Source organism: Halichoerus grypus, chromosome 14 (assembly GCF_964656455.1).
Source record: "Halichoerus grypus chromosome 14, mHalGry1.hap1.1, whole genome shotgun sequence".
Lineage (NCBI taxonomy): Eukaryota > Metazoa > Chordata > Mammalia > Carnivora > Phocidae > Halichoerus > Halichoerus grypus.
In genome coordinates, this window is record NC_135725.1 from 58680192 (window position 1) to 58911558 (window position 231367).

Genomic DNA, 231367 nt, shown 5'->3' on the forward strand with positions numbered 1-231367 from the left:
AGAGATCACAACCTACACTGAAGATATACAAACAATTATAAGAACATATTATGAGCAACTATCTGCCAATCTGGAAGAATGGATAAATCCCTAGAAACATATAAACTACCAAAACTGAAACAGGAGGAAGTAAAAAAGCTGAACAGACCCATAACCAGCAAAGAAATTGAATCAGTAATCAAAAATCTCTCAACAAACAAGAGTCCAGGGCCAGACTCCCAGGCCTTCCCAGAGGAATTCTACCAAACATTTAAAGAAGAATTAATACCTATTCTTCTGAAACTGTTCCAGAAAATAGAAATGGAAAGAAAACTTCCAAACTCATTCTGTGAGGCCAGCATTATCTTGATCCCAAAACCAGAAAAAGACCCCACTAAAAAGGAGAATTACAGACCAATATCCCTGATAAACATGGATGCAAAAAGTCTTACCAAGATACTAGTTAATAGGATCCAACAGTACATTAAAAGGATTATTCACCATGACCAAGCAGGATTTATTCCTGGGCTACAGGGGTGGTTCAACATTTGCAATCCATCAGTGTGAAACGCCACATTAATAAAAGGAAGGACAAGAGCCATATAATCCTCTTAAGAGATGCAGAAAATGCATTTGACAAAATAAACATCCTTTCTTGATAAAAACTCTCCATTGTGCAGAAGTAGAGGGAACATACTTCAATATCATAAAAGCCATATATGAAAGACCCACACCGAATATCATCCTTAATGGGGGAAAACTGAGACCTTTTCCCCCAAGATCAGGAACACAACAGGGATGTCCACTCTCCCCACTGTATTTCAACAAATACTGGAAATCGTAGCCTCAGCAATCAGACAACCAAAAGAAATAAAAGACATCCAAATAGGCAAAGAAGAGGTCAAATTTTCATGCTTTGCAGATGAGATGATACTCTATGTAGAAAACCCAAAAGACGCCACCAAAAATTTGCTAGAACTGATACAGGAATTTGGCAAAGTCACAGGATATAAAATCAATGCACAGAAGTCAGCTGCATTTCTATATGCTAACGAGACAGAAGAAAGAGAAATCAAGGAATTGACCCCATTTTCAATTGCACCAAAAACCATACGATACCTAGGAATAAACCTAACCAAAGAGGTAAAGGATTTGTACTCTGAAAACTATAGAATAATTAAGAAAGAACTTAAGGAAGACACAAAGAAATGGAAAAACTCATGGATAGGAAGAACAAATATTGTTAAAATGTCTATGCTACCCAAAGCAATCTGTACATTCAGTGCAATCCCTGTCAAAATACCATCAGCATTTTTCACAGAGCTGGAACAAACAATCCTAAAATTTGTTTGGAACCAGAAAAGACCCTGAATAGCCAAAGGATTGTTGAAAAGGAAAACCAAACCTGGAGACATCACAATTCCAGACATCAAGGTCTATTACAAAGCTGTAATCATCAAGACAGTATGGTACTGGCACAAAAACAGGCACATAGATCAATGGAACAGAATAGAGAACCCAGAAATGGACCCACAGCTCTATGGTCAACTAATCTTTGACAAAGCAGTAAAGAATATCCAATGGGAAAAAGTCTCTTCAACAAATGGTGTTGGGGAAAATGGGACAGCCGCATGCAGAAGAATGAAACTGGATCTTTTCCTTACACCACACACAAAAACAGACTCAAAATGGATGATCAGCCCTAAATGTGAGACAGGAAACCATCAAATCCTGTTGGAGAACACAGGCAGCAACTTCTGTGACCTCGGCCACATCAACTCCTTGATAGACACATCTCCAAAGGCAAGGGAAAAAAAGCAAAAAGGAACTATTGGAACTTCATCAGGATAAAAAACTTTTTGCACAGCAAAAAGTTTTGCACAGTCAACAAAACTAAAAGGCAGCCTGTAAGATGGGAGAAGATATTTGCAAATGACTTGTCAGATAAAGGGCTAGTATCCAAATCTATAAAGAACTTATCAAACTCAACACCCAAAAAACAAAAAAATCCAGTTAAGAAATTGGCAGAAGACATGAACAGACATTTCTCCAAAGAAGACAATAGAAACACGAAAAAATGGGGCACCTGGGTGGCTCAGTCGTTAAGCATCTGCCTTCGGCTCAGGTCATGATCCTGATGTCCTGGGATCGAGCCCCGCATCAGGCTCCCTGCTCGGCAGGAAGCCTGCTTCTCCCTCTCCCACTCTCCCTGCTTGTGTTCCCTCTCTTGCTGTGTGTCTCTCTCTGTCAAATAAATAAATAAATAAATAAATAATCTAAAAAAAAAAGAAACATGAAAAAATGCTCAACATCATTCGGCATCAGGGAAATACAAATCAAAACCATGATGAGATACAACCTCACACTGGTCAGAATGGCTAAAATTAATAACTCAGGAAACAAAGAATATTGGCGAGGATGTGGAGAAAGGGGAACCCTCTCACACTGTTGGTAGGAATGCAAGCTGGTGCATCCACTCTGGAAAACAGTATGGAGGTTCCTCAAAAAGTTAAAAGTAAACTAACCTCCGACCCAGGAATTGCACTACTAGGTGCACCTGCACCCCAATGTTTATAGCAGCAATGTCCACAATAGCCAAACTACGGAAAGAGCCCAGATGTCCATTGACAGATGAGTGGATAAAGAAGCTGTGGTATATGCATATAATGGAATATTACACAGCCATCAAAAAAATGAAATCTTGCCATTTGCAATGACGGGGATGGAACTAGAGGGCATTAGGCCAAGTGAAATAAGTCATTATGTGGAATTTGAGAAACAAAACAGAGGATCATAGGGGAAGAGAGGAAAAAATAAAACAAGATGAAACCAGAGAGGGAGACAAACCATAAGAGACTCTCAGTCATAGGAAACAAACAGAGTTGCTGGAGGGGAGGGTGGGGTGGAGGGATGGGGTAACTGGGTGATGGACATTAAGGAGTGCATGTGATGTAATGAGCACTAGGTATTATATAAAACTGATGAATCATAGGCCTGTACCTCTGAAACCAATCATACATTATATGTTAAATGTATTTAAATTTTAAAATGTTTTAAAAAATTAAAATATAAAATATAAATACACACAAAAAATATTTTTCATAACACAATAATGGGCTCACTATTTGTAACAGTTCATAACACCTATGTGCTTTGATGTGATGGTTTTGTCATGTGTTATAGTTATCAGGCTCACTACTACTAAACTTCAGGTCCCTTGAAGTCAGGGACTGTGTCTTATTCATCTTTTTAATCCCCCCACAAGATCAAACACACTAGCCTTTGTACAATAGATGCCTAATAATGATTTATTGGTTTAAATTTCATTAAGCAAGTTTAGGAAAAGCTGCCTTGGCAAGACCCTCAGATACCTTAAAATAAGGTGCTGGGATTGACTAATTGGAGAGGGCTGGGGTTGTGTGTTTAGCAGTAATGTTGGTACAGCCATCCTGTTGGCTGTGGAGACATAATCTAGGATTACTAAGAGACATTCATGATACAAAACTCCTCAAAAGTTTCTTGTCCTGGGGCGCCTGGGTGGCTCAGTCGTTAAGTGTCTGCCGAGCCCTGCATTGGGCTCCCTGCTCGGTGGGAAGCCTGCTTCTCCCTCTCCCACTCCCCCTGCTTGTGTTCCTTCTCTCGCTGTGTCTCTCTCTGTCAAATAAATAAATAAGATACTAAAAAAAAAAAGTTTCTTGCCCCTTTGCCTCCAGAAAGCTTTAACGCTTGAGGATTTCCATTTTTATGGTCTTGATTCTTTGAATAGAGACAAAAATCCCATTTGTAGACATAATACTCCTCAGTGAGAAAGTGTGAAGATCTAGTGAACTCTTCACTAGCAGCCAGCATCCCAGGCTGATCTATAGAGGGTTATCCTTCTCATCATTTCTCTCCTCTTTTTCAGAACAAGTGAGATATCTGCAAGCCAACAGCAGAGAACTCAACTCTACATTTGGGTATCCTGTGAGTATTAGGCCTCTAGTTACTTCAGAAAGAGGCTATTATTCTCCTCTAATATTCCCCTTTGTGAGGAGGGCAGGAATTCATTGTAGATGTAGATCCTACAACATAGGTTCTACTTTCTTTCAAGCTCCTATACAATGAGGGCTGGTATAGTGAGGGCTCAGAAACCAAAATTAATTCTAGTGACCTAGGCTCAGGAGAGAATATATCTCAGATTTTGGGTTTCATATATAACTTCTGGAAAAGAGATACTGTAGCTTTTTCTTGCACAAATGAAGTCATAGTCCAACAATTATTTTTCCACTTCGACATTTGTGACAATACATACAGTTCTAACAGTGGCACGGTTTTCCACTGTTTTCAATATACCTTAATTTATTTTACTAGTCTCCTATTGATGAACATTTAAATTGTGTCCATTCAGGGGCGCCTGGGTGCCTCAGTCAGTTAAGTGTCCAACTTTTGGTTTTGGCTCAGGTCATGATCTTGGTGTCATGAGGTTGATTTCCACATCAGGGCAGAGTCTGCTTGAGATTTTCTCTCTCCCTCCCTCTCTGCCCCTCCCCTGGCTCACACACGCACATACACACTCTCTCTCTAAAATAAATAAATAAACCTTAATAAAAAATAAAATGCTTCCATTCATATCCAGGTGCCCCTCCAAAAAAATAAATAGTCTCCAGTGTTTTGCTATGATAAATGGTTCTGAATGAACACCATTAATCATAAATTTTATCACATTTGTGTGAATATATCTTTTTTTAAAAGATATTTTTATTTTAGAGAGAGAGAGAAAGAGTGCAAGAGTGGGAGGAGGGGGCGGGGGGTGGGGGTTGAAGCAGACTCCCTGCTGGGCAGGGAACCCAACGCAGGGTTCTATCTCAGGACCCTGAGATCATGACCTGAGCAGAAATCAAGAGCCGGACGCTTAACCGACTGAGCTACCAAGGTGCCCCTTGTGTGAATATATCTTATGAGAATTTCCTAGAAGTGAATTGGTTGGGTCAAAGGGAAAACACGTTAAAAATTGTAATGCATATTGCCAGACTTCCGTCTAAAAAGATTATATCCATTTATATTTCTACCTACAGTAGAGACTGCTATTTTTTCCATATTGCTGCCAGACTAGGTATTATCAATCTTTTTCCTCTTTGCCAGGCTCTTGAATGAAAAATGGTATTTTGTTATCTATCTTTCCTTAATTTCAAGTGAGTTCAATAATCTTTTCATGTTAATTAACCTTTTGTATTTCTTTTTATGGAAAATACCTCTTTGCCCATTTTCTATTAGATTGTTCATTTTTCACTTATTTATTAATAACTCATAAAAAGATATATATTTAAAATTCATACTCCAGCACCCATCCTTGCCAACCTCTGCTCCCTATAGGGAATTACTCTTGTTACTTTCTTGTATATTCATCAGTGCTTCTTTGTGTAAATAAAGCAAAGCCACTTTCTTAAACTGTTCTGAACTTTAAAAATATGTCCTGGAGATGTTTTCATAATAGCTTTTTCCTTCTTTTCTTTTTTTACCTGCATAGTATTTCCTATGTATATTTAGCATAATTTATGTAACCAGTTTCTTAAAATTGACATTTGGGTTGTTTCCAGTCACTTACAGTTACAAGCAATGTTTTTATACATGTTATTTTGTGTATGTGCAGCTGTATCTATCTATCTATCTGTCTATCTATCTATCTATCTATCTATCTATAGCTATAGGCATATAAATACATATATAGCCATACATATTTGTAGTCTCTGGAAGACATTAGTTTATGATTTCTGAGTTAGAGAGGTTCTGGACAGTAACAGTGTTCAGGATGTGGCCATGCAAGCAGATTTTCTTCCCCCCTTCTATCTTCTAGACATGTATGAGAGGCACTATAATGCAATAAAACTAGGTTTTGACATCAAACAGACCTGAGTTTGAGCACAGCTCTACTCCTTACTAACTTTGCATCTTTAGGCATGTTTTTTAACCTCTCTGATCTTTAGTTTCCTCATCTATAAAAAGGGCCTAACTCACCTTACATGGTGGTTTTGGGAGTTAGATATAGTTGTGAATAATGTTAGCTCTCTTTCTGCAAGAAACCATTGCCTCTTGAAGAAAGAGTACAAGTCTCTTTCATCTCTGTATCCACAGTTTACATCACAATATTTGGCACATAAACTGCATTTGATAAATATATGCTGAATAAATACCTTTTCTTATGTATCTAACAACCATTTCATTTCCATGGCCCATGGCTGATTTTTCTCCTATTCTCTACTCTTTTCCAGTCCTACTCCTTTTCTTCTTCCCAACCTCTAACTTCTGAATCCCATTATGGCCTTGGCCTTATGTTCTCCTCTATTCCTTCATTTAGCCAACAGTCAGGTTTCACTACCTAAATAAATAAACAGCCCAAACCAAAATCCATCACCTCTAGCACGCTTAAATTTTATCACCTCTGCCAAAAAAGAACTAAACACTGAAGAAATTCATAGTTAAGCAGATGTTCTACATTCTTTAGATATTGCTTCTGGTTTGACGTTTAAGAGTAGAACAGGGAGCACCTGGGTGGCTCAGTTGGTTGGGCGACTGCCTTCGGCCCAGGTCATGATCCTGGAGTCCCGGGATCGAGCCCTGCATCAGGCTCCCTGCTCAGCGGGGAGTCTGCTTCTCCCTCTGACCCTCCCCCCTCTCATGTTCTCTCTCTCTATCTCATTCTCTCTCTCAAACAAATAAAATCTTTAAAAAAAAAAAAAAAAAAAGAGTAGAACAGAACACTCTGGTTGCCAAGTTAGTAAAGAAGTACTGATATTTCTGTCCTGAGATAGAATCAGCAAGGCTTTTGTCTTTGTTTGCTAAATAAATGCTAACAAGTGGGTAGAAACCTGAAATATGATAATTAGTTATAAAATCAAATGGAAAATCAGTAGTGAAGGCCTGCTGCTTCAGTAAGGCTAAAGATCAGAAAAGGTCTTTGGTTCCAAGTTTCAGAACCATCTGGACTTAGACACTGAGCAATTCAGAGTATCTCATGATCAAAGAAAGCTATTTCTATGTTAGAATAACATTTTCTCAGGGTTAGAAGGGCCAATAGTGATCATTTAGTTAGAACTTCATTCAAGACAGACCTATGAGCTTCTCTGGGATAGATCTTGTTTAATTTTTTTCAGCCTACTAGTATAGCCCAGAACAGGGCTATGAACAGAGCAAGCCTTGAGAAATCTATAGTGTTTGATTGATTATTAACTAGAAAATCATAGAGAAAACACCCAGGAAATCTTAGTTGTAGCTTAGATCTCTAAACTCCTAAGCTCTATGACCAGCTTCTCTTCCCTAGGGAAATAGACAAGCATATCTTGACTGAAGAGCCTATCTAGCCCTCCTGGGCAAGTTTTAGCCTTAGGACTGAATGGTTTTGGTTTTCGAAGAGAAGGTCTCTGATGCTTTCCCAAGGCAGAGTCCAGCAAGATTCTTCAACTTGAGCAATATCTATACTCCAGGATTGCATGTGGGTCTTTTCTCTTGTTTTGGCCTTCTACATGGAGAAGGTAGGGGAGAAGCCCTGTCCTGAGGAAATTGTTTGGTTTAAATTGTTATTCTTTTGCTTTTCTTGAGATCTTATATTCAAGCTCTGACATCTTAAGTCAAATGATTGAAGACCCCAAGGTAGAAAGTAAGATGATCCTGTCAGCATCTTGAGATCAGGATTGAAGAGTTAGCAAGTTCCTGTTTTCACTCAGCAAAATCATAGCTCAGATGTAAACCAAAACTATTCAGACTCTCTCAAGACAATTAAAAGGCAAGTGACTTCCCAATGCTGACAGGGACCAGTGTAGGAACCTTCAGTGGGCTAGGGTTGAAAGAGTAATTTGCTTTTGGCATCTGACATCCTTCAGCATTGAAAGCAGTATATAAAGGCACACCAAACTGAATTTGCCAGGCTTAGAATAACTTCATTTGAGAGCTCTGCAGTAGAGCTAATACAAATGGCAGACTTGCCTACTATTTAGGGCTGAGATGGACTAGTGGGTGAGAGGTAAGATGACTCTGAAGGATCTCTGATTCCATGAAAAGAAGGCACTTGGATAGCTACACAAGTGAACTGGGACTCAGGGGACAGCACAGCCCCAACTCTGCAACTGACTCTGTGGTCTTCGGCAAATAACCTCAGTGCCTCAATTTCCTCATCCTCAAAAAGTGATCATATCGCCCTCTCCTCATAGAGTTATTGTGGGGAATAAATAAGCTGCTACATATAAAATGCTTAGAACAGTGCCTTGCATGTAGTAAATATTCAATAAATGTAAGCTTTTATTGTTGATTTTATTAACATTATTATTAATAGCATCAATAAACAAAGAATTCTATGCCTCAAAAAAGTCCCATATTGATCAGCCTTGCATTCTTTGCATTCTCTAGGTCTCCAAGAAAAGTGGGAGACAAAAACTTCTTCCCTCCCTCCCCCTCACCCCATGGTGGAGGAACTATGGCTTTTTCCTGTTTTGAGGAGTGGTCTTGGTGCTTTTTGTTAAGACTGGGAGGTGGGGTCTTTAGTTCCTCTAATTGTGCTTGTTTTCTTTTACTCACAGAACAATACCATCAAGACCTCAAGATACAGTGTCTTTAACTTCTTGCCCCTGAACCTATTTGAACAATTCCAGAGACTTGCAAATGCATATTTCCTCATTTTGCTATTCCTACAGGTATTGACTTTTGGGATCTTTTCCACAGAGCATTTTATCAATATCTCTGTGATCTGATTGTGTAATCAGTCCTTCTCCTCCCTAAACTGAGAAATGTCTCTCTAGATAACAGGCAAATGGATGGCCTGGGAGTGTCAGGCCAGTCCTATAGAGTAGCTGTTGTCAGGATTAGGTGGGATGAAACAAATCTCTGCAAAAGGAAGGACACAAGGTCACTGAATCCCAAGGAAGGGGAGCTCCCTCATCATGTCTGCATGGCCACAGTTCAGCTTGACCACAGGAGGTCACAGACTCTTCACCCCAACCACAACTACAACTCCATTTCTCATTCATTGTCCCAGCCTCCCTGACAGAAAGTTAACATGCAGGAATTCTGAGAAAGAGAATGGTTTAGAACATAAGAATACTAGCACAGGGCAAGGAAGCAGGGCAGGGTCAGCCCAAACTGGGGAGAGAGGGACAGATTGTTTCATTTCCCCTTATGCTGAGGGATAAGAGAGGGGATGTGGTTTTCCAATGTCCACTCTTATCTCCCAGTTCCCCCTACCTCTCACCAGAACCTTCATCATCAGAGGAGAAATAGCCCATCAAGACTATTGTAGTGGAGTTTGGGACAGATAGGTGGCAACTTACCATCTCCTATTCTTTCATCCTTTCTTGGTGATGTTTACTTATATTAACATCTATATTTACTTATATTAGTTATATTTCCAAAACAGTGGAAAGCAACTAGGATAGTTGAATTTATTATGAACCTGTGGAGGTGAAAAATGTGGGGGGTTGCTGGTAGGAAATATATTGTCTTTAAGCTTTCTGAGCCAAGTTTTTCCCTTTTCCCTCTCACAGTTGATTCCCCAGATCTCCTCCTTGGCATGGTACACAACTGTGATACCCCTGATGGTGGTGCTGTCCATAACAGCAGTGAAGGATGCCATCGATGACATGGTGAAGTGACTTCCTGGGCTCCTAGTCCTTCACTGTACCTAGTCTGGTTGGGGGGCAAAAAAGACTTCCCAGAATTACCTAGTGCGAGGAAGAAGCACTGAATGGAAAGAGATGTTTCCTTTCCTTGCTTCCTTATCCATCCCAGAAGAAAATGTAATTCCCTTAGCCTCAAGATTGGTGGTCTATGCATGGCCAGAAAGGGACAGTGCAAGGCCTTTCTCTGTCTTCCACTGCCACCATTTAGCCCTCTTCCAGGCTTTCTTCCAGCTCCCTTTTTAATAACCCACCTCTTCCTTCACTTGGCTTTCTCACTTCTTCATTCACTTGGCTTTCTCCAAGTTTGTGCTCATCTTTCTTCCTCCATTCCCCTTCTCCCATTGTTATATTCCTGTTCCTTTCCTCCCTCTGTCCTCTCCTCCCTCTTTGTCCTGTTCTAATTTTCTCCTCCCCTTTCCACATTCCCCTTCTCCTCTCTAGCTCTCCCTATTTTCCATTCCAACTTTCACTTCCATAAGGTATATACAGCTAGGAACCCCCTGGGTTTAGAATACCTTAGGACATAAACAGAGGCCAACTCCTTTCCTGGTCTTGGAGGGAGAAACTGGCTCGCAGTGAGTGCTGCTTGGCATCCTCTTTGCTCCTTACAGCAGGCCTGACATAGAACCGTGAGAATGAGGCCCCAGTACCAAGCCTGCTAGTGGGATTTGGGAAGTCAGACCTGTTGACCTGCCTCCAGCTTCCCTAAGAGAGTCCTTCTGATTTTGCCAGGATAGATTTTTAGACCAAAGTTTTTGAGCTTGATGTTACTCTAGCTTTTTAACTCTGCAACTCTTTTAAATCCATAATTAGCCATGTAGTGGTTGAAATTTTAGTCAAAACTCGGATGTGCAAAAATCTGACTTTATTTCTCTATAACTAAACTCAGTATGTCTCACAACTACCACCCCACCATCCCAAACATTTTTAATGAGAGCTGAAAGCTAAATTTGCCAATTCAGGATAACCCAGTTACTTCTGGGTTAGAACTTAGTTTCTTTAGGATAAGCATGCTGACAAATTCAAGATTCTCTCTGCCCTCTTCATAGTCCTGCCTTTTTCCCAGGGAGAAATCTCAACTGGAAGTAGAAGATTCATGTGAGCATCAGGACATACCCTGTATTTGTCCCCCTTCTATTTGGTCTTTGAATAGAAGACCTCTGTTGTCTTTCCTTAATGCATCTACTGTAGAAGCTTCTGTGTGTTGACTGTGGTGGGGATAGGCTTGAGAATTCTTAACTTTCCCTGCTCCTACCAAGGTGTTCACAGGGACTGTAGCCCTGTCCATCATTTTTCATTCTCTCCTCTGTGGCTTTGACTAAGTTGTTTGTTTTCATTCCCACAGGCTTTGGCTTTTGATATTTAAAACCAAGATTTTGTCTCTTTCTTTTCTTTTGGTTCTTTTTCTGACCTCTTTTCCCAGCTTCTCTGAGACAATCAGCCTCTTACCCTGGTTTTAATGGTAGTTAGGCTTGGGAGGTAAAGGAAAATTATAAATAAGGAGTACTACATTAGGTAGCATTTCAGAATACTAACCTTCTACATGCAGTTTGCTCTATGCCTTTTTCCTGAACATTTTCTTGTGTAATTTTAGAAAAGACACCAAAATGACAATCAAGTCAACAACCGTTATGTTCTGGTGGTGATGAATGGCAGGTAAGTCATAAGGAAACCAGTTTAGGTAGGACCAACTCTGGGAGAGGGTTGTCTTTGCTAAAGCTTGATGGTGTTGGGTACTTTGGAAAGGTAGGACAGTGAAAAGAACCTAAGGTTGAACATAAGAATTTGTTTCTAGATCTAGCATACCCTGAATTTGCTGTGTGACCTCAGACTTCTCTGGGCCTCATATTATCTGTAAAGGAAGATAATATTCTCTACCTTGGAGGATGTTGCAAAAATGAAAATGAAATAATATATATTAAGGTAATTAACAATTTATGACATACAAGCGATTATTATTAATGCAGTGGTCAGCATGGAGATATGTGTCTTTAGAACATCAGTGGATTCTGGCATGGCTTATTGGCCATTCTACTATATAACCTTTGATCAGGTCATCTTTTTGTTAACAATCTAAAGAAAGTATTGGCTTAAAAAAAATAATAATAAAATAAAGTATTGGTGTTGACCTATTGCTGTGGTGTTTGGTCATAGCTGTCTAAAGTGTTGTCAATGGGTCTGTGTTTATATTTGATGATGCCATACAAAATCTGAGCAATTTACCTTTGTCAGGAATATAGGGAGGCAGATGTAATTCATATATAAAATAAAATATGGAGACTATTATACGAGATACAAAAAATTATTATAGGAATTAATAAAAATGAGGAATCATAGCTGGTTAAAGGAATCAAGGAAGACTTTCTGGAAGAGCTAATGTCTGTGCTAGGCCTTAAGGGATGGGGAAGAATTCAACAAATAGAGATTGTAAAACAGGAAAAATGACCAGTGTGTGCAGTAACATGATTGTTAATAAGTACAAACCTGAAGGAATTAAAAATTGAAGTCCAGTCTTTGTTCACAGTGGCCTTACAGAACCCCCAGGAGCTGTAATTTTATTTATTTATTTTATTTTATTTTATTTTTAATTTTATTATGTTATGTTAGTCACCATACAATACATCATTAGTTTTTGATGTAGTGATCCACGATCCATTGTTTTCGTATAACACCCAGTGCTCCATGCAGTACGTGCCCTCCTTAATACCCATCACCGGGCTAACTAATCCCCCCTCCCGGAGCTGTAATTTTAATCATATAATTCTTTTATGTGAAGTTCCTGGGCATCTAATCCTGTTATTTATTGTGACTGCTGATTCTTACTCATGGTGGATTATTTCCTCAAGTGTTTTGGTCTATTGAAGCCTCTCATAAGATACCACCAAAAAAGTCAGTTGTGATTAAAAAGAAAACTTAAAGAAAAAAAAAGAAAAGACAAAACTCAGTGTATTAGAAATTTGCAAGGCTAGGGAATTACTGACCAAATGGATTTAGTCAAATGAACTCCTCAAGTAGTTTGAGCACTTAGGTTTTGAAAGGCTATTGGAAAAGAATTTGTCATAGAGTGGTTTTAGGGTGGGAGGTCAAAAATAGGGCCCTGGTTAGACTTTATAAGCCAGTGGGTTTTTTTTGTTTTTTGTTTTTAATTTTTTTATTGTTATGTTAATCCCCATACATTACATCATTAGTTTTAGATATAGTGTTCCATGATTCATTGTTTGTGCATAACACCCAGTGCTTCATGCAGAACGTGCCCTCCTCAATACCCATCACCAGGCTAACCCATCCTCCCACCCCCCTCCCCTCTAGAACCCTCAGTTTGTTTCTCAGAGTCCATCGTCTCTCATGGTTCATCTACCCCTCCGATTTCCCCCCCTTCATTCTTCCCCTCCTGCTATCTTCTTTTTTTTTTTTTCCTTAACATATATTGCATTATTTGTTTCAGAGGTACAGATCTGAGATTCAACAGTCTTGCACAATTCACAGCGCTTACCAGAGCACATAACCTCCCCAGTGTCTATCACCCAGCCACCCCATCCCTCCCACCCCCCACCACTCCAGCAACCCTCAGTTTGTTTCCTGAGATTAAGAATTCCTCATATCAGTGAGGTCATATGATACATGTCTTTCTCTGTTTGACTTATTTCGCTCAGCATAATACCCTCCAGTTCCATCCACGTCGTTGCAAATGGCAAGATCCCATTCCTTTTGATGGCTGCATAATATTCCATTGTATATATATACCACATCTTCTTTATCCATTCATCTGCCGATGGACATCTTGTAAGCCAGTGTTTAATTTAACACTCAGTGAAGCTGGTTGTTGAAATAGTCTGTATTCCAGAAAGTGGCTTTCTTTTTCTAGAACACATGGTTTTGAGTAGAGCTACTATTGATAAAGTTTGCCTGTTTTGCAAGTTGTGATTTCTGTCATTTTCATTTCTCAATAATTTTGGTTACCAGCACATCATTAGTGGAATTTTCTTTATGAGTATTCTAAATGCCCTGAGTTGAGGTTGTATCCCTTTTGAGGGGTTTGTGTTTGCTTCTGCCAGGTAACTCAAGGATATCACCTACTGAGACCTATTTTGAGGAGTTATACATTTGAATCCCATACCTCACAAGGTTATAAATTCTTAAGGGAGAGTTCTTTACTGTCTAACCCCCAACCCTCCAGAGTAAGATAGACAAACTTTCTTGCCAGTGGGTTAATTTTTTTTTTTTTAGATTTTATTTATTTATTTGACAGATAGAGACACAGCAAGAGAGGGAACACAAGCAGGGGGAGTGGGAGAGGGAGAAGCAGGCTTCCCGCTGAGCAGGGAGCCCGATGTGGGGCTCAATCCCAGGACCCTGGGATCATGACCTAAGCCAAAGGCAGATGCTTAACCACTGAGACACCCAGACGCCTCTGGGTTAATTTTTTTTAGACCACCTTTTCCCTAATGGTGTTGCCCTTTCAGAGTCCTGGCTTTATGAGGGGTTCTTAGTTCCAACTCATTGCCTCTCAAGATCCTAAGGCTTCATGTCCTGTCCCTCAGTGGGCTAAATTAAAACTCAAGTCACTAATTATTTTTTTTTTTTTTAAAGATTTTATTTATTTATTTGAGAGAGAGAATGAGATAGAGAGAGCATGAGAGGGGGGAGGGTCAGAGGGAGAAGCAGACTCCCTGCTGAGCAGGGAGCCTGATGTGGGACTCGATCCCAGGACTCCAGGATCATGACCTGAGCCGAAGGCAGTCACTTAACCAACTGAGCCACCCAGGCGCCCTCAAGTCACTAATTATTAAGATTGGCAATTCCTTCCTTCACTTAGAGCAAGAACAGCTTTAGAGCATACTGACTGTTCTGGATTTCAGACCTTTTTTTTTTTTTTCCTCCTGGCTCCTTACTTCATGGTAAGCACATCTTTACTTTTGAAAGAATGTTTGCCTTAGCATATCTAGCATTTCTAAATGTTTGTAGTAGAAAAAGTACCAGTATGTTACAGAACTCCAGGAGGTACCACTCATAAAAAACAGAGAATATAATGTGAATGGTCTCCTCTGGAGTCAAAGCACTGCCTTCTCTAGCTCTTGGATCATATTTTCTAAACCAAAAGTTAGAATGCAATGCCTGGAAATTCAAAATGTGCTTATGGCATAACAGGATTGAATATTTTAAGTCAGAAGGGACTATCTTCCCCTCTCCTAAATCTGGGACACATGAGTGTTATAATGTCCAGGAAAAAATTGGTAGTAGTTTGACAGCTCCTATGTAATAAAATATAAGCTTTTAAATCTTTAGGAAACGCCAGAATGGTGTAGCCCTTCTTTCCAAATTTACTGGTGAAAATCATGGCAGACAGAATGCGAGAGAACTAGCAAAAGTGAACATGGGATCAAAACAAAGCAAAACAGACATTCAGATATTTTTCTCCAAGTCTTATAGCTACTCCCTTTCAGTACTATAAAGCAGATTTGAAAATTAGTAACAAAATTAGTAAATGTATTGGATTTTATCTGCATTGAAATGACACTTGAAACCAAGGGAAGGAGATACAAGGATATATAAATAGTGATTTTATAACAAAGTCTTACATTTGTATTATAACAAAGCAAAGTATTATAGCAAATTTTTTGCTATATTGCAATGTATTATAGCAAAGAGGGATGGTGAAGTGGGTTGGGCCTCCAACTCTTGGTTTGGTTCTGGTCACGGTCTCAGGGTTGTGAGAGTGCTTAAGATCTCTCTCCCTCTCCCTCTGCCCTTCTCCCCTGAAAAATAAATAAATAATCTTTTAAAAAAATAATAACAGGCAGAGAAAATTGAATTTGTAATAAGATTTAAAGAAATGTAACCCAGGAATTGGAAGAAAATTATCTAAAAGAAAGAGTGGATTTATATAAAAGAAATTTTTTTTGGGGGGGTGGATAAAAGAAATTTGGCCCTTCTTAAAGAAGCTATCTTCCCAGAAAAGGCGTGAGAAAACCCATGCCTTTGTGTGTCTGGCAAAGTGATGATGTATGTCATGCCTACAGATAACAAGGCTTCATTCAAAGGTGAAACAAGCAATGGCATCCAGGTATGCCTTCCCTTTACCAGCTCTTTGGGTGCTTAGCATAATAGAATTGTTGCAAAGAGGTAGCTCATAATTCCAAAATGCTCGTGGCACTGTGTATATCTTGCTTAGTCCCTTATCAGAAAGGAAAGATTTATGGCCTGTATGCAATTGGGGAAATTAAGATACAAAAAAGAGAAAGGAAGAGAACCAGTGTTGTTGTAGAATCTGCTCTTACTGCAAGCTGCCTTTTGTGGGAAGTGAGGATTTGAGGGGTCAAAAATAATCCAATTTTGAGGGCACTTGATGTCATGAGCCCTGGGCATTATATGCAACTGATGAATCACTAAACTCTACCCTGAAACTAATAATACACTATATGTTAACTAACTTGAATTTTTTAAAAAAAAAATCCAATTTTAACATAAGTAAATAAAATTGGTGCAGCCGTATGATAGAATGCATTTTTATCTATCAAAAAGAATGAGCCACATCTTCTGTAAGTGCTCTGCAAGACATGTTATTACATGAAAAATGCAAGTGTAGCAAATTATCTATCTAGTGTGTAACTTTTAAATGTATGTGTTGTTTTATTTGGATTGATATTTTCTAGAAAGAAATATAAAAAGTTACTCACAGTTGCTACCTTGAGAAGCAAAACTAAAATCTGGGAAGAGAGGAGAATTTTTCCTTTTATATACTTCTTTATTATTTGGATTATTTTTTTACCATATGCCTATATTACTTTTAGTGAAAGAATAATGTGCATGTATGACTACATATGCCTTTACGGAGTTTTAGAAAACCCTTATAACCTGAAGTCAAGAAAAATGGGCCCCATTCTTGATTATAGCAAGCATGCATCACAAACCAGTTTGGTTCTCCTATAAGTCTTGATTTAATCTCAGCTTTTTTCTTTCACTTTTTATTTCTTTTCTTGATTGTCAAAGCAGGACTGTGGGGAAATTCTCAGAGCAGGCATTCAAGGCTCATTTTCTTACAGGATAAAGGAGGACAAATGGATGAATATTCAAGTGGGAGATATAATAAAACTAAAAAATAATCAGTCTGTCACGGTAAGTACCTCTTTGGGCTGTGGCTTTTTCTTTTTTGGCTTGAGTGCGTACAAAAGAACCCTTTTAGCACTTCTGCTGCCACTGCTTTTGGTGACCTCTGTCTGCCTCACTTTGCATCCAGAGATTAACAGCTCCTGTGGTAAGAAGCTTGTTTTTGTCTGCCTCTCACCATAGCTACAGATAAAGTATGACTAGTTTCAGGAGGGGCTGTGTGTGGTAGCAGCAGTGGGTCCTAGACAAAGAGAGTAAACCAAATATCTGTAAAATTCTTAGGATGAACATCTGTTCCTGAACTGCTTTTGTTACACTGTAATATTAAAAGTCTGCCTTCCTGCTTTCCTTATCTTCTCTGACTTTTTTGACCACAGGCTGATATGCTATTACTCTCTAGCAGTGAGCCCTGCGGTCTGACATATATAGAAACAGCAGAACTGGATGGGTAAGTGTTCTTTCCTGATAGTCATTTAAGACAATTGAGCCACCTTAATTTCTCACTGAGGGAGAGCATGATGCAGAGAATGAATATTGTTCTCAGATGGAAGTGCCCAAGATGCTAGAAATATCCAGGTAAGCGAAAAGAGGGGGCCAGGCCCTTGGGACCTCAAGTCTAAGACTGAGCTCTTAACAACAATAAGCATCCACTGGGTGCAGAATCTGGACAAATAAACTCCATATTCTCCATCTCTAAACTGGAGACACTCTCGTTGTATTCACTAATGCTGAATGATAGGTAAGAGGTTAATAGAACTGTAAAATTTCAGAATAGAGTTCCGAAGTTTGGAGTGGGGAGGATGAGTATGGAGGTAATTATTTACTGATAAAATACCATGTTCTATAAAGGATTTAAGGTAGAAATTCATTAACATGCAAAAGCTAAGGTCTTAGGAGGATAGAGGCCATCTTCAGAGAGCTTGTCCTATGGGGTTTTCTATTGATTACATTCTTACAACTATTCCTCTTGGTGCCCACAAGCTTTTTGAAATGCAGCTTCCATTTTTGTTTCTGTCTCTGTGCATTCCTGTATCAGCAAATGGTTAACTGGGGTTCCTTCATGGGTCCTATAACAATTTATGAAGTGAGGAGTCTGTTTAATTGGAAGTGTGTGCAACGTTCTTACCAAGACCTGCCCCTTGTTCTTGAAGGGAGCAGTGCCACCTTCAGGTTGTTTTGTGATGTCTCTTCAGCTTCATCTAGAGCACCTGACCAAGATTTCATGGACTGGTTAAAGTAGAGATGGTGTGTTGCAGGGAGCCAGGAGAGTGAGCGGGCTAACGCTCGGCTTCCTTGTGGAGCCACCTACCTCAATACTGTCCTTGAGAGAGAACAGCGGAGGTGACTCTTACAGCTCAAAACTGTAGCCCAAGCTCTACTGGCAGTATCTATATTCTAAAATCCCATGACGAAGTGGGAGAAACGGGACCTCTGCTGCTGTTGTGCATGTGTCCTGTGCTCTGGTGACTCTGTACCCTTTGCCTTAGTGAAACCAACCTGAAAGTGAAGCAGGCCATCTCAGTTACCAGTGACCTGGAAGATAACCTGGGGCTACTGTCTGCCTTTGACGGTGAGTTAGGAAGTAGGTTTGCCCACAAACATGTTTATCAGTAGAGGACTGGTTAAATAGGGGGGTGGGAGGTTGGGTTGCCCTGGTGATAGGTATTAAAGAGGGCACCTTCTGCATGGAGCACTGGGTGTTGTGCACAAACAATGAATCGTGGAACACTACATCAAAAACTAATGATGTAATGTATGGTGATTAACATAACAATAAACAATTAAAAAAAAACAAGTACATGTATAGAAAACTTGGAAGGATGTACTTCAAAAGATTAATAGCACTTACCTCTAGGCAATTTTACTTTCTCCTTTCTCCTCTTAGTATTGTATATGTATTTACAAAGGACATATTTTACTTTAGTAATCAGGAAAAAAAACAAATTATTTCCATTTTGAAAAAAATACTAGATTTGCCTTAAGTAGTTTTTTAATTTCTTCAGATTCAGAGCTCATATGATCTGGCAGTACTGATGGTGAAAAGTTATCATGTGGGTTTTTATCTCTCTGAATGACCCATGTCACATACAGAATTACTCTCCTTTAATGTTCAGAAACCCTTGTCTGCCTTTTTAAAAGGAGCTGGTGAGGGGCGCCTGGGTGGCTCAGTCGTTAGGCGTCTGCCTTCGGCTCAGGTCATGATCCCAGGGTCCTGGGATCGAGCCCCGCATCGAGCCCCGCATCAGGCTCCCCGCTCCGCGGGAAGCCTGCTTCTCCCTCTCCCACTTCCCCTGCTTGTGTTCCCTCTCTTGCTGTGTCTCTCTCTGCCAAATAAATAAATAAAATCTTTAAAAAATAAAAAATAAAAAAATAAAAGGAGCTGGTGAGAAATAGGCAGCAGCTGAGAGAGGATAGGAAAAAGAAGTGTATGTATTTTGAAAGAGGGATGTTCTTTCCTCTTTTCTGTTAAGCCTCCTGTTAGGAAAGGCCTAAGATTACAGAGCCAGGACTCTTACTCCTTCATTTGTCTTCAGGAAAAGTGAGGTGTGAGTCTCCCAATAACAAGTTGGACAAATTCACAGGAATACTGAATTATAAGGGAAAAAACTACATCCTGGACCATGACAAGCTGCTACTCCGAGGCTGCATCATCAGGAATACAGATTGGTGCTATGGCTTGGTGATTTATACCGGTATGTCTCCTGAGAGTCACAGTCAGGCCCCCAATCTGCTAGATTCCATTCATGATCAATTTATGGGTACTCAGTTTCCAGGATGTAGATAGGGGACCCAGATATACATACACCATGGCTTTGAGACAGACAGAAAGGGAAATAGATAGATGGATAGATGGATGGGAGATTTAAGAAAAACCTTTCTTCTTAGAAAAAAAAAAAAAAAAGACATTTTTCCCAGAGCAAGAAGTCTTTGTGTTCCAAGACCACAGGGCACTTATGAGTCTTTCCAGTCATATCTGGACACAGGAGAAGGTATACGTATAGAAAGAGTACACATGGAATTAACATGTGAGAGGGGGAACATCTGAAAGGGGAGTGTATATATGTGGATTACGACCAGGAGAGAACACACACAGTGCTCACTATGGAGAAGATTATAAAATGTGAGAGATTCATGCCACAGTAAAGGCACATGGGAATCATTAGCAGCGGCCCCTCTTGAGACACCATTTAGAACCATAATCCCTTATGCTTAGTGAAGGTTTTTGGGGGGGTTATGATGTGTTTGGGAAGATGGAAGAAGCTTCTGTGCCACCCTTTGCCCTTGGTGACAATGGGAATTGATGACAACAACCATAGCAAGAGGATGGGGAGCACTGAAGAAAGCATCAGGGAAGATTTACCACGGTGAATACTATTCAGCTCAGAGCTCCCCTTCTCAAGAATTCACCCTAGACATGGGGATCTTAGATGCCTCACTTCTATGGGAAATAATGAGATCCAAACCCTAGAGAGAAGCTTAAGAGTCCAGGGAGGCCTTGGTGGAAACTTTTTCATCAGTTCTTGAGCTATAGTGACAGCTTCTAAGCTGACTAATCCCAAACCCAAAAGATTTGAAGTACACTTATTTTCTTCACTGTACTTCAGCAGCTACCCCTACACATTGCCTTTCAGAAAAAGCTCATTTTTCAGCAAAGGGTTTCTCTCTAAAACAATGGCAGTGAGGTTGCCAACCAGCACAAATTTAGCTAAGGTTGCTCTCTGACTCTTGGTTTACATGGTAGTGAAGTCTTTTGGGGCTTTGGGAAACTTAGAGCAGAAGAGAACTGATACCCTTAAGAGCACCTTGAAGTATTCAGTGCAGAATTTAGTTGCTATTCCTGCTACATGATGCCCAGGTTCTACCATGATCTCCACATCCTTCTTGAAACGTGAGTTAGAGTCATTCTTTCTAAGGACCCTTTGAAGATTCTGTCCCTTGTAGCTTCCAGGCTCTGAGACAAACTTCTCATGACTTCAGGCCCTTCATGAAATGCCTTAGAAGGAAAGAATAGTATAGCTTATGCCCTGTATTCTCAGTGTCTGCCCACATTATCAGGGAAGTTCCAGCTCCCTCATGTGTAAACATTAATGAAATTCCTTCATTAGAGTGCATGTAAGAATAACAATCAGGTGGTAAAAAACAGAGAAATTGCTACTTACACTTTCTTCTAAACCTCTTACATTTTCTCTGCAACCATATTTCTGGTCAGTAATACCCAACTCTAGTCCCATTGGCCACTAAAAACTCTTTACTTCTACTTACCATCTGCCCTGTTGTGAAGAAATACAGTCTGTCTCTCAGCCCCAGAAAAGCCCAGCTTCCACCTCAGAAGAAATCACTGCTATTGCCTTTTCCCACTTAGAAACTTGAAATAGAACCTGGCCCGGCAGAGGGTTTCCTCAAAAGAAGGTGGAGATCTCTTTATCAAAAAATCTCTTTTCTAAGCTAAATAAATCAGATGATGATGATGAGAAAGAAGCTTGTGGCTCCTAGTGTTGAATTACTATATTGTACACCTGAAATTAATATAACACTGCTTGTTAACTTACTGGGATTAAAATTAAAACTTAAAAAAAAAAAAGAAAGAAAGCTTGTGGCTCCTATTCTGACTTATCTGTGGAAGATTAGACTGTCTAAGGTGCTGCAAAAAGAGAGGTCAGCATCAATGTACTTTGCAGAAATACTTGGGATTATCCTTAGAAATAAAATGTGTATTTTTTTTAGTTATTGGCACCAACTACGAGCCTTTCTCCAGGGCTTTATCCCCTGGCACTGGTGAGAGGTTTGATTAGGTGATCATAAAGGTGTATTTCAATCCATTTTCAATCCTCTGAGTATATTCAATGATTCTAAGAGCTGGTCTCCCTGTTTCACTTAGGGCCAGACACCAAATTAATGCAGAACTGTGGAAAGTCTACCTTTAAGCGGACGCACATGGACCATCTCTTGAATGTCCTTGTGCTCTGGGTAAGTTAAAGACATTTTTTTCTTCTTTACAAATAGACATGCTTTTCTTCCTTCCGTGGCTATAGCTGGCATTTCCGACCTGGAATTTAGTTGTTTGAAAAACTCATGGTACGCTATTTACTAATGCCAGAAGCAGAAAAGAACAGAGCTGATTGACAAGGGAGTCTCTCTCTAGTTTACACCTCTGTTGTAGAGGACAGTCACAATTTAAGATTTCATGCTCTGATTAGTGATACTGGGATGGATCAAGGACCCGGCTTTAGAAACTGACACATTTTTGGGACGCCTGGGTGGCTCAGTCGGTTAAGCGGCTGCCTTCGGCCCAGGTCATGATGCCAGGGTCCTGGGATCGAGTCCCACATCAGGCTCCTTGCTCAGCAGGGAGCCTGCTTCTCCCTCTCTCTCCCTCTGCTTGTGCTCTGTCAAATAAATAAAATCTTTAAAAAAAAAAAATTCAAAGAAACTGACACATTTTTATTTCCTCATAGCCTGTTTTACTCATGAGCACTTTAGTAAAACATTACTTAGACTAATAGAACACCTTACTTACACTGGATGATTTTCAAACTGTTTCCTTAGAGGAGCCTAAGGTCGGCCACAGGGGGAATAGAAAAGATCAAGTGAGTTTTGTTCTGGCCCCATCATTGTGATGTTCTCACTTCAAGAAGAGCAGCTTGACATTTGTCTGTTCTGTAAGATTTCAGTTGGAAAAAAGAGATTCTGCTGCTAAGAAATGAAATTTGAAAAGCACTCAATAGACGGTAATAGCTTTGATAATAGAAGTTTAAACTGAAGATTTATTTCCATGCTATCCTATACAGAATCTTCTTCTTATTAGATATAGACTTGTTTGCACAACTAAGCAATTTCAGTGGTGCCTATACTTAATTCAATGACTTCATTTTTATTTTTACTCTATTGCTTAGACTCTGAAAATTTTAAAGTGCCTTTTCTTTCTGTATATCTCTCATTAATATCTGAATTATAAACTGCCTCATCTCCCTTATTAATTATGGGAAATATCACTGTTCTTTTTTTTAAGATTTTATTTATTCATTTGAGAGAGAGAGAAGCAGAGAGAGCACAAGCAGGGAGAGAGGCAGAGGGAGAGGGAGAAGGAGACTCCTCGCTGAGCTGGGAGCCCAACGTGGGGCTCGATTCCAGGACCTGGAGATCATGACCTGAGCCAAAGGCAGATGCTCAACCATCTGAGCCACCCAGGTGCCCTGGAAATATCACTGTTTTTTTCCTAAATCCTCTGGATTTAGTAAATGGGGTTTTAGAAAATTAGGAAAGTTCATTCAGCTTTGAGACTAGAAGCTGGTATCCACTCTTTCTACTACTGTCTGCATAGCTTTCAGCAACTGAAACAAAGTAGCATTTCCTAGTTTCTTTTTTTTTTTTTTTTTAAAGATTTTATTTATTTATTTGACAGAGAGAGACAGCGAGAGCAGGAACACAAGCAGGGGGAGTGGGAGAGGGAGAAGCGGGCTTCCTGCCGAGCAGGGAGCCCGATGTGGGACTCGATCCCAGGACCCTGGGATCATGACCTGAGCCGAAGGCAGACGCTTAACGACTGAGCCACCCAGGCACCCCCTGGTTTCTTAATGAGGAAGACAATCACATTTGAGAATTCAGGGAGGTGACATAGGTAAATATGCCTCTGACAGTATTAGGAACATATATCATTAGGCACTAAGTTAGGTCATTTAGCCTAGGCTTATTTTCAAAACAGAATGTCTCCCATGTGCCCAGGAAGGTTCACCTACTTAGTGAAGGTCAATGACAACACTTGACATCTGTTAGAGTGATTTTAACTTTTTAGAATATTCATCATTCACTTACTGGAGCCTCACTACATCCATGACAATAAAGGATGTAGTGACATTTCCTCATTTGACAAATATGCAAATTGAGACACAATAAAGATAAATATCATAAGTAAAATCCTACAAAAAAATAATGGCAAAGACATTATAATAATAATGTCCTACAAAAAATTGTAGGACAATATAAAATAAATAATAAACAATAAATCCTACCAAAAATAATGGCAATGACTCATCAATTCATATTTATTGAGAATCTATTATGTGCCCAGATGTGCCTGATGTTGTGAGAATCATCAAGATGTATATGATCTGGGTGCAGCCCCCAAGTGTATAAAGGGGGCAGGGCAGCAATATGTGTCACATGCTTTACATATATCATTTTATTTAATTATCACATCTATCCATCTAGGCATAACTTTTCAGAATCAATGCTCTTTCTGCTATACTTGCTGTCTCCTGGGGGGACAAAATTAAAACACATGACAAGTCCTGTTTAAAAGGCAGATTGGCCAACATATGAAGAAATTAAAAAACTAAAAAGAAAATCCCACAAGCTTCCAGAGAAGAATAGAAGGTCATATACCAGGATCCAAAATTAGAATAGCATTAGACTTCTCAACAGCAACAGCAGAAGGTAAACCTCAATGCCTTCAAAAGTGTGTGGAAAAAAAAAAAGTGTGTGAGAAAATTATTTGTAGCCTATAATTCTAAATCTAGTGAAACTATCAATAAAATTCAAGTATAAAGAAATATCCATATGCGTAAAGACTCAAAAAAATTTATTCATCATGTCTCCCCTCTTAAGAAGCTCCTAGTGTGTATACTTAGACAAAACAAGAAAGTAAACTAAGAAAGAAGATTACAGAAGCCAGGAAACAAGGCGACAAGTGAAAGAAAGTCCTAGAAAGATAGCTGAATAGCAGGCCTAGAGAACTCCAGTGCAGATTAGAGCAGGAACATAGAGGTACCTGCAGCGGGGTCTCCAGAGAGAGAATGTAGTTCTCTGCTCAGGTTCTCACAAGACAGAGGCAACAGAGAGTCAGTGCAAATGCTGGGGGCAGCTAAGCTGGTAGAGTAGTTGCTATAAACTCCTGTATTTCTATGGTTATTCATGCAATCTTTGTATGAAATATTATCTGGGGTACTGTGTTCACTTTTGGGCATCCAGTTTAAGAAGAACACTGAGAAGCTTAATGAAATGACTATAAAGAAGTACAAACAGGGGACGCCTGGGTGGCTCAGTCGTTAAGCGTTAAGATCCCAGGGTCCTGGGATCGAGCCCCGCATCGGGCTCCCTGCTCAGCGGGAAGCCGGCTTCTCCCTCTCCCACTCCCCCTGCTTGTGTTCCCTCTCTCGCTGTGTTTCTCTCTCTTTCAAATAAATAAATAAAATCTTAAAAAAAAAAAAAAAAAAAGAAGTACAAACAGGAAATAAATACCTAACAGCCCTGACAGAGGATGAACCAGCAGCAGACCCAAGATGTTGATGAGTTTTTGGAAGGCAGAAAATAGATTATATTGATAGATAAACTAGAGTAGTGAAAGCTTCAGTTCAAATGCATTCTTCTTGGTAGAGCTCAGTAATAGCTCCAAGCTAGCGGCAGCAGGTATGGAGAGCAGAAATGGTAGGTGGGAAAACGATTAGGATAATTAATTTTAAAACTGCCCATAAAACCACATGGGCAACAATTTTTTGGCCCTCTGTACCACCCTGCCACCCCTATAGCATGCATATAACAATAGCAAATGTATTTGCTTTCCAGTCTCAAACAAGAGAACTGCTTTCTAAAGAAATTTAACAACCTTTCTCAGAGGGCTAGGGCTTCTAAATTTGTTGTCATCACTTCAGTGTAAAACCCATTTTATTTTATTTTATTTTTTTAAAGATTTTATTTATTTATTTGAGAGAGAGAATGAGATAGAGAGCGTGAGACGGGGGAGGGTCAGAGGGAGAAGCAGACTCCCCGCTGAGCAGGGAGCCCGATGCGGGACTCGATCCTGGGACTCCAGGATCATGACCTGAGCCGAAGGCAGCCGCTTAACCAACTGAGCCACCCAGGCGCCCAAATCCATTTTATTTTAAATTTAAGGGGCAGGGCACCTGGGTGGCTCAGTTGGTTGAGTGTTGGACTGGTGATTTGGGCTCAGGTCATGATCTCATGGGTCCTGGGATCAAGCCCTGCATCAGGCTCCTCCAGCCCCACATCAGGCTCCACACTTAGTGGGGAGTCTGCTTGGGATTCTCTCTCTCTCCCCTTGATCCTCCCCAAAGCATTCACGGGCACTCTCTCTTCCTCTCTCAAATAAATAACATAACATAATTCAGTTAGTTAGTTAGTTAGTTAGTTAGTTAGTTAGTTAGTTAGTTATGGGGCTCAAATGTGCTTGCATGCTCCTTGTGCACCTGAAGGTGAGATCTGTCAAATAACACATACTGCCTACCCACACAGAATGCATGCTTCCATGTTCCCATTCAGGAGAGTGGCCTATTGGGGAAACAAAATTAACGAAAGGAAACCAAACCAATGTATAATGATTAAACTACTCTTTTACTCATATTTTTAAGTGGACTAGAGGGAAACCAGGAACACAAGAGAGGAGGATGAGGATGAATAAATAGAATAACTGACCCTGGAAAAGACATAATTCAGGGAAGAGAAAAGAACTTCCAAAAATTCTTATTACTATTCTTAGAAGACACAACTGCATAAATAAAATAAGAATAGGGTTGCTAAAAATGGAAAAAGAAAAAAGCAATCTAAGAGCAACAGAAAAGAATTTCGGGAAGTAAAGATAGCTGAAATTTAAAAAGCCAATAAAGGTGCGCTTGGGTGGCTCAGTTGTTAAGCGTCTGCCTTCGGCTCAGGTCATGATCCCAGGGTTCTGGGATCGATCCCCGCAATGGGCTCCCTGCTCGGCAGGGGGCCTGCTTCTCCCTTTCCCACTCCCCTTGCTTGTGTTCTCTCTCTTGCTGTCTCTCTCTCTCTGTCAAATAAATAAAATATTTTAAAAAATAAATAAATAAAATAAGCCAATAAAAGGGCTGAAATAAAGAGTTAAAGAACTCTCTAATAAAAAGATAAAGAGATAAAATATATGAGATAAATACTTCTTTTTAATAGAGAACCAAACCAGGAGCCCCCAAATTCAACTACCAGGAGTATCAGGAAGAGAAAATGGAGGGGACGACATTGTCAAAGAAATAATAGAAGAATATTTCCTAGAATTCAAGAAGGATATGAGTTTCAGATCTAAATCATCCAATAAGCATCATGAATTTTAGAGCTTCAAGGGTATAGAGAAGTCCCCCAAAATTTTCACAGGGATAAGAATAAGATATGAACAGAAAAAATTGAGAATTAGGTTGGTACCAGATTTCTTACCCACACAACTGGGTCCTAGAAATTAGTAGGGTCATCCCTTCAAAGTTCTTAGTGAAAGTTATTTTGACCTAGAAATCTATACCCAGGAAAACTACAAATCAAGTGAAAAAGCAAACTTGTTCCTATCTTAAGACCTTTACCCTTGCTGTCAAGGCCTGCCCCAGGTCTTTGCATGGCTTGCTTCTTGTTCATCATTCAATGCCACCTTTTCAAAGCAGCCTCTTTTCTGTCTAAAGTAGCCACCCCCACCAAGACCTTCTTTATTCTGTTAACCGGTTTTATTTTCATCACAGCACTAGTTAAATTATATATATATATATATTTTTTTTTTTTTTTTTCTTACCTCTTGGCCACTTATCTCCACAGCAGTGTAAACTCTTTGAGATTAAGGACATTGTCTTTTTTTTTTTTTTTTTACCACTTTATCTTCAGTCCCTAGGACTATGCCTGATACATAACAGAGCTTTGCTATTATTTGTTGAGTTCGTGAAAAAAAGTGAATGAATATCTGAGCTACCAAATTATGAACCTCTAAGGTAGAAATTAGGTCATATTCATCTCTATATTCTTGAAAGTGCCTTGCACAAAATAATGCTCAAGAAATATCTTTTGATAAAACTAATGATGTAATGTATGGGGATTAACATAACAATAAAAAAATTTAAAAAAAAAGAAAAGGAAAGAAATATCTTTTGAATGGTTCTTAAATGAGGAAATGTTCTTGAATTAGCTAGGTTCTTATCAGCACTGTAGTTTTGTTTAAATGGTATTTTTTGCCAGGACATTGTTAATATAGTTAGATGTAATGCACTCTCATTTCTTGAAGCTGCAGCACAAATCTTTCCTGGTTTAAACACTTCATTTTTCTGCATTTTTGGAAATGTTTCTTAGGGGAAAATCTGGCAGATATAAGAAGCATGTTTAGCAAAGCTGCTTCCTGACAAGCCCACAGCTGAGCTGGAGTTTGATCCCCTGTCTCCCCAGTGATCAGAGCTCACAGCGAACCCTATTCTATTAAGTAAGAGTGTGTCTGTTGGGCAAAGAAACAGAGTGTTTGAAATTTGAGCGGTGCCAGAAATCCAGGATATACTTTTGTGGTGAGGAACAATGAAAAGCACAGATGTGAAGGTCAAAGGACCCAGGAGTACTTTCTTTTTACAGGCTGCCTATGAAGCCTGGGAGCTCCCCTGTGACAGTGACAGCCTTAGTAGTTCTCTGTGGGTTTTGTCAACAGTGACAAAATTGAGTATCTCTTTGAGCATTTATTGGTACCACTTTTTGCAAAATGGAAGGCTGTTTGCTCTTCTTGGGTCTGACTGGCTCTGATAATAAACAGCAACCTGTGAGTTTGTAGCCACAACCAATTTCTTACTGGTTTCTTACTGTAGAAAAGAAGCAAGGTGAAGCGTTAGAGACTACGTACCAATAAACTCCATCACAATAAGAGACATAGAACATCTGCAAGAGCTTAGAAAGCCTTGGGATGGCAGGGAAAGTTCTGGGAATGAGCAAAGAGCAGACTGTGTCCTGACCCTGCAGGCCTCACACTGAGGGGGAAGCCCTGCCCTAGGGGATTTGGTCTGATAGAGGTAATTTTCCTTTCTGGTGGCTTTATCTGAGCAGAAAGATCTGGTCCTGGGGGACTCATAGTCTAACAGTAGAGGCAGGACACATCACTGGAAATCATGGGTAATTCTCAGTTATCCAGGCAACAGAGGTGGAGCAGGTTGAAGGTCTGTAATATTTTCCCACAGCTTTAAAATAAGTAATTTATTTTAATAATTTATCACAAATAAATAAATTATAAATACATTTCTGTTTATAAATAAAAATTTATTCTAATCATTTTACCTTCCCCATTTTTTCCCACTGGAGCTGATAAAATAGGGCCTGGAAAAGGGGCAGGTAGAAGAATATGGACCCCAATTTAATGCTGGCCACATAGACTATCCAAAAAGGAAGGCAGGACCAATGGAATTCATTGAGGTTTGATCTGAATAATGAGGATAGCCTTGCTTTCACATGGCTCATTGAAGAAAAGGATAAAGAAATAGGAATAAGATTGAGAAGAAAGAGTTTTATGGCCCCAGAGAGACCATCACAAAGAGCTGAACTAGTCAGTATGAATCTGCATTTGTCTAGAAATAAAAGCAGGTTTTACTGTTTTTTCTCAATCCTCCTTTGTTTTGTTCTCCCCCATCCCGTTACTCACTCAATACTCAAACCTCAAATATTGAATGATACTAAGGATTTATTTTTAATTTTTTAAGTGATAAAGGTATTATGGTTATATGTTTAAATAATAGCCTTTAAAGATATATATTAAACAGTTTACAGATAAGATTATTTAATGTGAGAAATTTGCTTCAAAGGGGAAGGGGGGGGCACCTGGGTGACTCAGTCGTTAAGCCTCTGCCTTTGGCTCAGGTCATGATCCCAGGGTCTTGGGATCGACCAAGACCCTGGGATCTTAAAAAAAAGAGGGGGGAGGAAGCGGGGGTTTAGATGAAATAAGACTGGCCATGAATTGAGAGTTGTTGAAACTGAGTGATGGGTACATAGGGATTCATTATACTATTTATATAACTTAATATGTGTTTGAAATTTTTCATGATAAAAAGTTTTCTAAACTCTCATTTTTTTTAATTTGTTTATTTGACAGAGAGACACAGTGAGAGAGGGAACACAAGCAGGGGGAGTGGGAGAGGGAGAAGCAGGCTTCCCACTGAGCAGGGAGCTCGATGCGGGGCTCAATCCCAGGACCCTGGGACCATGACCTGGGCCAAAGGCAGACGCTTAACGACTGAGTCACCCAGGTGCCCCTAAAATCTCATTTTTTGAGAATGGTCTCAGTTAGACCTACTCCTCCTGCCTTTTATACTCTTGTCTTCAAACACTTTCCCATCAAAAAGAAACACACACTTTTCCCATCAGTGATTCAAAGATGAGAATTCCAATCATCTAGCAGTGGGGATGTGTTGCTTTGAGCTAGTCACACTTTGTGACAAGGGCACAGGTGTGAAAACCACTGAGTAGACTTAGAAGTAGTTCAACAGTAACATCATATCTGTCTGCTCCAGAGGTATGTGGGCATATAACATAAGTGGAACATAAAATTGTACAACCACTTTGGAAAGCATTTGTCAGTTTCCTAAAAAGTTAAACATAAATTTACTGTAGGATCCAGCAATTCCACTTCTAGATATTTACTAAGGAAATGAAAGCATATATCCATGCAAAATCTTGTACATATGTGTTTGGTGCAGCTGTTTGCAATAGCCATAAACTGGAAAAACTCAAAAGTCCAACAAATTAGTAAACAGATGGTGCAGTATCCATACAATAAAATACTACTCAGCAATAAAAGTAAATAACCATCAGTAGATGCAAAAACATAAATGAATCCCAAAATAATCATGCTGAACAAAAGAAGCCCATCAAAAAAAGAGCATATATTATATGAATCCATTCATATAAAATTTTTTGGTATTTTATTTTTTTCATCTTTAAGATATAATTGACGTATAACATTGTATACATTTAAGGTGTACCATACAGTGTTTTGATATATGTATATATATGTATATATCAAATATATAGTGAAATGATTACCACAATAAGGATAGTTAACACATCCATCACCTCACAGAGTTACAGTTCTTTTGTTTGTTAGTTTGGTGGTAAGAACTTTTAAGATCTCCTCTCCCAGTGACTTTCAAATATACAATACAGGATTCTTAGGCATAGTCACCATGCTGTTCATTACATCTCCAGAACTTAATTATCTTATAACTGGAACTTTGTACTATTTGACCACCTTCACCCCACTCCTCTTCACCTCTTCACCTATCCTTGGCCCCTGGCAACCACCAATCTGCTGTCTGTTTTTATGAGGTTTTGTTTTTGTTTTAGATCCACATATAGAGTATCAGAGTATTTGTCTTTCTCTGACTTATTTCACTTAGCATAATGCCATCAGGGTTCATCCATGTTGTCACAAATAGCAGAATTTTCTTCTTTTTTATGCCTGACTAATATTCCTGTGTGTGTGTGTCTGTGTGTCTGTGTGTGTGTGTATCACATTTTCTTTATCCACTCATCTGTCAGTAGACACAGGTGATTTCCATGTCTTGGCTGTTGTAAATAATGGCGCAGTGAACATGGGGGCACAGATAACTCCTCAAGATAGTTATTTTATTTCCTTCAGATATATACTCAGAAGTGAAATTACTAGATCATATGGTAGTTCTAGTTTTAATTTTCTCAGGAACATTCATACTCTTTTCATAGTGGCTATACTAATTTACATTCCCACCAACAGTACACGTCTTCCCTAGTACCTGTTATCTCTTGTTTTTTTTTTTTTTTATTACAGCCATTCTAACATTTTTTGATTATAGCCTTCTTTTATTATGTTATGTTAATCACCATATATTACATCATTAGTTTTTGATGTAGTGTTCCATGATTCATTGTTTGTGCACAACACCCAGTGCTCCATGCAGTACGTGCCCTCTTTAATAACCATCACCAGGCTAACACATCCCCTACACCTCTCCCCTCTAGAACCCTCAGTTTGTTTCTCAGAGTCCATAGTCTCTCATGATTCGTCTCCCCCTCCGATTTCCCCCCCTTCATTCTTCCCCTCCTGCTATCTTCTTCTTCTTTTTTTTTTTTAACATATATTGTATTATTTGCTTCAGAGGTACAGATCTGTGATTCAACAGTCTTGCACACTTCACAGCGCTCACCATAGCACATACCCTCCCCAATGTCTATCACTCAGCCACCCCATCCCTCCCACCCCCCACCACTCCAGCAACCCTCAGTTTGTTTCCTGAGATTAAGAATTCCTCATATCAGTGAGGTCATATGATACATGTCTTTCTCTGATTAACTTATTTCACTCAGCAAAATACCTCCAGTTCCATCCACGTCATTGCATATGGCAAGATTTCATTCTTTTTGATGGCTGCATAATATTCCATTGTGTATATATACCACATCTTCTTTATCCATTCATCTGTTGATGGACATCTTGGCTCTTTCCACAGTTTGGCTATTGTGGACATTGCTGCTATAAACATTGGGGTGCACGTACCCCTTCGGATCCTTACATTTGTATCTTTGGGGTAAATACCCAGTAGTGCAATTGCTGGATCGTATGGTAGCTCTATTTTCAACTTTTTGAAGAACCTCCATACTGTTTTCCAGAGTGGCTGCACCAGCTTGCATTCCCACCAACAGTGTAGGAGGGTTCCCCTTTCTCCGCATCCCCGCCAACATCTGTCATTTCCTGACTTGTTAATTTTAGCCATTCTGACTGGTGTGAGGTGATATCTCATTGAGGTTTTGATTTGGATTTACCTGATGCCGAGCAATGTTGAGCACTTTTTCATGTGTCTGTTGGCCGTTTGGATGTCTTCTTTGGAAAAATGTCTGTTCATGTCTTCTGCCCATTTCTTGATTGGATCATTTGTTCTTTGGGTGTTGAGTTTAAGAAGTTCTTTATAGATTTTGGATACTAGCCCGTTATCTGATATTTCATTTGCAAATATCTTCTCCCATTCTGTCGGTTGTCTTTTGGTTTTGTTGACTGTTTCTTTTGCTGTGCAAAAGCTTTTTATCTTGATGAGGTCCCAATAGTTCATTTTTGCCCTTGCTTCCCTTGCCTTTGGCGATGTTTCTAGGAGGAAGTTGCTGCGGCTGAGGTCGAAGAGGTTGCTGCCTGTGTTCTCCTTTAGGATGTTGATGGACTCCTGTCTCACATTTAGATCTTTCAACCATTTTGAGTCTATTTTTGTGTGTGGTGTAAGGAAATGGTCCAGTTTCATTCTTCTGCATGTGGCTGTCCCATTTTCCCAACACCATTTGTTGAAGAGACTGTCTTTTTTCCACTGGACATTCTTTCCTGCTTTGTCGAAGATTAGTTGACCATAGAGTTGAGAGTCCATTTCTGGGCTCTCTATTCTGTTCCATTGATCTATGTGTCTGTTTTTGTGCCAGTACCATACTGTCTTGATGATGACAGCTTTGTAATAGAGCTTGAAGTCCGGAATTGTGATGCCGCCAGCTTTGCTTTTCTTTTTCAACATTCCTCTGGCTATTCGAGGTCTTTTCTGGTTCCATACAAATTTTAGGATTATTTGTTCCATTTCTTTGAAAAAAGTTGATGGTATTTTGATGGGGATTGCATTGAATGTGTAGATTGCTCTAGGTAGCATTGACATCTTCACAATATTTTTTCTTCGAATCCATGAGCATGGAACATTTTTCCATTTCTTTGTGTCTTCCTCAGTTTCTTTCATGAGTATTTTATAGTTTCCTGAGTACAGATTCTTTGCCTCTTTGTTTAGATTTATTCCTAGGTATCTTATGGTTTTGGGTGCAATTGTAAATGGGATCGACTCCTTAATTTCTCTTTCGTTTGTCTTGTTGTTGGTGTATAGGAATGCCACTGATTTCTGTGCATTGATTTTATATCCTGCCACTTTACTCAATTCCTGTATGAGTTCTAGCAGTTTTGGGGTGGAGTCTTTTGGGTTTTCCACATAAAGTATCATATCATCTGCAAACAGTGAGAGTTTGACTTTCTTCTTTGCCAGTTTGGATGCCTTTTATTTCTTTTTGTTGTCTGATTGCTGTGGCTAGGACTTCTAATACTATGTTGAATAGCAGTGGTGATAGTGGACATCCCTGCCATGTTCCTGACCTTAGAGGGAAAGCTCTCAGGTTTTCCCCATTGAGAATGATATTCGCTGTGGGTTTTTCATAGATGGCTTTTATGTTATTGAGGTATGTACCCTCTATGCCTATACTCTGAAGAGTTTTGATCAAGAAAGGTTGCTGTACTTTTGTCAAATGCTTTTCCTGCATCTATTGAGAGGATCATATGGTTCTTGTTCTTTCTTTTATTAATGTATTGTATCACGTTGATTGATTTGCAGATGTTGAACCAAACTTGCAGCCCAGGGATAAATCCACTTGGTCATGGTGAATAATCCTTTTAATGTACTGTTGGATCCTATTGGCTAGTATTTTGGTGAGAATTTTTGCATCTGTGTTCATCAAGGATATTGGTCTGTAATTCTCCTTTTTGATGGGGTCTTTGTCTGGTTTGAGGATCAAGGTAATGGTGGCCTCATAAAACGAGTTTGGAAGTTTTCCTTCCATTTCTATTTTTTGGAACAGTTTCAGAGGAATAGGTATTAATTCTTCTTTAAATGTTTGGTAGAATTCCCCTTGAGGCCATCTGGCCCTTGGCTTTTTTATTACTGCTTCAATTTCCTTAGTGGTTATAGGTCTGTTCGGGTTTTCTATTTCTTCCTGGTTCAGTTTTGGTAGTTGATACATCTCTAGGAATGCATCCATTTCTTCCAGATTATCTAATTTGCTGGCATATAGTTGCTCATAATATGTTCTTATAATTGTTTGTATTTCTTTGGTGTTGCTTGTGATCTCTCCTCTTTCATTCATGATTTTGTTGATTTGGGTCCTTTCTCTTTTCTTTTTGATAAGTCTGGCCAGGGGTTTAGCCATCTTGTTAATTCTTTCAAAGAACCAGCTCCTACTTTTGTTGATCTGTTCTACTGTTCTTTTGGTTTCTATTTCATTGATTTCTGCTCTGATCTTTATTATTTCTCTTCTCCTGCTGGGTTTAGGCTTTATTTGCTGTTCTTTCTCCAGCTCCTTTAGGTGTAGGGTTAGGTTGTGTATTTGAGACCTTTCTTGTTTCTTGAGAAAGGCTTGTATTGCTATATACTTTCTTCTTAGGACTGCCTTTGCTGTATCCCAAAGATTTTGAACAGTTGTGTTTTCATTTTTATTTGTTTCCTTGAATTTTTTAAATTCTTCTTTAATTTCCTGGTTGACCCATTCATTCTTTAGTAGGATGCTCTTTAGCCTCCATGTATTTGAGTTCTTTCCGACTTTCCTCTTGTGACTGAGTTCTAGTTTCAAAGCATTGTGGTCTGAAAATATGCAGGGAGTGATCCCAATCTTTTGGTACCGGTTGAGACCTGATTTGTGACCTAGGATGTGATCTATTCTGGAGAATGTTCCATGGGCACTAGAGAAGAATGTGTATTCTGTTGCTTTGGGGTGGAATGTTCTGAATAGATCTGTGAGGTCCATTTGGTCCAGTGTGTTATTTAAAGTCTTTATTTCCTTGTTGATCTTTTGCTTAGATGATCTGTCCATTTCAGTGAGGGGGGTGTTAAAGTCCGCTACTATTATTGTATTGTTGTCGATGTGTTTCTTTGCTTTTGTTATCAATTGCCTTATATAATTGGCTGCTCCCATGTTAGGGGCATAGATATTTACAATTGTTAGATCTTCTTGTTGGCTAGACCCTTTAAGTATGATATAGTGTCCTTCCTCATCTCTTATTACAGTCTTTGGTTTAATATCTAATTTGTCTGATATAAGGATTGCCACCCCAGCTTTCTTTTGGTGTCCATTAGCATGGTAAATTGTTCTCCACCCCTTCACTTTCAATCTGGGGGTGTCTTTGGCTCTAAAATGAGTCTCTTGCAGACAGCATATCGATGGGTCTGTTTTTTTTATCCAATCCGATAGCCTGTGTCTTTTGATTGGGGCATTTAGCCCATTTACATTCAGGGTAACTATTGAAAGATACGAATTGAGTGCCATTGTATTGCCTGTAAGGTGACTGTTACTGTATATTGTCTGTGTTCCTTTCTGGTCTATGTTGCTTTTAGGCTCTCTCTTTGCTTTTTTAATATTTCTTGTAGGGCTGGTTTCTTGTTTGCAAATTCCTTTAGTTTTTGTTTGTCCTGGAAGCTTTTTATCTCTCCTTCTATTTTCAATGACAGCCTACCTGGATATAGTATTCTTGGCTGCATATTTTTCTCATTTAGTGCTCTGAATATATCATGCCAGTCCTTTCTGGCCTGCCAGGTCTCTGTGGATAGGTCTGTTGCCAATCTAATGTTTCTACCAACCATTGTAGGTTACATATCTCTTCTCCCGAGCTGCTTTCAGGATTTTCTCTTTGTCTCTGAGACTCGTAAGTTTTACTATTAGATGTCGGGGTGTTGACCTATTTTTATTGATTTTGAGAGGGGTTCTCTGTGCCTCCTGGATTTTGATGCTTGTTTCCTTCCCCAAATTAGGGAAATTCTCTGCTATAATTTGCTCCAATATACTTTCTGCCCCTCTCTTCTTCTTCTGGGATCCCAATTATTCTAATGTTGTTTCGTCTTATGGTATCGCTTGTCTCTCAAATTCTGCCCTCGTGATCCAGTAGTTGTTTATCTCTCTTTTTCTCAGCTTCTTTATTTTCCACCATTTGGTCTTCTATATCGCTAATTCTCTCTTCTGCCTCATTTATCCTAGCAGTTAGAGCCCCCATTTTTGATTGCACCTCATTAGTAGCCTTTTTGATTTCAACTTCGTTAAATTTTAGTTCTTTTATTTCTCCAGAAAGGGTTTCTCTAATAACTTCCATGTTTTTTTCAAGCCCAGCTAGTATCTTTAAAGTCATCATTCTGAACTCTAGTTCCGACATCGTACTAATGTCTGTATTGAGTAGGTCCCTGGCAGTCAGTACTGCCTCTTGTTCTTTTTGTTGAGGTAATTTTTTCTGTCTTGTCATTTTGTCCAGAGGAGAATAGATGAATGAGAGAACAAAATGCTAACAGGGTAACAACGTCCCCAGAAAATATACTCTAAACAAATCAGAAAAGACCTGAAACCAGGGGAAAAGAAAGGGAAAGAAAGAAAAAAGAAAAAGAACAAAAAGAAAAAGAAAAAGATAAAAACAAACAAAAACAGGACAAAACAAAAAAAAAGAATATGATCAAATATGATCAGGCTGGTGCATAGATCAGTGCCACACACTAGATTTTGGGTGTATTTTGGTCTGTTAGAAGAAAGTGCCTCCCAAAATTTTAAAGAAAGATAAACTTATATATGTACAAAAATAAGGGTTAATACGATGAAGGGATGGAATATGACTGTACAGATGAAAATTATAAAAGATTTTATAAAAGGAATTGATAAGATAAGTTGTTTGAAAAAAGAAAGAAGAGGATTTTTTAAAAAAAAGGGAGAGAATGTGATCAGGCAGGAGACTAGAACAAAGCCATACACTAGAGATTTAGGGTATATTTGGATCTGTTAGAAGAAACTGTATCTCAAAATTTTAAAGAGAGAACAACTTATATATATATATGCCAAAAGTAAGGGTAACTACTATGAAGGGATAGAATATGACTCTAAAAATGAAAAATAAAAATGTTTTTTTAAAAAAGGGGATTGAGGGCGCCTGGGTGGCTCAGATGGTTAAGCGTCTGCCTTCGGCTCAGGTCATGGTCCCAGGGTCCTGGGATCGAGTCCCGCATCGGGCTCTCTGCTCCTTGGGAGCCTGCTTCTCCCTCTGCCTCTCTCTCTCTCTCTGTCTCTCATGAATAAATAAATAAAATCTTTAAAAAAAAAAAAAAGGGGATTGATAAGATGTTGGTTGAAAAAGGGAAAAAGAAAAATTCAAAAAAAAAAAGTTAAAAAAAATTAACTTTGAAAGACTAAAGAATCATGGTAAAAAAGCCATGAATTCTATGTGCAGTATTCCCCTAGTGCTGGAGTTCTGCCGTTCTCATTGATGCGTAAACTTGGTCTTGGCTGGCTGTTCTCACTGACCTTCTGGGGGAGGGACCTGTTGCCGTGGTTCCCAAATATCTTTGCCGGAGGCGGAATTGTCCCGCACTTGCCGGGTCCGGGCTAAGTAATCTGCTCAGGTTTGCTCTCGGGAGCTTTTGTTCCCTGCAAGCTTTCCGTACAGCTTTGGAGGACGAGAGTGAAAATGGCAGCCTCCCAATCTCTGCCCCGGAGGAGCCGAGAACTCGGGGCCCCGCTCCTCAGTGAGCCCCCAGAGTAAAGCAGTCAATCACTCCCATCTCCCCGGTCTCCGGCCGCACTCCTTGCTCATCCGGCCTGTGACCGAGCGTTTCTATCTCTGGCACCCGACTCGGTGTGGAGTCCCCAAACCCAGCAGATCCCTGCGGTGTGCTCCTGCGCGGCTTCTCCCAGGGAGGAAGGGGAGTCTCCCCGGATCTGCCGCTTGTTGGGTCCCTGCTGGAGGAGCAGTGGCCCAACTGTGCCGCGGATCACGGTTTATGGCAACCCCGAGCTGAGAGCCCGTGCCTCGGCTCCGTCTCTCCAGCCGGCTTCCCCACTCCGACACCTGGGAGCTCTGCCGCACTCAGGCACCCCCGGTCTTTCTGTGACCCCGAGGGTCCTGAGACCACACTGTCCCGCGAGGGTTCCACCCCCCGCTTAGCCACTGGAGCGACGTCCCTCAGCGGAGCCGACTTCTAAAAGTTCCGATTTTGTGCTCCGCGGCTCTATCACTTGCCAGAAGCAGCTGACGGAGGCCCTTCCCCCGCCATCTATCCTCCCGAATATCACCTCGGATTCACTTCTCCGCACGTCCTACCTTCCAGAAAGTGGTCACTTTTCTGTTCAGAGAGTTGTTGCTATTCTTTTCTTCAATCTCCTGTTGAGTTCGTAGGTGTTCAGAATGGTTTGATCCCTATCCAGCTGAATTCCTGGGACCAGAGGAAATCCAGGTCTCCTACTCCTCCGCCATCTTGCTCCACCCCCCGTTCAGTATAATTTACTTCTTAACCAAATAGTGTGACAGGTCCCTGTGTGACAGAGCTTGAAGGCTAGATTAAACACTCAGCATATTTCTGAAGTTGGGAAAATTCTGAGGGACTAAGGTGGGCCCACTTCTCCTGGTTTGTCATGGTGGTAGTGAGAAGTCTCTTACATACCAGGTGAGGAATTCTTTATTCAGGTGTTTGGCAGAATTCTATGCTTCAAAGTTTCCACATGGCATGTTTCATTATAAAATATCTCAAGCTTTCAAAATATGAAATCTGTCAACATGAAACTACTGTGGATGTGAGTTTGTAATTTCAATAATCTGTTAAAGACCTGTTGTCCATGACTCACGCTCTTCTCTCATCTCTTGGAGTCCTTCATTTCTATCAAGACGCGTTGATACTGGAAATCTGTGCAGTGCGTGTGTGTATGTGCCGATTATAGCCTTTCTAAGGTGACATCTCATTGTGGTTTTGATTTGCATTTCCCTGATAATTAGTGATGTTGAGTATCTTTTCACACACTTTTTGGGCATTTGAAATCTAAATATGAAATAAATATTTGAAACCTATTATCAGGGTGCCTGGATGGCTCAGTCAGTTAAGTGGCTACCTTCAGCACAGGTCATGATCTCAGGGTTCTGGGTTGGAGCCCTGCTTCAGGCTCTCTGCTCAGTGGGAAGTCTGCTTCTCCCTCTCCCTCTGCTCCTCACCCCCCGCCACTTGTGAGTGTGCACTGTCTCTCTCACATAGATAAATAAAATCTTTAAAAAAATTTTTTTTTAATTTAAAAAAAGAAGCCTATTATCTCTTTAGGTCCTTTGCCCATTTTTTAATCAAATTATTTGCTTTTTTGCTATTTGCTATTGAGTTGCATGACTTCCATATGTATTTTAGATATGAACCTCTTATCAGATAAATGGTTTGCAAATATCTTCTCTCACTCCATAGATTGCCTTTTTATTTGTTGATTATTTCTTTTGTTGTGCAGAAGCCTTTAATTTGATGTAATCCCACTTGTTTATTTTTGCTTTTGTTGCTTGTGCTTTTTGGTTGTCACATCCATAAAATCATTGCCAAACTGTTGTCAAAGAGCTTTTTCTCTGTTCTTTTTTTTCCCTAGGAGTTTTATGGTTTCAGGTTTTACATTTAAGTCTTTAATCCATTTTGAGTAAATTTTTGTGAGAGGTATAAGATAGGGATCCAGTTTCATTCTTTTGCATATGAATATCTAGTTTTTCCAGCACCATTTATTGAAGAGTCTGTCTTTTCTCCATTGGGTATTCTTGCCTCCCTTGCCCAGTATCAGTTGGCCATATGTGCATGGGTTTATCTCTGGACTCTTGATTCTGTTCCATTGGTGTATATGTCTGTGTTTATGACAGTATCATACTGTTGTTTTTTGTTTTAAGATTTTATTTATTTGACACAGAGAGAGAGAGGGAGAGAGCAAGCACAAGCAGGGGAAGCAGCAGGCAGGGGAGAAGCAGGCTCCCCACTGAGCAAGGAGCCCGATGTGGGGCTTAATCCCAGGACTCTGGGATCATGACCTGAGCCAAAGGCAGCCGCTTAACTGACTGAGCCACCCAGGCGCCCCCATACTGTTTTGATTAGTATAGCTTTGTAATATAGTTTGAAATGAGGACATGTGATGCATCCAGCTTTGTTTTCTTTCTCAAGATTACTTTGGCTATTCAAGGTTTTTCAGGGTTCCATAGAAATTTTAGGATTATTCTTTCTATTTCTGCAAAAAAAAAAATAAAATGCCATTGGAATCTTGATAGGGATTACATTGAATCTATAGATAGCTTTGGGTAGTATAGGCATTTAATAATGTTTACTGCTCCAACCCATGAACATAGACTATCTTTCCATTTATTTGTGTCTCCACTTTCTTTCATTAATATCTAAATCCCAATTGATCACAGTGTATAATCCTTTCAATGTGTTGTTGAATTTGGTTTGCTAGTATTTTGTTGAGAAGTTTTGCATCTATATTCATCAAGGATATTGGCTTATTGTTTTCTTTTCTTGTAGTGTCCTCGTCTGGCTTTGCTACCAGGGTAATGCTGGCCTTGTAAAATGAGTTCAGGAAGATTATCTCCTCTTCCTAAACTTCTTTTCTAAACATCATTCTCAAATTTGTCCTTTTTGCTTCCTTGTCCCTCTATGCCCTTTTCTCTCTCAACCTGATGGCAGGTTGAGATTATCTGGAACCATCATCTTGAGTAAGAAGGTATCATCTTTAGGGGCAACTGGGTGGTACAGTCAGTTAAGCGGCTAACTCTTGGTTTTGGCTCAGGTCATGATCTCAGGGTCATGAGATTGAGCCCCACATTGGGCTCCATGCTAGTTAGTAGCTAAGTGACTTGAGGCAAAATACTTTTCTACTCTTAATATCAATTTCCTCATCTATTACTAAAAGAGAGGTTTTATAAATATTAAATTAAATAACATATGTGAAGTACTTAGCACAGTTCCTGATAATTAGTATTTAATATAGTTTAGTTACTTTTATTTTCCTTCAAAATCCCAAGAATGGCTCCTGCTGGGCTTTTTTTTTTCTGTCTGTGTAGTACTGTTTAGAGCCTATGAACTATAGGGCCCCCCTGACCTCCAAGAACAGAGAGAAGTTTGTTGAGAGATAAGTCTCCAAAAGGTAGATCTGAAGCAGCACATGCCTTGGATGAAATGTTAATTTAATTCTTTTTTTGATTTTCAGATTTTCCTGTTTTTAGGCAGCATGTGTTTTATCCTAGCAATTGGGCATGGCATTTGGGAGAACAAGAAAGGCTACTACTTCCAGGATTTTCTGCCATGGAAAGAATATGTGTCTTCATCAGTTGTCTCTGCTTTCCTCATATTCTGGTCCTACTTCATTATTCTCAACACTATGGTGCCCATTTCTCTTTATGTCAGGTAGGCTTTTTTGACCACTTTGTGTTATAGGGGGAGGAACTGACTTTATACTTCCTGCTTAACTCCCCAAATAGAGTGTGAATGTTTCGAAAGCATAGATTGTGTGCTCTTCAACTCTTTACTTCCCACAGTGCCCAGTGTACAAAACACTCTGAGAAATGTCTAGAGATAGGGGTGCCTGGGTGATGCAGTCAGTTAAGTGTCCGACTCTTGGTTTCAGCTCAGGTCATGATCTCACGGTCCCAAGATTGAGCCCCGCATCTGGCTCCACACTCAGCGCAGAGTACACTCGGGATTCTCTCTCTCCCTCTCCCTCTGACCGTCCCACTTGTGCTTGCTCTTGCGCGTTCTCTCTCTCTCAAATAAATAAATAAATCTTAAAAAAAAAAAAAAAGGATAAGAAACTGCCAAACTTCTTGTCCAAGTGTTTAAAAAAAAAAAAAAAAAGAAATGCCTAGAGATTGTGTAAATGCTTTCCATATCCAGAATACTGTGCTAGATACTATGTGAGTTATACAAAAAGAAAATCATCCCTACCCTCAAATGGCTTTTAATGTAAATGACTAAATAAGACATATTAAACACATACAATAATTAGAAAAATGCACACAAATTTGGTGATGCTGAAGCTCAAGCCAGGCAGCCCCTAGTTAATTAAACAGATAGGTTCCAAACATTCATTTGTAAATCAGTTAATCAGAACTCACAATTTGTTTTCCCATAGAAACAATGTGGCAAATGGTAGATAGGTATAATTATGACCTAAGTTCTGGTTTCTAAAAGTTGGCGAAGAAAAGGATGTTTCCTCCTCTTTTGCATGGACAAAAATTTGAAATAGGTAAAATAAATCTTTGCTCTCCTTTTTGTTTTCATCATTCCCTTTCACACATGCACACCCAGACACATTTTCGCATCCTTCTTCCCAAGTTTCCTAAACCCTGCACTGGGACAGTCCAACTTGAAAAGCACCCTAAATGACTAAATTATTTTATTAATTTAATATTTATTGGGCACCTACTATGTGCCAAGCACTATATTAGGTGCTAGAAATAGAAACATGAATAACAAGACAGCTGTTTCTCTAGATAAGCTTATAACATAGCCATGGAAACAGATACTTAAATAATTATGGTACAATATGGAAAATGATGTAATAGGAATATATATGGGAATGCTGTGGGAGACTAGAAAAAGAATGGGTTGATTCTACCTGAAGCGCCTTGGGGATTTACAGAAAAAGTAATAATCAAACTGGAATTTGAGAAAAGAGTAAAATTCATCAAGTACAAAATAGCAAAATAATATTGCAAACAGAAAGATCAGCATGTATGAAGGTTTGGTGTTTTTTAAAAGCTTGATCTGGTCAGAGAACAATGAGTAGCCTAGGGCAAAGTGTTGGATGGTAATTTAGCATCAGATCCAGGAGAGCCTTAAATGCCAGGCCAAGCAGTTTGGATTTTATCCTAAAAGCAGGAAAGACCTTTCTAAGGATAGAAATAATATGACTAAATGTTTGGGTTTAGAGAAATTGCTATGTTGGTTAGTATGGCAAAGGAAGGGAGGGATCAAGATTCAGTGCATGAGGTCTAGTAGTCAATAATGTGGGCTAGAGCCCTCCGACCTCACCTGAAATAAAAAAATCCATGTTGCTCAATGCAGCTGTCTCTTAGAAGCAACCTAAACTAACACACATTAAGCATGAATGATGATAGGAAGGAGGCCCCTTAAAAATCTTACCGTGTTAAAATGAAGATGCTTGTTAACCATAAAGAATCTATAATGTACCTTACTTGTAACAGAAGAGGAATGTGACAAAGGCAATAGGGAAAATTCAGATAAAGTGAAGAGGACACTATTGGGGGTGGGGGTGAGGGAGAAGCTACCCCACAGGCAGATTGGGTCTGCCAGGACATTTATCAAAAGGTCAGCTTCTATAAGCTGTTTCTGATTTTCACACATCTTTCCCTCTTCTGAAACAAAGAAGCTTCTGAGTGTTTCAAATTTCTCTCTCTTCCTCACCAGTGGATTTACATGACAGCCACAGTAATCCTCTAATTAAACCTGGGCAGCCTTTTATTAGTTAGTTCTTAATTCTGTCAGGCCTTGCATTACTGCAGAAATTCAAAATATTTTACTTTTCCTGGGTATGTTTTGGAAGAAGAAAGAATGAAAGGGGGTTAAAAATTAATCAAGTATGTCTCAGGTGGTAAAGCCCTGAATGATAATGGTCAAAATCAGAATTACATAGGGTTGGCTGGTGGGAAGGGTCCTTCAAAATCCATGGTAGGTTCCCAAGGAAGATATTCTGATTTTCAGGTGCTCACCCTGACCTATCACAGGACTGTTAAGAAGGAAACCAGGATGATGTATTTGATCTGTTCTGACCCAGGACCCTTCTTTTCTTGCTTTCTTCATAGTGTTGAGATAATAAGATTGGGCAACAGTTACTATATCAACTGGGATCGGAAGATGTTTTGTGCACCAAAGAACACACCAGCACAGGCTCGAACCACCACCCTTAATGAGGAGCTTGGCCAGGTCAAATATGTGTTCTCTGACAAAACAGGAACCCTGACTCAGAACATCATGATTTTCAATAAGTGTTCTATTAATGGGATATTCTATGGTATGCATGCCTTCCTGCTTTCCCTGAGTCCTAGGGAAATTCTACTTTGCAGATTGTTTTCAAGAGTAATCTCCCTCTAAATCTATATGCCTCTGAAATTCACCCATTTACCTCTTATTTTCCAGCCTTCTCTATTCACGAGGCAAAGATCCCCTACTTCATTTAGTTGCTTACCAAAAAGCATTTACTTAACACCTTATAGAGGTAATCCATTGTGTTGGACATTGGAAATACCTAAATGTACAAGACTTAATCTCTGTCCTCAGGGAATTCCCGATGTCTTGAGAGTGTCAGTTCACTCTCATATTAAATCAAATGGAGAAACCAGCATGTTGTTGAAGCTGCTAATCTCCTGGTTCCCCTTCAGACCAATAAGCAGTCTTGAGAGAAGTCATCAAAGGAATGTAATTAATGCCACTGAATTGTACACTCAATAATGGTTAACATTTTATGTTACATGTATTTTACCACAACAAAAAAATTTAAACCTTTCTTTAAAACCCTTGCCAAGTCTCTGCTCTGTTTCCTTACCAACAGGTGGTGTCTATGACAAGCATGGACAGAGGGTAGAAGTCTCTGAGGTGAGTGATTGCAGCTCCCTGTGAAATGCATGTGGGAGTCCCTTAGCTCCTGAAATAGTAAAGCTTTTATTGGCCCCATAATATCAGAAAGCATTATATAAATGGCCTACGTTTATTTGAGGGGATTTGGGTTTGTGTTTTATTTATTTTTTTATAAAAAGATTTTATTTATTTGTCAGAGAGAGAACACAAGCAGGGGACAGAGGGAAAAGCAGACTCCCCGCTGAGCAAGGAGCCTGATACAGGGGTCAATCCCAGGACCCTGGGATCATGACTTGAGCTGAAGGCAGACGCTTACCTGACTGAGCCACCCAGGCGCCCCATGAATTCCTCACATTTTAAATATTCATATTTTATAGCTCAACTTCCATTTGTTGATTAATTCTTTTTTTAAATCTGTATTTTAAAATGAAAATACCGTTCTTGTTTCTTTCTGTTTAAAAAATAATCTAGACTCACTATAAAAAAAAATCCAAACAATACAGAAATACATGAAGAAGAAAGTTAAAACCACTCAATCCCTTGTAGAAAACCAGTGTAAAATTTAGGGGTATACTCTTTCAGATGTTTTTCATGTGTGTATATGCACACACATATACATCAAGATCTGATGATAGACATATGAATGGATGGATGGAAGGGAGGGAGGGAGGAAGGAGAAGAAAGAAAATAAGGAAAGAAAAAAAGAAAAGGAAGGAAAGAGGAAGCATTATAGCATGTATGCTATTTTCAGCTTCCTTTTTATTCACTTGACATATATTGTTGGCTTCTTTCCATGTCAGTAAATTTAGGTCTACATGATCATTTTGAATGAGTGGCATATCCAGTTGTATTGGTATACCTTAATTTATTTAACCAATCCCCTATTTTTATTCCATTTTCTTTTGCTATTATAAATAGCATTGTGGTAAGCACCCTGGTACATACTTTTTTGTCTCTTCTTCTGATAATTATTTCCTTAGAATAAAGTCCTAGAAATGAAATTGGCTGGTCAAAGGGTAGCCACATTTTTAATGAATTTAATATTGCCATATTGCTCTCTAGATAGATTGTATCAATTTATAATCCCACCAAAGTATATGGGAATTATTTTTTTCCCATATCCTTCCTACTTCAGGAACCTCAGTCAATCCTGTGTTCTCTCTTAATATCTGAAACTTATCTTCTTATGTGATTCTTTTCCCTCAACTCAAGTTTTCCTTTTCTTTAAAAAAATACTTAATACATCCATACAATGGAATGTTATACAGCAGTAAAAAGAAATGAGCTGTCAAGCCACACACACACAAAGAAGAATTTTTTAAAAATATTTTATTTATTTATTTGTGAGAGAGAGAGAGAGAGAGCACAAGTGGGTGGAGGGAGAGGGAGAAACAGACTCCCCACTGAGCAGGGAGCCGGATGCAAGGCTGATCCCAGGACCCTGAGATCATGACCTGAGCCGAAGGCAGCCGCTTAACTGACTGAGCCACACAGGTGCCCCAGGGAAGAACTTTAAATGCATATTGCTAAGTGAAAGGAGCCAATCTGAAAAGGCATATACTGTATGATTCCAACTATATGACATTCTGGAAAAGGCAAAACAGTAAAGACGGTAAAAAGATCAGTGGTTGCCAGGGGTTTGGGAAGAGGTGGAGAGAGAAATGAAGAGTGGAGCACAGGAGATTTTTAGGGCAGTGCAACTATTCTGTGTGATGCTGTCATGGTGGATTCATTACAATATGCATGTTTCAAAACCCATAGAACTGTACAATGCAGAATGAATTCTAATGTAAATTATAGACTTTTGTTCATAATAATGTATCAATATTGGATCCTCGATTATAACAAATGAACTACACTAATGTGAGATGTTTGTTAATAGAAGAAACCAGAGTAGAAAGGAGAGAGAGAGAGTATATGGGGACTTCCTGTACTTCTGCTCAATTTTTCTGTAAACCTAAGACTATTCTAAAAAAAGAGCATTAATTTAAAATAAAATACATAGTTAGAATAAATAAAATAGTAAAATAACCCTTAGCCCATTAACCAGATGTAACCACTAATAATAAATTTTTATATTTTATTTTTATTTTTATTTTTTTTAAAAGCACTTAGAACCATTCTTGCATTACCCTCTAGCCATTATCTGTCTCCATCAGTCCAAAATACTGAGTATCAACCATATGTCAGACTTTGAGTAAATGCTAAAGGTTGGAGAAAAACAAAAGAGACATGTTCCCTACCTTCAAAGAGTTGGCAGACATATAAGTAAACAGGCAATTACAGAGGTCTCTAACTCCTCACCTTTCTTTCATTCTTCGGTCTACTCTCTGTAATCAGACTCTGTCCTATCATATCCACTGAAAGTCATTAATGACTACTTGCTGTTAAGTCCTGTTAAGTAAACAGGCAATTACAGAGGTCTCTAACTCCTCACCTTTCTTTCATTCTTCAGTCTACTGTAGTAATCAGACTAGTAGTAATCAGACTCTGTTCTATCATATCCACTGAAACTATCCTAGCCAAGGTCATGAATGACTACTTGCTGTTAAGTCCTTACCCAACTTCTCTGCAGATTTCAACATGTAAACTCCACTTTTTCTTAAAGTTTTCTTGTCTGTTGGCTTCTTTTAAATAACTCTCTTCTTGTTTTTTCTTCCTGTCTAATTGCTTTTTCTCATCAACTTGGCCATAGGGGCTGATGTTCTTCAAGGCTCTCTTATTGAACCTCTTCCCCGTCTGAATAGTCTCCCTGAATAATCTCATGTATTTACATGGCTTTAACTACCACCTACTTACTGATGACCTCCGAATCCATCTATCCAAGGAATCCTTTGTAGCTCCCTCCCACCCATGGCCAAGAATAAAGATAGTTTATAAAAACTATCTATAGCTATGTCATAGCATCTCAAGGAGTTTCCTCAGTTACCACCTCTACCCTCCATTCTGAATCCCCTTCCTCTCACCTGATATCCCCAGTTTCCATCCTTTTGTCTAGTACCTGGATTTGCCTTTCAACCTTACTTAACTGGTTGTTTGGCTTTCGGTTTCAGAATTTTCCATGAATGCTGCCTCTCAGATAATGCTGTACTACAGCTCCAAGCCTGCCCTGCCTCACTCCTGTCTGCAGCCAGGTCCAGTGTTCTCAAACATTACTTGTCTGGAAGGGGAGATTAGAAAATAGCTCAGATCTCTTACTCAAAACTATATATGCCTGCTTTCATTACTACCTGTAAGTCCTTCAAGTATCTCCAATTCAGCCAGTTAAAAACTTCCTCCTGACAGGTATCCTATCTCAGTGAATGATCTTACCATCTATCCAGGGCCCCAGTTAGGAAATATAAAATTATTCTTAACTCTTTCCCTCTGTCCCCCCTCATATCATGTATCATTTCTGGCTCCCTATATTTTCTTTTTTTATTTTTATTTTTTTTTAAAGATTTTATTTATTTATTTGACAGAGAGAGAGATAGTGAGAGCAGGAACACAAGCAGGGGGAGTGGGAGAGGGAGAAGCAGGCTTCCCGCCGAGCAGGAAGCCCGATGCGGGGCTCGATCCCAAGACCCTGGGATCATGACCTGAGCCGAAGGCAGACGCCTAACCATCTGAGCCACCCAGGCGCCCCCTAGCTCCCTATATTTTCAAACCATTCCCTTAATTTAATATTTATTGTCACTACATCTTTTCTCTTGTGAATTACTGAATAGCCTCCTAACTGGTCTCTGTGCTTCTCATCTTGCTAGTTCTAGTATATTCTGCTGCTACCAGAGGACTTTCTCTGACACAAATCTATTTACACATCACTTCCAGCAAAAAAATTGCTATGACTCCCTATTGCATATAAGATGGTAACGCAGGGCTCTCTTCCCCTAAGCGGCCTGAGGTGACCTCTGAAAATGGTTCGCTATTCGCTTGACCCAGAAAACCCTACAAAATCATGTAAATCAAGAGGTTCAAATCTTCGTGTTCACTTTAAGAACACACGTGAAACTGCCCAGGCCATCAAGGGTATGCATATCCGAAAAGCCACCAAGTATCTGAAAGACGTCACTTTACAGAAGCAGTGTGTGCCATTCCGTTGCTACAATGGTGGAGTTGGTAGGTGTGCCCAGGCCAAACAGTGGGGCTGGACACAGGGTTGGTGGCCCAAGAAGAGTGCTGAATTTTTACTGCACATGCTTAAAAATGCAGAGAGTAATGCTGAACTTAAGGGTTTAGATGTTGATTCTCTGGTCATTGAGCACATCCAGGTGAACAAAGCCCCCAAGATGCGGCGTAGAACGTACAGGGCTCATGATCGGATTAACCCGTACATGAGCTCTCCCTGCCACATTGAGATGATCCTGACTGAAAAACAGCAGATTGTTCCTAAACCAGAAGAGGAGGTTGCACAGAAGAAAAAGATATCCCAGAAGAAACTGAAGAAACAAAAACTTATGGCCCAGGAGTAAATTCTGCAGAATAAATGCAAATAAAAATAAAAAGAGAATGTTGGTGGCCTTTTATTATTAAACATATTTCAAGTATCTTCGCAAAAAAAAAAAAAAAAAGATGGTAACGCAGGATCCACCTCATGCCTACCTCTCCAACTTTTCTCTCATCACTCACCAGCTTCCAATTTCAAAGACTGTGCCAGTGTAAGAGCCCAGTTCTAGAAAATCCTCAGGAGATGCTACATAATGAATTCTCTTAAATTACTGAACGCACAAACTTTCCAGAGCCCACAATTCTGTGGTTGGCCAGGTCTGGGGCTTGGTTCTGGACCCAACCATACTTCCTCACTGCTATGACAAAACTCCTTCTAGATGGGATATAGAAAAGAGCCAATATAGGGGCACCTGGGTAGCTCATTCGGTTAAGCATCTGCCTTTGGCTCAGGTCATGATCCCAGCGTCCCAGGATCAAGACCTGCATCGGGCTCTCCACTCAGCGGGGAGTCTGCTTCTCCCTCTCCTCCTGCTCCTTCTCTCTCTCACTCTCTCTCTCACTCTCTCTATCAAGTAAATAAATAAAATCTTAAAAAAAAGAAAAGAAAAGAGCCAATATAACTCACTACAAACTTACCTTTTCCGGACATAGCACCAACCAGGAGAGTTACGTCTATACTTGACATACTGGGACCCAGCACAGGTAGCACCACAACTACAAAGAGCTGGAGAAATATCCTTGAGAGTTCTGGTATGGATTGGAGAAGTCTGTTATTAACATGACACTCCAGAATGGGGACAATAGAGTCTCAGGGCCAAATTGAGTCATGTTTACCCAAGATGGTCACTAAAAACCTAGCTGAAATGGAGAATGAGAGTCAATATCTGAAGGAGCCAGGAAAATGTTAGTGAATATTAGGTCCATGAAGGTTAGAGGCAGGAAGGAACCAGGTATGCTGACAGGTCAAGTAAAATGGCTCAAAATTAAGTCTGTGATCAACAGGTATGTACTGAAGCTTCCTTGTTATACAGCCTTGCCTCTATCTTGCAGTATTCCTCTCTAGCCACCTGTGGGGTTAAATAGAAGTAGTGCAACACAGTGATATCACTGTACTTAGGGCTCAGTTCCCTTCCCAGCCCCCAAATCAGACAGAGGACGGCCAGAGACAAAATTGTTTCCAGACACCATTTACTATTATGGAGCAATTACCCCCTCATATCCTCAGGTTTGATTACCATGGATTTGGGACTTGGAAGAGTAGAGCCTGAAGATGGCCATTGATCATTCAGGGTAGCTGGGGAAGAAAGGGGGCAAGAAGGGTCTGCCAGCCAGTGCTCAGCTTGTCTCCTGTGGGATAGATCTTTTCTGGCCCAAGTGAATGAATGGTCCAGAGCTACAGAGGCCTTAGAAACCAGCCAGAGTCTCCTCCATTTATCTTGATTTTCTCTTCCCATCGTCCTCCTAAGAGTTCTCATCACATTCCAGAAGTTGTCCCCAAATAGACCTTCTGTAAAGTGTCAGGCTGCCACTGAGAAGTTTGTTCTGGCTTATATGTTCCAGGAAACAGAAAAGGTCGACTTCTCCTACAACAAACTGGCTGATCCTAAGTTTTCATTTTATGACAAGACTTTGGTGGAAGCAGTGAAAAAGGGAGATCGCTGGGTGCACTTGTTTTTCCTCTCACTCTCATTGTGTCATACTGTGATGTCAGAAGAGAAAGTGGAAGGTGAGGAGGGGCCCGAGGACTCATTGACTGAGAATATGTCATAGAATCTAGGATGGCTACAGGTGGGGTTGGTTTGGTATCATTTGTAATGGCTTAATCTAAGAGCTTTCTAATAGGGAGCGTTGTCCAGCAGTGGGACGGATAGGCAAGTATCCTGTGTGATGGATAGTCACTGGAGATACTCAAGTAGAAGACAACCTCTTAGTCTTAAAGAAGATTCAGTCATTGGAAAGGGGTCAAACTTGATGCTATCTAGGGGGCTTCTGATACTGAGATTCAGCAATGTTCGGTCGCAGAGTCTATCTGAATTGTCCCCAAGATCAGCCCCATTATCTCTGACAAGACTTCCTGAAGGATGAGTTGAGTTGTCCTCTTGTTGCTTCACAATTTCATGGTATCCCCACATATCCTAGTTTCTTTAGTAACCAAATATGACTGGGACATCCATGAATTTACTTAAACCTCTTTTAGAAACAATGAATGAGAAATGACTGATTAAAAATTAAGAAGGCTTTTGGAGCATTTGGGTGACTCAGTCGGTTGAGCATCTGATTCTTGGTCTCAGCTCTGGTATTGATCTCAGGGTCGTGGGTTCAGGCCCCACGTTGGGCTCCACACTAGGCATGGACCCTACTTTAAAAAAATATTAAGAAGGTTTTTTTTTTTTTTTTTTGGTAACAAGAGTTTAGGCAACCAAATAAATCATATCCTTTAAAATTAATATACCTTTAATATAATACTACCCTTAGTAGCACCTTGTATTTGTATATCACTGTACAGTTTTACAAATGGCTTGCATTTTTTTTTTAAGATTTTAAAAAATGTATTCATTTGAGAGAGAGAGTGAGAGCATGAGGAGGGGGGAGGGTCAGAGGGAGAGGGAGAAGCAGACTCCCCGCTGAGCAGGGAGCCAGACTTGGAAGAGTAGAGCCTGGGCTCCATCCCAAGACCCCAAGATCACAACCTGAGCCAAAGGCAGCCACTTAACTGACTGAGCCACCCACGCACCCCAAATTGCTTACATTTATATCATCTCCCACAATCTTCACAACAGCCCTCTTAAGTAAGCAGAACAAGAAAAATGACCCCAGTTTTATAGAAAGGGAAACTGAAGCTAAAAGAGATTAAATGACTTGCCTAAAATCTTATAGTTAAGAAGGCAGAGAGATAAGAACCCATCTCAGGTCCCCTCCCTCTTTGGGAGCTTTGTATTACTCTCAACAAACTTTACTTTGCTGCCCACCACAAAAAATAATAATAATAATAATAATAGTAATAAAAATAATAAAAAGAACCCAAATCTCATGTCTCCTGGTGCCATGAGATCCTACGCCACCACAGGTGTCTCCAGACCTGACATTCTAACAAGTTGCTATATTTGAAGCATATTTGGAATTGTCTTTGTTTATTGCCTTAAGTGACAAGGTAGGAAACAAGAAAATAGTCTTACTGTCCCATAGATACATCTTATATCTGACCTAAAATTATATGTCCCATGTGCCTTATTCACAAGTATAAGACTCTGATGATGCGTAACTGTTTTTAAAAATCAAATTGACCTTCAGAAGAGAAATAATCCAAAATATACCTCAGGTTGTGGTGATATTGTAAAAGAGGAGTTATGCATTTTTCAGTGCTACAGTGTTTGCATTCATCAGTGCAGTTTTTTGTTCCATTCTCTTTATGACCAAAATAATTTCAAGCAGTTATTAGAATACAGTAGTTCGTGATGAGAAAAAAATAATAGATGTCACAACTGAGGATTGAATTCAAGGTTTTTCTTTTTTTAAGATTTTATTTATTTGAGAGAGAGAGCGTGGGCACACAAGCAGGGAGAGGGGTAGAGGGAGAGGGAGAAGCAGACTCCACACTGAGCAGGGAGCCCAATGTGGGGCTCAGTCCCAGCACCCTGAGATTATGACCTGAGCCAAAGGCAGATGCTTAACGGACTGAGCCACCCAGGCGCCCCTCAAAGGTTTTTGTTGTTAACTTTCTGAAGTGTTTCTTCACAATCTCGGAAAGTATTTTTTCAATAGTGGACACTGAAAACTATGAGTTAAAATTATCTTATAATGGCAAAATGGAAAAGAATAAATTTTATGTTACTCTGCTGTAAAAAAAATTCAAGAGGAGTTACAGAAATGTCTTGAGTAATATAAGATTGACAGACTGATTCAACAGAGTGAATCATTTAGCTTCCCAGGATGAGAGTTTCAAAGGTGACAATATTCATTTATATATATTTTTTTTTAATTGTTTATTAAATCATCAGTCTTATTATCATCAATCCTATTATCCTGTTCTATATGTCCTATCCTTATTGTCCTATCTTATAGGAGTGTTCATCAAAGTATAGCTAGTCTTGGGATGCCTGGGTGGCTCAGTCGTTAAGCGTCTGCCTTTGACTCAGGTCATGATCCCAGGGTCCTGGGATCGAGCCCCATATTGGGCTCCCTGCTCAGCGGGAAGCCTGCTTCTCCCTCTCCCACTCCCCCTGCTTGTGTTCCTTCTCTTGCTCTGTCTCTCTCTGTCAAATAAATAAATAAAATCTTAAAAATAAAAAAAAAGTATAGCCCATCTTATATAGGAGCAGTTTACCCAGAACAACCTGCATGAAACTCACCCAGGAGATTTGTTAAAAATTCAATTTCCTGAGCCCTCCTCCAGTATTTTGTGATTCTGGATTCAGTAAGTTTGAGTGGGGCCCAGGAACCTGCATTTTTAACAAGCCCTCTGACCCATCTTTACCCACCAAAATCAGAGAGTGAACTATGTTTTGTTCATTTGTGTATATTGCCTGTACCATGTGCCTCTATAATACTAACTCAGGTCTGTGAAATAAGTTGGAAATATTGGAAAGGAAAAAAAAAAATGACCCGTATGCAACCTAGCTTTTTAGAGCCAGACTTGTGAGGAAGTTTGAAGAAAAATGTTCCCTCTTGGGCTCTATCTTTACATAAGCCCGGTTGACTTCAGCTGCACATCTCTGTGTGCTCCTCTCTCCTGCCAGGTAAGCTGATGTACCAGGCTCAGTCCCCGGATGAAGGTGCCCTCGTCACTGCTGCCAGGAACTTCGGCTTTGTGTTCCGATCCCGCACATCTGAGACGATCGTGGTAGTTGAAATGGGTGAGACCAAAGTCTACCAACTGCTGGCTATTTTGGACTTCAACAATGTACGCAAGAGGATGTCTGTTATTGGTAGGTGCCCCTCTTAGTCAGTCCTCTCCCCTTATTTGTCTTTCATACACATTCACACATTGACTTTCTCTTTTATATACACACAAATGTTTTCTCCCACTCACATGCCTTCTCAAAGGTATCGTACCTCAAATACAATACATAGCCATTCCTACTTTCTCCCTCACATACCCTATATATTTTCTCTTTGGGAGCTTGCTACCATATACTTCTTTAGTGTTCCTGGATAGTGGCTTGTCTGAACCCCCAAAGCCAAGATAAGAACAGAGAATAAACCCATAAAGCCTGAACCTGGAGTAAGAGATAGGGGCAGACAATTAAGGGAAATTCATACTCTTATTCTCAATTAGTTTGAGCCTCAGACTGAAGAGGAGGAAGGTCATTCTTCATTCTTGGTCCTTACTAGGTATGGGCCTTGGTCTGGCACTTGGACTTGGGGAGCTAAATGTGATTCTGCATCAGAGTCTTCCAAGATGAGATTGAACCCGTGGAAGAACTGGTTGCATAAGGTCTCCTCCCACTTCCACCAGCCTTTACTAACTGCATCATTTATCCTCTGTGACCACTCAATGAGTGCTTTGCCCCCAAGAGCATCGGAAACAAATGTCACGGGAACAGCCTCATGCCATCCCTCAGTGGCCCAGACAAGTTCTTGTAACAATGGGCCTATATGGTTACTCTGCCCAATTTGTTTATCCTTAGTGAGGACACCTGAAGATCGAGTAATGTTATTCTGCAAGGGTGCAGACACCATCCTCTGTCGGCGGCTCCATCCATCCTGTAGATCCCTCAGAGATGTGACCATGGAACATTTAGATGTAAGTGTGTAGGTTGCAGGGGAGGGAAGCTGTGGGTGGTTCTTTGTACATGGATTATGAGTCCACATATATGTCTTTGTGTCCATGTGTTTCTGTATGGGTGTATATTAGTATCTGTGTCTCTTTCATTGATGGAAGAATGAAAACTACTTCATTGTGTGGCCTTCCTACTGACACGCTGCCAACTTGTGTGTCAAGAAGTTAGATGGCAAAGGATCCCAAAGGCATAATGAGGGTTGTGTCTGTGGGAGCCTTACCACAATCCAAATGGTTCTCTCTGTGATTCCTGGCTCAGGAGGTCCCATGGTCAGACCTAGAATTTGCTTCAGAACTGGGCCTGCTGGTATGGGAGGCGCTACTTCCCCAGCCATGATGAGACCATGCAGCTTTGAAGGTATGGAGGAGAAAGCACCAGGCTTGGGATATTTAGGAGACTGTTGTATGTTACCATCCTCTGTTATCACAAGATTAGAATCCCCAGGGGTACCTTCCTCCCTGCCTACCCACCCTACTTCCACCCTCTAGGATTTGAGATGGATCTGAAAGAGAATGGATCCAGCCTTCTGGCATTGAAAAGGAAAACCAAATCTATGCTCCCCAGGATTTCTACTCATAAACCTAGATATATAAAGGGTTGAGGGAATAGGACAGAAGATGGGATGGGAGAGGGGCAGATCAGAAAAAAATATTTTAAAGAGGAAATAGGTTGGAGAAAATGCTATTTTATTAAGCCATTTTGGTTTGACCCACATTAACACATAATCACGTCAGAGAACAGATAGTCAATAAGCACATGAAAAGATATTCAGTTTCATTAGCTTTTAGGAAAATGCAAATCAAAACTTCAAGATACTACTTCACACCACCAGGATAGCTAGGTGATCAGATAATAATAAGTAATGGCAAAGGTATAGAGAAATTGTAACCTTCATACATTGCTGATAGAAATGTAAAATGATGCAGTCAGTCTAAGGGATTGAGCCACCCAGGCACCCCCTGAGGCAGTCATTTTAGAAAACAGTCTGGCAGTTCCTGAAAAAGTTAAGTGTAGAGCTATCATATGACCCAGCAATTCCACTCCTAGGTATATTCCCAAGAGAAATGAAAATATACATCCTCACAAAAACTTGTACACAAATGTTTATAGCAGCATTATCTATAATAGTGAAAAAGTAGCAACAACCCAAATGCCCATCAAGAATGGCATAGATGAATAGATAAAGTGTGGTATATCTAAACAACAAATATTATTCAGTCCCAAAAAGGAATGACATACTGATACATGCAGATGAGCCTTGAAAACATTATGTTAAGTGAAAGAAGCCAGTCACAAAAGGCCACATATTGTATAATTTCATTTATATGAAATATCCAGAATAAGCAAATCAGTAGAAACAAGTAGGTTAGTGGTTGCCAAGGGCTAGGGGAAAAGAGAATGGGAATGACTGCTAATGGGTACAGGGTTTCCTTTGGGAGTGATGAAAATGTTCTGGAATTAGTAGTGATGGATGCACAACTTTAAGAGTATAATTTTTTTAACCACTGATTTGTATACTGTAAAAGTGTGAATTTTATGATCTATACATTATATTTCAGGTTTTCAAAAAAAAGTCCGTGAAGTATCCCACACAGGACAGTTCTTATGTCCTATAGTGTTTCCCAGAGGCCACAGTATTTTTTATGGGCTAGTCTGAAAAACTTATCTTTTTTTTTTAAGATTTTATTTATTTATTTGACAGAGAGAGACACAGCGAGAGAGGGAACACAAGCAAGGGGAGTGGGAGAGGGAGAAGCAGGCTTCCCCCTGAGCAGGGAGCCCGATGTGGGGCTCCATCCCAGGACCCTGGGACCATGACCTGAGCCAAAGTCAGACACTTAACGACTGAGCCACCTAGGCGCCCCTGAAAAACTTACCTTTTAACCTTCCAGAACACATGAATTAGGGTATCTTCTCAGAGAGCATTTCCGCAGGCTGGCTCCAAAGGGGTCATAAAATTGTTTCAGATCTTTTGACCTGTGTCCTGCTACCCACCTTAACAGACACCCATAATAAAGCCTGACTACACTACAATCTGTTAACCACAGATGATAAACTTGTAAGAGTGAAGCTTACACTCAGGAGTCAAGATTCAAAAACTCTTACAAAAGCACAGCTCCAGGCCCTCTAAGACAGGAATCAGCAAACAGGTCATATAAGAACAAGCAGCAGTCAGGATTTGCTCACCACAATAGAAAAGAAAAAAACACAAGTAAGGGGTAAGTAAGAAATAACTTCAACCACAGACTGCTAAATTATTTGTTGAATGAATTAAGAATCTGTCAGTGTGTTAAACCTTGTTTAATATCCTATGCAAGATCAGTTTCTGTCATATCTCTTCCTTCTAAGAAGTCTCTGAGATCTTCTCTCAGGCTTCTTTTCATAGCTTCATCTGCTAATAGTACAGAGGTTTAAGAGATGGCATTCCGTACATATATTGTTTTATGTTCATTTCACCTGACAACTAATGTCAAACACTGAGGAGTTTCACAGGGAACTAAGAGCAGAATATCAGGATGATAAAATTCTTTTTCTCTTTGCTCTTATAATGCCAAAGTGAATTATTTTGAAGCTCACTATAACAGTGATCATGTAGAATTTTTATTCATGTGCAATTCTCAGGACATAAAATCTTCTAACTCACCCTCAGTTGGATATGAGTTCTGCCCTAAACTACCCACACTCTCACCCAGCTCTCCTTATGACCAAGAGTATACTTTACAAGATAGTTAACTGTGGTTAGTTGGGATATACTGGTGGTCACAGAGCAAAAAGCTGCTAGCTCACCCAGAGAGCATTTCCGCAGTGCCTCATTAACACAGTTGGCTGTGGCTAATCAACTGAGGCAATCAGCTATAGACAAATAGACAAGTGTGTGTGCTTTTGAGGGGCCTGTTGGATGCTTGAAGGAAGGTAGGGAAAGAGGAAAATAAAATGAATATATGGGGCGCCTGGGTGGTTCAGTCAGTTAAGTGTCTGCCTTCGGCTCTGGTCATGATCCCAGGGTCCTGGTCAGGCTCCCTGTTCAGCGGGGGAGCCTGCTTCTCCCTCTCCTGCTCCCCCTGCTTGTGTTCCTGCTCTTGCTATCTCTCTCTCTATCAAATAAATAAATAAAATCTTTTTTTAAAAAATGAATGTATGCTTGTAGAAAATAGTAAGTCCTTTGATTATGTTTTATAACAACTCCTTTTTACTTTAGTATTCCATTCTCATATTACAGACATCATTGTCCTCTCTGTAAGCAGTGAATTATTATCCCAATTTTACAACAAAGAAATCTAGAAGCCTTAATTTTTCCCAGGGTCACACAGCAAATTATCTAACTATAGGTAAAAGCTAGAACTTTCTGTATTTCAGAAGTACTTTCAAACTTTGCCCTCAGCTATGCTGGCCCCACCTTTAGGACATTTTGCTGAGAAAGCTCAATGGTTGTTTTGTGGTTAAGCTAGGTACTAGCCCCATGGTACTAATCATTAAATCCTATTTTGCAGGCAAATGGGTCGGTGGGGTCAGTCTGCCCCTTCCTAAACTCAGCCCTCACCCAGCCCAGGCCTACTCAGTGTACACACATGTCTTCCAGGATTTTGCTGTTGAAGGCCTCCGCACCCTCATGGTGGCCTACCGAGAACTGGATAATGCATTCTACCAGGCCTGGAGCAAGAAGCACAGTGAAGCCTGCCTGTCTTTGGAAAATCGGGAAGATAAAATGTCAGATGTCTATGAAGAGATAGAAAAAGACTTGATGGTTAGTGTGAGGAAGCCAGGAACAGACTGGGGGCAGGATTGGGGGTTGCAGTCAGCAGACTGAGCAAGGTCTCTGAAAGTGGCTTCCAGCAAATCAATAGGTTCAGGCTCTCCGGATACAGGATACTGGAATCCAAGCTGATTCAGGATGTCCTGGATCTTTGAAATCCATAAATCATGGGGCTGGGGGGTGGGGTGGGGAATGCACTAGTTATAAATTTTCTCCCAAAGCTCTCACAGAAGCTAAGTAATCTGGGAAAAATGAGGATCTGAACAATACACAGATTAGATAATCCCGAACTAATTGATGGAAATATTCACTCATTTATTCAACATATTTATTAAGTGACTTCATGTGCCAGGCATGTATTAAGCCCTGAGCATGTAGCAGCAGACAAAACAGACAAAATAGTAACATATGTAGTATGTTAGATAATGAAAGTGCTATGGGAGAAAATAAAGCCAGGGAGAAAGCTAAGGAGTTATCAGCATATGCATGAATGTTTTGGAGAGGGCAGAGTGTAGTTACTATTTTATATAGGGTACTTAGTCTTCACTTAGTCTGAGCAGAAACCTGAAGAAGGTGGCAAGCCAAACAGATCTCTGGGGAATTAACTTTCCAGACAGAGGGAATGGCATGAGTGGAAGCCCTGAAACAGGAGTAGGCCTAACTTGTTAGTTGAACAGCAAGTCAGCTAGTGTGGCTGATACAGTATAAGTGAGGAGGAGAGAATAAAAGGACATGAGACAGAGAAGTAGTAGAGTGCCCTCATAAGCCAGTATAAGTACTTACAATGAGATATGGAAAGCCATTGAAGAATTCAACCAAAAAGTGATGTGATAGCTCTTTTAAAAAAGACTTACTTGTTTGTTTGTTTGTTTATTATTTATTTATTTGAGAGAGAGAGAGTGCGAGTGGGGGGAGGAGCAGAGGGAGAAGGACAAGCAGACTCTGCTCTTAGTGCAAAGCCAGACGTGGGGCTCGATCCCAGGACCCTGAGATCACGACCTGAGCCAAAATCAAGAGTCAGATGCCCAACTGACCGAGCCACCCAGGCACCCTGATGTGATAGCTTTTAAAACAATCACTCTGGCTGCTGTGTTGAGATTATACTATAGGGGAGCAAGGACAGACCCAGGTAGACAAATTAGAAGATAGTTGTAATAGTGCAGGTGAGAGATGATGATGGCTTGGACCAGATAGAAGTAGTGGAAGTGGTGAGGAGTTGTCAAATTCTGTACATTTTTTAAAGGTAGAGCCAACAGAATTTGCTAATATATTAGATTATAGGATATGAGAGAAAGAGAAGTTAAGAATGACCCCAAAGTTTTTGATCAGACACAGGCTGGCTCCGCTATTAAAAGAGACATTGCTGATACCAAATGGGAAAACAGAGATTCCAAAGGTCACACATCTCCTTCCATCATCAGTTCTGTGGTTAGTATTTCTAGTCTGTCCTTCTGGAGGCCTAGCAGAAATCAGCCAATTGTTTGTCCATCTGTCAGTTCCTCAGACTGAGTCCTGGTGCCCATCCCTATGGTCAACACTGGAAAGCCAGGAAGTGTGCTGTGAAGCAAAAGAGCAGTGAAAGTATGTTGAGAAACAGATGGTTTAGAAGTGGCACACAGCTTCATGTATGACTTGGGCAAGTCTTTTCCCTCTTTGATCCCTAACATTCTGTGTCTAAATTTGATTTATGTCGTTGAAAACCTGCATCTGTTGAGAGGCAGAGGGTGCTGAATTTTTACCATTTGGATCCTCATGTCAGGACAGAGCCAGCTTGCTAAAGAGGATGATGAGGTGCCCATTGAGTTGTTGGGTAGCACTAAATGCTGTGACATTCCCCCTTTTCCTCACTCACTGCTCTCTCTGTTCAAAGCTGTTAGGGGCCACAGCCATAGAAGACAAGCTGCAGGATGGTGTACCTGAGACAATCACCACCCTGAACAAAGCCAAAATTAAGATGTGGGTCTTAACTGGAGATAAGCAAGGTAAGGGGGAGCTCCTCACTTGACCAGTCCTCTTCTCTGTCCGCCTTAGCCATTTCTTTTATTTTGCATCTTCTTTTTTCCTTAGCCATTTATTTGACAAATACCTTATAATCCAGGTCAAGTCCTTACAGGACACCTTCACTCCTAGTCTTGTACACAGTTTTCTAAGAATATACTTTATGCTGGATTCTGTATTAGGCAGTGGGGACACAGAGATGATTCAATCAGACATGACCCCTGTCATCCAGGAACCCACAAGCTAAAAACTTTGGAATTACCTTTGACTATACCCTCTCTGTTGTCCCAAAGATTCATACCTCACCATGTCCCACCAAGTCTTCTGAAGATGCCCTTGACTCTGCCACCACCCTAGTTCAGCCTTTGTCCCCTGTTGATTGTACTTCTGCAAAAAACTTCTGATCGCTGTCTCTTGTCCTTATTGATTTCAGTATAGCCTACTTATAACCATCAGCTTAATCTTACTAAAATATACTACTTTTATATGTTATTCCTCTGCTCAGAAACCTTCAGACACTTTATGTGGTAAAGTCAGACTCCACTGTCTGAGGTCTTGATAATCTGCTGCTACCTACATATAGCATCCTGATGTGACTGTTATCTTTAGTGTCCCAAACAATCCAGTTCCTACTCTAGGGCCTCTGTTTGGGTTGTTTACCCATTTGAAATGTTTTTTCCTTCCCCTAAACGAGTCTTACTCATCCTTCAGAGTCTTCTCCCAAGAAAGTTTCTATGACTTTCTATGCAATCTCTCCTCTGAATTTTGATACCACTTGCAGTGAGGGTTCAGGATTTAATTTTTGTAAATTTTTTTCCTTAGTATGAATTTAGTCCAAATTCCAGAGTTCTTGATGTAAAGAAAAGACCATAACCAAAACATATCCCAGTCCCCCATAAAATCTGGCATAAAAGCAGGCACAGGGAAACACATGCTGACTGTTTGGAGAAGTGGATACAGAGTGGAGTTGTTTTAGGAAATAGGGGAAGGCCCTGTTGGAAGGCTACGGCAGAATGGTGCGGGCTTCAGCGGCACATATACTAAAATTGGAATGATACGCAGAAGGTTAGCATGGCCCCTGCACAAGGATGCCATGCAAATTCGTGAAGTGTTCCATGTTAAAAAATGAAAGAAAAAGAAAGACTAAGCCAGAATGATCCTAGTTATTGATAAGTAACTCACAAGTCTGTACTAGGCTGACCGTTCCTGTGTGTTTGAATATGGTCTCCACTGACTCATGAAAAACATACTTTGACTGCATCCATGGCAAATGTGGACAAATGGGCTCTGCTGCCCACCCTTAGTGCCTATGTATGTATACACTTTTGTAAAGACCCTGTCCCAGCCAAAATGTGGCCAGTGTTCCCCCTTCCCTGCAGAGACTGCTGTAAACATTGCCTATGCCTGCAACATATTTGAGGATGAAATGGATGGGATGTTCATCGTGGAAGGCAAGAATGATGAGACTGTTCGGCAAGAACTCAGGTACAGATGGGAGAACTGCCACAGCTCTTCATTTAGTATGACCCCCACACTGTCAGAAGGAACAAAGAAGAAATGCAGAAGGGGAAAACAAAAAAACCTAAAATATTTGAGATAATTTTGTGAAGAAGCTTTAGGGCTCAAGGAGTTGGAGAAGTGTGGTGTGTGGACGGTCAGGGACCTGAGACAATGGCATTTCTCAGGAGGCAGCCGAGTTTGAGATGCTGGCTGGGGCTTTGTAGAGGCTCTGTGTCTACCTTGCCCACTTTCATTCTGGGACACTTTTCCTTTCCTAAGCTCTGGGGCTTTCAGTCAGACATTGACTACTACTCTTGGCTTTCAGGTCAGCAAGGGTCAAGATGAAACCTGAGTCTCTACTGGAATCAGACCCAGTAAACACTTACCTCACCACGAAGCCCCATATGCCCTTCAGAGTGCCTGAGGAGGTGCCCAATGGCAACTATGGCTTGATCATCAATGGCTACAGTCTGGTGGGCAACACAGAGCTACAACTCTATTCTTTTCTCCCAAGGAATTTTTTTCCTAGGTCCAGCCCGCTTCAGGGAAATTTTAAGACCCCTTGTCTATTTCATGAGTCACCTTTTTCCCCTCTCTTCTGGTGCCCTTTCCTGACAGACACTTCTCCCTACCTTTCTCTAGGCAGGAATAATGAGGAAAGAGAAGCCAAGGGCATGTTCCTTCCTTATCCAAATTCTTCACTACTGATGTGGCCTATCAGTTAGGGGAAGAGGGAAAGCAAACAGAACCAGGTCCTCTAAAAAGTCACTTGGCCTTATAGTCCAGTTAACTTATTTGACCCAGTAAGAGAGGCTGACCCGTTTCCCATTGGAGGCTGGATCAGATATGAGGATGCCTAGCACTGACCTGGGGACTTAGCCTCCCTCGGGAGTGGAGCACCTGGGAGCAGCTGCCTGACCTGTATAGTACAGGAGAGTATGGATATGGGGAAGGGCCTAGGAAGATCCTGTCCTGAGAGCCTTTTGGGGCAACCTGAAATGTGGGTGTGTCCTGGTACTGCAGGCCTATGCTCTAGAAGGGAACCTGGAGTTGGAACTGCTGCGAACAGCGTGCATGTGCAAGGGGGTAATCTGCTGCCGAATGACACCCCTTCAGAAGGCCCAAGTGGTAGAGCTGGTGAAGAGGTACAAGAAGGTGGTGACACTGGCCATCGGGGATGGGGCCAATGACGTCAGCATGATCAAAGGCATGTGAGGGATGGGGGACAGTAACCTCCAACCAAAGGCTTGCCCTTTCCTTCCTCCATGGGCAAAAACCAACCTGGGTGGCACTGTGTTGTTGGTTCACACTCCTGCATATCATATGTATTGTACATTTATAATGTTTTACAACCTCATTCATGCTCCTCTATACCTGCATTCCCACTTATTTATACCTGTATACATCAGTCCCTATGCAGACACACAATTCAACTTCATGCACTTAACACACACACACACAAACACGCCTTATTCTGATGGGAATAAGAACATATGCATATATTCACAGAACAGGCCATGCAACTACCATACCATCTTTCCAAGATGGTATCAAAGCCTACATAAAAAACCCCTGGGCAAGAGTCATAGTCTGTTCCTTTTTTGAAGGCTGTATGCCTGAGCAATGTTAGGCAGAAGACAAGACTGCTCACCAGGGAATTAGCTGTGAGGCACAATGTAAGGATCTCTTCTCCCCTGAGGCAGTGTTCATGAGAACTTGCCCTGACTCCCCTGGCTGGAGGAGAATAGCCAACTTACTAATGCTTTGGACCAATAGAAGCAAATGGCTGAAACTAGTTTTAATTTCAGCTGAATGTTGTTAGCTTCCAGCAACTTGTGGTTCTATGAAATATGGACAACATCTAGAGGTCCTGTAGTCCAACCTCTCTCCCCATCCAGGAAACACTAGCAGACATTCTACCCTCGGCTTTAATACTAGAAAGTGTTCTTGCTCTTTTCCTCACTTTCTAGAACTTCTCTGGTTTTTAGGGCCTTAGAGGTTTCAACTATTCCATTAAGCATTGCAATAGGTATATACCAGAAGATCAATGAACTTACCGTATACTACAACACACTAATTAAAACATTTAGGAACTTCGGTCTTATTTTCCATCAAGTATAATCCTTGTTTTATCCAGAAAACTCATGTTAGGCCTCTTGAAGAACTTGCTTCTCACTAACAAAGTATGTACATCACTTATTTCCTCCTAACAGTTGGATTTTAGCTCTTTAGATAAACTTCGGTAATTAAATATTATGTTAGATTGACATCCATCCTGCATCTTTAATTGATGTAAGTGGCTTCAAAAGATAACAAGAAATTTTTACCTCAGCATCTAGAGAGCAGGAAAGAGCCTAGATGGCTATAGTAGGTACAAAGACCATCCAGGAGAGCTTTCTAGTACTAGCCATGACAGGCATTCCTGAGTGGCAGCATCCAAAACAAAGTGCAGATGAAGGAGCTGTTTTCTGACAATCCACTAAGGAAAAGGGCAATCCACTAAAGAGAAAAGGCTCCACTAAGTGTATGCCATTTTGAGCTGGGCAGTGTTTCCCAATGTAAAATAAGGGGTTTATACAACATGATCTCAGCCTTTCTTTTACACTTCCCAGGCTGGGAGCCCAGCAGACAAGCTCTGTGGTTGAGAAGCTTTCTGGGATTTCTTTGCAGCTGCCCACATTGGGGTTGGCATCAGCGGCCAGGAGGGAATGCAGGCCATGCTCAACAGTGACTACGCCTTCTCCCAGTTCCACTATCTTCAGCGTCTACTCTTGGTCCATGGCCGCTGGTCCTATAATCGCATGTGCAAGTTTCTCAGCTACTTCTTTTACAAAAACTTTGCCTTCACCCTGGTGCACTTCTGGTATGCCTTCTTCAGTGGGTTCTCTGCACAGGTAGGAGATCAGGTGGTATTCCGCACTCTGGTCAGCTGGGTCTTCTTTACTCACCCCCACTTCAGCCATCTCAGACCCTTTTTCTTTTCTAGAGACCAGTGTATGACATACTGCCATCCATCCATAAAGCTCCTCACATGGGGGCACCTGGGTTGCTCAGTCGGTTAAGCATAAAGGTCCTCACCCATGCTGATCCCATCTCCTAACCTTACATTTAACCTTAGATTTCCAAACCCTAACTTTTCTACCTTGGCTCTGACTTGAACTTGACTCCTACCTCCAAAACTCTCCCATAAGATATTTTCACCTTTTACCTGACATGGAGACCTAGTTTCCAAACATAAATAATATGGGGAAATGCTTGGACCTGGGAGGTTTTTTTAGCATCCGAAACAATTTTTATGGAGCAGGCTAAGCCTCAAGGGGCCTCTGAGTTTTGCCAGACAGGCTAGCTATGGTGTTCACCTGTAGCCATACTTCAGACACAGCTTCCCTTACTTCTACTTCCCCACCCCAACACCCCTTCTCCCAGCCCCAAACATACACTGTTGTTGCTCTAATGAATTAATTCCACATTTGAGTATGAAATCTCCCCGACAGTAGTGGGAAAAAGTGGCACCTGGATTTTGATGTTCTACGAGGAATCCCTTTTCCTATGAGAAGTTTTTCAGGGTTCTCAGATTCCCAAGAAAAACAACCTCAGGAATGATTATATTGGGAAATACCTACTACTTTTGTTGCCTTGGGCTCTGGGGGAAACAGACTGTTCAGCGGAAAGTAGTAGACTTATATACCCCCAGTGTGTAACAAAGCCATTTTAGTTTGTGAGAGGTGTACGCATATGTGTGTGTTTTGCTGACCCCTTGTGGCTAGTAAAGGAGCCCTCTGTGGGCCCCAGGATGGAGCACCCAGCTAGGAAAGGGTCATTGAGTCTATTCTACTTACCAATGTTAGAAAATGTCCAGTGTTATAGAAGCTACTGAATGCCATAAATCAGATAAAAGAACCCAGAGGCTTACATGCCTGAGAGTGCAGGGGTACAGCTAGCATTCCCTAGCAGGCACTCTGGATCTTTTCTGTGCAAGGATGGGCAGTGCAGGTCATGGTAGGGTTGGTCCAAATCAACCTTGTAGGGTTGGCCACAAACAAGCTTGATGTGGCCTTGCCCCAGCCTGGGACCCAGGGTTCTAACTAGAGTAGGACCAAATAGAGATGGGGGTCAGCCTTCTCTGTCAGATTTCTGAAATCCAAATCCTGCCCTAGGTTAGTGTAGTGATGGGTAGATGGGGGCCAGAAGGGCCTCTCTTGAACCTGGGAGGTAGAGCTGGGACTTTAGAAAAGAGAGGAATCTAAGAAATCTCCTTGGTATTCTCCTAGACTGTTTATGATACCTGGTTTATCACTTTCTACAACCTGGTCTACACCTCCCTCCCTGTTCTGGGCTTGAGTCTGTTTGACCAGGTAAGACCAGCAGCAAGCCTCTTAGTCAGGGCTAAAGCCCCTGGGCCCTTGAGGAGTATTCCCAAGAGTGGGGAGGACAAGACCTGAGTTCTACTAAGTCAGTTGTAAATGGAATAATGTCTAGAACAAGGAAGGGAGCTCATCACCTGGAGAGGTATCATAGATAAAGTAAAGAATCTTCCTCTACAGAGAGTAATCATCAGTTTTAGAAATCCAAGTTTTCCTGTGTCAATTTTATTTTTGTAGAGAGAAACATAGAAATTGTGCTTTATAGTAAATTGAGTGTGTATAAAAGGTAAAAGGAAAGGAAATAGAGTTATTGGAGAAAGACTAGGTAAAGCAAGGGGCTTCAAGAAAGGAGAGACCCATACAGAGATAATAATCCAATGCAGGGTGGCCTCGTTGAGAGTCCTGAATGCCAAGCATGGGAATGTGGATATAATATTTTGAGTCATAGGAGGTCAGCCTATGGGATATCATCTGTCCCTGTCAGAAATTTCCTGGGCATTGGGGATCCTAGTACCATACCTCTCCCTCCTCTTCTATCCCAACCTCTAGTCTTGGGGACAATAAATAGAAAAGAAGCCTCCAAAGAGGAATAAAATAGCTGAAGGAGGACATCATGGGATCATGGTTCCTGGTCTCCATCAGGGTAGGAAGTAAAATTCTCCACAAGGTAGCTGCTAGCCACAGAGCAACAAGAGAGATGAGTTGTGTCCTATGAAGCTTCAATTGGCTAATTCTAGGGATCCACAACCTCTCAAAAACAAGCCCCAAGCTTTGTTATCCAAAGTTTCAGATTTAGGAGATGAAGATGATCCAATGGCACTCACATAGAGAATCCTGTCACCTGAGTTCACCGGTAGCTATGGGAATGGGAAGAGCATCACAGAACGTGGAAACCTCCATGTGACTAGCTGGTCCCCATTGGCTTCCCCCTCTCCTTTTATTGGCTTTTGACACAAAAAAATATTCAACTAAAGGAACACTTAAAACTGGGGACTCATGTACCAACTGCCCCCCATCCCAAGCTCCCATCCTCCCTTCCAGCTACCTCCAACCCTAATTACCCCCCATCTCCCCTATCGTAACTGCTTCCAGGTCCTTACTATCACCTTGACCTTCTCCTAGCTTTCTTCCACTACCTAGATCCCTTGCCTAGAGTATAGGACTTCAGGAAGGGTCTGTGGTCACTGCTCTGTTCTCTGGTTCCACTTCTCAAGTAATCCATGAGGAAGCTCCTAGGCAGCCTGTCAGCAGATACAGTGAGGAGAGAAACTTCTACTCTGATGGAGATGGGACCTTCTATGGAGAGACCCTGAGCCTTCCTCCTTACCCTCTGGTACTTCCAGGATGTGAATGAAACATGGAGTCTACGCTTCCCAGAGCTGTATGATCCAGGCCAGCACAACCTCTATTTCAACAAGAAGGAATTTGTGAAGTGTTTAGTGCGTGGGATCTATAGTTCCTTCGTGCTGTTCTTTATCCCTATGAGGACCATTCACAACTCAGTGCGCAGTGATGGGAAAGAGATCTCCGACTACCAGTCCTTCTCCCTGATAGTTCAGACTGCCTTGCTGTGTGTGGTCACAACGCAGGTGTGGCTAGGGGAGTGGGGGGAGGGGGTGGTGGGGGAGGATTGGGTGGGGAGCCTGTCTGGAAGAAAGGGAAAGAAGGTGGGAGGGAAAGCGGGAAGGGATCATTCTCCACTGCAGACTGGAGAAGGGAGGTGGCTGATATGTCCCAGGTTGTAGAGTATTGCACATAAGAGAGTGCTTTTCAGATTGCCCTGGATACAACCTACTGGACGGTGATAAGCCACATCTTCACCTGGGGTAGCCTGGGTTTCTACTTTTGCATCTTAATCTTCCTGTACAGTGATGGCTTGTGCCTAACGTTCCCCAACGTCTTCCAATTCCTAGGTAAGGCTATGCCCACCCAGTGTGTGCCAAGGAGGTGGGGGATAGGGTTGGGAAGTGTGAACCAAGTACATTTGTTTAATAAATGTTCACTGAGCAGTTATTACTATGTACTAGGCTCTGTGAATATAGATAGGAATAAGACATGGTCTCTGCCCTAGAAGGACTCAAAATCTAACTAGGGGGGCGCCTGGATGGCTCAGTTGGTTAAGCGACTGCCTTCGGCTCAGGTCATGATCCTATAGTCCCGGGAGCGAGTCCGCATCGGGCTCCCTGCTCAGCAGGGAGTCTTCTTCTCCTTCTGACCGTCCCCCCTCTCATGCTCTCTCTATCTCATTCTCTCTCTCAAATAAATAAATAAAATCTTAAAAAAAAAAAATCTAGCTAGGGAAATATTTTACCCTATCAGATTTTCTAAGATATTTTCAAATTTCTTATCTAACTTAATCTTTGCAAGCATCCTATGAGGTAGAAAGGGCAAGAATTATTAGCACCATTTTAGAGACTGAAGGTTTTTAAAAATTAAATTACTCAAATCTAGCTCTCCTGGTTCCCAGTCTAGTATCCTTTCTACTGTGGCATACTGCCTTATTGTCTCCCATATTAATTTCCCTACCTTTCATTCTACTTTGATGGGAACAAAATACAGAGAGGATAGATAATAGATGTAGCTGCCTCTCATCTCTCATCAAGTCACTCATTTTTCCCCTCCAAAACCCTGTATCCCATTTTTGTGTCCAGGCCAATGTTCCAGGATTCCTATAACCTACCCACACTCTCCTGCCCAGCCCAGCCTTTAAAGGCATGTGAATTCCCCGTGACTTTAGCGGTACAAAGGACCTCACTGTAATTCTTCCGCATTTATTTTTTTTTTTTTTAAGATTTTATTTATTCATTTGAGACACAGAAATAGAGAGAGAGAGAGCATAAGCAGGGGGCAAGACGAGGGAGAGGGAGAAGCAGGCTCCCCGCTGATCCAGGAGCCCAATGTGGGGCTCGATCCCAGGACCCTGGGATCAGGACCTGAGCCAAAGGCAGACGCTCAACCACCTGAGCCACTCAGGTGCCCCTGCATTTATATTATTAGGAAACTTAATGGTCTCCAAACCAATAATTTCCTTCTTTGGAATGGAGAGGTATCTAAGTTCTGGATAACTGTCCCCTTCCTCTAGGCTCTGGTTCAGCCGCCCTCTCCCACCTCATTGTTTACAGGTGTGGCCAGGAACACTCTGAACCTGCCACAAATGTGGCTGATTATTATCCTCAGCGTGGTCCTCTGTATTTTGCCTGTGATTGGGTACCAATTTCTCAAGCCACTATTCTGGCCTGTCAACGTGGACAAGGTGAGTGGAACAAGGAATCTACCCAGATATAATTCATGGCCCTCTTTGCCTTTGCCTCTGTGGATAAAAACCCTGTCCTCCATGCTCTGACTATAGATTATGGACAGAATTCATCTTTGCACGAGACCTCCACTGCCACCCCCTACCCGGACCAAACTGAAACACGCAAGCGCTCGACGTTCTGCCTATGCATTCTCCCACAAACAGGGCTTTGGGGCCCTCATCACTTCAGGGAAAACAATGAAGGACAGGGTATTCAAGAAAAACAGCTTTCCTTTTAAAAAGTAGAGGCCCTTAGGGAAACCCCAAAGGAATCAGTCATTGCTCTTCCTCCCTTGTATTACACAACTGAATAAGGATGGATTTAGAGCCCCGGGGAAACTAACATAAACCTGCCCTTCTGCGCTCACTCCAGGGGCTCAGCCTCTTCGTTCCCTAGAAGGTTGTGCCCAGGTAAGGCAAGGAAAGGTAAAGAGAGAGCCTCCAGATATCTGTCAGAGTTGCGGCATTTCAAGAAAAAGTGACATCAGGCCTCCCTTCCACCAACCCTTCCAAGTTTTAATCTGGACAAGCAAATATGGAAGTGGTGAGTGAAGAGGGGCAATGTGGGAAAGAGAAAAAAAAAAATATGACCTAAGAATCTTACTTTGGGCCCTGTTTCCCACACCCAGAGCAACCATAAACCTTGCCAGGGCCCCACACAAACATATCCCACCCAGACACCCTTCTCAGGTTTATCTGGGGGATTCAGGGTAAGTCTTTTGCTGGCCCTGTGTCTCAAAAGAAGGAGGCAGCTATGAAAAATTGGTCATAAAAAGCTGAAGGAGAGTTTCTGGAACAAAAAAAAAAAAAAAAAAAAAGGAGCTGGTTCCTGCCTTGATAAGACAGCTCAAGATTTTGCCTTCTTCCCCTCTCGTTGACCCCTTTTACCCAAGAACTGACACCTTTTCAGGCTTCAGAACTGGGAGAGGGAGACTGCCGGGGATGTTTAAAAATCTTTTCTTGAGGGGGTATAAGCCACAATTGATGAACATTTGTCTTCATTCCATAAAATTACTTTGAGAAGAAATTGTATGTACTCGGGAAGTTGTTTTTGAGAAGTTTATGGAGTAATAAATTGCTTATTTTGGAGTGGAGAGATGTGTATGATCTGTTGGATCCCAGTGACAATAACGTCCAAGCAGTATTGTTGGCCCACAGATCCCCACTGCCCTCCCCACCCTCTTTCTCTTCTTCAGCTCCATTGCACTTTTCTGCCCTTTGTTGCTAAACTCTATCTTGGCCTCAGTATGACCACATCCTTTAACCATATAGCTTTATCCCCTTTACACACCTTAAATATTTGTTCCCAAAGATTAGTACTAGGTTCTCTACTTATCTTTCTTAGTATGATTTTCCTGAGTGACTTCATCCAAATGCATGACTTCATTTACCAACAGAAAGAAGATTCTAAACTCTCTTAGATCTTTCTTAGAACCAGATCCATTTATTAAACTGATTTTGAAATCCTTCATTTAGTTCAATCCTAGGAAATTCATACTCAATCCACCAACCTGTATTAATCATTTTCCCCCAAAACTTTCACACAGGATGCTGTCACCATCATCCCAGTCACCCAAGGCAGTGATGGAAATCATCCTATACTCTTCCTCTAGTTTGATGTCTAGTAGGTCATCAAGTAATGTAAACTCTGCCTCTTTATTATTTCTTGTTTTTGGTTCCCTCCATTATTACTACTCTTGTTCAGACTTTGATCATTTCTCATCTGAATTACTGCATAAAATCTCCCAACTCACATTCCTCGTTTTCCCCTATCTAAAGCATCACCAATACTACTTCCAGAGTAATCTTTATAAATAGCAGAATTGATCATGTCAAACCCCAGCTTTGCACTCTTTAGTGGCTTTCCATGCCTTCTATATAAACTTAAAATTTGGACATCTTATTATTGGACCCTCTCTAGCCTTGCCTTCCACTACTGCCCTATCTGTATTCACTCCAGCCATGCCACTTCTGGTCTTCATGTCATCAAACATGTTATTCTTATATCCTACAATGTTTTCCCTAACCCCTTTCTACATCTAACAAACTCCTAGGCACCCTTCAAAACTCAGAATAGTTGGAACTAGATAGACGTGATGGTTGAAAAACATTATGAATGTGCTATATGCCACTGAATTGTATACTTTAAAATGGTGAATTGTATGTTATGTGAATTTCCCCTCGATTTTTTTTTTTTTGAAAGATCAGATTAGGCAGTCTCTTCCAAGAGCTTCCCCTAATTCCTCAGTGTGACTTATATACCTGTCCTATTTATTTACTTGCTTCCCTGTGCATAACTCTCTCAGTGACACTTAAATCACAGGGCATTGAGATATACTTGATTCCATTGATATACTTGTCTATTCACAGCATATAATAGGACTTTAGTAAATGTCTGTTGAATGAATGAACAAATGAAAGCATATCTGCTTCTCTGCCTGGTTTTCTTCTTTCTTGAACAGCATCACCACCCACTAGCTCAAACCAGAAACCTGGAAGTCTTTCTGGACTCCTTCCTTTCCTTCTTATCCAGTCCATTCTTTACCAAGTTACATATACTCTATCTTAGAAATGTCTTCAAATCTGTCCCTTACTATTCGTCCCCAGTCCCACTGCTTTCATCATTTCTTGTCTAGATTATGGCAACGCCTGCCTCTTTGGTCTCCCTGCCTCTGACTCTGCTTCTTTCCAATCCTTTATCCATACCACAGAGAATGACCTTTCCAAATACAAATCGGATCATGTCATTTGCCAGTTTAAAATCCTTTAATGACTCATTGTAGCTTTCCTGCCTGGGTGCTACCTACCTCTCCAGCTTTATCACCACTTTCTGCTTTGTATGTTCTCATTTCTGCCATATCAACCTATTTGTAATTCCTCAAAGATTTCATTGTCTTCGGAAGCCTCTATGCTTAGGCTCTTTGTATTCTCTCCTCTTAGAATAAACTTCCCTCCTTTGTCTAGTGAATGTCTAACTGCTCTTCACTCTCAGCTTTGGTCAATTCCTCTGGGAGCCTTCACTGACACCCAACCTATTCTGAGTTGGGTGCCTCTTCCTTGCACCAGACCTTCCTTATATTAGACCACCTTGTACATTTCTCTTATTTTCAGTTCCCAAGATTTGAATGTATTATCACTCACATGCCTATTTTAGTTGTGATTTACTTCTCTGTCTTCTCTACTAGGCCATGGTGATCTCCTTGAGGAGAAGAATTTTGTTCCATTATTGTATTAAGTACTAGCATTTAGATTGTTAATGTTTTTCAGTGAATGAGTAAATTAATATAATCTACTACTTTTCATTTGTCCTAAACTTGCCTCTTACCCTGTCCTTTCAAAATGAATCTTATCCTTTGGTATCTAATGCTCAGTTATACTTTCGGGGTCTGTTTTTATGAAACATGGCCACTCATGGTCTCCCTTATAAGGCATTTGTAAGAAAATAATTTGGACCTATGGTATCCCCCAAAGCTCCTGAACATCAGCATCCTCTCCTGGTGGTTTATGTACATCTTGGGAGATATGAGTCTCTATCTCTGCTGAGGATCCAAGACAGCACATGCCACATTCCAAACTGAGGGGTGAGATGACCACACAAGACTTGAAAAAAGGGAGTGTAAAATCAAGTATGCAACTTTAAATCACCTCACCCACCTTGAGAAAAGGGCCAGAAATTCAGACATTGATAAGGGATCTTTGGAGAGAATTGCTAGTGGGCTTTGAGTCCCACCTGCTGTTCAGTTCAAATTGAGAGGGTTTTAAGGAAATTATTTGGAGAGACTGATATGATCAATGTGTTTGGAGGATACACAGAATGCATACCTAACTCATACCTGGAAAACTAAAAAGCAGGAGAACAATTAGCTGTCCGTTTTATGGCAGAACTAGAAGAGGTGGCTGTGGTGAGATTGGCCTACACTCCCATTGTTTTTCAGGACAAAGGGATGCATGGGAACTCCCCATAGACCATATATGGGCCGTGTAACACACCTAGTTAGGGTTTCTTTATCCTGTCAGAGAGACCATCTGAAAAGTTGAGGAGATCACAGCAGAAGGAAGCAATAGATCTTCTGTCAAATGCTTAGAGATTTCTGATTAGATAAAAGGTTGCCTGAAGGTGGGATTGACTGCCTGTGAAGAGACATGAGGTAAATTTTCTATATCTTGATTTTGGAAGTGTTTACATGGGTGTATATATTTGTCAAAACTCATCAAACTGTACAGTTAGTATCTCTGAATTTTATTGTATATAAATTATACTTCAATAAGTTTGGGGTTTTTTTTAGAGATTTTTTTTAAAGATTCATGTATTTATTTTAGAGAGAGACTCGTGCAAGCAGGGAGATGGGCAGAGGGAGAGGGAGAGAAGCAGACTAACCCCCCTGAGCGTGGAGCCCAATGATCCCATGATCCTGAGAAGAAATCAAGACTCTGACGCTCAACCGATTGAGCCACCCAGGCACCCCTAATTCTTAGAGATTTCTAAAGGAGTCGTAAGTGACCAACTAGAGCAATTCACCAACGTTAAAGTAACTAGGCATAGGGACGCCTGGGTGGCTCAGTTGGTTAAGCGGCTGCCTTCGGCCCGGGTCATGATCCCAGGGTCCTGGGATCAAGTCCCACATCAGGCTCCCTCCTCAGCAGGGAGCCTGCTTCTCCCTCTCTCTCCCTCTGCTTGTGTTCCCTCTGTCAAATAAATAAAATCTTAAAAAAAAAAAAAAAAGTAACTAGGCATAGGAGAAATATCTCCACCAGTAGAGAAGGAACCTCTGAAGAACCTACAAAAGGGCTCCTTGAGAAAGAGTCAGATTTAGATACCTGCCAAACACTAAAACTAGTTTGTGGTAGTATTAGTCAAGGAAAAAACCTTCCTCATCTCTTCCCCTTCTACCCTGCTCAACCTCTAAAGAAAGAAGGTTAGCAAGTGGGGGAAGGGAGAAAAGATAGACATCTACTAAGCCTCACCCCCTTTTCCCACTAAACATGGGCACCTATAGTAGGGCCAAGCTCAGAGATAGGAAAAACCATAATTTTAAAGTTTGAAGTTTAAAAAAATATTTCATCATCTGGACATTTTAATTACTAAAGTAAAACAAATTGGTAAGTACTGGTTGCTACCTAAAAATGACCAGAAAATTCATGAAGTATAAAGTCTCATGGAGTGGGTTTAAAGAGTGGAAGACAAAATAAAATGGTTTTATAGTCATCCCTATCCCACAAATCCCATTCTTTCAAGGTTCCAGTTTCTCTCTCTCTCTCTCTAGCTCCATCACATTCATCCATACATACAACAAATGGTTTTTTTTTAAGACTTTATTTATTTATTTATTTGACAGAGAGGAAACACAAGCAGGGGGAGTGGGAGAGGGAGAAGCAGGCTCTCTGCTGATCAGGAGCCTGATGCAGGGCTAGATTCCAGGACCCTGCGATCATGACCTGAGCCGAAGGCAGACGCTTAACAACTGAGCCACCCAGGCGCCCCAACAAATATTTATTGAGCATCTACCATGATCTGGGCACTGTTGTAGATGTGGAGATACAGTGAAAGCCAAAAATCAAAAAGGTTTCTACTATCACGGATCTTACATTCTTGTAGGAGAGACAATAACGAACAAGATCATACAGATAATAAGTGCTATGAAGATACTTTAACAGTGAGGGACTGTGAAGAGGAAGGGGGAGCTACTTTATAGTTAGTAGTCAGAAAAGCCCTTTCTGTGAGGAAAGTAGCATGTGAAATGAGACCTAAATTAGAAGGATCTAGCCTTGCAAAAACCTGATGGAAAGGCCTTGTAGGCAGAGTAAATAGCTAGTTAAAAGTCCCTAAGATAGGAGCAAGCTTTGTGTGTATGAAAAAACATCGTGAGCAAAGAGAAGGGCATTTAGATTGATATGATGGAAAACAGTGGAGGGCTTTAAAGCCAGTTTGAAAGATTGCTCAGGCCATTCTATGGACAATAGGGGTGCAAAAGTGACATCAGGAAGACTAGGAGGAAATTAGAGTTGTCTAGGCATGGCATGGTGATGTCTTGGACTAGGATAGAAGCAGTGGAGAAATAAGTGGATGAATAGAGGATATATTTCGAAGGTAGAATCAAAGGACTTCATGGCTTGGCTACCAAAGATGCAAACACTGGTTTATTAAATGATCCTATGGAGGGCGCCTGGGTGGCTCAGTTGGTTAAGCGACTGCCTTTGGCTCAGGTCATGATCCTGGAGTCCCTGGATCCAGTCCCGCATCGGGCTCCCTGCTTGGCAGGGAGTCTGCTTCACCCTCTGACACTCCCCCCTCTCATGTGGTTTCTCTCTCTCTCTCAAATAAATAAATAAAATCTTTAAAAAAATAAAATAAAATAAATGATCCTATGGATTTACTCAGTGTCTTCTTCTCTGATAATCAGGGTACTAAATTCATAGATTACTGACTCTTCCCACACAGCTCCTGATGAAGGGGTGAATTTAGGTGGTCATGTTTGGTGCCAGTTGACTCTACTACCCCTAGACACAATTGGCCAACAGTGGAGATATAACTCACTATAGCTTCTGTCTCTCCAGAAATTAAAATTAGAACTCTTAGAAACTAAGTCAGTGATGAGGACAGTAGCTAAAAGTCACATAGTTTCAGGAAGTGGGGCCTCCATTTTAAGTCCTATCAATTCTATATCCTAAATCTATCTCCTCTTTTCTAACCCCTCAGTCTCTGCTCTAATTTAGAGCTTCTCACTTCTCATCATAATTACCACAGAGTCTCCTAACTGGGCTCTTTCCCGTCCTAGAGTGAGATTTCTAAAGTGCAAGTCTGTTTGAGTACTGGTAATAATGCAAAATGTTTCTGCCCATGACAATGCAAATGATTCCTGTTCCTGATGATGCAGGTTAATTTTGTCTGGTAGCAAATATACATTTTATGAAAGTCAAATCCTCATCTGAACCAGTTTCTTACCAGTATCTTACTGGCTCCCTCACTAATCAGTGAGTTTTAATATGTGTTTATTTTATGTTTGTATAAGACTCATGATTTTACCTTTTTTTAAAAATTATTCCTTCACACAAATAACAGGAAACAATAACCTATGCTTACTAAAGACAAAAATGAGACTATATGAAAGGATAGAAAGATGTGCTGTGAACCCAAGGCAGGAATCAGGCTGAACCTCAGAAGAGGAACTCACTGCTGGAAGGTCACCCAAGAACCTGGGGAGTAGTCTCTTTGTGTCTAGACTTGGCTTCTCTCTTTGCAACAGATTGATCCTTCTCAGCAAACTGGTTTTCTTTGCTACTTAAGCCATTTGGCAAGTAAAAGATGATCACAGCTCTCAAATTTCCAGTGTAAGTCCAGCCATGAGTAAGGGTGTAGTTTTCCCCCAGTTCCAAATTCTTAGGGAAGGGATTCTAACTGGCCTAGTTTACGTTAAGTCCCTACCCTGGACCACTTAACTGTACAAGCATACAGCTTTTCATTAGTCTCCCTACTGTTAGTCCTAGCCCTCTCCACCCCCCAGAATTTTATTTCTAAAATTCAAATGTGATTTGTCAGTCCTCCCACTGCATAAGCCCTTCAGTGTCTCTCCACTGCTTACAGGATGAGCCCCAACTCTTTAGTATATCATAGGAGGCTCTTCATCACATGCCAGACCATCTCTGCTGTGCTCTCTCCATGGTACCCCACACTTCAATCATATTAGCTATTTTGCCCCTCTGTTCTTTTGCACGTGCTGATTCCCCCAAACACTTTATCTCCCACTCATTCTTCAAAACTCAGCTCATACCACTTCTGTGAAGCCTGAGGAGGCATTATACAGTATGACATTTATCTGCTTCCTTGACTTTGACCTAACAACTCTGTGAGTAGTAGGGTCTCAGTCTCTAACTCTTTCATGGAGCATGGAAACCAGTGAACTATTTGCTGAATGACAGCCTGCCCTCCGCCCACTTTGGGTGGAAGGAGACAGCAGAATTCCCAATGTCCCACATACATCCTGCCTGCCACGAAAAGAAGAGCATGAGTTCTCTTAAAGAAAAAAATTTTCATGACACTTGTTAAAGATGGTAACAGACCTTAAGGGGCATCACAATAGGTATGGGACCCATTTCAATGGGGTCTTGTAGTGGGGGAGAGATTGAGCTCAACTCAAACACCAACAAGGACAGTGGGGATTGATGAGGTTTTGGAATATAGGTGAGGTTCGGTGGGGTGAGGTGCGGAGCCGACGAACAAGAAAGAATTCTTGAGATGTCTTTGGTGCAAAATGGTGGTTTATTAAAGCACAGGACAGGATTCGTGGGCAGAAAGAGCTGCTGCCCTGGGGTCTTGAGGAGTGGCTGATTATAAACTCAGAAGTTGGGGGAAGTAAGGAAAAGGGAGATTTCAAAAGAACTTTCATATGCTACAAGATACCTACAAGATACCAGGGGTCTTGCCATTGTCAAGTTAAGGTTGTTTTCCCCTCTAGCAAGGTATTAACATTTAGTTGGGAGATCCCTGGAAGAATGTCACACATGTCCCACCCAGGAGTGGGGTGGTGGGGGGAGGTTGCAGGGTGTCAGCTTGTGCTTTGTCTCCAGCTAGCCTTCTGCTCCCTCATCAGGGATTTATAGCCAAGGAGCACAGTAGGGGTCAGTGGATTTAAAATTGCAGTCTTGAGTCTTCACAGGCAGCTATAATGAAATACCAGCTCATAAACAACAGAAATTTATTTCTCACAGTTCTGGAAATCCAAGATCAGAGGACCAGTGAGTAAGGGACAGTAGGGGCTAGGTAGGAAGAGACCGACAGGGGGCTCTGTGATCAGGCTCACAGAAATCCCAAAAATGTCCAGGTGTGGGAAAACCAGAGATAAGGGAACAAACCAGACCAAACCACCCTGCCCTAGGCATGAGGGGTGGGTGTCTTTTTTATGATAATCACCTGTGACCAACAAAGAATAACCAGATCCTAAAAAGGAAGTAAGCCACTGAAGGTGTTATCACTAGTCCTTGCTCAATGGTGATATCAGTAGATATGTTAAAGGATTTAAGTTCCCTGGTTAGCTTTCTAGAAAAGACCAACCCTAAAGGCCCTCATTGGCAACCCTGTCAGGACCCCTCTCCCTCTTGCCAGCGTGTTCTGTATCTTCACTTAATAAACTTCTATTGTTTTACTCTCCGTTGTCCACGAGATTCATTCTTCAGACTCCGTGAGACAAGAACCTAGCTCTACCGCTTCACCAGCATGGTTGGGTGAGGGCTCCCTTCTGGACAGCAGACTTCCCCTTAGAACCTCAACGTGGAGGATTTGACAGGGACCTCTGAGAGATCTCTTCTGTAAGAGCACTAATTCAATATTCATGTGGGCTCCAGCCTCAAGAGGCAATCACTTCTCCAAGTCTCCACCCACCCACTAATATCATCACCTTTGGGAGTATTTCCATGTGTGCATTTCTGAGAGACACAAACATTCAGACACAGATAGCAATTGCGAAGAGGGTCTCAACAGAATTCTTGCTAAAGGCAGGCCAGGGTGGTAAGAAATGGAGGGTGGTCAGATACCAAAGGTGGGGGATTCTCACTAAACGGACTTAGGATTCTTGCTCAAACTGGATTCTACAGGGAAGCCCAAGGTCAGGCCAAGTCCAGCAGAGAACCCAGAAGAGCCTGACTAAAGTTTTGGTCAAAAGAGAGAATCCTTGTCAGTTCCAGGTTTTACCAGGGCTTCTTAACCCTGGCTATGCGTGGGGTACTTTTAAAAATATCAAAGCGGGCGCCACCCAACGACCACTACACTCCCATCCCAGAGATCCTGATTCAGTCCGTCTCTGCTGAGGTCAAGCCTTGGTTTTGTTGCTCTGTTTTGAGTTTGTTTTCCCTAAGAGGTTCTGCTGGGGTGTCAGGGTTGAGAACTGCTGCTTTAGGAGAAGGTGGGTGCACTAATACACCTACCTTCGAAGCCATTAGGCCCGCGCCCACGGCCCCCTAGGTTCCCGGGACCCGAGCCGCGCTTGCGGCGCACCACCCCGAAGGGGCGGGGCAGGGGCCGCAGAAGGCGGGGCCGCGGCCGAAGCTTCGCCGCTCCCCTCGCGGGAAAGCACTGCGCGTGACTCGCTGCACCCATCGCAGCGAGAAGCGGGGGAGCTGGGCAAGCACCGCCGGCCCGGAGGACCGAACCAACGCGCCGTCCGGAGGGGCGGCAAGAGGGCAACCCAGATTGGACCATCGGCGCCGCGGCTGCAGGGGGGACCGGACATTACCAACCGGCCGGAGAGGGAGGGGGCGCCGGCCTGTCCCAGCTGCAACGCGACCCCAGGAGGGCGCGAGACGCCGCCGCCGGCACCCTCGCCTTCGGCACCCCCGCCGCCGGCACCGTAAGATCACGCTGAGGCGAGAAACGAGGTAGGGACGCCTCTTCGGGGTTGACGGGGTCCGGAAGACCCATTGCTCTCACGTTCCAAATGATCCCTTAGGAGAAAGCCCTCCGTGCCCCCGCCCTCCCCCTCAGCCCAGTCCGTGACCCTTCATCCCCACCCTCCCCGTCCGCTCCCACCCTCTGGACCGACCTCATCCTGTCCTCCTCCTGACCCTTCAGCTCTACCATCCGCTGAACCCTCAAGCACCAAGGACCAAACATCCCTTTGGGCGTCACCTCAGATCCACCCCAACCGTCTCCTCAAACTGTCCCTTCGGTGACACCCCTCGACTGACTCACGCCCAGCTGTCATCGTTGTACCCACATCTCCTGTGCCGGCCCTGGGGGAGCGCAGCCGCCGAGCACCCAGCCCCGGGACTGTGGCGGGGGCCTCCGCGCAGCCAGTCCCAGCCAGGTCCTCGGTGCCCTCCGCCCCTTTGGCCCCTGGTTCCCAAGTTGGTATCTGCCTGAGCCAGGATAGGATCTTTCTCTCACTGTTAACCTTAGGAAAACGTTTTGCCTGACATTTTGCCAGTCCCCCGCCGCTACCTTTACCTGCTGCGAAGGGCATGGTGATCCCGTGCCCAGGGCTGGCTTGGGACTGCCAGGCTGGCCCAGCAGACACAGGGGATTGTCCTGGAGGCAAAGACCATACACTATTCATTTGTATCCCCAGCGCCAGAGCACAGTACCTGGCACATGTTTGCACCCAGTAAATATTTGGTGGGTGGATAAATGAGTGAATGAGCCCAATGTAGAAGGTGTGAGGCAGAGTGCTTTGGTGGGAAAGGTGTCTCTAGTTACATGAAGGGGGGAGGAAAGGAAGAGTATCTGGGGGGTTACTTGTGATGCTCATATGGCGAGCCTAAAACTGAATATATTCAGTCTTTCAATTCATGCATCTAATTTCATTCAGGTAGGACCTTCTATGTATCAGCTGTTTTCTGCTAATGTTCTGTTTACAAAAAAAATCAGGGCTGGGTGCTGCAGAAATTCTTATTGGTAAGTGCCTTAGAGGCTGCCCAGATAATCTTGAAAGAGCTTTGCCCAAGTGACCTGCTCCTCTTGCCCTAGAGACTAACTACTCCCTCTGGGGAAGAATTCTGGAGGTGAGCCACAGCCTTTAAAGCTGACTCAGTGTAGCCAGTCAGCTGGTGTTTCAGGACAGGTTGAGGAATCAAAGTCCTCATTGATTTTACCCTTTAGCTCCTGGATACCCCCACCCACGCCCCTCAGAGACTGGAGTGGTAGACATCCCAGGCAGGCCTAGTGTGATAGATAGCAAAGATTCATAAATACTGCTGTAATATGATCAGGCCGTATTGGGCCATTTATATCTCAGTAGACCAGAGTCAGACAGGGATTACCACTATGTGAACAGTGTCAGTAGTAAATGAGAATGTGCGCCTTTTAAAGGTGGCATTCTCAAAGAACAGACTGAAACCTGTTTTTGTTGATTCTTAGGAGGGTAACCTGAACAGATTCAGATTCCTGAAGGTGAGACAGGGTTCAGAGACCTCAGATTCCTGAAGGTGAGACAGGGTTCAGAGACCTCAGAACCCCAGGTTGTGTGGGGAAGTAGGTGATACTGCAGTGATGAAACAGTGGCTGGGAAGCTATAGGAGTTGATAAGCTGACAAGTAGTTGCCTGAGCAGTAGTGGCATTATTGTAACTGGGGCTCAGAGTATTAGTAAGTACGAATAATGATTGGAGTTTTTTAGGAGGCAGTGGTATGGCTTTGGGGAAGGAAGAGAGAGCCCACCACTATCCCTGTATTCTGTTACCTGTGCCCCTCCTGCTATAAGTGCCGTAGGATACTTACCACCTTTGTTTCTCTTCCACTTTGAGCCAGGTCAAAATCTGATTTCCTCTGATTTTTTTAAGTGTTGAAAGTCCCTTTTCGAGGCCAGGCCTGCCTAACAGGAAGCTGAGTATGTTCTCACCCATTTCTAGCTTTGATTTATCCTTCTTCACTTTTTTCCCCACCCTCTGATCTGTCTTTATGAAGTAGGTCTTGGACCATAGAATCCCAAAACAGGGAGGGGCTCCTGAGATGGCGTCCACATGGGCATTGCATGTGGAGACCAGTACTTTTTTTTTTGGTGGGGGAAGTGGAACCAATTTTTAGGGAGTTTTTTTACTTTTCCCTGTCTAGACTCCCTAACAAGTAAGACCTCAATGAGCCCAGAACACTCTGGATTATTTTATTTATTTTCTCTTCAACTTCCAGTACTTCAGAGTGTTGCCAGATAAAATACAAGATGCCAAGTTAAATTTGAATTTCAGATAAACAACAAAGTGTCCTGTATTTTTGTTTCTGGCAACCCTAGTTCATGGGAAGGCTTATGCGTTCTAATTTTCTCTCTGCAAACTTAGGACAATAACTCACCCTTCTCTTCTGTTACTCATACACAATGACTGAGCACCCTATTAAAAGTCACTTGACTGGGGTGGCTCATGACCCATTAGGGTAAGGGCAAGCTCTGTGGAGATAGTCTGATTGATCAGTGTTTGGGTTACCCAGAAAACACCCACTCAGACATTGGCATATAATATTATATAGTACCTGTCAAATGAGTCTGTCATGCAAAATGAGCATATTATTTTGAGTGGCCAGATATCAACATGGCTCTGAGAGAGATGGCCAGGAGTGGGGATGAGAGTGGGATTGGGGGCGGGGGTAGATTCTAACAAAAAAAAGTGTAACTCAGTAGAACCTCCTGTACCACATTAACTTTTTTTTTTTTTTAAGATTTTATTTATTTATTTGACAGAGAGAGACACAGCAAGAGAGGGAACACAAGCAGGGGGAGTGGGAGAGAGAGAAGCAGGCTTCCCACCGAGCAGGGAGCCCGATGCGGGGCTCGATTCCAGGACCCTGGGATCATGACCTGAGCCAAAGGCAGACGCTTAATGACTGAGCCACCCAGGCGCCCACATTAATTTTTTTTTTAATTGTGGTAACATATATATAACATAAAATCTACCATTTTAACCATTCTTTTTTTAATCATTTTTTTCATCATAATAAGTATACTTTTGAATTCCCATCCCATCCCCTCACCCACCTCCCCCCTGGTAACCATCAGTTTGTTCTCTATAGTTAAGAGTCTGGGGGCTCCTGGTGGCTCACTCAGTTAAGCAGCCAACTCATGATTTGGGCTCAGGTCATGATCTCAGGGTTATGAGATCCAGCCCCATGTCAGGCCCCGTGCTGGGCATGGAGTCTGCTTAAGATTCTCTCTCTTGGGGCGCCTGGGTGGCTCAGATGGTTAAGTGTCTGCCTTTGGCTCATGTCATGATCCCAGGGTCCTGGGATCGAGCCCCATATTGGGCTCCTGGCTCAGCAGGGAGCCTGTTTCTGCCTTTCCCCCTGCTCTCTCTCTCTCTCTCTGTATCTCTCTGTCTCAAATGAATAAATAAAATCTTTTAAAAAAAAATTCTCTCTCTTCCTCTCCCTCTGCCCCTCCCCCTCTCTAAAAAAAAGTCCGTTTCTTGGTTTGTCTCTCTCTTTTTTTCCCTTTGCTCATTTGTTTCTTTTTTTTTTTTTTTTTTTTTTTTTTTTTTTTTTTTTTTTTAAAGATTTTATTTATTTCCTTGACAGAGAGAGACACAGCGAGAGAGGGAACACAAGCAGGGGGAGTGGGAGAGGGAGAAGCAGGCTTCCCGCTGAGCAGGGAGCCCGATGTGAGGCTCGATCCCAGGACCCTAAGATCATGACCTGAGCCGAAGGCAGACGCTTAACGACTGAGCCACCCAGGCGCCCCCATTTGTTTCTTTTCTTAACTTCCACATATGATTGAGATCATATGGTATTTTTCTTTCTCTGACTGACTGACTGCTTAGCATTGTACTCTCCAGCTCTATCCATGTCGTTGCAAATGACAAGATTTCATCCTTTTTTATGACTGAATAATATCCTGTAATATATATATTCTGTATTATATATACACCACGTCTTCTTTGTCCATTCATTTATCGATGGACACCTGGGCTGCTTCCATAGTTTGGCTACTGTAAATAGTGCCGCAGTAAACATAGGAACGTATGTATCCCATCACATTAGTGTTTTTGTATTTTGGGGGTAAATACCCAGTAGTACAATTACTGGATCATAGGGTAGTTCTACTTTTAATTTTTTGAGGAAACTCCATACTGTTTTCCATAGTGGCTGCACCAGTTTACATTCCCACCAACAGTGCAAGAGGGTTCCTTTTTCTCCACATCCTCGCCAACACTGGTTGTTTCTTGTGTTTTGATTTTAGCCATTCTGACAGGTGTGAGGTGATATCTCATTGTAGTTTTGGTTTGCATTTCCCTGATGATGAGTGATGTTGAGCATCTTTTCATGTGTCTGTTGGCCATCTGGATGTCTTCTTTGGAGGAATTTTAACCATTCTGAAGTGTACAGTTCAGTGGCATTAAGTATATTCACATTGTTTCCATCCATCACCACCATCCATCTACAAAACTTTTTCACCTTCTCAAACTGAAACTACATACCCATTAAATAATAACTCTCATTCCCTCTTCCCCAGAACCCCTGGCAACTACCATTCTGCTTTCTTTCTCTATGAATTTGACTACTCTAAGTTAAATCATATTATATTTATCTGTGACTGGTTTATTTCATTTAACATAATGTCTTCAGGGTTCATGCATTTTGCAGCTCGTATCTGAATTTCCTTCCTTTTTAAGGCTGAATAGTGGTCATTGATATATATACCACATTCTGTTTGTTTATTCATTCATTTGTTAATGGACACTTGGGTTGCTTCCACCTTTTGGCTATTGTGAATAATTCTGCTATGAACACGAGTGTACAAATATCTATTTGAGTTCCTGCTTGTAATTCTTTTGGATATATACCCAGAAATGGAATTTCTGGATTAAATGGTAATTTTATGTTTACTTTTTTGAGGAACCAGCGATTGTTTTCCACAGGCCATACCATTTTAACTTCCCACAAGCAATATAGTGTTCCAGTTCTTCCACATCTTTGTCAACACTTGTTATTTTCTGTTTTTGTTTTGTTTTTATAACAAACGAATGGATGTGAAGTATCTCATTGTTGGTTTTGATTTGCATTTCTTTTTTTTTTTTTTTTAAGATTTTATTTATTTGAGAGAGAGAGAATGAGAGAGAGAGCACATGAGAGGGGGGAGGGTCAGAGGGAGAGGCAGCAGGGAGCCCGATGCAGGACTCGATCCAGGGACTCCAGGATCATGACCTGAGCCGAAGGCAGTTTCTTTTTTTTTTTTTTTTTAATTTTTTTATTGTTATGTTAATCCCCATACATTACATCATTAGTTTTAGATATAGTGTTCCATGATTCATTGTTTGTGCATAACACCCAGTGCTCCATGCAGAACGTGCCCTCCTCAATACCCATCACCAGGCTAACCCATCCTCCCAACCCCCTCCCCTCTAGAACCCTCAGTTTGTTTTTCAGAGTCCATCGTCTCTCATGGTTCTTCTCCGAAGGCAGTTTCTTAACCAACTGAGCCACCCAGGCGCCCGATTTGCATTTCTTTAATGGCTAGTGATGCTGAGCATCTTTTCATGGGCTTATTGGCTATTTTTATTTCTTTAGAGAAATGTCTGTTGAAATCCTTTGCCCTTTTTCTTTTAGACTCATTCTTTAAAAAAAAATTTTTTTTTAAGATTTTATTTATTCATTTGAGAGAGATACAGAGACAGAGAGAGAGAGAGCACAAGCAGGGGGAGAGGCAGAGGGAGAGGAAGAAGCAGACTCCCCGCTGAGCTGGGAGCCTGACATGGGGCTTGATCCCAAGACCTAGAGATCATGACCTGAGCCGAAGGCAGACGCTTAACCATCTGAGCCACCCAGGCACCCCATCTTTGCCCATTTTTTAATTGGGTTACATGTCTTTTTATTATTGAGTTATATGTGTTCTTTATATATTCTGGATAGAAGTCCCTTATCAGATATATGATATACAAATATATTCTCCCATTCTGTGGGTTGTCTTTTCACTCTGTTGATTGTCCTTTGATGCACAAAGTTTTAAATTTTGGTGAAATCCATTTTATACATTTTTTCTTTTGTTGCCTGTGATTTTGGTGCAATATATAAGAAATCATTGCCAAATTCAGCGTCATGAAGTTTTCCCCCTGTTTTTTTCTAAGTTTTTTATAGTTTTATGCCTATGGTTAAGTCTTTGATCCATTTTGAGTTAATTTTTGTATATAGTATAAGACAAAGGCCCAACCTTGTTCTTTTGCATGTGGATATCAATTTTCCCAACACCATTTATTGAAAAGACTGTCCTTTCCCCCATTGAATAGTCTTGGCATTCTTGTCAAAAATCATTTGACCAGATATGCCAGAGTTTATTTCTGGGCTCTCTGTTCTGTTCCATTGGTCTGTATGTCTGTATTTATGCCAATACCATACTCTTTTGATTACTGTAGTTTTGTAGTAAGTTTCGAAATTAGGAAATGGGAGCCTTCCAACTTTATTCTTCTGTTTCGAGATTGTTTTGCTATTCAGGATCCCTTGAGATTACATATGAATTTTAGGATGGATTTTTCTATTTCTGCAAAAAATATTGTTAGGATTTTGAAAATGATTGCATTGAATCTGCAGATTGCTTTGGGTAGTATTGACATTTTTTTTATTAATGTGGAAAGAACACTTAATATATTGTTGACTATAGGTACATTGTTGTACAGCAGATCTCTAGAGCTTATTCATCTTGCTTGACTGAAACTTTATGCCCATTGAACAGCAACTCCCCATTTCCCTCTCCTCCAGCCCCTGGCAACCACCATTTCACTCTTCGATTCATTAATTTGACTATTGTAGATACCTCATATAAGTGACGTCAGGTAATGTTTTTCTTTCTATGCTTAGCTTATTTCACTTAGCATAATGTCTATTTATGTTGTCACATACTGCAGGTTTTGACATCTTCTCTGTATTGTCTTACAGTCCATGAACACAGGATATCTTTCCATTTATTTGTGTTTTCTTTCATTTCTTCCTGCAATGTTTTATAGTTTTTAGTGTCCAACTCTTTTACAAAACTCTTTGGTTAAGCTTATTCCTAAGTATTTTATTCTTTTTGATGTTATTGTAAATGGAATTGTTTTCTTAATTTCCTTTTCATATTTTTCTTTGCTGCTGTACAGAAACACAACAGATTTTTATGTGTTGATTTTTGTGTACTGCAACTCTGCCAGATTAATTTATTAGTTCTAACAGTTTTGTGGGGAATTTTTAGGGTTTTTTACTTGTAAGATCAGGTCATCTGCAAACAGAGACTCAGATGTCTTCTATTTCTTTTTCTTGCCTATTGACTAGAAAAAGGTTTGATAATTTGGTATGCAAGTCCTTAATAGACACTGAGAACAAAACTGTATTTTAGCCTAGTATATTAATTAGTGTTCACAGTAAATCATTAAGAAAAAGTTTTTAAAAAGAAAAAAATTATAACCTATATACTGTATGTAAAGCAAAGTGTATAAGTAAAAATGTACTTTTTTTTTTTTTTAGATTTTATTTATTTATTTGAGAGAGATAGAGAGCACACGAACTGGGGGAGGAGCAGAGGGAGAGGGACAAGCAGACTACACCGAGCACGGAGCCTAACAAGGGGCTTCATCCCATGACCCTGAGATTATGACCTGAGCCAAATTAAGAGTCAGGCACTTAACCAACTGACCCACCCAGGTGCCCCAGTAAAAGTGTACTTTTAAAGGAGTTTTACAAAAATACCTAAAAAAAATTTTTTTTCAAGATTTTATTTATTTGACAGAGAGAGAGAGAGACAGCCAGAGAGAGAACACAAGCAGGGGGAGCAAGAGAGGGAAAAGCAGGCTTCCTGCAGAGCCCGATGTGGGACTCGATCCCAGGATCCTGGGATCATGACCTGAGCCAAAGGTAGATGCTTAACTGACTGAGCCACCCAGGCACCCCAAAATACCTAAAAAAATTAATTTTGATACTTCAAGAAGAAATTCTCTGTTCTCTAGAATTCTTGATTTAATAGGATAGTCTTTTATCTCCTCCCAGAAGATAAGACATTGAGCTTTGAAATATCTGCTGTGTTTATGGTTTGTGTGAGGTCCTATAGTCAAAGACAGTGGACTGATAACTGGGTAGAGAGAAAAACAGGGCCAGCCAACTTCTGACAAGACTTTAGTTATCTTAGGATCCAAAGTCTATACTTAACTTGCTTATCTTAGTATCCTAAAATCTATATTTAACTTGTTTATCTGTTTTTATACTTTTGTACTTTTTTTTCTTGTATAACTCTTTTTAAAAAGAAAATGTAGCCTTATATTTAGTGTACTCAGGGAGAAATGGAAAGTTATCTTTATCCATGCTCAGGTAAAGAAAAAAGGAGAGCAGAGTATTCCTGAAGTCAAAATAGATAGGGTTCAGGTGACCCTAATGAAAAAAAGCAAAAACTCAAGAGGAGAAAGTTGGGGACCTACTGCTGATCCCATTCATCATGGAGTTCTCTTACAAAGTATTATTTCCTTGTTTTTTAAAGTGTTATATTCTATTTATTTAAGTATTCAACCAAGTTTTAGGGGTGCCTGGGTGGCTCAGTCGTTGGGCGTCTGCCTTCGGCTCAGGTCATGATCTCGGGGTCCTGGGATCCAGCCCCGCTTCAGGCTCCCTGCTCAGTAGGGAGCCTGCTTCTGCCTCTCCCCACTGCTTGTGCGCTTGCTCACTCTCTCAAATAATCTTAAAAAAAAAACAAAATACAGGCTGAGCTTTTTTTATCCAGACCAACCTATTCTCTCAGGGTTCTGCCTAGCTAGAGTTTTTCCGTAAGGCTAATCATTTCCTTTCAACATCCCCCAAAGCATAATGATTTATACTTTTCTGTCTCGCTTATATATTACTGTATAACAAATCACCCCAAAACTTAGTGCCTTAAAACAGTGATTGATTATGTCTCACAATTTTGTAAGTTGGCTAGGTGGGTTTTTGCAGTTCCAAAAGAGGAGTTCTAGAAATATTTTGATATATATATATATTTTTTTAATTTTTATTTTAAGTGGGCTCCACACCCAACATGGGGCATGAACTCAAGACCCTGAGATCAAGAGTCACACACTCTACTAACTGAGCCAGCCAGGCACCCCCAACTTTTTTTAAACATACATACTTTTTAAAATTTTTATAGGAGTTCTAGAATTTCTTTTTTTTTTTTTTTTTTATGTAGGCTCCACACCCAGCATGCAGCGCAGCGCAGGGCTTGAGCTCAGGACCCTGAGATCAAGACCCCAGCTGAGATCAGAGGTTGGATGCTTAATCAACTGAGCCACCCAGGCATCCCAGGAGTTCTAAAAATATTTTGAATAGGAGCACTACTGTAATGAATTAAGTCATTCAAGGTGACTACTCTGAATCATGTCTCTTACTTGGTTGTACAGAACTAGTCTACTTCTTTAAAATATTAGTGTCAGGGCACCTGGGTGGCTCAGTCATTAAGCGTCTGCCTTCGGCTCAGGTCACGATCCCAGGGTCCTGGGATCGAGCCCCACATCGGGCTCCCTGCTCTGCGGGAAGCCTGCTTCTCCCTCTCCCACTCCCCCTGCTTGTGTTCCCTCTCTTGCTGTCTCTCTCTCTCTGTCAAATAAATAAATAAAATATTTTAAAAATAAATAAAATAAAATATTATCTTTTCTTTATACTTAAAGCTATAGTTAACTTCTTAGATAATGTAGTGTTTATTTCAGTTTATAGGCTGATTTATGTAATGTGCTTTGCTTGACATCAACACAGCAACCTACAACATCACTAGTTTATTCATCCCTAATGATAGTGATTGGCGAAGGGAGGCCTGGAAGCAGAACCACCTGCCTCATTATGCATTTGTGAGTCCTTTCTAACAACCAAGTGGTAGTAATAGATAGTTAACAAGGGTCTTTGATCTCATGAGAACAAAAGACAGCTGTGGCTTTGTGTTGGTTGGGAAGATCTGTAATAGAGAATCTCAAACTTTTTTAGAGGGGAGTTCTTTGTTCAAGTATATTCCACAAGAAAGTGGACACAGAAAGATAAAATCTGAGCTGTTTTGGTTGAAGGCAAGGAGTTGGGGAAATAGAGTCTAACCTGGTCATCTCTCCCTCCTTTCCTCTCCATCCCCTTCTCCCTTTCTCACAGTCCCCTGAGGGAGCTCTCTAAAGCAGTTTGAAAGCCACTGATAAAGAAGTTTCTCCTGCTGAGTCATGATTCCAAAGTAGAAAAAGGTTCAAATAAATCGTTGAATTGGAGATCCCATCATCTTCAATTGACCACCCACCAGTAGCCAATCATGGTTTGAAAGAAACATAACCAAAATGTGTTCTGCATACATATCGTTCCCAAATTCCTATGTAAAACTGAAAGCCTTGGGACACTTGGGTGGCTCAGTTGGTTAAGTTCTGCCTTCAGTTCAGGGGGGATCTTGTCCCGCATGGGGCTCCTTGCTCGGCAGGGAGTCTGCTTCTCCCTCTGCCTTCCGCTCCCCCTGCTTGTGTGTGCTCTCTCTTACTCTTGCTCTCCCTCTCTCTCTGGCAAATAAATAAGTAAAATCTTAAAAAAAAAACCTGATAGCCTTAGTTTAACAAACTTCATGGAACTAGGAATGAATTATAGATACCTTTTACCCTTTCATCTAAGACATTTGCTAATTTGTTGACCTTTTTAGCCCAGAGCCAAGAAAAAATTTTCTAGCCATACTTTCTTGTTTATAGTATATAAAAACTTTTGTCTTTAGACTATTTTATAATAATGTATATGCTTTAAAAATGTATACATTGGGGCGCCTGGGTGGCTCAGTTGGTTAAGTGACTGCCTTCGGCTCGGGTCATGATCCCAGGGTCCTGGGATCGAGTTCCGCATCGGGCTCCCGGCTCAGCGGGGAGCCTGCTTCTCCCTCTGACCCTCTCCTCTCTCATGCTGTTTCTCTCTCGCTCGCTCTCTAATAAATAAATAAATAAATATTTAAAAAAATAAAAAATAAAAATAAAGATGTATACATTGAACATTGGGGAGCTCTGCACCCCCTTCCTTTTGAGTACCCTTAGCCTCTTTGCCCAACTTCTTCTAGACACGTGCTTTTCAAACTTGAGGGTGCATAAAAATCACCTAGATCACCCCTGAAATTCTGATTCAGTAAGTCTAACTTGGAGCACAAGTATTTACCTTTCTTTCTTTTTTTTTTTTTTTTTTAAGATTTTATTTATTTATTTGACAGAGAGAGACACAGCATGAGAGGGAACACAAGCAGGGGGAGTGGGAGAGGGAGAAGCAGGCTTCCCGCCGAGCAGGGAGCCCGATGCGGGGCTCGATCCCAGGACCCCGGGATCATACCTGAGCCGAAGGCAGACGCTTAACGACTGAGCCACCCAGGCGCCCCTTTACCTTTCTTTCTTTCTTTTTCTCTCTCTCTCTCTTTTTTTTTTTAAGACTTTATTTATTTGTCAGAAAGAGAGAGCACAAGCAGGGGGAGTGGGAAAGGGAGAAGCAGGCTCCCTGCTGAGCAAGGAGAAGGCAGCCATTTAACTGACTGAGCCACCCAGGCATCCCAGTATTTACCTTTCTAATAAATTCCCAGATGAAGCTGATTCTACTGGTCCATCGACCACACTTTGAGTAGAACTACTACTAGATCCACACTCTAATCTCAGCCTTTTAATCAGTGGTTCTCAGAGTTGATCAATGTAAAAACTTTTGTTAGAGGGTAGGAGGTGCAGGGGGAGAGCCCCATGTACAGGACCCAAGAATTGAAGGAAATAGTGCCACTGTCTAAGACTGTTATTTGGGGCATATCATTTCCACATTGGATTTTCTTCCTTTAGAGATTAGGATTATAAATCTCTCACTCATTCAAGATTAAGGGTTTGTGGAGAATCGTTCTAAGGAAATGCTATTAGCTGCCCACACTTTAACCTAGAAAATATTTAAACTTAAATGCCTTTTTATGGAGAAAGATGAAAGGTACTATGATATTTTCCCTTTGAAACTTAAAGCAAAATCTTGTCTATTTTTGTTTAAAAATATTTTCTGAAAAATATTTTGTATTTTTTTTCTTACTGTAGATGGGAATATGCTCATTGTGGAGAATCTAAAAAATAAAGACAAGTATAAAATGAAAGTATACCACTGAACAGTTCTTGAAAGCCACATTTTTTAAATTGAGATATAATTGACATACAACATTTATATTAGTTTCAGGTATACAACATAATGATTAAATATTTGTATAAATTGCAAATGACCACCACAATAAGTCTAGGTAACAACCATCACCATACATAGTTACAAAAATGTTTTTCTTGTGATGAGAACTTTTAAGATTTACTGTCTTAGCAACTTTTGAGTATGCAATATAGTATTAATTATAGTCGCCATGCTGTACATTACATCCCCATGACTTCTTTTATAACTGGAAATTTGTACCTTTTGACTCCCTTCACTCATTTCTCCCACCCCCCAGCCCTACCCTCCCTCTGACAACCACCAATCTGTTCTCTGTATCTAAGAGCTTGGTTTTTTTTTGTTTTGTTTAGATTTTGCATGTAAATGAGATCATATGGTATTTGTCTTTCTTGTCTGACTTACTTCACTAAGCATAGTGCCCTCAAGGTCCATCCATGCTGTCACAAATGTCAAGATTTCCTTCTTTCTCAGAGCTGAATAATAAGAGGAACTCTCTATTTGTTCTGACTGAAGTCCTTCCCCTGGCCCATACAAATATTTCTATTCCTCCTTTAAGAATCTACTCATATGACATCCTTTCTGAAACCTTTCCTAACCACCCCTTACAAACTTAGGTACGATTTCCAGTGTGCTTCCATTGGCCTTGTCTGGGGCTTCATTATAACAGTTAACACCTAACTGTAAACTTTATGAGTGCAGGAATAGTCTTTGAATCCAGGACCTCTCAGAAATCTTAAGAGATCCTGTTCTCATCCAGTTTTTGATTTTTTTAAAAAAAATTTTTAAGTAGTCTGTACACCCAAATGGGGCTCAAACTCACAACCCTGAGATCAAGAGTCGCATGCTCTACCAAGTGAGCTAGCCAGGCGCCCCTAGGTTTTGAAGTTCTTTATATATTAAAAATGATTGGGGCACCTGGGTGGCTCAGTTAAGTGTCCGACTCTTGGTCTCAGCTCAGATCTTGATCTCAGGGTCATGATTTCAAGCCCCATGTTGGGCTCCATGCTGGGCATGGAGCCTACTTAAAATTTTTTTTAAAAAAATGACTGAAATCCAAAGGAGGATTATAATAATTTTGGCATATTTTAAATTTTTACATAAACAAACTGTGTAGGATAAGAATCACATGATCATTTCAATAGATGCAGAAAAACCATTTGACAAGTCCATGATAAAAACACTCAACAAACTAGGAATAGAAGAGAACTTCCTCAAGCTGATAAAGGGCATCTACAAAAAACCCCACAGCTAACATTGTACTTAATGGAAAAAGACAACTAAAAGCTTTCCTTATGAGATCAGGAACAGGAGAAGGATATCTGTTCTTGCCACTTCAACATTGTACTGGAAGTTTTAGCCAGAGCAATTAGTCAAGAAAAAGAAATAAAAGGTATCCAGATTACAAAGGAAAAAGTAGAACTATTTCTGTTGGCAAATGTCATGATCTTGTATATAGAAAGTCCTAAAGAATCCCAAAAAAAAAACCATTATAACTAATAAATGAGTTCAGTAAGACTGTAGGATGTAAGATCAATGGCTATAAGCTTTCTTTTAGAGGTGATGAAAATATCCCAAAATTAGATTGTGGTAATGGTTGCACAACCGTATGAATATACTAAAAACCACTGAATTGTACATTTTTAAAAGGTGAGTTTTATGGTATGTTAATTATATGTCAGTAAAGCTATTTTACATATCTAATTTACATATGAAAATTCATTTGTATATAAGGATAAAAGGCTAAGGTTGAGGTCCTGTGTGAATGTCAGGCTTGAGCCAAAGGTCTTCCTGTTCCCTAGGCTGATTTCTGTTATATATTCATGTGCCTAACATAATGTCTGACAAATAGTATAAGCTCAATAAATATGTGTGTAATGAATGAATTATGGTAACTGAACTGACTTAAAGCCTAGTTCAGCAAATCTACATTCCTAAGGGTTTTTTGCTTTCACCAAAGATCCATGAATTTATTGACATCTACAGAAATTCTAGCCTGGCTCCAGGATGAGTTTGGTTTTAGCCCTATAAAACAAGTTTTATTTTATTTATTTATTTTTTTAAAAAATTTTATTTACTTATTTGACAGAGAGACACAGCGAGAGAGGGAACACAAGCGGGTAGTGGGAGAGGGAGAAGCAGGCTTCCCACGGAGCAGGGAGCCCGATGCGGGACTTGATCCCAGGACTCTGGGATCGTGACCTGAGCCAAAAGCAGACACCCAACGACTGAGGCCCTATAAAACAAGTTTTAAAGAAGATAGAATGGTCAGTTAATACTGGTAGACTAGATAAAGACCTTACCAAAAGAAGATCTATAAATCAAGTTGGCATGAGGTGAAGCGTAAGTAGGAATTAAAAAAAAAATAACATAAATATTTAAGAACAATTTAAAAATAAAACAATAATAATAAAATAAATATAAATCACCTGTAATCCCATCTGCCTATCCTTTCTGTTTACATGCATATATAAAGTTTGTAGGAATGTAATTATAGCATTAAAATTATTTTGTATTCTACTTTCTTTTAAATAACATTATTTCCTAAGCATTTTTCCATGTTGCTATTGAGGCATTACAGTTTATGGCTTAGTGTATTCCATTCACTTGTACCCTCAATGGTAGCCCTTTAGCTTCATTCACATTATAATCATTCTCTTAAAAATGTATTCATCTAGTAAAACCCTAATGCTGAAAGAACATAACCCCTCACCTTCCCTCTGTCTGTAATGAAACAGCTACGCAGTGCTGGAGAAAATTGTACAGCCCAGCAGATTTAGTATCACCTTAAATTCATCATCACCAAACTGATGTTGGCCAGCAGTCTTACTTTATTTTTCTAACAAAGTTGTTCCTCCACTCTTTATAACAAATATCTTATACTTTCACTACCTTCTGCAGCTCCTGACCCTCTTTTTTCCCTCCATGCACTCTGTTGATGACTTTGACTCATGCACTTCAGAAAGAAAAAAGAAGCCTTAGAACATGAACCCTCTCACTTTCTACTACCAATCTGCAAAGATGTCTACCACGATCCTCTCTTCACTAGTTGGAATGGGGGAAATATCCCAGCTCTCAACAAAGGCTAATTCCTCCCTGGTTCACTGGATTGCATATCCTCCTGTGTTATTTTTACAGCCATTGTAGTACCCTGAAATATTTGCAATTGGTCGGCTGCCCAACAACTGTTTTCCCACTGAAACCAGAGTTTATTTAGGAGAGTTTATCCACCTTCCTCCCCAATGGCCTCTGAATGTTAACATAGCTGGATGTAATGGTTGAGATGGTGATAGCCATCCTGTCACCTAACAGAATATCTGAATGACATGCTGAGGCTCTGAATTAACTATCCCAACAATAACTCTACCTCTGGTCTTCTTGATAGGTATGACTAATAAATTTCCTCTATTGTTTAAGGTGTTTTGAGATTGTTTTTTATGTCCATTCGGCACAGAGTATCATACCTAAATGGTACACTTTTTAAGCTACCCCAAATAAATCTGTATCCTGAGTAAAAACAGTGTGATTGCTATACAAATGGAACTTCAAGACAATTCCCTAATGCCACCCCACTCCTACCCACCGCTTCTGATCTGTTTGCTGATCCCAAGTTCAACCTATATAGAAATTCTGGAGCTACTACTGCTTCTCAGGATGTTGCTTATCATTTAACCCTTCTCCTTTCTAAATCTTCAACATCAGTGGGGAGGAAATTAGGGGGGAAAAAAGGAAAGGAAAGGAGGAAAGGGAAGGAAGGAAAGAAGGGGGGAAGGAGGGAGGGAGGGAGGAAGGAAGGAAGACATTTCCCAGAACTGAAAAACACTGAGTCTCCAAATTAAAAGGGCCCACTGTGTGTCCAGTACAATAAATAGAAATAACATACCCAAGGGTACCTCATCATCAAAATTTGGAACACTGGAGATATGGAGAAATTCCAAAACTCTTCTTTAAAAAAGAAAAAAAAAGTTATATACAAATATCAGGAATCGGAATGGCATTGGGCTGAACAGTAATGGAATCTAATTAGCAAGCAATGGAGCAATGCTTTCAAATTTCTGAGAAGAATTGATTTCTTTTCTTTTTTTTTTTTTTAAGTAGGCTCCGTGCCCAGTGTGGAGCCCAACATGGAGCTTGAACTCACGACCCCAAGATCAAGACCTGAGCTGAGATCAAGAGTCAGACACTTAACTGACTGAGCCATCCAGGTGCCCCAGAAGAATTGATTTTTAGCCTAGGATTTTATGCACAACCAGATTATCATCTGTGAAAGTTTTTTGTTTTTTTTTTGTGAAAGTTTAAACTATATATTTTCAGACATTCATTTCAAAAATGTTCCTTCTGTGTATCATTTTTTAGGATGCTACTAAAGGATATGCTCCAGCAAAATGAGAGAGAAAACAAAAAAGAAAAAAGAGATCTAGAACCAAGGGCAACTAACATAAGAGAGAGGCAAAGGAAATTCCTAGGATGATGGTAAAGGGAAGCCTAGCATGATAGTGGTGTCATAAGTGCAGGAAGGAGTCCATTCAGAATGCATCAGGAGAACAGAAAGTTCCAAGAGGATCGTCCGGGGAAAACAAACAAGCAAACAAACTGTATTTGACCATTTGGAAAATTATATTGAGGGGTTTTTACTATTCTGCAAGACAGTTTGGGAAGAATTAGGGGCAGTTGTATAGCAAACTAAACCAAGAGACGCAAGTATTATTAATTATATAGTAATAGTGAGGGTCCACATACTACCAAGTCACAGTAAACACTTGATATTAATTTACCCAGAAATTGTGAGGAAGGTGGGTGTGAAATTGCTGAGTTTTTATCTTTTATATGAGGAAGTAAAAAGAGAATGTTTAAAACCAAGAAACTAGCGGGGCGCCTGGGTGGCTCAGTCGTTAAGCGTCTGCCTTCAGCTCAGGTCATGGTCCCGGGGTCCTGGGATCAAGCCCCGCATCGGACTCTCTGCTCAGCGAAGAGCCTGCTTCTCCCTCTCCCGCTCCCCCTGCTTGTGTTCCCTCTGTCGCTGTGTCTCTCTCTGTCAAATAAATAAATAAAGTCTTTAAAAATAAATAAATAAAATAAAAGAAATAACATGAGGGGTGTGGGAGGGATGGGGTGGCTGGGTGATGGACATTGGGGAGGTTATGTGCTATGGTGAGCACTGTGAATTGTGTAGGACTGATGAATCACAGACCCGAACCCCTGAAACAAATAATACATTATATGTTAATTAAAAAATATAAATAAAAAAATAAAATATGCCCTCACTGGAAAAAAAGAAATAACATGATAAAAGTACATGAAGATATATACATAAGGATGTTTGATGAAGCACCATTTATAGAAGCAAAAATTTAAAAAAATATCCTAAATGCTCTTTCATTAGTTTATCAATTAAATTATGAGGTAGCCCATAATGACAGTCTACAAAACATTAAAAAATATTTTTTTAGAATAGTTGTTGAGATGAAACTATGTCCATAATATAGATTTAAAATTTTTTAACTTAAATTCAAATTTAATTAACATATAGTGTATTATTAGTTTCAGAGGTAGAGTTCAGTGATTCATCAGTCTTATATAACACCCAGTGCTTATTACATCAGGTGTCCTCCTTAATGCCCATCACCCAGTTACGCCATCACCCCACCCACTTTCCCTCCTGCAACCCTCAGTTTGTTTCCTATAGTTAAGAGTCTCTTATGGTTTGTCTCCCTCTCTGATTTCATCTTATTTTATTTTTCCTTCCCTTCCCCTATGTCCCATGATATAGTTTTTCATTAATTATATCATGATATAGTTTTTTAATAAAGTAATTTATAAGGTACCATTCATGGTGTGATCCCATTTTTATTTAAAAAACCCATACACACATTTGGTTCTTTATCTGTATTTTGAGTTTTCTAGCAGTAAATGGGCTGATGATTCTTTTAGGCCAATTAGGATCCTTATGGGCTGGAAGCTCTGGGCCTTCTGGACCATTATCATCATAGGAGACATGAGGGACCACCCATTTACAGCCCCAAAGAGGACAGACACCTCTATCAACAAGTGCTTACCAAATGCCTAACACCTATTTCAGGGACGAAGCAAAAACTACAGGCATGTTCTAGGGCAAATTATCATTCACTGAGAAAGCTATATTCGTTATTTTGAAAGATTTAAGTTATATTCAAAGTTCTAAAATGCCTTACATTAGCTTGAGAAAATTATGGAAATAAAAACAACTAATTAAGGTGAGAATATTCTTAAAACTTGTGCCTGCCCCTTTCATGAATAATTTGGTAAAATAACTGGTCACATCTGAAGAGGGGAAATTTTCTTGTATTTTTCTTTATCTTGAATTACCTAGGACATTAGTTCACAGGTAGACATAAACTTGATGGTTACCTTTATAAGAATTAAGAACACAAGAGTTACATGAAGTACAAAAAACTATAAAGCAAAGAAGTGTATTATAAATAGTATATACATTTCCTCTTTCCTCCTTGGTTGCATGTTAAGGATAGAGACTGTCTTGCTCATCTCAGTAGTCATTTAACCTAGTACAGAGCCTGGCATGTGGCTTAAATGTTCACTGAATTGAACTAAGGAGGAACTGAATCTTCACCAACCTGGAAAACTTTTTATTCTAGAGCAGAATGTGGTTCATTACAGTGGTAGACATATTTACACACTAGTTCTAGTTCTTGTTGGGGTGTGGGGTGCTGAGAGGATCAAGAGAGTAGTGGCTGGCTTCTGGAATGTGCAGGGCAAGTATGCCTAGGTATAATTCCTCTCCGGGAGCTCCTGTCACGCCCAGCGCCGCAGTCCCTCTACTGCCAGTGGGAGCTGAAGCAAGGAACCAGAACAGCACGTTCCAGCCAGAATGACAGACCACACCCCCTCCTCTTTCTTCATCTCTCCCCACTTAACCTCACCAGTCTTCAACTCTGTTCTATGAGCTGCCTCCAGTGGGGCTGCGGAGCATCTAGGAAAGAATGCAGGATGTGTCTCATAGTCCAACACTAGCTGAGGAACAGTTTGTTTTTTCCTAAAAATGGGCAGTCTATAAAGTTACGTAAGACCCAGCTCTCTTTGCTGGGAGCTTTTCCAACTCCAGCTGGAGAGATTCCTCAAGCTATTTAAAGTTTCAGGAAAAGGGTTTGGAATTTCCTGATTGGCCAACCTATACTGGAGACATCTCTGGGCAAAGATGGGGAGGTTCCAGCAAGGAAAGCAGTAAATGAACTCCCACTGCCCCTCCGTTGTGGACCCACTGAGCTCTCCTGGAAACAGCCTGATCCATTTATAGTGAAAATCTCAGAACAAGGACAAGCCCCAGAGCCCAAATAGAATCAAGTTTTTGGGGCTCACTCAAAAGAGGCTGGGTCTGGGAAATCTAATAGCCTGACCTAGAAGCATACCAACAGGGCTTCGGAAGGGCTTCCTTCCCTACTTTAGGCAGATGTATGGAGGAATTTGCTATTGGCTTGAAGAACCTCAGATGCCAAAGTCTTGCACAAGGACTTGGATGAATCAGTTAATAAACATTGACTGAATACCTATGAAGTGCCAGATACTGTATTATGTGAACAGAACAGACCTGGTACCTTCCTTCATAGAGCTTATAGTTCACCTAGGGAGACTAAACAAATAATTGAATAACTATGACCATATAAACTATGAAGTAGGCCTTTGGAATATGCTACATTCAAAGGAAAGATATCTAATCCATAAAAGCCACTTCTGTCCAGGGAGGCCAATTAACATATTTGTAAATCAGGGATCAGTTTACACTGAATTGGGAACTGAAATGATCTGTATTTGAACTGAAAATTCTTGTCCTTGGAGGAGTCACTAGAATCTATCAATAACCTGCTCCCAGTTGAGCTCTACTTCTATTGACATTCATTTTGCTGGAGTTCAGTGCCCTGTTTACTTCACACACTTTTATTTAAGCATAGGAACTCCCTTCAGCTAACAAACTACTGTCCATTACGGTGAAGAAATAGAACCCTGATTTCCAGCTACAGGCCATTCACTTTTATTTCTTTCTGGTCAACAGAGAGAGTTATTAAAAGGCCAGTATGTAATTCTGTTCTTGAGGACTAATTCTATAGCATGGGGCAAGTTATTTGATCATCCTCAGCCTGAGTTTCATCACCTGTAAAATGGGGATAATAATACCTCTCTTACAGGGTGGTGGTGGGAGTTAGAAGATACAGAAAACATCTAGTACAATGACTGGTATTTAGTGAGGGCTTGGTAAATGGCAACTATAATAAATATTAATCAGGAATCTTTTTTTTTTTTTAAGATTTTATTTATTTATTTATTTATTTGACAGAGAGAGACACAGCAAGAGAGGGAACACAAGCAGGGGGACTGGTAGAGGGAGAAGCAGGCTTCCCACCGAGCAGGGAGCCCGATGTGGGGCTCGATCCCAGGATCCTGGGATCGTGACCTGAGCCGAAGGCAGACGCTTAATGACTGAGCCACCCAGGCGCTCCATCTCTTCTTTTCTTGAACCCAATATCTCCTATTGCCTTTTCGAGACTGTTCTACTGTTCAGTTCACTAATTTACAACAGGGAACCTTGCCACCATCCTACTCATGTTTTTCTTTTCAATTGGTATACCATCCCAAATTCTTTAACCTTTCTTCATGGCTCTGTTCTTTATCCCCTAATTTGTAAAGTGGCTCTGTCCCAGGAAACATCCCAAAGGAATACAAAGAAACAAGGTTAGAGTGAGTTTGCAACTTATCTGTGAATCAAGAATTTCCTAACCAGTGAACACAGTGAATTCAGGCCCTTGACTACCTGAATTGCTGTGTCAGCAGAACATGGTGAAAGCGAGTCCTTCGCATAAACTCATGAGCTGACAAGAGTCTCCTTAAAAGGGGCGCCTGGGTGGCTCAGCCTTCGGCTCAGGTCATGATTCCAGGGTCCTGGGATCAAGCCCCACGTCCGGCTCCCTGCTCAGCGGGAAGCCTCCTTCTCCATCTCCCACTCTCCCTGCTTATGTTCCCTCTCTCGCTGTCTCTCTTTCTGTCAAAAAATAAATAAAATCTTAAAAAAGTCTCCTTAAAAGATCTAATTATTTCTAGACACGTACACCATGTAACCCTCAAGTTCTATAGCTTCTGTGTTAGAAAAGTCTTTCTAGTCTATCCTCTCTTCTAATTCCTACAATTATTACTCTAATTCTAGGCCCTCCTTCAACACCATTTTCAAGGACTATATTCAATCTTTGGGCAAAGATTCCTATGGGCAGGAATTGAGACTATTGCTAGGAATACAATGGTGAACAAGAGATATTATCCCAACGCTCACTGAGCTTACAAGCTACTGAAGGAAGACAGACAATCACACAAATAAAAATATAATTACAAAGTGTGATAAATGTCATGAAAAGAAGTACAGGGTATCAAGAGGACTTGATTAAGACTAATTAAGGCACTGGTTAGAGGTCAGGGAAGGCCTCTCTGGTAAAATGTTTAAGTTGATCCTTGAAAGGTGAGTTGAAAGGAAGTTAAACAGGTAAAGAGTAGGGGAAAAACATTCTAGGCAGAGGGAATGACATGTGTGAAAGGCACCAAGGAAGAAAATAGATGGTATTTTAGAAAAACTGAAAGGAAGTCACTGTGGCTGAAAGTGTCCATCATATTTGACAACCTGGAGTTCATTGGTGATCTTGACCAAGATCAAGGGAAGGGAGGAAGAAGGAGGCACACTGTTGATCATAAAGAGATTACCCAGAATTCTCACACTTGTACCATAACTTAGTCAAATGGTCACTCCTGCCTCCAAGGGAAGTAGAATTTTAGTTGGAAAACGTTATACCCAGCTGAATATCAGGCTTCTGTTAATTTGAAAGAGAAAGAGAGAATAGATGTTTTATTGGCAATTAACAATCTGGGGCCTAGGAAGGTGGGAACTACAATTCAATTCTGCCAAATTGATTACAAAGTAACATTGATTATGACACAAAGATATACATATACCACTATTGAAAAGAGATTTATTTGGCAACTAGGCAAAGATTTAACACAGTAAAATCCTGTTTATTCTTGTCAAAGAATAAACAAGTGTTAGCTCAGATAAGGCCCCAGCTTAAATGTGAATATAGCTGTATTGATTTGACCTGAATCACTATCACACAAAATTGTCATGCTTGTGATTTTAAGCACCTTGTCATTCATTAATATTCAGACTATAGAAAAAGAACCAGCCAGGATCCCTGGCTGCCTCATTCGGAGGCGCATGAGACTCTCGGTCTCGGGGTTGTAAGTTTAAGCCCCACATATAGAAAAGACTATACTATAGAAAAGAACCGGCCAGGATCCCTGGCTGCCTTATTCAGAGGAGCATGAGACTCTTGGTCTCGGCGTTGTAAGTTTAAGTCCCACTTTGGGTATAAGATTTTAAGATAACTTAAATAAATAAATATTTTAAGAAAAAGAAAAGAACAGACCAGCAGATTGCTGCTCTTTAGAACAAAATCTAAACAGGACCCAAATGAAGACATTTGCTTATTGTTCTTCTCCACCAAGTATATTAGTAGTGTATTACAATGGAAAAAGCAAGGGCTTTGGAGTGAGTCTGACAAGAATTCCAAGCCCAACTCCCCTACTTTCTAGCTCTGTGATCTTGGATAAAGTTATCTCTGCAAGAGTCTCAGTTTCCTCAACTGCAGAATATGGGTAATAATAGCCACTTTGTTGGGGCACCTGGGTGGCTCGGTCAGTTAAGCGTCTGCCTTTGGCTCAGGTCATGATCTCTGGGTCCTGGGATCGAGCCCCACGTCAGGCTCCCTGCTAACAGGGAGCCTGCTTCTCCCTCTCCTCCCTGCTCATGCTCTCTCTCTTGCTTGCTCTCTGTCTCTCAAATAAGTAAATAAAATCTTTAGGAAAAAAAAAATCATAGCTACTTTGCAAGCTCATTGTTAAGAATAGATATAAGTATTAGCCTTTAGCTGTAAGTCATTTACTTCTTCCTAATCCATGGTATGTGGGGAGGTATAACTCCAATATTCCTGACCCTGTGCACACTGTTCTTAGGTTGCTTCTATAGCAGTTTGATCCAGTTTTCTTTCTTTCTTTTTTTTTTTTTAAGATTTTATTTATTTATTCATGAGAGACACAGAGAGAGAGGCAGGCAGAGGGAGAAGCAGGCTCCCCACTGAGCAGGGAGCCCGATGCAGGACTTGATCCCAGGACCCCGGGATCTCGACCTGAGCTGAAGGCTGATGCTTAACCGACTGAGCCACCCGAGCACCCTTGATCCAGTTTTATAAAACCTGTAACTGTGATAGAGCCTAGATTCACAGTCAGCCCTAAGTCTTTGCTCAAAATGAGCTCATCCCTCCCCCCACCCCACACCTCTCATCCATATTTACCATGTCCAAACCCTTCTGACTGTTGATAGTTTCCTTGCTATCCACAACCATACCACATATAGAAGTGGAAGGGATGGGGAGGAGAGGGACTTGGGACCTGAGCCAATTCAAGTGTGGGTTTGGAACCTGGGAGCAGGGGGAAAAAAACCCAAACAAACAAACAAAAAGCCTTGCAGAGGCATGGTATAGTATTATTAAGCAGAAATAGAAAGATAAAACTGTTTATGGCTCAGTCTGCACTCCAGAATGATAATGCAATATGCTAAATTCCACAGATGTTTTTTAAGTGCTTTATATGAGGGGAATTAGCCTGTCTGTTAGCTCCAATACAAATAACCTTAGAATTCTTCCTTCACATTCCTCAGTGGCTCCTTAGAGGGGAGTTGCCTCTGAAATATACACATCAGCCCTGCAGGAGGAGGAAAGAGGGTCTCCAGGCGGCCCAGCAGAGTCAGAATTCTGAGTTCCAGACCTTGAATAGAGGGGCCTTTAAGGTCTAGAGTCAGCAAATTATGGCCCATGCCAGGGTGATTTTATAATGGCCCACAAACTGAAAATGGTTTTTACATATTTAAAGAGTTGTAAAACACACACACACACACACACACACACACACACACACACACGTGGCCCATGAAGCCTAAATATTTTCTATTTGGCCCTTTACGTATTTACAGACAGAGTTTGCTACAAGGAGGGTGGGTCTCACCAGAGGCTGCAGGATATCAGAACATCTGGTTTGAATCCCCAGTGTAGACACTTGCAGAAAAAGAGGTGTCAGCACCAATGAAGAATAGATTGATTCTCCTCTCCATGAGCTCTGGAGACCTGGCAAACTAACCCCATAGTGAGGGATTGCTGGGCTAGAAAGAGTGAAGGCTTGTGTTGGGTGTAGAACACAGTGTTGCCATTGTTCTAACCGAGCAGTGGAATACATCCTTTCATTCATGTTGCTTTCTCAGGCCTTTAGGCTACGTCCAGTTGGTAAGTCCTGCTGCTAAATGCTATATCAATAGGATACAAGCCTTAGATCAGTGGCCTGGGCTCAGGCCTTGGGGAGAATTAGATTTGTAGATGGAGCAAGTGGGTGAGTGATGTTTCTGCTTGCATGTTTTTACTTTCTCTATTACACGTTAGTGGAAATTAATACCTTATGTCTAGGTAAGCAGATTCCTATTTCAACTGTTCCTCAAACCAGAAGGCCTGAGGAAAGGAACTGCACTTCCCAACATGGCTGCCATGACCTAGAAGAAGGAAAACCTGAAAGGCCAGGGCTCCCCTATATGCATGAATGACACTTATATTTCTAAAATACTTTGGTCCTTGGGGCACCTGGGTGGCTCAGTCGGTTAGGCGTCTGCCTTCGGCTCAGGTCATGATCCCAGGGTCCTAGGATCGAACCCCACATTGGGCTCCTTGCTCGGCGGGGAGCCTGCTTCTCCCTCTCCCTCTGCTGCTCCCCCTGCTTGTGCTCTCTCACTCTCTGTCAAATAAATAAATAAAATCTTAAAAAAAAAATACTTTGGTCCAAAAATTTACGGCATTTACATTTGTTGCTACTTATTATTTTAATTTTTTGAATACTTGTCCTTGCTACAACACCAGAAGATGGATGCAGTTACTGCCCCCAGATGACCCAGCAAGTCAGAAAGAGCCAAGAATGAAAGCAGTGTTCCTGTCCCTTGGGCATCCTGCCACTATCCTAGGCATGGGTAGCTTCTAGATGGATTGAGATCAAACCCCATATCTCTAGTGATCAAATCTGGTTGTTTCTGAGGCTGCATTGTTGTTCTGATGACCAGGTAGATAAGCCTTGAATGACAGAAAAAAATGTATTGAATGAGTGGCTCACCAGCCTACCTCCTTGCCAGCACCTTGGCTCCTGAAGATAATGATATGTTGTGTCACTGATGATGATCAGGAGTCAGCCACAGGCAAGAAGATGCCAGAGTCACTGTTACTGTGCACTTAGCTGCTTGGCTGCTTTCTTTGCACTTCAGCATTCCTACCTGATGTGTGGTACATTTTTATCATTCCACAGCAGTCTGCTGTGCACATGGCCCCTTAGTAGGTTATTTACATCAGCTGTCCAGCTGTCAACCTTCTCGCATCCCTGTCTGCCTAATAGGGCAAGATGAAATCTGTTAGAAGCTGCCTTTCAGGGAGACGAGTGGGATAGCCAGAGTTCCAGAGACTGTAGTCAAAGTGCAAGGTCCCTGGGACTCCAAATGTAGGCCTTAAGGGATAAAGATAGAAAGATGTTCTGGGCCCTGACTCCAGGCCAGAAAGATGAGGGCTGGTTTCTTGGTGTTTCTATCCTGTTGTGCGGTCTAGGAAGAGCTCTGGACAAATAAATTTTCAAGGGATTTGATCTACCTGCTAAAAACTCTAAGCAACTCAATTAAGGACCAGCCTAAGCATTCTTTGTTTCAGATATCTTTTTCTTTTTTTTTCTTTTTTTTTTTTTTTAAAGATTTTATTTATTTATTTGAGAGAGAGAGAATGAGAGAGAGCACGAGCGGGGAGAGGATCAGAGGGAGAAGCAGACCCCCCGCTGAGCAGGGAGCCCGATGTGGGACTCGATCCTGGGACTCCAGGATCATGACCTGAGCTGAAGGCAGTCGCTTAACCAACTGAGCCACCCAGGCGCCCTCAGATATCTTTTTCTTATAATGTTAGCACTATCTGGGACTTGTGACTGATAAGGCTGAGCTTCTGGTTAGTTGAGTCCCAGTCTTTTCTTGATTTTACTCAGATCGTTTCAGTGCAGCTAGTTTGTATCGTGTGTATATGTGTACACCCTTCCAAAACAGGGTACTAGGTCTCTTGTATGGGGCCCACCTAGCTCTGGAGAACGCTATAAAGAACAGTTCTCAGTTGAAGTCCTCCTGGTCGCAGAGATTTAGGACCAGACAGCTGGACTTGTGACAGCTCTGTTTGTTTCCTTTTCCCTTCCCTGTCTCTGAATTCTGAACTGTTTTCAACAAGGCTCACTTCCCTCAGAATCCAGCTTAGCATCCTAGAGAAGCCTGAGGCCAATCTTACATCAGGAAGCTGTCCTAGATTTGGGCAGTAACCAGTAGAACTCGATACTGACGCCAGAGTGTAAAAATAAACACCTCCTACAGTGCTGTCTTCATCCGCTGGCATCAGAGTTGCTATTATTAACCCGTAGGCCTCATAGGCAGCTGTGATGGGCAGACAACAGCCTGGACAGACCTATCCTGCCAGCTTGGGATCAGCCTGTTTCTTTCCTACATCTACTGGGATCTGAACTGGGGCCCCTGGAGAAGCACCATCAGTCTGGGAGCATGCCCCACAACAGGTAACACTAGAGATGGATTAGTATCCTTGGTTTAGGAGAGTCTTAGGCTCCCAGGGCCAGCCTGCCAGTCCAGAGTATAATCGGCACCGGCTGACTGATTCGGTCCTAGTACAGGAGAGGGAAAAAGAAACATGACTCTTTCCATTTCTTTTGGATCTTTTTAAGAGGTTTTACCTACCAGTTCCCTGGACCTGGAGCCTTTAGGTTTTCTGGGAAATTGGGAAAGAAGAGAGGAAAGGATTCCAATGGTCATCTGCCAAAAATATAATAATAATAGTGACCGTGACTGAGCGTTTATCTTGTGTGAGGCACTTTACATGCAATATCTTGCTGTCGCTCTCTCTGTGTCAAATAAATAAATAAAATCTTTTAAAATATATACTTATTTAATTCTACCTCAAGCCTTTGAAGGAAGACATGACAGTTTTACAAATGAGGAAGCTGAAGTTTGGTGAAGTTGAATAACTTCCTAAAGTCCATAGCGAGCAGCTAGGGTGTCACACTTGAATCCACACCTGTCAGCACCAAAATCCATGCTCTGAATCATTAGAGAACCTAGGTTCCTGAGTACTCAGGACTCAGGCCAGACCCTAGCCACCTGCTTTTAAAATCTAAGTATACATCAACTACTCTCCTTTTAGTCTTGTAACTAAAGCAAATATAGTACCTGATGGACAGAAGTGGTCTTTGCTGCCACCTGCTAGTGAGGCAGTCCCAGTGATCTCACCAAGCATGGTGAGCTGGACTCAGAGACTATTTTCTAAAGTCTCTCAGAAGATAAGTCACCTCTGGGAAAAGGCTTTGACTGACAGAGAATTCTCAGGGACTAGGACCCCTTAGCTGAGAAAAAGGCCAGACTGGAACCTAGTTCCCCAAGGGAGCAAGGCTTTGATGGCTTCTAGCGGTCATGCTGAGTGAGGAGTGTGCTTGGAGGATAGTCGTTCCTTGAAGGGCAGCTAGACTTCTTTTTCTTCTTTCTCTTATCTCCCCCACCCTGTCTCCACAACTGGCTTGTGTAATTCAATCTAGATTCTTCTCATAGTCCACCGTGCACTTGTGGCCTTTTATTTACAGCTTTTGAAAGACTGGTAGAACAGCAGCTTACCAGCCTGCGTGCCTCAGTCCACTGCCTTGGGGGAGGGGAAGCAGAGAGCACTCTGGCCTTGCTTCCTGGAGCCCAGGAGCCAAAAGGAACGGCCGAAAAAAAACAAGGGGTTGACCACATTAGGCCTTTTTTGTCCCAGCTAACTCGCTCCTGCAAATACACACTTGAGAGCTGTCGTCCTAGCAGTGCACCCCGAGCTGGGCCTCTAACTATCCATCTCTGGCACGCTGTGCCTGGATTTGGGGGTTTGCTCCACCAGGAGCTTACGGCTCATCTACACCCAGCACTGGAAGGCTTAATCTCTCCATCTTCATCCTCATTCCCTCTGTTGAAGAACTCGGTCTGTCAAGGTACGAACTAAATCTTTCCTAATTCTCTATAGTCTTCTCTCTCCCTAACCTACCTCCTCAAAAGGGATAGATAGGATTTATAGCAAATTCTCAATCTCTAGAGACTTCAAACTGTAGCAGTGTAAAACCAGGCGCCTGGAGGTATAGGTGTGTGTGTGTGTCTGTGATTTTTGTTGAAAGGCAAGAGAGTGGGCAGAAAGACGTTAATTAGCACCCTGCAAAGGAACCTTTCCTTGGGCCTGAAGTTTTATTTATTTATTTTTTTTAAATTTTTTTATTATGTTAATCCCCATACATTACATCATAGTTTTAGATATAGTGTTCCATGATTCATTGTTTGTGCATAACACCCAGTGCTCCATGCAGAACGTGCCCTCCTCAATACCCATCACCAGGCTAGTCCATCCTCCCACCCCCCTCCCCTCTAGAACCCTCAGTTTGTTTTTCAGAGTCCATCGTCTCTCATGGTTCTCCTTGGGCCTGAAGTTTTAATTTGGCTTAGTTTGTAATTAGATCTGAAAGGGACCTTAAGAGGTCATGTGATTCGGGCTTCTGCCTCTAAACAGGTGCTATGAGTTGAGCTAAGGAAGGAATCAAATAGTTGACCTACTGGAGAAAGGTATACACTTGCTGGCTAGATGAGTAGAAGAGAAGAATTTTTTTTTTTCTAGGTATAACCTCTTTTGAGCAAAGAGAGACCCTGGGACAAAGCTAGGTTTATTATTACCAGATTTTGATGGAATAAAGGAAAGCAACCCTTTACAGCTCAGTAAGGGTCAGTGGCTTCTAGTTTATTCTTTTCCTGTCTGTAATTTCCATGCTGCAGTCTCCATTCATTGAACTGGGGCCTTGGGAGCTTCAGACACAGCTGAACCTGAGAGGTAAAAGGCTTGGGGCCTACAAACGCCCTGGGGCTCTGGATGTTCTACCAGTGATTTTGATTACATTAAAGGTGCCTACATATTTCCAGTCCATAAGGGAGGAAATAGACTTGGGGAAAAGAAGATCTACCCATAGATCCAGGTGGTCCTAGGAAAGAGCCTATTCTACTTCAGAGCCAGGCCTCTTCTACAGTGTTTGTATTCGACTTTAGGGAGTGGACTTGGAGCTGAACATTTCTGTAACATAATTTGAGAAGCTGAAAGCAAAACAAGCCCTGTGCTTCGAAAGAGGATTCTATATTAGGGAGTCCTGATAAGGAAGCAGCTGGGTGTGTCTGGGACAACCCTACAGGCCTCTTCCAGCACACTCCCAGCATGCTGGCTGGCCTCGTTTGGAGTCCAGAATAACATAATACCAGTTCAGAACAGTGGCCTCCTCAGCTAGGAGCAGCTACATGTAACCAGGGGGAAAGACAGGAGCTCTGGGCAGCGGCGGCTATTTCATTTGTGGAATCAGACTGCTGATGCCATAGGCTGGTGCTCTCAGGCCTCCAGCAGCCTGTTTATTCTTTCCTTGTAACTCAGTGCAGCACCCACAGGAATTACTATCACCACCAATTCTTAAATCTCTGAATTCTTTCAGCATGTCTCACATATTTCAAAGAGAAGTACTTATCTTGCAGGAGATTCAGAGTCTCCATCAAATCTCATGGCCTATAAAGACATAGAACCGTGGCAGGCATAGAGGGTAGTTATACAAAACTGATTTTCCTGAATTAATGTAGAAGTTCATTTCTTTCTTTTTTTTTTTTTTAAGATTTTATTTATTTATTTGAGAGAGAGAATGAGATACAGAGAGCATGAGAGGGGGGAGGGTCAGAGGGAGAAGCAGACTCCCCGCTGAGCAGGGAGCCCGATGTGGGACTCGATCCCGGGACTCCAGGATCATGACCTGAGCCGAAGGCAGTCGCTTAACCAACTGAGCCACCCAGGCGCCCCTCTTTTTTTTTTTTTAATTAAAGATTTTATTCATTTGACAGAGACACAGCGAGAGAGAGAGAACACAGCAGGGGGAGTGGGAGAGGGAGAAGCAGGCTTCCTGCAGAGCAGGGAGCCCGAGGCGGGGCTCGATCCCAGGACCCGGGGATCATGACCTGAGCCGAAGGCAGATGCTTAATGACCAAGCCACCCAGTCACCCCTAGAAGTTCATTTCTGTACTCAGAAGTAAGTCTGCTACGAATGCAGCTACCCCACATTATTCTCCAGGCCTATCTGATTTGGAGCCATGAAGAAAGAAGAGATGATTTCTATCAGTTAATCATTTGTTTCACATTCCATTTTCCTGACCCAACAAAGCATGTTGGTCAGTCTTGCCTTTGCCTTTGCCTAGAGGTTTTTAGAATTTCTCCCTCTAAGCCCTAGGGTCCCCTGGAAGGGCCTTTGGGGACCCCCACAGTGGAGAGAGAGATTTGGAGTGTGTAGGCTTTAGGCCTCCCTGCTTTAACCAGAGTAGCTCTGTTTTATGTATGAGGGCCGAAAAAGCTTGAAACCACTGCTCTAACCCTTGTCCCACATCCTGAAATGTCTTTCTTGCTGCCTTAGCCCTCTGCAGAGGTATGTTGGCAATGATTTTAACAAAATTATGAGCCCCTCAAGTCGGGCTCTTAACCCATGAACATCCAGCACAGTGCTTTATACACAGAAGGATGCTTGTGGTTTGATTATTGCTTGCTTGCTTGACTGACTAACTCCTGAGGTGATATTAATTAATGGCCTTGGGTTGCTTCTAGATCAGGGAGAAGTATACAGTAGTCATCCATAGTTTTACTTTCCACAGTTTCAGTTAACCCATGCACGTTCAACCGTGGTCCTTCTGGAAACAGATGATCCTCCTCCAAGCAGATGATCCTCCTCCTGACAATTATCAAAGGGTCAGTAGCTTAGTGCTCCCATCACAGTGCCTATGTCTTTCATCTCATTCCATCTTATCACAGAGGCATTTTACCATCTTACATCAATACAAGAAGGGTAAGTGCAGTACAATAAGACGTACCGAGAGAGACCATATTCACATAACTTTTATTATAGTATATTATTAAAATTTTATTATCAGTTATTGTTAATCTCTTGCTATGCCTAATTTATAAATTAGACTACCATAGGTATGTATGATAGGAAAAAAGCATGGTATATATAGGGGTCGGTGCTATCCGTGGTTTCAGGCATTCACTAGGGGTCTTAGAACATATCCCCTGCAGATAAAGGGGGACTACTGTATAGTATGTCATTAGTTTATTTGATTTGTTATGACTTGACCACTTCTGACCTTTCCTACTGGAATCAGTCGTGCAGTTTGCGGTGAAAACATGGACAAAGGTATTACCTAACATAGGGTTGTTGCTGGTGTAGAGGATATCTGACTAGGTCACAAGCAAAAGTACTTCCTGTTGATTTCCAAAGAAGAGTGTCCTGAGGTAGGCAGGGTAATTATTGGGAAAGACTGGGGGCAGAGGTCTACCGAGATCACATAGTCTTATCTATTCTTAAATACTGCTTGCTTTCACTAAAAATTACCTGCCTGGATAGTTTCCAAAACTATTCAGTGTCTTGACTGTGGAAAGTGCAGATCTTTTTCTTCACTGAGGTACACTTAAAACAACATCCAAGCTGTTTATCTGCAGCCTCCAGTATACATCTGAATATCTTTTGGGTTTTTTTTTTTTTGGCTTTATTTTGTTTTTAATTAACATATGTTTTAATGAAAGCTATATATACATTTAGTTTTTTTTAAAAACCAAATAATAGAAAAGGGACATTTAGTGGGAAGACTGGCAAAATCCAAATAGTTTGCAAGTTTAGTTAATAGTAATGTGTTCAATGTTAATTTCTTTGTTTTAATAAATGAGGATTATGTAAAATGGTAACAGGGAACTGGTTGAAGGACATACAGGAACTCTCTGAACAATCTTTGATAGTTCAAAAATTAGGGACGCCTGGGTGGCTCAGTTGTTAAGCGTCTGCCTTCGGCTCGGGTCGTGGTCCCGGGGTCCTGGGATCGAGTCCCACATCGAGCTCCCTGCTCAGCGGGAAGCCTGCTTCTCCCTCTCCCACTCCCCCTGCTTGTGTTCCCTCTCTCGCTGTGTCTCTCTCTGTCAAATAAATAAATAAAATCTTTAAAAAAAATTATTTCAAAATAAATAGTTAATTTTGGGGGCACCTGGGTGGCTCAGTCAGTTAAGTGTACGACTCTTGATTTTGGCTCAGGTCTTGATCTCAGGGTTGTGAGTTGAAGCCCCGCATTGGGCTCCATGCCGGGCCTGGAGCCTACTTAAAAAAATAAAAATAAAATAAATAGTTATTTTTCTAAAATTGAAAATTATTCCAAATTAGTTAATTTTAAAAAGTTTATACACAGCAATAAAGGTCTTCACAATGAAAACAAGCCAAATAATGCCAGATATGAGACAATCTGAGCAGCAAAATCAATACCAGCAACAGGTTATGACCCATTCAATTGAAAAGATAAGCCCAAGATTCCATACTGATACTGAAGGAAGTGAGGGAGGGAGGGAAAAAGGAAAGAAGAAGGAAAGAAAAGAAATTTTTCTTGTATTAGAATGCCAGTAATAAATGTAGAAAGAATAATAGCTGATTCAGACAAAACTCATCAATGGATGTTAGCATTTTTTTTTAAGGATTTTATTTATTTATTTGTCAGAGAGAGCAAGCACAAGCTGGGGGAGCGGCAGGCAGAGGGAGAGGGAGAAGCAGGCTCCCCACTGAGCAAGGAGCCCGATGCGGGACTTGACCCCAGGATCATGACCTGAGTCGCCCAACCGACTGAGCCACCCAGGCATCCTGGATGTTAGCATTTAAAAAAATTTTTTTTAAAGATTTTATTTATTGAGAGAGAGAGAGAGAGAAGGAGCAGGGGCAGGGGGCGGGCGTGGGGGGTAGAGGGACAGGGAGAAGCAGGCTCTTTGCTGAGCAGGGAGCCAGACATGGGGCTCCATCCCAAGACCCTGGGATCATGACCTGAGCCGAAGGCAGACACTTAAATGAGCCACCCAGGCCCCCCAAATACTAGCATTTTTAAAGAGCAATAGCAATGCTTTACATTTCTATAAAACACTTACAGTTTATAGAGCACTTTCACACACTGTTTTGAGTAGGCCACTGTTCACATCTCTCGCTGGGGGTATAACGTATCTCCCTTTAGCCTTCACGTTCTTTTTTTCACCTCGTGACCTCCCATAAAACAGCCTGGTCCAGGAATAGGAATGCTTAGTAGCCAGTAGTTATATTCATTTACGTTTTATTTTTACCACCCCTAGATCTCTCTAATAATGTCTTGCTATTTGATTATCTTTGAGATTTTATCCTTTATTTAAAACATTTCACACATACACACATAGCTTATATTCTGTATCTGACATTTTTAATACCTGAAGTGCTTGCAGTTTAAATCTGTTATTTGTTTTCTCTGTTATTCATTCATGGTGTCTTGCTTCACATGTATTTGTGATCCTTGATATAAATTACTTTTGTTTGTTCTTTAATTTTGAGAATCCTATCTACTTAAGCTGGGGTAGTTTCCTCCAGTGAAAATTTGTATCTGCTTCTCCCCAAAAGTTGGGGGGGAACCACCAGCCCTGGATCACTTGAACATACTTCAAGAGTGTCAGCTTACCGTGGGAGTCTCAGGTTTAACTCCCCACCTTTTAGTCATCCAAGGCTTGTCATTCTGACCACAATTAGAATGTTTGGGGAATTGGCCCACAAGGAACCCTGGCCCTCCTTGCTTACTCCACAGCTCATGATGTTTCCCCTTTTTTGGGATGGGGGAGTAGCCTTGGAGATTTGTCCTATTTACCTTGAGCCCTGAGATGCTTTAAAAGATACATGTTCTACAGGATCTAGTTTTTTTGCAGTAGAAAGGACTTCCTTAATATCTTGTTCACCATATTCAGGAAGAAGCAGTCTCTCTGTACATTTTGATAGCCTACTTTTTTTTTTATTAGCTTTTAAACCTTTTCTATACCAGCCCTCTTAAATATCCTATTCTATTGGACATTTAGGATATTTTTAATTTTTTGCTATTGCAAGTAATACTGCAGTGAACATCATTGTAGAAATGTAAGGTAAATCGGGGGTTGAGGATATTGAGAAAAAGCGTAACTTATTCTGGGCAAGGGTTGCAAACTCAAATGCTTTATAGGATCCTGGAAAATAATGGAAATGAATAAAGTGAACCAGTGAAGCTGCAAAAGACCATAAGGAGTGGTGGGAACGTGTCAACCTGAAGGGCACATGCCTATCTCATGAAGGCAGCCACTTCTCAACTCCAGCCATTTGTTACAATCTAGAAACGAGAGCCTGGTATGGTCAATTCTGATTCTTCAAGCAAGATAAACTGGAAATCCAGATGATTATTTTATTATATCTATATCTATATCTATATCTATATAGATAAATATAGATATAGATATATCTCCAAAATGTTTATGGTGGCATTTTTACTGTGCAAGCCACATAAAACCTGTTGACACACAAGATGTGACTGTCAGGCTGTCACTTTGCAATGTATGTTCTAGGATCATGACTGGGAATAAACGGTAGGAAAGTGCTGACTAAAGACACAGCTGCTTAGTCATCTTTCCATCCTCAGTATGAAAATGGAGAGAAATGACGGGTTAAGAGTTTAAGATCTTGGCATTGAGGATTTTTTTTTTAACTAAGGCTCAGCCTTTTGGTTTTCATCTTCCTTCCTTCCTTCCTCTCCTCCTCCTCGTCAGATGTGCTGTTGTCAGGCTAAGCTAAGCTCCCCCAAAGAGCTTGGATCCAGCTAGCCTGCTGGGCTGGCGATCCAGTAGCCTCATCAAATAAACATCAGTGGTGCCCTACTAAGTTCCAAGGCTTTGTGCTAACAATTATTTATCAACATATAAGACACAGCCCCACATTGCAAAAGTGTGCTGTCATCAAGAGATAAATAACAAAATAAACTGGCCAATGTTTGGTACCAAATGAGTTGTGCAGACAATTGGTGTTGAAGAAGTTCAGAAGAAAATTTCCATGTTTAAGAAAAGCTTCTAGACATGTTAGAATTTGAGCTAGGTCCTTAAAAAAAAGCAAGGGAAATAGGAAGAGGGCATTCCAGATATCTTCCCAGGGGAGTGAGCCAAAACTCAGAATTCTGAATAAATTTGGCATGTGATGGAACATGGTCGGATAAGTAGGAAGGAACTTTGAATGTCACATCAAGGAATTTGGATTATCCTGTAGGCAGTAGGGAGCCATTGAAGACTCTTTTTAGTAATAAGGTGACATATTGAAGGCAGTGCTTTGAGGAGATTGATCTTGTGTCATCATATAGGATAGCTGAGAGGAAAGAGCCAGAATGAAAGCCATAAAAATAGTAGAAAGACTATATAATAATTCAGAGAGATTAGTGCAGCTCTGAATTAGAACAATAGGAGTAGGGGTGGGAACTTGAGAGGCAATATAATGAGTGGTTAAGAACACTGACTTTGGAATCAGACAGATCTGTATCTGAATCTCAGATCAGATATTTACTGACTGTGTTACCTTAGGAAGATGATTTAACATCCCTGAACCTCAGTTCTCATCCATGAAATAGAGATAATAATACTTAGTTTAGAAAGTGGTTATATAGATTAAATGAGATGATGTAAGTAAGTGCTTAGCATAATAGTTGGAATATAGTAAAAGTACAATAAATTATTAGATCCATGCCTAAAACACTGGAAAAAAGACTCGGCATGACTTGGTGATTGTCTGAATGTAAAGAGAGAGTCCAGATGACTCTTGGTATTTTCAAGCTTGTGTTACTGATAGTCTAAAGAAAGCTGATTTAAAATAGAAAAATCAGTTTGACTTTAGGTATGTTGAATTTGGGGTAATGGTAAGAAGTGTATAGTAGGCTATTAGAGATTTGATTCTGGAAGTTTTGGAAGAATGTTTGGGGTTTTGGGGTAATGGTAAGAAGTGTATAGTAGGCTATTAGAGATTTGATTCTGGAAGTTTTGGAAGAATATAAGATTTGGAAATTAGCATAATGGGAAGGGCCAAACACTTCTCAAGTTTCAACTTTTTTTTTTTGTAAGATTTTATTTATTTGACAGAGAGAGACACAGCGAGAGAGGGAACACAAGCAGGGGGAGTGGGAGAGGGAGAAGCAGGCTTCCTGCCGAGCAGGGAGCCCGATGCGGGGCTTGATCCCAGGACCCTGGACGGCAGTCGTTAAGGCAGACGCTTAACGACTGAGCCACCCAGGCGCCCCTATTTTCAACTTTTTGAGGAACCTCCATACTGTTTTCCAGAGTGGCTGCACCAGCTTGCATTCCCACCAGTAGTGTAAGAGGGTTCCCCTTTCACTGCGTCCTTGCCAGCATCTGTCATTTCCTGACTTGTTAATTTTAGCCATTCTGACTGGTGTGAGGTGATATCTCATTGTGGTTTTGATTTGTATTTCCCTAATGCCAGCTGATGTTGAGCATTTTTTCATGTGTCTGTTGGCCATTTGTATGTCTTCTTTGGAAAAATGTCTGTTCATGTCTTCTGCCCATTTCTTGATTGGGTTATTTATTCTTTGAGTGTTGAGTTTGATAAGTTCTTTTTTTTTTTTTTTTTTTAAGATTTTATTTATTTATTTGACAGAGAGAGAGATAGCGAGAGCAGGAACACAAGCAGGGGGAGTGGGAGAGGGAGAAGCAGGCTTCCCACCGAGCAGGGAGCCCGATGTGGGACTCCATCCCAGGACCCTGGGATCATGACCCGAGCCGAAGGCAGACGCTTAACGACTGAGCCACCCAGGCGCCCGAGTTTGATAAGTTCTTTATAGATTTTGGATACTAGCCCTTCATCTGATATGTCATTTGCCAGTATCTTCTCCTATTCTGTCAGTTGTCTTTCGGTTTTGCCGACTGTTACCTTTGCTGTGCAAAAGCTTTTTATCTTGATGAAATCCTAGTAGTTCATTTTTGCCCTTGCTTCCCTTGTCTTTGGAGACCTGTCTAGCAAGAAGTTGCTGCAGCCGAGGTCACAGAGGTTGCTGCCTGTGTTCTCCTCTAGGATTTTGATGGACTCCTGTCTCACAATTAGGTCTTTCATTCATTTTGAGTCTGTTTTTGTGTGTGGTGTAAGGAAATGGTCCAGTTTCATTCTTCTGCATGTGGCTGTCCCATTTTCCCAACACCACTTGTTGAAGAGACTTTTTTCCATTGGATAGTCTTTCCTGCTTTGTCGAAGATTAGTTGACCATAGAGTTGAGGGTCCATTTCTGGGCTCTCTATTCTGTTCTATTGATCTATGTGTCTGTTTTTGTGCCAGTACCATACTGTCTTGACAATTACAGCTTTGTAATAGACCTTGATGTCTGGAATTGTGATGCCTCCAGCTTTGGTTTTCTTTTTTCAACATTCCTTTGGCTATTCGGGGTCTTTTCTGGTTCCAAATAAATTTTAGGATTGTTTGTTCCAGCTCTGTGAAAAATGCTGATGGTATTTTGATAGGGATTGCACTAAATGTATAGATTGCTTTGGATAGCATAGACATTTTAACAATATTTGTTCTTCCTATTTATGAGTTTTCCCATTTCTTTGTGTCTTCCTCAATTTCTTTCTTAGGTGTTCTATAGTTTTCAGAGTACAAATCCTTTACCTCTTTGATTAGGTTTATTCCTAGGTATCTTATGGTTTTTGGTGCAATTGTAAATGGGGTCAATTCCTTGATTTCTCTTTCTTCTGTCTCGTTAGCATATAGAAATGCAGCTGACTTCTGTGCATTGATTTTATATCCTGTGACTTTGCCAAATTCCTGTATCAGTTCTAGCAAATTTTTGGTGGCGTCTTTTGGGTTTTCTACATAGAATATCATGTCGTCTGCAAAGTGTGAAAATTTGACCTCTTCTTTGCCGATTTGGATGCCTTTTATTTCTTTTGGTTGTCTGATTGCTGAGGCTATGATTTCCAGTACTTGTTGAAATACAGTGGGGAGAGTGGACATCCCTGTCATGTTCCTGATCTTGGGGGGAAAGCTCTCAGTTTTTCCCAATTGAGGATGATATTTGGTGTGGGTCTTTCATATATGGCTTTTATGAAAATGAGGTATGTTCCCTCTATTCCTGCACAATGGAGAGGTTTTTTTTTTTACTTTTTTAAAAAATTTTTATTTATTCATGAGAGACAGAGAGAGAGAAAGAGAGAGGCAGAGGGAGAAGCAGGCTCCCAAGGAGCAGGGAGCCCAATGCGGGACTCGATCCCAGGACCCTGGGATCATGACCTGAGCCGAAGGCAGATGCTTAACCATCTGAGCTACCCAGGCGCCCTAATGGAGAGTTTTTATCAAGAAAGGATGCCGTATTTTGTCAAATGCCTTTTCTGCATTTATTGAGAGGATCATATGGTTCTTGTCCTTTCTTTTATTAATGTGTATATCACATTGATTGATTTGTAAATGTTGAACCATTCCTGCAGCCCAGGAATAAATCCCACTTGGTCATGGTGAATAATCCTTTTAATGTACAGTTGGATCCTATTAGCTAGTATCTTGGTAAGAATTTTTGCATCCGTGTTTATCAGGGATATTGGTCTGTAATTCTCCTTTTTAGTGGGGTCTTTGTCTGGTTTTGGGATCAAGATAATGCTGGCCTCATAGAATGAGTTTGGAAGTTTTCTTTCCATTTTTATTTTCTGGAACAGTTTCAGAATAGGTATTAATTCCTCTTCAAATATTTGGTAGAATTCCCTGTGAAGCCATCTGGCCCTGGACTCTTGTCTTTTGGGAGATTTTTGATTACTGATTCAATTTCTTCGCTGGTTATGGTTCTGTTCAGCTTTTCTACTTCCTCCTGTTTCAGTTTTGGTAGTTTATATGTCTCTAGGAATGCATCCATTTCTTCCAGATCGCCTAATTTTTTGGCATATAGTTGCTCATAATATGTTCTTATAATTGTTTGTATTTCTTCAGTGTTGGTTGTGATCTCTCCTCTTTCATTCATGATTTTATTTATTTGGGTCCTTTTTCTTTTCTTTTTGATAAGTCTGGCCAAGGGTTTATCAATCTTATTTCTTCTTTCAAAGAGCCAGCTCCTAGTTGTGTTGATCTGTTCTACTGTTCTTTTGGTTTCTAGTTCATTGATTTCTGCTCTAATCTTTATTAATTCTCTTCTCCTGCTGGATTAGGCTTTATTTGCTGTTGTTTCTCCAGCTCCTTTAGGTATAAGGTTAGGTTGTGTACTTGAGACCTTTCTTGTTTCTTGAGAAAGGCTTGTATTGCTGTATACTTCCCTCTTAGGACTGCCTTTGCTGCATCCCAAAGGTTTTGAACAGTTGTGTTTTCATTTTCACTTGTTTCCATGAATTTTTAAAATTCTTCCTTGGGGCGCCTGGGTGGCTCAGACGGTTAAGCGTCTGCCTTCCGCCCAGGTCATGATCCCAGAGTCCTGGGATCAAGCCCCTGCCGAGCAGGGAGCCTGCTTCTCCCTCTCCCTCTGCCTGCTGCTTCCTCTGCTTGTATACTCTCTTTCTGTCAAAGATAAATGAAAAATCTTTTTAAAAAATTTAAAATAAAATAAAATTCTTCTTTAATTACCTGGTTGACCAGTTCGTTCTTTAGTAGGATGCTCTTTAACCTCAATGTATTTGAGATCTTTCCAAATTGATTGAGTTCCAGTTTCAAAGCATTTTGGTCTGAAAATGTGCAGGGAATGATCCGTCTTTTGGTACCGGTTGAGACCTGATTTGTCACCCAGTATGTGATCTATTCTGGAGAGTGTTCCATGTGCACTCGAGAAGAATGTGTATTCTGTTGCTTTAGGATGGAATACTCTGAATATATCTGTGAAGTCCATCTGGTCCAGTGTGTCATTCAAAGCCCTTGTTTCCTTGTTGATCTTCTGCTTAGATGATCTGTCCATTGCAGTGAGTGGGGGGTTAAAGTCCCCTACTATTACTGTATTATTATTGATGTGTTTTTTATTAAACAATGAAGAAAGAATGTTGTAAGAAGAGGTACCGGGAGGTTAGTATTATAGAAGCCAAAGGGAGAAGAGGGTTTCAATAAGAGAAGATGGCTAAATATCAGAGAATTTAAGTAATTTAAGTTCAAAATTAAACAAATTCAGACAGTCCAAGTGACTTCTGGTGGTTAAGAAATGGTTAAGGAGAAAGTAAAGTTAACATAGTCTATTCTGCTAAGAACTTTTGTGTTTGAAAAAAAAAAAAAAAAAGAAAGGGAATTGTCTGAGGTCCTTGGGTTGACATGCCAGCGATACCAGAAATGCCTCTGCTTTCTGCACACCTGAAATTCCACCATCCCCACCCAGTTACACAGCCTTCAAAGACTTCTGTCTCTGTGGAGCTGAGCAACACTGTTCACTGGGCTGCTGCTGCTGCTTTTTAGCAGTTTTATTGAGAGATAATGGATGTACCATGTTTCATCAGTTAAAGTATACAATTTAGTTGTTTTTAGCATATTCACAGAGTTGAGCAACCATCACCACAATCTAATTTTAGAACATTTGCATCATCGCACAAAGAAATCCCATACCTGTTAACAATCACTCTCTATTTTCCCCTTCCCCAGGTCCCTGGCAACCACTAACCTACTTTTTGTCTCCATAGATTTGCCTAATCTGGACATTTTGGACATTTCATATAAATGAAGTCAAACCATATGGGACCTTTTGTATTTGGCTTCTTTCACTTAGCATAATGTTTTCAAGGTTCATCTATGTTGTAATGTGTTTTAGTACTTCATTCCTTTTTTTGTTGAATAATATTCCATTTTATGAACATACCACATTTTATTTATCCATCCATTGAAAGACACTTGGGTTGTTCCCACCTTTTGGCTATCATGAATAATGCTGTGAACATTAATATACAAGCTTCTGTGTGAACATATATTTTCATTTCTTTTGGGTATATATCTAGGAGTAGAATTTCTGGGTCATATGGTTAACTCTATATTTAACATTTTAAGGAACTTCCAGACTGTTTTCCAAAGTGATTACACCATTTTACAATCCTCCCAGTGATGTATGAGGGTTCTGATTTCTCTACATCATCAACTCTTGTTATTGTCTGTCTTTTAGATTTTAGCCATTCTAGTAGAGTGGAGTGGTATCTCATTTTAGCTTTGGCTTGCACTTCCCTAATGATGTTGGGATTCTTTTAATGTGTTTATTGACCATTTTTATGTCTTCTTTGGAGAAATATCTATTCAAATCCTTTGCCCATTTTTTAATTGAGTTATAAGTCTTTTTATTGTTGAGTTGTAAGAGTTCTTTATATATTCTGGATAGAAATCCCTTATCAGAAATATGATTTGCAAGTATTTTCTCTCATCCTGTGGGTTGTCTTTTCACTATCTTGATTGTGTCCTTTGAGGCACAAAAGCTTTAAATTCTGGGACGCCTGGGTGGCTCAGTCGTTAAGCGTCTGCCTTTGGCTCAGGTCATGATCCCAGGGTCCTGGGATCAAGCCCCACGTCGGGCTCCCTTCTCAGCGGGAAGCCTGCTTCTCCCTCTCCCTCTGCCCCTGCTTGTGTTCCCTCTCTCGATGTCTCTCTCTCTCTGTGTCAAATAAATAAATAAAATATTTAAAAAAAAAAAAAAAGCTTTAAATTCTTACAAAGTCCACTTTATGTTTTCTTTTGTCACTTGTACTTTTGGTATTGTGTCTAAAAATACATTGCCTAACTCAAGGTTATGAAGAGTTATTCCTTTTTTTTTTTTTTAAGCTTTCAATAGACCTTTTTCTCCCCCCACCAAGGTGAACAGCAAGGGTCTTCTCTTCTAAGCCTTTTGAGTCAGATCTGTCTACCACTCACTCTCATTTACACTCAAGGCACATTTCTTTTTATACTACTCTTGTTCAACAGGACTTTGGCTGACCACCCTGTATCTGCCAACCACTGTGCTAGGTTTTGTGGGAAACACAAAATAAAAATGATTCTGTCTTACACACTGGGTATTGGGCAAAGATGAATTTAACTTGGACTTGGCAGTTAAAAGAGACATTAAGGTAGATATGAAAAAAGAACATTAAACATATCAAAGGGCAAATGATTTACTTAATCAAAATTATGGACTGATGCTACTTTTTGATAAAGTTTGCATCAGTATACAATGAAATGAGAAAAATAACGATGATATGCTTTCTCTTATGCAATGATTATAGTTGACGTAAAGTTTTATTATTATGTTTTTTAATGATGCTATTTGTCAACGTAAGAAATTAGCAATCCCATATCGATCTACCGGTTTTTGTGGGATTCTTTTCTTGGCTGTAAAACCAACAACCTGCAGCCACAGGTTCAGAAGACAGAGAGATCTTTTCTGGCTCAGGGGTGACCAGTGAAGACTTGATGGAGGAGTTGATCTGAGCCTTGTAGATTTTGGATAATTCTGAGTAGAGCCAAGTGTAACAGGTAGGAGAATGTGAACAAGGGCAGCAGAGTGGAAATGAGATTATGAAACAGGTTTGAAGGACTACATGATAGGGTGTGGGAAGTAAGGTTGTGTAGAGAGAGAGTAGATAGATAGCCAAGATGGAGGACCTTGAAAGCCAAAATGAGTTTGAACTTGATTCTCTGGGTAATGGGAAACCATTAAAAGGGACAAGAGGAGTGACATTCTGAAGAAAGATGGTACTTTAAGGAGATGAATCTGGCAGTAGTGGAAGGTAAATTGCAGGTGAGAATACTAATTAGGAGCCAGTTGAGGTTTATAATATGACAATATTTGTATTTTGTTGCTAGCCAGAAAATAATTTGACCTTTCATCAAAAGCACTATAGATCTTCGGCAGTAGTGGGTAGAAAGTAGGTGATGATGTGGTGAAGTAAGCCAAGCACTAAAAATTTGAAAGCTGCCACCTTCTACAGGCAACTAGAAACATTTCCTAAGTGGTGGCTCTCCAGTGTGATGCATGGCTTAGCCTCACAGAAATTTCAGGAACAAGACCCTGGACCTAGAAATCTTACAGTAAGAAGCTAGAACTCCAAGCATTTGGTCATGGAGAATGACTTTGTCCTAACCTAAAGCTGCTTATCCAACCTACTTTGAGGTCTCTATTAGGGGAGAGGGAAGTACAGCTATACCTCAGAGATATTGCAGGTTCTGTTCCAGATCACCGCAATAAAATGAATATTGCAAAAAAGCAAGTCAAATGAATATTTTTGTTTCCCAGGACATATAAAAGTTATGTTTATACTATACTATAGTCTGCTAAGTGTGCAATAGCATTATGTCTTTAAAAATGTACATACCTTCAAAAAAATGTACATACCTTAATTAAAAAATACTTTATTGCTAAAAATGCTAGCCATCATCTGAGCTTTCAATGAGTTGTAATCTTTTTGCTGGTAGAGTGTCTTGCCCTAGATGTTGATGGCTGCTGACTGATCAGGGTGGTGGTTGCTGAAGGTTGGGGTGGCTGTGGCAAGTTCTTAAAATAAGACAACAAAAGGGGCATCTGGGTGGCTCAGTTGGTGAAGCATCTGACTTCGGCTCAGGTCGTGATCTCAGGGTCCTGGGATCAAACCTCGCATCATGCTCCCTGGTTGGCAGGCAGGGAACCTGCTTGTCCCTCTGCCCCCTCCCCCACTTGTAATCATGCATGTGCTCTCTCTCTCTCTCTCAAATAAATAAAATCTTTAAAAAAAAATAAAAAACAGGGGCACCTGGGTGGCTCAGTTGGTTGGGCGACTGCCTTCGGCTCGGGTCGTGATCCCGGAGTCCTGGGATCGAGTCCCACTTTGGGCTCCCGGCTCAGCGGGGTCCTGCTTCTCCCTCTGACACTCTCCCCTCTCATGCTGTTTCTCACTCTCTCTCTCAAATAAATAAAATCTTTTAAAAAATAAATAAAATAAATAAATAAATAATAAGACAACAGTGAAGTTTACCGCATCAATTGACTCTTCCTTTCACAATCAATTTCTCGGTAGCATTGACGCTGTCTGACAGCATTTTACCCACAGTAGAACTTCTTCTGAAATTGGAGTCAATTCTCTCAAACTTTGCAGCTGCTTTATTAACTAAGTTTATGGAATTTCTAAATTCTTTGTTGTCATTTCAGCAGTCTCCACGGCATCTTCACCAGGAGTAGATTCCATCTCAAGAAACCATTTTCTTTGCTCATCCATTAAAGTTTTATCCGGAGATTATAGCAATTCAGATGCATCTTTAGGCTCCACTTCTAATTCTAGTTCCCTTGCTGTTTCCATCACATCTGCACTTAATTCCTTCACTGAAGTCTTGAACCCTTCAAAGTCATCCATTAGGGTTGGAATCAGCTTCTTCCAGACTCCTGTTAATGTTGATATTTGACCTCTTCCCATAAATTACGAATGTTCTTAATGGCATCGGGAATGGTGATTTCCAGAAGGTTTTCAATTAACTTTGCCCAGATCCGTCAAAGGAATCACCATCCGTGGCAGTTGTAGCCTGACGAAATGTATTTCTTAAACAATAAGACTTGAAAGTTGAAATGACTACTCAATCCATGGGCTGCAGGGTGGATGTTTTGTTAGCAGGCTTGAAAACAGCATTCATGTCATTGTACATCTCCATCAGAGCTCTTGGGTGACCAGGTGCCTTGTCAGTGAGCGGTAATATTTCTCAAAAGGAATCTTCTTTTCTGAGCAGGAGGTCTCAACAGTGGGCTTAAATGTTCAGCAAACCATGTTGTAAACAGATGTGCTGTCATCCAGGCTTTGTTCCATTTACAGAGCCCAGGCAGAGTAGATTTAGCAGAATTCTTAAGGGCCTAGGATTTTCAGAATAGTATATGAACACTGTTTCAACTTAGTCACCAGCTGCATTAGCCCCGAGCAAGAGAGTCAGCCTGTCCTTTGAAGTTTGAAGCCAGGCATTGACTTCTCCTCTCTAGCTCCGAAGGTCCTAGAAGGCATCTTCTTCCAATAGAAGGCTGTTTCGTCTTCATTGAAAATCCGTTGTTTAGTGGAGCCACCTTCATGAATGATCTTAGCTGGATCTTCTGGAGAACTTGCTGCAGCTTCTACATCAGGACCTGCTGCTTCACCTTGCACTTTTTATGTTATGGAGATGGCTTCGTTCCTTAAACGTCATGAAGCAACCCCTGCTAGCTTCCAACTTTCTTCTGTAGCTTCCTCGCCTCTCTCAGCCCTCATAGAATTGAAGAGAGTTAGGGCCTTGCTCTGGATGAGGCTTTGGCTTAAGGGAATGTCGTGGCTGGTTTGATCTTCTATCCACCACTGAAACTTTCTCCACATCGGCAATAAGGCTGTTGTGCTTTCTTATGATTCATGTGTTTAGCAGAGTAGCACTTTTAATTTCCTTCCAGAACTTTCTTTTGCATTTACAACTTAGATAAGTGTTTGGCACAGAGGCCTAGCTTTTGGCCTATCAGCTTTCAAAACACCTTCCTCACTAGCTTAATCATTTCTAGCTTTTAATTTAAAGTGAGAGATGTTCAACTCCTCCTTTCATTTGAACACTGTGAGGCCATTTTAGGGTTATTAATTGGCCTAATTTCAATATTGTTGTGTCTCAAGGAAGAGGGGGGCTCACAGGGAAGGAGAGAGACAGGTGAGCAGCCAGTGAGTAGAGCAGTCAGAACACATACAACATTTATGAAGTTCGCTATCTTATATGGGTATGATTCATGGTGCCCCAAAACAATTAACAATAGTTACATCAAGGATCACTGATCACAAGTCACCATAACAAATATAATAGTAATGAGAAAGTTTGAAATATTGTGAGAATTACTAAAATATGACACAGAGACACAAAATGAGTAAATGCTGTTTGAAAAATGGCACCCAGAGACTTGCTCCGCACAGTGTTGCCACAAACCTTCAATTTGTTTAAAAAAAAAAAAAATGTAGTATCGAAAACATAGTCAAACGAAGCTCAGTAAAAGGAGGTGCGCTTGTCCAGTGACACCATGTCTGCTGCTTTCAGCCTCCCTGTGAGGATCACTAATGGTCCGTTTTAGGAAGCAGACTCCCTCTCTCCTTCTCTTCCTCGCTGTTTCCTGCTTTATAGGCTCAAGGTGCCATGGGCCCTCAAACAGATCAAGGTTAGAGGTAGGTTTTGGGGTCTTCACCCGCTTCTGTTCTCTCTCCAGCTCTGTACATCCCAGTGTATCATCGATGGCCTCACGGGTCTCATAGGGAATAGAAGAAGCAATAAGGGAAAGAAACTACATCTCTTCTGGATCCTGAGTGGTGGCTGCTGTGGTCCTGGCCAGCGGACCCCTGGCTTCTTTCTAGGGACCTGAAATCCAAGGGCTTGGCTGTGGAATACAGATACCGGTCCACACTGGGAGGAGACCTAGACCGGGCTGGTACTCGGGGGGCCAACCGCAGCTTGCGACTGGCTCTGCGTCCCAGGGCGGCCGCAGGGAGCAGTGGCATGAAGCGGACAGTGTTGCCGCTGGCTCTCGGGCTGGCTCTGGCTGTGGCTTCTCCACTGTTCACTGATCCCCACAGAACTGGCCCAGAGCCTGAGGAAGGGGGAGCTTGGAGGAGGTGAAGGGCTCTGTAGGGCTATGGGTAGAACTGAGATTTTTCTCTGGCTGAGGGGAGACCGCTCCCTTTCCCTAGGAAAATGAGCTTCCTGGCCCCTCAGCCTGGCCAAATGGGTTCTGCCTCGTTATAGGCCCAGCCGGACCCCACTCAGCACTTGTCCAAAAGCTAATGTAGGTGAAAGGAGAAGGTTCTATTCCGGCCACACCAACAGGCCCCCTGAAAATCCAGGGAATGAATCGGACCCTGTGTTCGGAAGGGGCCTGTAGGCAGCCTGGTCCTAAGGCTCACTACCACCCTGTGTAGAGAAGCCTGCCTATGACCCAGTCTCCCTTTTCTCCCAAGAGGCACACCCTCAAAGCCTCGTGCTGAGTCCCGCTGGGATCCACCAGGACTCAGCCTGCTGGTAGCATGATGACTGGTCCTTGCAGCCTCCCTTCAAGGTTTCAGGAACCCCCTCCCAGGCTGGCTGCTCCACCCTGAGGCTAGTCTGGAATCTTAGTGAAAGGAAAAAGCTGGAAAACAAGGAGTCATTCAGAGTGGGTTGAAGAGAGGAGGGAGAGGTTTCTGGCTAAGACCTAAAAGGAGGGGCCTAAAGGGAAGGAAGGAAGCTCTAAGCCTCTGCCCAGACTTTTTCCCTGAGACTCCTGAGGACCAGGGAGAAGCTAGGCCCAGCTCTCTCCCCCGTTTGCTTTGCCGCCTTGAGAGTTCTCAGTCTCCAGCACTGACTCCTTTCTCTCCCCTCCCCCTTCCCTAGGCTAAGGGGCCCCCAGGGCCTGGCAGGGAGGGAGGCTGAGCGGCTGTACTGTGGGCCTGCCTGCTCCTCTCCCTTCCCCCTTCCCGGAGCAGCAACGTCACCGCAGCCCCAGCACCGGCACCGGCGGCGGGCGGCGGCGAGCATAGGCGCTGCGATTGCGCAGCCTCCCTGCATTAGCAACGATGCCATTGTATTAGCAGAAATCAGATCTTAGGAAATCGGTTCCGTTCCCCCCGTGTGGTCCCGTGGAACAGTGCCTCGGCTGGAACTGTCAAGGTAGAGCGTGGTTGGAGTGCAAAAGGAACAGAAGCCTCCGGGTACAGCTCAAGGCTCCTAACAGAGGTATGGCTCAGCGGAGCTGGGGGAGGGGCAGGGCAGAGCCGCTAGGATAACCGAGCAGCACATTTGGGCCCTGGCTTCTGAGGGTTGGCTTTGTCTTTCCGAAAGAGAGAGAGAGAGAGAGAGAGTGCAAGCATGAGAGCAAACATTAGCCAGGCTCGTCCTTGCATATATTTGGGCTGTGGTGCAGAGGCTTGGGCTAATGCTGTCTTGTCAAGAAGCAGAAGATCCCCTCCTTCCTTTCTGGGCGTTTCTAATGAGGCTGCTATAGTGTGGGCCAGGGTGGAGGGGTTCAGATCTAGGAACAAAGGCTTAATGGGAGGAGACACCCCTGAAGCTATTATAAGTTTATGATGGAGAAAATGCAGGGATTCAAGCAGCTTTCAAGAGGAGGGGCTGGGAAGCATCCAGCCCATTCTTTTTCCTCCATACACAAACATTCATACCCATAGACACACATACCATATCTTCTGGTGCCATGGGAGCCACTAGGCTCTCGGTAAGGATGGAATAAGAAAGAATGTTGATCAAGAGGCTCCAAAGTCTATTGGGGGAGCATGGGGAGGTGGTCATTGTAATGCTGAGGGCACCTGATTGTTATAATCAGTCTCCTTATAGAGACCTAGATTCCTCACAGGAAGGGACCTGAGCATAAGCAGGTCCCAAATGCACCCTCTTCCTCTCCTCCCTTCAGTCCTGCTCCAGAGAGGACTCAGACAGGAAAAAGGTTATCCGTCCTACCGATGTGCTCCTTGTGGGACCTCAGGTCAAGGTCAGATTGTTAGAGATTAGCAACTGAGTACCACCGTCTTCTCAGTCCTCCTTCAGAAGGCCAAAAAAAGAGGGAAGGCATTCAATGACTGGCAGAGAGATGCTGATGACCGAAAACAGGGGAAACCTTTCTTCTGGAGTGTAGAACATTTTCCTGCCCAGAGTTACCCTATTGCTGAGCAGATAGAGTTCCTTAAATTACCATTTCCATTGACCACCTTGGTGGATGATTCAAAAACATGCTAATAGGAATCAGTGGTTCCACATTGTGCAAATATGTGATTGGGGAATACACGGGGAAGTTGTGGGAGGTTGTTAGTTCCCAGGAAGCATCCAGGAATGTGAACTACAGAACAGGGAAAAGGGGCCTTGGGGACTATGAATGGGGCAGGAAGATGAGGGCCGGGAGCTGTGACAGGCGGTGGATTGAAGAGTGTTTAATAACATTCATATTACTGGGGCGGTAATATGAAAGGGACGATAGGTTCAGAGAATAGAGAAGTGGGTAAATACAAATTATGTAAGTGAAGGCTAGAGTGGGGGCCTATGCAGGAAAGGTAGGAAGCAGCTGCCGTGCAGCAGGGTAAATGCCGGGACTTTAGGAAGAGGGTGTGGCCCGGCTCATTTTCTTTGGGAGGCAGTTGTAGTGGAAAGAATTAAGAACTGGGCAGAATTGGGCAGACCTGAGTTTGTGTCCTATCTCAGCTGTGTAATTGTGGGCAAACTACTTACTCTTGCTATGCTTCAGTTTTCTCATGTGTAAAATAGAAATGATTATGCCTCCTTTTACAGATCATAGTGGTGGGGTACCTGCCTGGCTCAGTCGGCTAAGCATCTGACTCTTGATTTCTGCTCAGGTTGTGATCTCAGGGTCATTGAGCCCCACATTGGGTTCTACGCTCTGCGGGGAGTCTGCTTGAGATTCTCTCTCTCCCTTTGCCCCCACCCCCCGCACTCTCTCACTCTAAAATAAATAAATAAATCTTTAAAAAAGTTATAGTGGAAGTAGAGATGACATATGTAAATCACCTGGCATGTAAAAGCTCAGTGAATGATCACTAATAAATAGTATTGTTATGATAGGCCAGGAGACACTCATTTGTGACAGGGGCCAGGAAAAGGGCTCTCATGGAAAGCTCATCCGGTTGTAGAGAGCTAGACTTCCTCACTTGGTGCTGGCCGAACCCACCACTGTCTACCTAGTAATCATAGCTAGAGGGCCCATGTTCTGAGAGCTTTCTTCCACTTTCTTCCTATTCTGGATTCTCTGTTCCTTCCCCATCTTCATCTCCCATGTCTCTCCATTTAATCAGGGTACTCATTCCAGAGTCTGGAATGAGCTCTTCTACCCCATTGTTTTCTCTTCTATTTTATTAGAGCTCATGGACCACAGTATTAAACTTCTATTATTGTAGAACAAGTCACTCCCAAGAAAGAAGTCTAAGAGGTATGTGCTCTGTGGTGTTTGAAATAAAGTCACATGTACAGTATACTCTCATTACATTCTTAACTGATCAAAAGTTAAGATTCCTTAAGATTCCTTAAGATGAAGATGCTGGATTGGGGATGGAGCATTAATTCCTTAAGAATTATTCCATCCAATTAATGGAGCATTAATTCCTTAAGATTCCTCCAAGATTCCTTAAGATTCCTAACTGATCAAAAGTTAAGATTCTTAATCTGTCATTTATTAACTGAGTGATCTTGGACAAGTCCTTTTGTTTTTTTGGTTGTTGATTTCCTTGTTTTTTAAAATGAAAGTGGCTCTGCCTACTTAGGTGAGTTGTTGTGAGGATCAGGGAGATGACATATATTTAAAAAATGCTTTGCAAAAAATGTGCAAGTTTTGTCGGGCAGAGCAGAGGCATGAGCACAAAATCTCATAGGATGTCTGCAGAACTTCACCTTAGTTAGCTGAGCTAGAGTTGTCTGTGAAGGAACTATTGGCATGCATTTCCCTTGGTTGTGTAGAGATCAGGGAGGAATAAGACCTTCTCTAAGATACAAAAATATAAAATGAATCCACCAGGGATAGTGCTTTACAGTTAAAATAGGATTCAGCACAACCTAAATGTAAAAGCTAAAATTATACAGCTTTCAGGAAAAAAAGGAAAATTTTCTTTATGATCTTGGGATAAGCAAAGATATTTTAGATAGGACACAGAAAGCTTTAACCATAAAAGAAAAAGAAAAGATAAATGCAATTTTATATAATTAAAAACTTCCATTAATTGAAAAGCACCATTAAGAAAACAAATGGGCAAGCCACAGGCCGAAAGAAAATATTCACAAGACATGTCTGACAAAGGAAATTTAAAAACTCCTACAACTCAATAATAAAAAGACAAATAAGTCTTTACATGGGTAAAGTAGGAGTCCACAAATAACGGAGCACTTACCATGTTCCAAGCACTATGTATAGGTTCTAGGGACACGGAATTGACTATATCTCAGTTTCTGACCTCAGGGAATGAACTCTAGTCTGGGGGACAGATACATAAACAACATTATAATATAACTGTCTGTACCATCCAGCCAAAGGTTCTTCATCATCTTCTGTTCCATTTATTCTTTATCCCTGATTTAGAGGATCAGCCTTCTAGACTCTGTGTCACTATGTTTTTCCATTTCAAAGCGTATGTGACTCAGTAGTAGTTTTGTGGATCGAATCATAAGTTCTTATGTGTGTATATTTTATTTGTGAATGCTACTTGAAAATGGTGCTTTAGGGGCGCCTGGGTGGCTCAGTCATTAAGCGTCTGCCTTCGGCTCAGGTCATGATCCCAGGGTCCTGGGATCAAGCCCCGCATTGGGCTCCCTGCTCGGCAGGGAGCCTGCTTCTCCCTCTCCTGCTCCCCCTGCTTGTGTTCCCTCTCTCGCTGTGTCTCTCTCTGTCAAATAAATAAATAAAATCTTTAAAAAAAAAAAAAAGAAAATGGTGCTTAAGGAGGGGGTGGGTTACTCACTGAAGATCAAGTGATGGCTGTAGCCCATAGGTACTCCTAAAATTACTGCTATGTGTACAAGACAGTTTTCTATGCTCCGTTTAGTCCAGGCCTCAGATGATAGCCTTGACTTGGGAAAACCTAGTACTATATGTATGGGGAAGCCGCCTCTCCAAGCCCTGAACCCACAGTATCTGTGTTGTTTAAAGAAAACAAAATGGGGCACCTGGGTGGCTTGGTCGGTTAAGCGTCTGACTCGATTTCAGCTCACGTCATGATCTCAGGGTTGTGAGATCAAGCCCTGTGTCAGGCTCCACTCTGGGTGTGGAACCTGTTTAAGATTCTCTCTCTCTCTTTCCCTGTCCCTCTGCCCCCCATCTCTAAAAGAAAGAGAGAGAGAGAGAGAAAACAAAACTGTTTAAATTATGTACATAATATTTATTATATACAAATTAGAAAATATAGATGACTAGGGTTGCTGGAGGGGAGGTGGGTAGAGGGATGGGGTAACTGGGTGATGGGCATTAAGGAGGGCATGTGATGTAATGAGCCCTGGGTGTTGTATGCAACTGATGAATCACTGAACTCTACCTCTGAAATTAATAATACACTATATGTTAATGAATTGAATTTAAATAAAATTTTAAAAATACAGATGAAACAGAAAGAGTAATATTAAAAATAATCCAAAATCACTCAACAGAGATAAGCACTATTAATATTTTGTTGTATATGCCTTCAAATTTTCTTTCATGCATATTGCTATGGTCTGAATATTTGTGTCCCCCAAAATTCATATGTTGAATCCTAACCCCCAAAGGTAGTGGTAGTAAGAGATAGGGCCTTGGGAGGCGATTAGCTCATGAGGACAAAGCCCTCATGAATGGCGTTAGTGCTCTTACAAAACAGGCTCCAGAGAGATCACTTGTCCCTTACACAATGTGAGGACACACCTAGAAGGTGCCAGCTATGAACAAGGAAGAGGGCAGAATGCAGCCATTCTGGCACCTTGATCTTGGACTTCCCAGCCTCTGGAACTATGAGAAATAAATTTCTGCTGTTTACAAAACACGTAGTCTGAGATGTTTTGTCATAGCAACCTGAACAGACTAAGACACATACAGACATATATTTATTTACAAAAATGGTGTCATACTCTACATGCTGTTTGTAATCTGCAGTTTTACTTAATATTTTGTGAACATTTTCCCAAGTCAGTGATCATATTAACACATTATTTTAATGATACTCTGCTCTGTACTTTTTTATTGATTGTTATTACTGGAATTTTAAGTTGTTTCCAACTTTCTGTTATCCTTGTAGATTTTTATTTGAACCCAAGTTTTCTTGGTGAAGGAAGAGAAGAGATGGGGAAGAGTGAAAGGAAAATTATCTCATGTACTTCATAGCTAAACTTCCTAAAAATCCTCTTTATTTCTCTCAACAATATCCCATACTTTAAGGCAGCTGTCTCTCTTTTTTCCTTCTCAGCTTATCTCTGAAAATGCCCAATCCCCTCCACCAGTCAATACCCATTCCCTTCCTCACCTCTGCTTTCCTCTTCTCATAAATCTTAAATCTTTTTTTTCTATTTTAAAAAAGGCTTTAAATAACAGCTTTGTTAAGATATAATTCACGTACCACAAAAATCTGTAGTTTTGATTTTACTCACAGACTTTCATAATTATCACCACTGTCTGATTTCAGAACATTTTCATCACCCCAGAAAGAACCTCCATTACCCATTAGAAGTCACTCCCCATTCCCCAGTCCTCCAGTCCCTGGCAACCACTAACCTATTTTCTGTTTCTGTGGATTTGCCTATTCTGGACATTTCATATAAATGGAATCATACAACATCATATGAAGAAGCCTTTTATGACTGGCTTCTTTCACTTACCTTTTTGAGGTTCATTCATATTGTAGCATGGATCACTACTTGATTCCTGTTATTGCTAAATAATATTCTGTTGCATATATATATCAAAATTACTTTTTTAACATCAGTTTTTTTGTTGTAGCTTTAGCTATCTATCTGTCTATCTAACTATCTATTTATCTATCACCTGTCTGTCTACACTGGCGCACCTGGCTGGCTTAGTTGGTGGAGCATGCAACTCTTGATCTCAGGGTTGTTGGTTCGAGCCCCACTTTGGGTGAAGCGATTCCTTAAAAATAGAATCTTAAAAAAAGAAAAGAAAAAAGAGAAACCAAATTTAAAAAATAAAGTAAGCTCTACACCCAGTGTGGGGCTTGAACTTTAGACCCTGAGATCAAGAATCACATGCTCTACCAACTGAGCTAGCCAGGTGCCCCTGTATGACATTATGTTTATCCATTCATCTGTTCATGGAGAGTGGCTTGCTCCAACTTTTTTTGGCTACTGTGAATGCTGCTATGAATATTAATATACAAGCTTTGGTGTGGACATGTGTTTTCATTTCTCTTGGGTATATACCTAGGAGTAGAATTGCTGGGTCATATGGTAACTGTATGTTTATCATTTTAAGGAACTGTCAGACTGGTTTTCCAAAGTGGTTCCACCATTTTACCATGCCTCCAGCAAGGTTGAGGGTTCCAATATCTCCGCATCCTCACCAACATTTGTTACTGTCTGTCTTTTATCTTAGGCATCGTGGTGGGGATGAAGTGGTATCTCAATGTGGTTTTCATTTCTGTGATGACTAATGATGTTGAGCATCTTTTCATGTGTTTATTGGCCATTTGTAAGTTTTCTCTGGAGAAATGTCTATTCAAGTTCTTTGCCCAGTTTTTAATTGAGTTATATGTCTTTTTATCGTTGAGTTGTAAGAGTTCTTTTTTTTTTTAAGATTTTATTTATTTATTTGACAGAGAGAGAGAGAGAGAGACACAGCGAGCTTAACAACCGAGCCAACCAGGTGCCCCGAGTTGTAAGAGTTCTTCATATATTTTGATCAGTAATCTCTTTGCAAATATTTTTTCCCATTTTGTGGGTTGTCTTTTCTTGATGGTATCCTTTGAGGCACGAAGGTTTTTAATTTTTATGAAGTCCACCTTCTCTATTTTCTCACTTGTCACTTGTGCTTTTGGTGTCATATCTAAGAAACCATCACCCAATCCAAGATAACAAATGTTTATTCCCATGTTTTCTTCTAGAACTCAAACCTTGTAGCTCAGTTTAGCCCCTCTGGTTTCTACCTTTCTCTGTATCGACTCATTATCCTCATTCAACTCCCAAAGGGTTGGGAGTCCAACAAAGAAGTCTTCCTCTCAGAAAGAAAAGGGAGGAGAGAGGATAAACACTTGCTTTTTAATTTTGATGTAATTTAATTTATAAAAGAATTTTTAAAACTGAATTCCTCACACACTTATTTATCAGCCACTTGAATTTTTTCATTTATGTATTGCCTGTTCATGTCCTTGAGCATGTGTGACTTGCCTAGATCTTTTCTGTACTCCACATGGGAAGAGCTGTGATCCTGTAATCTAAATGAGTTAAATTTTTAAAAATTGGTGGTATTAAGCATTCAACTAAATGGTGGAAAACTCAGGCATTGAGGAATTTAGATTCACAGTGGGTGGAAGGAAAATGACAGGAATAAAAAGGGAGGGAAGAGAAATGAATGAATTAGCAGAAATTAGATAAGAGGAGTCTGAGCAAGCAAGGACTTGGTAGCACAGGAGACTAGAATTTGAGGAAGCCGTTCTGTCGCAGTCCAGCCAGCAGACCAGAGAAGCTCAGAATAGGTTCTGTGTGCTTGGGACCAGGAGACCTTGAATAGGAGAGAGCTTTACCTTAGCCTATTGGAGGAAAAACTGGGAAGGGGGACCCCCATAGTGAAAGTTCTGGACTGAAAATGGACAGAATTTGGGCACTTCAGAAGATCTGTATCCTGAACTGGACAAGAATGTATTAGGCCTATCATGTTTGCTAGGACTTCTGTGTGCCTGAGTGATACAAGAGATAGAAATAGACACCCACCCCCTCAGTGAGAAGGAAGAGGTTGGCATGACCAAGTCACTCTAATGACCAACTCGGTCTCTGTATTCAAGAAACTCCAGGACAGGGGCGCCTGGCTGGCTCAGTCGGAGCATGTGACTCTTGATCTCGGGGTTGTGAGTTCCAACCCCATGTTGGGTGCAGAGATTACTTAAAAATAAAATCTTGAAAAAAGAAAAAGAAAAAAAAAAAAGAAGCAGCAGCTCCAGGACAGTAGTAGGGAGAGTGAGGATCATTAGCCCACCGCCAGCAGAGAGGGATGAGCATTCTGGGGCTCAGAGGAGAAAATGAGGTGACATGGGGGCAAACAATACAGAATAATTTAAAAATAGTTTTCTTGCAAAATTAATAGCTTATTGCTATGAGTCCATGATATAGTTCATCTTCATGATTTTCCCTTTATCTGAGAGCTTGCAAGCTAAAGCTGGGTCTAAGGCACCTCCCTGTCCTCCTCAGTGCCGAGCACCCTTTCGGTCTTCCTAGATGGTTTTTCTAAGGTACTATTCATACTTTTTTTGCACTTGGGACTAGTCATTGTTTACTGCTAAGAACTTGTCCTTGAAAGAAAAGGAGAAAGTGCTGTCCTTGAGATCCCCAGACCTTTGTAGGTGGCATGAAAAGGAGCTTGCCTTTTATCACAAGTGGATGCACGGCCAATGAAGGGGGCACTCAAGAGCTGGACCCGTGCAGAAAGTAGGGCAGGGTAGCCCGGCCCTGTCGGGCTGTGTTATCAAGCTCCATCTTGACTCTGAGTCGTTTCTCCTCTTGGGCTCTCCTCCCTCTGAAAGTGCTATGGGGAAGGGCATGTCCCTGACTTCCAGGGAGGTGACATTAGGTTCCCTTTCTTTCCCTCTCTCTCCAGGTGCCAAGCTCTCCTGATGAAATGTGTTCTGCCCCACTGGGCTCCGGGGGCAGTGTCTGGTGCTGTTGATGCCCTTGTTCGAAATTTCCAGAATGGATAGTCCCCCAAAGCTGACTGGAGAGACCCTCATCGTCCACCACATCCCCCTGGTGCACTGCCAAGTCCCAGATAGGCAGTGCTGTGGAGGGACAAGTGGAGGTAGTGGGAGCACGAGATCCAACCCCTTCTGCCCCCCTGACCTGGGCACCACCCAGCCTGATCAAGACCTGGGACAAGCCGACTCGCTGCTGTACAACAGTCTGCACTCTGCCCCAGGGGGACCCGCACGGCCTGCAGACAGCACGAAGAGTAGGGTTCGGGATGGAAGAGGCCCCGGGGCCCCTAAACGACACAATCCTTTCCTGCTGCAGGAGGGTGTGGCTGAGCCAGGACTTGGTGACCTCTGTGATGACAGCATTGGTGACGGTGCCACCCAGCAGTCCTTCCACCTGCACGGGGCCGGTCAGCCCACCTTCCATCTGTCCCCTTTCCAGCTGCCACCACCTGGCCCTAGGGCGGGCAGGCCGTGGGGGGCAACACGTAGTCGAGCTGGAGTAGTGGAGGGGCAGGAACAGGAGCCGAGGGCCACCTTGGATCCCCAGCACTGCAGCACTAGCCACTGCTGCCGGCCAGACCTGGAAGCGGAGACCATGGAGCTGGACGAGTGTGGGGGACCCGGTGGGAGTGGCAGTGGGGGTGGAGCCAGTGATACGTCGGGCTTTTCCTTCGATCAGGACTGGAAGCTCAGTTCGGATGAATCGCCGAGGAACCCAGGCTGCTCGGGCTCGGGGCCTCAGCACCGCCGCTGCAGTAGCGCCTCCAGTCAGTCGGAGGCGGCTGACCAGTCCATGGGCTACGCGAGTGACTCCTCCTGCAACAGCTCGGAGGGCGTGCTGGTCACCTTCAGCACCCTCTACAGCAAGGCGCACGGCAGCTCCCGCGCCAACCTCAACGCCGCCCCACAGTCGTGCAGCAACTCTTCCTTCTGCAGCCACTCAGACCCCGGCGCCTTCTATCTGGACCTGCAGCCCTCCCCAGCCGAGTCCAAGATGTCTTGTGAGTCCCACCACCCCGACAGCGGAGGCAGGGAAGGGAGCTATGGCTGTCCTCATGCCTCATCTCCCGAGCTCGATGCCAACTGCAACTCCTACCGCCCACACTGTGAGCCCTGCCCAGGTGTGGCTGACCTCACGGCCTGCTTCCAGAGCCAGGCCCGTCTTGTTGTGGCCACACAGAATTACTATAAACTTGTCACCTGTGACCTGTCCTCCCAGTCATCCCCAAGCCCAGCTGGCTCTTCCGTCACCAGCTGCTCTGAGGAACACACCAAGATAAGCCCTGCGCCAGGCCCCGGCCCAGACCCTGGCCCCAGCCAGCCCTCTGAGTATTACCTATTCCAGAGGCCAGAAGTCCAGCCAGAGGAACAAGGAGCGGTGGGTTCCTCGGTGGAAGCAGCGGCGCCTGTGGGCCCCACCGTGATCGAGGGGCAAGTGTACACCAACACCTCACCCCCCAACCTCAGCACTGGACGCCAGCGCTCTCGAAGCTGTGATCGCAGCCTCGCGCGCAGCCCTCCTGTCCGCCTGGGCTCGCTGGAGCGCATGCTGAGCTGCCCAGTGCGCCTGAGTGAGGGTCCTGCAGCCCTCGCTGGGTCTGGCTCCCCACCTCGGCGGGTGACCTCCTTTGCTGAGCTCGCCAAGGGCCGGAAGAAAGCTGCAGGCTCTGGCTCCCCGCCGCTTCGAGTGAGCGTTGGGGACTCCTCCCAGGAGTTCTCACCCATCCAAGAAGCCCAGCAAGATAGGGTGGGCCCACTGGACGAGGGCGCTCGCTGTAGCCACAGCCTACCGCCCATGCCCTCGGGGCCGGGCATGGACCTATTTGGCCCAGAGCCCTGGTCCACCCAGGTCTGTCAGGGCCCCCAGGCCAGTGAGATGCCACCTGCTAGCCTCAGAGCTGCTGGGCAAGGCCCCTTGGCCCAGCTGATGGATCCAGGACCTGCTCTCCCAGGGAGCCCAGCCAACAGCCATACCCAGAAGGATGCAAGAGCTAGAGCTGACGGTAAGGAACATAGAGGCTGGAGAATACCAGAATATATGCATGGCCTCCTCAGTGATAGGGCCCTGGCAACCACCCCCTCCATAACCACTGAAGGTTCCTCAGCCTAGATCCATCATCTTTCCAGTCCAGGTCCTGTCTGACAGTTGTAATGGGGGGAAAGATAAGAAATACACTGAAATTATCAGGACTCAGAGACTGATATATTGGGAAAGGAAGTACGCAGACGATTGTGATTATAAGCCTGGGTGACTGGAAAGATGATGGTACGTGGATAGGGACCACAGACACTGATGTAAAGTGGATTTCCTAGAAAAGGGATAAAGCCCAAGTTCAGTTTGGGACATTTAGGAATTTGCAGTGCTTAAGGGATATGTCCCTTAGGCAAACCACACTGCGAGTCAGTGAAGTTCATTCTTTGGTCAGTGATTGTTGCCGCTTTTCAAAGAGCCTGAAACCAGACACTTGACTTTTAAGCCTCCTGGGCCCGCTCTTTCCCTGTTTATTTTATTACATTTAAATAATTTGTTTTATAAATGCTCTATGTTAAATGTTGGTGATGGAGAGATGTGAGGGACAGTCTCTAGCCTCAAGGAATTCTGACTAAGGATGAAAACAGAAAAGGAAACATAATTAAAAACACAGAGTTGGGGGAGGGGGGAGTGTGCCTGGGTGGCTCGGTTGGTTAAGGTGCCGACTCTTGATCTCAGCTCGGGTCTCAATCTCAGGATCGTGAGTTCAAGCCCTGCATTGGAGCCTACTTAAAAACAAAAACCAGAGATGACGGTGTCCAGTACTGGTCTATGAGAGGGCTCTCTAGACAGACTAAAATGTCAGAGAAGGAGTGCTAACAGAATTTATATTTAAAACCAGTCTAGGGGCACCTGGGTGGCTCAGTCGTTAAGCGTCTGCCTTCGGCTCAGGTCATGATCCCAGGGTGCTGGGATCGAGCCCCACATCGGGCTCCCTGCTCGGCGGGAAGCCTGCTTCTCCCTCTCCCACTCCCCCGCTTGTGTTCCTGCTCTCACTAACTCTCTCTCTTTGTCAAATAAATAAATAAAATCTTTAAAAATAAATAAATAAATAAAGCCAGTCTAGAAAGAGGATGAGGAATAGGCTTTGTGGACATTTGTGAGAAGAACATTCTAGGTTCATACAGTAGCCCGTGTAAAACCAACAAGGTACAGAATAACTTGATGCTTTCCAGAAACTGCAAATAATTTGATATAGCCATGGTGGGGTGTGGATGGAACTATTGAAGGATTTTAATCAGGGAAGTGGCATTTTGTTTTTTAACAGCTTAGTGGCATGGTTTTTTTGCATTTTAGAAAGATCACTGGTTGTTTGGGGGCAAGGTGGATTGGAAAGGATGCCCTGGGGGTCAGGAGGCCACCAAGATCAGAATCATCAGAATAACAGAGGTAGTTAAAACTTTGAGTGGATGAGAGCACCTAGGGAGAATGTGTGGAGTTGTAAAGGGAACAAGGACAGAGAGCCCTGAGGATACAATGATTTAAGGGTGAGCAGAGCAACACTCAAAGGTTCTGAGAAGAATTAGGAAAATAGGAGGAAAACCAGGGGAGAGTGAAGGCACAGGCACTAGAGGAGGAGAAAGTTTCAAAAAAGAGTTAGGTTCAACAAAGTTTTGAAGAGAAATCACTAACATTAAGGCTGAAGAATCCCGAAAACAACATTTGGGAGTAGTGAAGGGGGGAAGCCAGATCTCAGAGGGTTTGGAAGGAGAGATAAAGCAGGGGAAAGGGAGATAAAGGAGAATCTGCTATGCTGTAGGCTCGGGTTGGTCCATATGGCTTCTCAAAAGGAGTGGGTTAACAAACCATAAGTGGTGTAATCTCTGCTGTTGGGAAGATCATAGCCTCAGAAGACTTCACACTCCTAAAAGGACACAGAGGAGCTGCCCTTGGGGTGGAGGATGAAAGGGGAGGTCTCCAGGGAGGAGGGGGGTCAGAAACAGCAGAGATTGGCCAGAGTCCTTTGGAACCCACTCCCTTCTTAGACTTCACTGTCTGGTGGGTGTCTCTAGGCGCAGGGGATGCTGTGGCTGGCATTCTGAGGGCAAGAACAATACTGGTCAGAGATGGGAGAGGCATTGAAAGTGTTGTGTGTTTTTTTATTGGGTAAGACTTTTCATACAGAGATGCTATTCCGTTCCATAAGTCTCCAGTGATCTCCCACAGGGCTCTTCTCTCAATTCTATACTTTTTTTTTAAATTAATGAATGACAGTTCAATGAATTCATGAATGACAAAAGAAGCTGAGATCTCTTTGAGATCCTGAGCAGCAGAGTCAACGGTTCAAAAAGATCTTACCAAATCTGGAAAGAACAAAACAAAAAAGCAGGGACCAGTGTGAAGTTTGATAGGTAAGCTGTACTTGAGTTGATTTGGGATATTTAATTGATCGCACTCTCAGAATGAGTCAGCAGTTTGGAAGGGCTTCCAAATAGTTAAAATGACTGTCTTCATTGATAGACTCCAGAAGGGAGAAGCTGATAGTCCTCTACTCCTCTAAATCAGTTAGTGCTCACCTGCAAGTTCTGGGTACTCCATTTTAAGAAGGAACTGAGGGACTGGGGCTGTGTCACCTACACAACAGCAGACTTGGGTGAATGTGGTCTCTGATTTTCTCAAGGGCTGTCACAAAGAAAAGTGAGAAACCTTAGTCTTTGTATTCCCTGGGGACAAAACTGAGACCCACTCCCCAGGTCAGGCCCCTCCTTCTTTTCTGATCTCATTCCTCTGCCTCAAACCCTACTCAAACCCTATCCTGGGGACTTAGGGAGGATTTTTTAAAGAGTAGAAATAAACAGTCTAATTCAAACATACTTTATATAGCGGGTATAATAAAGCTACGGTTGGGAAGGCCTAATCTGAAAGCCAGGGTCAGTTCAGCCTTGAAATTTTATATTTAAATAAATGGATAGGCAGGAGGCATTCCCAGCAGGAAAGGCTGTGTACTTAAAGATGGGAATGGGGTGGGAAGAGTGGTGTCAATGAGAATGGCAGGTGTGGGAGTTTGAGGGGAGAGCAGTCTAATTGGTGGCAGGTGTGGATACCTATTTGAGAAGATTAGACTTTATTCTGTGGGCAGTAGGGTCACAGGGTATTTTAGGAAGCAATCTGATTTATGTAAGAAGATCTGGATGCAGCGAGACTAGCCTGAACCAAGGGTGACAGTGGGGATTCATTCATTTAACAAATATTTATTCAGTACCTACTATATACTGGGCTCTATTCTAGGCACTGGGGATACATCAATGAACAATTCAGAAACACTGCTTTTTTTGGAGCCCTTATGAGGAGTAATAGACAAAAACCAAGATAATTTCTAATAGTGATAAAATGCTAAAAAGAAAATAAAACAGGATAATGAGACAGAGTATGACTTGTCAGAGGGACTGGGGTGGTCACCACTGAGGAGGTGATGTTTGAGCTGATGCCTGAATGATGAGTTGATTTCAGGCAGAACAGCAGGTGCAAAAGATCCTGAGATGTTATGAACTTGGCATGTTTGAGGACAGAAGGAAGTGTGGCTGGAGCATAGTAAGCAAGGGAGAATGACAAAGGTTGGTCTCTAAGCACAGATTGGGGATGACAGGAGGGTATATTTTGAACATGTCCCCTAGGAGTGATTCTGAAACCCCTCCCTGATGGGGTTGTGATCACTATCCCCTTAAGACTCAATGAAGTAAATAAATGGGAAAAGATGAGGGATACCATTTCCTATGTAGTGCAATGTGATAAAGAGAACATTAGCCCCTAAGTCAGACTCTGGCTTAGCAGAATTCTAGCTCTGCCACTTCCTAGTTGTGTGACCTTGGGCAAATGACTTAATGTCTCTAAATTTCCAATACCCTGAGCTGTCAGGTAAGGGTATTAATTCCTGTCTCATAGATTTGTTGAGCCGGAGTTGTGCCCAGTGAGCCACACCCAGGGTTTCTGGCTTCGTAGAAGCTCACAGCGCCACCTCGTGTCATGCAGATGTTTACAGTGTGCACAGTGTTTTGTTGTTTTTTTTTAGAAGCACAACTCACGCACAAAGACAATCTGGCTGTGCAGTATCCTGGAGTTTTGTTAGTTCTGAGCCCTGTGTCTTGAGAGACACTGACCTGAAGATTGGCTGAAAGAACAGGAGAGGACCAGCCTTGGGGATCACAACTCTGTGTAGAGGGAGCAAATGTGGACCCTGAGGCTCCAATGCCAGGATCATGAAAGAGTGGGAATGGGGTTGATAGGGGTGACAGGAGGCTGATTCCAGCTGCAAATGAAGAAATATCATGGTTAGATTTGCTTAAGAATGAAATGAGTCAGCTTTAGTGGAGACAGGCGATGATGAGTAAAACCTTGAAGTAAATAACATCTTACCCTGAATATCTGTGACCTTTACTCCAACTCTTTAGGCCTTAGAAACAAAGGAAATGGTGGTTCTGCCATTGACAGAAATGGAAGTCATCAGGGGAAAGGTGATAGATGAATTGCTTTAAAATAGCAAATTTTGGGGGCGCCTGGGTGGCTCAATCGGTTGAGCGTCTGCTTTCAGCTCAGGTCATGATCCCAGGGTCCTGAGATCAAGCCCTGCATTGGGCTCCCTGCTCGGCGGGAAGCCTGCTTCTCCCTCTCCCACTCCCCCTGCTTATATTCCCTCTCTCGCTGTCTCTGTCTCTGTCAAATAAATAAATAAAATCTTTAAAAAATAATAAAATAAATAAAAAGCAAATTTTTAGGGGGGAGGGGCAGACGGAGAGGGAGAATCTTTTTCTTTTTAAGATTTTATTTTAGAGAGAGTGAGCGAGTGCGGGGAGGGGCAGAGGGAGAAGGAGAGAGAGAGAATCTCCAGCAGACTCCTTGCTGAGCGCAGAGCCCAACATGGGGCTTGATCTCACTACCCATGAGATCATGACTCATGAGATCATCTGAGCCAAAACCAAGAGTCAGAGGCTTAACCGACTGAGCCACCCAGGCACCCCAGAGGGAGAGAGAGAATCTTAAGTAGGCTCCACGCCCAACACAGAGCCTGAGATCGTGACCCGAGCTGAAATCAAGAGTCGGATGCTTAACTGACTGAGCCACCCAGGCACCCTTAAAATAGCAAAAATTTTTTTAAGATTTTATTTATTTATTTGACAGAGAGAGACACAGCGAGAGAGGGAACACAAGCAGGGGGAGTGGGAGAGGGAGAAGCAGGCTTCCCGTGGAGCAGGGAGCCCGATGCGGGGCTCGATCCCAGGATCCTGGGATCATGACCTGAGCCAAAGGCAGACGCTTAACGACTGAGCCACCCAGGTGCCCCAAAATAGCAAATTTTAAGTGAAAGCGGAATGATCCAGAGATTAAGGGGAAGGTGGGGGCTAAAGCTGTGGGTTCGGGAGTCATCTGTATGAATGCCTGAACTTGAACAATGCAGGGACGAAAGTGTAAAGGGAGATCTAAGAATGGAGCCTTAAGATACACCCACCCTTGAAGTCAAGAAAATGAAGATGGGGTGAATAGTCAAGAGTACAAGAGAGTTCAGCATCATAAAAACAATAGAAAAAGTTTTACAAAAGATGGGAGGCACACTGTCATATTCCCAAACTTGGATTGCCCTTACCCCATTCAGTTCCTACAAGCCAGGTCCTGCCCATCTCTTCCCCTCTCCCCAGTGAGCATCATCCGTCTGCTCCTTTGCTTCCTGTGCTGGGGGCCCCAGGGTCTGTCTGATTCTTCCTCCATCACTGTCGCCACAGGCGGCGGTGCGGAGAGCCGACCAGTCCTTCGCTACAGCAAGGAGCAGAGGCCAACCACGCTGCCCATCCAGCCCTTCGTGTTCCAGCACCACTTCCCGAAGCAGTTGGCCAAGGCCCGTGCCCTCCACAGCCTTTCCCAGCTCTACAGCCTCTCTGGCTGCAGCCGTGCACAGCAGCCTGCCCCCCTGGCTGCCCCCACTGCTCCAGTCCCAGCCTTAGCTCCCTCAGGGGAGTCACAGGCACCCACCAACAGAGGGGCCAGGAAAGCTGGGCCTGAGCCAGAAACCTCACGGCCGTCACCCCTGGGTAGCTACTCCCCGATCCGCAGTGCTGGCCCCTTTGGGCCCAGCACCGACTCCTCTGCTTCCACGTCGTGCTCCCCTCCTCCAGAGCAGGCCACAGCCACAGAAAGCCCACCCCCATGGAGCCACTCCTGTCCTCCCGTTGCCCGGCCTGCCACCTTCCAGCAGCCACAGAAGGGGGATCAGAAGATACTGACCTTGGCTGAGTACCGTCTCCATGGAACAGGAAGCTTGCCTCCTCTGGGCTCCTGGAGATCTAGCCTCAGTCGAGCAGAAAGTCTAGCCCGGGGAGGTGGTGAGGGCAGCATGGCCTCCAGGCCCAATAACGGTATGAGCTTTACCCTCCACCGCAAGCATTTCTACCCGACCCCCCCCCCACCTTTGGATGCTTTCTTATACTCCAGCCTGGGGTAAGGGGTTAAATGTTTACACCTCCTTCCCCAGCACCTACGGATAATATCCAAGCACTCCCAGCCCTCATATTTTATATGACCGCACTGGGTGGATGTGAAATGCTGTCTCCTGCTAACTCTTGCCCATCTCTTCTGCTCATCTGTTCTGCTTTCAGCCAACCACCTATCCCCTCAAGCACTCAAGTGGCGGGAATACAGGAGGAAGAACCCACTAGGGCCACCTGGATTGTCAGGGAGCCTAGACCGAAGGCCACAGGAAGCTCGGCTGGCCCGAAGGAACCCCATCTTTGAGTTCCCTGGCTCCTTCAGTGCTGCTGGCCATCTGAACTGCCGGCCAAATGGTGTGTGGGCCGGGTGCCCAGTGGATCCAGGGCAGGCTCTACCACAGCTGGGCAGGGCTGGAGAAGGGGCAGGCCCACAGGAACGAGTCCCAGAGGGTATGAGGCACAGAACTGAGCTGCAGCTCTTGGAAGGAGAGTTGCTTGAGATTGATTTTTCTCTTCTTTCCAGGTCAAATAGTGAAGCCATTACCACTGACCTGCCCTGACTTCCAAGACCCCTTTTCCTTGACTGAGAAGCCTCCAGCTGAGTTTTGTCTGTCCCCAGATGGCAACTCAGAGGCCATTTCCATTGACCTGCTTCAGAAAAAAGGTGAATGTTACCCCCAGCTCAGGCCAGGAATTCTGTTGTCGGTACCTATTTGTGCCTGTTGCCCTACTGTCTAGCCCTCCTAGAACTCCAAGTGCTAGGAAGGAATCAGCACAGGAATTGGGGCACGAGGTAGCAGTCCGTGCATCGTGTAGGACAAGTGTGCCTGAATGCACAAGGATCATTTATCAGATGCTTAAGAATCAGGCTTTGGTCTCTTACCTCAGGGAGCTAAGTAGAGTGAGGGAGACTGCCATGCCATAAATAAATGGCCGCGTGTTCTAATGGGGGGAGTCCAAGTACAACAGGGCCTAACAGCTTGGGTAAGCATGATGGTAACATCTACTAAGATGTTGAGCAAATAAGGGACCACTGGACCAAGAGAGAGCTGTTTCAGTGAGATGATGGGGAAAGAGTTGAGCATCATTGTGGGCTGAAGGGAAGGAGCTGTGGGGAGGGAGAAAGATGAAGCTGAAGTTCCCTGTAGAGGCAGAGTGGGGGGTTCAAAGCTGGGAAAAGGGAAGAACCTTGAGCAAGATGGAAAGAGAGTGAGGGGGGCGGGAAGGAGGGTAGACAGAATGTAGTTATGTCTTTTGGATGGACAGGGAAGTTGAATTGATGACCAGTGGCCTCGGTTCGAGGTCGAACCAAGGGCTTGAGAAGAGGGGTAAAGATTTGGCAATGTGAGAGCATAGCAGAGGACACCGCAAGGCACACATCAAAGAGGTGCCCTTGTCGGTCACTTGTGAGTGGCCCTGGACTTTGTCCAGCAGCCAGTAGCCTGGTTTCTCAGAGCGGAGAAGATGGATAGTTAGCTCGATCCAGGACTAGAGTAGGAGGGTCTTGAAGATAAAATCGCTGAGATGCGTCCACTGGCGGTGACAACAGGGCTTGAGGACTGGGCAAAAACAGGGAGGGGTCAGGGCCTGGTCCTCAGTAAGACTGACACCCATGTGCAGGGACAGAGAGAGAGAGAGAGTGGACGCCCCTCCCTCTCTCCACTGAGGGCTCAGTTTCAGCTGAGTTGCCCAGGGACTTGCTAAGGAACCCATCACATGGAATTCTTACTTGCAGGGCTGGTGAAGGCGGTTAACACTGCTGTAGACCTCATTGTGGCCCATTTTGGCACAAGCCGGGATCCTGGGGTGAAGGTAGGCAAAACCTGGGGCGAGCTGAACTCTACCCTGCTGACCCTCACCCATTCTATGCTGCCGCCTTCTCCTGCTCTCTTGCACCTAGAACCCAGAATTGGGTACTTCGGGATGGGGATCACAAGAGAAGCATGCTGAGGCCTAAGAGAGTCAGAGAAGACCACGGTCGGGCTTCCAGTGATTCCCCGTTCTTCTCTGCTGCATCCACAGGCAAAGCTCGGGAATAGTTCTGTGAGCCCCAATGTGGGCCACCTGGTTCTGAAGTACTTGTGCCCTGCCGTCCAGGCCGTGCTGGAGGATGGGCTCAAGGCCTTCGTGCTAGATGTCATCATTGGGCAACGTAAGAACATGCCGTGGAGTGTGGTTGAGGCTTCTACACAGCTAGGTAAGTGCTGGGCGACAAGATGAGGACCCCAGGCTGAGATTCGGATTCAGGAGACTGGGCATGTGACTGCCGACTCTGGCTTCCTCTCAGGCCCGTCCACCAAGGTCCTGCATGGCCTCTACAACAAGGTCAGCCAATTCCCGGAGCTCACCAGTCACACCATGCGTTTCAACGCCTTCATTCTCGGCCTGCTCAAGTGAGTGTGTGGGGCAACAAGAGCGGCAAATCACAGCCCTCTCCCCTGGGCTCTGCCACTTCTGTGGAACCACCTCCCTAGACTGAGACAGGCCAAGGGGGATCTGCAGGCTCTATGGCCAGGGCCCAGGCTCACTTTCTCCCCATCTAGCTACAGCCTCTCTCAGTAGGTCTCTGGTTTCCCGCCACACCCACAACCCTCTGGCACTGATCACCAACACGGTCTTTGGCTTTTATAAATCCATAATCTGGCTTATTTGGAAATTAATCTGGTTCTCTGGATATTGTAAACCTTGATCCCCTCAATTCCAGCACTACTTCCAAATCCTGCGTGACCATAAGTCCCCCTTGAGATCCATTTCACAGTATCCTTCTTTCTCAAGTATGGGCCTGGGTCATCCTCTTTGGGATGTGTACCCTGTACTCTCACTCAGTAGCTGCCATGACTTCGGGGGCCTAGGCAAGCCAACTCCATTCTAGAGGGAAGTCACTGGCTTGTGAATTACATGTTAACCCCCTCCCATCATCCCCCACTGACTTTTCAGAACTATTTTATGTGAAATGAACCAGGTAGCATTCCTGCCATAGAAGGGAGATGTTCACCTATACCTCTGCCCTATGTCTGACCCCCTGTCTGTCTCCTTTGTACCTTATCATCTGGCTATCTCCACACAAGATTCAACTCTCTCTACCTGTTTCCCTACAGCATCCGGTCCCTGGAGTTCTGGTTTAATCACCTCTATAACCACGAAGGTAATGCCCGGAACACTGCTCTCTCTTGCAAACTCAATATAGGCCAGACCTCAGAGGCTCAGAAGAGGGAGGCACGGCTCTTTACGATGGTAGAGGTGGGGAGGGGGACCACCCAAGCTTTCGTCTTCAGAGCCTGGGCTTCCAGCCCAGTCTGTCCCCAGCTTCTACTTGTGTTAGAGCCTTGGAGTCAGCAGGATACTCGGGCAATCTGGAAGTGAGGGTGACCAGGAACCCCCACAGCTCTCCTGTGAACTTGCGGCCGCCACTTACGGCTGCGGAGGTCACGACCTGCACAAGCGTCAGGCGGCCTCTCTGGCACCGGCGTGCACCCAAGGGCACAGTGCCCCGCCCATGCGGTGTACGCAGCGGCTCTGCCGGGGCCGCTTCTCGGAGGCCCCCCACCCCCAGGCCAGGCTCTGCTTCTCTGTGGGGCTCAGGCCCTCTCTCTTGCTCCCCCAGATATCATCCAGACCCACTACCAGCCGTGGGGCTTCCTGAGTGCAGCGCATACCGTGTGCCCCGGCCTCTTCGAGGAGCTGCTGCTGCTGCTGCAGCCCCTGGCCCTGCTGCCCTTCAGCCTCGACTTGCTGTTCCAGCACCGGCTCCTGCAAAGTGGGCAGCAGCAGCGGCAGCACAAGGAGCTGCTGCGGGTGTCCCAGGACCTGCTGCTGTCCGCCCACTCGACGCTGCAGCTGGCCCGGGCCAGGGGCCAGGAGGGACCCGGAGACATGGACAGGGCGGTCCAGGGGGAGCGGGTGAAGGGTGTGGGCGCCCCCGAAGGTGGAGAAGACGAGGAGGAAGAGGAGACAGAAGAGGTGGCAGAGGCAGCTGGGGGCTCAGGACGTGGCAGGTGGGCCCGAGGCGGGCAGGCTGGCTGGTGGTACCAGCTCATGCAGAGCTCCCAGGTCTACATCGATGGCTCAGCTGAGGGCTCTAGGTTCCCCCGTGGTGGCAGCAGTAGCAGCAGTGAGAAAAAGAAAGGGGCAGGAGGCGGGGGACCACCCCCCCGAGAGGGAGTAGTCGAGGGGGCAGAGGCCTGTCCTGCCCCTGAGGAGACCCTTGGCCGGGACAGGGGCTGGCCCTTCTGGATGGGGAGCCCCCCTGATTCTGTACTGGCTGAGCTGAGGCGCAGCCGGGAGAGGGAGGGGTCCACTGCCCCCCCAGCAGAAAATGAGGAAGGAGCCTCAGAGCCTTCACCCGGGGGCATCAAGTGGGGACACCTCTTTGGCTCCCGAAAGGCTCAGCGGGAGACCCGGCCCACAAACAGGTGAGAGGCAGCCCATGGTGTAGACAGGGGGATTTGGGGAGCCTATCTAAGCCAGAGCACAGACAGAGCCGGAGCCCCGGCTGCTCTCCCCTAGGCTACCGTCCGACTGGCTGAGCCTGGACAAGTCCATGTTCCAACTAGTGGCACAGACAGTGGGTGCCCGCCGAGAGCCAGAGCCCAAGGAGAGCCTGCAGGAGCCACACTCTCCAGTCTTGCCCTCCAAGCCTCCATGGTAAGCCCTGGAAGATAGCACTGGGGGGCTGGGTTTGGCTTTGGGTGGGGTTTCTCTGACCTCCATTTGTTGTTTCCCCAGCGAGGTGAAGGCACTCTGTCATCACCTGGCCACAGGCCCCGGACAGCTGAGCTTCCGCAAGGGAGATATCCTACGGGTGCTGGGGCCAGCTGGAGGAGACTGGCTGCGCTGCAGCCGTGGCCCCGACACCGGCCTGGTGCCTCTGGCCTATGTGACCTTGACCCCATCTCCAAGTCCAACCCCCGGAAGCAGCCAAAACTGAGGCCCTGTGCATGCTGGTGGCCTCAGGGACCCTCATAACCCCTGTCTCAGAGCCTGAGAGCCCTTCCCAAGCCCTCTGGCTTGGCCACAGAGAATAGACTGAGAGCTGGGGGCCATACATCCCTGTGCTCAGTATTAATTACTCCCCATTAACTGTCCCAGTGACCTCATCCAGACCTCCACCCAGGAAAGGAGGGAAGGGATGCAGCACTGGGCTGCCAGGATTTCCCCGGCCCACGTGGGCCAGCCCTTCCATAGGTACAGATAAGCACATCCCTATGGAGGGAGGTGATCAGAGGCCCATTTGCAGGGTTCCCTAGGCCGGGTGGTGAGGAGGAGAGGTGACAGTATTGGGGCCAGCTCCCTGAGCCCCCCAATGTAAATAGGCTGTGGCCAGCGCCTGGTGGTCAGAAGAGGGATGAGGAGCCCAGGCTTGTTTATGTATTTATTTATTTATTTATTACACCTATTAATAAAAAAGGTGCTCGGCCTCCAAACCATTTCTCTTTGTGCCTCCCCCCGCCCCCCTCGGGCCCACCTCTCTTCCTTCCAAAAGGATGGCTGAGATAGGAAGACAGAAGAGGGAACTTGAAGTCCAGGTACCTATACCAGGAGCTGCTTCTGGAGGGTGGTGAGGCCCAGTGCATCATGGGTGAGATGCCCATATGTGTGCCCGAACTGGAACTTATATCCTGTATGGACAACAGAATCTGTCACTTGTAGCCAGTGGCAAGGAGAGCCATTTATTTCTCAGCCGTGCCTAAGCCCTCCAAAATCTGGTCCCAACTTCCCACTGTGAGCTACCTCCATATCCTTTTCTGCCCAGTGAGAAAGCCAAACCACATGATCCAAGGGCCCCCCCCATTATCTGTTAGTTCCAGCCCCCCCCAGCCACTTCCACCCATTCCACACACACACACACACACACACACACACACACATACACACACAAATATTCCAGTCCCCTTTGGGGCTATCCTCACCTGGCACATAGCCCCCATAATTAGGTAAAAGGCACAGGTTCTGAGGATAGGTCCTAGAAAGTGGAGGGAGATGTTTGGGATCCTTCTGGGGTCTGCTCCCTGAGTACATCTGTCCAAATTCCTGCAGTGCCCGGTTGGTGAGCACAGGAAAGCTGGAGCCGAAGAGGAAGCGGGCACGGGGCACGTAACCAGTGAAGCCTGGGGGGGATACTGAGTCAGGACCTCCTGGGAGCCTCCCCATGCCTTTGGTCATTAGCCACTTCCTCTCACCTGGCATGAAGAACTTGCGAGGATCTCCGTCATCCATGGAATAGGGGGAAGCCTTGTGAGGAGAAGGTGGCAGAGAAAAAGTAAGGCTATCCAGTTCAGCCCCTGTGCTCCAACAGAAGCTCCCCGGGGGGTGGAGCCAGCGGTCAAGCCCACATCCCCTGCACCCATAGCCATGCTACTCATGGCCGCCCCGCCTAGGCCCAGCCACACAGAGGTCAGGCTCCCCACTCCCAAGCCCCCCGGGCCCCCTCCAGCCTTCTTGGTCTCACTTGTTCTGCCTCTTGCCCCAGCTCTGGCTCCTTTGCCTCCAGCTCTGGCTCCGGCTTTGGCTCTTCGTCTTTCTCCACATCTTTTTTACCCTTGGCCTCCTTTGGCAGCTCTTGACCCCGTTGTCCCACAGACCACTGAGTGAAATCATTCAGAGCCTCAGCCCAGACCCGGCTGCAGTTCTTGGCAAAGATGAACTGTGCCTGGGGTACAAAACCTGGGTGGGAGGGGGCAAGAAAGATCTCAGTTAGTGTTTGGGGCACACGTTCTGGGTTGGGGACACCTGTTCAGACTGTCCGTACGTACCTGTGTACCCAGGAATCATGCTGGAGCTGAGCCTTTCATGCCCCCGCCTGACAGGCAGGCTTCCCCTGGGAACCTCAGGAGATGCCGGAGGCCTGATGGGAGGCAGAAGTGTGCGATGGGTGGGGGGCCAGGCTAGGCCAGGAAACCCTCGAAGCAGCTGACTGGTCATGTGCCCATAGGTCTGGCCCATGCTGAAGCGAAGCAGTGGGCAGTGTCCAGTGTACCTGTAAGCACAGGGCTCACCCGCTCACCTCTAGACTCCCCCACCACCCGCAGAGATGGAAACAGAGACCTCTGAAGCCCTGGGGTTTTTTCTGGATTCGGCTGCGTATATCTTTGGAGCAGGCATTTCTCAGTTCTCTCTGGGTTTTCAACCCTTCCCCTCTGCTATTACCCTGTTACCATGGAGAAGACAACACAAAGCTTTGTGACAGGCCCAGCTACCACTATCCCCTTGCTCTTCCTTTTCCATCCAACACCATGAATATCTCAGCCTTGGGCCTACCATACCAGTTTGTCTATTGGCCCCCAAGTCCTGCGTGGCACAACTCCCATGTCCTTATAGCCCTATTCCCAGAAGCAAGCAGGGGTGTGCCCTGGGTAGAAGTCTTACCCTGGGATATAATGAGGGTTCTGAGGGTTCAGCCCTGGTATGAAGGTGCTGGCCATAGCCATGGGAATCCAGGCAGTTCCTTTTGTTTCCCTTGGAGCCGAAGCTTTAGGCTTTGTACTGTGTCCAGGGTGGTGGGGCGGGGCCAGAGGCAGGAGGCAGGGCCAAGGGAGGAGAGAGGGGAGGAGGTACTAGGGAGGTAACTGCCAGGGCCAAGGCCCGGAGCTCACTGGTTGGTCTACTCCAGAACAAATGCAGTCTACCGCGTGGAGGTAGGGAAAAAGTCTGAGTGTGGCCTCCCTGTTCCAGGGAGCAAAGGAAGCCCTAAGGTGGGAGGTGAGAGAACAAAAACTGTGAGGTCCATTCAGCTCTGTCTTAAAGAGGACCACCCTTCCTTCTTAAACCCCCTGCCTGAAGACACGTGGGTGCTACTCTTTGTGAGTGTTGACTGAAAGTGATGGAATGCCTGGGAAAAGAGGGTCTCTAAGGGGATCCCAGAAGGGAGGTGACAGGGAGAAAAAGGAACCTAGAGACCTCTAAGCAGTGACATTAAGTTTCTTTTCAATCATTTTACTTTGACAAGAATTATTTATTGAATATCCACCATCGTCTGGATTATCATTCAACAAATAATGCCGTGCTCTGCTAGGCACATTCTGTAGTCAGAGAAGCTAAGCTCCATGTGACTTCGGGCAAGTCATTTATATCTCTGAACCTTTTACAAAAGGTAGATACCAGAACTCACCCTGCTACTGTTGTGAGGCTCGAATTAATATATACAAATGTGTTTTGTACCAGCAAAGACCATGAAGTCAGAAAGAGGGGGTGGAGGGGAAAGATCATGGGCCTGAGGTCACACTATCATGGGCTCCTAGTTACTAGCTTGTGGCCACGAGCCATCCTTAACCTTGTCTGAGCAGCCAACTTGACTTCTGCTGAACATGAATTCCCTAAACCCAAATGTGAAAGTTAAAATAACCTAACCTACCAGGGTGCTGTTAAGATAAAGTCAGTGTGGGAAAGAATTTACCCCAGCACCTGGCACTCAGCTACTAAAAATTTTCTTCCCTATTGTCTAATATTTTCTCTAAGCTTCTAACCCACATAGGAGACCTGTGACTGGTTAGTAAATTCAGTGGATATGGGTTTTTCTACTGTGGGAGTTCAAGGAAAGGAAATATGATGGTAATGTTGGGTTTTAAGACTAGGGGACAAATTAGAATTTGTTAAGAAAATAATTCAGAGGGTGCCTGGCTGGCTCAATTGGTAGAGCATGCAACTCTTGATCTAAGGGTTGTGAGTTCAAGCCCCACACTGGCTGCAGAGCTTATTTATAAAAGAAAGAAAGGGAATAAAGTAAGAAAAAAGAAAAGAAAGAAAGAGGAGAGAGAGAAAGAAAAAAGAGGAAGGAAGGGAGGGAGGAAAGAAGGAAGGGGGAAAAAAAGAAAAAAGAATTCAGATTCTAAGAGCAGAGAAGTATGGACCAGAAAGAAGAGCTCTCAGAGAGGGGGGAGCATGACTGGAACTCAGCTCTGGGGCTGGGTCAGGGTCAGGCCAGTCCACCTTTCCAGGAGGCAGAACCTCTGCTCTTCTCCCCACCCGAGTGTGACATGCCCAGGCTAACCAAGCACGCGTCCCTAACTTGTGGATTGCACAGGAGCGCTGGGCCCCAAGGAATACATTTCACATTTCTCACTGTTCTGCCAAGGACGGCCTTGGTATGTAGCATTTAGAGCTAGGGTTGTAGACTTGGCTCACTGTTTAGGAAATATGCTAGATGGGGATGGGAACTGAGGGGAGAAGCCAGAAAAGCAGCAGTGTGGCAAGGTTAACAACCTAGACTTTTGGATTCTGTAACAAACACTATTGGTTGCACACTGAATACCCATTCCCCTACCCCCATCTCCCTTCTTCCTAACAGAACCTTAATTTTTTTCTGTGGAGCAGCCAAGAGCTTCAGAGAAGCTTGGGGCCAGCCCTGGGACTGAGTCTTGATTAGTCTAAGCCCATCGTAGTGGTCCTATTCCCCCTTGTCAGTGATTAGTGAGGCACGGGCTTATGGCATTCTGGACAATAAAAGGGAAGTCAGCCAGGATAAGAGAGGGTCCTAAGAAAAGTAAGCAACTTAAAATGCTCTTTAAAAAGATGCATGACAGGGGTGCCTGGGTGGCTCAGTCGGTTAAGGGCCTGCCTTTGGCTCAGATCATGATCCCAGGGTCCTGGGATCGAGCCCTGCATTGGGCTCCCTGCTCTGCGGGGAGCCTGCTTCTCCCTCTCCCACTCCCCCTGCTTGTGTTTCCTCTCTCGCTGTCTCTCTCTCTCTCTCTCTCTGTCAAATAAATAAATAAAATCTTAAAAAAATAAAAATAAAAAGATGCATGACAAAAAAAAAAAAAAGATGCATGACAGGGATGCCTGCGTGGCTCAGTCGGTTAAGCGTCCAACTCTTGATTTCAGCTCAGGTCATGATCTCAGGGTCGAGATCGAGTCCTGCATCTGGCTAGAAGTGGAACCTGCTTAAGATTCTCTCTCCCTCTCCTGCCCCTCACCCCCCTCAAATAAATAAATCTTTTTTTTAAATGCATGACAAATGAGAGAGAGAGAGATAGACACGAAGGAAAGATGTCCTTTCCTGTCTTTAGAAGTTCTATGGACATGATGACAGAACTCTGGTAGGCATCATGAAACCTTGTGGGAAGCTAGGCTAACCTGGGGACAGAGCCTGAATACAGCAAGGATGGATAGGAGAGTAGAAAGGCCTGGGTCCTTGATGAACTACTGAGCTAACCAACCTTTTTATATGAAATAATTTCATTATTGTTAAAGCCAATTTAAGTTTTCTTTTACTTGGAGCCCAAGGCATTGTAACATAAAAATAAAAACAAACAACAACAACAACAACTAGTTCACCTCCTAGCTTCCCTGGAGATACAGACATTGGCCAAATTCATCTCATTGAGCCTCAGTCTCTTCGCCATAAAATGAAGACACTAATGTTACTACTTCATTGAGTAGGACAAAACAGTAGCACAAGATGATACATAAAGAGCCACTCGCCCCAGTGTCTAGCTGATGTTAAGTGCTAACTAAATAGCAATTCCTAGTGTTCGGTTGGAATTTGGTGGGAATGGGAGAAAGGAAAAGAGCTGAGGACAGTAAGAGGTTGGGGGTTCAGGTGAAAGCAGTGAAGCTGAGAGACTGAAAGGTCAGCATGTGAAGGTGGGGTGCAGATTAGAAGGGAGAGGCTCGTACAAATTCTGCAGGACCAACCATGGCAGTTGGAATCAGTGTGTGAATTACTACAAATTAGGAAAGAGGTTACAGTGAGTCTTACATTTGTGCTTGTGAAGAAACAGTCCACTCCTCTTGGTGAATAGCCTGTTACTACTGTTTCCATCTGTGTAAACAGTATTTCTAAGTCCCTGAAGATCGGAAAGGTGTTCTAACCTGGGAAGGAAGTGAAAGAACTAGCTGAGGGGCCCACAGGACTGCTCACTGCCTCTGTGCCCCCAATTCCAGGGGACGGTCGTCATGGCAACCAAACCCCAGCTTGCTCCTGGTGGGAGCTGCACAGCCAGTGCCAATGGACAGAAGGTGTCACTGGGATTACACCTACTCACAAAACGAGGGTCCGGTTAGGAAAGAGCCACGTCAGTGCCCTGCCCGTTCCACACAGCCTGTTAGGTCTCCGAAACAGCAGTCTATAACTTGTGTCGTTCCGCCTTTGATCCTGACCAGGAATTGCTGTAAAATTTCATATAAGTACAAATGCCAAATCATTATGTTGTACACCTGAAATTAATGTTATGTGTCAACTATACCTCAGTTTTTAAAAATCTTACCACAAAAAAGTTTCAGATGGATCCCAGATCAGTCATTTGATTGTAAGACAATACTGGGCAAGCATAAATCCCCTCAATGAAGATGAAGAAAAAGAAAATCACGGGGCCCTTGAAAAAAATTCCTCAGATCAAGAGACCACCACAAGTGAAACAAGATGTGAAAAGAATAAACTCCAAACGATTACATACAACACAAAACCTTTTTAAATTAAAATAAACAGATACAATGATTCAATAATTCCACTTCTGGGTATTTACCTGAAGAAAATGAAAATATTAATTCAAAAGATATTTGCACCCCATCTATGTTCATTGCAGCATTATTTACAATAGTCAAGATATGGAAGCAACCTAAGTGTCCATCGATAGATGAATGGATAAAGAAGATGTGGTGTATATACATACACAATGGAATATTACACAGCCATAAACAAAGAATGAAATCTTGTCATTTGCAAAAACCTGGATGGACCTAGAGGTATTATGCTAAGTAAAGTAAGTCAGACCAAGAATGACAAATGCCACATAATTTCCCTTATATGTAGAATCTAAAAAACAAAACAAAACGAATGAACAAACAGAAACAGACTCATAAATATAGAGAACAAAGTGGTGGCTGCCAGAGGGGAGGGGTGAAATAGGCAAAAAGAAATATACAGAGAGGGAGAGCTGCAATAAAACTACATCAAAAGGAAAGCAAGGTAATGATGAGCATGAGTTTCAGATGCTTACTTTACAGGGAGTGAGACAAAATGGGAGGAGAGACCATACAGTTAGATGTACGTGATTGCCAAGGTCTCAGGTTTTGTTTGGGATAGTGGCTTCATAAATGATTATTATTATACATTAATAATTAACGCAGGACCAATGATGAGACTATATCATAAACCAAGGATTATGATAATCCAAATCTGGGCATTTGACATCCAAGAGGTAGGGTGGGGATGGGAGGAATCCAAGTAGAAATGACCAGAAAGAGTAGTATTCACTGGTAGATTTTAATATACTCTTCTATTTTAAGTAACTCAAGAAGTCAAAATATTAAAAAGGAATACCAGCATCTGAATAAGGATGATTTATTAGCTATACACAGGAGACTTTTTTTTTTTTAAGATTTCATTTTTTTGTCAGAGAGAGAGAGCACAAGCACAGGTAGAGGCAGGCTCTCTGCCAAGCAAGGAGCCCGATGTGGGGCTCAATCCCAGCACCCTGGGATCATGACCTGAGCCAAAGGCAGACGCTTAACCGACTGAGCCACCCAGGCATCCCTACACAGGAGACTTTTATTTTTTTTTTAACTTTTTTTTTTAATTTTTTAATTTTTTTTTTTTTTTAAAGATTTTATTTATTTATTTGACAGAGAGAGACACAGCGAGAGAGGGAATACAAGCGGGGGGGGGTGGGAGAGGGAGAAGCAGGCTTCCCACCGAGCAGGGAGCCTGATGCGGGGCTCGATCCCAGGACCTGGAATCATGACCTGAGCCGAAGGCAGACGCTTAACGACTGAGCCACCCAGGCGTCCCTAATTTTGTAATTCTAAAATATATTCTTTGGTAAAATTGCCTTGATTTTTTTAAATTTTTTTTAATTTTTATTATGTTATGTTAATCACCATACATTACATCATTGGTTTCTGATGTATGTTCCATCAATAGTGCCTCCAAGAACTATTTATTGAGTGCCTGTTATGTGCTAGATGCTGTTCCAGGTACCTGGGACACATCAGAGAACGCAACAAAGGCCCCTGCCCTTGCGGAGCTTACAGTCTAGGCTTCCTACCCCTGCACGCTGTGCCCCCGAGCGAGCCACCGCCCCTCCCTGGGCCTGTCCTCGGCTCCGCCCCGAACAGGACACCCAGCCCCAACCCCCCCCCTCCCCCAGAGCAGAAAGGGCTGGAAGTTGAGTTTTACTAGTAAAGTACGAGGGGGAAGGGCAGAGGGACTGGAGCCGGCGGTCAGGTGTCCCACCGCCCCGGGGCCTGGGCTGGCTAAACGAAGTGCTGCCGCTGTTGCTGCTGCTTGCTGGCCAGGTCCTTGGCCTTCTCTGTAGCTGCCAGTGCCGCCTCCTTGGCCTTCTCCTTGGCTTCCTTGGCTGTCTCAACGAGGGTTTTGGAAGGGGCCTCCCCTTGCAGCTTGGCCAAGATGTACTCAAAGCCCTTCATTGTCTTGGTCACGTTGCTTTTGAACCGGGCAAGATCAAATTCCTGGACAGCTCTGGAGACACCAAATAAGCTAGAGGAGACCCAGGCTTCCCGGCAGATTTTGGTCCAGCCGCTGTTATCAGAGTTCACACAGTAAACGCATCGTTCCTCCACCACCATCAGCCAGGTGTGGTTGATGTTCCAAGTGAAGGTGGTTTGTTCATTGTTTGCGTATAACACCTAGTGCTCCATGCCCTCCTTAATACCCATCACCGGCTAACCCATCCCCCCACGCCCCTCCCCTCTAGAACCCTCAGTTTGTTTTTCAGAGTCCATATTCTCTCATGGTTTGTCTCCCCCTCTGATTTCCCCCCTTCATTCTTCCCCTCCTGCTATCTTCTTTTTTTTTTTAACATATAATGTATTATTTGTTTCAGAGGTACAGGTCTGTGATTCATCAGTCTTACACAATTCACAGCGCTCACCATAGCACATACCCTTCCCAATGTCTATCACCCAGCCACCCCATTTCTCCCAGCCCCCACCACTCCAGCAACCCTCAGTTTGTTTCCTGAGATTAAGAAATCCTCATATCAGCTACACAGGAGACTTTTAAAAACGGGTCATATAGTGGACATTGCCACTATAAACATCGGGGTGCACGTATCCCTTCGGATCACTACATTCGTATCTTTGGGGTAAATACCCAGTAGTGCAATTGCTGGGCCGTACGGTAGCTCTATTTTCAACTTTTGGAGGAACCTCCATACTGTTTTCCAGAATGGCTGCACCAGCTTGCATTCCCACCAACAGTGTAGGAGGGTTCCCCTTTCTCTGCATCCTCACCAACATCTGTCGTTTCCGGATTTGCTAATTTTAGCCATTCTGACTGGTGTGAGGTGATATCTCATTGAGGTTTTGATTTGGATTTCCCTGATGCCGAGGGATGTTGAGCACTTTTTCATGTGTCTGTTGGCCATTGGAAAAAAAAAAACGGGTCGTAGAGTCTAGTCCTGACTAGAGCATGGGACTAATAGTTCAGGCTTGGGCAAATCACTTCAAGTCTTTGAGCCACATCTGTAAAATGAAAGAGATGCACTGGATGGTTATTAAGATTCTTTCTAGTTCTGGGGCACCTGGTTGGCTCAGTCGGTGGAACATGCAATTCTTGATCTGAGGGTTATGAGTTTGAACCCCATGTTAAGTGTGGAGATTACTTAAAAATAAAATCTTAAAAAAAAGAAAAGACCCTTTCCAGTTCTAACTCCCTTACCTATTCGCCAGTGCAAATATTTAATGGGCTGTAAAAAAAAAAACCAAAAACACACATTTTCAAAAAATAAAAAGAAAAGAAACTTTGACATGCTTTCAGAGTCATTTCTAAATGCAACCATCTTTGTAAAAGTTCCATACAGTTTCCATGATCTTTAAAATGTGCATTTTCCTCCTAGGATGCAGCTCCAATTGAATCTTATTCAACTATAAGTTTTCCTGAAAATAGGCCACTATCTGGATATCACTGCTCTGAGCACAGAGGATGGATCAAAGCAAAGGAAATGTCACAGTCTCCTTCTGGCCTTTTTTCATGTACAATATTCTTCAAATCCACAAGGACCAACATTAATTTATTCAGTCCACTAACTTTCATCGAACATCTCTGCCAGGCAGTTACCTTCTGGTCAATACAGAGATGAATAGATGAATTAGATGTAACTCCTGACCTCAGTGATTTTACATCTTTAAAGAAGAGACAGAGGTACAGAGAAAGTCAAAACACAATAAATGCCACAATGGAGATTAAACAAAAACAAATTACCTTATGGGGCTCCTGGGTGGCTCAGTCAGTTAAGCGTCTGACTTTTGATTTCAGCTCAGGTCTTGATCTCAGGGTGGTGAGTTCAAGCCCCACACTGGCCTCCACAATGGGCATGGAGCCTACATTTAAAAAACAAACAAACAAACAAACAAAAAAACACCTTATAATAGGCCACAAAGAAAAAACTCAAAAATCCCAATAAGCACAAAATAATCAAGGCACATTTTCTCACACAAACACAATAAACCTGTAAATGAAAAATAAAAATTAGGTTAAACACTAAGATTTTTTTTTATTTATTTCGTTTTAAGTAGGCTCCACACCCAGTGTGGGGCTTGAACTCACCACCCTGAGATCAAGGGTCACATGCTCCACCAACTGAGCCAGCCAGGTGCCCCTAAGACATGTTTTATGTTTTGTTTTGTTTTTTAAGATTTCTATTATTTATTTGACAGAGAGAGCACAAGCAGAGGGAGAGAGCGAGAGAGAAGCAGACTCCCTGCTGAGCAAGGAGCCCGATGCGGGACTCGATCCCAGGATCCTGGGATCATGACCCAGGCCGAAGGCAGCCGCTTAACCAACTGAGCCACCCAGGCGTCCCCCTAAGACATGTTTTAAATGCCTTCTTGGAGCACCTGGGTGGCTCAGTCAGTTAAGCATCTGCCTTCAGCTCAGGTCATGATCCTGGGATCTTGGGATCGAGCCCCCCATTGGGCTCCCTGCTTGAGGGGAGCCTACTTCTCCCTCTCCTCCCAGCTCAGTGCTCTCTCTCACTGTCTCTCTCTCTCAAATAAATAAAATCTTTTTAAAAATGTCTTCTTAAATAATTATTGGGGCAAAGAAAAAAGTATGATTACACACCATCATTCAGAGATAAATAACAAATGAGAATTCAATCAAAGCTGAATTCAGAGGCAGATTTTTTTAAAGATTTATTTATTCATTTGAGAGAGAGAGTGAGCGAGCAGGGGGAGGGGTGAAGAAAGAGGGAGAGAATCAAGCAAACTCCCTGCTGAGGGAGGAGTTGAATGCGGGGCTCAATCCCCGGACCCTGAGATCATGACCCGAGCCGAAATCAAGAGTCGGACGCTTAACCAACTGAGCCACCCAGGTGCCCCTTCAGAGGCAATTTTTAGCCTCGAGTGCATACTGACATCATGACTAAGGACATAGGCTCAATTCTGGATCTCTCACTAGCTGTACAACCTTGGGCAAACTGGTAAACCTCTCTGGATCTCTTGTCCCCTCATCTATGAAATGAGAATAGTAATACTGTAAGCATAATACTGTAAACTTTAATGGTAATATAAAGCAGAGTGGTTGCTGGCACCTAATAAACTGTCAATAATATCACAACAAGCGTTCCAGTGGGAGCGGGCTTTGTGACAAGAAACAACCGTCCACTTTTCCTGGCCCAAGTACAGGAACAGGGTGAAGAGTGAGAGGAAGGAGAGATTATCTTAAAGATGAATCCGATTTCATGGGTACCCAAGGCACGAACTATATAGCCTGGCCTCATGGAACCTGGAATTGAGAAACCTGAAAGCTGATAAAAGCGAAGGCTGGTTTTTTTCACTCTTTTCTCCCTGGGCCACGTGCTTCTCTCTGTGAATCTGCTCACTTCTCTCTCTCTCTCTCCTCCCCTCATTCTCTCTCTCAATCTGCAAACTCTCTGTCCCTCCTCTTCCCAGATGGATTTCTATTCCCTCATAGCTTCAGTGTGCGTGTGGCTCATCGCAAAATGAGCTCCTCTTCCCCCACCATCTCTGTAACAGTGATTTCTTAAGCAGGGATGTGCTTCGGAATTACATAGAGTGGTTTTTTTAAAAATATTCATGTCTGGCCCCATCCAGGTTATTCTGGGAATTGGGTCCCTGGTATATATATATATATATATATTTTAACTTTTTAATTTGGAAAAAAAAAATCAACCTACAGAAAAAGCACAATAAAAATATAACCTTTACCGAGATTTACCAATCATTAACATTTTGCAGCTTGGAAGTACACGATTCCATGTGCCCAGGGAGAAAGGAGAAGCAGATATAGATGAACACTGATATCTATACCACCTCTGTCTCTCTGAAGCCTGGCCTCACAGCAGACGGGTAGGCGGCCCTGACCAACCAGCTGTGCCGAGGGAGGGCAGGACGTTGTGCGCTGCAGGCCGTGAGGATGTCAGCAGAACAGGCTGCAGACAGCCTAGCCAGGGAAACAAGTCTAAAACCAACTAACTAAGTTAACTAGCTAATAAATAAGCAGTCAACTCAAGAAGCTAGAAAAAGAGGAACATCATAAGCTAAGGAAAAGAGGAAAAATTTATGAAGCTAACAATAGACACCAATAAACCAGAAACCAGAAAAACAAGAGAAATAATGTTTCTAAGAGCTGTTTAAAAAAAAAAAAGACAACATAGTCAGCAAACTACTGGCACAGCTAGCCAAGAGAAAAAAGACCACAAACCCCCCTGAGTGGCATGAGGAAGTGGCTAAAAACACAGGCACACAGGAATTTTTTTTTATTATAAAAGAATACTAAGTGAAACTCCATGTAACTAAACCAGAAAGTTTCAGTGCAATTAATATTGTCTGGGAAAATATAAATCAAAATCAATCCAAAATGATACAGAACATCTGAATAAAATATAGCCACAGAAGAACCTGAAAAAGTGGTCAAATAGATGCCCCCTACCAAAAGACCCACATCACACTTAATTCACCAAATTAGTATTAACTTAATTCAAAACCTAACAGCCTCACACAAGTTATACAGATGAAAAATTACAAATAAAACATCAAACCAGGGATAGCAAATAGCAGGATGCTTGCCTGCTCTCCTCCAGTCCAATGGAAGATACCACTAAATGACCACGGCCCTCTTTCTGGGACTTCTCAAGGCTCTGCAAGACAGCGTATCTTGAGTGATTTCTGCCAAAGGCTCAGCATAAGGGAGCACTGGCAAATGTTCTCTCTTTATTACCCCTGAACTGAGAGCCCAATACAGGCAAATACTTTATCTGTCTATCTTGTTCACAAGTGTATCTCTAGCATGCAGCACAGCTATCTGGCATATAATATGAACTAAACAAAATCCAGCAATATTGTAAAGGAATAATATACACTAAGATTAGTAGGTTTCTAGGACTACAGCAATGATTGAACCAGAAAATCCATCAATGTAGTTAACATGAATAAACCAAAGGAAATAGCCATTTCATCACTCTAACAGACCCTGGGGAAATCTTTTAGAAAATTAAATATCGGGGGTCAGTCATTAAGCATCTGCCTTTGGCTCAGGTCATGATCCCAGGGTCCTGGGATCGAGCCCCGCATCGGGCTCCCTGCTCTGCAGGAAGCCTGCTTCTCCTTCTCCCACTCCCCCTGCTTGTGTTCCCTCTCTCGCTGTGTCTCTCTCTGTCAAATAAATAAAATCTTAAAAAAAAAAAAAAAAGAAGAAGAAAGAAAATTAAATATCCACTTGTGATTTTTAAAAGTCTTTTTAGTAGGGGCGCCTGGGTGGCTCCATCGTTAAGCATCTGCCTTCGGCTCAGGTCATGATCCCAGAGTCCTGGGATCGAGCCCTGCATCAGGCTCCCTGCTCGGCGGGAAGCCTGCTTCTCCCTCTCCCACTCCCCCTACTTGTGTTCCCTCTCTCGCTGTGTCTCTGTCAAATAAATAAATAAAATCTTTAAAAAAAAATAAAAATAAGTCTTTTTAGTAAACCAGGAACAGAAACATGAAAAAGAATATTTGAAATGAACAGCCAATATCAAACTACTTCAAAGAGAATAGCCAGGGCCAACAGATCTCATTCACTGTACCAAAACCAATTAACTAGTCATTTAGGGGAATGTTACTGTGAGGTTTCTGAAAAAGGGTCGTGGCTTAGCAGAAAAAGTACTAAGGATTAACTATGTTGGCCATGGCCATAAGATGGATGCCAGCGTGTAGAGTTGATAGTCCTTCATTTTAGGCAATTTTATAAAAGTCAGAACCAAGACAAGACTGATCACTATTACCTTTATTATTCAACATTACTCTAGATAGTCTAGACAGTACATGAAACAAAAATAAGTAATAAGAACCATAAATGTTGGGAAAGAAGAAAATCTTTATCTGCTTAGCTACAAAACCCTAAGAAGCCACTGAAAAACAATGAGAATAAGAGTAGTGTAAGATGGCTTATTACATGAAAAATAAATTCAAATATGAATAGCTTTACTAGCCAGCACTACCAGTTAGATGTCATGCTGGGGACTTCAGAACATCTAAGTGTTCTCCAGAGGATTACCCAAAGCAAATCAACTACATAAGGTTTAGATAACTGTGTGTTTGCCTTTCAACAATTTGACTAGATTGTAATCCCTAGAGCAACCACTAAGAAAGTAACTAAAATGTTAAAAAAAAAACAGGAAAACTAGAATTATATGCTAAAAAATATTAGTTTAAACCAAACAAAGGTAGTAAAGGAAGAACAGGGGAACAAAACACATCAAAAGGGACCTGAGGCAATGAAAACATATGTCCACACAAAAACCCATACATGAATGCTCATAGGAGCATCATTCATAACAGCCAAAAAGTGGAAACAACCCAAACGACAATCAGCTGATGAACAGATAAACACGGTACATTCAAACAATGGAATATTATTCAGCAATAAAAAAGAATGAAGTACTGATACATGCTATCACATGGATAAACCTTGAAAACACTATGCTGAGTGAAAGCAAGATACAAGAGCCCATATATTGCATGATTCAATATATGAAATGTCCAGAAGAGGCAAAACTATGCAATGAAAAGGTTAACTAATGGTTGCCTAGGACTATTGGTGAAGGAGTCGGAGGGGGATATAGGGAGTGACTGCCAACGGACATGAGGTTTCTTCTTCTTGGGATGATGAAAATACTCTAGAATTGATTGTGACGATAGTTGGAAACTCAGTGAATACAACAAAAGCCAGTGAATTTTACACTTTAAATGGGTGAATTATATGGTATTTCAATTATATTTCAATATAAAACTGATAAAAAATTAAATAAAATACCAAAAAAAGCAACCCAAATCTAATAATGTAGGAGGAGGAGAGGAAGGAGGAGGGGGAAGAGGGGAAGAAAAAGAAAAAACATCAAGATCAAGTTAGGTTTGGGCTCCTGGGTGGCTCAGTTGGTTAAGCGATTGCCTTCAGCTCAGGTTATGATCCTGGAATCCCGGGATCGAGTCCCCTATCGGGCTCCCTGCTCAGCGGGGGGTCTGCTTCTCCCTCTGACTCTCTTCCCTCTCGTGCTCTCTGTCTCTCATTCTCTCTCTCAAATAAATAAATAAAATCTTTAAAAAAAAAAAAGGTCAAGTTAGGTTTATTCTATAAATGCAAAGTTAGTTTAATTTAGAAAATTAATGAATATACTATATCATTGTTTAGAAATCTTTTCTTCCTTCCTACCATCCCCACTCTAGATAGAGCATACTTTGGGCTTGGCCATATGACTTGCTTTGGCCACTGGAATGTTGACAGACATGTTATGAGCCAGAGACATGAAAGCAGTTGCAAAACCATACTTGTCCTCTTACCTTTCTTCCATCACCATGAGAAGAACATGCCTAGGCTATCCAGCTGGTCCCAGGAAGAGAGACAGATGTCACACAGCAAAACTCTCTAGCCAATCCTAGTTTAGAATGCTGACCCCAGTCAGCGCATGGATTTAGGAGAATTAGTAATTGTTGTTTTATGCCACTGGGTTTTTCTTTTTAAGATTTATTTATTGGGGCACCTGGGTGGCTCAGTTGGTTGAGTGTCCAACTCTTGATTTTGGCTCGGGTCATGATCTCAGGATCCTGAGATTGAGCCCCTTATTGGGCTCTGCACTGAGCATGGAGCCTGCTTGAGATTCTCTCTCTCTCTCTCTCTCTCCCTCTACCCTTCCCCCCTGCTTGTACTTTATCTTTCTCTCAAAAAAAAAAATTGGGGGGGGCGGCGCCTGGGTGGCTCAGTTGGTTAAGCAACTGCCTTCGGCTCAGGTCATGATCCCAGGGTCCTGGGATCGAGCCCCACATCAGGCTCCCTGCTCCTTGGGGAGCCTGCTTCTCCCTCTCCCTTTGCCTGTTACTCCCCCTGCTTGTACGCTCTTTCTCTGTCAAATAAATAAATAAAATCTTTAAAAAAAAAAAAATTTTTTTTTTAAAGATTTATTTTCTTATTTGAGAGAGAGAGAGTGCGAGCAGGGGGAAGAGCAGAGGGAGAGGGAGACAAGCAGACTCCCTGCTGAGAGGGAAGCCCATCATGGGGCTCAACCTCAGGACCCTGAGATCATGACCTGAGCCGAAATTAAGATTTAGACGCTTAACTGACTGAGCCCAGGTGCCCCCTATGCCACTGGGTTTTGATGTGATCAGCTACATGCCACTTTTGTGATAAGAGCTAACTGGTATATGTAGCTACAAAAAAACCCACAGTAAACATGAAATTTAAAAGTGAAAAATCAAAAACATTCTTTTAAAGATCAGGAACAAGATACAAGTGTCTACTGCCATTACTTCACTCAACATTATACTGGAGGTCTCAAGCAAAAGAACAGAAATCAAAGGTATAAATATTAGAAAAAAAATAGAACTATAGTAAAGATTTTGGGGTTTTTTAAAAATATTTATTTATTTATTTATTTGTCAGAGAGAGAGAGAGGGAGGGAGGGAGAGAGTATGAACAGGGGGAGTGGCAGGCAGAGGGAGAAACAGGTTCCCCACTGAGCAAGGAGCCTGATGTGGGGCTCGATCCTCGGACTCTGGGATCATGACCTGAGCTGAAGGCAGACGCTTAACCCAGGGGTCCCAATAGTAAAGATTCTGATTTTGATTCTGAATGAGATAACAGAAGGTTTTGAGCAGAGAGAGAAAATGAACTTACACTTTATTTTTTTTAAAAGATTTATTTATTTGACAGAGAGAGAGAGATAGTGAGATCAGGAACACAAGCAGGGGGAGTGGGAGAGGGAGAAGCAGGCTTCCCGCAGAGCGGGGAGCCCAATGTGGGACTCAATCCCAGGACCCTGAGATCATGACCTGAGCTGAAGGCAGACGCTTAACGACTGAGCCACCCAGGCGCCCCCTGACTTATACTTTAAACAGGAGTATTCCGGCTGCTCGGTAGAGAAGAGGCTATAGGGAGACAGAGGCATAAGCAGAAAGACCAAAAAGGAGGCAGCTTAGATTGGGTCAGAGGCAGTGGAAATGTCAGAAGTGATCAAGATATGGACAGATTTCAAACATTTAGCAGACACAATTTGTTGATATGCTGAATATGGGGCAGAGAAAAAGAGAAAAGTCAAGGATAACTCTGAATTATCGGCCTGAAGCACCTAATGGATTAGATTTATTGAGATGGATTAGATTTGAGATGGCAAAGCCTTAGAGAAAAGCTGGGAAAGAGGTACAAGATTCAAGAGTTCTGTTTTGTACCCATTGCTTTTGAAAAGCCAATTAGATATCCAATTGGAGGGGGCACATGAGTGGCTCAGTCGGTTAAGTGTCCAACTCTTGGTTTCGGCTCAGGTCATGATCTCATGGGTAATAGGACTGAGTCCCATGTCCTGCTCCCATGCTCAGTGAGGAGTCGGCTGGAGATTCTCTCCCTCTGCCCCTCCCCCCCAAGCACAAGCGCACAAGCACTTTCTAAAATAAATCAATCAATCTTAACAACAACAAAAAAAGATATGGGGTGCCTGGGTGGCTCAGTTGGTTGAGCATCTGACTTTGGCTCCAGTCATGATCTCAGGGTCCGGGGTTTGGGCCACGAGTCAGGCTCCCCACTCAGTGGAGAGTCGGCTTATCCCTCTCCCTCTGCCCCTCCCCCAGCTTGTGCATTCTCTCTCTCTCTCTCTGTGTCTCAAATAAATAAATAAAATCTTTAAAAAAAAAAAAAAGATATCCAACTGGAGCTGATGAGTAGGGAACTGAATACAGGAGCCGAGTTCAGAGGAAAAGTGGGAGAGAAAATGGGAGTTATTAGCATGTGAATAGTATTTAAAGCCTTTGAGTTAATGCCACATAAGTGTGTAGAAAGAAGAGCAGAAGTCCAATGATGGAGCCCTAGGTATGTCACTGCTTAGAGATCAGGAAGATCTAGAAGATCAGCAAAAGAGACTAGAAGAAAGAGCCAATAAAATATGAGGAGAATCAAGAAATTAAATAAAGAAAGTAATCAAGATGTGATAATGGTATTTTGGCTACACAGAAAATGACCTTAGGAGACAATGCTAATGAAGTGCCATGATGCCTACAAGTTATTTTCAAATGGTACAATAAAAATGTATTCTATTCTGTCAGATCATATATCATATACCACATTAGAGAGAGAGACCCGAAGAGAACAAACAGCAAAATGTTAACAATTGTTGAGCCTAGATGAAGGTACACAGGTATTCACTGTGCATTCCTTCAACTTTTCTACCTGTTTGAAATTTTTCATAATAAAGAGATGGTAGAGGGGACTGTTTTGAGAAGAACAGTTAATCGACTATATTCACGAAACTGCTCTTCCTAGGCCAAATAATCTTATATCCCTAGTAGCCAGACTGTGGTCTCTAAATACCATTTCTAACTAAAAGGAACTATGACTCATTGGAAAAAATAGCTGATACCAGCTCTAGTCTAGGAGTGCACAAAATGAGCCTGGAACATTTTACCATATCAAATAGCAAGAAACCTTAAGGGTTGTGTCAAAAGGACTCATTCCCACTGGCCAAAATAGGACAATTTAAAAATGATAAAAACAGTCAACAATTGAGACACATCATACTTGTGTTAAATTATGAGTTCATAATGGTACTATTAAAAACAAAACAAAACAAAACAAAACTGGGGCACCTGGGTGGCTCAGTTGTTAAGCGTCTGCCTTTGGCTCGGGTCATGATCCTAGGGTCCTGGGATCGAGCCCCGCATCGGGCTTCCTGCTCGGCGGAGAGCCTCCTTCTCCCTCTCCCACTCCCCCTGCTTGTGTTCCCTCTCTCACCATCTCTCTCTCTGTCAGATAAATAAATAAAATCTTTAAAAAAAAAAAAAAAAAAAAACCCTAAGAGTGCCTGGGTGGCTCAGTCAGTTAAGCATCCAACTCTTGATTTCGGCTCAGGTCATGATCTCAGAGTCATGAGATTGAGCCCTGTGTGAGGCTCCACACTGGTCATGGAACCTGCTTAAGTTTCTCTCTCTTCGGGCGCCTGGGTGGCTCAGTTGGTTAAGCGACTGCCTTCAGCTCAGGTCATGATCCTGGAGTCCTGGGATCGAGTCCCACATCAGGCTCCCTGCTCGGCAGGGAGTCTGCTTCTCCCTCTGACCCTCTCATGCTCTCTCTGTCTCATTCTCTCTCTCAAATAAATAAATAAAATCTTAAAAAAAAAAAAAAAAAGTTTCTTTCTCTCCCTCTCCCTCTGCCCCCCATCTGCTCACATGCTTTCTCTAAATAAAAAAATAAACCCTGACATTAAAAAATACCTCACTTTTTCAAGGATGCAAGGGAACTAACTCACTAAAAGCTGGGAAAATAAAAGGGAAACAAGCATTTTTCTTGCCTTTCCTACATGAAATGTATCTCTGGGTAACAAACAGGTATGGATAAGTTTCTCTTTGTAGAGGAAGGAAGGAAGAATAGAATGAGTATTATTTTCTAATTCCTACATTCCCCCAGCGGACAACTGGCAATGTCTAGAGACATTTTTGATGTCACAACTAGGGGAGCTGCTACTGGCATCCAGGGATGCTGCTAAACATTCTACAATGCACAGACAGGCACCTAACAATAAAGAATTATCTGGCCCCAGGGCGCCTGGTTGGCTCAGTCGTTTAAGCGTCGCCCTCCGCTCAAGTCATAATTCCAGCGTCCTGGGATGAAGCCAGGCACCCTGCTCAGCGGGAGTCTGCTTCTCCCTCTCCTTCTGCCCGCCCCCAACTGTGCTCTCTCTCTCTCTCTCAAATAAATAATTAAAATCTTAAAAAAAAAAAAATCCTGGCTGATGCTCCTTCTTTCCACTGAACTGACTGACTCTGGATACTAAATCAATCAGCAAGCTTTCCCGTATTAGTTGAATGTTTCCTCCTCTCCTTCCCTATTATCCCTATCCTAGTTCAGTCTCTCCTCCTTTCCTGACTGAAGCATTGGCAAGTCTCCTTGCTTCCAGAGGACAACCACAGTGATCTTTCTACAACAGGATCCTGGCCCCTCTGCTTGGAATTATTACCACCAATGATAGTAACTCTCAAATTTAGATAAAGGGTCAGATATATGTGAATTATCTATTATAATATTATTTTAACAAAATGAAGCATAAATTCCTAGTGTTTATAGATCTCATACAACTACAGAAATCAAACTTACAAATTAAATAGTTGTGGATGCTGGGGCGCCTGGGTGGCTCAGTCGTTAAGCGTCTGCCTTCGGCTCAGGTCATGATCCCAGGGTCCTGGGATCGAGCCCCGCATCAGGCTCCCTGCTCCGCGGGAAGCCTGCTTCTCCCTCTCCCACTTCCCCTGCTTGTGTTCCCTCTCTCGCTGTGTCTCTCTCTGTCAAATAAATAAATAAAATCTTTAAAAAATAAATAAATAAATAAATAGTTGTGGATGCTAACATTAAGGTCATGAATGAGTTTGTTTTGCTGAGACCAAACAAGGCCCAGGCACATGTTGTTCTCAAGACTGGCCCGTCTCCACTGGCTCTAGGACGATGGTGAATCTCTCCCACTCTCTCTCCAAAGCTGTGTGAAACCTTCTGTTGCACGGTGCACGGGCACAGCCTCTGGCCTTCTCTCCACCCTAAGGCACCGTTTGTAATCTAAGACTGCTTTTTCTCTATTCATTAGCCCTGGAAAATTAAACAGAACTCGGCTCCATCTCTCATAAACACCGGCCAGGACTCTGTCATTAGGCGAGCACCCACACGGATGCGGACTGTGCTTGTATAAATTTCCTTTCCATCTTACCACAAAAACAGAAATGCAGTACTTGACAATTTTTGAAAAGAATTCAGCCTTCCTCCCTCAAGCTGTGTCGCAGCCCGTTTCCCTCCGGAGACCGGCAGCCTCCACTCCCGCCGCCCTCCATTCCGCCGCTAGGTGGCAAGCTGCTCAGTGCCGCCCACAATCGCTTGCCCCGGAGGCGTCCGTCGGATCAAGCGACGTCACTCATCCCTGGCGATAATTGGCTATTTCGCCGACGCCCGGGGGGAGGAGCCAGCGGAGAACCGGAAGCGTTGGGTACGGCGGGTGCACAGTGCGTGCGCATTCAGGGCCCAGCGCCGACTTAAAAGAGGCCAGCTGCAGCTCCTCCTCCAGCCTGAGGGGGCAGACCGGATTCCTACGAGGTGGAGGGCGGAACCTCCTGAGAGGGGTCACACTGATAAGGGCTGGGCCACACTGAGGGGAGGAGTCACGTTGAGAGGAGGGGTCACAATGACTGGTGGAGTCACTCTGAGAGGTGGGGTCTCATTGTGTGGGAGGGGTGTCGCACTGAGGGGTTCTGGTACACACTGACGGCGGCAGTATCGTACTGAGGAATGGTCCCTCTGAACGGGGGGGGGGGTCTCACTGAGGAAGAGAGGGGTCTCCGAAGGGGAGGCCTCCTGGAGGGGCGGGGTTTTGCCAAGGGGTGGGATCCCACAGGAGGAGGGGCTTCCGGACAGGTGGAGGCTTCTCCGCAGAGAGATAGGGCCGTTTGGAGGAAAGAGTAAGAGGAAGGTTCAGGCTGGGTGGTCACTGGGCGGATACTCTCTTTCTTTGTACTTTATTCGAGGGAGGCGGGATGGAGTAAGGAGGTGTAGGCCACACCAGGGACGGACGGGCCACGGGCTCACTATACAGGCCTGAGGCACCACAACCGCTGGAGAAGGGAGAAAGTGTGAGGGAATCCAGAGGTGAGGGGTCGAGACTTGGGAAATGGTCAGGCTGGGCCAGAGCGGAGGCCGGGAAGGTAGGCAGGTTGCTGGGCTACCTCCGATTGTGGCTGACCCTGAAGGGTCTACTTTTCTGCCCTGCTGGCCCACGGAGCCCAGGAATCCGGCGGCTTCCTGAGCCCGGCTGTCCTCAGACAGTGGCCTGAGGGTGGGAGGAGAGAAAGGACTCCCAGGGCAGCTAAAAGACATTTGAGCTGCGCGTACGCACAATCAGCCTGTAATTCCCTTCAGTTATTCAGCTCAGGCCAGAACTTATTTGGCCCCGACGTCCCAGACCCATTCGCCTAGGGTGTCGCGGCCACCGGTTGGGGGTTGCGTACCTGAGGGGGCGTGGCCGCTGCCCGTGGGCCGGACTGGAAGGAGTTAAGCGGAGGCCCGGCTCAGCCCCGCCCCCGGCAGGCCGCGGAGCCTGAGCCCCAGCGGCGAAGCGGAGCCGCGGCCGGCCGCCCGCCCGCCAGCCAGCCCGCCTCCGCCTGCGGGGAGCCCGCCCGCCCGCCTGCCCGGCGGCGCCCAGGAGAGACACCGCCACCGCCCGGCCCAGGCCCAGGCCCAGTCCCTGCGCAGAGCGAAGCGGAGCGGCGTCTACCCGGGCCCTGCAAGCCGGTGCGGCGGGGGCGGGCCCAGATCTTCAGCGGATCTTCCATTCTCCAGGGCGGGAGCAGGAGCCCCGGCGTCCCGGATCGGGCTGGGCGCACGCCCATGGCAAGCGCGGCCTGCCCGGGCCCCGGGGACCCTGCCATGTGAGGCAGGCCCGGGCTGGGGGCCCGGCCATGGCCGGGGAACGGCCCCCACTGCGGGGCCCTGGGCCAGGGCCGGGAGAGGCGCCGGGGGAGGGGCCCCCAGGACCGGGGGGCACGGGTGGAGGCCCGGGCCGGGGCCGCCCCTCCTCCTACCGGGCTCTCCGCAGCGCCGTGTCCAGCCTGGCGCGCGTGGACGATTTCCACTGCGCCGAGAAGATCGGGGCCGGATTCTTCTCTGAGGTCTACAAGGTAGGATCAGCAGAGGGGCGGGACCGAGCCTTAGACGGGAGGCTGGAACTAGGGGGCCCAGACCCGGACGACCCGCGCGACCTGGCCGGTCTGCCCTGGACTCGCCAGCCTATGCCGCCCCCAGGTTAGGCACCGACAGTCAGGGCAAGTCATGGTGCTGAAAATGAACAGACTCCCCAGTAACCGGGGAAACACGCTACGGGAGGTGCAGCTGATGAACCGGCTCCGACACCCCAACATCCTAAGGTGAGCGGCCCCAGCCGCTTGCTGAGAAGCTTGCTGGGAGAAGAGGAAAGATCCCGCGGGAAAAGTGGGAACTGTAGAGGGGCCTGGACTCTTACAACCTATCCTCCTATCTTCTCCATCCTCTTCCAGGTTCATGGGGGTCTGTGTGCACCAGGGGCAGCTGCACGCTCTTACAGAGGTGAGGATGGGCCAGGAAGGAGGGGACCCCCACCACCACCAAGGGGAGAGAGAATGTCAGCGCCCAGTGCATCTACAGAGGAATACTGAGAGGCAGCAGGACCTCCTCCCATGAGAGGCTTCCCTGAACTTCCTTTGGGCTAATCACAAATAAAATGCCTCAGTTGGTCACATTCTCTATATGCGCTCTAACAATGCTGTCCAATAGAACTTTCTGTAGTGATGAAAATGTTCTATAGCTACATGTGGCTAGGGAGCAGTAGAAATATGACCAGTGTGACTGAGGAACTAAATGTTTAATTTTATTTAAACTTAATAATTTAAATAGTTGCACGTGTCTTGGACAGGACAGCCCCAGAATATGAGTGGGGGACCCTAGAGCACAGACTCACCCTTCTGACCTTTGTGATCCCTCCTCCTGAGTGTCCCCTGGCTTATAAGTGGGAGACCTAGAGTACCGGCGGAAACCTTAACATTCATTCCCCTTCTCCCCCTATGCCTCAGTATATGAATGGGGGGACCCTGGAACAGCTGCTCAGCTCCCCAGAACCCCTATCCTGGCCTGTCAGGCTCCGCCTGGCTCTGGACATTGCCCGCGGCCTGCGGTACCTGCATGCCAAAGGTGTATTCCACCGAGACCTAACATCCAAGGTAGGCTGGCCAGGTGGGTGGAGGCATGAAAGGGGATTTGAGGCTATTACATTGTAACCGGCCCATAGATGTTGGAATATGGATAGTAGACCTGTTAGGATGTCGGAGTAGCAAGGCCCTGGAGAATGGGGACTGGGGTGAGGGGGAGCTCTGAGGGGCTGAGTACCACACTATGTTTGGAGTGATAGATGATGTTGAAAGATTGGGGTGCATTGGAGAACTGGGAGATCAGAGAGGGTTGGGGTTACTGTGGAGTGACAGGGCTTTGGGGTATATACTGGGAGATCAGAGAACAGAAGGTGATGGCTATATGTATGTCAGAACTGTCTGATCCGACGGGAAGACCGAGGCTTCACGGCTGTTGTGGGTGACTTCGGGCTGGCTGAAAAGATTCCTGTGTATAGGTGAGGTGAATGCCCCTGGGCCCCCCCAAACTTTCTAGAAAGTCCCTATCTAAGTGCAGCCCCCAGAGACATTTCCTTTGGAGTGGGGAGGGGGCTGACCTCATCCCTTTTTGTTTAGGGGGGTTATCTGAGTGGGGTGTCTCTGATCACTCTGCCCCTACCCCTGCAGGGAAGGGGCAAGAAAGGAGCCATTGGCTGTGGTAGGTTCCCCATACTGGATGGCTCCAGAGGTGTTGCGGGGTGAGCTGTATGATGAGAAGGTAAGACATCAATCCTTCAGATTCCAAAGCCTTCCAGAGACCCTTGAGATACTTTTATAAGGCCCCATCCCAAGTTCTTTAACAGCCATACTGAATATTTAGGAGACCCCCCAATTCCCCCTTGCCCCCTCATAGGCACCCCTCCAACGCATAAAACTATCAAGACTTCCCCCAAATTCTGACATATTCTGACAAAATTCTGACATGAAAACCATTAGTTAACTCCCGCTGACATTGTCTCCTCCCCCCAGGCCGATGTCTTTGCCTTTGGGATTGTCCTCTGTGAGCTCATTGCACGAGTACCTGCGGACCCAGATTACCTACCCCGAACTGAGGTGAATGATGTCTCCAGGTTTGATAAGGGGGAGCTCCAGACTGGGCAGCTCATAACCAAGGAGGGTTCCCTGGAGGTTGAGGTCCTGACTGGGGGTCAGAAGGCGAGCCCAAGGAAGGCTGAATTGAAGGCCCCTCCTCTCTGTCCCCACAGGACTTTGGCCTGGATGTGCCTGCTTTCCGGACCCTGGTAGGGGATGACTGCCCACTGCCCTTCCTGCTCCTGGCCATCCACTGCTGCAGTGTAAGAGCCTCTCTCTCCCTGCCCACCACCCCCATCCATCAGCTGGCAAGGCTTTCCTGTTCCAGGTGGTGGGAGGAAAACATAGGGACCCTCTTTTGGAGCACTGAGTGAAGCTGTCCCTGTCTCTACCCATCAGATGGAACCTAGAACTCGTGCTCCCTTCACTGAAATCACCCAGCATCTGGAATGGATCCTGGAGCAGCTGCCTGAGCCAGCCCCCCTCACCAGAGCTCCCCTGACACACAATCAGAGTAAGTGAGCATGACCTTGACCCAACTAAATTCCTTCTGCCTCTTCCTTAGAACTCAGGGGATTAAGACTAAGTGTATTTATTAGTTGGGGGATGTGGGGGTATGAAAGATATTTTCATAAAATAAGATATTTTCAAATTCTAGAGCCAAGGGAGGGGAAGAAGGAAAGAAGAGGTAAAGGAGGGCTAGAGGTGACATCTCCCCCTGTCCAAAGTACCCAGTGGGACTCCCTTTTGTAAGCTCTAGTCCCACCAGCCTCCTGGTGAATAATGAGGCCTCAGGGAGCCATGATCAATGCTGAGAACAGTAACCACAGACTTCTCTGTCCACAGGGTCTGTTTCAAGAGGGGGTCCCTCTGCCACACTTCCTAGGCCAGACCCCCGGCTTTCCCGAAGCCGGTCAGACCTCTTCCTGCCCCCGTCACCAGAATCACCCCCCAACTGGGGGGACAATCTGACCCGTGTCAACCCCTTCTCACTCCGGGAAGACCTCCGGGGAGGCAAGATCAAGCTGTTGGACACACCCAGCAAGCCAGTCGGCCCCCTGCCCCTTGTTCCACCATCACCACTGCCCTCCACGCAGCTGCCCTTGGTGACCACTCCAGAGACCCTGATCCACCCTGGGACACCTGCCCGTCGCTGCCGCTCGCTCCCATCATCCCCTGAGCTCCCCCGACGTATGGAGACAGCACTGCCAGGTCCTGGCCCTCCCAGTATGGGCCCCTCGGCTGAAGAAAGAATGGAGTGTGAGGGCAGTAGCCCTGAGCCAGAACCCCCAGGACCAGCTCCCCAGCTGCCCCTGGCCGTGGCCACAGACAACTTCATCAGCACTTGTTCCTCAGCCTCCCAGCCCTGGTCCCCTAGATCAGGACCTGTCCTTAACAACAACCCCCCAGCTGTCGTGGTGAACTCCCCACAAGGCTGGGCTGGGGAGCCGTGGAACCGGGCCCAGCATAGCCTGCCCCGGGCAGCAGCCCTGGAGCGGACAGAACCCTCGCCGCCCCCTTCAGCTCCCCGGGAGTCTGATGAGGGGCTGCCCTGCCCCGGCTGCTGTCTTGGCCCTTTCAGCTTTGGCTTCCTGTCCATGTGCCCCCGCCCCACACCAGCTGTTGCCCGCTACCGCAACCTGAACTGTGAGGCGGGCAGTCTCCTCTGCCACCGAGGGCACCACGCCAAGCCTCCCACACCCGGCCTGCAGCTGCCCGGGGCGCGCTCTTAGCAGTGGGGCCTGTGGTCTCTGGCCTCCAACTTTGGCCTTCAGGAAGCCCCGTGAGGACAGAGCACACATGTTGGACAGTGCCAGCCCCAGATGGGCTGACCGGCTCTTCTCCCCGTGTAGGGGAACCTCAGCATGGATTCAAGGGACAGACATTTCCTATCCAGCCCCTGGGCTTGCTCTCCTGTGGGCGATCACTGAACCAGACAAAGCATTGCTGACACATGAGACTAACACGTGCAATTATTTAAAAATATTTCAATAAAACTGCCTGGCTGGCTCCGGGCTGCCCCTATCCACTCAGTCCATGCGCCCTCCTCCACCCCCCTGCAATTCCACCATAGGAAGTTCTTGGGGAGGCCAAAATCTAACGACTTCTTCACCCGTTTCCCAGGAACAGTCCAGTTTCTGGGGCAGGATTTCAAGCAGGCAGCAGGCTGGCTGGAAGTGTTGGGCATGGATCAGCCCTTGGCTGGGCACTGCCCAGGCAGAGTGACGGGATGCTGGAGGGAGATGATCTTAGGGCCCGCAGACTGCAGTTAGGGGTGAGGGGTACAGGCTCTTGTTGGCAAGAGTACCTATAAGAGTAAAGCACCAGTGAGCTCTGCAGTTGACTGTTACTAAGAACATTCATCCAGCCCATCCCACCTCCCTGGACAGCCACATCACCAGCCTCCCTTCAGTTCCAGACCTTTCCTGCCCGACCCCAGGACCCCCCCTTACATAAGCAGACCAAGACCTTGAAGGCTGTAGAGGTGACCGTCACTCTCAGGAATAAGTTTTACCCCTGGCTTCTGAGCCCTTGCTCTGAGTTCCTCTCCCTCCCTCGTCCCCAACTCCCATGCCTCAGTCGATTTGTCATGCTTACCCAACTCAGGGCGAAAAGTGGTCCCTATCTGGATGCTGGAAAGCTGCCATCTCACAGATGCAGGGATGAAGAGAAGTACAGTCCTCCCACTGCATACTTGGCCACTTGCTTTGTACGTTGTAACATCTTGAGCTTTGACCATAATACATAAAGATTGGCGAGGTAGAACTGGGTTAAGCCCTGCCCCTCCTCTCCCGCCCTGCCCCTCCTCTCCCACCCTCCCTTCTCTCCCCTTGCCCTGCATTAAACACAATGAAGTTCTAACTTTCCCCGCCTGCCTAAGGCCATGTTTGGGTATGGTTCAGGGACAGATGTCTACTCTAACTCAAAGAGGCTTTAGGACCAGGGGAGGGAAAAATCACCCAAGATATTAAAGATGGAAACTCCACAGGGAACATAGGAGATGACTCCCCTGTTTCAGGGTCCCTGGAGTTGATCTTCAGAGTTATCCCACTGCTCCCTCACTTCCCTGAGGCAACTCTAGTGCCCCAAGAGGCCCTGACTGAGAAAGTGCCACCTCAGTTTGGGTAGGCTTGTCAAGAGATGGGAAGTTAGAATGCCAGGGTTCACGAGCTGTGAAGTACTAGCTAAAGCCTCAGCTTCTCCCTCTGAGAGAAAGACAACATAGGTCCCAACTCAGTCACTTAAAAAAAAAAAAAAGTGCCTGGGACTGCCAGGTACTGGGAAGGGGCCCGAAAAGAAGACTGTCCTAAAGAGTTTTAAGTAAAAAAAAAAAAAAAAAAAAAAAAAAAAAGAGTTTTAAGTAAAGGGAATGGACAAGTAGGCAATTACAATATTGACTTGTGAGTTTTGAGAGCAGGACCTCCCAAAACTTTGGGAGCAGGAGGGGAATCTCATTACTATGTCTTTATGAAGGAATTATGGAGTTGAATATGTCCAGAAGTCCTAACAGACTTACCCAAAGACCTGTTTACCATCAGCCTGCTGCAACCTCCTAAAGCTGGAAACAGCCCAAAATGAACCAGGCGGACTAATTTGTGTCAACATCTTCCTTGCACTGTTGGAGTTTGTACGCTGAGGGGAGATTCAGAGAGACAAGAGGTATGTGGAGAATGATGAGAAATATTCCAGTGCGGGGGGGGGCGGTGTAGGGAGGAGGGGACGTGGGCCGATGGAAGAAAATGAGCATTATAGGGAGGTCTCTGAGCTTTGACAAGAGGACTGTCTGACTGGCGCAAGACATCAGCTCATCGGTGACCTGTCCCTGCGGCCTTCGAGCGCCAAGTTGTAGATGCAGGCTCTCCCTTCAGTTCACCTCCCAGCTGGGTAAGAATTTCTGCCAGCCTTTGAAGGGGAGTCATTCCCTGGGCTGCTCTGGTCATAAGGAGCCAATCCCAACAATCCAGCCCACCAGATATGGGACCTCTCTGCCTGAGAGGCCAAGAGAGTCAAAGAAGCTGTTAAGCAGCCCTGGGAAGGTGACCAGAAAGCTGAGATGAGAAACAGTTTCAAGTAAAGATGGTTCATGAGCTTTGACTCTCGTGCCAACACCGGCCGGTTGGTAGGGGCCACCTGGAGCACTGCACTGAGAAGCTGCATGGCAAAGGAACGTGGGCCCTGTGTGCACTGCTGTTCCTGACTCAATGACATCTATCCCTTTACCTAACAGTACCCGCTAGTCTGTGAATAAGGTATGCTTACTGAAATATAATAAGAAGTTTCACTGAACACGGCCAGGTCAGAGGACAGAGATTTACAGTGGTTTTGGCTCTCCTCCCAACTTCTCTTCGTATATGAGATGTAAAAGCAGCTCCTCTGGTTCAGTATCCATCCCACGGGACAGCAGGTATCTATAAACCAGAAAGAATGTGACAGCACAGCCCAGACCCAGGAGGGAGATCTCCTCATTTGAGATGAAAGTGACGATTCCTCAGTCTGGTTGCTAACAGTGCCCACCTTGGTCTAGTCCCGGCACCTTCACTGACATCTAGCCCTTCATCTTTGCCATCTGTCTTTGGCATCCCCTGGGAATGCCATTCCTATTCATATTTAGTAAAAGTCTTTAATATTCACAACCTCACTCCTTAACAGTCTAGGAGGTTTATTTTAATAGGGTGGTGATACTATTCTCAATTTCTGAATGATTGCAGTCTCCCCCCCACACTTTGGCTGACCTCACCTGGGCCCCCCATAAGTGTTCAACTGGCCTCTTAATCACCTCAATCACTCCCTAAAGCATTCCTCGCTGCATATTCAAAACTTGCTCACACCCTCCAAGCTGCTAGCCACCTCCTTCCCTCTCACCACTCTTCTACAAGTAATAACCTTGGTTGCTGTTCTGCTGAAATTGTCAGACTCTTGATGTGAACTCTCTCCCTTTCCTTCCCTTCCACCCCAAAACCTGCCTCTGCTCTGTTCCTCAGTTCCTATCCCTCTTTCTTTCACAACCCATACCCCAATCTGTGCTCCTGATCGCAGCCCACCTCTCTCATTGCTTTGTTCCAGGAGTCCTACCTGCGGCACTCAAAGATCCTTCCTTCCTTCCTTCCTGTCTACATTGTCTCTTGTCCTCACCCAGCTACCCTCTTGAATTTCTGTCCTATGGCAACTAAAAGGATACAAAGTCAGTGCGGCCAAATGGAAGAGGGTGAGAGGGTAAGTGGCATGCTGAAAGGTAGGCAGAGACCTTGGAAGCCAGGCTAAGGATTTTTTTATTTTCATATTACAAGGAAGAGTAAGTCAATGTAGGGTTTTACATAGAGAAGTTTTGTTCACTGGCTGTATCCCAAGTGCTTGGGCACAGTGCTTGGACGTATAGTATGTATGCCATAACTTTTGATGTAATTAATTAACTGGAATGACATGATCAGATTTTTGTTTTTAAAGGATTACCCTGGCTGCCATGTGACAAGTGGATGGGGGGAGGGGGAGAGCAATGTTTAGGAGAAATGATGCAGCAAGCCATTGCAGTGATCCTTGCAAAAGATGGGGGTGGGCAGAAATGAGAATGGACTCGGTGGTGGAAAATGGAGGGAATTCTGACGGAGCAGGGCGCCTGCTAAAAGTGCGAGAGGATGGGAGGCTAAGGAGCTCACACGGAGAGCAAGCCGACCACTGCACAGCTGCCAGGCGGCACTGAGGAACGGGCGGGCTGAGGTTGACACTAGAGTTTTGGTGGCACCAAGCAGAATGATAGCACAATACGGCACACCTGGGTGCGGCAGGGGCAAGGGGGGAATTCATCCAGAGCTGAGATATTGCCACTCTGGTGCACCAGAAAGACAACAGAACAAAGGAGCCAGTGGCTAAAGTGATGGGCCCCAGAAGCCAAGATGGGCAGACAGAGAAGTGACAGCCGAGGCAAAGGGAGGAAACGGGAGACAGTGGGTTGGAGGCATCAATGAGGTTGAAGAAGAAGTGTGGGGAAAGCCTGGAGGAGGCAGCTGTAGTCAGAGTGGAGGTCTGAAACCAGCCTTCCAGCAGAAGAGCTGAGGTCTGGGGTGCAGCTGAGGGAATGGCCTACAGGGGGGCGGGGGGGCGGGGACTGAGGAGTCTCCCGATGCCCCCTGAGCTAGACGGAGCTGAACCTGGACCATAGGTAACCGGTGCATGAACATTCCAGTCACCTTGGGCCTGGCTCCCTGCCTCGAACCTCAGCCTGCTTCTTGCACAGCCTCTCCCCTTTTCTGTGGCCCCCTCCCTCCTCCCCACATACTGCCTGGGCTCCTGCCTTCAAAATAGATGAACTCTCCACCCCAGCTCCCTCCCCCACCTCACCCCCACCCACCTCATTGTGAGTGCCACCCACACCTGAGAGCTTCAGCTACCTTGCCCCACCGCCACACCGCACCTCATCAATCAGTAATTCTTAACCCTTGGGGAATCTCAGATGTAGTGAGAAATAATTAAAGCTATAGACCCTCTCTTTAGAAAAATGTGCAAACAACCAATTCCACGTCCCAACTCAGGGGGTTCCCAGATCTTTGACACTGATATCAAGGACAGAGACCCAAGTTTGGTGCTTTGGACAGTGTGATCTGCATTTCCAGCAGCCACCCTCCTTCCTCCTACAGGATCTGCCTGAGAGTTCTGTGAGCCGCCCTAAATCCAGAAAGCAGCTTGATCCTCCTCTCTGCTGGCCACCACTCTCACTTGCTATCCCTTTCCTCAACAACTCAATGGCCCCCTGAAAGATAGACCCCTGCCACGAGTGTCTCCTCCCTTCAATCCATCCCTCAGAGCAGACCCTCCCATCTCTCCTCTCCCAGAGCGGATACCTGCTAAGGGGCATGTGAATAAGGGCTTCAATGTGTCCTGCATGCTGCTCAGCCTCTGCTCCAAGGTCATCCTCTGCACCTCCTTACTTTGCAAAGCCTCCTTTGTCTTCTCCTTCTCAGACCAGCAGGCCTGTAACTGCTCTTGGGTAGCCTGGCAAACCTTCTGTTCCTCCTGCAGTGCTTCCTGACTCTGGGCTAGTTCCCTCCTGGACTCCTGCAGATCCTCTTCCTTCTTCCCCAGCTGGGTTATCTGTAGGTGGAGCTGCTGTCTCAGGCTGCTGTTAGTGGTTTCCAGAACACTGTTCGTCTGCTGGAGCTGCTGAGACACCTGCAGATCTGTTCGGCCATAATGAGAGATTTGGAGGACATCTTCTTGAGCCATGCCCTGGTGCCGAGACTTCAGCATCAGTCCTTTTTCTGATTCTTGCAAATTTTTGCAAAACAGGCTGAAATATAAGATCTGACTGCCTCAAGCTTAAGGAGGTACTGGATTAGGTAAAGAAAATTTAGGAAGACACCACACTCTAAAACAGACCTGGCTAGAAACTAGATGAAAAGCTAAGGATATGGTGGTAGTGACTCTGGGCCCTGCCCAGAGGAAGGGCAGCTGTTGGGGAGAGTAGGGGAAAAAATTGCTTGGGGCAAGTGGGAAATGGGGGGCAGCCATACTCACAGCGCACTCCCAGGCAGATGGCGGCCACCCCTAACAGCAGGCAGGTGAGGAGCAGGCCGAGAAAGAGGTACTGCGTACAGGCTGCGCGGCCTTCGGGAGACAGTGGGATGAAGGGCAGAGAGCCCCAGGAAAGTTTAGAGACTGAGGGGCTGGGTGGGTGGGGGATATTCATGGGAAAGAGCACCCTCAGAGGATGTGGTGCCGGCATGGTGGGTTTTGTGGGGTAGTGAATTTCCGCAGGTAGCGGAAGGAAGATGTTCCAGAATAAGGGCTGGGATCGTTACTGGTAAGGATTGAGGGGCGCTACCTGGTAGGATGGGAACTAAATCTCAGATGGTGACAGAGGACGGGGGTATGTGAATGGGGACCACCGTAAAGGGGGAGGAGGGAGGATCTGGGTCAACCTGTGGGAATGATACATATGGGTATAGGGGTCAAAGAGGCAGTCCGGAGGGCTGCTCCCCGGGCTCACTCTCGGTACCGGACCCGCACACCGCCGGGCCCAGCACCAGCCCCGCTGGGACCGCGCCAGCACCGTACTTGGTGTCAACCCCGCGCGGCGTAGCGGGGTCGGCGAAGTGGGAGAGGCCGCCCCGCCCGAGGCCCCGCCCCGCCCCGCCCCGCGTGCCAGAGCGCCAGCTGGGCCGCCGGGGGCGCGCGCAGGCGGGGAGGGCTGGGTACTCACCCGCGAGGAGGCTCCCGGCAGCTGGTGACGTCACGGAGCTCCAGGAAGCAGTTGGCTGCTCTGACTGGAGCCCTGAGGACCCGCAGCGAGTCCAGTTTGAAGACGGGAAGCCCCGGGAAATTCCCCTTCTTTCCACCCTCTCCCCCTCCACCTCTCCCCCTCCACCTCTCCCCCTCCAGTCTGGCCCGAGAAGCCTTCTGCGACATCCTGAGATGCTCTGGGACACCCTTAGCACTCTCCGGAGTCCCGCATCTCCCCCAGGACTCTTGTGTCTCTCCTGGGTCTTACTACATCCTCTCCCCCGGGACCCCTTCCTCTCCCTCCTGGGTCTCCCCTTAGGTTTTACGCAGCACCCCCCATCGGCCTGCCCCAAACCTTCTCCCGAGAAGTGCTCTCATCCCTCTCCCCTACCCTCTTTTCTCTGTCCCGTGACTCCCCATTTCCCATTCGAATTCATCTCCACAGGGGCTGCCCTGATCTCTCCTAGGAGCCCTTTTCTCCCCACTGGGACCTCCACCTTGCCCCGGGGAGCTTTATTCTTCCTTGGTTCCCATTTATCCAGGGCTCATTCTTCTCTTTCCTAAGCACCCTCCTCCTTTCCCAGGGATTGTGTCTCCCCCGCCGCCCCCCCGCCCACTCAAGAATACCGTGGAATCCCAGCTCAAGACACACACACACACACACACACACACACACACACACACACACCACACCCCACACACACCCCACCCCGTCAAACATACATCCTCTGGACTCTCCGTACCTGCTTTGTCCCCTACTCCAGAAGAAGCCGAGCTCAAGGGCCCACCTGAGACTGAGGGCACTTGTACATTCTCGTAGGTGAGTTCCTCATCCTCATCAGTCTCTGGGTCTGGAGAGGAGAGAAAAGGTGAGGTGGGGGTGGGGTCATGAGGGAGCTTGGGGATGCAAAATCAAAGAGATGCCTCTTTCACCCTTACCCTGTCCTAACCGGCTGGAGATGCTCTTCTTCAGGGGAGCCTTCACGAACCGCAGGTCTGCATAGGTGATGGCCTCTGCCATTGCCCTGAGCACCTCTGCTCCCACCTGTCTCCCCCTTCTTCCACCAGCTCCAAGCTTCTCTTGACACTGTCCCCTCTGTCCCTTCACACTCTTAGGCTCTGTGTTCCTTCTGTGACTGCACAGCTTAGTGCTTTGCCCTGTGACTTCTAGTTACAAAAGAGGAAGATGTGAACAAGTGTCAGACAGATGGGTTCAGTGAAGCAGATTGCATCCCTGAACCTCTGCCAAAGGGACAGGGGATGGGAAACAGGTCCAGAACATAGGCGTAGAGCCTGGAGGTGTCACTGGATCACTACTTAGGCCTGTCCCTTCGTCCTGCCTGTGCTCCCCCTTCATGCATCCTACATGCACTTTGGCAGTGCTGCACTCTAAATGCATGTCCTCCTGATCATCTGCCCTGATTTGCCCTATGCTCTTCTCTTGGCTGCTATGTCCACGGGCTTATCCATGTGTTGTCAGAGCTCTTTTGTGCCCAGCTGAACCCAGAGGATCTCCCACAGTAGAGCTCCATCCTCCCCATCATATTGGGGGATCCTAGTGTGGAGCCTCTGCTCCTCGTCATCCTGGGGTTCCCAGCAGGTATGGGCTCCCCGAAAGGGGCCTTTGATTTGGTGGAGCTCATTTCCCTATCAATTTGGAGGCTTTCAGGGTAGACCCAGCTCCCCTCCTGCTGTAGTCCTGCAGAACTGCTGAGGATCTCACACACAGGGAGGTTCTCACTCCAAAGCCCTTCCTGAGAATGTGGCAGCGCTTTGGAGGATGCAGAGGTTCTGGGACCACACTGTTTCTCTTCTCTAACCCCCCCCTAGATTCCCTCTTCACAGCCTTACCCTGGCCTTGTCCAGCCTTGTTCCCTCCTGATCACACCTTTGGCCAATCAGCCCCTTCCTCATCCCATCCTGCCCCCTGCTGGACTCATAGCATCCTGTGTCCAGACATCTGACCTGGATCCAGCAAGCTGAGTCCGGGAGGCACAGGCTTGGGGATAGGCCTGGGCTGGGGGTGAGGATGAGGGACAACCCCGAGCTTGTGCGCCTTTGGAAAAACCTGCAGCACTGAGCCCTTATACACCCTTGTGGGGGGTCAGGGCAGGTGAGCAAAGGAGTTGAATGGGGATGAAGAAGGGCAGTGTCTTCTTAGAAGGGAGGCAAGGAAAGCGCTGGGTGCTGAGCTCACAGACTCTGGACCTGAGGTTTTGATATTTTCTTGGTTTTGTTTTGTTTTGTTTTGTTTTCGTACTTACCTAAAGTTCTTCCCTTAAAAAGTCTCAACATTGTCCCTTTACACCCAGCCCCAAGCAAAAAGGGGGTGTTTGTGGGAGAAGACCAGGGGCTCGAGGCCATCATGGGTGGTGAAGGCCTGGCTGATAGAAGGAAGGGAAACCGGCAGGGGAAGGAGGTTGTTGAGCATGGTTCAGAGGTGCTCCCTAACATTCTTTTACCAAGCAACGACCCCAAAAGGGCTTACTTCTGCGGGTGCGAAGAGGCTGAGACAAGACGGGCTACGTGGGTGGGAAAAAACCCACTTGCAGGGGGTGGCATCTGCCCCCGCAGAACCTCTTCACACGCCGCACCTGTGGGGAGGAAAAAGGAAGGGGAAAGAGGTCCTCGCTGCATGCTAACAGCTGTCGTGTATGACTAGTCGTGTGTGGAGGGGTTGTAACGGGCCCTGTGGGTCTGCTGAGAGCTCCGCCCAGCGGCACCACCCAACCCTCGCAGGGAAAGTGCCCACCGAGGTAGGAAAGCACATTTGTCACCTGAGAAGAGGCAGGTGTATGCATGAGTGTGCGTGTGCACGTGTGAACATGCATCCTCAGGTCTCTGTGGTCCATCGGGGTGTCTGTGCGAGGTGCGTTTCTATGTGAGAGGGCCTGCTGGAAGGGTTAAGCTCAGAGGATTCTGTGGGCTGAAGGGTGCATGTGATGGCTGTTATTTTTTTCCATGGCAGGGAATGAGGAGCCATTTGCAGAAAAGTCTTCAAAGGTCATGGGGACAAATGATAGAAATATTTCTTTTCTCAAGCTCACTGTTTCCTAAGGTGACCCTGCAGCTGTTAACCATCCCTGCTTAATTAAAGTTTCCAACAACCCTCCCCCAGTCCCCTTATCAGGGCTTCCTCCAGATAACAGACGGTGGGGGGAGTTGGTGGCTCCCTGGGGGCCTCTGGGGCCTGTGAGCCTGAGTGGGAGGATATAGAGCAGCTGGGGGTGGCGGGGACGGAGGGGGGGCTGTCGGGGTACTTGGAGTAGTGTACGGGGGTGGGGGCAGCGCGTATGTAGATCAGTTGCAGGAACATTTGCAGGAATTCAGTAAACTGTAGATAATGCCCTAGTTTTCAGAACCAGTACACAAGTGAACATGGCCTGGATACCAGGTAAAATGCCAAGCCAGGTTTCCAGTATGTGCTCAAAAAAAGAATCAATGGGTATGCTGCCTAAACGGACCCTTGGAGAGGCTTCAGAAGGAAGGGCACCCGATGCAACTGGAGTGAGCTAGACTGCATTTCCACAATGGCACGGGTATGTGAAGAAGGCCCGGCCTGCATCTCCGTCCTCCTTAGCTCTTTTGGTGATGGTTACACAGCCCCTTAGGATGCTCTCCTTTCCCTTCCAATGTCTTCTTTTCAGACTAGGCTGTGAGAGCGGGATCCTTCTTCCCCATGTGTGTCACATGTGGTCTTTGCAAAATTGACCTTCACATTACCTTTCAAGACTGGACATCATGAAGGACGCCTGTAACTCAGGCTGCGCCTCACCTGCCCACATGCCAGGAGAGCCTGTGGGCTTTTCAGAGCCGAGAGGCCAGTGCTATGCATTTCAGCTTTTGCATGGCCATCATACCATGTGAGCACCACCAGGACAGACACCAGAGCCCTTTGAATGCAATCTTTTCCAAAAGTAGGTCTATAATCACCTTATTCTAGTTTTTTCTAAGGTAGGTTGAGCTATTCAAGCTTTCTTCTTTCTCTTGGGCCAGTTTTGGTCATTTACATTTTTCCTGAAGAGTATGCATTTCCTCTAAATTTTCACGTTATTTGATGAGTAATTTTAGGTTGCACCTTTTTATAATTCTTTAATTTTTTTCTTCTGTCATGTTTTCTTTCTCAGAACTAATCTTGTCTATTTTTGCTCTTTTTTCTCTTTCTTTGTGCTTATAAGAGGTTTAATTTATTAGCCCTTTTATTTTTTTTTTAAAGATTTTATTTATTTGACAGAGAGACATACGGCGAGAGAGGGAACACAAGCAGGGGGAGTGGGAGAGGGAGAAGCAGGCTTCCCGCCGAGCAGGGAGCCCAATGCGGGGCTCAATCCCAGGACCCAGGGATCGTGACCTGAGCTGAAGGCAGATGCTTAACCATCTTAGCCACCCAGGCATCCCCCTTATTAGCCCTTTTAAAGAACTTTTTAAAAATTCATGCTTTTAAGTATTTTTGTTCTCCATTTCATTCATGTCAGCTTTTGATATTTCCTGATTAATTTTGGTTTCTGGTTCTTTCTATAATTTATTGAAATAAATACTCTCTTTTTTTTTTTTTTTTAAGATTTTTAAATTTATTTATTTGAGAGAGAGAGCATGAGAGGAGGGAGGGTCAGAGGGAGAAGCAGACTCCCGGCTGAGCAGGGAGCACGAAGGAATGTGGGACTTGGGACTTGATCCTGGGACTCCAAGATCATGACCTGAGCTGAAGGCAGTCACTCAACCAACTGAGCCACCCAGGCGCCCCTCTTCTTTTTTTTTTTTTTTAAGCTTGCTATCTTTATAGCATTTTGGGGATATATGATACAGGGGATATATGATACAGGGTAATGAAAAGGTATCCAGTATTCACTATTTTTTTATTCAGTGTTTAAATTTTGAAAATACTATAATTTTGTTCTTTTTTGAAACTAGTTTTACTGTATTGTAATTTACATGCAATAAGTTTTATCAATTTTAAGTGTATCATCCTATGTTTTGACAAATGTATTCAATCACTATTGGATACCAGCATTACCTCTGCTTTCTGTTTATCTGTCTGGTATCCCTTTCCCACGACTTTATTTTGAATCTTTCTTGATCACTTTGCTTTAAGTATATTTCTTCTAAGTAGTATTGACCAGAATTTGATTTCTAACAAAGTCTTAGAGTCTTTTAATGGAAGAATTCAGTCCACTCGTTATTTACTGTACCGAGTGATACATTTAATTTCCATCTTACTTGTTTTTAAATGTGTAAACAGTGTTGTGAACTCTTCTTTACCTTTGCTGGACTGAATGAATGGCTATTCATCCCATTTTCTCCTTGTTAATTTGGAGTTTGTCATTCTATTCATAGTTACCATCCCTTGCCCTTCCCTTAAATAGATGCACACGATTGTTCTAGTGTATGAAAACAGAACAACTATTTCCATCATACTCTACTTATCTTCTACTTCCTCTCCACCTCAATAAGATATGGTCTTTAGATTACTTAGCCTTTCCTCCTCCTCCTCCTTCCCCCTCAGATCCTAGAACACTCACCTTCCCCTTATCCTCACCACCTGATTCCAGAGTTTTTTTGAGATAATTTAGTCCTTATTAGAATTTCCCTTATGACGTGTTCCTTCTGTTTCAAGAGTATTTAGCATTTGTGTGACATGTTATACACATATAGAGATATAGATATAAATATATAGATCATGGTTCACTGCACCCCACTGATTTCTCTCCTCCCTTCACCTTCCCCCATCTTGAAGTCTGTTCTAACTCATTTGTTGTTTCATTAGAGCCTTTTCTAAAAAGTATTTCTCACATGAGATACTGAATGATTTTTGTAAATCTTCAACTATCTTTCTTTCCCCTTTCGCTAGGTCCTGGTTGCAGGCCTATTCTTTCATTACCTCACATTCAGTTTTGCTTTCCTTTAACTTCCAGGGTTGCAAATAAGAACAAACTTTCTTCCTGCCTGGAAATGTGTGTGGTATTTGTTCTTATCCATAGAGTTCAGGAATTTTAACCTGTATAGGGGCTAAATCTTTCTTCAGCTCAGGGATATTCCGTGTATTATTTAATTATGATCTCTCCTCTCCTGTTCCTCTTCTGGAACTCATAGAATTTGCAGGCTAAATCCCCTGAGTCTGTTTCAATCTCCCATCTTTCACCACATAATTTGCATCTCCGTATTTTTGTTACATGTTTTGAGATAGTTCATCTGTTTAATTTTCTGGACCTCTTTGGGGGTTTTAGCAGTAACCATCCTCTCCTTTGCTTTATGTATGGAAATTTTTAGTTCTGATATCACATTTTCTAGTTCAGGGAAATCTTTTGTGTTTGACCTTCACGCCTATCTCCCCCAGGCTCTCATTCAGTCCAAGATTCATTTGTTTCCTCCGGCAGGTCTCTCCACCCTCTGGTTTGTCTGCATTCTCCTGGCCTCAAAGGCTGAGAAATTCAATCCACCGGTTAGTTTTCTAGAGAGCTGGAGAGACTCAGCAAGGCCATTGATTGTTCCTGGAAAGCCGGCTGTTTCTGGGACTTGCTGTCTTCCTGAAGGTCCTTTTTCTTGGCTCTGAGGTGTTCTCCAGAAACTTGTCTGCAGGAAATTCTCTCTGCCAGGAAGCAGAGCCCATTTAAAGTTCCTCCTCTATAGCTGGAGTTGTCGGAGGGGTTGTGGAAGGAAGAGCTTCACCAAGGTTTTCATATACCCAGACTCCCCTTGCTCTAAGTAATCTAAATATTATTGACAGATACAGTGATAATCACCAGAAGACTTAAACACAGAAGCCGTTAATAGCAGGTGCCCCTGGGAACTACAACTGGAAGTAGGAATGGGGTGGGGGAATGGCCTTTTACTTTTTTCCCCCCATTCTAGTATTTCTCAACCTCAGCACTTTTAACTTTTGGGGACCGAAATTCTGTATGGTGAGTGGCTGACCTGTGCATTGTGGGACGGTCAGAAGCATCCCTGGCCTCTACCCCCTATAGATCAATAGCTCGGGGTGCTCCCCAGCTGTGATGATCAAGCATGTCTCTGCACATTGCCAAATGTGTCCTGGGGGGCAAAGTCACTTCTGGCAGAGAACCACTGGTGTCTACCTTACAGTTCTATTTAATTTTTTTTAAAAGATTTTATTTATTTATTTGACAGAGAGAGAGTTAAGAAGAGCAGGAACACAAGCAGGGGGAGTTGGAGAAGGAGAAGCAGGCTTCCGCTGAGCAGGGAGCCCGACGCAGGGCTTGATCCCAGGACGCTGGGATCATGACCTGAGCTGAAGGCAGACGCTCAACGACTGAGCCACCCAGGCGCCCCTCTATTTAATTTTTTTTAACATGTGCTCACACTATTCCTAAAATTAAACATTGAACTGAGGTCATGAGACAGAGGAGAAAATGTCAAGCAGTTGTGCGGAAGCAGAAACCAGAAGTAGAAAATGTACAGTAGAGGATGAGGAAGCAAGTTAGCAAAGTAGGAAAAAATTAGGAATAAATAAAAGAAGCTGAAACTCTGTCAGAGAGTTATGCGACAAGAGGAGCAGGAGTGGGAAGACCCACATACTCCTGTCACCAAGGTCCCCAGAGAGGCTGTGATTTGAGATCCGAAATCCAGCAACAGTCTGCAGAAGCCCAGTCATAGCATAGCCACTGTTCTGCAATCCCCATTCCATTTGGCTTCCTCCCTGCCCCAAGTGTCCTAGCAATAAACACCCCTTCACTTAAGCAAGGCAAAATGAGTGTATTCCTTACAAACAAAGCCCCGGAGACTTGGTGCCCAGTGAAGAGACGGGCTCTCCAGTTTGCTGCCAGTACTATATTCACTTCCTAGCATCACACTTGAAGAGAGACTCTGCTCAAGCAAAACAGTGGGAATGATGAGTAGGCTGCAAATAAGGTCTGTAAAAGGAACTCTAGAAAGCTTTTCCCGGGAGGGAGGAAAAAAAAAGACTTAGGCCATCCATCAGAGCTGTCATGTACAGGAAGGAGAAGGGTGATTATATGATTGTAGCTCAGGAGGCAGAACTGATGACAAAAGTAACAGGGAGGCTGATTTTGGCTCCAAAAAAAAAAGTTCTCTCAAAAAGAAACATTGGAAACAAGCACTTGGTGAGGTAGCAAGCTCCCTATTCCTGGAAATGTTTAACAAGAGGCTGGTAGGGTGGCTCCTGCAGTGGATATAAGTTTGGGCCAGATCTGCCTCCTCCCAGCTGTAGAATTCTAGATATTTAAAAGCCTGGCAAGAGGCACACGCCAAGCAGAAATATTTTAGGGTCAAATGGCATTATAGTGCATTTAAGTATGTCAGAAGAGGGTGGCTGGTGGAGGAGTTGAGTAATAAGGGAAGATCTCAGAGGTTCAGCATTTTCTGCTGGCCCTGGTGTGCTAGTCTTTCCCCCACAGAATTAGTCAGAACTCATGGTTGCAAGAGATAGAGAAGTCTAACTTAGAATGACTTAAGCAAAAAAGAGAATGCATTAGCTTACATAACCAAAAAGTTCGGGAAGCAGATCTAGCTCTGGGCATGTCTGGATCCAAGGTTTCAAATGAAGTCATTAAGACTTGGTCTCTCTCCTTGTCCGAGCTCTGTTTCCCTCCTTATAGCCAAAACAAGCTTGGAAGTTTAGACTCATCTTGACAGAGTACAGAGCAAGGCCAAAGATGGAGGGGTCTTGGCTGGATGGCTTCCTAGGCCCCTCCCCACCTACAAGTAATTCCTTAAGAACTTTCTATCATTGAACATTTGACCGTCCCAAAGACCCTTCCTCTTCGGGTCTTGGGCTTATCCCCAATCTTCCCATCTGAGACCTCAGGAAGAGGGGAAAAGCTGGAGCTCCAGAGGGCTCTCATGGCTTTCCCCAATGATCTGCGCCTGGGAATTTGCCAGGAACAGGGCACTCCTTATACCCTTACACCAGTCAGGGAAGGGAGGCCACTAAAGAAAGCACCCCTGGAGCTACAGAAGGGGAGACAACTGCAAGGTGTTTGGGAAACGAGTTGACAAGCTAGAGAGATGAGGCAAGGGGGTCCTCGAAGGTGTCTGAGGGGGATCTGGCTGCCCCAATTTATTTTTTTCCTAGACGCAGGGATCAACTAGGAAGTTGCCACAGCCCTGGCCTTCAGTCCTGAGGGCCTAGGCTAGGGCACGAGGCTCGGAGACAGACCAGTAAGACAGTGAGAAAAATTAAAAGGTTGTAGGGAAGAGAGAGGGTAAAGAATCCAGGCTTCAGGGACCAGAAGGAAAATAACGTTCAAATCGCACCCAGCTCCAGACCCAGTGAGTCGCTACGTTCCGCGAACCGGGAAGCGCTGTTCAGGGAACCGCAGGGTCCTGGCTCGGAGAAGTGTAGGGCTAAACTCGTGGGGCCGGGAAGATTGGGGGGGTAGGGGGCGGGGAACTGTCGGGACTACATTTCCCAGCATGCCGTGGACCGGGCAGCTTTACGCATGCGCAGAGATCGTGGCAAGGCCGCGTCGCGACAGGCGGGGGCGCCCCGGGTTTGGTCTTGAGCCGGCGGAGACCGGCAGAGCGGGTGTGAGGCGGGGTGTAAGGCCTGCGATGGTGGTGTTTGAGGCTTCAATTTCCGCCACGTCCCAGTGGGTTGGCGGGACCCCAAACCCCTTCAATTACAGAGTCTGGCTCTCACGTCCCCCAGGCCGCGGACACATTGAGCGGTCTTCAGACTAGCAGCAGTCCTCAAAACCCCACATCCCGCTGCCAGTTGTTCCCCGCATCCGGTGCCAGCCCCCAAAGCCACCTTCCCTCCCACACAGCCTCAGCTGCCTGTTCTTTACCGCGACCGGCGCCTCTGCTCGGGGAGGCCCAGGCTGAGGTCCACGGAGGCAGATCTAACATTTGGGTTAATCTCTGTGTGTGTAGAGGGTCCGCCTTATTGGGACCACCAGGTAGGGCTCAGGAGCACGGCTCCCTACTCTGGTTTTCTCTGGGACTGTGAGTGGGAAGGAGAGATGTTTGGAAGTAGAAGCCTGGCTTCCACTATCTTCTGGCCCTGAAACCTCAGAAAGGTCTGTTAAGCCAGACTTGCCTCTACAGAAGCCGTAGAGGGAGGTGACGGAGACTTGAGGTTGTGGCTGGTGGCAGCACAGTCCTAGAGGCCATGGGGAGAGTAGGTCAGGGGCTGGTGAGCTTGCAGGCTCCAGGTGATGGGAGTGGGGTGGCTCTGAGTGCAAATTCTGACGATGTTCTAGCAGCAGCAAGTACAGCTTGAGCTCGGCTCCAGCCTCCACCCCTAGCACCCACCCTGGCAGTGTTGATGCCACAGACGCTCTTGGTCCATCTTCCCCAGCAAGACGCCCCCAGAAGTGCTCTGTGCAGAGAGCAAAGCTCACACTCCTACCATGTAGAGCCTGTTGCAGGTCTGAAGCCCTCTAGATAAAAATCTAAACACTTTCTGAGAAGTTTTATTTGAAACTTGAGAACATAACAGAGCAGGATGTGGACTGGTATTCTCCAGCCAGGGTTCTCAGATAAGAAGCCAGGCTTGGGTTCCTCAGGTCACTGGGTTCCAGGATCCCTCCAGACTGTGGGCTCCCAAGGAGTATGCCCACCCTTCTCCTCTCAGGCTGTTACCCCCTCCACCACTGCCCACTTCCTGTATCTGAGGGGACACTGAAAGGGTAGACTTTAAGGGAGCTGGAGCAGAGAGGATCTGGTTAAAATCCATAAGGAGGAGGAAGTGAGAAACTTGGGAGCTTGGGGCCTTAGAGGAAAAGATCGGAAAGAGAGAGAGAGATGGAGAGGGGGCCACTGCCTTTGTTTCCTCCATCCCCAAGAAACTGGGGACCCACTTATTCCCCTGAGATGTCTCCCTCACAGCTTAGAGGGGAAGTTTGGGAAACATGACTTCCTGCGACTGGACCTTGGCTACCTGTCTTTGGGGGGTGGTTGGGAAACAGTCATGCCAGGGCAGGGTAGCAGTAACCCCTGCAGCAGAGGAGGCTGGGGCGATGCTTGTCCCACTCTGCCAGCCCTTCCATCTCAGCTGGGTGCAGGCTGGCTGTTGGCGTAGGCCTGGTCTGGGAAGGAAGCCCGCGTCCTGCGGGTCTGGGCACACACTGAGGCGTACAGCTCCGGCTCGGGGCCCGAGGCCTGGGGCTTTGGTTCAGAATCCAGCACCACCTCTGAGTACTTGATGGGGGTTCCGGGGCTGGGGATATGGCCCTGAGAAGGCCGCAACTGCAGGCTGGTATAGCACATCACTTTCTCTGCAGCCTGGAGGTTCAAGGCTGTTAGAAGTTCACTGGACCCTTGGAAAAGCCCCCACTTCCTTCCCTCCCCTCTTAGCCCCAACTGACTCACCGTGACGGGGCCTCTAGGAGTCGGATCTTGCTGGTCTGGCCCTGGTTCTTGAGCCAGCCGACCTGGGAGAGGGAACAGTAGTAATCTGGTCACTTCTTGTTCTTCCTCCTGCAATCCCTCATCCCACGCCCACCCACCCGGGACGTGCGTGGCCTCGGTGCCCCTCCCCTCTGCCAGCCGCCTACCAGTCTGAAGATAAGGCAGGTTCCCATATAGGGGGACCTCTTCCACAGATTCTCCAGAGCTGCAAGACAGAGATTAGGGGATGAGGGGACTTCTTGGTAAGGGGGAGCTCTTGATCACCTATCTCTGCTGTCCCCCACTCACCGTCCCTGTCCCGGACGGCTCCTGCTCCGGCCGCTACCCCATCGGAACAAGTGCGCAGCCACTGAGATGAGAAGCAGCAGCATCGCAGCCCCTAGGAGGGCCCACAGTCCCCAGGCCTGGGTCACGGTGGGGATTCCTGTGGATGCCAGCGGACGGAGGGTGTTACTGCCCAGCCCAACCCTCCAGGTCCTAGCAGGTGGGACATGGGGCCATGTGACCCCTCCCCCTGCCCCTGCCCCGCCCAGCTCACCGGGCACTAGCAGTTCTGTGCTGTTGTCACCTCTGCTCATGACTGCTGACCTGGGAGCTGAGTCTGCAAGCCCTGCGCTGAGGGGTCAGCCTGGTTTATGGCCTGATAGCTGCTGCAGGCCCCTTTACTCTCACCCCTCCCTGGGCCTGGCCCCCACAGCTCAGCATCCCCAATACTGCTGGTGGCAGAGTCACTGGTTTCCGGGGAGGAAGGGGGAGGGGAGGGATGAGTGAAAGAACAAAGACACCGCCCTGTGCCTGCACCTGCGCCACCCAGCATCTCCCAAGCTTCCGCCCCCCCCCCCCCCCCATGGCCCTATACCTTCTTTGGCCAGAGAAGAGAGAAGCAGGCCTGAGATTACTGTGCCAGTGTGCAGGTGAGCCCATGAAGACAGGAGACAAGTAGCATGAGGCAGGACCAACAAGATAAGGAAGCCAGGCCTCAGGACAGAGATTCCCTTCTGCCACAGGGTGTCTGCCTTTTCTCTCCAACTCTGAGACCCGTGAGAGAGAATGTGTTCCTCACTGAGCATGCTACAAAGAGGAATGAGACGGGGAGGCCTCCTGGTACCTACAATCCCACCACACCCTAAGACTGACTGTAGAGGATAAGATGACCATTGTCATTATTATTACTGATAATAATAGTTTAGGGGCTAGTGGAAACTTAGAGTCCCCCCTCCCGACCCACTTCATCCAAACTGTCCCTAAGAACTGTCAATCTCAAAAGTTAGTTGAGGGGCGCCTGGGTGGCTCAGTCGGTTAAGCGGCTGCCTTTGGCTCGGGTCATGATCCCAGGGTCCTGGGATCGAGCCCCGCATCGGGCTCCCTGCTCAGCGGGGAGCCTGCTTCTCCCTCTCCCTCTGCCTGCCTCTCTGCGTACTTGTTCTCTCTCTCTCTCTGTCAAATAAATAAATAAAATCTTAAAAAAAAAAAAAAAAGTTAGTTGAATTAAAGAAACTTCTACCCCAGTATATCCTGGGAAGCTGAGCCATGTCTTCGCCCTTGTTCACTTCAGGGAGTGGAGTACTTGCTCTGCCCAGATACAGCCCAACCACATGGACTGCTTCTGCTGTGGAAGAAGGATTTCAAGTTCCTTAGACCAGAGGTCAGTGATATGTCTGGCAATAGTGGGCCCCAATTCCCTAAAGGCTACAATCAGTTGAGGGCCATTTATCATATTATACCTGGCCTGAACCACTTGTTTACGTTGACTGTGCCAACTGGCTTAGGGTCCAGGTTTGGACTACACTGCTCTGCAACTAGGCTGTCTCTAGATAGACTACAGTAACTCCCTTGAGTGCGGGTCTCTCCTCCCTGCCCTGCCCCCTCCATTTCTGGAAGAACAGAAGATACACTCCTAGTTCATTCATTTATTTAGCACACATATACCTCATTCATTTGTCACGTGTGCTGATCGCTTGCTTATGTGCCAAGCTTTGGAGATAAAGATGTGAGTGGGAAATGGTTTCTTTCCTCAAAGGGCTCTTGATCTAATTAGGAAGATGACCCAATGTATCCCAGACAATTAAAAGGCAGCATGAAACACAAGGAAATTCTGCAAGTCTGCCTGAGGTCTTGGCAGTGAAAGGAAGGGCTGGGGGTTGGGGTGGGGGGGTGATATGCAGTAACTGATAGGGAAACAGAAAAGCTTTGCAATCTCTGACTTGCCTTTTACGTGATAACTTACTTAACCGTCCTGAACCTTTGTTTCCTTTTTATTTTTTATTTTTTTCAATATTTATTTATTTGAGAGAGAGAGAGTACGAGCAAGGGGAGGGGCAGAGGCAGAGGGAGAAGCAGACTCCCCTCTGAACATGGAACCCAACGGAGACTCATTCTTTAAAAGAGCTTAATTAGGTGCGCCTGGGTGGCTCAGTCAGTAAAATGTCTGCCTTCAGCTCAACTCATGATCTCTGGGTCCTGGGATCCAGCCCCCACCCCCACCGCCTTGCTGAACATGGGCGTCTGCTTCTCTCTGCCCTCCCCACCGCTTGTGCTCTCTCTGTCTCAAACAAATAAATAAAATCTTAAAAAAAAAAAAAGCTTAATTATATTTACCTGTTGGGTTGTATTTCATTCAGCAAGGATTCGTTGAGTGCCTGCTAGAGCCAGGTGCTGTGCTAAGCTGTAGGAATAAAATGATAAAGAAATATGGCGCCTGCTCTCCTGCAATTTACAGTCTAGCGGTATTTTCTTTTTATAATTAATTTTAATAGATTGATTGATTTTTAATTAACTGATTTTAAAGAACCAAAATGGATTTTCTCCAGTTTTATTGCAGATATAACTAACACATGATGGTGATTTAAAGAAAGTACAATAGCTGCACTAATGAATAAATCCGAAGTTAAGGGTTCTGAATGAAGGAAACACACCTGAGATCTGAAGGGTGTGTAGACGTTAACTGTACAGAAAGGAAATAGCAGTGGAAGGTTCCGAAGAGAGTTATAATTTCAAGTGCCTGGCTCGGAGCACCTGCTCAAGTTAAAATCACTAGGAGGTAGGCACGGTTCTAAGCACCTTGCTTGGATTATCCCACTTAATCATCATAACAACTCTGTGAGGCACATATATGTATTATCATTATCTCCATTCCTCAGAGTGGAAACTGAGGCACAGAGAGAAATTAAGAACTTGCCCAAAGTCATTTAGCTTTCGAGTAGTGGAGGCAGGATTCTAGGCCGGGCAATCAGTCCATAGTCTACTGTGTGCCATGCTACACAATGAATGGTGGTATTAGAAGCATTTGCCAATTGGAGAGGGTGGGGAAGAAGAGGCCATTGTAGAAAGAGGGAACTGCAAAAAAAAAAAAAAAAAAAGACACATGAAGTGTGTTAAGTCATAGCAGAGAATAGTTCAGGGGTGAATTAGCTCATTTACGGACGTGCAAAGCAGTTCCCTGTCTGAACGGCCCACAGGAGCCCGGCACAAGCCCTCCTAAGAGAAGAGCTTACTCACATTTCTAAAAGTCAGCCGCGCTGAGAATGAGCCCCGTGTGGTTGGTGCGCACAGGCGCACTGCCTGCGTAACTAGAAATGCTGACGGACGACGCCCCGCCAACACACCGCTCAGCTCCCCCGCCGCAGACGGGATCGCTTCTTAGCGGATATTACTGTGCGAAGCAGGGAAAGTCAACGTGCACGCGCACGCAGCACTCTCTGCCAAGGGTCCGGGGACTTTCCCCTAGGCACGAATAAGGAACCAGTCCTTCGTTTGTAGCCTAGGAAGCAGGCCTTCAGCACGAACTGCTCACAGCGATCACGCTCCAGTCTTTTAACGTTGGCCAAAGTAGTCATTTTTTGATTAGGGTGAATAGGTTGCTAGCATGAGAAATAAAGTCCATTTTCCAGCATAATCTTATGAGATTGTTGGCTTCTAGAAACATTCTGGCTAATGGAATTCTAAATAGATGAGAAATGAATTCATTTAGCAAAGTTGGGCCAAAGTCCTATGCTAATAAGCCTGCCCCGCCCACACACTAAAATGGGCGTGACCTCCCCGCGCGTCCCGGAGCGGGACACACGCACCGCCCCTCTTGCGCATGCGCGCTGGGGCTCGCGGCTAACACTGGCGGCGGCGGGGCCTTCATTCTGTGATCGGCAATGGCGGGCTCGGTCTCGCTTGCGGGTTTGCTGGGGTTGCTACTTGTGTCTGCACTGCCCGGGGTCCTCGGAGACCGCCCCAGCCCCGACCTCCGGGCACACCCAGGTATCAGCGAGGGCTGCTGGAGGGAGGCTAGGACTGCCCACGGGTCTCAGGCCCCAGCTCTACTGACCCACCTCTGCCGTCCTCCGCAGGGGACCCCGCCCAGGTCGGCCCTGAGGCCACGGAACCCCGGCGTCGGCAGCCGCCCAAGGACCAGCGCGAGCGGGCCCGGGCGGGAGCTCTGCCTTTGGGGGCGCTGTACACCGCAGCTGTCGTGGCTTTTGTGCTGTACAAGTGTTTGCAGGTGCGGGACGACCAGGGGCGGGGATGCCCCGGGCCTGAATCTCCCATGGGGGCGCTATGGTACCATGAAAAGACACTTCTTTCCGTCAGTCTGTAAAACGAAGACTGTAGTTCCTTAGCTTTCCAACACTAGGGGGTTATTTTGAGCATCCAGCGAGGTAGCAGATGTAAAGGGCGCTTGGTAAATTGTAAATAAATCCTCCCAACAGTCCAATGAAGAGATTAAGTCATTTGCTCAAAGTCACGCAGAGCTAGTTGAAACTGGTAGGGCTGGGGTTTGAACCCAGCAAGTAAGTGTCCATACTATAAAAGTGTGGCTCCTGGTAAAATTCCAATCTTGGCACAAAGTGTTGATTGCTGTAGCCACAATATCCAAGGCACCAGTCTCATGTTCTCCTTAGAAAGGAGGCCCTGAAATGTAAACTGACAGTACATTTTAGTGTATGTAAATGGTTGAGATGGAAAGTAATACCTCCCACGGCTCTATCTTCAAACCTGGCCCGATTACTTATTTGCATTGGGAAGTAGAGGGCTGAACAAGTTTGGAGATGGTATGACATTAAAAGGGATAGCTAATCATAATTCCAAATAGATAGGTTAGGATGAGGGACCGAATTTAATGAGGAAATTTAAAGAGAATCGATAATAAATTCTTTGTGGACCCAAGTACTATCTGGAAGAAACAGAACTTAGCAGCAGTTTATTAGTTGAATAATAAAGTTGAGTCGTGTGATGTGACAACCCATTTCCCCAATCAATGCTAGGAACAAGGTATTGCACCTCATCTTCTGATCAGAACACCCCTGGAGAATTTTATTCTCTTCAGGGCACTGCTTTTAAGAACACTACATGCCCAGTAGAGCAACCAGGGAAAACCATGTCAGATGAGCACTGACTGAATAAAATTGGCGATATTAAACCAGATAAGACATGGGGAAGGGGAGTGGGCAAGGACCATTGTCTTCAAATTCCTGAGTGGCTGTCGTGTTGAAAAGACAGGATTTTGGAAGGCAACATGGAAAGAAGATACATGAAGGAAAAATTGTGGTTTTGTATATAAACTAACAACCAGAGCGTTCTCAAACTGGAGAGAGCTGCTCATTCCTGGGAGTTTTATTAGACTGAATGACCACGTATGGGGACATACTGACAGGTTGCTTGAGGTCCTGGGTGGGGAGCTAGGCTAGATGTGATTCTTTGAAGGAAAAACTCCATAGCTTTCTTGACTTCAAATTCTCCTCCTCTCCCTGGCTTTGGAGACCCAGGTGATGAGAAGCTTGTTGCTGCGGGCTAGCCCTCTCTTTCTTCTATAGCAGGGGAAAGATGAGGCTGCAGTTCTCCAAGAAGAGGCAGGCAAGAAGGAATCACTGCAGTCAGGTGGGTTTTGCACAAGTCTGTGTTTGGTAGGGGATTAGGGGACAGCAGAAGGTATGAATAACCATTGCTCTCCTTTTCTCCCTTACCCCCAGAGCAACAGCTGGCCCAGTTGACACAACAGCTGGCCCAGACAGAGCAACACCTGAACAATCTGATGGCCCAACTGGACCCCCTTTTTGAGCGGTAAGAAGAGCAATGGCCCTGTGGCCAGGGGAGCTCTGTGATAGGTGGAAGAGGTGGGGACAGAGATCGGCTAGCCTCTGAGTGGGTATTTCTACAGTGTGACTACCCTGGCTGGAGCCCAGCAAGAGCTTCTGAATATGAAGCTTCAGACCATCCACCAGCTGTTACAAGACAGCAAGCCAAACAAGGGTGTGGACATTCCAGAACCAGGTAAAGGGTTGGGCGGTGAGAGTCTGGTGGAGGTAGAGACGGTCTCTGAGATAGGAATATGCCTGATCTTTTCCCTCGCAGAGGCCAGCATACCCTTTCCTGAGGACTTATGTATAGAGGAGGAGGAGGAGGAGGCTGGTGACAGTCAGGCCTGGGAGGAGCCCTTAAACTGGAGCACAGAGACAAGAACCCTAGCTACTCCCTGGGAAGTGGAGCAGGGGCTAAGGAGAAGATGCAGCAAGGCTGTGGGAAGGGCCGCAGTCACAGCCCCCGCTGGCAAGGAGAAATGACAGCGGAAGGTTTAGTAAAACAAAGTCTGTTCTTGTGACTGGGTACTCCTGTGTGCTTTTTCCATTCCAGCTGGTCCTACACACACCCATACTAGGTGCCCAAGAGCAACCAGGCCTTCTTGGAAAGCTTCCCTTATTAGGATAAAAAGAGGCCAACTTCCAGTGTGAGAGCTGAGAGATAGAGGGAGCTCCAGCTCTTTTCCTTGTATTCCTGAGGCCACCATCATGCCAGCCTTCGGGGCACAAAAACCTTTCTTTCTCATATCGCAGAGCTGAGACAGAAAGGCCTTTCCAAAAAGGTTAAGAAAAAAAAAAAAACTTTACTGAAATCCAGTGGGAAAATAAATTATAGAAACTGCATACAACATAAAAACATCCACGTTTACAAAGCTGCAGTCTTGATAAACAACCAGCCAGAGACCCAGCACCGAGCTTATCAGTCCTGAATCCCCTCATCTGCATTGGAGGGGCTGGTTCAGCAGAGCTTCAGCTGGGTTGGACTTGGTTTCCTGATTCTTAAGGGCTGGTCAGATAAGCTGGCACGGCTTGGTCCCAAGCAAACCCGAAACGACCCTTCTCAAACCATGAAGGGTTCTGTGTTTTGTTTAGTTAGTACTGAAGATTTCTCTGTACTGCTGACTTTGACCTATCCTTCAAGTATCCTGGGTTCTGGAATTTTAAGATTCTTCTAGTTCTTCTGGCTGCTGTGGAGAGAAGACAGTTCAGGCACTGGCCTGAGCACTCTATTCAGACAAAATCACCCAAGGCGTTGGGGGTGGGGCGGCCCAGCAGGTGTAAGACGTGAGATAGGATTAGAATTGCTCATTCCTAGCCCATGGGCCTCATCACAGCAGTCTTCTGAGCGAAGGCACATCTTACCTGATGGCCAGAGTCAAACTGTGGTGCCAGCGCAACAGCTCCTCCTGGTCTGTGCACATAAGCAGTAGCTTCTCATGGGGAAAGGACAGCTAGGGAGAAATCACCTCTTAGCGCATGGCTCAGAAAGGTCCAGGCTAAAGCTGAAGGCCTTGCTATTTCCATGGAGGTAATTCAGGGCTGAGGTGAAAACTAGGGATGAACCCCAAGCCCCCACTATCTCAATGCAGGTGGCTTAGTTCCTCTGAAGGGGGCCCAGGCCAAGGAGATAAATAGTACATAGGCATTTGAAGTCTGTTTTGAGCCTCTCCTACCTAACTAGGGCTCCCGCCCATAACTTACGCTGAGCAGTCCACCACAAGGGCCTCCTGAGTGGCCAAAGACCCTGTGGAGTTGACACTGGGCCATGGGGTAGAGGGCACGGCAGGCAAAGGTGCCACTCTGCAGCAGGTGCAGTGGGGGTCGAGGTTTGGCCATGAGGAGCACATCGGAGAAGAGGAAGAACATTCGGGGCCGAGGCTCCCCATGGGGAGGCACTACCAATAGCCAGCCCTGGCGTAGGAACCAGCGACCTGGGGGGTGGAAGAGCTGTTATTCTGGTGCAGCTCCAGGACCATGATCCATGGGAGCAGAAGGAAGGGGAGGCTAAGGAAATGGGGCGTATGTGCTGGCAATACAGAAAAAGGAGGGTCAGAAAACGGTAGTTTGAGGACTGGGGGGCAGGGGGGGAGAAGGGGAGTGTTCAGACTACCTGAGGTAAGCCCCTTTGCCTGGCGGCCACTGAGCAAACCCTGAACACGCCGGAGGTGCTGGTCATTCTTCTGTTTCTGACCAATGCTGTGGACTCTCTGGGCGGTCTCACTTATCAGCCGGGCAGCCCCTGGAAAATATCCCCCGCCCTACTCCCAGTACAGCTTTGACTTTGGGTGACTGATGGTGGGGAAAGGCTATTCTGGAGGGGACTGGGGTGAGGGTCTAACCTCTTGGAGAGGAGGCAGGGCAACAGGCACATTATGTACATGTCAATGGAAGACAGGGACATACCGGACATTGTTGGTCAGAACCAGAGAGGGATACAGGAGAGGCAGCCTCCTGCCTGTGTTTCAGAGGAGCAAGAACATACGTGTGAGCTGTTGGTGGTCAGAGCTGTTGGGACCTGTGTTTTCAGCCAAAGCCATGACAAGATTCTCATATCTGGAATTAAGACAGCTGGAAGTCCATGAGGGGAAGTAGAGCTGGGCAGAATTCCTTCTGCCTGCCATACAGATCGCTCCCGACACACACTTCAGTTGCAAGGCCAGGAAAGATCTGCTTCTGATGATTGCATCCCCCTCTTCCATCTGGGACTCAGAACCTGGGCTCAGACCACATGGTCCTCTTCCATCCCACACTGAAGCAGACTGACCATAATTTGGGAGTCTAGATCCCAAGATGAAAATTAATCCACCCAAGGAGGATGTTAGAGATAACCTGACTGTATCCTCTTAACAGCCCCAGGAACAGAAGTCTAAGGTAGGCAAACCTCTCATCTCAACAAACTCTTCCATACCTTGCTTGTCACTAGCTCTATTACAGGCCCCCTCACTTCAATGCAGAGTTCCACATTCCTAGCTAAGGGGCTGAGGCTGCAGACTCCAGCTACTCCAGTGGGTTCACACTCTTGCAAGAGGTTTTTAGGAGCAGTTTGTCCCAGGAGAGGCAATGGGACAGAAGCCATAAACCCCACAAAGCTGACAGCAGCAATCATACAGACTCAGAAAAGAGAAGTTGGCTGAGTCCAGGTGAGTTTACTCACTGCTGGAGCCTCTGCAGAGGCAGAGGGAGCAGATCCTGAAGATGAAGGCTTCCAAACTCAGGGCGGCCTTCCTGAAGTCGCACAAACCTCCGGAAACGTTTGTTTTTCTTTAGTTGCTCCTGAAGGGATGAGGAAAGGGTTGGCAGCAGGGAGAGAAGCCACTCCTTAGACTGTATTCATCTGTGTACACACCCCCAGCCCTCTGTAAGCTGTGTGCTACTGAGAGAAGCCCTAGAGTGAACCTAGGACAGATGGGGACACCCACGGGGCTCTATAAATGTAGGAACAGTATGAATGAAGTTTGGAGCTCCAGAGGAAGAGGCAGCTTATGGGGCAAGAGGGGAAGGACTTGAGATTATCTTCAGGTTACCTGCAGGGTGGTCCGGGACACCTCTGCGTTGGCAGCAAATTGAGTGTAGAGCTCCAGGTGGGGGCAGAAGCTTTCCAGCCCCTGCCCCCAGTGCCCTCCTTCGAGGTAGGGAAGCAGCTCTCTGCGTGGGTGAGGACAGTAAAAGAGCAGTCCAGCAACTACCAAGCACCACCTTATTGAATTCTCATAACCTTGCCCTGGAGGTAGTGGTATTACCCCATTTTACAGATGGAAGGTGGGGCACGGTAAGGCACTGGGCCAAGAGCACAGGTGAGGTAATTGGCAGACTCCGTGTATGAACTTGGGTCTCCCCCCACTCCAAGCTTCGTGCACTGCCAGAGGCCAGGGCCTTCCCTCTTCTCTTTCCCCACGCCCCTTCTACTCACTGGCTGGCGCCGTATATGAGTTCCCAGGGCCCAAACAGGGCCTGGCGCTCTGCTGGTCGCAGGGTGCCTGTGGCTCTCAGAATCCCCACGAAATACTGCGGAAGGAGAATACCGGTATATAGTCTGCAGGAAGAGGAGGCTAATGCCAAGCCGCAGCTAGAAACTGTAGAATTCCTGAGCTCCCTACATGCAGACGGACAGCCCAAGACCCACCATACTCGGGGTCACCGACCTCGCAGAGACCCTCCCATACCCTGGGGTCCCCGCCCCATACGGGAGGGCGTGCGCGGCCGCACCGTGGCCACCAGCCCCAGCTGTTCCTGGTAGCGCCGCTCGGTCTCCAGCAGCTCCCGGGCAGTGCAGGCGCGTTTCCGCTCCCAACGGGCACGCTGCTCTTGCACTGGGCACCGTCCGCTGGCGCCCGACCTCTCCATGCCGGGCTGAGGGGTCGGTCCTTCCGGCCGCAGCCCGCCGGAGATTCAAATCCCAACCGCTCCCGGGGCGGGGCCGGGGAGAGGAGCGCGCCTCCTGGCCCCGGGAGGCTGCACGCAGGACGGAGCATGCGCGGCGGCCTGCCGCCCCGCATCGAGTCTCTGCCGTTATGGCCTTGCCCTACCGCCAGGGCCGCGCTGCAGGTGCGAGAAGCCCGCTCAGGCAGCGCCGAGTGGGGCAGGTGGGTGGCCCTCCTCTGGAGTGGCGCTAAATTTGGGCAGCATTCTGGACCTTGAGTCAGGAGATTTGGAAGTGCAGACACCAGCGGGGCCTCAGTGTCCTATCTGTAAAATTAGGAGGGGGGCAATAATTACCGTACATATTCTGTCCTGGGCCTGTGCCAGACTCTGGGGCCCGGTCGTCCCCAGTGCTTTAACTACTAGGAAACCTCACGGGTCACACGGTTTGAAATATTTTGGCCCATGGACAAAAGTTTTAGGTTTTGGGCGCCTGGGTGGCTCAGTTGGTTAAGCGACTGCCTTCGGTCACGATCCTGGAGTCCCTGGATTGAGTCCCACATCAGGCTCCCTGCTCGGCGGGGAGTCTGCTTCTCCCTCTGACCCTCCCCCCTCTCATGTGCTCTCTGTCTCAAATAAATAAATAAAATTAAAAAAAAAAAAAAAAGTTTTAGGTTTTAAGTTACTAACTCGTTTTCTCCTTTCATACTGATCCAAAACCTGACAGCCCATTAGCTGCTGGTCAGTAAACGTCAGTAACTAACGTGGTGGTCAGAATTGCTATAATTCTGGCCAAAGGCTAAAGCTTGGAGTTGATTAGTCTGTGCTACCTAGTCAAAGATAAAATGGACCAGATTTTCCTTACTTCGTTAGGTCTTTCGAAAAATTGACAGTAGCCCTGGAGGGTAAATTGGCAGTGCCATTTTGCCAGGATGTATAAGAAGTCTTAAAGTGTGCTTACTCTTATGACCTAGCAATTCCATTTTTAGAAATGCACCCTAAAGAACCAGATATGTGGACAAAAATATATATGCCAGAATGGGTGGTACAGTGTTGTTTGTAACAATAGAAAACTGGAAGCCATCTAAATGTCCAGTGGTAGAGAACTGACTAGGGAAAAAAAAAAGAGATAATTGACTAGGAAAATTATGGTACAGCTATTTGAAGGAATAATACGAAAGCATTAAAAATGTAAAAAACCTATCAATATGGAAAACACAGAGTATATTGCCAAAACCAAAAAAAGCAGGCTAACAAAGCTGTTTGTACAATATGATCCCATATATGTATAGCATATATAGGACTGGAAGTAGTCAAGAGGTAGTTGTGGTTGTTATCTCTGGGTGATGGGATTGAAGTTAATGCACTCCACAAATATTTTTTTAAGCACCTAATCTGTGCTAGGCACTGGATCGCTGAGGTTAAAGGGGTGAATGGGACAAACAGGGTGATTTTTAAAATTCCCTTATGTTTTTCTTCTTTTCCCAAGTTTTCTGCTTGAGCATGTATGCATTACTTTTTATTTTTATTTATTTTTTTAAAGATTTTATTTATTTATTTGACAGAGAGAAAGCACAAGTAGGGGGAGCTGCAGGCAGAGGGAGAGCAAGAAGCAGGGGAGCCTGATGCGGGGCTTGATCCCAGGACCCTGGGATCATGACCTGAGCCAAAGGCAGACACTTAAACTACTGAACCACCCAGGCGCCCCACATGCATTACTTTTTAACTAGGAAAAAAATACTCTTAAAGACCAAAATGTTAAGAAACCTTCAGACCCTGCATTCCTACCACTGTGGACTCCTAGGAATTTGGAACCCAAGACAAGAACCAGAGTACTGTTAGGGTTCTGAGGTCCCCTTTAGCTCACTGACATTCTAAGAATTCTAAGGAGAAATGCTGGACTTAGATCAGGGAAAAACAACTTGAAGGGTTGGATGGCGGAAAGAGAAAGTTTGGGTCAGACTGTACCTTGGACTTGGGTTGTAAGGAAACTGGTGACACCATATAGGTGAGGACTGGTTACACTGTCTCAAGTGAATGTGGGGCAGTCCACACTAAGAGTTCATGGGTGGAAGGGGACAGATAATCCCATGTAGTCAGTATCACTACAAGTCTCTTCTGCAGCCGTGGGATGAGCAGAAACATGGCCCTACATGTCTGAAGACACAGACCCTAACCACCAAAAACTTGGCCATAAATACCACAGAGAGGCCATGCATCAGGCAGGGGGTGACCCAGTCAGTTGGTCCTGAGTACACCATGTCCCAACCTGGGAAAGCTCCCTGAATAAGACTCTGGGAGCTCAAACCTGTTTTAGAGTTTGGCAGTCTCCCAGCTGCAAAGGCATGATCCAGGGTCAGAGTCTATACTCCCCGCCCAGACCAGAGACAGTCACACACAGAAACAGAGCGCTTAAGAAAGAGAGCACCATGGAGAATGGCGTTTGGAAAATTAAAAGGCTGAAACAGAGAGAGACCTGCTCATAGACACAGATCTAGGCTCTGAAATACTGACTAAAAGCAGCTGAGACGGCAGGGAGACGTGTGGACATATAGAGTGCTGCGGAGAAGTGTACCAGGGAATCCTGACAGAGACCTAAATGGGAAAACAATGGAAATAAGAACATTTGGAAAGAGGGAAAGTGAAGTAAAGCTGGGATGGGCCTTGGAGAAAGATCTCCACACATACAGACTCCAGACGCCAGTTAGCACGGTGCTTCTGTCTTCTGTGCTTCCCATGAACTCTTCCACCTCAACTAGATTCGTCTTACCACATTCTGTCTTGTCCAGGTCCGTCCAGTTCAGATACTACCATGTACCCTCCATGTGTCGGGGTCTAACCGAGGTGCTGCCATCACAGCTGACCAGACAATAAGCTGACCTTCCACATTGCACACCGGATCAGATTTCCGTGGATGGCTCTTAATTTGGCCCCAGAGATAGCAACCCAGATTGTTAGGCTGACTGCCTCCTTGGAGGACAGCAGCTGTTCAGCTCTGTGAAAGTTTTGGTATACAGTGTGACAATCTGACAAGGCAGATAATTTGGGGTGCTGTAAAAATGTGCCATCATGCTCTTGGAACAGTTGTGGTTTGACAAACACAAGTCATCGACTGAGCTCCCTGAGGGCAGGGAAGGCATCTTAGTCAATGTGGTTTTTCTCAAGTCGTGGCAAGGTGATCTGCAGAGAGAAAAATGCTCAATAACGGTTGGTGAATAAAAGAATTAAATACTGGACCCTACCCTTATGGAACTCAAGGCTATTAGAGCAGATAAAATGTCATAAATCACCATAATATAAGTTGGGCAAGGTTATTAGCAAGGGCAGGCAAAGAACTGTGATGGTTCAGAGGCACCAGAAATCTCTTCCTGTGGTAGAAAGTGGAAGAGGTGGCCTTTGAGCTGAGTCTTGAACCATAGAAGGGATTTAGACAGGACAGAGAGTAAAACTAACAGGGTAGTGGGTACACAAGTACTGATTCATGACAGTGGCAGCTGGCTGGGGCGTTCAAGTGGGGTCCTTGGGCCTCTGCTATGCCGGGCATTACCTCTTTAGATAAGAGATCAGTAGAGTCCCCAGAGAGGAGGGAGGTAGCCGGAGCACCTTGAAGCTAGGGACTAGTTCTCGATAGGATTAGAAATATTTCAACAAATTTCTCTAATCCATACAACCGTACTGGTGCATATCTACTGAATGTTAGCCCCAGATAGGAACTTCCTGAGATGGCCTTATTCTCTTTTGGTTTGTTGGAGCCATAGGGACCTTACTAGAATGTGAGCTACAGAACAGCAGAGGCAGGTCTCTAGTTCAATGCTGCATCCCTAGGGCTTAGAACAGTACCTGGAGGATTGGAGGAGGCTCAATAAATGTTTCTCAAATGAATAGGCATACTGGGAACCCCAAGTCCATTCTTGGGGTCCTTTCACTCTTCATCTCCTTGCACGTGCTCTCCCTCTCAAATCCATGCTCCACACCAGCCCTCATTACAACCTAATATGAGAATTGGATTCTGTCATTCTCCTGCACAAGATATTTGATGCTTTTCCTTTGCACAAAATACCATTCTCCCCAGTGTTTTTAGTAATTGAATTGCTACTTCTTCAAAGTCCCGATCAGATTTTGCCTATTTCTGTATTACTTTCTGAGGCAGAATTAATCTCTCTCCACTGAATATTGTGATAGTGTTTGCCCTCACTCACTAGACAGTGAGCTCCTTAGGACAGGGACTGTGTCTTATTCATTTCTGTACTTTTAGTCCACAGCCCAGTGCTGGACATAGTAGATGCTAAATAAATATTTGTTAAATATAAGAGTGAGTTGTATTCCCAGCAGTGAGAACTAGATGAACAAAGGTGGTCAAAGGTCTGGGGGGAAAAATGAATAGTTTAATTTGGCTGGAGTATGAGGGAGAATAGTGGGAGATAAAATGGAACGGTTTCTTGGGTAAGATTTTGAAGGGCTTGAAAGTCAACTGCAGGAAGAAGATGGGCAGATGGAAGCCAATGAAGGTTTTTGAGCAGAGGCGTAATATGAAAAATAAATTTAGTTTAAAGCCATCACAGTCCCTCTCTTACATATACTCAGTTTTTCATTTATACTCAGATTCACCTCCCACCTACCTCTCTGTCCACCCACTCCCAGGCTTCCCCAATAGCTTGTCCTACCCCTTTATCTGCTCCCTGGCTAGGCCAGGGATATATCCATGGGCTGCTTCCCCTCTCAGCCAGAGGCTGTGGGGCCCCCAACTCTCTGTCTTTCCCCTTCTCTTCCTGGGGCTGGGAAGCAGGCCAGGGTTAGCTGAGGCTGGCTGGTGAGCAGCTGGGCGGTGCCAGGGAGAGCCTGTGTAGTGCCAGGTGGTGCCTTGGGTTCCAGGCTGAGCCTGTGACCCCGATAACCTCCTGCCTGTGCACATACCTGCCCCTCATACCACCCCCATCCAGGCTTTGGTATCGGGGAAGGGGCACAGGGCCAGGCAGACCCACAGGACTTTGGCTCCATCTCTACAAAAGGGCCCTCTGTGAGTCAGCCTGCTCCCCTCCAGGCTTGCTCCTCCCCCACCCGGCTCCTGTTTCCAATGCACGTACAGCCCGTACACACCGTGTCTGGGACACCCCGCAGTCAGCCACATGGCTCCCCTGTGCCCCAGTCCCCGGCTCCCTCTGTCGATCCCAGCCCCTTCTCCGGGCCCTGCCGTGCAGCTGCTGCTGGTACTGCTGCTCCTGGTGCCTGCCCATCCCCAGAGCCTGTCCCGGATGCAGGGGTCGGCCGGGCTGGGAGGAGATTCATCTGGGGAAGATGATCAGCTGGATGAGGAAAACCTACCCAGTGAAGAGGACCCACCAGGAGAGGAGGACCCACCAGGAGAGGAGGACCCACCTGGAGAGGAGGACCCATCTGGAATGAAGACTGAACCAGGAAAAGAGGATTCTCTGAAGTTAGAGGATTTGCCTACTGTTGAGGCACCCAGGGACCCCCCAGGCTCCCAGAATAATGCCCACAGGCACAACAAAGGTAAGTGGTCATCAGCCCTCCAAATCTAGCCTCCAGGAGGTTTGTCCTCCCCTCACTAAACCCCAGCCCCGGCAGGGATTTATTCAGAGAAGGAAAGGAGCCTGTACTCTGACAGTAGCCTTTCCCATCCCCAGGGAATCTCATGCCATTAGACCCTCCCCCCCCACCCCCCATCAGAGCTCGAAGGGGATGAATGGGGAGACAAAAAAGCACAGATGGAGAGAGGTGAGCAGGAAGAGATGACAAAGAAAAAAGGAGGAGGTTGGAGAGGAGAAAGATGTGGAAAGAGAGGACATAGGTGGAGAGAAGTAAGAATATGAGGGAAGAAAAGAGGAAAGATGGCGGGGTGGGGGGTAGCCGAGGAAGAGCCAGAAGGGCTTGTAGAGATCACCTCATCTTCAGTCTACAGATGAAGAAACTGAGATCTAGGAAGAAGGAATAGCAAGTAGGGGAACCTAATAATTTGACTCAGAAACAAGGAACCTTGGGAAGGGAGTTGGAGACAAGGAGAAAGGGAAGAGGGTGTACTGATTTGGGCCTGGGGACTGAGGCCCCCACCCACTTTACAGACTAAGATAGCAGTTGCAAACTGATTATCTCTGGGGCCAGTAGGATCTTTGGTCTACCAAGCCATGGTGTTATGTTTGGTTGCAATCTGTTGTGCTTTCTACCTGGCCACGTTAGGCATTTCGGTTACCTGCTATGCCCCTGTAAGGTATCTGAGTTGGAGAACCCCTACTAGTGAGGGGGACCCACCTCTTTCTGGCTGCTGGGGAGGGACTAGGCTTAAAGATCAGCTTTTCATCCTTCTCATTGATGCAGGGGATGACCACGGTCATTGGCGCTATGGAGGTGAGACACCCACGCCCTGCACACCCAACCTGGTCACCCTGCTCTGCTGACGTGAGCCCCCAGCCATCCCGAACTCTGCTCCTGGGCGTCCCACCCACTGCAGCCTTGTCTGCCAGTCCCCAGCACCGCCGGCTCCCTGTCTCTGTCCACAACCCTGATTTCTATTTCCCGCCCTATGCCTTCTCACTCCACCCCCTCACGGTTTCCTTTTTTTTTTTTTTTTTTAAAGATTTTATTTATTTATTTATTTGACAGAGAGAGAGGGAAGACAAGCAGGGGGAATGGGAGAGGGAGAAGCAGGCTTTCCGCAGAGCAGGGAACACCACGCGGGGCTCCATCCCAGGACCCTGGGATCATGACCTGAGCCGAAGGCAGACGCTTAACGACTGAGCCACCCAGGCGCCCCCCTCACTTTTTCTACCCCGCTTTCCGAACTGTTCCTGATCTTGTCACCAGATTTCCTGTCCACACTCTCTCCAGGCGACCCGCCCTGGCCCCAGGTGTCCCCAGCCTGCGCAGGCCGCTTCCAATCGCCGGTAGATATCCGCCCAGAGCTCGCCGTATTTTGCCCGGCCCTGCAACCCCTGGAAATCCTGGGCTTTGAGCTCCCGCCACTCCCAGAGCTGCGCCTACGCAACAACGGCCACACGGGTGAGGCGGGGGCCGGGGGGGGGGGGCGTAGTGGTCTCGCTGCGGAGCCTCAGGGAGGGGGCGGAGACTATCTGGGGATGGGCCCGGGTCTAGTGCGGAGGGCCGGCCAGGCCTGTGCTTGGGAGTTCGGTTGGCCCTCCGGGGTAGGTTGGCCCTCCGGGCTCAGCTGCCTCTTCCCTCGCAGTGCAGCTGATTTTGCCTCCGGGGCTGGAGATGTCCCTGGGCCCCGGGCAGGAGTACCGGGCCCTGCAGTTGCATCTGCACTGGGGGGCTGCGGGTCGCCCGGGCTCGGAGCACACGGTTGACGGCCACCGTTTCCCAGCCGAGGTGAGGGCACAGCGGAGAGGCGAAGGGGGGCGCTGGGCCGGGGGCCTTGCCCACTTCTACCCTCTGTTTCTCTCCAGATCCATGTGGTTCACCTCAGCACTGCATTTGCCAAAGTTGATGAGGCCTTGGGACGCCCGGGGGGGCTGGCCGTGTTGGCCGCCTTTCTGCAGGTACCAGCCCTGGACACCCCTATCCCCTGCTTCCCCACGCCCCAGGGCTCAGGGTAGTTTGACTCCAGATACCCCATCCTGGCACACGCAAGCTGGCACCTGGTAGTCCTCATTCACTCATTAATTCACTCAACACCCCCTGTAGGCCAGGCACTGAGCCACACAAAGGATTCCGAAACCGTGGCTCCGCCCACAGCCGGTGGGGGAGGCTGACTTGAAAGACAAAAAGGCACAGACATAGTAAAAGGTGGTCAGAGAAAACTTCACAAAGGTCAAACTTGAAGCCTTCAGTAGTGGGAAAGAAAAGGAGATATTCCAGGCAGAGCCAACAGTGTATGTGGACTAAGAATATGACCCACTCAGGGAATGGCAGATGGAACGGAGGAGAGAAGAGTAATTTCTTGAATACTCCTATAACCGGTACTTTCCATTTTGTGAAATGCAATAAAGTCTACAGAAATATTTAGTGACGTCTTTGGACCTGTAACAATCAGGGCTGCATACACAGTGATTAGAAGAGGCTAGGAAAATGGAGGGATGGTGAGATACTTTCTAGGCTCAGTAACTGCCTGACTTGAACGCCAGCCTGCCAGCACAAAGTCCAGAGCAGTGCCTCTGAGATAGCATGTCCTTGCTCCCAAAGTCAAACACATGAATTATTAAGGTGAATGCAGAGGAAACGTGAATACAAAGGTTATTATGGCTTTCTGTGGGGAGACCATGAGTGTGTATGTGGAGGTAGGATCAGTGAGACTGGAAAAGATAGTAGGACCCAGGTCACTGAGGGTCTCCTATCCTAGGAGAGTGGCCCACCTTCCTCCTCCTCCAATTTACCCTTGAAAACCAGCCCACCAAGCAGCTTAGGTTCGTTTGCAAAATAAAAGTAAATTGAGTAGTAATACACAGATTTTGTGTTCTCCCAGCATTCTCAGAGCTGAGGAAGGGGGGGAGGGGAGGTATGGGAAGCCCACCTCACCTTCAGGCCTCCAGCCATGCATGGCCTGAGATACCTGTAAGAACCTGTCTTGTACTGTCATTTCCCAGGAGGGCCCAGAAGAAAACAGTGCCTATGAGCAGCTGCTGTCACATTTGGAAGAAATCACTGAGGAAGGTCAGTTTGTTGGTTTGGCCACTACCCTCAATACCCTTGTTCATAAAGAACTCTCCTTGGGGAGCCTCAGGTGTGAGGATGGAGATGGGCTCCCTCCCAAATGCAGGGAACCAACGTGTGAACTAACTATGATCTTGACAATAATTATAAAGCTGAGCAGAGGCCCACAGGCTTTATGGCTAAAAACGAAAACAAACAGACGAAAACCTCATCCCATCCCCCCAAAAAACCCAAACCCCACAAAACCCCAAATCAAACAAAAACCAAAAGAAGATACAAAAAAAGAAAAAAAAAAAGCGTTTGGAACTTCAGAGGTTGAGTCCAGGGAGCTAAAATTTTTCTGAAAACTGTCTATTTCTCCTTCATAAGCATCAACTATTTTAAATTTGTACTTTTGCTGGAAATCTTTCCCTTCTCAGCCACTCTGAGTAATTTTGAACCTCACTACCGGGCCTTACATTTTACTAAACTAGAGGGAACTGTGTTTGTGTCTGTTTTTTATGGTTTCAAATGTTTATATTGATTTACAAGTTATTCAGCTCATTTTCCCTTTTGACTCATTTTGGGTTTAAATCTGTAGTCCAGCATGTTATCATAGAACGCAAAGTAAGAGCGAAGACTCAGAGGGAGGACCTTGGGAGCACTTCTTTCACTCTGTGAGGACCCACAGCCCTTTACCTTCTTCTGAGTTAGGTCTTGTGCTGAGTTATGGGAAGGGACACACTTAGTGAAGAAGTGGTCTCAGGAAGTTGCACCAGCTTGGCTTCTGGGAGGCGAAACTTATCCCTGTACCCCAGAGCTTTGGAGGAAAGCAATCCAGGTGGGATTCCAGCACAGGTCCTCTCTACAGACTCAGAGACTTGGGTCCCAGGACTGGACGTATCTGCACTGCTGCCTGCTGACCTCAGCCGCTACTTCCGCTACGAGGGGTCTCTAACCACACCCCCCTGTGCCCAGGGGGTCATCTGGACTGTGTTCAACCAGACAGTGAGGCTGAGCGCTAAGCAGGTGGGGCTGGGCATGATGGTGGCATAGGGGATGTGGGGGAAAGGGGTGTAAGGATGAGATCAGGGTGGATAAAGAGATGAAGCAGCAAAATGGGGGAAGCAGAGGACATAGCGGGTGAAGCCCTGAGGTGCTGGCTATGAGTAGGCCTGTGACCCTTTCATTTTCTTGTCATGAGCCCACCCCCACTGTCTCCTGACCTCCCTAGCTCCACACCCTCTCTGGCTCCCTGTGGGGACCTGATGACTCTCGGCTACAGCTGAACTTCCGAGCCACGCAGCCTTTGAATGGACGAATGATCGAGGCCTCCTTCCCCACTGAAGTGGAGAGCAGCCCCAGGACTGTTGAGCCAGGTGTGGCTTTCTGGTGGCCCATATTGCTGTGTGCGGCCGCCACAGGTCCCTCATCCTCCCATGTGTCTTCATTTGTGCCTGTGTCTGTCACTGGTAGTCACAGGCCCTGGTTCTAATTTGTCCTTTTCCTCTTCAGTCCACCTGAATTCCTGCCTTGCTGCTGGTGAGTCTGTGCCCCATCTCTGGCTCCTGACCTCTTTTTTTTTTTTTTTTTTAAAGATTTTATTTATTTATTTGACAGAGAGACACAGCGAGAGAGGGAACACAAGCAGGGGGAGTGGGAGAGGGAGAAGCAGGCTTCCCGCTGAGCAGGGAGCCCGATGTGGGGCTCGCTCTCAGGACCCTAGGACCATGACCTGAGCCGAAAGCAGATGCTTAACGACTGAGCCACCCAGGCGCCCCTCTGGCTGCTGACCTCTTGGCATCGTTCAGCCTCAGGGGCGAGCACCACCTCTACCTCCTATCCTTTTCTGCATAACAGACCTCCAACCCCAATAAGATAGTGTCAGATCAAGGGGGAGGGCGTTCCCCTGTCCCCAGGGCAAAAGTTGATTAGAAAGAAGCTCCAGAAATCTCCTAGCATCCTCCTTCCCAAACAACCTCTTTTAGGTTAAGAAAAAGAGGTGCTCATCTTACTCCTTCTTGTGTATCCACCCCCATCCCTTTGCTGGCCTCTTCTGGATTCTGACACTGAAGGCAGCTGGAGAACCTGGGGGGCAGGGTGGGGGATACACTGCAGCAGGCTGAGGGAATCCTGCAGACTCCTCGTCACTCTGAGGCAGCCTCTCCTCTCCCTCCAGGTGACATCCTGGCCCTGGTTTTTGGCCTCCTCTTTGCAGTCACCAGCATTGCCTTCCTTGTGCAAATGAGAAGGCAGCAAAGGTATACCTACCCACTTCCTGAGCCCCTTCCTCAGGCACAGCCCCACCTCCATGGATGGTTCCGGAACAGTTTCATGAACGCTGCATGCAAACGAGCTCATCTGGAGGGGGGAGTTTTCTGATTGGGCTTTTGTGTTGTGTAGACTCCGAAGTGGGACCAAAGGGAACGTTAGCTACCACCCAGCAGAGGTCACGGAGACTGTTGCCTAGAGGCCTTGGAACTGGGAGAATGTGCAGAGAAGCCAGCCAGAAGAATCTGAGGGCGAGCGGGAGATTTTGTCCTGTCCTACCCTTTATACCACTTCCTTTTTTAGGTCCAAATATTTTTTAAAATAAATGTTTCTAATAAAATATGTGGAAGGCAGCTTTGTTCCCCAGATCAGGAGGATGGTGTATTTATTTCCTATTGCTGCCTTTAACAAATCACCACAAACTTAATGGTAATGCAAATCTATCCTCTTAGGGTTCTGGAGGTCAGAAATCCAAAATGAATCTTCTGGGCTGAAGTCAAGGTGTCAGTAAGGGCTGGATCCTTCTGAACACTTTGAGGGGAGGGGGTTTCCTTTTTCAGGTTCTAGAAGCCAAGGATTCCTTGGCTTGTGGCCCCTTCCTCATACCTCTCCAGCCTCTCGCTTCCATTGTTGTATCTCTTACAACTGCCTTTTGACCTTGCCTCCCTCTTATAAGAACCTTTGTGATTACATTGGGCCTACCTGGATAATTTAGGATAATCTCCCAATTTCAAAATCCTTAGCTTAATCACGAAGTTCCTTTTCCCACGTAAGGTAACATTTCACAGGATTAAGGTGTGGACAATTTGGTGGGGGGATTACTGCCTAGCACAGATGTTTTCGGGAAGGGGCGGGAGTGACTGAGATAGTTAGAATGACCGTGGGCACACCCACAGCAGCGTATGTGTCTGGGGGTAGGGCAGGCTTAGCCTCTAGGCTTAAAATCATAGTGAGGCTTTTGGGCTTTCACCCTGCTCAAGTAAAATCTGTGTAGCTTTGCAGTTTTGCCTTCAGACTGGCGGCCTGCTGGAATGGGGCAGTGCCGAGGACAGCAGCTCCTTTGCCCTGCGGGTAGAAAGGGCCGAGATGTCCCCCCAGCCCAGCGGGGCCTCTCTGCTTCACACAGCCTGGTCACAACCCTCCTCAGTGAACCCACTGCCCCCACCTCTTGGCTCCCTTAGCAAAGGAAGTCCTACTGTGGAGCGTGGTCACGCAGGGGCCCTTTCAACCCCACTGCTCCCCTCGGGCATCTTCTTAGCCTTTCTACTTTGGAAAACCACCACCACCGTCGCCAACACCAAAGAAAGGTTGAAAGGGCCCTGTGATGCCGGTAACATCCACTTTATTGCGTTGGGGCGGCGACGGCAGCCTGGCTGGGGGCAGAGCCACCCTCACAGGTTGTTGAGTTCCAGCAGGGTCTGGTCGAGAGTCTGGTGAATCTCCACGTTCTCCTCCTTGGCACTGGCCAAGGTCTCTGCGAGGGGAAGCAGCGAGTGAGGAGGGGCAGGGAGACACGAGGGGAGATGGGGGCTGAGGCAGACTTGGAATGGGATGGAGGCACAGGAAGACATAAGCATGAAGGAATCTGAGGATCCCGTGCCAGGGGCAAATGGACGGACTGACCAAGACAGACACGGAAGCCTCACTCAAGGCTTCGGGGTCATGGGGTTGGATGGGAGGGCCTGAGTCAGAAACTACTTTACCTCCTTCCTTACAGGGTTTACGAGAGTTGGAAAGGGAAGGAAAGACAAAGACTGAGCCAGAAAGGGGAGGGCCAGACAGACAGACAGACCTGAGGCAGAAAACAGACCTGCAGGGAAAGCCCCATGTTGTTGGCATCCAGCGTTTTCCCAAACGTCACCCCAGACCTTTCACCACCTTCTTGCCATTCCTCGGCACCTCCCCACCTGTCTCCCCTCCAGTCCTTCCTTATCCTGGAACCGCAGCGGAGTGCTCTGAGGTCAGTGACAGGCCTGGGTCCACACAAGAGCGCGTCTCTCAGAGGCAGCAGAGGGCTCGCGGGGATGGTTGGGGTGATAGGTGCCCACGTGAAGCAGTGAGACACTGACAGACTGAGAGTGCTGTGTGGAGGGGGGTTCTGCGTGGGCCACGGTGTTCTGTGGGTGAGCTCAGTGCGGGGGGGGTCACAAGATTGGGGGTGTAAGAGCCAGGATCTCTGTGGGGGTGATGGAAGTGCTCTCTGGAGGGCAGGAAAACAGCACGGAGACCAAGTTGAGTTTATTAAGCAGCAGAAAGAGGTAGAGGCTGGAGGGTGGAGTGGTGGATAGAAGGATGAAGCAAGTGCCAAGGTGGGCGGGAGGTGTGCCGGGGGCTCTCCAAGGCCGCGCCCAGCCTGGCTGTGTGATGCTGACCGTTTTGCTCCTCCTACCTGCCCCCTCCCCACAGAGAGAGAACGGAAAGAGGAGAGAGAAGGGGCTGAGGGGGCCACACTGGTGTGGGACTCAGAGGGAGGTGATGTCGTTGAGTGCGTTGTCCAGTTCCTCACTGATGGCCTTGTACTTCATCTTCTGTGCATAGACTTCGTCTGGGGGTGGGGGGAGTCCAGGGGAAGGGGGCCGGATGGGAGTGTGGGGAGAGGGAATGGAGGGAAAGAGGAAAGGAAGGAGAGAGGGTAATGGAAAGAGAAAACAAGAATCAGAGAGAGGTGGACAAAGATGGAGTGAGAGAAATAGGCCAGAGAACAGGCTGGACAGCCATGAGGGCTCCCTCCTCCCCTCTCTGTACCCCTGTCTCTTTTTTCTCTGGAGACTAAATTGGTCCTATCTCCCCCAGGGACATGGGGGCACAGTGCTTTGAATAAGCAGAGTGCTTGCTTCAAGGGGAAGGGCCTGGGGCCAGAAAGGACTACGGTCCTATCCTAAAGTTGGAGATAAAATTGAGGCTTGCCTGAGAAGGCTACAAGCACGAGAAGTAGGAATTACGAAAGAGAAAGGGTTATCGTAGAATAAAAAGAAAATACAGTTTAGGTACGACATTCTTGCTACTAATGAGAAATAGCCACAGGGATGCCTGGGTGGCTCAGATGGATAAGCATCTGCCTTCGGCTCGGGTCGTGATCCCAGGGTCCTGGGATCGAGCCCCACATTGGGCTCTGTGCTCAGCAGGGAGCCTGCTTCTCCCTCTGCCTGCCTGTCTGCCTACTTGTGATCTCTCTGTCTCTCTCTCTCTGTCAAATAAATAAATAAAATCTTAAAAAAAAAAAAAAAAGAGGGCGCCTGGGTGGCTCAGTTGGTTAAGCGACTGCCTTCGGCTCAGGTCATGATCCTGGAGTCCCGGGATCGAGTCCCGCATCGGGCTCCCTGCTCGGCAGGGAGTCTGCTTCTCCCTCTGACCCTCCTCCCTCTCATGCTCTCTGTCTCTCATTCTCTCTCTCAAATAAATAAATAAAATCTTTAAAAAAAAAAAAAAAAAAAGAAATAGCCACAGATTAGTAAATACCTGGATGTTCATTTTCATCAAATCTAGCTTAAAATAGTATTTTCTATTAATGTCATGAATACTTAGATATTAAACCAACTCTATATTTAATAAAAAGATCTTTGTGATATAGCACTATTGTGTTGCACTTGGGGACGAACTGTCTAGGTCAGAGCTAGTCAAAGTGTGGTCTGAGGACCAGCAGCATTGCCATTACCAGGGAGCTTGTCAGACATACAAATTCTCCAGCCCGAAGTCAGCAATCACTTTGGAGTAGGACCCAGGAATCTGTGTTTTAAAAATTCTCGGAGGTGTTCTCATGCACACTCAAGTCTGAGAATCGCTGGAGTGGGCACACTGCACTGAGATGCAACTACCTGAATGGTGGGCACAGACCTGGGAGCTGGTGGAGTCCTAGGTGGTCCAACACTAATTTATCCAGGACAGACGTAATGGGAACATAAGGGACAGACCGACAGTCACGGGGAGTGGGGACCCACTTAAAAAGGTCCCGGGGTTAGGAGGGTATCCCTTTACCTTCCAGGTCATCAATGGTCTTCTCCAACTTTGCCACAGACCTCTCAGCAAACTCTGCTCGGGTCTCAGCCTGGGAGTAAAGGTAAGATGGGGGAATGACAAAAATTAGGCCCTCCCAGATACTTTCACTTAAGTCAACCTCCTCTTCCAACCCTATTTCCAAAGTCCTTGCCACGGGCAGTCTCTGACGGGGATGGGGGGCTCGAGGGGAGAGTAGGGACAGAAAGGACTCTCACCTCTTTTAGCTTCTCCTCCAGCAGTTTGATCTCCTCTTCATATTTATCTTCTTTGGTGGAATACTTTTAGGGACATACACATGCCATCAGGAGATCGCCTCCACAAATCCTTCACTCCACTGAGCCCACAGGCTACTCCTGGTCTTGTCTCCAGGGAACGCCCAGCCCCTCCCTGCCTGGGCCCATCGCCTCCCTCCCCTGAAGGACCCCATCCTCACTGCCCCTCTAACCCCCTCTACCTTGTCCGCTTGGGCTTCCAGGGATTTCAAGTTGTTGGTAACAATTTTCAGCTCCTCCTCTAGGTCCCCACATTTACTGCAGGGGGTGTGTGGCGGGGGGGTGTGAGGGCACAGTGTGGGGGACAGTGGAGATGGCACAGTGAGGAAGGGGTGGAGGAGAGAAAAGAGCAAAGTTGTGAGAGTGATAGCAGGCCGAGTTTGGAAGCCCCAGGCCCTTCCCAACCCCCAGCAGGTGAGAGAGCAGCCTGAGACTGGGGGGAAGGTGAGCTGAGAGAAGGCACCGTTGCCCAGAAAGGTCCAGAGAGGTCACTACCTCCTCCTCTGAGGCCATCAGGGACTTGAGGGCCTGGTCCATGGTTCGGAGTTCCTCCTCCAGCTGCCTGGCTCGGCTGGGGGCAGCAGTTAGGGGTCAGAGGACAGGACCTGTCCCTATGGTCCCAAGCCTGGGAAACTGCCTCCCACGGTCCAGAGTGCCCCAGAGCCACAGGACCAAGGCCGAGTTTCACTTGCCGCCCCAGGGTCCCCTTACCTCTCAGCCACCTCTGCTCTCTCTTCTGAGCGCTCCAGCTCTCCTTCCAGGATCACCAGCTTCCTGGCCACCTGGGGGGGGGAAGGGACAGAAGGAGCACAGCCCTGGTGAGTGGCTGGGGGCATGTGGGGTTCGGGAGGGAGAAGGAAGTGGGGCAGGGCTGTCACCTCCTCATATTTGCGGTCGGAATCCTCAGCAATGTGCTTGGCCTCCTTCAGCTGCATCTCCTGCAGCTCCATCTTCTCCTCGTCCTTCATGGCTCGGTTTTCGATGACCTTCATGCCTCTGGGGGCAGGGAGCAGGGTGGAAGCGGGGTCAGGACCAGCAGAGGCAGGCCCCCGCCCCTCCCCGGTCCGCCCCCCGGCCCGCCCCCTGCCCACCTCTCACTCTCGTCAGCGGCCTTCTCAGCCTCCTCCAGCTTTTGCAGGGCTGTAGCCAGACGCTCCTGCGCCCGGTCCAGCTCCTCCTCTACCAGCTGAATGCGGCGGTTCAGGGAGGCCACGTCCGCCTCGGCCTGGGTGTCAAAGGCCAGAGATCAGAGGGGCTTTGTCTGCCTCGGATGACGATCAGAGAGGCTCCAGAGGATGGTAAGATTCTTGTCATAAAGAATCTGTTTCCTGGCTTCCAGACTTTGAGTCTGGTTTGGTTTGGTTTTGTTTTCCCCCTCACCAACCATCTTCCATCCAGACTCTGTACTGCAGCCCCAAACATGCATTCCTTAACAAGCTCCACTCCTCTGCTTCAGGGACTCTTCTAGCAGCGTGCATACTTGCCCGATGGTTATCTGCAGGCCTTTCTGTACCCAGTGAAAGCGCCCCGTGCTCAGACCAGGTCTGAGGAGCCCTGACCCCTCCCCCCCCAAGCAAAGCCTGGCCCAGGTGAGTGGGTGAGGAAAATCAGGCCAACCAGACCTCGCCGCTGCTACAAATAGCCAATCAGAAAGTCAGGCTCCGTGATGTCACTGGCTGCGGGTCAGACTCCCAGTGAGGGGCTCAGGAGGCTAGCCGGGCCTATAGGCGACATCCATGGCTGTAACAAGGGCTTCCGGCCACAGGGCTAGGGCAGTGGGAGTGACACTTATTCAGCCCCTGATCTGCGGTAGAGGCAAAACCTTGGAGGTTTTGGGGACGGTCCATGGAAAATGATGATACCTTACAAAAATGGGAGGGCAGAGCAAGAAGGGCCTCCAATAAAGGAAAACGAGAGGAGCAGTGCAGTTTGGTGTTAGGAGCATCGGCTCTGAGTCAGACTGTGGTCTGTACGCTACAGCTCACCCACTCAACACTAGTGTGGCCTTGGGCAACTTATTTAGTCTCTCTAGGCCTCAGATTCCTCCTTTTTAAATTTTACATCTGAGTTGGTACAAGCAGTTCGTCTTCTGTAGGCTGTTCTAAGGCAATGCAGTGCTTCTCATGATCAACAGGACCACTGGGAGGCTTATAAAACCAAACAGGCTCTCTAGCTCCATGCTAGGGCCACTCAAATGAGATCTCCAGGGCAGGAGCTTGGAAATCTTTTTATTTTTTATTTTTTTTTAAGCTTCCAAGTGATTCTGATGATAAGCCAAGTTTGGGAAATAGTAACATAATATGCAGAAAGCACTTGAGCCCATTGACTGCAGTGTCCACACTCCATAAATGTTAGATTATCCCTGTCTCTCAGAGACAAAGGCCTCGAGATTTAAGATTGGAAAGGAGAAAGGGCCAGTGTAGGGGAATAAGTGAAAGAGGGAAGGGATGGGTGGCAGCCCTGAGGGCAGAGCGGGTAGAAAGCAGGTCCCGGGTGGTAATCACATAGCAGGGGAAACACAGCACTTATACAGAAAGTCACAGATTGTCCTCCAGGTGCTTGAGGCCACCTAGAGTGACAAAGGCCATCATGGGCAGAGGGCCAGATGACTCAGGATTCTGGGGAAAGCACAGGGGTTGGGAAGAATGACCCTGGGGGACCTTAGAGGTCTACTCTAGAGAAAGATGAGACTCTATAAAAGGAAAACTCTCTTTGTGATAGTGGGGTGACAAATGACTCTGAAGAGTCTGGGAAGTCCTGGGGTCCTCATCACAGGACTGCTATTTGCCATTTTCTTTTTTTTTTTTTAAAGATTTTATTTATTTATTTGAGAGAGAGAATGAGATTAGATAGAGAGCATGAGAGGGGGGAGGGTCAGAGGGAGAAGCAGACTCCCTGCTGAGCAGGGAGCCCGATGCGGGACTCGATCCCGGGACTCCAGGATCATGACCTGAGCCGAAGGCAGTCGCTTAACCAACTGAGCCACCCAGGAGCCCTATTTGACATTTTCTGCTTCTCAAGCTCTTTCCAGTTATGGATGCTGCTCTCCAACCACAGGACAGGCACTACTCTCCCCACTGGATAAATGTGAAGAGAGAAGGGAGAAACCGAGGCACCGTGTAAGCGAAGTGCTGTGTTCAAGGTCATGCAGTAAGTCTGGGCAGTGTTTGCTATTGACTCCTGGCACTGCTGCCTTGTGTCCCTAGCTCTGTCCACGTCCTCCCCTCCTCCCCTCCAGTCCCCACCCAGCTCCTTGGGTTTCCAGTCCTGCCTCCAGCTGCACTGGGCCTTAGTTATTTATAGAGCGTCAGATGCCCCGGGCTGTCTTTGCTAGCAGCTGCAGGTCAGTTCTCTCCCAAGTGCCAGGGCCGGTGGAGAACCAAAACCAAGCCTGGAGGTCAGAGAAACCAACCTTGGTGGGGGGGGGGGGGGGTGTTGGGGAACATGGATAATGGTCAACATAAACAGTAATGTCATCTCAGATCTCAGATGTTCAGACCTACTTTTGCCAATCCTCCCATACCTCCAATCATAGGCTCATTTTAATCCTGGATGGAAGGCAAGTGGGGAAACTGAGGCAGAGAATGGTACAAGTATCCTAACCAAAGTCATATGGCCATTCTCCAACCTCAAGGTGGGGGTTGGGAATGGCAGAAGGCAGAGAAGTCTGGTTAGGGGATGTGGGGCGGGCAGAGAAATCTCAGAGTGAGTAGGACCTGCTAAGGTGGGTGCCTTGGCATTTGTGGCCCTGTGCCTCCGCCCTGTGGCCTGGCATGGTCACAATGCTGACAGCTTAATGAGGGTAAATGAGGGGCCATTAGAAACTGAGCTGGGCCCCGGGTGCACAGCAGGGCTCCTGGAGCCAGAGGTCAAGGCCAGGGAATTTCTAACGGCCCCCCAGGGGTGTAACTCAAGTCAGGCCCTGTCTCTGGATTCCTCTCCCACCTCCTGCCCAGTAGTACCTATACCCACACCTCACACCCCACAAATGGAGCTGCAGCCTCTTCTCCACTTCCAGCTAGAGGATTAATTGCGGTGGAGGGTAAATTCTTGTACCACCCCTCCCCTCCTGCCCCACGGTGACTCACTGCTTGATCGCTGTACATTCTAAGAGCTGGAACCAAATGGAGTTACAAGGCTGCGTCTTCTGGGGGAAGTGGTGGGTGGTTTTGATTTACGCACTGCCTTAGATTAATTGTGCAACCTTGCCCTAGCCTGGGTTTTGGAGAGGAAACCATTTCTGTCCTGGTGCTGGGGATGTCTGGGTCCCCTTCTCCCTTCATCCCCGTGTCTGGGACCCCTCCCAGTGCACTCCCCCCCATACCCCAGGTCCACACTCACGTCGGTGGCCTTCTTCTCAGCCTGCTCCAGTTTCTCCTGGGCGTCCTTCACTGACTCAGAATACTTTTCCACCTCATCCTCTGTCCCCTTGAGCTTCTTCTGGAGGGCCTGCTGCTCCTCCTCCAGCTGGGAGAGAGAGGCCTTGGTTAGTCAGGCCTGGGGCGCAGGAAGGAGGCAGGGTTGCGTGTGAGCGGGGTACCAAAGGCATTTAGAGGCTGTCCGGGAGGAAGCAGGAGAGCAGAGAAAGGACAGTGCAGCCAGGGGTGCTGAAAGGGACCTGGTGGGGCCAGAGAGAAAGCTTCCAGCCCCAAGAGGCTGGGCCCATCATTGCTCTGCAGGGACAGGTGTGGAAATTGGGGGACTGCCGCTCCCCAGGCTATGGTGGGTGAGATTAAGTGTGGCTTCGGCTAGGTCCCTGAAGGTCCTGCGAAGGTCCAGCCCCCACACTGGGCAGGAGAGCCTGGGACTGCAGGCCTCGGGCTAGGGGGCACAGGGCAGGGCCTACCCCTCTCTCGTTGGGGAGGAGGGCGCTGCACTGGATCCGGGGCCCCCACCTGCTTGCAGCGGTCCTCAGCCTGCTTCTTGTCGGCCTCGGCCTGCTCGGCACGGTCGATGGCATTCTCCTTGTCCAGCTTTAGCATCTGCATCTTCTTCTTGATCGCGTCCATGGCTGCAGTGGGGGGCGGGCCGGCCGGTGGGCAGTGCGGACTGGACGAAGGGGCTGGCTGCGCGGACTGGGCGCACGGGTGGCGGGCGAGGAGGACCAAGCGGGACTGGGATGTCCCAGCCGCGCGGGCGCCTAAAAGGCTGGGAGGGACCGGGCGGAGCCGGGGGCCGGGACCCTCCCCCACCGCGGCCCAAACCTTGTAGGGGCAGAAGCACAGCCCGATGGGGGGGCGCGGCCGCCCCCTGTGCCCACCCCTTCGGGACCGCCCCCCCCGAGGCTCCTCCCCTCCCCCACCCCCGCAGCCGTCGGAAGGTAAAGTAGCTGGTACAGTGCGCTGGAAAAACTCTAGCCTTACGGAGGGGAGGGGACCCTCGGGCTGGGGCCTCTGCGCTTCCTCTGAGTGACAGCCCGGCCCAGTGGCAGCTGCGGCTGGGGCCCCTGGGGCTATTTCGGGGCGTGAGCTCACGGCAGCTGCGCGGGCGCAGGGACCCGCGTGCCCCACTCAGCTGCAGCAGCCGCTGCCCTTAATTTAGAAGTTTCCTGTAAATCCCCCTGGATTAAATGTCTCTTGGGAGGCGGGGCTCCTCCGTGGTTCGAGTACCTCAGTTTACCCTGAGTCCCAGACTCTGGGTCTACGTTACCGACGTGGTAGTGACAGCGGTGAGTCTCACCAGGGACTTGGGGAAACTGAGGCAGGAGGGGAGCCCAGAGCCCCGGCCCAGTAAGGAGCGAGGCCCGGCCTGCTGCCCCCGAGGGCGGGCCTGACCTCTCTTCCCCTCGCTTCCCCTTCCAGCCCCTGCCCCTGGAGCCAGGGCCCCTCCTCTACGGTGGTGGGGCGGCTAGGTACCCAGCTCCGCGCCCCGCCCGCCCTGCCCCCCCCACGTGCCCCGCATATTTTCCGCGTGGCTCCGGCCCGGCAGCGATCCCCGCCCCCCCCCGACGCGGCCTTCCCGCCCCCTCCTCGCCCCTTCCCCTCCCCCCGCCCGGCTTTCCCCTCGCCGCGGTGGCCCCGCGCGCCCTGTCTTCCTTCCCCTTCTCCCTGCGGACTCTCCTGTCTCCCCTGGCGGGCCAACTTTACGCCAAAATTTCAGTTCTGCCCTTTTTTGGGCTGTTTCCCCGTGGGGAGGCGGGGCCGGGCTGGGGCGGGGCAGGCGGGGGGCGAAGGGAAGAGTTACTGAGTCGGGGGCTCCCTGAGGCCGCAGAAGCAGCTCCCGGAGCCGGTCCCGGGGTCGGGAAGTGTGAGGCGCGGGGCGCGGGGCTGTTTGTTTTCGTTTTCCCTCGGGTGGGGTTGGGGGAGAGGAAGTGGAGAGCCGGTTGGGAGGAGGGGGAGGGGCAGCCCAGGCGGAGGAAACTTGGAGGGAGCGGTTCGCCTCGCTCCCCTGAGGCCGAGCGGTGGGAGGCCTGGCTTTTGCTGGTGGGGGTGGGAGCCGTGGGAACCGTGGGCCCTGGGCCCGGGCCGCGGGGGAGGGGGTGCGGAAATGTATTTAGAGCTGCTTAGCTGCCTGCTTGCTACGCGTGGAACAAACCTGACGTCGCAATGTTCATTCCAAGCATCTCCCTGTTTTCCCCAAACTCATGCGAGACACCTCCACCCTCCCAGTAGCCAGTGTTAAACCCTTGGGGGTTACTAAGCGCTCCCCTGTTCTTCACTTTACACTGCCACTTAATCCTGTGGGTTCTACTGCCTACACATGATGTTCCTCCGCCAAGTCTCTGGGGTTGTCTGGGCAGCTCCTAATACTTCCTCCTGCCTGTGTCTGCTGTGGTCTTCCTCCTGGGTCCCCAATTCGTATGTTCTTTCAACGGAACCTTGACATTGTTAACCAAAAATCTTTTAAAAAGTTGATGCCGATAAGATCCTAGAATCCTCCAAAACCCCGCCCACCTCCCTCCCTCCCTCCTTCGAGGATAAAAATCCACATTTCTTAATATGGTATATGAAGTCCTTCGTTTTGGCCCCTGCCTACCTCCCTGCTTCATTTCCTTTCATTCCCATCCTCACCCCCAATACACAGACTTGGACTTAATGCTGCATTCATACTGAACTACATGCAGGACCTGGAAATAACTATACTTTTCTTAAAGCTTCCACCTTTTATGCATTCTGTTCCCTCTGTCTAAAATGCTCTTCCATTGGCTGATTCTGGTGGCCTTAAAAACTCAGATCAAATGATAGCTTTTCTGGGAAGCCTTCCCTGGCCACTGCCCTTCTCATTCTTGATCTAATAGATGTGTGTTCCTGGTGTAGGCTCCTATAATTCTCCTCATAGTTCCTGTTATAATTGTTCTTGTACCTACCTTTGTCTCTTCTTCATTGGCCTGTGAATCCTCTAGAACAGGGACTATCTTTTTAAAATCTGAATTTCCAATGCCTAGCATAGCATCAGGCATAAGAGTTGACAAACTTCTGCTGGGTAAATTTTTTTATGCACACAAAAATATTAATACTGTCTGGATATAAAGGAACTCATGGTCTAGTGCAGCAGTTCTCAAACTTTTTTTTTTTTTTCCCCCAAACTCTTTAGTCTTAGAACCTCTTACATTCTTAAAAATTAAGAATGGGGTTTGAAGATCCAAAAACCTTTTGGATTTTTGGATTATGTCTATCAATACTTGACATATTAAAATGGAAACTGAGAAAAATTTAAAATATTTATAAATTCATTAAAAATAACAGAAACCCATTACTCATTAACATAAATGTTCTTTTATTGATGTATAATTAACATACAATGTTATATTAGTTTCAGGTGTACAACATATTGATTCAATAATTCTATACATTACTAAGTGCTCACCACGATAACTGTAATCACCATATGTTATTACAGTATTATTGATTACATTCCCTATACTGTACTTTTCATCTCCATGACATTTATTTTATAACTGGAAGTTTGTACCTCTTAATGCCCTGTATCTATTTCGTATTTCGTCCATCCCTCCACCTCCCCTCTGGTAACCGCCAGTTCTCTGTATTTAAGAGTCTGTTTTTGTTGTTGTTTAAGATTTTATTTATTTATTTGAGAGAGAGCAAGAGAGTGCAAGCAGTGGCGGAGGCGGGGGGATGGGGCAGACTCCCTTCCGGGCAGGGAGCTTGAAGTGGGGCTCAATCCCAGGACCCCAAAATCACGACCTGAGCCAAAGGCAGATGCTCAACCTGCTGAGCCACCCAAGTGCCCCTTGTTCGTTTGTTTTTTAGATTCCACATATATGTGAAATCAAATGGTATTTGTCTTTCTCTGACTTATTTCATTTAGCATAATATCCTCTAGGGTCCATCTATGTTGTTGCAAATGCAAGATCTCATTCTTTTTTTTATGGCTGAGTAATATTCTGTTGTGTATATCAGTACACCTCATCTTTATTCATCTATCATTGGACACTTGGGTTGCTTCCATATCTTAGCTATTGTAAATGATGTTGCAATAAACATAGGGGTGCATGTATCTTTTTGAATTAGAGTTTTCATTTTCTTTGGGTAGATACCCAGTAGTGGAAATACTGGATCATATGGTATTTCTATTTTTAATTTTTTGAGGAACCTCCGTACTGTTTTCCACAGTATTTGCACCAATTTACATTCCCACTGACAGTGCACAAGGGTCCCCTTTTCTCCACATCCTCGTCAATACTTGTTATTTCTTGTCTTTTTGATACTAGCCATTCTGACTGCTGTGAAGTGATATCTCATTGTGATTTTGATTTGCATTTCCCTAATGATTTCATGTGTCTGTGACCATCTGTCTGTCTTTTTTGGAAAAAATGTCTATCCAGGTCCTCTGCCCATTTTTTAATCATATTGTGTTTTTGGTGTTGAGTTGTTTAAGTTCTTTACACATATTGGATATTAACCTCTATCAGATATATCATTTGCAAATATCTTCTCCCATTCACTTTTTGTTTTGTTGATGGTTTCCTTTGCTGTGCAAAACCTTTCTATTTTTTGTTTGTTTTTTATAGGAAGGCTTTAAAAAAAAAAAAGATTTTATTTATTTGAGAGAGAACACAAGCAGGGGGGAAGGGGCAGAGGGAGAGGGAGAAGCAGACTCCTCACTGAGCACAGAGCCTGTTGCGGGGCTCAATCCCAGGATCCTGAGATCATGACCTGAGCCGAAGGCAGATGCTTAACTGAGTCACCCAGGCGCCCCAAAACCTTTCTATTTTGAACATAAATGATTTTTAGTGAAAACTGTATTCACTTCCCTAAATTAGTGAGAGGATGGCAGTTATTTTACATTTTTGCAACTCTCTTTAATTATCTGGCTTAATAGAGGACATATGGATTCTCAAAATCTACTTGTGCTTTCTATCTATTGTTAGAGGGTGGTTTGTTTTAAGTACTGTATATGAAGAAGAAAATCTAGTCTCATACAGATATATAGCTGGAAAAGAGTATATTTATAGTCTTTTAAGGTAATTGTGTATATTTGGTACTACCTCAATACTTGACAAATGGTAGTTTCTTAAGGGTTATTTGCAATGTGGAATCTGAAACCACATCAATAACTTTTTTGTACTATGTTACATAAAAATCCATTGGTCTGTTCTGCACTTTGGTTGGATCTTTTATTTATTTATTTATTTATTTGACAGAGAGAGAGTGAGAGCAGGAACACAAGCAGGGAGAGTGGGAGAGGGAGAAGCAGGCTTCCCGCTGAGCAGGGAGCCCGACGCGGGGCTCGATCCCAGGACCCTGAGATCATGACCCGAGCTGAAGGCAGACGCTTAACGACTGAGCCACCCAGGCGCCCCACTTTGGTTGGATCTTTTACCCAGGGATAGTTATGTAACATCATGCATTGGTCATTTGGAAAATATTTATTCACTGAGCTATGCAGATGTTACAAATGTTAATACATTTCATTATACATTATAAAAAGAAATCAAATTCCTTAATATGGTGATTGGTTTCAACGGAAAAGTCTAAGTTTTAAGTTTTGGGAAACTGAAGCTCATGGTAGCAGATACAAGTTTTCCAGAATTCTAATTTTTACTTGAAAGTTCAAATTGGCAACAAATACTGTTGGGTTTTGGGGAACCTGGGTGGCTCAGTCAGTTAAGTGTCTGCCTCTTGATTTTGGCTTGGGTCATGATTTAAGGATTGTGAGATCGTGATGAGACCAGCTTCTCATTCAGCAGGGAGTTTGCTGGAGATTCCCTCTGTCACCCTCTCCTTCTGCCCGCCCCCCCATGCTTGTGCACACGCTCTCTCTCTCAAATAAATAAATCTTAAAAAAAAAAATACTGTCGGGTTTTCCCCTGATATTATAGAGTTCCTTTGTTCCTTTTTGAGAAAAGTTCTGCCAGATACCAAAGTCTGATAACTATGCTTCATCCATCGTTTTCAAGCATATGTGGTATTCCATGAAAAAAGCAGCTAGTTCAGCTCACAAGTCAAATGATTGTCTAAGTGCTTTCCTTGAGACACCGGCATACTTCGGTGCGCAGCAGACGTGCTCTGTGCATATTTCCCAATTCATCACATAGAATATTGAAAAGCTGGGGCACCTGGCTGGCCCAATCAGGGGAGCATGCAACTCTTGATCTCAGGGTCGTGAGTTTGAGTCCATGTTGGGTATGGAGCCTGCTTAAAAAAAATATTGAAAAGACTTGTTACCCAAAGATTTAGATTTAATACAATTAATTTTTAAAAACTGCTTCATCAAGGACATTCTTAAGTGAAGCTGGCATTTATTTTTTAAATTGCTAGTGCATGGTGGTGAAAATTACAGCCATTATTAGTACAGTCCGTTCCAGTGCCTTGTTATGCGCTAAGGCAGTTTTACCCACCATCGTTTTTGCATGGTCAGTACAAATGTTGAGCACTGTGAAGAAGGAAAATAATGTCTTAGTGTTATGAAAATAATCTTGAACTTATGGACTCCTGAAAGGGTCTTGGGCACCAGTAGGTGCCTGAGGACCACATTTTAAGAACTGCTAGTCTAATGGGTAATCGAGCCTCTCCCCAGAAGGCTCCCTGAGGCATCACTAGTAAGAGGTATGGGATT

At 45.0% G+C, this 231367-nt stretch overlaps 10 protein-coding genes, 2 long non-coding RNA genes and 1 other non-coding gene across 28 annotated transcripts; 7 read left to right on the plus strand and 6 right to left on the minus strand.

Moving 5' to 3' along the window:
• The first annotated feature begins 411 nt into the window (after positions 1 to 411).
• LOC118528727 (phospholipid-transporting ATPase FetA-like) lies at positions 412 to 70625 on the plus strand. Its single transcript, XM_078062206.1, has 28 exons — positions 412 to 458; positions 824 to 879; positions 3884 to 3942; positions 8529 to 8642; positions 9489 to 9587; positions 11218 to 11279; positions 16667 to 16739; positions 17108 to 17178; positions 18218 to 18300; positions 19265 to 19423; positions 21610 to 21698; positions 41259 to 41455; positions 43873 to 44081; positions 44619 to 44662; positions 50633 to 50798; positions 53809 to 53997; positions 54700 to 54815; positions 58433 to 58597; positions 60477 to 60588; positions 61984 to 62089; positions 62430 to 62577; positions 63128 to 63311; positions 64775 to 64998; positions 66376 to 66459; positions 67812 to 68057; positions 68243 to 68381; positions 69591 to 69721; positions 69818 to 70625. Exons 1-28 carry the CDS (start codon positions 412 to 414, stop codon positions 70007 to 70009), a joined length of 3564 nt encoding a protein of 1187 aa, XP_077918332.1. The 3' UTR covers positions 70010 to 70625.
• Positions 61621 to 61727, plus strand: LOC118528770 (U6 spliceosomal RNA). Its single transcript, XR_004913805.1, has one exon. It is a non-coding gene; the product is annotated as a U6 spliceosomal RNA (small nuclear RNA).
• Positions 70626 to 79821: 9196 nt separating the features above from the next.
• RUSC2 (RUN and SH3 domain containing 2) lies at positions 79822 to 150530 on the plus strand. Of its 5 annotated transcripts, XM_036081216.2 has the most exons (13): positions 127523 to 128008; positions 130154 to 130223; positions 136566 to 138662; positions 144406 to 145035; positions 145276 to 145461; positions 145631 to 145771; positions 146843 to 146919; positions 147130 to 147304; positions 147395 to 147500; positions 148206 to 148252; positions 148712 to 149519; positions 149614 to 149751; positions 149833 to 150530. In XM_036081216.2, exons 3-13 carry the CDS (start codon positions 136634 to 136636, stop codon positions 150032 to 150034), a joined length of 4539 nt encoding a protein of 1512 aa, XP_035937109.1. In that variant the 5' UTR covers positions 127523 to 128008; positions 130154 to 130223; positions 136566 to 136633; the 3' UTR covers positions 150035 to 150530. The 5 variants fall into 5 exon arrangements, with proteins under 5 accessions (XP_035937108.1, XP_035937111.1, XP_035937109.1 ...); XM_036081215.2 differs by lacking the exons at positions 127523 to 128008; positions 130154 to 130223 and adding an exon at positions 79822 to 80131; XM_036081218.2 differs by lacking the exons at positions 127523 to 128008; positions 130154 to 130223 and adding an exon at positions 106891 to 107032.
• On the minus strand, positions 150465 to 152626 carry CIMIP2B (ciliary microtubule inner protein 2B). 3 transcript variants are annotated; one of them, XM_078061438.1, is made up of 6 exons: positions 152473 to 152626; positions 151860 to 151951; positions 151556 to 151770; positions 151287 to 151338; positions 151017 to 151168; positions 150465 to 150725 (listed from the first exon to the last, which is right to left on the minus strand). In XM_078061438.1, exons 1-6 carry the CDS (start codon positions 152532 to 152534, stop codon positions 150483 to 150485), a joined length of 816 nt encoding a protein of 271 aa, XP_077917564.1. In that variant the 5' UTR covers positions 152535 to 152626; the 3' UTR covers positions 150465 to 150482. The 3 variants fall into 3 exon arrangements, with proteins under 3 accessions (XP_077917564.1, XP_035937173.1, XP_035937175.1); XM_036081280.2 differs by having other exon boundaries at positions 151017 to 151069; positions 151860 to 152083; XM_036081282.2 differs by having other exon boundaries at positions 151017 to 151214; positions 151860 to 152083; positions 152473 to 152621.
• A 6197-nt stretch (positions 152627 to 158823) lies between these two features.
• Positions 158824 to 171396, minus strand: LOC144380031 (uncharacterized). Its single transcript, XR_013443747.1, has 3 exons — positions 171234 to 171396; positions 160268 to 160386; positions 158824 to 159528 (listed from the first exon to the last, which is right to left on the minus strand). It is a non-coding gene; the product is annotated as an uncharacterized LOC144380031 (long non-coding RNA).
• A 517-nt stretch (positions 171397 to 171913) lies between these two features.
• Positions 171914 to 177267, plus strand: TESK1 (testis associated actin remodelling kinase 1). Its single transcript, XM_036081250.2, has 10 exons — positions 171914 to 173190; positions 173315 to 173436; positions 173566 to 173614; positions 174118 to 174264; positions 174586 to 174668; positions 174838 to 174928; positions 175180 to 175263; positions 175416 to 175505; positions 175642 to 175756; positions 176089 to 177267. The coding sequence occupies exons 1-10, from the start codon at positions 172972 to 172974 to the stop codon at positions 176973 to 176975; spliced, it is 1887 nt and encodes a 628-aa protein (XP_035937143.2). The 5' UTR covers positions 171914 to 172971; the 3' UTR covers positions 176976 to 177267.
• On the minus strand, positions 177216 to 184617 carry CD72 (CD72 molecule). Of its 2 annotated transcripts, XM_036081267.2 has the most exons (9): positions 184396 to 184613; positions 184200 to 184307; positions 183437 to 183508; positions 182752 to 182841; positions 182079 to 182414; positions 179503 to 179651; positions 178760 to 178875; positions 177841 to 177972; positions 177216 to 177550 (listed from the first exon to the last, which is right to left on the minus strand). In XM_036081267.2, the coding sequence occupies exons 1-8, from the start codon at positions 184475 to 184477 to the stop codon at positions 177846 to 177848; spliced, it is 1080 nt and encodes a 359-aa protein (XP_035937160.1). In that variant the 5' UTR covers positions 184478 to 184613; the 3' UTR covers positions 177216 to 177550; positions 177841 to 177845. The 2 variants fall into 2 exon arrangements, with proteins under 2 accessions (XP_035937160.1, XP_077917563.1); XM_078061437.1 differs by lacking the exon at positions 182752 to 182841 and having other exon boundaries at positions 184396 to 184617.
• LOC118528726 (uncharacterized) lies at positions 184153 to 197886 on the plus strand. Its single transcript, XR_004913790.2, has 3 exons — positions 184153 to 184276; positions 196340 to 196429; positions 197595 to 197886. It is a non-coding gene; the product is annotated as an uncharacterized LOC118528726 (long non-coding RNA).
• On the minus strand, positions 193832 to 198579 carry SIT1 (signaling threshold regulating transmembrane adaptor 1). 3 transcript variants are annotated; one of them, XM_036081290.2, is made up of 7 exons: positions 198283 to 198579; positions 197700 to 198120; positions 197383 to 197449; positions 195073 to 195208; positions 194931 to 194989; positions 194746 to 194807; positions 193832 to 194658 (listed from the first exon to the last, which is right to left on the minus strand). In XM_036081290.2, exons 3-7 carry the CDS (start codon positions 197399 to 197401, stop codon positions 194425 to 194427), a joined length of 510 nt encoding a protein of 169 aa, XP_035937183.1. In that variant the 5' UTR covers positions 197402 to 197449; positions 197700 to 198120; positions 198283 to 198579; the 3' UTR covers positions 193832 to 194424. The 3 variants fall into 3 exon arrangements, with proteins under 3 accessions (XP_035937183.1, XP_077917565.1, XP_035937182.1); XM_078061439.1 differs by lacking the exon at positions 197700 to 198120; XM_036081289.2 differs by lacking the exons at positions 197383 to 197449; positions 197700 to 198120; positions 198283 to 198579 and adding an exon at positions 195323 to 195439.
• A 272-nt stretch (positions 198580 to 198851) lies between these two features.
• Positions 198852 to 205893, plus strand: CCDC107 (coiled-coil domain containing 107). 3 transcript variants are annotated; one of them, XM_036081285.2, is made up of 6 exons: positions 198852 to 199032; positions 199122 to 199273; positions 200586 to 200649; positions 200742 to 200832; positions 200930 to 201042; positions 201403 to 205893. In XM_036081285.2, the coding sequence occupies exons 1-6, from the start codon at positions 198927 to 198929 to the stop codon at positions 201498 to 201500; spliced, it is 624 nt and encodes a 207-aa protein (XP_035937178.1). In that variant the 5' UTR covers positions 198852 to 198926; the 3' UTR covers positions 201501 to 205893. The 3 variants fall into 3 exon arrangements, with proteins under 3 accessions (XP_035937178.1, XP_035937177.1, XP_035937176.1); XM_036081284.2 differs by lacking the exon at positions 201403 to 205893 and adding an exon at positions 201124 to 201370 and having other exon boundaries at positions 200589 to 200649; XM_036081283.2 differs by lacking the exon at positions 201403 to 205893 and adding an exon at positions 201124 to 201370 and having other exon boundaries at positions 198853 to 199032.
• Positions 201633 to 205193, minus strand: ARHGEF39 (Rho guanine nucleotide exchange factor 39). The gene is made up of 9 exons (XM_036081265.2): positions 205056 to 205193; positions 204760 to 204854; positions 204374 to 204494; positions 204004 to 204122; positions 203332 to 203402; positions 202960 to 203088; positions 202551 to 202780; positions 202212 to 202300; positions 201633 to 202036 (listed from the first exon to the last, which is right to left on the minus strand). The coding sequence occupies exons 1-9, from the start codon at positions 205191 to 205193 to the stop codon at positions 202021 to 202023; spliced, it is 1008 nt and encodes a 335-aa protein (XP_035937158.1). The 3' UTR covers positions 201633 to 202020.
• A 2150-nt stretch (positions 205894 to 208043) lies between the features above and the next one.
• CA9 (carbonic anhydrase 9) lies at positions 208044 to 216446 on the plus strand. 2 transcript variants are annotated; one of them, XM_036081253.2, is made up of 11 exons: positions 208044 to 210719; positions 211542 to 211571; positions 212052 to 212222; positions 212407 to 212549; positions 212627 to 212719; positions 213764 to 213830; positions 214681 to 214838; positions 215044 to 215188; positions 215325 to 215351; positions 215989 to 216070; positions 216213 to 216446. In XM_036081253.2, the coding sequence occupies exons 1-11, from the start codon at positions 210335 to 210337 to the stop codon at positions 216277 to 216279; spliced, it is 1368 nt and encodes a 455-aa protein (XP_035937146.2). In that variant the 5' UTR covers positions 208044 to 210334; the 3' UTR covers positions 216280 to 216446. The 2 variants fall into 2 exon arrangements, with proteins under 2 accessions (XP_035937146.2, XP_077917562.1); XM_078061436.1 differs by lacking the exon at positions 216213 to 216446 and having other exon boundaries at positions 215989 to 216204.
• Positions 216447 to 217405: 959 nt separating this feature from the next.
• Positions 217406 to 225589, minus strand: TPM2 (tropomyosin 2). 4 transcript variants are annotated; one of them, XM_036081277.2, is made up of 9 exons: positions 225244 to 225585; positions 224690 to 224815; positions 221440 to 221573; positions 221227 to 221344; positions 221060 to 221130; positions 220531 to 220606; positions 220292 to 220354; positions 220056 to 220125; positions 217406 to 217554 (listed from the first exon to the last, which is right to left on the minus strand). In XM_036081277.2, exons 1-9 carry the CDS (start codon positions 225355 to 225357, stop codon positions 217472 to 217474), a joined length of 855 nt encoding a protein of 284 aa, XP_035937170.1. In that variant the 5' UTR covers positions 225358 to 225585; the 3' UTR covers positions 217406 to 217471. The 4 variants fall into 4 exon arrangements, with proteins under 4 accessions (XP_035937170.1, XP_035937172.1, XP_035937169.1 ...); XM_036081279.2 differs by lacking the exon at positions 220531 to 220606 and adding an exon at positions 220844 to 220919 and having other exon boundaries at positions 225244 to 225581; XM_036081276.2 differs by lacking the exon at positions 217406 to 217554 and adding an exon at positions 218301 to 218625 and having other exon boundaries at positions 225244 to 225589.
• Between the last annotated feature and the right edge of the window lie 5778 nt (positions 225590 to 231367).

Excerpts from the sequence above, each read along its gene's own strand:
- LOC118528727 (XM_078062206.1), top strand. The coding sequence starts at position 412 with ATGGATGCAAAAAGTCTTACCAAGATACTAGTTAATAGGATCCAACA. Across the intron at positions 459-823 it reads CTAGTTAATAGGATCCAACA|CCTCAGCAATCAGACAACCA; the intron begins GTACATTAAAAG and ends TGGAAATCGTAG. Across the intron at positions 64,999-66,375 it reads TCAGTGGGTTCTCTGCACAG|ACTGTTTATGATACCTGGTT; the intron begins GTAGGAGATCAG and ends GTATTCTCCTAG.
- RUSC2 (XM_036081215.2), top strand. The coding sequence starts at position 136,634 with ATGCCCTTGTTCGAAATTTCCAGAATGGATAGTCCCCCAAAGCTGACT. Across the intron at positions 147,305-147,394 it reads TGAGGCTTCTACACAGCTAG|GCCCGTCCACCAAGGTCCTG; the intron begins GTAAGTGCTGGG and ends GCTTCCTCTCAG. Across the intron at positions 149,520-149,613 it reads GAGACCCGGCCCACAAACAG|GCTACCGTCCGACTGGCTGA; the intron begins GTGAGAGGCAGC and ends GCTCTCCCCTAG.
- CIMIP2B (XM_036081280.2), bottom strand. The coding sequence starts at position 152,534 with ATGGCTATGGCCAGCACCTTCATACCAGGGCTGAACCCTCAGAACCCT. Across the intron at positions 151,771-151,859 it reads CATGATTCCTGGGTACACAG|GTTTTGTACCCCAGGCACAG; the intron begins GTACGTACGGAC and ends CCTCCCACCCAG. Across the intron at positions 150,726-151,016 it reads TTATGGGGGCTATGTGCCAG|GATATAAGTTCCAGTTCGGG; the intron begins GTGAGGATAGCC and ends TTGTCCATACAG.
- TESK1 (XM_036081250.2), top strand. The coding sequence starts at position 172,972 with ATGGCCGGGGAACGGCCCCCACTGCGGGGCCCTGGGCCAGGGCCGGGA. Across the intron at positions 173,437-173,565 it reads CGACACCCCAACATCCTAAG|GTTCATGGGGGTCTGTGTGC; the intron begins GTGAGCGGCCCC and ends ATCCTCTTCCAG. Across the intron at positions 175,264-175,415 it reads ATTACCTACCCCGAACTGAG|GACTTTGGCCTGGATGTGCC; the intron begins GTGAATGATGTC and ends CTGTCCCCACAG.
- CD72 (XM_036081267.2), bottom strand. The coding sequence starts at position 184,477 with ATGGCAGAGGCCATCACCTATGCAGACCTGCGGTTCGTGAAGGCTCCC. Across the intron at positions 184,308-184,395 it reads CTCCAGCCGGTTAGGACAGG|ACCCAGAGACTGATGAGGAT; the intron begins GTAAGGGTGAAA and ends TCTCCTCTCCAG. Across the intron at positions 182,415-182,751 it reads CATCTGCCTGGGAGTGCGCT|ATCTGCAGGTGTCTCAGCAG; the intron begins GTGAGTATGGCT and ends ATGGCCGAACAG.
- SIT1 (XM_036081289.2), bottom strand. The coding sequence starts at position 195,362 with ATGAGCAGAGGTGACAACAGCACAGAACTGCTAGTGCCCG. Across the intron at positions 195,209-195,322 it reads CACAGAACTGCTAGTGCCCG|GAATCCCCACCGTGACCCAG; the intron begins GTGAGCTGGGCG and ends TGGCATCCACAG. Across the intron at positions 194,659-194,745 it reads CTCCTAGAGGCCCCGTCACG|GCTGCAGAGAAAGTGATGTG; the intron begins GTGAGTCAGTTG and ends TTGAACCTCCAG.
- CCDC107 (XM_036081283.2), top strand. The coding sequence starts at position 198,927 with ATGGCGGGCTCGGTCTCGCTTGCGGGTTTGCTGGGGTTGCTACTTGTG. Across the intron at positions 199,274-200,585 it reads TGCTGTACAAGTGTTTGCAG|CAGGGGAAAGATGAGGCTGC; the intron begins GTGCGGGACGAC and ends TTTCTTCTATAG. Across the intron at positions 201,043-201,123 it reads TGTGGACATTCCAGAACCAG|AGGCCAGCATACCCTTTCCT; the intron begins GTAAAGGGTTGG and ends TTTCCCTCGCAG.
- ARHGEF39 (XM_036081265.2), bottom strand. The coding sequence starts at position 205,193 with ATGGAGAGGTCGGGCGCCAGCGGACGGTGCCCAGTGCAAGAGCAGCGT. Across the intron at positions 204,855-205,055 it reads AGCTGGGGCTGGTGGCCACG|TATTTCGTGGGGATTCTGAG; the intron begins GTGCGGCCGCGC and ends CTCCTTCCGCAG. Across the intron at positions 203,089-203,331 it reads TGACCACCAACAGCTCACAC|GGGCTGCCCGGCTGATAAGT; the intron begins GTATGTTCTTGC and ends GATATTTTCCAG.
- CA9 (XM_078061436.1), top strand. The coding sequence starts at position 210,335 with ATGGCTCCCCTGTGCCCCAGTCCCCGGCTCCCTCTGTCGATCCCAGCC. Across the intron at positions 213,831-214,680 it reads GGAAGAAATCACTGAGGAAG|ACTCAGAGACTTGGGTCCCA; the intron begins GTCAGTTTGTTG and ends TCCTCTCTACAG. Across the intron at positions 215,352-215,988 it reads GAATTCCTGCCTTGCTGCTG|GTGACATCCTGGCCCTGGTT; the intron begins GTGAGTCTGTGC and ends CTCTCCCTCCAG.
- TPM2 (XM_036081277.2), bottom strand. The coding sequence starts at position 225,357 with ATGGACGCGATCAAGAAGAAGATGCAGATGCTAAAGCTGGACAAGGAG. Across the intron at positions 221,345-221,439 it reads GCCGCTGACGAGAGTGAGAG|AGGCATGAAGGTCATCGAAA; the intron begins GTGGGCAGGGGG and ends CCCTGCCCCCAG. Across the intron at positions 220,607-221,059 it reads AGAGCAGAGGTGGCTGAGAG|TAAATGTGGGGACCTAGAGG; the intron begins GTAAGGGGACCC and ends CACCCCCTGCAG.